Raw genomic sequence first — 288,358 nt, 5'->3', positions numbered from 1 at the left:
TCTGTTTGTGTCCAGCTTTTACTACGCCAACTTTTTATTGTGATTTGGTGGCAAAATCTGGCAGCATGGAGCTTGATTTAAGTGTTGCCCTGATGAATCCATCTCTTGATTGGGGCCCACATACATTAGACATTAGACGATGCTTCCAATAATGTGACCAACTCTACGCACCGCTCGTCAGCTTGCGTGTAGCAGGGATAGTTTTGTACATTCCAGTCTGGCATGTCGCCCGATGTAATGCAATAACTTATATCTTCATTTGAAACTCTTCGAAGAAGTGATGGAGAAGATAGTTTTGCAACATTGCTTCAAAATTTCAAGTAGTGGGGAGAAAGGAAACACATTAGAGAGCTAGGGCTGAGTAGAGCGTTAAACACCGGACAGACTAAAGCCAAGGGCTAAAGTGCTAAAGTATTAGAAATTTCATTCCTCCTACTTTAAATTTTGAAGCACAGGAATACACTGAAATAATAGACTGGAATGTAGCGAAACTATCTTATCCACCAGTTCTTTGCAGAGTTTCAAATGAAGATATAAGTTCCTGCATTACATCATGCCAGACAGGAATGTATAAAACCATCCATGCCACCTGCGGCAACAAGAATCTACAGGTCGAGCAAGTCTTGTAAATTTCACGATTGCGAGCCACGTTTCACGCAACCGTGTTTGCGTACTTGTGTTTCGAGTTGCGTGGTCGTGCGGAGTTATATTTACCAATTCGCGCAATCGTACTTGAGACGCTGTCAGGTGAGGTGTTTGAAAATTTGTGTAACTTGATTGCTTGATTCTGTGGTGTGAAGGTGGTTAAACTTTTGTTTTATTTTTTTTTTGTTTGTTTTTGTTGTTGCGAATATATCGCAGAAAGTTTTTAGATGAAGTAATTGTATGATGAAGATAACAGATAACACAGAAAATACAAGAGGGCAGCATACTTTGCAAAACAATTGTTACAATTTGAAATCAACAATTTGTTAAGTTGTCTTGCAGGTAAAAAAGTGACTTTTTAAAAAAATTATATCTTGGAAACTAAAAATTATTTTTATTTATAATTGAAACATGTAAAAGTATAGTACTCTCAAAAAACTTTCAGCCAAAAATATTCATTTTTGTAGAGTTGACTGCAATTTTTCGACAACAGCCCTTTTTTGCAGTGAGCAGCATAACAAGTCCAGTCTCATCTGAAATCAAAGTTTCTTGTAGTTTATACCTCTGGCTAGTGAATGAACAAAGGATTTTTTATTAGATGAGGTCATTTTTGTTTTATAAAAAAAACTACTTTAAAAATGAGAAAAATTGGGGTCAAAAATGTGTTTAAACTTATGTAAAATCTTCAAATTTCATTTTTTTTAATTCCTTCATTCATATTCTAGCCAGAGGTATAAACTACAAGAAACTTTTTGATTTCAGATGAGACTGGACTTAGTTATGCTGCCAACGCAAAAAAACTTAAACTCTACAAAAATGAATATTTTTGGCTGAAACTTTTTTTGAGACTACCTTAAGTACTATACTTTTACATGTTCCAATTATAAATAAAAATAAATTTTAGTTTTCGAGATATAATTTTTTAAAAAAGTCACTTTTTTACCCATAAGACCTATGTAACCCCTTAAAAAAATGTTTGGAAGAATATGTTTGATGGCCAAGATGCATACATATATTTAGAAGGAAAGTTCCTGATTTCTGTAGTATAATACATAATACCGAAGAAGAAGTAGCCCTAAGCGCCGGACTCCACTTGCGATTTGTAGTTGTGAAGATTGAACACATTCTTTCAAATAGAAGTCAATCCATGATTATTTAGTCACAAATGGATTGACTTGTATTTGAAACAATGTGTTCAATCTTCCTGATTACAAATCGCAAGTGGAGTGCGGCGGTAATAACACCAAAATATTCCATATAGGTCCATAGAAGGTACACAGACATTGAAAAATTCCTGGAATATCCCCGAAAACATGTTCCCTGAACATCCCAGGAAAATCCTGTGTCAGCATTTTAAACATTACCTGAATGTCTTATTGGAACATTCCATGAATGTCCACGAATGTTCTCTGGACATTCAAAATATATTTTGTAGACATTCCCTGGATATACCAGAAATACAGTGATGAGCGCTCTAATAACCAGCAAAATAGCACAAAAGATGTATTAAGTAGTGAGATAAAAAGACATGAAACTAGTTGAGCTGGGAAATTTAGCGATATTAACTTATACATTTAGATTGTATTGATTGTGTACCACCTTCAGACGTATCAGACGAGTTTGGAAACTACCACTGTCACAGTGACAGTTTTAGTTGACATACTCCTCCGATATGTGTAAAGGTGGGATCAATATAACGTAAATTTAAAGGTTAATTTCGCTAAATTTCCCAGCTCAACTAGTTTCATTTCTTTTTATCTCACAACTAAATATGTTGCCCATATTTTGCCGGTTATTAGGGCACTTATCACTGTACATCCTTGCTGATGTGACAATACCTCCTATCTGTTTTTTCATGAGTTTTGTATGAGAGATGGAAAAACATGTTTTAAGGTCACCTCCTGTGTTCATATGCAAGTTTTGACTTGTTTTGTAGTTCATAGATAGTTTAATTTACTACAAAACAAGTCAAAAAATATCATATGAAAACAGGAGGTGACCCTAAGACAAGTTTTTAGTCTCTCTTACAAAACTCATGAAAAAACAGATAGGATGTATTATTACATCACTGACGATATGTGGCCATACCAAATAATACATCCTTGATAAATATAAACATTTTTATTGAACAAAATCTTTTCATACATTTTTTTAATGCAATTTACTGATATTCCTAAATATTTCAAAAAAATGTGTCACATTTGCTTTGTAAACCTTTCTTTTGCCTTTCGTAGCCACATATTCCGTTTCCTTCCTGGTTTTTTGTAGACCACTTCTCTCAGCTGATTCTAAAAAAAATGAAATAAATGGTAATTTTTCTATCCTTTACAATTAACAATCAGAAGAAATATTATTTACAGATAATGATATGCATAATAATAATAGGTTTGTTCTAGCATCAGTTTGAAACCATCAGCGAATAGTGGACCAGCACGAGTAGAGGGGATCGCACTGGTGACTGTATTATGTTCTTTTACTGACCAACTGTTTGCTGATGGTTTTTGACTAGTTTGACTGTTTGCTAGAACAAACCTAATAATAATAAATATTTTGTATTTTGACAATGACATCTGATGTGGAAGTCAAAACATTAATAAAATTATTTTTTCAAGTTAACTTTCACATGCGCGTCTTAAAATTGTACTTTTAATACTTATATCATAAATAACTATTAAAACTATCTTAAGAGGAAACAGTATCGATCAACAGGTAGCGAAAATGTGTTCCAAGATTGCGGCTGTAATTTTGAATATTTTTCAAGATATTTGGCACACATATTCGTAATATAATAAAGAATGGCGGTACAGAGCCCAATTTGAAAAATATATTATTATGTGGAAATTACTCTGTAATTAAATATAATATAAAAAAACGAGCTTGTACCGCCATTAAGAAGAACAAAAAAATACACTTTCTTCAAATACAACTTTTTTATCCGATTTTGTGTTATTTTGGAACTACTAAAATTTTTTATTTCATTAGTAGTTCCAAAATTACACAAAATCTAGGCATCGGATAAAAAAGTTTATTTGAAGAAAGTGTATTTTTTTGTTCTTCTTAATGGCGGTACAGGCTCGTTTTTTAAATATTGTATAATTACAGAGTAATTTCCACATATTAATATATTTTTCAAATTGGGCTCTGTACCGCAATTCTTTATTATTTTACGAATACGTGTGCCAAATGCCTCGAAAAAATATTCAAAATTACAGTGACAATCTTGGAACACGTTTTGGCTACCTGTTTATCGCTACTGTATTACCTTAAAACATTGTAATTTGCTAAACCAGTATATTTCACTCTACTACTACTCTACTAGCTACCTCATTTTCCACTGTTTCTAAAGACTTGTTTACATGGGTAGAGTTTTGAGGAGAGTAGAGTAGCGGTAGTACTCTACCAAAAATGGCTTGATACCATTCACATGAGGAGAGTACAAGTATAGTACTGATGCTAGTATAGTGAAACCGATTTTTGTATTTTTAAACACTCTTGATTATAAGTGCACCTTAAATTCTTAATTTTTTGCTTAAGCTCGTTTACTCCAAAGCCCCCTTTGCCATTCTTTCGACGATTTCATCCTCCGCAGCTTGCTGCAAACTTTTATTTCTGTAGTATACACTACCTAAATTCCATAAACACTGGTATTCGCCGTATTATAGCTCTACAAGTTTTAAAGTTTCATCTTCGGTGAACTTCATTTTCACTATTTACACAAAACACAATTCCAGCCAGAATGACAGCGCCCCCATGTACTCTCCTACCTACTCTATTCTGCCATAATTGAGCGTGTTCCATGGGTAGAGTGTGCAGCCGAGTAGACATTTTGGCAGTAGTGGTGGTCATAGAGTAGTTACTTTGCCATAGGTTGCTAGTCACTCTACTTTAACTCCAACTATAAACTCTACCAGCTATTCTACTGTGCTGAGCATTTTTACAGGTAGAGTTACTCTACTCTATCAAGTACTTGCATCATTACTCTACCTGTGTAAACAAGTCTTAAATCTACTGAATGAAAATCTACTTAATCTTAATCTACTCTTAATGAAAAATGTCTAAAATCATTTACCCACCTAGTATTATTGTAGAATTTAAGACAGTCCAGTGCCTTATAAATAATTTCAATATGAATATTTTTTCCTTTAATTCTCCTTTGATACCACTCCATTTTAGATTTTGGGGAACTTATTTCATTGTGTTTATAGCCCATATTTATTAAAGGAACCCAATCTGGAGATTGTTATTATCGATTAAGTCGGCTGGTTTTCCTATAAGATTAAAATGTTAACATCTTCAAAAATCATTACTGTTGTAATTGTAACTTACCAGATATAAAATGATTACAGCAGACAGGACAGGAAAATTTTCATTTCGCTAGTAAAACCTGTACATTGTATTGCATTTAACCATTGTTGTCTCTCAGATACCTTATTTAGTTCAGTTTAAAAGTGAACTTTATCTTGACTTTATCACAATTACTTTGCATTTCACACTTCAAAACAACACCAATGAAGCATATTATCTTTCTAAATTAATACTTCCATAGAAAATGTTAAATTAATCTTTGTACAACACAAAATTACAAAGAAATACAACTAAAATTATCTAAAACTCATTAAGAACAGATAGAATAAGATTTATCTTTTACACCCAGTAGCCATATTGACTTAATTTTGACAGCATGTTGGAACGGATTTAAATTTGGTAAATATAACTCCGCACGACCACGCAACTCGAAACACAAGTACGCAAACACGGTTGCGTGAAGCGTGGCTCGCAATCGTGAAATTTACGAGACTTGCTCGACCTGTAGATTCTTGTCCTGCGGCAAGCTGTCGAGCGGTGCGGAAAGTTGGTCACGTTGGTTGCATCGTCTAATGTATGTGGGTCGTGGATCCCAATCAAGAGATGGATTCATCAGGGCAACACTTAGGTCAAGGTAAATGCTGCCAGATTTTACCACCAAATCACAATACAAAGTTGGCATTTAAAAGCTGGACACAAACAGATCAAAAAGAAATGCACATTTGTAAATAAGATAAAAAACACACACTTATTGGTTGGTTGGAGAGAAGGGTGTGAGTGGACCTAGAAGTGCAACCACCACCTGGTTCTGATTTCTGGTTTATTTAAATATTGTCATACAATATCTAAACAAGCGAAGAGCTTCACAATGTAACAGAAAAATATGATAACTAAATATTTTTTAATTTATTAAAATCCTCAAAAATTTAAAATGTTTATAGTTTTTGATTGACCTTGCGGAATCGGAAGATATTCCTTAAATGCGTAAAACTATTTTTTTTTATTACTCAACCATACAAACTGTAAATAAATTTTACTATAGCGATAAATAAAACATACATGGAGGATAAATAAAAATTTTTGAAAAAAAAGGTCAAATTTTATTTTTTTCGTAATCTTTAGGCCCGTTGCGGGATCGGAAGATAAAGTCCGATTTGAATAATTATTTTTTTTTGTTTTTCTTGTAATTACCAATCGCAACTTTTCCACACTATAGCGATACGGAATTATCAACTTCACTTTTTTCGCACCACCCTAGTGGTCACGTTTCTGCTAGATTCTTTGTATGGATTCACCAAATTCAAAACTATGTTTTCCTGGAAATTTATTTGACGTTCGCCGACTGGTGGCTTTCCAGTATATAATTGAGGCCCCTAGAGCACAAGGGGTGCAAGTGACAATTTTTAGGAAATTGGGTTAGATACAAAAATGGACTCCCAAACACAAAATATGGTCGCTTCAAACTTTCTCATCATTATTCTCTTTGCCTTAGCCGTATGCGGGGTCGGCTTCCTAATTGCATTTCTCCACACAATTCTATCTTGTGTCATATCAATGTTAATCCCCTTTACCAACATGTCCTACCTTATCGTCTCCCCCAGGTCTTCTTTGATCTTCCCCTCCTACTTCTTCCAGGGATCTGCACTTCAGCTATTCTTCGTATTTGGTGATTAACGTCTCTACGTTGAACATGACCAAACCATCTTAACTTATGCTCTTTCATTTTGGCATCAATTGGTGCCACACCTAGACTTCCCCTAATATACTAATTTCTAATTTTTTCCTTCTTTGTCACTCCACTTATCCATCTAAGTATTCTCATTTCCGCCACATGCATTCGTTGTTCCTCTTTCTTTTTCACTACCCAACATTCAGTTCCGTACATCATAGCCGGCCTTATGGCTGTTTTATAGAATTTTCCCTTCAGCTTCATTGGAATTTTTCTGTCACACAACACACCACTCGCTTCATTCCACTTCATCCATCCAGCCCTAATTATACTGCATGTATCACCATTTATTTCTCCATTACTCTGTAATACCGATCCTAGATACTTAAAACTATTGTTTTCACAATAATTTTACCATCCAAAGATACCATTTTATTTGTAGTAACTCCATCTTTAAATGAACATTCCTGTTGGGGACTTGGTCCCGCTATTGATTGCACAATGAATGTAATTAAAGCCAATATACTTTTCAATTTTTATTGTTGTAATAAAACTAACAATTACAACATAAACCAACAGAAAAGTCCCAGCGACCTGTTTTATAATTGACTGTTCTTCGCGACGTTCTAAAACAGAATGAATACAATAACTATGATCTTGACGTTCTATGCAGTTTAATAATTACGCACTATTTTCTCTGTTAGTAAAGTCAACATTTTTTAGGAACGATTCTTAACATATTCCCCCACCTTGAAATATTATTTCAATAAACATAAAGTTAAACAATTTATAAGACAAGTAAATCCCCAATTGGACAAACAAAAATGAATACATAACAATGATTACATATAAATGAGTACATAAAAATGAATACATAAAAATTAATACATAAAAAAGAATACATAAAAAAAAGAGTATATTTTCTTAAACATTGTCAATTGGTAAGGGACATAACTTTGAAATTGATCGCTTATATTCGCCATTTACAGTTTGAATACGCGCAACCCGCACTTTGTTATCAGGGCCGACATACACTTCCTGTACACGTCCCATCTTCCATTGACAAGGAGGAAGATTGTCTTCCTTCAGCACCACCAATTGTCCAACTTCTAAATTTGGTTTTTCAGTAAACCACTTAACCTTCTGCTGCATTTCGGTAATATAGTCCAAAGACCACCTCGTCCAGAAGTGCTGTTGAAGCATTTGCATATGTTGATACCTAGATAATCGATTTATAGGTATTTCTCGTACATCAGGATCCGGTAATGAGGTGAGTCGTCGTCCAATAAGGAAATGAAAGGGGGTAAGGGACTCAAAATCATCAGGACTTGAGGACAAAGGACATAAAGGTCTTGAGTTTAGGACAGCTTCTATTTGAACTAGAATGGTATAAAACTCCTCAAATGTAAGATTACCATTGCCCAAAATTCTTTTTAAGTGTTTTTTACAGGACTTTACCCCCGCCTCCCATAGACCACCAAAGTTTGGAGACTTGGCTGGAATGAAGTTCCAGTTAATACCTTCACTACTGACTGAATTTGTTAAAGACTGTGAATAAGACAATAAAAAATCTCCCAATAGTTTTAATTCGTTATTGGCCCCAACGAACTGGGTACCATTGTCGGACAAGACCTTTAATGGTTTACCCCTACGTGCAACAAATCTACGAAAGCACGCGATAAACGCCTCTTTTGTCAAGTCCGACACCAACTCAATATGAACTGCTTTAGTAGAGCAGCATACAAACAGACATACATAACATTTTGAAAGTATAGACTTTCTCCCATACTTATTTTTAATTTGGAATGGACCAGCATAGTCCATCCCCGTTACATAAAATGGAGGTGATGGCGTTACCCGATCTTTAGGTAAAGGAGCCATTATCTGAGACAGTGGAACTGGCCGGGCCTTGAAGCACTGCACACACCTATGAATGGCATATCGTACCAGATTCCTACCACCAATTATCCAGAACTGTTCACGGATTGAACTCAAAACCGCCTGAGGACCAGCATGTAACAGACGTTCATGTTCCCATTCAACCAACAACTTTGTTAATGTATGCTTAGAGCTTAATAGAGCTGGATGCTTCTTCGCATACTCCAAACTCGACAACTGTAGTCGACCCCCCACCCTGAGGATACCATTCGCATCAAGAAATGGACTTAACTTGTGTAGGGTATTATTAGACAACAATTGCCCTTTACTAGACAATTCTTTAATCTCTTGCGAAAATGATTCCTTTTGCGCCAACTTAACCAAAATATTCATAGCATGTGTTAACTCTGCAGGGGTTAAAACACCCAATACTGTCTCTTTATGTGAAAGTTTTGTAAAATATCTTAAACAATAAGCCAAAGACCTTTTTAATCTAATTATGTGACCGAATATATGAAATGGAAACTTATATATGTCCTTAGCATCTTGACAGGTTCCAACATGCACTCTAGTCTCGGGCATATCACTAATTGGTTCAGGAACGGACATAGGCCATTTTTGCTCATCCAACATTAACCAATCTGGGCCATACCACCATCTTTGACACTCCATCAGTTTTGACGGAAAAATACCTCGAGATATGATATCTGCAGGGTTTTGATCCGTCCTAACATGTCTCCACTCTTTTGGGTCCGTTAATTCCTGAATTTGGCTTACACGATTTCCCACAAATACCTGAACATCACTAGGTGACATTTTCAACCAACTCAACACCACAGTAGAATCACACCAAAAGACTGTTTTTCTAAAGTTTATAGTCATTGCTTGTTTTGCCTTAGCTACCAGCTTACCTAATAACAGGGCTCCACATAGTTCCAGTCTAGGAATAGTTAATCTTTTTAATGGTGCCACCCTTACCTTTGCACACAACAAATGTACTGAAGTATCTCCACATTTATTTACACTTCTCAAATAAACACAACAACCATAAGCATTTATAGAAGCGTCACAAAAGCCATGAATATCAACCACTGATACACCAGAACATACTACCTGCCTAGAAATTGCTAACTTATTTAATACAATGAAATCCGATTTTAATCTAGACCATACACCATCCAACTCACAAGGTAATGACTCATCCCACTTCAAATCCAACTTCCACAGTTTTTGCAAAATAATTTTGGCTAGAACCACACTAGGTGCGACCAGCCCCAACGGGTCAAATATTTTCGATACATCCGACAGAATATTTCTTTTTGTGTGCCTTCCATCTTCAACTGAAAACTTAATTTCAAACAACAATTCATCTTGCTTAAATTTCCAATAGAGTCCCAACGTTTTGTTTTGTCCTTTCTCTCCAAAATGTACCTGATCAACCAAGACTGAACTGTCTAACTTCCGTTGCACTTCTTCATCATTTGATACCCACTTCCGTAATTCCATACCTCCAGCTTTTAGTATTGACACCATCTGGGTACATAATTCCAATAATTCCTCTGTTGTCTCTGCTCCTGTTAACACGTCATCAACATAAAAGTCTCTTAAAATTACTTCCGCTGCCTTAGGATACTCCCTTTGACCATCCATACCTAACTGTCGCAAACACCTGATTGCAAGATATGGAGCTGACCTCGTTCCATACGTTACCGTGTTCAAGGTATATTCTTCCAGCTGTTGACTAGGTGAAGTTCTCCAAAATATCTTCTGCAAACACCGTTGATTATGTGATACCCAAATCATTCGGTACATTTTTGCTACGTCTGCACACACCACCTTAGGATGTTGCCTAAATCTCAACAAAATCAACAAAAGATCTTCCTGAAGCTTTGGTCCAACATGCTGAATATCATTAAGAGACACGCCCGTATTTGTTTTCATTGAACCATTGAAGACAACTCGCAACTTAGTAGTGCTTGAATTTTCATTCAACACTCCATGATGAGGAAGGTAATAAGCTATTTCACTTTCTGAAGGTTCTGACACTGACATGTGACCCAGTGATATATATTCATTCATAAAGGAGCCATACATATCCTTCAGAACGACATTTTTCTCTAACCTTCTTTCCAACGCTAAAAATCTGTTCTTAGCTTCAAGTTTAGAATCCCCCAAATGCTCCAACTCTCCTTTAAATGGAATTCTAACGATAAATTTACCATCTTTTTCTCTCTTGGTATTTTCCACAAATATACTCTCACACTCTAATTCACCAACAGACAATGACTGCCTCTCTTGAGGAATTTCTTCCACGGCCCAAAATTTCTCCAACTGATTTTGAATGTCAACTACATTTAAATTACACATAGTTGAGTTATACGTCTGTGGATTCTGCATCGGTCCAGCCAGTATCCACCCCAGCAATGTCTTCTGCAACACGGGTTGAAACTCAGATAATTTAATCTGTCCCACACAAAGAAGACTATAAAACATCTCGGCACCTAGTAACATGTCCACTTTACCAGAAAATCCAAATCCAGCATCAGCTAGCGGTAAATGAGGGGGTATATCTAATTGAGATATATTTAGATTTTGACTAGGTATCAAACCACAGATCTTTGCCACAACCAAACATGAAATTGTTTTCTGAAAATTATTATGCAATGATTTAAATGAAACCATACATCTGCCACTAACACCAGAAGACTTTTGATTGATACCAAAAATTCTGATTGTGACTGTATCTTGTTGAAGTTCCAACTTACCAGCTAACTCAGAAGTAATCAGGTTTGGCTGACTCCCAGAATCCAATAAAACACGACATGTTTGCCATGAGCCATCCTTTGCCATCACCTGTACTAATGCGGTTGCTAATAGTATTTCTCCTGGTACCTCTATCCCATTATCCAAAACAACCGACCCAACATGCTGTGTAACCTCTAACGCCTGTGAAGAAGACGTTCCAATTTGCAAACCACCACTATTACCAGTTTCTCCAGCTTTCGCTCCATCATATTCTTTGTTACCACCAGGTCGACCAACTTCCGTAGCTGTATTTGGTCTTACATCATAATGTAACATCGTGTTGTGTTTTTGTCCACATTTCCTACAGTTACCTGCTTTACAGTATTTACTTGTATGATTTGCCTTTTTTAAACAATTTAGACAAAGGCCCAACTTTTTTGCTTGTTCGTACCTCACAAAAGTTCTTAATTTCCCAAATTCCACGCAGTTATTAATGTAATGTTTATTTTTGCAATAATGACAAAACGGATCTTGACTTGTTACACTGAATGTATTAGTCTCTGTTAAGTTTGACTCTGTGTTCACAAATGATTTATGTCGTTGCCATTTATTATGTCCTCTGTTATTGTGGCTACCAGCGCTATGTTCCTTATTTTCCTTAACCTTTTTTGAATTCCTCTCAATATTCTTTAAAGTATCTACCCTTTCATTTAAAAACGTTTTGAATTCATCCAAAGTAGCCACTTTTCCCTTTGGCCGCTTTTCCTCCCAACATCTAAATGTAATGTCGTCAAATTTTTTTGTTAGGCAGTGTATAACTATTGGATCCCAATTTTCCACTGAAATGTCAAGCTTTTCCAACGTTAACAGGGTTTCTGTCATAGTATCCAACATATTTCTCAAATGATCAGCTGACTCCTTTACCATATTTGGAAACAACAACAACGCATCTAAATGATAATCAACCAACATGGGAGTATCGTCATACCTGTCACACAAAAGTTTCCAGACAATATTATAACTAACTGCTGACGTTTGGCGCTTCTGAAGAACTTTAGCGGCATCACCCTGTAATGCTCGCTTTAAAAAATGAAATTTTTGAATATCAGGAATACTTTTATCATTGTGGATAAGACTTTCAAAGCAATCTTTGAACTCTAACCAATTTTCTACAGAACCGTCAAAATTTGCTATCGGAATTGGAGGTAACTTAATCTTAGCCCCCCCACCATATACGTCACTGACCAAACTTTGATTATCATTAGCATTACCAGGATATCTACTGTCATTCACAATCTTTCTAGCTTTCGAAATAATTTTATAAAATAAGTTTTCAAAATTTATTAATTCAGACTCTCCATTATATTTGTCATCTAAAACCAACATTTCTTGTTCAATTTCTTCAAATTCATCCAACAGTCTCTCCGCTCTAGATAATCTACTTTCAAATTCAATAAGAAATTGTTCGTCATTAATTTTCCCCTCAACAATATTACTACTATCTACAAATTTTGTAAAAATAGTTAATTTTCCCTTAATAGTCCCTCTCTTTCTTACTAAACCTTCCGTCATCTTATTAATAATAGAATTATAGTTTAAACTTTAAAAAGAGTAAACCCTGTATTATTATAATTATTAAACTTTAAAAAGAGTAAACCCTGTAGTATTATAATTATTAAACCAAAACCAACTAGTTCAAATATATTGGGAATATGTTTATGTAACAGGAAATAATAAAAATATAAGGAAATGTTAACGACTCACCAATCTCCAATTTTAACCAGCTTTGCACAAAACAGTTGTAAAAAATCGATAACTTCATCAGCATTTGAAATCCATAAAACCATAAACCATTAAAATTTTATTACCATCCGACTTCGTTTGGACCACTTATTACCATTCGGCTTCGAAGAACCACTTATGTTGGGGACTTGGTCCCGCTATTGATTGCACAATGAATGTAATTAAAGCCAATATACTTTTCAATTTTTATTGTTGTAATAAAACTAACAATTACAACATAAACCAACAGAAAAGTCCCAGCGACCTGTTTTATAATTGACTGTTCTTCGCGACGTTCTAAAACAGAATGAATACAATAACTATGATCTTGACGTTCTATGCAGTTTAATAATTACGCACTATTTTCTCTGTTAGTAAAGTCAACATTTTTTAGGAACGATTCTTAACAATTCCAAATACTCTGTTTTTGTCTGGCATTTGTCGCTTCAAACTTTCTACATAAACTAAAAATAACATGATCAAAAATACCATGTCATTGAAAAGATGCTAAAGAGTATGTAGGTACCTACATTTTTTAAATTTGTCTAGAACTTTGAACAACGTTGTCTCAAGACTTGGCACTTACACTCCTTGTATTCTAAGGGTCTCAATTATTGTCCTTGTAATAATAGGTAAGCATTTTGCGCATCGCATGCCCAAAAAATCTGAATACCATATTTTGCATGTTTTGAGGGAACGTATTGAATTAATTTTTTTACCCTCTGCGTAACTGCTCATCTACAGTAATACATTCTGAGGTCTGGTACCCTTTTTCAAATTACTGTTGAGCATGGCCCAAATGTCACGGATTGGAGCCGCTTTATCTGTAGCTTGTCGTTCAGAACGTGTTCTATCGTCATCAAAATGAATAATCCTCAAATAGATCAGGGCGCATCTGTAAAAATATTAGTACACAGGCGCGGATCCAAGGGGGGTCAATGGAATTCATTGCCCCCTCATTGAGACCTCGCCTGGTGTTTACTGACACTTTTTTTCTTTCTTTAAATTTGGCATTAAGGATCCCTCTACTTCGCTGCTCCATATTCTCGGTCTTACTGTATGGTGTCGAGTCTTGGACTGTGAATACAATCGATCTAAATCGCCTTGAGGCTTTCGAGATGTGGAGCTATAGAAGAATTTTAAGAGTTTCTTGGGTGGAGAAGATTCGAAACTCCACAACACTAGAACGTATCAGCAAGACTACTGAGATTATAAAAGGCATCAAGAAAAGAAAAGCTGGAGTATTTCGGACATGAAATGAGAGGTCCCAAATATAGGTTGCTACAAAATATTATGTAAGTGAAAATAGCAGGCAAACGCAGTCCAGAACGAAGGAGAACTTCATGGTTGCTTTAGGCTGGCAGTGAATAAAATTATGATAGCTATGATGGTCACCAACGTTCTGAAAGGACATGGTACATGAAGAAGAAGAAAATAACAGCCCATCCCGAAATGACAAGAAAATTTTTATTTCATTGCCCCCTGCTTACAAGGTTGCTGGCTCCGCTGTTGTTAGTACATTTGGATGTTGAGAGGTGACTCATATTTTTTTTTTCAGAAATTGCTTGGAATTAAGAATTAACTCATATAATAATAATTGAGTTATTCTCCCATTCAAAAAGGTCCGGAACATTGTTTAAATAATCAAAATGTCAAAAATGAAGGAAAAATTAGATTTTTTTCTTCGTTGTCACCATTGTTGCAAAATGGCAATAATTTCGAAAAAACTATAAAAAAACAAGTATTCGCATTTTACGTTTTCCAACCATTTATGTTACACTTAGGACCTTCATATCTCACCCAGAAAAACTTTATGATATATTAAAATGATACTGTAAATTTCATTATGATCGGTTTAATAGATTTTGCAAAATAAATTTTGCAATCCACCTTTCGCAAAAAAATGCATTTCAGGGCTGAAAATAAAGCGGATAGCAAGTTTATTTTTTGTTACATATATAAGAATACTGTACCTTTCATTTGCACTTTGCAAAATTAAAATCGGTTATACCTTTCATTTGCACTTTGCAAAATTAAAATAGGTTAGCTACCACGACGTAGGGAATTTTTTAAATAAACATTAATTTTTGGTACTACGCGCATAGTCCTGTTGCCGGGGGGTACAACGGCCTCCTTTAGTCCATGTGGTGATTTAGTCCATGTGGTGAGATCGCTCCCGTCTGAAAAAAGTTTCTGATTCGGTTTCTTTGTGGATTCCTATTCAAAAACGAAACAAATGTGACGGGTAACGGGCGGAATTTTTGGTCAGAAATTGTTTAAACAATTTTTTTAAACAAATACACAAGATCATGTTTTTTGCTCTGGACATATATTTTTAAGTTTTGTGGGTCATTCTGAACTAGAAAGGTATCTTGTAAATTTTCTCAGAAATTGATAGTTTTCGAGTTATAGGCGATTTAAATCTGAAAAATGGTAAAATACGCATTTTTGAGGCTTAAAAACTCATATTCAAATTAGTATTTTTGAGGTTGCTAGATACTTAAATTGAAGACTAAATATTCAGCTTTAAGATTATGAAGAGTGATCGCGTCTAACTTTAATTTATACTGTTCTTTTTTAATTGTTAAATATGCGTGTTTATCCGATTTTTTTGCCGGTGGGCGCGCTCCATTTCAAAAATCTCCTATTTTCCTCCGAAACATATTTTTTTTAGATTCTTTGTGATATACTAAATAAAATAAGTTTCTTGCCATTTTTCTTAAAAGTTAATAGTTTTGAAGTTATAAGCGATTTAAAATCCGAAAAATGACAAAAGAACGTATTTTCGGATTTTAAATCGCTTATAACTTTAAAACTATTAACTTTTAAGAAAAATATCTGGAAACTTATTTTATTTAGAATGTCTCAAAGAATCTAGAAAAAATATTTTTCGGAGAAAAATAGGAGATTTTTGAAACAGAGCGCGCCGCACCGGCAAAAAAATCGGATACACACGCATGTTTAACAATTAAAGAACAACGGTATAAATTAAAGTTAGACGCGATCACTCTTCAGAATCTTAAAGCTGAATACTTAGTCTTCAATTTAAGTATCTGGCAACCTCAAAAATACTAATCTGAATATGAGTTTTCAAGCCTCGAAAATACGTATTTTCGCATTTTTCAGATTTTAAATAGCCTATAACTCGAAAACTATCAACTTCTGAGAAAATTTACAAGATACATTTCTTGTTCAGAATCACCCAAAAATCTCAAAAATATATGTACCGGAACAAGAAAACGGGATCTTTTGTATTTGTTTAAAAAAATTGTTTAAACAATTTCTGCCCAAAAATTCCGCCCGGCACCCTTTAGATTTGTTTAAAGGGGACATTTTCGAATAGGAATCCACAAAGAAACCGAATCAGAAATTTTTCCAGACGGGAGCGGTCTCACCACATGGACTATTTATTCAGATGGACTTACCCAAGTTTTTTATGTATTTTGACTCGTAGACCACGAATTTTTTGGGTAACAGTTGATCCGGATGTCGATAAGATTGTTATAAACAACGAAATTGAGGAATCACATAACAGCGATTTCTCGTAAAACCAAACATTTTTTTGTATTTTTTGGGTCATTCTAAGAAAAAAATGTTCTTATAAGTTTTTTCGTAGGATGCATAGTTTTCGAGATAAACGCGGTTGAACTTAAATCGAAAAATTGCAATTTTTGAACCCGAATAACTTTTGATTAAAAAAGAAAATAGCAATTCTGCTTATCCTATTTGAAAGTTCAAGTCAAATTATATCGGTTTTGATCATTTGCATTGCTAAAAATTTATTTTTTTATTGTTAAACAAAGATATAAACACATAGTGTTTAAGTGATGTTTTCAATGATCTCCCATTTAAAATCGAACGAGTAGGTAGAGTAGGTACAAGAACAATCGAGACAATTTCTACGTAGCATGCGTTAAAACGCATGTATATTGTCCACGGGAAACACTATGTGTTTATAGCTTAGTTTAACAATAAAAAAATAAATTTTTAGCAATTCAAATAATCAAAACCGATATAATTCGACCTGAACTTTCAAATACGGTAAGCAGAATTGCTTATTTCTTTTTTAATCAAAAGTAATTCGAGTCCAAAAATTCCATTTTTTCGATTTTTTTAAAGTTCTACTGCGTTTATCTCGAAAGCTGTGCATGCTACGAAAAAACTTATAGGAACATTTTTTACTTAGAATGACCCAAAAAATACAAGAAATCGCTGTTATGTAATTCCTCAAGTTATTTCAAAATAGCTCACTCAATTTTTGCCGTAGAAAAAATTTTTGCAAACCAGGTTCTTGGGAATTAAACAAGCTACAATTTCGTATTTAAACATTTTTTCGTGTCTCTGATGCTAATCTTTCTATTCTGAAGAAAAGCCATTTTTTTCCCAAACTACAAAAATTCGTTATTCGCTTTGAACTCAATAGTACATAAATAAAGAAGACCAAATAATATCAATAACTAATTTTAATTAGGGTGGTGATTAGGAGGTTGCTTCCGATCACTTTTTCGTTGAAAAAAATAGGGACTGACATTATTTTCATTATGTCACTTAATTTTTTTAGCTAGAGGTTTTTTTTTATTTCTGAAGATACATATTTTTAAATACGTTAAATTAGTTTCATCAAGTTATCCTCGAAAAATGCATAGTTTTCCCGTCCTTTGACTTTGAAACTACAATATTTAGCATTTGAAGAAGAAGAGCCAACATATAATAAAGTATAGCTCGATTACTATTGGTCTTAAAGAAAATAAAAGAAAACAGTTTTGTTTATTTTTTCAAAAGGTACATTTTTGTTAAGTAAACTTGTTTTGATAAAACGAAAACTTTTTGAGTTATTAGCAGAAAACTTATTAAAACATTGATTTTTTCGATATAAAACTAACACTTTCGATAGCAAATAAGTCGGAAACTATTAATTTTATCAAAAAAATGTATAGTACGTTTTTTACTTAGAATGAATATTTCTACCAAATTTGCGGTCAAAATATAATAAAAAATTTGCATCCCCCAAAGATAGGGTGGCAACCACCCCCATGGTAAAAGCGCCTTTCGGCATCATACAGATTCTGATTCTTGGACTATCCACTACTTATTCTCAAATTTTCAAGCCAATTGATTCATTCTGTAAAAATTGCGAGGTTTTGTTCTATTTGAAGCTTCATTACATACTTGGACTATCGGTTAAATGCTCCCTATTTGATTTATGTGACCCAACTTCGGTAAGAATTCTCACGAAAACATCAAATTCTTCAGTAATACGCTTGAAATTTTTTTCGTGGCCTATTATTGTCAGCATTCTTAAATTTCGCTGTGTTCAGTAATGTAGTGTTCTTTTATTTTTAACCTTTTCTGTTGCATTCTCTTAGAATAATATCACACATTTTAGTTTTCACGCATCAAGTTTGACGTAAAAGATTCGGCCGGACAGTTTTATTTGATCTTTCAATAATTGATTTACTAGTTCTAATCCAAACACACTTTTTTTCTTTTAATATTTTATTACTGAATTTATTATGGACATCTCCGGAAGGAGAAAAAAAGCTTTCCAAAGGCCACCTTCGAGTTCTGTTACTTGAAGTGCTTGTAGAACATTTTTAGTCAAAACAATCCACTCCTTCTTGTTTTGGTTGTAGTAGGATATGATTTCTGGTTTGAAGTCATGTAATGAAGAAACTAACATTCGTTCTGTAATATGTAGTTGTGAATCATTTGACTCTTTTTTTATAAGATTGCAAAGACGGTGGTATTTCGCTCTTATTTTTTTCATGGTATTCATACACATTAATTTTTTTCAAAAAATATCGATTAGCTCTATCAAAGAATACCAATTGTCAGCAGTAATATTTCGATTGGTAGGGGGGAGTTGGACAAAAAGGGATACCATTCTTGTATATTTTTATTACGGAAAAAATGTTAAAGAAATTATCAGTAGTAATTGCACAAGAGCTCTAATAGAGATCGAGTGCAATTTGTTGCGATTATTTCATGAATAAAACCGTTCAAAACCAAAATTTTATTGTAATTTATTTATGTAAGTACAAATTAGTACAATTAAACACACAGTTGTTATAAATATTTTACGGTTGAAAGTCATCACTTTTATAATTTTTAAAACATTAATTGTCATAAATGTCACTGAATGTATTTTTTTCATAGCAACGAAGGGCATCTGACGTAATATACTTGACGACGGGAAATTATCAAAAATTATCAGTCTAATTTAGATTTCTGTAGCTTTCTTTGGTCAGAATCGCCTATGAATGAAATAATCAAAAATTATCGGGTATAATATCACAAGAGAGTGAGAATAAATTGAAAATAATGCGACAGTTCTTCGAAAATTTGTTGTCTGGCAATAGACACGAGAGCCCGCAGGGCTCGAATGGCTATTGCCCAACGACAACAAACTTGAGTAAAAATTAAGCATTATTTTCTTATTTATTCTTACTGTCGTGTGATATTCGTAACATTATTATTTTTTAATACTTATATTATGTATATATTTTCTTAAATGTGACAGTTGTCAAAACTAGGAACTGGTTGCCATTAAACAGAAACAATCTACTTAAAAAAATTATATCGGTAATTTTCTACAGTAGATAATTCTCAGTATAATTTTAATCTGATTGGACAGAATTAAACGTGATGAAATATCTTACTATACGATTGGAAGTTAAAATCATTAAAAAATAATCAGATTAATTTTGATTTCTGTAGCTTTCTATTGGTCAGAATGTCCTATGAATGAAATAATCATCTTATTATTTTTTATAGGTATAACATTTATTGAAGCACACAAAAAATATATTTTTAGCTATTTTTAATGACTGGAAAATAGTAAAAAAAAAACATATTTATTAAAGTCCTGCACATCCCGTTTTAGCATACTACAGTTGGATAAAACGGGATAGGTTCACAATATTTAATTTTTTGCATAAAGTTATCTAAAAAGTATATTTAAGTAGATATAAGACTGCAAAGCAAAATTTACCTTTGAAAAAACAATATCTTCAGTAGTCAGAAACTTAAACTCAGAAACTTTTTTATGTTTTATTGCAAAATGGGAAATAAGACCTTTTATTTAGGACTAGGTATGTATATCAGAACAAAAATCACATAAAAATTTGTTGTTCTTTTCTGCAGTATGAGAACACGCTTTATCGGTATTTAAAAAATTAATAGGCCAACAAATAAATAGGTGGGTAAAACGGGACATAAAAAACTGTGTCCCATTTTATCCAACTGATAAGTGTCCCGTTTTGTGTCCCGTTACCCCAACGTGCAGGTAAAATTGGATGGACTACAGACTACACATGAGAATATTCGTTAATGAGTGCTTAATTAAATGTAATAGTCACCGGAATTATATGTTTAGATATGTAGGCAATATAACGTAGAAAACAACGGACTTAAAAGTACAAAGTACCAAAAAATAGAGTCAAACAATTCTAAACACAACCACTTTTCATCAAATAATGGCATCGAGGTAAAACGAACTGAGAATGTTAAAATGACTACCGAGAACAAGTTTTCGTCGTTGTGCGATTGATAGCAGCACTTGTTGGGTCTCTAGGCTAGGTATCCCGTTTTATCCGACTATCCCGTTTTATCCAACTCTCCCCTACCTACCTATTAAAAAAATGTTTCAGCAAGGCGTAAAACAGCTTTTGGGATTTTCATTTTTCATCAAAAAATCATTTCTTTCTACTATGCCTAAAGTGTAAAATATTTAGCTGTGTCCTTTTCAAACGGACACGGTCTAGTGGCATGAATACTATCCTAATAATTCCCCTTCATTTTGGTTGTGACCAGGAATTAGAAATTGGTGTTAAATTAAATTTATATTTAAAGCATAGACGCAAAATTTCGGCTCCAATGCTTTTTAAATGCATTCATTTTTTCGAACCCGAGAAAACTAACAAGTATTTTAAAAAAATTTAAATGCCGAATGAAACATTACATTATTACCGAGGGTCGAAAGTCCCTTAGAATATACAAAAACTTTCTTTTGAGTGAGATCTTTTAAATTAAAAATCGCACTAAATTTTCTCTTTTTTTTTCACCCCTGTAACTTATTAAAATAAACATTATAGAAGTTTTCAGGGACTTTCGGCCCTTGGTAATAACCTAATCTTTCATTCTGCGCTTAAATTTTTCAACGATACTCAGTTTTTGCTTTAGTTTTCTCAAGATTCGAAAAAAAAATGAATGCATTTAAAAAGCATTGCAGCCGAAATTTTGCGCCTGCATCCCTAATTTGAATAGCATCTAAATATACAGATTTTATTTAATCTATTAAAAATTTGTTTGTTTTCACCTGAATAAAATATATCGATTATTGATTTTGATTCGCGTAAGGCCTTTTGCTTCCTTTAGACCAAATGTCTATTGACCAAATTTATGCCTTTCCATTTAAAATAAGACACATCTTTTAATTATTAAAAGCAGTAAAAGTCTACTTTTAAACCAGGTTGAATATATAAGGTTATTATTTATGAATGTTTTTACAAAATGTTATGTAGTATTCGAAAATTACGTCCAGAGATTTATAAATAAATAAACACTAATTGAATGTTATTTGTTACTTAGTGGAAAATTTGCTTTAAATTATATGCATACATTTTCGTGTAAAATAGTTTTAAAATTTCATTGTTTTGTATTCTTCTCCAAGCAACAAAGTGTAATTTTAGGGTATTGAACAATGTCTGTTATTACCAACATACTCGTACTTATTATTTGTAGTTGCCATTGCCAACAATACACCTCCTTGGTATTTGCGGTGTATATACAGTGAGGACGTTTGAATTTCTATAAATTCATTATCTCGAGAATGGGCAAATTTGAAGAGAAATCCTCAGAGTTTTTATTTTTATATTAGGAATTTTTCGCATATACAGGGTGTCCCAGACTAATTTAGCCACGCTATATCTCTTAAACGAATAGATATTTTCGAATGGCACAAAAATTGATATATTCTACTTGTAATACACTTTAATACGGCGTACAAAAAATCATCCCCTAAATATTCATCCATTAGTTACTACCCCTAACTTAAATTTTTTTTAAGAGCACCCTGTATATTTTTTTATAGTTTTGGATGTGGTCTTTTATCGTCTATTCAACACATTTTTTGAAAATAAAATCGGTTCGTAAATAACCAAGAAACTATCAGTTTATTTTTGTTAATTGTGTATAATGTTTATTTTGCTAACTTATCCAGGCTATATTTCTTAAACGAATAGAGATTTTCGAATGGGACAAAAACTGATCTATTCCATTTGCAAATACACTTTCATATGGCATAGAAAAAATTCATCCCCTAAATATTCATCCCTAACTTACAGGGTGCTATTTAAAAGAAAAGTTAGGGGTTGTAACTAAGGGATGAATATTTAGGGGATAATTTTTTTATTAAAGTGTAATAGATTAGTTTTTGTCCCATTCGAAAATCTCTATTCGTTAAAGAAATATAGCCTGGATACATTAGTCTGGGACACATAATTAACAAAACTAAACTGATATTTTCTTGGTTATTTACGAACCGATTTTATTTTCAAAAAATGTCTTGAATAGACGATAGAAGACCACATCCAAAACTATAAAAAATATACAGGGTGCTATTAAAAAAATTAAAGTTAGGGGTTGTAACTAAGGGGTGAATATTTAGGGGATGATTTTTTCTACGCCATATTAAAGTGTATTACAAGTATAATTTACCACTTTTTTTGCCATTCGAAAATCTTTATTCGTTTAAGAGATATACCGTACCTAAATTAGTCTGGGACACCCTGTATACATATAATACTAGTGACGTCATCCATCTGGGCGTGATGACATAATCGATGATTTTTTTAAGGAACTATCCTAGTGTAAAAGCTCGAAATTCATATAGGTACCTACTTTTTTGAGAATTTCTAAAATAAAAAGTACTTACCAATTGTTTTGAAAATGTGCATGAGCATTTATTAAAAAAAAGAACATGTAAAAAAATTTCATAAAAGACATTGAAAATTAAACGATTTATGCGCCATCTACTGGTACCGTGAAAATAAAAACATAGCTCCACTGCTCCAGTGATTGGGACTAATAGAGATCCTGAAACATAAAATTTCACAGTGATTAATGAAATATAAATTATTTCGTATAACATCAACTAGGTTATTTGAAAAATATTAAAATTTGGAAAAATTACTAAGTGTTAAAATTTTTTTTAAATTAGTTAAACATTTTCAGTTTCAAAACCCGCCAAATTGACATTTTTTATCCGATCAAAAGATCCCTAGTTGATGGTATAGAAAATAACTTATATTTCAATAAAAACTTTGAAATTTTATGTTTCAGGATCTCTAAGTCATTTTCTATACCATCAACTAGGGATTTTTTGATAGGATAAAAAATGTCAATTTGGCGGGTTTTGAAACTGAAAATGTTTAACTAATTTAAAAGAAAATTTTAACACTTAGTAATTTTTCCAAATTTTAATATTTTTCAAATAACCTAGTTGATGTTATAAGAAATAACTTATATTTCAATAATCACTGTGAAATTTTATGTTTCAGGATCTCTATTAGTCCCAATCACTGCAGCAGTGGAGCTATGTTTTTATTTTCACGGTGCCAGTAGATGGCGCATAAATCGTTCAATTTTCAATATTTTTTTATGAAAATTGTTTTACATATGTATTTCTTTTTACAGTAAATGCTCACGCAAATTTTCAAGTCAATTTGTATAGTACTTTTTATTTTAGGAATTCCCAAAAATAAATTTTGTACTTTTACACTAGGATATCCCCTTAAATGAGAGTAGGGGTCGTTTGATAGCTCATTTGAAAGGTTATTTAATTCTATCTTCAGTAATATAAACGTTAACATAATTATTTATATAAGGTGTGCAAAAAGTTTTTTTAATTTAATTAATTGAGACAAAAAGAAGAATGTATGTAGTTCATTTATTTTAAAATACATTTGAGTGCTGTCAGAAAATAAAAAGAAATGAATTTAACTAATTAAATTAATTCATTTGAAAAATTAACATTGTTTTTCGCTTAACTTCTATGTTAAAACTGCCACCCACCTGTCACTTAGCAGTTTGAGCATTGAATTTAAGCAAAAAGCACTGTTTATTTGTGAAATTAACAACTGTTTTTATGACAGCAGTAAAATGTATTTTGAATTAAATAGATTGCTTACATTCTTCTTTTTGTGTAAATTAATTTTATAAAACATTTTTTTGTACACTCTGTACAAATAATTATATTAATGTTTATATTACTGAATAGAGAATTAAATAACCTTTCACATGAGCTATCACACACACACAACCGCTACTGTCATTTAAAAAAATCATCGATTACGTCATCACGCCCAGATGGATGACGTCACTAGTATTATAGATATGCCAAAAAGTCTTAATTTAAAAATAAAAATCGGGCTGTCTGAGGATTTCTCTTCAAATTTGCCCATTTGACAATTAATAGAACTTATTTTAAGGCTATTATCATAATACATACATAATCATTTCTCTTCTACCGATAGGTGTCGAGGAAGGTGCTTCTAGCCTTTGATAAATTTTATCCATTCTTTCCTGTTCTTCGCCATTTGTGTTGCTTCTTGCCAAGATTTGCCCTTATTTTGTAATATATCTACTATGTCCCTGCTTTACTCTTTTATTGATCTACCTGTCCAAATCAAACATTCATTATTCATATCCGATATTGAACAGTATATTTTTATCACCCCGTACATCACACGATCCAATTTGTTATCATATTTAAACATGTGCGGATTATTTAATTTGTTAAATTGTAGCAATTTATAAACAATATTTTGGCAATGGGCATTAAATTAGCTGACTTAGTATAAACCTTTGTTCTCTTGTGTGACCCAAATCATGTCGCCAACAAGACATAATACATTTTAGAATAATTCTCAAGAATCACTTCAACCAGGCCAGAGGTGCTTATAACTTACTCCTTTGAGTCACTTAAGGGCTCCCGGGCACGGGTTGTGTTAGAGTGTGGTGATAATTATACATGGTCCTCATCGAGAAAAAGAAAACTTCAAGGAAGTAACAAGATTCAAAAAACCTATATACAGTCCATGCAAAAAAAAACCCCAGTAGCAGATAGACGACACTAGGCCCGGGAGAACCAGACCACAGATCCAGATAGCGACATAAAGCCAGAGATCGACAATCAAGCGCCCTAGAACCAGACCACAGATCCAGATAGCGACATAAAGCCAGATATCGACAATCAATCGCCTTAAAACCAGGCCACAGATCCAGATAGCGACATAAAGCCAGAGATCGACAATCAAGCGCCCTAGAACCAGGCCACAAATCCAGATAGCAACATAAAGCCAGAGATCAACAATCAAGAGCCTCAGAGCCAATACATAGCCGGGACAAGCCGCGGAGTCTCCAATCTACAGGACTACCTGCGGAGCACAGCAGGACCAGGAGAGCCGCAACGTCCAGAATCAGACGAAAAACCGTACGTTTTTGAATGAGAAAGATTTTTCCAACTTTCACGTATCCTATACCGAAATATAAAGGTCCAATTATCGAAATATTTTTCATTTAACCCCAAACTATTTAACTTATACATAGATATTTTTTAGTACACTCTATACAATATTTTTCATTTAACCCTAAACTATTTAACATAGATTTTTTTTCTATATAATAATAATAAACGGTATTTATCTCTAGAAATGTTTATTACATATTTATCTTAATTGAAAATTTGATTAAGAAAGACGTATACTTTGATAATTTTACATATTTCATTTTGTAGTTCATTCATATTGCATAATTTTACTAAAACATCGTAGCGAAGAATTTTCAATTTATATAACATTCACCTACTTATTTTAACTGACCTGTATTAACTCTGAACGCTCGTCAGCAAGGTCAAACAGAATCAAATTTCCCCATTACATTATTACGGTAAGTTGAATCAGAAAGCTTGAGAATATAAACAATACTTTATTTATAGACCTGGTGCGGGAGCACGCCAAATAGAATTCTATTTTAGTGACGTCACGTTGCCTAGCAACCGTCGATTCTCCCATTATGTAATTCTATTTTGTGACGTCAGCAAAATAGAATTCTATTTGGCGTGCTCTGGGCCCTCTGGATCCCGCGTAAGAAAGAAAAGTTGATTAATAGCAAGCTGAAAATTTGTTAATAGCTTAACGGTGTCTAGTCGGACAAACTTTGATGCACGGGAACACTGGAACAGGGGAAGTTTTAACTGTGGAGTATGATAAACGTGTCGTCCTGACAAGTTTATGATTGTGAAAAATAGCAAGTTGTTTTTAAGTTTATTCGATAGCCAACGTTATGTAATATATGCGAAAATGTTTGTCCGACAAAAATGTTGGGCATTTTAACGAGTTCGACACGTAGAACATGTCACATCACAGGAATTATGTTGGTGATGAATAGCAGTCTGATTTTTGCAGGAGAGTTTAATGAAAGGTTAAAAAAGCAATTGGAAGTTCTGTCCGACAAAATTAATGGGAAGTTTTCGTAGTCGGACATTCTAAACAGGTAAGATATAGACAAAAATGCTGGTGATAAATAGCTTTCCGACAAAGACGAAATTTAATTAAGTAAATTATTCCTTACCAAGAATGACTGTTGTCGGAAAAAAATAAGGGGTAGATTTTGTAGTCGGACAATTTAAAAAAATAATTTTTGAAATTTCAATAAGGGGTGATTATTCTATGTCAAAAGTACCTGCAATCAATTACAATCGATATCTTTCGATTTATGTCAACATCATTTAGATACCTCACTGTAATACATTTATACGCTGTGAGCTCGTACGTAGAGGGGATATTTACAAATTCGCGAACGCCAGTAGTGACAAGTTTGTAAACGTTTACTGGAAATTTGACATAAATGTCAAAGTGATTAATTTAAAATTAAAATTAAAAACATTAATTATAAACAATATTAGTTGGTCAAAGCTGTGGTATATATTTTTACCTTAAATATACTTATGTTTTAAATACTGAATTTAAGTTTTTTTAATGTTCCGTAATATCTAATTATAAATAATCTATTATAATCTTAGCGCCATCTACACGATTATTGTCAAAGTATCCGAAGTAAGAAATTGATATTTTATCAATAGAACGTCAAAATGATTAGAAAAATCTTAAAAAAATCGATTACAATTTAATTACTTTTTTGCTTTGTAAATATTAAGCGATAACAATTAAATAATAAATTTAAAAATTACCGGTAAAAGTTGAATTAGTAACCGCTAGGAGCGACACCAGCGAAGCTTAGAGCGTATAGTAGATCAGGCAAATTATATTATTTATTGAGTGGTCTAGCTATCTTTGTCTGCCACATGCGCGGGATCGCTTGGTTAAAAGAGATGAGATAGATAGACCACCTATCGACTTTTTGCACTGCATTCCCTGTCTACCCTTATGTCTATGAATATATTTCCATTTAAGAAAAACTGTCACTTTTGACAATAATTCATAATAAATTGCAATCGTAACTTCAAATTTAAACTATTCGATTTATTTTGGCAGCAAATTATTTCTTGCCATGTGACATATTAATTACATTATTATTTCATTTGTAGAAAGTTGAGAAAAATTACGTTATACAATTTTAGTAATAATTTATTTAGGTACCCTTTTTCCATCAAGCAAAGCATTATAGCACGAAGAATGATATTCAATAGAACTTTCACAATTATTTGGCAACTGAACCTCATTGAATTGATGACCAAGTATTTTACTAACTTTGTAAAATGTTCGAAAATTACTCAAAAATGTTCCGTTGAATGGTTTCACTTTTGATTTGGCGACTTAAAATTTAAACTGTTGACACTCAAAAATAGACACAAAAACACTCCATAGTTAATATAAATTTTAATTTCCAACACACGTGGCAAACAGAAACTCAGAGACCATATATTCTTTTTCTCATGAACATCTTTCAGTGCGTCACAGTTTTTCGATTTCTCTCTAACGCATTAAATTGTATGTGACAGAAAAAAAGGCACGTCTGTTAATACTTCGGTAATTATTCTAGTTCGGTGATTATTCTAGTTGTCGATAGATGGCGCCATAATCAAAAAAGAATTATTTATTAAATAAAATAATAATATTATCAATATAATCTGTACAATTTATAAGACTATACAAATGAAAGAAAATACCATTTTATAAATGCAATAGACACAATTGATTTGGTTTTATTCCAAATTGAAAATAAAATTTGACAACTGCCAGATTTAACTAAAATGTCACGTTAGAATAAATGTCATAAATGTGTATTATCACGGACCTACCTTTTTTTCTATAATTTGTGACGCACTGAAAAATGTTCATGAAAAGGAGAATACATACTTTCAAATACTACTTTGTATAGCACAAAGTGTCACACTGACAAATGCAGCCTTCTAATACATACTTCTAAGCATAATGTGTCATATTTACGTCTATTCTTATAAGCACCGAAGTTTTAGACTGTTCACATTTTTCAATGTCGTTTACAGGGTTAAGATTTGAGTATGGAAAAAAATGTATACAACGTTTTTTGTAGGAAATTTTCCGTGCTTTCTGATGCGCCTAATTAGAAAACCCTAAGAGATTGCTTTCACATGTTCTTTGACATTTTTTATTGTAATTTTGAGAATATCTAGAACAAACTCCACCCAAAAAAATAATTGTTTTGCAATATATACATGCATTGATACTTACCTCACTGTTTTTGGAGTGTGCATGTATATATATGCATATGCAAATATGTGAATATAAATAATAATATACAACTAAAATAGCTTTATCAATATGTGACTAAGTCATTCTGAAAAAATGTTTTTTATTTATTTCCTTCGATTTGCCCAAACTTTTTGTCCGACATATAACTTTTTGCGTTACAAAATATATTTTGTACATAAACAAATCAAAATTAGCTTGCTATTTATCACCAACATTTTTGTCTATATCTTACATGTTTAGAATGTCCGACTAGGAAAATTTCCCATTCATTTTGTCCGACAGAACTTCCAATTGCTTTTTTAACCTTTCATTAAACTCTCATGCAAAAATCAGACTGCTATTCATCACCAACATAGTTCCTGTGATGTGACATGTTCTACGTGTCGGACTCGTTAAAATGCCCAACCTTTTTGTCGGACAAACATTTTTTCATATATTATATAACGTTGGCTACTGAATAAACTTAAAAACAACTTGCTATTTTTCACCATCATAAACTTGTCAGGACGACACGTTTATCATGCTCCACCGTTAAAACTTCCCCTGTTTCAGTGTTCCCGTGCATCAATGTTTGTCCGACTAGACACCGTTAAGCTATTAACAAATTTTCAGCTTGCTATTAATCAACTTTTTTTTCTTACGCGGGATCCAGGTCTATTAATAGCGTATAAAAATATAATAAAAACAAATACCTCTGAATTAAGGTAGGAAACATTTAAAACTTTGTAAAATACCATGGAATCTATATAAGTGAAGCAGGCGGATACCGGAGCGGCACTAGCCAAAATTGTTTCGAATCTGAAAAAAGATTCTGCGGCTCGAAAAAATCAACAATATATTAAGGAAAGGCAGGAGAGGTTGGAAGATTATTGGGCAAGATTTTTGAATAACCACGAAAAATTACTAGAGGGGAGGAGTAACGAAAGACAAATACTTTGAAACAAAATACTACGATCAGGTCCTTAAGACAAATATTGAGGGAAAACCCTATTGGAAGAATATGGAAGAAACCTGAAAAGAGGAAAAGCACCAAAAGTAAAGGAGATACAGATAAGAAAACAAAGAATCGAGGAATTATTACGGCAAGAATATGAACAAGACTTGCAGGAGGATGAAAAACTGCAGTCAGAATTAAAAGAACACATGGAAGAAGTAAATACACTGGTGATCGAAGCAATAGTAAATGAGGAGCGGTATTGACCGATAAAGTAGCAGCCTACCCACTCAAAACACGAATCGAGGAGCGGTATCGACCGAGAAAGTAGCGGCCTACCCACTCAAAACACGAAACTAGGAGCGGTATCGACCGAGAAAGAAGCGGCCTACCCACTCAAAACACGAAACCAGGAGCGGTATCGACCGAGAAAGTAGCGGCCTACCCACTCAAAACACGAAACGGGCAAAGAGTGACAAAACACTCGTCCTAACCAAACAGAAAACTCCAAAATCGAAGAAACAGTAGGTATAGAGGGAGAAGAAAAAGTATACCAAACGGACACAAATACCTAAATACACAAACAAAACAATACAGTTCAATACAAAACGTCGATCGACGGAACGAACGTGAAAATGTAACACAGAAAGATTATAAAAATAACTCTGAAAAAAGAAGAGAAACATACAGAAACAAAAGTGCAACAGTACTAACGCCAAGGAAAAACGTGACAAAACAAAAGCCAAGGAAAAACGTGACACGAAGACGTACCATGACAAAAGGTACAGAAACAAAAAACAATGCGAATCTCAGGAACCGAGGACGTACCGGGATAAAATTTACAGAAAAACAAAAGAAGAAAGACATTGTGATACAAGGACGTATCTAGATCAAACTTATAGTAAAACAAGCGAAAATAAGAAGAAAACTTAGAAGAATAAAAATAGAAAATATGACAGAGACAATTATACGAGGAGGAATCATTATGAAAACCATACAAATAAGAAAAAACTTGAAACATATGAAAGAGGGACTTATCATAAAAATAGAAAACAGAGAAACGAGGAGCACAGCAAGCTCAACAAGGAAGAAGAAACAAACAATGGACTCAGGTGATTTACAACCACCGTGAGCGAAGCAGAAGAAACAAACAATGGACTCAGGTGACTTACAACCACCGTGAGCGAAGCAGAAGAAAGAAACAATGGACTCAGGTGACTTACAACCACCGTGAGCAACAAAAGAATTCGGTGCCTGATGCAAAATTTTCGGGAGTGTATGCAAACTAAATAGGGATTGACTTAAGGGTTGAAAACTAAGTCGTGTGTGATGATGCTAAGAGGTATGGCTAGGGTGGTAATTCGAATCCCACTCAGTTTGAGGACCTGCATGTTTAACACGAAAATAGATTGTTTACATGATGAGAAATAAGCAAACAGAACTTGGAATTATGAAATAAGAATTTTTTAAAATTTTTTAATCTAATAACTATATTAGATTATTTATTACACTTTACTACAAACATTATACAACTCTTGTATACAGACTACAGGGTTAATAAACGAATACTTCAATTATGAAAGAAGAATACTCACAAGAAGAATAATACAAAAGGTAGACCAATATAATTAATTCATAAACACTTAAACACAATGCTCTAATAATAAAATTCATTAATAACTTTTATGTAGTTCAAGGCTGGATTGAATTAAAAAATGCATCAGCATATAGGAAATATTAGCTTACATATAATTATAATGTCTTATAACACGAGTTTACAAAAACTCAGCTGGTATGTTATGTAATAAAATACAACGGTATCTACAATAACACAAACATAACGGCGAAGCATATCAGGATATAAAAATAGTCCGAGAGCTAGTCGCACGATCTATAACATTAATAATAAAATAACTAATAATACAGTTCGATAATAATAATAAAATAATACAATTATAATACAACACTTAACACATTGACACATATATCCCACTCAATACCTTTTATTTACCTTTACCTAACCTAAACTTTGACTTGAATGTTTTTGCTTTAATTCTGATTCAGATTTAACTTTGATATTATTACCTAAGGTGTTGCAGTTGGAGAATTGTTAATTTGTTCAAAGACGAGTGTCTTGTCATCACATTATATTAATCTATTATGTTATAAGTACTTTATCATTATCATTGTAAACTTTGAGCACTGACTACATTCGTTATTACTTATTTCGTCGGGCAGTACTTATTTCGTCGGGCAGTATGTCCAATATCAAACATTCATTATTCATATCCGATATTGAACAGTATATTTTTATCACCCCGTACATCACACGAGCAAATTTGTTGTCATATTTAAACATGTGCGGATTATTTAATTTGTTAAATTGTAGCAATTTATAAACAATATTTTGGCAATGGGCATTAAATTAGCTGACTTAGTATAAACCTTTGTTCTCTTGTGTGACCCAATTCATGTTGCCAACAAGAAATAAAACATTTTAGAATCATTCTCAAGAATCACTCCAACCAGGCCAGAGGTGCCTTTCACTTCGCTCACTAGAATCAATATGTAGTATTAAATAGAGTCTTCAACTAAAGCGTGTACAAGAAACAGATCAGTACTCAAAGTTCTCCCGGGGTAACAACCCTTAGTGCCGGTCTTATAAATAAACTCTCGAATTTCTATTTGGTGTTTCCCTTATCTGAAGAACAGCCTCCACTGAGCCCACGATAATTATACACTTCCTCTTCTGTTTTTTTTGGTATTGGTTCATCTTCCCACAAACTTTTCATTTGCCTGTTACTGTTACTGTTACTAATTTTTTCTCCTTTATTGTGTCAAGTAACGATTTGATTATAAGTCTCTCATATTTCTTCATTGCTGAGTCTGTCTGTCTTTCTTGTGCCTATTGTTCTTCTGAAGTATTTCATCTCTGTTGATTTTATTCTACTCTGGTGTCTTCTTTTCAAGATCTAGATTTCTGCTCCGTATGTCAATGTTGGCCTATATACACACAACGCAAAAGTCTAAGGATATCTTAATAATTTGACAATTCCAATCAAAGAAATTTCATGACCATATAAATTTGCTTTTACTATAATTATTGTAGATACAGACACTCACTTCTTATCAAAAAAAATTGTAAAACTGATAGAAATACGTGTTTTAGAATGTTTTTTATAAGGGACAAAAAATCGACATTTTTATGTTTTGTTTATTTTTGATTTTAGTCACTTTATACCATTATTGCTTAATAGGTGAGTTAAAGATATTATCTTTTTACCACGCAACGACAACATTTAACGTTGGACGAGATGAATAGAACCGTGGGCCTCCTTCAAGCTGGAATGCGACAAACTCAAGTTGTGGACCAGCTGGGTGTCTCCCAAAGCGTCGTAAGTCGTTTGTGGCGTCGGTTTAGAGACACTGGGAGTCCAGCTGAGCAACATCCAGGAAGTGGTCGCTATACACCTGTCGCCCAAGACCGATATTTAATTTTAAATGCCAGAAGCAGGCAACAATCACAGCACCCGAGCTGGTTAATGAATTACAGCTTGCACATAATGCAACAATTAGCCGCAGTACTGTGAGGAATCATCTCCATGAAGCCAATCTTCGTAGTCGGCGACCACTGAGATGTCCACCTCTATCTAGAGGCAATCACGCTGCAAGATTAACCTGGTGTCAAGAGTTTCAGAATTGGACTGACAATGACTGGGCTACAGTTTTGTTTAGTGACGAGTCTAGATATCGATTTCATCCAGATTCTTATCGGACAAGAGTTTGGAGACGACCCGTAAATGGAGAACGATTACGACATCTTCAAGAAGTGTATGCATACAGAGGTGGTACATTAATGGTATGGGGCAAAATCATGATTGACGGAAACACTGACCTCATTTTTCCACGTGGCTTTCTCAGAAATCAGCAATATTTGGACACTATTCTTGAACCTGTTGTGCGCCCGTTTGCTGCTGCTGTTGGAGAAAATTTTTACTTTATGCATGATAACGCTCGACCACATGTTGCGCATACTGTAACAAACTGGTTGGATAACGAGGGTATTGATGTATTGCCGTGGCCAGCACAATCACCGGACTTGAATCCCATTGAGCATGTATGGGACATGCTCCAACGAAGAATTACTCCACATATGGGCAATATCTACAATGAGTTTTAATTAAAAGAGCTTCTGAGAGAACAATGGACACAACTACCTCAAGCAGACATTGACAATGTGATTCGGAGCATGAACAGTAGATGTAGAGCTGTGATAAACCAACGTGGTGGCCATACCTTATTTTAAGTTTATATTTCGTATTTTTGACATTTTATGGTGGTATGTGAAACATGGGTGATTTGCAATAAATTTTTTTACTCCAATTTTCTGCTTTTTTTTGCAATTTATGGTTTTGACATATTAAACAACAATTTAAACTACAAATTTTGTATTTTTCTCTGTACTCTCTAGTCTGTTACTGAGGGTACTCAAAATCTGAGTACTAAAGACGATTAAAATCGAGAGAAAATTCAAATTATAGCAGCCAGCCCAAAACGCACCCCATTGATCGTGACGTCATATCATTACATATATTCTTTGAGGTCCGCGCCATTAATTTATTATGTTTAATATTCGTTTTCTTGTTGTAATTATTTTATGGTGTATCCCAGTTTTATAAATCTTTAGTTAGATAGTTGCTGTGAACTATATAATATTTGAGAGTTTTTGTTAAGACAGTTTTTTAAAAATGACCCAAGAGGGTTTTTCTAAAGGGCAGTATGAGTATGGTACATAACTTACCGACTATGAACATAAATCTTTGTCCTAAACTAAACTATTATGATTATTTATTTTAATTTTATAGTTCATTTTAATTTTATAGTAGAAACAGTTCCAGAAAAATATTCTATAGGAAAATATCATTCAATCTGTAATTAAACTGGGAGATATTAACAGAACTTCAACCACGATTTCACTTCAACCAACTGACTCCTGCCATATTCATAGAATGACAGATGACATTATACTATCAATTTTATGAAGAAAATTTTTTGGGCAGGAGGGTTGAAAAGGACTAAGGGCGGAATGGGACGTTTCGATGCCGCCGGTTCATCGCCGGCCGTTTCGATGCCGCCGGTTCATCGCCAGTCCATTTCATCGCCGTCATATCTCGCATTTCCTAGAATTCCTAATTAATACTAAAAATAACTAATAATTGTAACTGTCGAAAATTCGGAAATATATCAGATAGCGATTAATTGACTGGCGATGAATCGGCCGGCATCGGCATCGAACTGGCGGCATCGAAACGGCGGCGATGAAACGTCCTAGACCCACTAAGGGAGTATATAGATATATTAGGAGTATATTATTATACAGGGTGTCCTGAAAAGATTGGTCATAAATTATACCACAGATTTTTTTTATTTTATTGTTATCAGCATCAACCACTTTGAGTTATTAGCTGTACTGTCATTGATACATGGTTACTTAAATCTAATAGCATTTTGATTCTTGCATAAGTTCACATTTAGGTAACAATATCATAATTTACAAATTAAGAATGGGGTTTACAAAATGTTAACAGTGATTATAGTTTGTTTAAAACATTAATGTCTTTCAAATAATTAAACAAATGTGAATGTGTAAGCTTACAGTGTGATCCTAAGACTGCTTTTATATTGAGAGGTATGGAGTGTTTTTGTCTTTCATTAATATATTTAGGACACTCTATTAATATATGTGTTACATTGATGTCGCAATTACACAGGTCACAAATAGGGCGATTTGATTTAGAGATTAGGTAGCTGTGAGTAAGTCTGCTATGCCCTATGCGTAAACGATTAGCTTCACAAACAGCTGGCGATTCAGGTCTATCTCACACCAAGGTTCAATTGAGGGCTTTATTGTGTGTAGAGATAATTGTGAAAGATTCCATTCGTTTTCCCATTTGTTTAACATTTTTTCTTTAAGGAATGGTTTGTAATCGGAAACAGGCACTAAGTTCACTAACACTGAAGACGCACTGTGTATTGCTTCTCTGGCATGGAAATCTGCTCTTTCGTTTCCTTGAAGTCCAATGTGTGATGGAACCCATATAAAGCTTACTTGCTGCATCGTGTTCTTCAGTAAATGTAATTGTTCTTTTATTAAAATACTTGTAGGATTACTTGTATATAACTGTTTATCGTATGTAATGCACTGAGAGAGTCGGTAATTATGACAGATTTTGGAATTTTTTGAGTACGAATGTGAATGAGGGCTTGCAGAATTGAATATAATTCTCCAGAGTAAATACTGCAAGTGGAAAATAATTTAAATTGTAATATAGTGTTTGAATCTACAACTGCCGATCCCACACCATCAGCAGTCTTAGATGAATCTGTATAAATATAACAATGATTTGGGAAAGAAGCAAGTATGTTGAGAAAATATTGAATAATTGTTGCATGGGGGGTATCAAGCTTATTGTATTTAGAAAGAGTTAGATCACATATTGCAGGAGGAAAGGTCCAGGGGGGAGGAGTAACTGTATTTGTCTGATTAAAAAATTTTGGGAATTGATTATTATGGAGAGAGAGATATCATCTGATTCTCTCGTAAAAGAGGGGGGTTCGTTCTTTTTTTATTTACATAAGTTTCTTTGAAACGTTCTGCAATAGTGTGGTGAAAAGTGGGATGCGATTTTATTGCATATATGGATGATGCGTAGGTTAATGACAAGTACATTCTTCGGAAATTTAAAGGTGGTTCTCCGGTTAAACATTGTATAATATTAATGGGGCTAGTACAGAATGCTCCTGTGGCTATTCTTAATGCTGTATTTTGTATGACTTCTAGTTGAGCAAGAAGTGTCTTCTTTGCAGAGGAGTATACAATTGATCCATAATCGAGTTTGGATCGTTATAGTGATTTGTAAATAAGAATCAAACTTTTACAATCTGAGCCCCAATTACGATTGCATAGTGTACGCATTAAATTGAGACCAGATTGACAGGATTGTTTAATGTGCATAATGTGGTACTTCCAAGATAGTTTTTTATCAAAGATCATTCCTAGAAATTTTAAGTGTTCCACATAAGTTAAGTTGTTTCCATATAACTGAAGATCTGGAGTTGTAGACTGCCGTTTTTTTGAAAATAAAATACATTTAGTATTGGTTGTAGAGAATTGCAATCCTACAGCTTTCGACCAGTTTTCAAGGTGATTTAATGCACATTGTACATTTTTCTGTATAGAAAGAATATTTTTTTCTCTTGAATATATAACTAAATTGTCAGCGTATAATCTCGCTTTAACAAGTTTTGGAAAGTTTTCTAAGATTTTGTTTATTGCTAATAATGATAGTGTTGAACTAATAACAGATCCTTGAGGTGTTCCATTTGTTTGGTCTTTAGTGCTGGATAGTGTACCATTTATCTTAACCTTAAATTGTCTCTTACTAAGAAAATTTTGAATGAAATATAGCATGTTACCTTTGACGCCCCAATGACTTAGTGTGTTAAGAATACCCGTGTTGAGCTGGCCCCCCCCACTTGCAAAAATTAAAAAACAAATAGCCCTGATTTATGAGCTATTTATGAGCTCTCATATTCCGCAAACTAAAAATTTTGAGCTCGTTCCACTGAGCAGGAATTTAATACCCTAGTGGGGGGGGGGCTGAGTCAGCCCCCCCCACTACTTAAAAATAGGAATATTGAATCGGTTTTTGCGGCAGAATTACGAGCTATTTATGAGCTCTTGAAATTATATACTTTCGGATTTTTGAGCTCATCCCCTTCACCCCCAAACAACCCTTTAATTGATTTAACTTAAGAGAAAGATGCTGAGAAAACTTAAAATATATCGTATTGCGGATATAATTCATATAGCTTATATACTCTAAGAATAAACTATTAAATCAAGAGCATTTCGATTATTGAGCTACAACCCCTTCGCAAGAAAACCACCCTATCTTCCCGGCTTAAGAGAAAGTTGTACTTAAAATGCATTCAACTAATTATTTGGCGACTACATATCATTTAATAATTTATAACCTTCCAAATTACGCGCATTTAGAACAGTAAATTGCAATTTATTTTGTATAGTGCAGTCACTGAAGGTAAAAATCAACGATTACCTTCAATTTCGGTGAACCTTCATCGATTTTCACGAAAATTGGTCAGTAGTTAGAGGATACGTCAAGAAACAAAGGTGACATGGTACCACCTTGCGCCTTTACCCTGAGGGTGGATACCGCCCCTTCTCGGGGGTGAAAATTATTTTATAAAAAATAAATGCACAAATCAATAAAAGAACAAATTAAAAGCAAAATTCATTATATAAAGTTAATAAAATAAGTCAATACTTTTTAAGTTATTAAAGATCAAAGATTTTAATTATTTGTGAAAAAAATGCATGTTTTGGAGAGGTTTTTTGTAAATCACTGAAAAACTTTAAGTTTTTACAAAAAAGTTAATAATAGTTTAATTCGTATAGCTTATATTCTAAGAATAAACTCTTAAATCACGCGTCTTTCGATTATAGAGCTACAACCCCTTCGCAAGAAAACGACCCCATATTCCCGGCTTAAGAGAGAGTTGTTCTTAAAATAATTTAAATTAATTATTTTTCGACTACATATCGTTTAATAATTTATGAGCTTGCAAAATATACGCATCTCAATTATTGAATTGCCATTTTCTTTCTATAGTGCAGTCACTGAAGGTAAAAATCAACTATTACCTTCGATTTCGGCAAATCGCCATTTATTTTCACGAATTGACAATAACAACTTGGGGTTTTAGCCTGGGGTATATGTCACCCCTTCTCGGAAGTGAAAATTACTTTATTAAAAATAACCCCACAAATCGAGAGAGGGACAAATTGTAAGCAAAATTTGTTATATAATGTGATTAAAATAAATCAATACTTTTTGAGTTATTAAAGATCAAATATTTTGATTTTTGGAAAGAAAATGCATGCTTTAGAGCGATTTTTCATAAATGACTCAAAAACTGTAAGTTTTTACAAAAAAGTTTTCATCACTAAAATTGAAGCTAATAAGAAATATAATAAATTGCTTACTTGAAAAACCCTTTAATGTTAATTTAAAGTAAGTTATTGGTAATTAAATGTATATTTTTTTCCGCGACTGTTCAAATCTAAGGGTTCAAGCTTAAATAACGGGAAAGAGATGCATTTTATAACACTTAGGTACTAAATACTTGTCAAAGTACTAAGAAATACCTATGAAAAATAAGATTCAGAAAAAGTTGATAGTATCAAAATCCGCTCACCAATTTTCGTGAAAATGAATGGAGATTTACCGAAATCGAAGGTCATAGTTGATTTTTACCTTCAGCGACTGCACTATAGAAAGAAAATGGCAATTCAATAATTGAGATGCGTATATTTTGCGAACTCATAAATTATTAAACAATATATAGTCGACAAATAATTAATTTAAATTATTTTAAGTACAACCCTCTCTTAAGCCGGGAATATGGGATGATTTTCTTGCGAAGGGGTTGTAGTTCAATAATCGAAAGGCGCGTGATTTTAGAGTTTATTTTTAGAATATAAGCTATACGAATTAAACTACTCTTAACTTTTTTGTAAAAACTTACAGTTTTTTAGTGATTTACAAAAAACCTCTTCAAAACATGCATTTTTTTCACAAATAATTAAAATCTTTGATCTTTAATAACTTAAAAAGTATTTACTTATTTTATTAACTTTATATAATAAATTTTGCTTTTAATTTGTTCTTTTATTGATTTGTGCAGTTATTTTTTATAAAATAATTTTCACCCCCGAGAAGGGGCGGTATCCACCCTCAGGGTAAAGGCGCAAGGTGGTACCATGTCACCTTTGTTTCTTGACGTATCCTCTAACCACTGACCAATTTTCGTGAAAATCGATGAAGGTTCACCGGAATTGAAGGTAATCGTTTATTTTTACCTTCAGTGACTGCACTATACAAAATAAATTGCAATTTACTGATCTAAATGCGCGTAATTTGGAAGTTTATAAATTATTAAATGATATGTAGTCGCCAAATAATTAGTTTAACGCATTTTAAGTACAACTTACTCTTAAGCCGGGAAGATAGGGTGGTTTTCTGGCGAAGGGGTTGTAGCTCAATAATCGAAATGCTCTTGATATAATAGTTTATTCTTAGAGTATATAAGCTATAGGAATTATATTCGCAATACGATATATTTTAAGTTTTCTCAGCATCTTTCTCTTAAGTTAAATCAATTAAAGGGTTGTTTGGGGGTGAAGGGGATGAGCTCAAAAATCGAAACTATATAATTTCAAGAGCTCATAAATAGCTCGTAATTCTGCCGCAAAAACCGATTCAATATTCCTATTTTTAAGTAGTGGGGGGGCTGACTCAGCCCCCCCACTAGGGTATTAAATTCCTGCTCAATGGAACGAGCTCAAAATTTTTAGTTTGCGGAATATGAGAGCTCATAAATAGCTCATAAATCAGGGCTATTTGTTTTTTAATTTTTGCAAGTGGGGGGGGGCAGCTCAACACGGGTGTTAAGAATGTCGTATCTCCAAGCCATGTCAAACGCTTTTGTTATATCGAAAAAAACCGCAAGACATTCCTGTCCAATTGCAAACGATTCATTTATCACGGATTCTAGGTCAATTAAATTATCTATAGTGGATCTGTTCCTGCGAAAGCCGCTTTGTTCATTGATTATTAATTTATTATTTTCCAAAAACCACCTTAGTCTATTATTTACCATTTTTTCCAATATTTTACACATTGTGTTGGTAAGCGAAATTGGCCTATAGGATTCGGGATCAGTTCGTGGTTTATTTGGTTTTAGTAATGGAACTATTATCGCCTGCGTCCATTTTGTGGGAAACTCATTATTAGTCCAAATTATAGTGTAGGTCTAACTGAAAAGTTTATAACAGAAAATAAAATAAAAGACTTATTTGACTTCATTGAAGGGGAAATGGACCTCGGTAAGAGAATAAACAAAACAGGAAAAGATACACTCAAAACAAAACTTATGTCCTTAACTATAGAATTAGCCAATATGGAAGGTCAAATTAAAATTTTAAAAGAAGAAAATACTAGACAAAGAATTGAAAATGAAGACTTAAGAAATAAAATAACAAAAATGCAGGGAGAAAAGCTATCGTATGCAGATATAACTGCAAAACCTATAAATTACAAAGCTGATAATAAACAATTAATTGAAACAAACAAAAAGATAAATACTCTGTTCATCACCAGTGAGACTGCATAGACTGGAAGGAAGGTGCAGGAAGAATTCAGAAAACTCTTAGATCCAAGAAAAACAAAACTAAAAATTAATAAAATGAGAACCACTGAAAAAATTTTAATAATAGAAACTCCAACAAAAGAAGATTTAGAATCTATAAAAAATAATGATAAAATAAAACAAAATTTTAAATGTGAATTACAAAGAAAAAGAAAACCCTTAATAATTATGTATGATATATCTAGTAATGAAAAAGAAGAAAACATCAAAGAATGCATATATGCACAAAATTTTGATGATATTCCAAGGGAGGAATTTGATCAGAATTTTAATATAAAATTTAAAACTGGACAAAGAAATAAACCTACTGTTCATTATGTAATAGAGGCTTCACCTCAAATCAGACAAAGATTGATCTCAAATAAAATTTATGTAGGATTTACAAGTATAAACTCAAAAGACTACTTAGTAGTACCAAAATGTTTAAGATGTAATGATCTGGGACATGTGAGTAAACACTGCACCAAACAGACAGTGTGTGGTCACTGTGGTGATGAACATGAAAATAGAAATTGCAACAAAACTAACCAACCCAAAATTTGCATACCTTGTAAAAATAGAGGTAAGTTATGTAACAAAGATAAAAAAGAATGTCCAACATATAAACTGCTTCTAGAACGTTTAGTTCAGAAAACAGACTTTGGCACACAATAATTATGAAAATATATAAAAATCAAATAAATATTATATCAAAATCTAAAATAATACAAAATCTAAATATCATAATGTATATATATTTTGACATTCAAATATATGTATATAATAATTTATATCTAAATAACCTAATATATAAAAGTCTCTAGCAAAGCATACTTTAACTGCTCTTTATATAATACATTGTATCGGATGAGGAGTACGGAGTCAGGAATATAAATATCTTTTAATCACTAAAGTATATATAAAAATCAAAATAAGATTAATGAAAATTAAATTAATAGACATAAAATAAAATATAAATGGCTAATCATTCATTCAAAATAAATATTGGACAAATAAATGGAATGCGTAGTGCAACCGTAATACATGAAATAACGAAATTAGCAGAAGAAAAAAATCTTGATATTATATGCATTCAGGAACCATACACAAAATTGAATAAAGTCCCACACATGCCTATAACTGCACAATGTGCGAGCGTAGGAGATAATCCTATGGCTGTAACCATAATTTTTAACAAAGATATGAAAATTCTATTAATAAGTCAATATAGTAATCGACATTGTGTATGTTTAGAACTTCTAACTAAGGCAGGGAAAATAATTATCGCGAACTTGTATTGTCAGTTCAGTGAAGACATAGACGATTACGTGGAACAGATGAGAGCTATATTCATAACATACCGAAACGAACGAGTTGTGATTGTGGCTGATGTTAATGCTAAATCAGTATTATGGAATTCAAATCAAACAGATCAGAAAGGTACATTAGTTGAAGAGATGATAAATGAACTTCAACTAATAGTTCATAATAAACCAGGAAATCCACCAACTTTCCAGAATAGAGCAGGTGCATCTAGTAACATAGATATAACTCTATCGAATGTCGCAGCAGCAAACCTAGTTCTAGACTGGGAAGTAGTTGAACATGCAACAACAAGTGATCACAATCTCATAACGTTCAAATTGAGTAACCTAGAGCCACGTAATACGGAAATGTCTTCGTTGAGGTACAATATAAGAAAAGCGAATTTTGAACTACTTAGGTCTGAATTCCGTGCACCACGTCTGATACAAAGAGGGGATAATATAAATACTGCGACACAAGAATTAACTAAAGCAATTAGAAAAGCAATGGATACAGCAATTCCAAAAATATCCAATAATAAAAAAGTAAAAAACTTTGCCTGGAAGGAAAACCTCACGAGAATGAGAAGCAGAGTAAGATATGCGCGAAAGCGATATCAACGAAGTAGTATCTTTCTCGAGAGGCAAATACTTCTAGGAGAGTATAGAAGATTAAAAAACGAATATAAAGAAGAAATAAATATAACGAAAGCGAGAAGTTGGGAAGCTTTTGTTTCAAGACATTTAGAATTAGATATGTGGGGTGTCCCATACAAAATTGTATCTAAAAAACTTAAATGTCCAACAATGCTTTCTACTTTACAAAAAGCAGATGGTTCATATACAAAAAGTTGGGAGGATTCAGCTGATACACTACTAGATGTATTACTACCTCCTGACGACTTAGAAAATGAAACAATAGAACAAAAAAATATTAGAACACTGATGATACAAGAGTATGAGATACCAGAAGAAAGACAGTTAGAACAATTTACTGAAGAAGAAATATATGAAAGTATGAAAAACATGAAAAGAAAAAAGGCTCCTGGGCCAGATAACATTCATGTAGAAATTCTTCAGACACTTTCAGAGTACTTAATACCTATACTCACTTCTTTATATAATGAATGTCTAAGACAACAAAAGTTTCCCAACAACTTTAAACAAGCTGAAGTTATAATTATAAGTAAAGGAGAAGATAAAGATCCAACTTTACCTAAATCTTATAGACCAATATGCTTACTAAACACAATGGGAAAATTACATGAAAAATTACTTTGTAAAAGACTTAATCAAATAAGACACGAAACTGGACTTCATCCAAATCAATATGGCTTTAGGGAAGGAAAATCAACAGAAGATGCTATTAATAAAGTTTTTAATATAATTGGGGGGAGCACAAAGAAGTATGTTTTGATGATCTTTATAGATGTTTCTGGAGCTTTTGACAATTTATGGTGGCCGGCATTATTCGAAAGACTTCGACAGATGCATTGCCCCAGAAACTTGTACGGAAGTTTCAGAAACTATTGTCAAGACCGATATGCCAGCTTAAGTTGTCCAATGGATAAAAAGACGAGACATATAACTAAAGGTTGTCCACAAGGTTCAGTGTGTGGGCCTATTTTTTGGGACATAATGTTAGAAGAAATGCTGGAACGGTTAGCTGTGGATCCTGAAGTTCTAGGGAGCATAGCGTATGCGGATGATTTGCTGCTTATCATAGATGCTAATTCAAGAAGAGAACTAGAAATAAAATCAAATGGAGTACTTGAAAATATAAATGAATGGATGAAAAAAGTTAAACTAACTATATCAGAAACAAAAACAACATATAGCCTTATAAAGGGAAGACTTGAAAGAAATCCAAGTGTACAAATAAGGGGGAAAGCAATAAAAAGAACAAAAATAACTAGATATCTTGGTATCATAATCGATGAACCAAGACTCTTTACAAACCATATAAATAGCGTCTGTGAGAAGGCAGCGAAAGTCATGCATTGCATTGCAAGCCTAGCACAAAGGGAGTATAGAATTCCGTTCCAGCATATGCGCGTATACTTGAGTACGATACTTGCCTCAATTGTAGGGTACGGTGCAAGTGTATGGGCACACAGACTAACAAATAATACAAATATTGAAAAACTGAATAAAGCACAAAGAGGTTTCCTTGTTAGAATGACAGGAGCCTTCAGTACTACAGCAACATCAGCTTTAACAGTATTGACTGGTGTAATGCCCATGCACTTGGAAACACAAAAACGTGCATGTAGATATTGGCAAAGAAAAGAAAATTATGAAAAAATAATACAATTAATGGGAATAGAAATCAGAACAAAAAGAGAATTAGAAGAAATATTAAATAGAAAATGGCAAAACGAATGGGATAATTCCCCTAAAGCAAGACGTCTCTATAATTTTATTCCAAATTTAAATAATATACCAAATTATTTTAACCCAAAAAAAGGATTAATCCATTTTCTTACAGGGCACGGTCCGTACCCTACATACCTACATAGATTTAACTTAAAAGACAATCAATATTGTGAATGTGGAGAAATAGGCACACCAGAACACATAGTATTTATTTGCGAGAAACAAACAAATACACAAGAACTACAAAGAATGAGAAGAGACCTTGTTGGCATAAATATAGTAAATATAATACAAAATGAAGAACTATTTAATACACTAAATAATTTAGCGGACATAATATCAAAGAAACAATTAGAATTATATAATATTAGACGAAGAAGAAATCAAGTAAATAATATCCAACCTCTATGAATTTTAATAAGAAATTATACAAAAAAAATTAAAATTACATATAAAAATATAAAATAAAATATTGAAATAATTAAATAAATATTTATATAATAAATAATTAAAAATTAATATCAAATATAAAATAAAATAAAATAAATCAAAAATCAAAAAAAAAAAAAATATTAATCAAACAAAAAAAAATTAAACTAAAAACCTGAAATTTTAAAACTCAATGGTCTGAGGCTCACCGAAATACCATTGAGAATATCATAAAGTCGATTAGACCTGCACTTAAAATTATTCGTGACTATTTTTAGAGGAATAGTGCTGGCATTTCTCATCTGAGAATGAGAAATGGAAGCACTTTTATAAAAATTATATGTTAAAAAAAAAAGTAATAATTTATCTTTTGTTTATTAGTTTTTGTTTAGTTGCTGTTATTTGTTTATTAGAATTGTTTACAATTTGTAGTTTTCATAATTAGTAGTAGATTAGGGCTATTGTTAATTAGTCAAATAGAAAAAATTCTTAAAATAATAATATTGTAATAAACTACTGTAATCCCATCAGGAAACGACCTGGATTAGTCACAAGAGGCCAGGTCAATTGTATAGTACTATAAATAAATAAATATTAGTCCAAATTCTGTTGTATAGGTTAAGAAGATATTGTTTTCCATTATTTGGTAGATTTTGTAAGAAACTAACAGGAATATCGTCTGGTCCTGGCGCCGATTTTTTGCTGGTACTTAAAGAGTGATTAAGCTCTTCCATGGTAAATGTTATGTTAAGAGGATTATCTTCAATGCAATTAAAATCTATTATTTTATTTTCCGAAATCATCTTGGTATTGATAAATTCTGTAGAAAAGTTGTTATTGCTGGAGTTCATTTCAAATTGTTTTGCTAATAAATCTGCTATTTCGTTATTAGATGTTACTATCTGTTTGTTATTGCATAGAAATGAAATCTTTTTATAGGTATTACTTCCAGATATTTTTCTAACTTTTTCCCATACGGTGCTTATAGGCATAGTGGAATTAATAGAAGACATACATTCTTGCCAAGATTTTTTTCTGTTCTTTTTAGTTATATATCTAGCTTGAGCCCGTAACTTCTTATATTCTATAGTATTTTCAAGTGTTTTGTGACGTTTCAATTTGTTAAAGGATTTTTTATATTTCTTTATTATGTCAGTACACTCTGCGTTCCACCATGGTAATGAATTTCTTTTATGTAGAGTTTGTGTTTTACCTATAAAATTTTCACCGGCAAGATGGATTAATGATATAAACGAATTCAAAAGTTCATCTACATGATGATTTTCGGTGACTTCTTTTAATCTATGGCAGCTCTGTTGAATATACTTTTTGAATAAATACCAGTCGGCTTTCTTTAGATTCCATTTTGGAATTGAGGTTGTAGTAGTATCTTCATAATTATTGTTAAAAGAGACTTTAATAGGATAATGATCACTTCCAAATAAAAACGGAATTACATCCCATGAAAACTTTGCTGACAGTATAGGATCACATAATGACAGGTCGATAGCTGATGAAGTATCTGTATGAATATTATATCTTGTTGATTGTCCATCATTCAGTACGTCTAGGTTTTTTGAGGTAATTATGTTTTCTAAAATTTTGCACTTGGAATTTATTCCAAGAGATCCCCATATTGGATTATGGCTGTTAAAATCACCAACGATTATTCTGGGAGTGGGAATCTGATCTTATACATCTGAAATATCTGCTTCTGTGATAGGTAAGTCAGGTGGAACATAAATATTACAGATATTCATTTTTTGTGGAAAGGACACTGATACTCCTACTACTTCTAAATTACTATTGATTACTAATGCTTCTGATTCATATTTTTGGTTAACATACGTAACAACTCCTCCACTAGCGATATTTGCGTTGTCTCGGTTTTTATGGAAACAAGAATAATTCTTCATGTCATAACTATGATATCCTTTAAAGTTTGTTCCTTGTAAACATTGATGGTAAGATTATTGAATATAAATGTTTAAGCATTTCTAAACGGGGATAAAACCCGTTAACATTCCATTGTAGTATCGGATCGAAGATTTTAGTTTATTTCTGGAGCTGAATTTGTCGAACAATCACTATCTTGATAAGTGGGATCGTCTAGCAGTTTTTGGATTTTTTAAAATAATTTAGTGCATTTGGTTTTCATGCTTTTTTCTGTAAAGTATGGCTTAATTATTGTTATCATGTTTACAAAGTTAAATATATCCGTTGTGTATGTTTGTAGTAAACTCAGGGAGTTAGTCGAGCTAGTACAATTTTCAAAAAAGTCAAAAGTTTGTTCATATGTTAAGTTAAAATTATTTGACGTATCGTGAAATACTGTTTTTGTTGGCATCATTATTTCCTGAATTGATGTGATAGATTCAGTTTGCTTTTTTTGTTTCTTTTTGGTTTTTGTTGGTATTTTAAATTCTTTATTTAATTCTTCAGTGGGAGATGGACTAGAATTAATTTTCGAAATTGTTCTCTTATTGGTCGTTGACTGATCCTTAGATGTACAATTAGTTTCCATAATTAATACGGAGGGCATTAAATTAGTATCTGTTTGTTGGTTAAGTGAAGGTTCGGCACTAGAATTACTGACTGGATGATTTGTTTCCATTTCTAGGGGTGATGGAATAGACTGTGGGGATTCTTGTGGTTGTTGTTGTATTGGTTGTTGTTGTATTGGTTGTTGCGGTTGGTGTTGGATATTAGAGGAATCATTTTGTTGATTATGATTTGGACAATTTGCTGCAATGTGACCTGTGTTCTTACAGATGAAAAATGAAGGTTTATCTAAACTTAAATATATGCGATACGAAGTTTGATCATATGACATTAAAAAAGAAGAAGGAAGGTCTACGTGTTGAAATTCTGGAAGTTGACTACCGATTCTAAGGAAGGTTAAAGGTGACATTAATTTAAGACCCAATTGGGTTAACTCATTCTCTATTAGAATATGTGGAATAGAAGGGCAAACACCCGACAGTAACAGTCTTTCGTTCGGAGTTATCAATTTTCGTGCTTTTAGATTTTCGCCTTTAATTGTTATTTCTGCTGGACCGGACATAAATTTTTCCACCAGGGATTAAATGAAAATAAAATATTCCGTGGATGAACAACTTCACCAAGTGCTATTAAGTACTCTTCTATTTTAGTACCAGGTAGCGAATTAAATTAAATTGCTTGAAGCTTTGAAGGAAACTGAATTGAAGAAGCATTGTTAAGCACAGCTGAATATGAGGTTTTGTTTTGAGGTTGTTGATGATCTTCAGTCATGATTGTTGACAAATTAGTTAGGTCGGATCTGGTATCATTTGATAAACTCATTAGTAATTATGAACCAGTTTCAGAACCAGAACTAGTTCCGAGAACTGGCCTTTCGGCCGTCACTTAACCTTACAAACGGTATGTTTTGTAACGTTTTGAATAAATAAATAATAATAACTCACTGGTTTATTCCGTAAGGTAACTGCACTATATACTATTACTTTTTGCTTATTTTCAAGTTTATTTGGATATAAACTACTATGAAAAAGATGATTTTTCGGGACTGAAATGTAAACACCGTTGTGTTACCATGTTCAGGACCGGCTCATACCACAGATTCTGGGGTCAAAAATAAGTTGATTGAACCTCAGTTACTTATATACAATAGTGCACACAAAAAAAAAGAAAAAAAAAGTTACAGCTCTTTCAAGTTACAAAATGAAAATCGATTTTTTTTCATATATCGAAAACGGAATTTTTATGGCAGCAAAATCTTAAAAAAAAAGTACAGTGAAATTTGTGTACCCCATAAAAATTTTATGGGGCTTTTGTTCCCTTAAACCCCCCCAAACTTTTATGTACGTTCCAATTAAATTATTATTGTGGCACCATTAATTAAACACAATGTTTTTAAAACTTTTATGCCTCTTAGTACTTTTTCCATAAGCCAGTGATTATCGAGATATTTTGAATATTTTGTCGAATCCACCACATATTTTGTATATGGATAAGTACGATTATAGAGACCTGTTAATAATCTGAATTTATTTATAATTTACATTTTTAGGTATATTTTGAAAAAGAAGCCACATGTCGATAAAAGGTGACTTATCAAAAAAAGACTAGGAGGCAAAAAAGTTTTGAAAACTCTGTGTTCAACTAATGGTACCACAATAATAGTTAAATTGGAACGTACACAAACATTTGGGGGGTTTAAAGGAACAAAACCCCCATAAATTTTTTATGTAAATATATTAAAAAGAAGCCGCGTCTCGATAAAAACTGGCTTATCGAAAAAATATTAAGAGGCAAAAAATATTTATAAACGTTGTGTTTAACTAATGGCACCACAATAACGAATTAGAACGTATACAAAAGTTTGGGGGGGGGGGTTTAAGAGAACAAAACCCCCATAAAATTTTTATGGGGTGGAAACATTTCACTATAATTTTGTTTTAAGATGTTTCTGTCATAATAATGATACATGTCCATTTTCAGTAAAAAATCTCTAATAGTTTTCGATATATTGAAAAAAATCGATTTTCATTTTGTAACTTAAAAGGGCTATAACTTTTTTTGTGAGCACATTTGTAGGTACTAAGGTAAGTTAGGTTCTATCGAACTATTTTTGACCCAAAAATGTGTGGTATAATTTATTACCAATCTTTTCGGGACACCCTGTATAACCTAAAGGAGGGTTATTATATAACCTAAATTTTGCTTATTTCTCTGAATTATAGTCCTAAACCTAAATTTCGTAAATGCGTACATACAACCCAAAATAGGGACATAGGGAGAAATAGCCCAAAAATAAGAATACGATATCGAGATACTTGGAAGAATTTTACTATTGTTAAACACGATAAATTGTGTATACAGTGCTAGTCAAAAGTCCGTACCCCCCCTCGTATCATTTGAACGGTTATACCTATAATAGTGAAATTTGGAGGGAGGAAATAAAAGGACGTAAGCTTCTTAACTAGTTATGACAGGTGACTTAATAGTGACAGGTGACGTTACAGAGCCACTGTGACCGATAATTTTAAATGGGACCTTATGGCAAGTGATACCTCGTTTGAACGGTATTTAAAATACCTATTCAGTCATACTAATTTTTTTGGGTTTAAGTCGATTTTGATTTTGGTGAATACATTAAATAAATATAATATTGTAGTTTCGAATTTAATTAATAAAAATTCAAATGTCCGCCTATGGATTTTTTGTCAAAAAAGTTGACGTTTTTTAATTCTCTAGTAGTTTTTACGTCAACGTCAACCTGTTTGAAAAGTAATCATAGGGGGAATTTTGAATTTTTATTAATTAAATGCGAAACTACAATTTTATATTTATTTCATTTGTACATCAAAATTAGCTTAAACTCAAACAAAATTAGTATGACTGAATAGGTATTCTCAATACCTTTCAAACGAGGTATCACTTGCCATAAGGTCCTATTTAAAATTATCGGTCACGTTGGCTCAGCAACGTCATATGTCACTATTACGTCACCTGTCATGACTAGTTAAGAAGCCTACGTCCGTTTATTTCCTCCCTCCAAATTTCACTATTATAGGTATAACCGTTCAAAAGATACGAGGGGGGGTACGGACTTTTGACTAGCACTGTATATTTAGGTATGTATTTGAAGAAATTTATATCAGAAAATGGATTAAAAGGATAAAATAATTCAGGTGCTTCATTAATATTAATTCATAGTAGACATATATCTACATCGAATAAACTAAGAGATAGTGATGTCAGATAACGTCGGCTAATATGTCAGCTTTAAAATTAAATCTTCCTGTTATAGAAATTCTTTCTACTCACTGGACTATTATACTTCTATGATTGTATAGTAGACAAAATATAATTGTACCTACTTACAAATTTGATTAACACTTGTTTTAAATCTCATTTATACTTAATAAATCAGTTACCTATATAAATACATATATTTCGGCTATTGTATCATAAAACCTCGTCCAACTATTGGAAATACTTAACGATGTCCAATATTATCGATACTAGCAAGAAAGTACCGATAATATGTATGCCTGTAACGATAAGAATTATGCGGGCTTTTCAAGTATTTCCACCGAAAGGCAAAGAACTGGAACCTGGTATCAGATTCTATTTAAAATTTTTGTTAATTTCTGTAATTTCCTGTTTGCCATGGCTCAGCAGTATTTTACATTTAGTAAAGACTCTACAAAGTAAGTACCTAAGTAATGTATGATCGTGTAAGTTTAATGCATATGTACTAGGGTGGTTAAAAGAAAACGATATTTGTTCTTTTTCCCAAGCATTTTTTTACTTTATTGTGATGAAAAAAAAATATCCCAAAGTTTCGTCTCTTTTTTTAGAGGTCGCTCAACAACGTTTCTTTGAAGTGAAAACTTTTTAGGAATGTTGTGCGATTTTTGGATAGGGGAAAAAGCATTGAATTCGCGACCGTCATCGCTTATGCTATAAGTGTATATATTATTTGTATGTATATATAAATTGTATAGAAGTATTTCAATTTAAAATAAATGTAAAACCTATTTTAGGATGGAGAAAAATGATTTATTTCGAGACCGTCATCGCGACCGTCATCTCTTCGGCAAAATATATTTTGTACGTATCTATGTATCTATATTATGTGTATCTATACATAAATTATATAGAAGTATTTACATTTAAAATAAATGTAAAACCTATTTTTAGATGGGGAAAAAGGATTTATTTCGCGACCGTCATCTCTTCGGCGAAATAAATTTTGTACGTACGTGAAAACTTCTTTAGGGATGTTGTGCCCGTTTTGGATGGGAAAAAGTATTAAATTGCCGACCGTCATCGCTTCGAGGAAATAAATTTTTGAAGTGAAAACTTCTTGAGTGACGTTGTGCACTTTTTGGATGGGGAAAAAGCATTAAATTAGCGACCGTCATTCCTTCGACGAAATAAATTTATGAAGTGAAAATTTCTTTAGAGACGTTGTGCACTTTTAGGATGGGGAACAGTATTGAATTAGCGACCGTCATCGCTTCGGCAAAATAAATTTTTAAAGTGAAATCTTTTTTTGGAGACGTTGTGCACTTTTTAGATGGGGAAGAAGTATTGAATTAGCGACCGTTATCGCGACCGTCATCGCTTCGACGAAATAAATTTTTGAAGTGAAAACATCTTTAGGGACGTTGTGCACTTTTTGGCTGGGAAAAAGTAATAAATTAGCGAACATCATCGCTTCGACGAAATAAATATTTGAAGTAAAACTTCTTTAGGGACGTTGTGCATTTTTTCGATGGAAAAAGGTAATAAATTAGCGACCGTCATCGCTTCGATGAAATAAATTTTTGAAGTGAAAACTTCTTGAGTCACGTTGTGCACTTTTTGGATGGGGAAAAATTATTAAATTAGTGACCGTCATCGCTTCGACGAAATAAATTTTTGAAGTGAAAATTTCTTTAGGGACATTGTGCAGTTTTGGATGGGAAAAATTATTAAATTAGCGACCGTCATCGCTTCGACGAAATAAATTTTTGAAGTGAAAATTTCTTTAGGGACGTTGTGCACTTCTTTGATGGGGAAAAAGTATTGAATTTGCGACCGTCATCACTTCGCTGAAATAAGTTTTGTACGTATATAAATTATGTGTCATCATCATTCTCTTTGCCTTATCCCTATGCGGGGTCGGCTTTCCTAATTGCAATTCTCCACACAATTCTATCCTGGGTCATATCAATATTAATTCCCTTTACCAACATGTCATGCCTAATCGTCTCCCCCCACGTCTCCTTTGGTCTTCCTCTCCTACTTCTTCCAGGAATTTCCACTTCAGCTACTCTTCGTATTGGATGATTAACGTCTCGACGTTGAACATGACCAAACCATCTCAACCTATGCTCTCTCATTTTGGCATCAATTGGTGCCACACCTAGACTTCCCCTAATATACTCATTTTTAATTTTATCCTTTCTTCTCACTCCACTCATCCATCTAAGCATTCTCATCTCCGCCACATGCATTCGTTTTTCCTCTTTCTTTTTCACTGCCCAACATTCAGTTCCGTACATCATAGCCGGTTTTATGGCTGTTTTATAGAATTTTCCTTTCAGCTTCATTGGAACTTTTCTGTCACACAACACACCCCTCGCTTCCTTCCACTTCATCCATCTAGCCCCAATTATACTGCATGCATCTCCATCTATTTCTCCATTACTCTGTAATACCGATCCTAGATACTTAAAACTATTGCTTTTTACAATCAGTTCACCATCCAAAGATACCAATTTATTTGTAGTAACTCCATCTTTAAATGAACATTCCAAATACTCTGTCTTTGTCCTCCTAAGTTTTAAACCTTTTTCCTCCAGAGCTCGTGTCCACTGTTCCAGTTTTTGTTCTAAGTCTCTTTCACTATTTCCTACTAACACGACATCATCAGCATACATTAAGAATCATGGAATGTTACCCTGTAGTTTCGCTGTTATCTGGTCCAAAACTAGTGAGAATAAATACGGACTAAGCACCGAGCCTTGGTGCAATCCTACTTTCACATGAAATTTATCAGTCTCTCCCACACCTGTCCTAACACTAGTCGTTATTCCCTCATACATATCCCTCACAATCTTTACATACGCACCAGGGACTCCTTTCTTATTGAGTGCACACCACAGAATCTCTCGAGGAACTCTATCATATGCTTTCTCAAGATCAATTAATACCATATGAGCGTTTGTTTCTATACCCCCGTATTTTTCCATCAACTGCCTTATAATGAAAATTGCGTCTGTTGTTGATCTGCCCTGCATAAAGCCAAATTAACTGTCGGATATGTCGGTCTCTTCACGTATCCGTCTATCAATTACTCTCTCCCATATTCTCATAGTGTGGCTAAGCAGTTTTATAGCCCTGTAGTTTATACACTGCTGTATTATATCTCCATTGTTTTTGTAGGTACTAGTATACTGTTTCTCCATTCGTCTGGCATTTGTCCAACTTCCATAATTCTATTAAATAAATCTGTTAGCCATCTTCTTCCTGTCTCTCCCAATGCTTTCCATACTTCCCCAGGAATATCATCAGGTCCTACCGCTTTTCCTTTCTTTATTTTTAGAGGCGCTTGAGCCACTTCCTCGTTTGTTATTTTGGTGACCATTGCTGCTACTGTCTCCGTTGACTCCACAGGCTGTCTGTCAAATTCTTCATTTAATAAGCTGTCAAAGTACTTTCTCCATCTCTTTTTGACATCCTTTTCGTGAACTAGTACTTTATTATTTTCATCTCGGATACATCTAATCTTATTAAAATCTTTTGCTTTCTTTGCTCTCTGTTTGGCTATTTTATATGTCTTCGTTTCGCCTTCCCTGGTATCAAGTTGATCGTATAGGTTTGAATACGCTTCTGCTTTAGCTTTTGCCACTGCTACTTTCGCTTCCTTTTTCGCGACCATATAGTTTTGAAGATCTGTGTTGGATCTGGTTTCTTGCCACTTTTTATATAATTTTCGCTTCTCTTTTATTTTTCCTTGAACTTCGTTTGACCACCACCAAGTCTCTTTATCCTCAAACTTTTTTCCTGACGTTTTCCCCAGTATTTCAATAGAAGTCTCTCTAATACTACTGGCAAATTTTCTCCAAATTGTAGTAGGGCTTCCTTTCATGTTCCAATATATTTTCTCTACTATTCTTTCCCTGAATAGACCTTCTTTCTCATCTTTTAGCATCCACCACTTGATTTTTTGTGGTCCTCTTCGATATTTTGGTTTAGTTTCACTTTTTACTTCGATGCCCAGAACAAGCAGTTTATGTTGTTGGCTTACTGTCTCACTAACAGTGGCGGCTCGTCAGAGGAGGCAACGGAGGCTTAACCTCCCCATAAATTTTTTACACATTTTATGTCATCTCTGGTAAATAATATTTCTATAATTATTGATGAAATGTCACTGTTTTGTTTATTTTAAATCACGATAAAACAACAAGCGCTCGTACTAATACAAAGTGTAAATTATTGCACACTTGTAACTAACGCATCTGGAAGGCATCTATATACCCACCTCGCTGTGAGCAGCTCCTTATATCCCTACCAAGGGAGGCAGAAACCATACTCGACTCCGTTGTGTTATAAGTTAAGACAAACTTCTCGAAACCAGCAATATAGTCTCCTATGCGTACAATAATACTCGATAGAGAAACGTAATATTATATCGCTTCACGTCATACTACCCAGAAATATAATGCAAGGGAGGCTAAACCAGAATTAGGCTCACTTGTGTTTTTACTTATATTCTATAAGGAAGTTAATAGTCAGGGTATTTCTTGATGTGATTTTATCAGTTTATTTTTTTTAATTAGTGTTTGGTGAATTTTTGTAATTTATATATTTTTATTTGTGCTGTTATTGCCTTGGTAAGGTTATTTTTACAATTTACGTACCGTTGTTTGTTTATATAAAATGGATAAGTTAAACGAAATCAAAATATCTGAAGACATAATTGACTGGCTGCTCAGGAATAATTTTAATACTTTAAGTCTATACATACAGTGCGGTGGAATAAGTGTTGCCCCCCCTGTTAACTTGTTTATTTTAAGAATATAAGCAAAACGCTCGGACAGGTCGATTTTTAAACTAACCATAGTATATTATAGCATCAACGTTTCGAACTTTACGCGATCTCTCTTCAGATGACAGCCATAACTTTGATTTTTTTAAATGGGAAAGTACATCATGTGACACCTCATTTAAAAGCTCTTAAAATACTGATTTCAAAAATGTATAATAATTTAATCCTGTTTGAGAGCGTAGGCGCAAAATTTCGGTCGAATTCTTTCTAAATGCAATCATTTTTTTCGAATCCTGAAAAATCTAATAAACATTTTTGAAAAATTTAAACGCAGAATGAAATATTACAGTATTCTCGATCGTCCAATGTCCCTGAGAACTCCTATAATGTTTATTTTAATAAGTCACAGTGGTGAAAAAAGAGAAAATTTAGTGTGATTTTTAATGTCAAATATATCATTTAAAAGAAACTTTTTGTTTATTCTAAAGGACTGTCGGCCCTCGGTAATAATCTAATCTTTCATTCTGCGTTTAAATTTTTCAAAAATGCTTATTAGTTTTCTCAGAATTCGAAAAAAATGAATACGTTTAAAAAGAGTTCGACCGAAATTTTGCGCCTACGATCTCAAAAAGGATTAAAGTAATATACATTTTTGAAATCAGTATTTTAAAAGCTGTTTAATGAGGTGCCACATGATGTACTTTACCATTTAAAAAAATCAAAGTTATGCCTGTCACCTGAAGAGGGATCGCGTAAAGTTCGAAACGTTGATGCTATAATATACTATGGTTAGTTTAAAAATCGACCTGTCCGAGTGTTTTGCTTATATTCTTAAAATAAACAAGTTAACAGGGGGGGGGGCAACACTTATTCCACCGCACTGTATAATAAAGCTTATATTATTAAAACCTTAGGAAGACCACAGCCAAATTTAACTATTATTAAATCCTCAGGTTATCATCAAAATCGTGCATTTAATATTAATTGGTATAATAAATCGGACTGGTTAACCGGGTCTATTAAGAGGGAAAAAGTCTTTTGCTATCCTTGTATCTTATTTTCAACACAAACCGAACATACAACGTGGTCTAAAATAGGATATTCAGATCTAAAAAAGTTATCTCGTTCAACTGAAAGACATTCCAAATCTAAAGATCACATATTTTCGTCGTGTAAACTAAAACTTTTTGCTAAACAAAATATAGTAACTGCTTTAGATACAGCTCAAAAAGAGGCCACAATTACTTACAATAATCAGGTTTTTGAGAATGGGATGAATTTAAAAAGGCTTATCGATACAACAATATATTGGGCTTCGCAAGAATTAATTTTTGGCGGACACGATGAAAGTGATGATTCCATTAATCGAACTTCTATCGTTGTGGGGTAAATATAACCCAAAATTCGAAAAATTTCGTTAATTTTAGATTTAATCCTGTTCTTATAAAGTTCTTTTAGTATCAATAATTCTAACAATATTATTATTATTAATTACAAAAGCTATTCTACATCTCAGTTATAAATGCAAGCATGCGGTAAGAGGGAGAGTCCCAGTAAGGTGAAATGTAAATAAAAATGGTTAAAAACAAATGGAGCCTTGAATTACATTTTTGGTGCATTTTTTTGCTAGTGCAAATTTGTCTAGATTTTTTATAGTTAGAGCCTCCCCTATTGTAAAACTCACGAGCCGCCACTGCTCACTAACTATTACCTTGCAGTCCTTGCATTCACGTATGTCTTCTTTCCTTATGAAATAGTCTATTTGGGATTGATCCTGTCCAGTTTTGTAGGTAATAAGTTGAGTTTCTCTCTTTTTAAAGAATGTTTTAACAATCGCCATATCTAGTGCTGTTTCTAATTCAAGCATATCATCTTCAGCATCATTTGTAGTTCCAAAGCCTAATCCCCCATGTATTGCTTCATATCCTGCCTTGGCTTGGCCTACATGTGCATTGTATATAAATTTTGTGTATGTATACATAAGTAGCATAGGGCATAAGCATCGCTATAGGTATAGCACTTTTTTCGGATGGGGAAAAAGCATTTACCTCGTAATTTATATACTATAAGAAGTTTTTACTTCTGTCGGAGCTCCCACGAGTGCCTTCATTTTTTTTTTCAAAAATCGCGTTCTTTTTCGCTTCTTTGGTTAAACGAAATGAAAAATTCATTTTTCGCGTATTTAAATGCCTTTATTTTTCCGTAAGATTTTCTATTTAAATATCATCAAACTAAATCAAAAATCTTTAAAAGGGCATACAAACACCTACACCTACACCTAGAAAAAAAATTCTTTTGCGGGAGTCTATATCGATTTTATTGCTAATTATAAAGAGTCTTTTAAAAAAATTTCTAGGTGATTACAAGGGGTTAAAAAAATTTCTCTCTGTAACAAGGAAATTATATTGAATAGGAAATTTACTCCGTATTAAGGGAGTCTTTTAAATTTGATAAAATAATTATTGTATGTGTCATTTTTTAGCAATTTCAGGACTTTGTGCAATAAAAAAAAATTTTCGTACTCGTTAATAATTGGTAATACATTTTTATTGAGAGTTTATTAGTGCAGTCACTGAAGGTGGATATGAGCTATTACCTCCGATTTCGTTGAACCTCCATCGATTTGCATGAAAATTGTTGAGTGGTTAGAGGATATCTTAAGGAACAAAGGTGACATGGTGCCAACTTGCGCTTTTACCCTGGAGGTGGATGCCACCCCTTCCCGGGGGTGAAAATTATTTTATTAAAAATAACTCCACAATTTGATAGAGGGCCAAATTATAAGCAAAAATTGTTATATAGAGATATTAAAATAAATCAAAACTTTTTGAGTTATTAAAGATTAAAGATTTTAATTTTTCGTGACAAAAATTCACGTTTTTAACCGATTTTTCATAAATAACTTGAAAACTATAACATTTTACAAAGAAGTTGAAGTTTGAAAGTACCAAAATTGAAGCTAATAAAAAATTAAATAAACTCCTTACTAGAAAAATCTTTTAATGTTAACTAAAAGTGAGTTATAGATAATTGAATGCATATTTTTTTCGGCGAGTACCCAAATCTAAGTATTCAAGTTTAAATAACGGGAAAATGATGCATTTTGTAACATAAACTTACTAAACATTTGTCAAAGTACTTAAAAATATCAATCAAATGAGCCCCCGAACAAGTTAATAGCATTAAAATTTATGCTACAAAATTTTTTCGAAATTTATCTTTTAAAAATTTTTCCAAAAAATGTTGTTGTTTTTTTTTTAAATAACTCCGTTAATATTTATGATATCAGGTTCAACTAAAAACCATTTGAAAGTTAATTCCAAGAGCTATTAAACCTCATTGAATTTAATCTTTTAAACACCTTACTTTTTTAAAAATAAAAGGTTAAATGGCCCCGGTTACATGGGTCTCGCTCAATTTTTGTGAAAATGGCGTATGTTTTATTTTTCACTTTTTCCTAAAAAATTCGAAAGGGTTCTCTTATTTTCATCATAACTTGCTTAATTTTGATGGTATTAACTTCTTCTGAAGCTCATTTGATAGGTATTCCTAAGTACTTTAATAAGTGCTTAGCAGGTATATTTTATAAAATGTATCGTTTTCAAGTTATTTAAGCTTGAATACTTAGATTTGAGGACTCGTTGAAAAAATATATATTCAATTACCCATAACTCACTTTGAAATAATATTAGTTTAGTTCTTTAAGTGAGGAGTTTAATTAGTTTTATCGCCAACCGTCACTAAAGTCATTCATTATTGTACTCATTTGCCCTCATTTGCGGCAGTAAAGTAACACTTTATTGTACTTAAAGAAGAATTTTACTTTACCTGCCGCAGTTAATCAAATTAACCGAGGTTGAATGTAAGTGGTCGATGGCAGTAATCGAATGGCGAGTATTTGAGTGGACTTACAATTTATTTACTTTAATTATTAAACATATTGTTCGCAATTTGCGATATTATCAATTAAATTTATGTCAAAAAGTGAAATTCTGTAGTATTTTGTAATTATATTCATATAAAATAAATTAAAACTTTACCGATTTAGTAATTATTCAATATTGATAACTATCAATTAAAAATCGAAAGCGACCATCTTGCAAGTTATCTGTCATCACTGTCATGAAATTATTATGACGTCTAAAAAAACTTCTGTATGGGCTTTCGTAACATATAGGTCTGGATCCCGCGTATGAAAAAAAGTTGATTAATAGCAAGCTGAAAATTTGTTAATAGCTTAAGGGTATGTAGTCGGATAAACTTTGATATATGTCAACACTGGAACAGGGGCAGTTTTAATTGTGGAACAGGTTAAAAATTTGGAACGGTCAGACCAGGAAAACGGCACATTTATTTTGTCCGACAGAATAGACTTAAGCTCTTCGTACATAGATTAAACTCTCATGCAAAAATCAGACTGCTATTTATCACCTGTCATAAGTCCTGTCATTTGACATATTATACATGTTCCACGCCCATTTGGTGATAAATAGCAGTCTGATTTTTGCATGAGAGTTTAATCTCTGTTCGGAGAGTTTAAGTCTGTTCTGTCGGACAAAATACATGTGCCGTTTTCGTGGTCTGACCGTTCCAAATTTTTAACCTGTTCCACAACTAAAACTGCCCCTGTTCCAGTGTTCCCATATATCAAAGTTTGTTTGACTAGACACCCTTAAGCTATTAACAAATCTTCAGCTTGCTATTAATCAACTTTTTTTTCATACGCGGGATCCAGACCTAATACGGTTGTGTGGCAGTTCAGCGTGGAAGTGATAGAGAATCAAAAAACGCAGGCTGCAAAAACAAAATCGGAACTAGGAAATAGGTAACTAACAAATTTCCTATCCGTTGAACTCCTAAATTTCCTGTACTTTCTTGGAATAAAATAAATTATATATTATCTAGTTAGGTAAAAAATAAAGAGCTTTGCATTAGACGGTTAATCATGGGGATAGCACGGGGGGACTAATCCCCCTGTGATGATGAGATGTTAGATAATATAGAAAACACTGAAAATAATATTAGTTTAAATAATACACCATTACTTGATAGCAATGATAATTCAAATACTATTAATAAAAATGAAACAAAAAAAGAAAAAAAAAACATTTCTTTTATCAATACACAGATACCGGTCCATTTGAGGTGTATATGGAATCAAAAAGCGATAACGTTAATAATTATAGTTTTTTTAAATTAGCAAAATACACAAATGACAAAAAAATCGAGAATGTAGTTAAACTTAACAAAAAGGGAAAAAACCGAATTAGCATTGCTTTCAAGAAACGGGAGGATGCTAATAAATTTGCTATAAATGACGAGGTCAGAAATGGTGGATATGAATTGTTTATTCCAGCAAATAACGTAACATGTAGGGGAGTCGTTAGTAATGTAGATACTAGTAATCCCTGTTCCACGAACCTACGCCTGTCTTGGATTATCGCGACAACGAATATTTTACTGTGCAAATTATGAAGAACGAAAGTAAATTGCAAAATACATTGTTCTTTATTGGAACAATTATTAGAGCCATTTATTTTCGCACTTCTTATGTTGCACACTAAAATATTCGTTGTCGCGATAATCCAAGACAAGCGTATATTCGTGGAATAGCCTTTATATCGGATGCGGATCTAATCAAATTTTCGGGATTGGCTTCGGTCAATATTAAAGTACGAGAGGTAAGACGATTTAAACGGAAGTCTAAATACGACACGACGAAATATATCGATACAGAAACAGTCGCGTTTTCGTTTTCGGGAAAAGTAATCCCGAGGGAAGTGACTATATATGGGATCCCTTTTAGCGTAAAACCATACATGATACCAGTGGTTTAATGTTATCGGTGTTTTCTTTTTGGCCACACAAAAAATCAATGTAGAGGGGGAGAAAAATGTAAAAACTGTGCGGACAAAATACATGAAGGGGAATGTTCGATGAAATGTTTTCATTGTAATAGCAGCTTTCATATAAGTACCTATGAGGAGTGCCCAGAGTATGTGAGACAGCGGAATATTAAAGCTGTCATGTCTCTGGACAATCTTTCATACTACGAGGCATGCGAGAAATTTCCTTATGTTTCTACTAGAAAATCGCAAGAGAATAATACATTCAGAATGAGCCAGGAGGAATTCCCAACATTATATAAAACTCAAACAAACAATTTAGAGACAATTTCCATTAATAAGCGATGGATAGAAAATGTAAAGAGTAACCCTGAACACCTGTTTAGTAGAAAAATCGAGAATAACTCAAACACAAATAAAATAAAGGCTAATGAAACAAATAAGACCTACAATAAAGAAGTACACAATCAATATTTAATATCTCCAAATGGGAGAAGTGAAGAGAGAGCTCGTGCAGTAAACAATGAGACTTCTGGATGTTCCCGTACAGATCAATTGGAGAGGGACACAGAAAAAACACTGAATGCGATAATAAAAAAACTAGATTGGAAACATAAGGAACATATAATCAATTACTTCAACCAGCTATTTACACATGAAAGCTCATCGAACCAAAAGTTGTTAGATTTAGATGGATATCAAGAATCCACTTATCATCCAATGGAACATAAAAAGTTTAAGCAGTAATTACAACAGTCTAAAATATTTCATAAGCGAACACAGACCCAAATTAATTCTATTAAATGAAACTTGGTTAAAAACTTATCATCACTTCTATCTAAGAGGATATGAAATACATATGTTGGATAGAGGGGATGGTTACGGTGGCCTAGCTACTATGGTTCATAATAGTCTGGTTCTGAAGCTATTTCCTTGTGGCATTTTTATAATTAAGTATTTTCTATGGGAAATAAGTAACAATTTTACTAAAAAAATGAATTTATAACGTTTCGAAGCCCAAATCGGGTTTCGTTGTCAAAATACAAAATACTACTAAAATAAAAAAAATGTTGTTGCTAAGTAAAAAAATTCTTCTAATAATTTATTTAATCTGACTCATTTATATTGGCAATTCAGACGTATATTATATATTTTAAAGTAGAAGACTTTAAAATGATATTGCCAATATTTATGAGTTACGTTCCTGGGACGACTTTACTAAAAGATAGTTCATTCGATTACATGAAACCAATCCCAACTCAAGAATATCCGTAGCATGTAAAAAAAATCGTAGCATGTGATCTGTCTTTAAAAAGACAACCAAATGCAACGATGACAGTAAAATTCTCGCGTTAGAGATTCATAGTAAATCACGAGGGAAAACCAGGAAAAAACCTCGTGATACTATCCAATTGTGTCGCAAATTCCTCGGTAGAATGCAGTAGGATGTGGTTACCCATACTGAAAGAGGAAGTCAATAGAAAGAAAATACCACGATTAGTAAGTCAATAACATATCGATTTAGTAAAATTTTTATATTTTAGTATTACTTATCGTATATCTATGTATTATTAATATTATTTATAATTTAAACATATTAATATCAGAATTTGGTATTAGTTTTTTGAAGGTAAATTAAATGTAAGACCAAATACTTACGATGTCGGGATAGTATCACGAGGTTTTATCCTGGTTTTCCCTCGTGATTTACTATGGAATCTCTAACGCGAGAATTTTACTGTCATCGTTGCATTTGGTTGTCTTTTTAAAGACAGATCACATGCTATGATTTTTTTTGCGTCGGATATTCTTGAGTTGGGATTGATTTCATGTAATCGAATGAACTATATTTTAGTAAAGTCGTCCCAGGAACGCAACTCATAAATATTGGCGATATCATTTTAAAGTCTTCTACTTTAAAATGTATAATATACGTCTGAATTGCCAATATAAATGAGTCAGATTAAAGAAATTATTAGAAGAATTTTTTTACTTAGCAACAACATTTTTGTTTATTTTAATAGTATTTTGTATTTTGACAACGAAACCCGATTTGGGCTTCGAAACGTTAATAAATTCATTTTTTTAGTAAAATTGTGGCTTATTTCCCATAGAAAATACTTAATAATAGTCTGGATCACAAAATAGTATATAGGTATAGTAATAACGTTGGTAAAATTCAAATTTTAGCAACAAAAATAATAGATTGGGACATTACAGTTAATAATATTTATATCCATCCTAGGGCAAAAATAAATTTAAATGGTTGGGTTGGACACATAAATAAAATCAGGTGAAATAAAATTTTAGTGGGGGATATGAACGCACATAATGCACTTTGGGGAAGTCAAGTGTTTGCTAATGTTATTTATTTATTTATTTATTTATTTATACGGGCAAGCCCAATTCGGTAATACATTAATAAGATATTGATAATTACAGTGTTGAATATATAAGAATAAAATGAGAGAGTACAAAACATTTAAAAAGACATGACAAAGTAAAATAATTACAAAACATTAATTACTAACAAATAACAAGGTTATGACATTGCTAAATATTTAATTTGGTTAAATGGTTCTTAAAAACATCAACAGAGTTACCAAAAAGTAAAAGGTCACCTAGGGAGTTAGCAAGTCTTAGTGTTCTAGGAACAAAAGTAAAATATGAGTAATTATATCTATGAAAAGAAATGGTAGGGGAGCAAAGTATGCTAAATGTGCAGTCACTCGAGCGCTTTGGGGACCTATTGGGTTGTGAAGAGTAGGTCCTAAAACCAAAAAAAGTTAAGTAAAGTTTTCCATTTTAGTTGGCGCTTGCCATTTTTTAATTTAATTTTCCATTTCCAACAATCGTTTTTTCCGATTATAACGCCATCTGTCCATAATTCAAAAAAATGTTTCGAATAAAAGTTACTTATTTTTACGTAAGGAATCCAAATCTGCAAAAAAAATGAGGGCTCCTATTTAAGATTTTAAAGTAACCCCCCACCCCACATCCATGGGGGTCGTGTTTGGTACCATTCGATAGATTTTTCAAAAATATTGAATAAGTGTATTTTACAGTTTTTCGATCTGATGTTCATTTCGCGAAATATCGCGGGATTCGTATTTAAAATATTAAATTTACCCCCCACCCCTCTCCGCTGGAAGACGTGTTTGGTATCATTCGATAGATTTTTAAAAAATATTGGGCATATATTTTTTAGTTTTTCGATCTGTCATTCATTTCGATAAATACTCGCTTTTTTCTTGTGAAACTTTGGGACTCACCCATTTCCTTACGCCAGGCTCAAATCGTCAGATTTTTGAAATATACACTCTTTTGCATGTACTTAACTTACCTTATCTTAATCTGACAATTTCGAGTTTTTTTAAGGATAGATTTTTTTTTTCGGGCCCCCCTTAACGAACTCCCCTGTGTTAAGAGCCAATATATGTTAGAGGTACATCTGCAGGGTACCAGGTTTCTCCCATATGCTAATCTGACGCGCTCGAGTAACTGCAAAAATCCCCGCTTGGGCTCCCCTACCAAAATATGAAAGGTTTGAATTTGTCTTGTTGATCGTGGTGGAACAAACAACAATATTTTAGCAAGGAGTTCAGGGCAGTAATATATGCCATTGATAATATTAAACAATACTGTAAGATCTTTACGCTTCCTACGGACATCCAGAGAAGAGATATTCAAAAATCGTTCCATATCTGTATAATTATAATTGATGTGTTTTTTGAACCCAATATATCTAAGAAAATTATGTTGAACACTATCAAGTTTGTTCTTGAGGTGTAAATAATGTGGGGACCAAACTGGAGAACAGTAGTCAAGGTGCGTCCTGACTAAAGAACAATAGAGCATTTTAATAGTGAACACGTTCGTGAAATCACGAGTTGTCCTTTTAACAAAGCCAAGCATTTTCATGGATCTTTGAGTAATATTGTTGATGTGATGGTTAAAGCTCAGAGAGGAATCAAGAACAACACCTAAATCTTTAATTGAGTCTACCGTATCCAATAATTGATCATTTATGGTATAATTAAATACTGATAAATGACGATTTCGACAAAACCGGATAATGTGACACTTGTTGACATTCAAATCACTTTTGACACTTTTTTAAAAAGGTAGTTAAATATTTGGGCATTATACTGGATCACAAACTCACATGGAAATTTCACATAGAATATATGTTAAATAGATGTGAAAAAGGCCTAAACTTTCTAAAAATGACAACTAAAACTTGGTGGGGAACAGATGTTCAGACTTCCTTACTTTTTTATAGGACGTACATTCGCTCTATCGTAGATTATGGATGTTGGTTATATGGATCTGCCAGCAAGAACTTACTAAACAAATTAAACATATTTATAAACCAGTGTCTGCGGATCTGTATTGGTGCCATGAAGACAACTCCTATTGAGCCCCTTTATGTTGAAGCACTTGAGCCTCCAATTTCTCTTAGAAGACATTTCCTGGCCGAAAAATTTTTACTGAAAATTAAACACCAGAACACCTTCCTTTATAACGAATTAATAAATTTAAACAATTATGATTTAACGAATAAATATTGGATGAAGAAAAACTCTCCAACCCTATGTGAAGCTCTTAGAGAAAACACAGTTTCTGCTGATGAAGCTATTAACTTAAAATCACATACAGATATAAATGATTTTGAAACATTTTTTTATGACGTTAAATTTATTAAACCAAATTATGTAAACACTGGAAGAGCAAATAACAACATTATAACAAGCATCTTATCCAATTGGGATTACCACAGTACTATCTACACGGATGCCTCCAAATCAGAAGACGGTACAGGATGTGCCTTTTACATCCCCATGGAAAAGGTAGAAAAAATGTTCAAATTAAAAGCAAATATTTCCATATTTAGTGCGGAAGCAATTGCCATATATCAAGCCCTAGTTTTTGTTTCTAACAGGGAATCCTCCGTTATTATTGTTACAGATGCGATGTCAGTTCTCACAGCTATTAACCAACCTATTTTTCCAACCACATACTCCAATCCTTATATAATATTAATTAAAAAATTGGTGAAACAATTTAAAGAAAATAAAAAAAATGTGATATTTATATGGGCAAAAGCACACAGTGGGATTAAACATAATGAGCATGTGGACGATTTAGCCAAATTAAGTATTTATTCAGGGGATACCACAGAATATCTACCAAGTATTTCTGATTTGGTTGCCACACGTAAGGCAGCCTTGAAACATAAATGGAGTGACCTATGGTCTGAGTTTTGCTTTACCAACCCAAATAGATACACTTCTTTACACACAACGGTCCCTATTTCACATTGGCATAGAACCTATAATGTCCCTAGGCGTTATATAACAACTATATCTAGGCTAAAATTTGGACATGCTTGCTTTCCTGCGCATCTTGCAAGAATTCATGTTGTTGAGAGTAAAAACTGTGTGGAATGTGGAGTAGAAGGCGACCTAGATCATGTAATCTTTGGTTGTGCCAAAAATAATCTGGAATCCACCTTATTATATAATAATATAGTTCACATTACCGGTAAATCTCCGTTTAACGTTTTATCTGCTCTAGCGACTCAAAATAGATTAATTTACGACTGCATAATCGATTTTTTGGCCAAATGTAATATTTTTCTTTAGATAAAAAAAAAATAATATAATTTGTTTTTACTGTTTACCTTTGTTTTCTCTCCTTTATATGTTTAATCCTATTTACCGTGGCCTAGTTTTCCTGTGTATGTTTTATATCATAATGTCCTGATGGGCCCCTGGACGTGAAGCGTGTGACCCATGTTAATGTGTATGTATATATATAAATTTTCTCTTCTTTTCACTAATTTTTGAATTGATTTCCAACTTTTAATTTATCTATTCTAGTCTATTTAATTGCAAATAATTCATAAACTTTTTACTGCTCCTAATGAGATTAAAAAAAACATGTAACTGGCTGTATGGCAAACTGCCAAAGCCATTAAAAAAAAAAAAAAAAAAAAAAAGACATTCAAATCCATCCCATTATCAAGACACCAGTTGGCTAAATTATCTAAATCTGATTGCAATGATATTGCATCATCTTGATTATTAATGATTTGATAACATTTAAGATCATCAGCGAATAAGAGAGCAGAAGTGTTAGAGAAGCAGGTGACGATGTCGTTAATATACAGGTTAAACAAAAGTGGACCCAAATGAGAGCCCTGAGGTACACCAGAGGTTACTAGAAAAGTGTAGGAGTAATGATGGTTAACCCTAAGCTGCTGTGTTCTATTTGTTAGGTAACTGCCCAACCACTTCAACACAGAACCTTCTATGCCATATAATTTGAGCTTATGTAACAAAAGATCATGGTTCACCCTATCAAAAGCCTTGGAGAAGTCAGTATACACTGAATCAATCTGCAACCCCCTCTCCAAAGCTTCAGACAAGGTATCAACATAAAGCAACAAACTAAGTTCTGCTGATTTACCACAAGAAAATCCGAACTGTTGAGAATTAATATCCAAGAGCAGTCATAATTAAGGTAATCAGTAACAATACTCCCAAATACCTTGGGAATTGTGCCGAGAGTAGAAATAGGACGATAATTCGTTATGTCAGCTTTATTACCTGCTTTGTGAATTGGAGTGACATAGGATAGTTTCCAAAAGTCAGGAAATTCCCCCAACTGAAGGGATTTATTAAAAATATGATAAAGCGGCCGAGACAGAATAAAAGAGAATCGTTTAAGAAAATGGGAGAAATACCATCTGGCCCAGGTCCCTTATTGACATTAAGAGTTGAAAGTTTTTCGTATATTTTTGAAATTGGTATAATATAGGAAGATACACAGACCTTAGACTGTATTAAATTGTCATTATGCTTAAGAGTTTTATTACTAAAAACTGAAGAGAAATGGCTAGCAAATAAATTTGCAATATCGTTGCCATTAGAGGCTAGTGTATTGTTGAGTGACATTGAGACAGGCATACTATTATTTTCTTTCTTACTGTTTACAAATTTCCAAAAATTTTTTGGATTAGCTTGGATCGAAATCTCAGTTGAATGTATATAATTAGCATAACAATTTTTTGATAAAATTTTGCACTGAGCTCTAAGTCGACTAAAACCTGCATAATTCTCAGGAGACCTGTTACTCTTGTAAATTAAATGGGCAGTCTTTTTGTCACGTATTAATTGTGTAAGTTCACTAGAATACCAACCAGGAAATTTCTTTGTACAAACTTTTTTCAATGGAACATACATATTAAGCACACAGTAAAGAATATCATAGAAAGTACCTATCATCTCGGAAAGTTCTTTATCACTTATAAGACTGTCCCAATCAATTGCTTCTAAGTATTGATAAATGCAAGGAAGATTAGCTTTATGAATGGAATGTTAATGGAAGAATAATTGCTGAATCCTTAGAGGATTTGGATCTAGTTTGCTGCAATGATGGGAGACCCACGCGGATTACTATATCTGGACAGAATGCCTCAGCGGTAGACCTAACACTAATTTCCTCGGAAATTGCAAATATATGCCAATGGGATGCGTTAGAGGATTCTGGAGCCAGTGATCATTTCCCAACTTCTTGCAAAATCTCAATTGTAAATGAAAATATAGTAACACAAAAAAGTCATAAAACAAATACAAATAATGTCAATTGGGAGAATTATGCTTCAAAAATAGAAGACTTAATGAAGAATGGGTGTGAAGACTATAATTCATTTACACAAATTATGGAAATGGTGAGCAATGAGGAAATAACTCTTTTGAAAACAGAAAAATCTATAAGAAAAAAGAAAAGCCCTCCCTGGTGGGATAAGGAATGCTCTAATTTAATAAAAACAAGAAAAGAAAAAATTAAGAAATATAAGGAAGAAGCAAGCAATGAAAATTATACTGAAATCAAAAAAATATTTGAATACAGTAAAAAAATATTTAAAACAAAAAAAAAAAAGAAATAGCTTCAAAAGTTTTTGCAATGGATTGACAAAGGACACTCCTCTAACTGAAATATGGCGAACAGTTAAATTATTCTCCACATATCAAAATCCTGTAATCCCTGATAAACTTCCCAACAAACACATAGCTCAGAACATACTAAATTATTTGGCAATTGACATAACAGATCCTGAGTTCACGGTTACCCTAACTAACGAGGATGTGGAGGACATTTCAAGGCAAGAAATAACAAGTGTCATAAATAAAAAGGATAAGGCTACTGAGTGGTAACGGCACAACCAACCCCCGTTTCGCTCTTTGATGCATCAGTGTAGAGGACCCGATCAAATTGTTTAAAATTAAGAATTTCCAAAAAGGATTTCTTGATGAAATCCCGGCTGGTTTCAGCCTTACTGTATTTCGTGAGGGAAACGTTAAATTTAGGAAGAGTTTTGCTCCAAGGTGCTCCCAAAATATAAGGGATGTCGTCAGGGCCAGCGGTAGTATTTTTGCATAAGGATAAGGCGGATGTAAGTTCAGTCATTAAGAAAGGAGAATTAATATTGTCGATATCTTGTAAGTGCTCTGAAGTGAGATTGTAGGAGACCGGTTCTAGAGTAGAGGATGAAATAATGGGCTTGAGTTTGTTTTGAAATTTTTCCTCGAATTTATCAGCCAGGGTGTTGCAAATAATGTGGCTATTGCTAGAAGAAGTGCTGTTAGAAATTAAATGGGTAATTTTGGTGTTAGTTTTTTGTCCCTGGACTTGTCGAATTTTTTTCCACATTTGAGAGGGATTTACATTTTCGTTCAAAGACGACACATAGTTATGCCAGGATTGTTTTTTGGTAAGCCTGACAACGTATTTAGCTTTGGCTTTAATGAGCTCTGGCTTTATTTTAGCTTTGGCTTTTATACTTAATGAGATTTTCAGGACTTTTATGTTTGCGGTATTGATTGAGCGCAGTCTTTGATTGTCGGATTGCGAGTTCACATTGAGAGTTCCACCAAGGTTCAACTTTACGTCAGGAGCTGGGCTCAACGCCTAGCCTATTGTTGTGTTTCTTTCAAGTATCAAATATATAGAAAAGGCACATACCTAGTTGTTTCACAAAAACTTATCACTTACTGTAGAGAAAAAACGTTAATGAGCTCTCGAACGACAAGACAACCTTCTCTCAAGGAGGTCACACGTGGAATGAACAAAAAATTAATATAATATATAGGTTCAACTTACTTACCACCCATAAATATCAAATGAAAAAATGTATCTAAAATAAAATTTTTATTAAGTTATCTATCAAACATCTTAAAATGCAACTGTAATAAAATTAAACAAAGTATATAGTCCACAGTACATCGTTCTTCTGGAAGATGATTACAAAAGTCTTAAAAATGGTTTTAACTGCTTTTTTTGAGCGAGTCTACCACTTTCTGAAAAATTTCAAAGTGCAGGTTGGACGTGTTTCCACACCCCCACGCCTAAACCTGTAGCTCTAGGGTGGTTAGGTTTTATTATTCCAAAACTATTTTAATCAAAACATTATACGTGAAAATAAAATAAATTATTTTGAAATTATTTTAATTGAAAGTACTTGTCCGACAAATTTACAGCCTTGTTTCGTTAGTCCGACAACGTAAATATATTAATGAGGCAGGACGCGGAAACGCGTCCAACCTGCACTCTGAAAATTTTCAGAAAGTGGTAGACTCGCTCAAATGAAGCAGTTAAAACCATTTTTAAGACTTTTGTAATCATCTTCCAAAAAGGACGATGGACTGTGGATTAATATTTTGTTGGTGATTTAATAATTATAAATAAGAACAGTGCAATATATCATTGTACGAGTATTGAACAAAACATTTATCTAATTAATCGGATATCGTCCCGGACAACATGCGTTTCGTTTCGTCCTAGCCTTTTATTAGTTTAAATATAATTTATTCTGTACAATGTGTCCCAAATTGGTATGTTTTGCAGTGTATACCGAAAACTAGAGGAGATAGAAAAAAAAGTAGTTAAGATGTCATGACTTCTTTTTTCGTTAAAGTAATGATTGCCAATCAAATCATCAATAGCTCCTCACATCATCGAGATACTGGGCGATTATTGAAAAATGTCGAAAACGACAGGGTTACAGATCTTCTTTATTAAGAAAAATTTTAAAAAACTTTATAATAACTTTCGATAGATATATTATGGACGGATTCAGTGGCGTACAAAAAACTTTTTTAGGGGGTCTCGCTAATACTTATGTTTTTTTAAAGGGGACATCCTGTATATTTTGACATTTTTCATTTACCTTTTTAATTCTCTTTCATCTGATATGACATATCATACATCTATTTTCAGTTGTTGGAGCTACCGTGCAAATAAATTGTTTATAGTTGATGTCAGGTTAAAGGCACTTAAAAATAAAACACTCGTAACGTATTTTAACATTTTAATATTAGGGTACCAATCCTTGACATTTTTATTTAGCAAAAATAACATCAATCAACTTAAAAAATAGGAATATAGTGCAGTTACTGAAGGTGGATATGAACTAATACCTCCGATTTCGTTGAACCTCCATCGATTTGCACGAAAATTGGTGAGTAGTTAGAGGATATCTCAAGAAACAAAGGTGACATGGTTCCAACTTGCACTTTTACCGTGGGGGTGGATGCCACCCCTTCTCGGGGGGTGAAAATATTTTATTAAGAATATCCCCATAATTCGATAGAGGAACAAATTCCTAGCAAAATAATTATATAAAGTTATTTAGATAAATCTAAACTTTTCGAGTTATTAAAGATCAAAAATTTTAATTTTTCATAAAAAAAATGCATGTTTTTAACCGATTTTTCTCAAATAACTTAAAAACTATAAGTTTTTACCAAAAAGTTGTGATTACCAAAATTGAAGCTAATAAAAAATGAAATAAACTCATTACTAGCAAAATCTTTTGATATTATAAAGTGAGTGATTAATTATACAGCGTGTCTACTTAAGTTGGAAACATATGGGAAACTTTTTTATTATTAATTTTACGAAAAAAAGCTATTCTTTATAGAAAGTTCTGCATGCCCCAAAACCTAAGATTAAATCATCAGATATCAAATTTTCTCAATATTATACGAGGTATGTCAAAAAATATGAATTTCGGTTAGGAGTAAAGTACCTTTATTTCTCTCAATATCGAAAATTCTTATGATAAAAAGTTGTTTGGAATTAAAAACTAAGATGAAATATGCAATTACATACTTCTAATTGAAAAAAAAAATTTTTTTCTCAAATTTATGGATACCCAACATTGTTTTTAATTATTACAAATATGATAACTCGTTTATTATTCATTTTACGAAAAAAAGTTATTCTTCATAAAAAGTTTTGCATGGTCTAAAATCTAAGACACAACCAAGATATATCAACTTTTATTAATTTTATACGAGGTGTGTCAAAAAATATGAAATTCGCTCAAGATTATAGTACCTTTATATTTCACAATATTTCAATTAGAAGGATGTAATTGCATATTGAAACATAGTTTTTAATTCTAAACAACTTTTTTAATAACCGTTTTCAATATTGCGAAAAATAAAGGTACTTTACTCTTGAGTGAAATTCAAATTTTTTGACATACCTCGTATAAAATTAATAAAATGTAACATCTGATGGTTGCATCTTTGGTCTTAGGATATACAGAGCTTTTTATAAAGAATACCTTTTTTTCGTAAAAGTAATAATAAAAAAGTTATCGTATGTGTAATGAATAAAAACGAAGTTAGTATCAATAAATTTGAGAAAAATTTGGAAAATATTTTTTTCCAATTAGAAGCATGTAATTGCATATTTGATCTTAGTTTTTATTTCCAAACAACTTCGTAATAATAATTTTCGATATTGAGAGAAATAAAGGTACTTTACTCTTGAACGAAATTCATATTTTTTGACATACCTCGTATAATATTGACAAAATTTGATATCTGATGATTGAATCTTAGGTTTTAGAGCATGCAGAACTTTTTATAAAGAATAACTTTTTTTCGTAAAATGAATAACAAAAAAGTTTCCCATATGTTTCCAACTTAAGTAGACACGCTGTATATATTTAATATATTATATTTTAATTAAATAAATATTATTAAATATATATTTTTTTCGGCGGGTACCCAAATCAAAGTATTCAAGCTTAAATAACGGCAAAGATGCATTTTATAACATAAACTTATTAAACATTTGTCAAAGTACACTTAGAAATATCTATCAAATGAGTACCCGAACGAGTCGATAGCATTAAAATTTAGCCTCCAAAAATTCTTCAAAATTTATCTGTTAAAATTTTTTCCAAATAATGTTATTGTTTTTTTTTAAATAACTCCGTTACTTTTATGATATCAGGTTTACCTAAAATTCATTTGAAAGCTAATTCCAAGGGCTCTTAAACCACGTTGAATAGAATCTTTTAAAACCCCTTACTTTTAAAAAAATAAATGGTTAAATGGCCTCGGTTACATGGTACTCGCAGCAAAATTTAAGCTTTAACGTTTCTATCTCGGTAATTTTTTACCCTACAGAAATAGTAAAAACAGTAAAATATTTGATACAGAAAAACTAAAATTTTTGGAGTTGTTATCAAAAGAATATGAGAAATACGATAATTTTAAAAATTCTGATTTTTTTAAATTATATTTTTTTTTAAATATGCATTTTAAACCGGTCAAAATTATTGATATAATTACTTATGCTAATATAAAGAAATTCTTGTAAGGATTACTATAAATTTTAATTTGTGTGGAAATGGCAAATGTTTAATTCTTCACTTTTTCCTAAAATATTCGAAAGGGTTCTCTTATTTTCATCATAAATTGCTTAATTTTGATGCTATTAACTTCTTCTGGAGCTTATCCGATAGGTATTCTGAAGTGCTTTGATAAGTGTGTAAAAGATATATTTTATAAATTGCATCCCTTGTTATTTAAGCTTGAATACTTGGATTTGAGTACTCGTCGAAAAAAATATACATTCAATTACCCATAACTCACTTTGAACTAACATTAGTTTAGTTCTTTAAGTGAGGAGAGTATTCAATATTTTATTATCGTTAATTTTGGTAATAATAACTTTTTTGCAAAAGATTATAAATTGTAAGTTATACGTGAAAAAGAGATTTAAAACATACATTTTTTAGGAAAGAATACAATTTTTGATCTTTAATAACTCAAAAAGTGTTGATTTATATTAATAACTTTATATAACAAATTTTGCTTAAAATTTGTCCCTCTATCGACTTTTGGTATTATTCTTATTAAAATAATTTTCACCCCCAAGAAGGGGTGACATCCACCCCCAGGGTAAAAGCGCAAGTTAACATCATGTCACCTTTGTTCGTTGTGGTATCCTCTAACTACTCACCAATTTTCATGAAAATCGATGAAGGTTCAACGAAATCGGAGGTGAAAACCTTCAGTGACTGCACTAATAACGAATTTACCAACAACAAAAAACTACCTACTTAACTACAAGAATTAATGTTACAAAAATAATAACATTAACATAAACGAAAAAACAACGATCATAAACAACGTAACAACTATAATTAATTTTACAAAAATATGAAAATTATAATAAATGTTCAAAATACTCCCCGTTTTGTTGTAATAATAATAATTGACACCTTTTTCTTACAGACTTTACACAATTGAGTATATGCACTGGTTTTATTTTTCTAAATGCTTGATGAATGCTTTGTAAAAATTCTTCCTTGGTGTTAAATTCAATTTTATAAATATTGTTTTTTAAAAATTCCCAAATAAAAAAAATCAGGAGGATTTAGTTCTGTTGAACGAGGGGGCCACCTAACAGGACGATAAGTTCCAATCCACCGATTATGAAATTTTTCATTTAAATAATTTCCAACGAATTCTGCATTATGGGCAGGTGCTCCATCTTATTGGAACCAAAATGTATTCCGATCAGCCAAATATTCCTCATCAAAAATGTCATTTAAATTCGTTTCTACGATATCTACATGTCCGGCAGCCGTTAGTTTATCGTCAAATACGTGATAAACTAATTTATTATGCTTGACAAAACAACCAACGTTAAATTCGAATCTGCCTTGTCTCCTGATCCCTTGAACTAAGTGGGAATTTGAGTCATTCCTATAGTTCATTGTGTTGGTTAAATATTCCTGCACTGGATATGCGAGCTTCATCGCTAAATATTACCTTTGAATGAAAATTTGGATTTTCAATACATTTTTCTATATACCATTCTGCAAATTGTATCCTTCTCAAATAATCGTTAACGGCCGATTTCATAATGAAGTTAAAGGAGGCTTTAAATTTAAAGTTGCCTTTAACTTGAGATTTTCATTTCATAATCAAGTTAAAGGGCCCTTTTTATCAAAAGCCCTCTTTAACTTTATAGTGCAGATTTCGGACCTTTAAGTTGCTAAAGTCTCCTTTAAAGGATACATAACCTATTTTGTTGACATGAAAACACAGTTGTTTTTGTATTTAACTTTTAAGGTTAACATAACAGTCAATAATACTAATAATTATATTATATTATTACTGGGATTAATTTATTGTACTTTAAAAGTACAATTATGTATAATTTTGAAACGTCTAGTTCAAGAAATTTATTGTATTCAGAAGACCAAAAAATAACCAGAACAGATTAAGAACAAACTGTTTTGAACAATAATAATATGATGATCTGGATTTTTATCAAAGATTTAGGTTGAAAACAAACAGTTTTGTGTGCCTTCTTAAATAGAAAACCAAATAACTTTGCCTACTCTTAGGTAAGTGACTAAAAATTTGTTGATGTAAGTAAAAACAATGCTGTTTATTTATTTTAGAGGTGGATGCCATGTATAAATGTAGCTGATTTTACGGGAGTGTCCAGAGGTTCAGCAAGTAGAATTATAAAAATAGTATCCTTTACAATTGCAAGAATCATCAAGAGATGGAAAGCTAAAAAAAAAAATAAAAATGTATACCATTTTTATTCAGTTGCAATGCGAAGACAAAACAATCTTACTTTTCAATTAGAATACGGAGTGCAGTCCAGTCCCTTGAATCGCGATTTTCGGCTCTTATTGGAGCCTTCATCGGAAAGAATCTAGGCACTGTTCTCCATATTTTAACTGATTCGCATTGAGAGGTTCTCCCACCCATTGCAACTGAAGTGATGATAGTAGGTGGCTAGCGCCATCTGGCATTGAAAGACGAAGTAGTTTTCAATCCTAATAGTAAATTATTAATATTGAGAATATTAAAAATATTACTAAAAGATTTTTAAATTGAAAACTTATTGGTACACTTTCCTGGTGACACCTCCAAGACTTCTACAATTTGCAAGTCAAATGGATGCTGCAGTGAAGACCAGAGGGAAGGAATTCTACACTATGCAATTCACATCCCCCGTCTGCAGCTGGTAAAGTTCCAACGGAAAAATGCACCTAGTTACTCTACGGAGTAATACGACTATAAAATAAAAATGTATACCATTTTTATTCAGTTGCAATGCGAAGGCAAAACAATCTTAGTTTTCAATTAGAATACGGAGTGCAGTCCAGTCCCTTGAATCGCGATTTTCGGCTCTTATTGGAGCCTTCATCGGAAAGAACGTAGGCACTGTTCTCCATATTTTAACTGATTCGCATCGAGAGGTTCTCCCACCCATTGCAACTGAAGTGATGATAGTAGGTGGCTAGCGCCATCTGGCATTGAAAGACGAAGTAGTTTTCAATCCTAATAGTAAATTATTAATATTGAAAATATTAAAATATTACTAAAAGATTTTTAAATTGAAAACTTATTGGTACACTTTCCTGGTGACACCTCCAAGACTTCTACAATTTGCAAGTCAAATGGATGCTGCAGTGAAGCTGTTGAAGATTTTTACAAGATTGCTGTATTCCTTAGAATAATGAGTGCAATGGGTTATACTTTAATTAAAATAGATTCTGCAGGTGTCCAGGATGCAGAAATTTTCAGGTCCAGAAAATCATTTTTTGCATTGAATGTTCAGTCAGTGATGCAAAATTTAAAATTAGAGATATTTTTGTACTGTGGCCATCAAATAAGACATTTTTAATAATAGTAGGCTGAATCATAATTCAGGGGCTTAGAATCACACAAATGTAGCTACATTTTGTTTTATTTTCGTCTACAGAAATATTAGGGTTACGGTAACTGAACGTTATAATATGTAGGTAGCTAGCCTAGGTAAGCATGTCCAAATCAGAACTAAAGAAGGTGGACATACGTTCATGTGAATCTTAAATAAGAAGTTTAATATAGTTATGTTTGTTTGACCCTAACCCCCTGAAATTTGAAAGTGGTATCTTTGGCCATTACATATTGGTTGGTGACAGTGACGAACAAGGAATGTAGTAGAACAGCAATATGGGTTGTGGAAATGAAGATTTCCTATACTCCACTTAGGAATGAGACTACAATTAGAAAACATGACTGTGAATAAAACTGAAGATGAAGCAAACAATGAATAATTACAACAGATAAAAAATAATGAAAATATTTCAGAAAACAATATAACTGTATTAATAAATGAACACTTTGATAGATTGTAAATATATTTATTAATAAAAACAAAATGAATGTATTGAACTTTTTATTTAGTTTAGTTTATCCCATTTTTTATAGACCTGGATCCCACGTACCAAAAAAGTTAATTAATACCAAAGCTGAAAATTTGTTAATCGCTTAACGATGTCTGTCGGACAAACTTTGATGTATGGGAACACTGGAATGGGAGGAATTTTAATTTTGGAACAGGTTAAAAATTTGGAACGTAAAACTACGAAAACGTTCCACGTATTTTGTTCTCTCATGCAAAAATCAGACTGGTGTTTATCACCAACTGGGCATTTTAATGAGTGGAACACGAAGAACATGTCAAATGACAGGAATCATGTTGGATAGTAATAGCAGTCTGATTTTTGCATGAGAGTTTAATGAAAGAAAACAAATCAATTGGATGTTCTGTCCAACAAAATACATGGGACCTTTTCGTAATCTCACTTTCCAAATTTTTAAACTGTTCCACAATTAAAACTTTCAGTGTTCCCATACATCAAAGTTTGTCCGACTAGACACCGTTAAGCTATTAACAAATTTTCAGCTTACTATTAATCAACTTTTTTTGGTGTGCGGGATCCAGGCCTATTAGGTAGTTTTATTTTTAAATCCAATAATTTAATTTTTTTATATTCTGCCTCTTCCCTTTCTATCCGTTTTTTCCTTCTGTTCTGCAAATATGCAATGCAAATGAACATTAGCTTGCCTGTACATGATACTCAATTATTTGGATAATTTAAATGATTTTTAACAAATAAAATATTGTACCGACCTTTCCTTTATTCTTCACATTTATTTATTATATTTCTATAACTTTCTATCTTTTGTAACAAAAGAAGTTCCTCCTCTTTGCTAAAGTTTGTAGAAGTAATTTTTTGTTATCTCGTTATATTATGTCCATTTTTTTAGATTTCACTTTTTATTGATGAGTAATTAAGTAATAGTAGGTGTATATAATTATTAAATAATAGGAATACCTATACAATATTAAAATTAAAAAGTAAGTATTAGGTGATTAAAAAGAAAAGTAGAGTAATAATAAATATATAGAAATAGTAATAACAAGTAATAATAATTATTATAATAAGTAATAATAAGTAACTTTTCTTCAGTACTACTCCTGCAAAGTAGTATTTTTTCCTATTGCGGCTTCTCAACGTGGAAGCCACTTCACCCTTTTCTTTACACACCCCACTCTCTTCTTTTCAGCCACAACTATTTAGGTATCTAGTCTTTTCTATTTTTTTTTTCATTACTTCTGTTGGAGTATATCACTCCAACAGAAGTTCATTTTTGTTACACTGGCTGCCCAATGCGTGGTGCCAACCGTTTTATGGTTCTAAGACAGTAGTTCTTTTAGTTCAATTTTCTTTTATTGGAATTTTCTGTTTTATTAACTTTTTGATATCTTTGTATACATGTTACTTCTGATTTATTTTTGTCTTTAATTTTTATTAATAATAAACAGGTAGACTTATACTGCTTCTTTTGGTTTTTGATTAGTTTATTTTCGATACCTCATTTTTAGTTAGTGGTACAGCTCATATCTTAGTTTGGATTTTATATTTTTATTAGAAACTTATTTGTGTATTTAAACTGAGTATACATAACTGACAGTATGTTCTATTAGTATAAATTTTGATTCCTTCTACCAATGGTAGTATGTTTGCACGTACAATTAATCGGTGACTATATGCATACATTTTTTCTAGTATGGTTATATTTTACACCTAACTAGAAATTATTTGCAGTATTTAGGTATTTTATTTACTGTATTGATTTGATTATTTATATATTTTGCTGGCATTTTGATTTGTTGGTGTGTCGCTAATATTTTCTCCATATGTATATTTGTCTTACAAACTTTAGATTATATTTTATATTTGTTATTTTTGATATTTGGGTTGTTTGGTAAGACAGGCACACACCACAAAGCAATATCAGTCCAGAAAATAACTTCTATACATGATACGTTGAATTCGCATGGTTCGGATGGTTACAGATGGTCATCCAAATTATTTTTCTTTAATTGGTAGTGTTAAACATAACAATTATAATTATTGTATGGTAAAGTAGTTCCATTATCCATCTCATCTTCTAGGTTGTTCATTTTGATAATAATATTATGTCAGTGTGGGTACCCTAATATAATTACTGCTATTATAAATCAGATAAATACTTTAGGTTGAGATTTAAATAGGTATAAATTCTTTATTAGTTAGGAAACATTGATTCTATTTTTCTATTAAGTTTTAGAATAATCTTCAGAAGAAGATTACCTTAACAGTGTTGTTCAAGCTAATCTCTTCTTCTGTTTGTCTTCAGCTTAGCTCAATCTTTAGTATGGTTAGAAATTTTAGTCTAATTTTTTTTTCCATCTGATAATGCAGGTACCTACATACATTGCTTGATTTCATCTTTGGCTTTGTTGTTGATGACTTTATTTATTAATTTATTACTTATTGGTTTAAGTATTATGTAGTACTTTATGTATGAGTTTATTTTTTTTTGGTATTATACATGATGCATTTTAATTATTAGTATGAGTCAATATTGTTGATTGCTGATCCTGTCAGTAGGATTACACAATTAATAATAACTTCAGGTGTATTTTTGTTTAGTTTTGCACACCTAACCCCTAAGTTAGTAGGGTTGTTAACTTATTATATATTTATATAGTTGAATAGGAAAGCTCATACAAGTACTCTTGTTTAATATGGATATTATGATGGAACTATGTTACACTACCATATCTCAGGTTATGGGTTATATTATGTTGAATATTTGATTACTTACTAATTTTTTATTATTTTTATATCTTGTTATTGGATTTGCCATTTTGGAAAGATGGTGTATTTTTTAATTTGTTATTGGGTTACTCTATTGACATTTGTCTCCAATATCTTAAATGCTTTATAATAATTCAGATCCTTAGTTCCTACACAGTATGATTCTGGAATTAGTTTGGAATGTTGATGTACATGTGAATTCTTGAGTCTTCCATATTTCTACTTATGAATTAGTCTGTTGATACTCTGATTTGTGAATGCGTGGGTTCGAAGTTGTTGTTCGGTAACTGGCCAGTGCTGTTCGATTAAATTTCGTAATCTATGTCTTTCATGGCTGAGTATGCAGATGTTTATTTATCATCATATTTCTGGTCAGGAAATGTCTGCAACAGGTCCTAACCATTCTAGTGTTAGTCCAATTATTCCAGTTACATTTTTACCATTTGATAGGGAAGTGTTTAGTTGATATTACGTCTCGTACTTCATAGTATGTCTGTTTGTTGACTATCCCTATACATCGTAGATCCCTTAATTTAGTATTTGAGGTGTTTAGACAAATGAGTTGTTCATTTGAGTATATTCCCATTTCTTTCCTTAGGCATTAGTTTTGTTATTTAGATTTTGGAACATTTCCTGAATAATTCCATGTATGTGAGAACGCATGAATCTGCAGTTTTATTTAAAACTTGTTGCTCGTTCTCGTCAATTTTTTTTCTTATCACTTATCCTATTTTTTTTTCCTATCACCTATCACATATTTTTTTTGCCTATCACTTATCATAGTGTCATAGAACTTATGAGTTCATCATGTATTCTTTTTCTTTCTTACTTATTCTTACGTTATTAGTACTTTATCTGTGTCTGGTTATTCTCATACATCTGTTGTAGCAACATGCTATAGTTCGCGAATACCAGCATGAATTAAGTTATGTATTTTCTAGAATACTTTAGTCAATACACTTTAGGTATTTATCTTACCCTTGATTTAGTTTGGTTACCTCTCTGTTACTTAGTCTGTTAGTAATTTTTTTTTCTGACTTATTTTGGATTACTTAGTTTAGATAGGTTCATATTACCGGATGAGGGTGTATGTAGACCTAATTTATTTATTTTGTTCAGTATTAGTTACCATTGGATCCAATAATTTAGTTTATTTAGTATTAGTAAGAATTGGTCCATAAATTTGCCTGATCGTTCTTCTTTGGATATACTCCTATATAAATCTGGTGTCCATTGATAGTCCGATTCTGGATAAGTGTCCGATTCTTCATTTATTTTGTGTATTTGGTTGGATAGGTTCGTATTACCGGATGTGGGTGTACGTAGACCTGATCTGTTTATGTGGTTTAGTATTGGTGTGAATTGGTCCATAAATTTGCCTGGTCGTTCTTCTTTGGATATGCCTTTTATGAATCTGGTGTCCACTGATAGTTCGACTTTGGATTAAGTGTCCGATTCCACATCTATTTTGGTTATTGAGTTTTGGATTCCTTTGGTATGTTTATTATTGGTATTATTTGGCATTAGTGAGAGTTGTTCCATAAATCTTCCTGATTGTTCTTCTCTGGATATACTATTATGAATCTGGTGTCCATTGTTAGTTCAATTTTGGATTAAGTGTTCAATTCTTTACTTATTTTAGTTACTGATTTTTTTTATTCACTTTGGTACATTTACTTTTGATATGGTTCGAATTTGCTCACACCTTTTCCTGGTTGTTCCGTCCTTGGATATATCCTTTATAAATCTGATGTCCATGGATAGTTCAATTTTGGTTTTGGTGCCCAGTTCGACACTTAGCATTATTATGAACTTTAGTGCAATATTTAGTTCTGTTTTGACTTTTAAGCAATATTATGTCAATATTTGGTAGCAGAGAGTAACATAGTAACATTTTAGCATGAGTTTGAGTCATATATATATTTATTTTTCCTTGAACCTTAGTTTATGCTTAGTGGTAATCTTGCGAATCAACGTGGATTGTTAGACTATTGTAAATTTAGTTGTTAATATTTTGAAGTTTAGAAAAAAAAAATTTTATGGATAAAATTTTTTTCCCGAGTAGAAGGGGATTGTAACGGTCACGTTACAAAATTAGCTCTTTAATTATTATTATAATTATTTTCCCTCGGTCTCCATTTAAATTCTCTAATTTCTCGTATAGGACTACTGGGGTGACGTCATACCTCGGTGATGGAACGTACTCCACCTATCGAGAATGATTTCGTTTTCTGAGAGAATTTGACGTTCACCTTGGCGGAGAAACGTCTCTCGTTCGTCACTTGGTTTGTGGCTGCTAATTGAGTGGGTTGGTTTGGTACTTGGTACTGGTACCATGAAATGGCGAATGAGTTCCATACACCTTATTTTATAACATCCATCCAGTTTTTTTAAGTAAAAAGTTACCAGCAAGGGTTGTCTGGAGTTAGGGAGACATGTGTGTGACAACTCCTGTTGGAGCCTAATAGGAATCATTCGCCATTTGGAAGAAACCCTAACATGAAACCGTAGCCCTTTGACCACCTAGGGAAACCACTGCAGCCACGGCCAAGTCACCATTGGGAATATGTCTAACTGGGAGCAAGCTATGGGAGCGTTCCAGCTCAATTTTCGTCTTGGCACCTGGGCCTACAGGAGTCATGGGGTCGCACCATCCTGGTGCATCATTTTCTAGGATGCAACCGCAACCTCGTTTGGGAACATTTAGTGAGGTGTTTTAGTAACTATTGGTTTTTTTTATATTTCAGACTATCTGTTAAATACACTATGTTTTTTTTCTAGATTTAGGTTACCTCTGGTTTTTTTTGACATATTTGTAGGTATATTAGATTATTTGGTTCCCAAACTTTGTATCTACGGTAACTTCTTGTGCACAGGAATAAGCCTAGAGAAAATTAGGTTTTTAATACTTTATTATTGCTTTGATATTGGTTTATGTAATTCGGGTAAATTTATTTTTTAATATTACTAGCTTGTTTCCCAAATATTTTACTGTTATTCGCTTTATTCCATTTGTTCGGTTAATTTAGGTCATCGTCGGTATTTATCTCAACTTCATTTCTACTTTAGTCAATTGTATATTTAACTTTATTTATTCATTATTGTATTTTCCCTTAGTGAGGCTTGGGCCTATTTATTTGTAGTATTTTCATCTTTGTCAGTTTCCTTTAGTTGTACGTAGCAGGCGTACTATAACCATTTGGTAGAAGACTTATGTAATTTTGTACCCTATATATATATGTAAGAGGTATTTAAGTTTATAACAGATAACATTATTGTTGTTATCTTTAAAATATATATAGCTTCTTGTATAACTTATGTCATTTTAGAGTCACATGATATGCACTTGGTGTAACTCGGAGATTGTTAAAAATCTGGTAGTTAATTTTAATAAATATGTACTTATTTTGTATATCATTTATTTTTATTATTCCTTTATGTGCATTATTACAGTTTTAATTTATTTAGTATTTAACCACAGTGTAAGATACCTGGGAAAATGATCGAAGATCATTTTCATGGCGCCCATGATTTGTTAGATTTATTTATCTTGTTCGTCTTTAGCAATTATCTATCTTCATTCAGTTTCAGTACATTATTCTTATTTTATTATTTCATCTTTTAGTCATCATTATTATCTATATAGAGCTACTGTTCTTCGACAGGCATGCAAACGAGCCGTATCCATCCTTGAGTGTCAAGTGGTTTTCTTGCATCTCTTGCTAGCCAACTCTATTCAGTTTGCCTCTGTCTCTTCCCACGTCTACTTCTATCCCTTCTAATCCCCCTTTCTTCAGTACTACTGCAAAGTAGTATTTTTTATTTTTCTTACTTCGACTTCTCAACGTAGAAGTCACTTCACCCTTTCTCTTTACAGCCCATCTCTCTACATCTATGTCCCATTAGTTATTTATTTACTTTTTCCTTCGTCTGTTGGAGTTTATCACTCTCTGTGCATTCACTCAAACAGAAAATCCTCTTCTTTTTTTTCCTTACTTCTGTTGGAGTATATCTTTCTTTTTACTTTCACTCCAACAGAAGTTTTCTTATTTTTGTTACACTGGCGCCCAACGTGGGGCACGAACCCACGACCCTGAGATTAAGAGTCTCATGCTCGATTTTTGTGTAGTAAAAACAAGAATTATAGGAGTAGTATCCGAGAGTAGGTATCCTACAAAACGCTACAAACTGGCAAAATGTATGACATTCAAATATCATTATTTCCATTTTAGTTCAAATATAACATAATTCAGTTTAACCAATAGTATTAAATTTCATTAAAACAGACTTTACTAAAAGCATCCTTTAAATCGAATTATGAAATCAAAATCGTTAACAGCCGCTTTAAAGTCCACTTTAAGGCCATGGGTACATAATTCGCAAATATTTTACGGCTATCCCTACCTTTTCTGTCTTTACATGGCAAATTACGTGTAGTAAAATTCACACTGGTATGGATGGGTATGGATATGTACATATTACTAGAATGTCATTCTACTTAACAATGTCATAACTAGCTTAAAGAGATGGCTTTTGAATGTTCTTGGATAACTGTTATTTTTTGTATAATTGCAAATTATTAATTCAGTTAATAAATGTGATAATTTTTTCACTAGCTATGTATTCAGTGATTGTAATAATTTATATGTACCTACAACAAAAACTAATACTCAATCGAGGAAAGAGGAAAAGTGTTAAAGTGATTTTTTAATAAACTTTTAAAAATAACTTTTAACTTTTAACGGAAACTTTTTTAATAAATGGAACGCTTACAATTTTGAACATCTTTAACAACAAAACACTTGGATCACAGAATATATCTTGATGTATTCTCTGCTTCTATCTTCCATAAATAATACACAATACATAACTTTTTATAAAATTCACCTTTTAAATCAATTATTTATCAAATACACTATTATTAATTAAAAAATATTATTTAATCAACAATTAAAAATATTCCCGATTCATGTCAAATAATTATTTAAAATTGTCACTGATTGTCAGTGTCTGACTGACAATATTCTATTCGACTAAGTGCGTTGTATGACAAAGATAGATTTGGAAAATTACCACGGACATTGTGTTCATTTTTTTCGAATCCTGAAAAAACCAATAAATATTTTTGAAAAATCTAAACGCAGAATGAAAGACTAAATTATTACCGAGGGCCGAAAGTCCCTTAGAATAAATAAAAAGTTTATTTTGAATGAGATACCTATTTGAAATTAAATATCACACTAAATTTTCTCTTAGTTTTTCACCCCTGTAACTTATTAAAATAAACATTATAGAAGTTCTCAGGGACTTTCGGCCCTCGCTAATAACGCAATCTTTCATTCTGCGTTTAAATTTTTAAAAATGCTTATTAGTTTTCTCAGGATTCGAAAAAAATGAATCCCCATTTGAATAGCATTGCAGCCGAAAAAACGTACCGATCCTCTTAACATAAAGCCCCCTTTTACTAATGTCCACTTTTTCGAATGATTATGAAATCGGCTGTAATAATTTTTGTCGGACAGATGTACGATAAGGCCTAAATTTATGTTTCTTAAAAATTCTCCCATCATTTGTCTTTGGAATACCTATTTCCTTCTCAATTTGACGTAAAGAAGTTTTATGGTATGCGTGTATATGTAAAACCCAACGTATTTAAAACTTTCGCTTCATTATTTTTTTCATACTGACGAAGTGGTTTTACGAAACATCCATACTAGTCCTGTCGCCAGGGGGGGTACAACGGCCTCCTGTATTCAGATGGACTTACCCAAGTTTTTATTATGTATTTTGGCCCGTAGAACACGAATTTTTTGGGTGACAGTTGATCCGGATGTCGATAAGATTGTTATAAACAAAGAAGTTGAGGAATTACATAACAGCGATTTCTCGCAAAACAAAACATGTTTTTGTATTTTTTGGGCCATTCTAACCAAAAAATGTTCCTACAAGTTTTTTCGTAGGATGCATAGTTTTCGAGATAAACGCGGTTGAACTTTCAAAAAATCGAAAAATTGCAATTTTTGAACCCGAATAACTTTTGATTAAAAAATAAAATAGCAATTCTGCTTACCGCGTTTGAAAGTTCAAGTCAAATTCTATCGGTATCGAATATATACATTGCTAAAAATTTATGTGTTTATTGCTAAAAAAAGCTATAAACACATAGTGTTTCCCGTGCCTAATACATGCGTTTACATGCATGCTACGTAGAAATAGCCTCGCTTGCACTTGTACCTACTCTACCTACTCGTTCGATTTTAAATGAAAAATCATTGAAAACATCACTCCAGCACTAGGTGTTTATACTTTTGTTTAACAATAAAATAATAAATTTTTAGCAATGCAAATAACTAAAACCGATATACTTTGACTTGAACTTTCAAATGCGGTAAGCAAAATTGCTATTTTATTTTTTAATCAAAAGTTATTCGGGTACAAAAATTGCAATTTTTCGATTTTTTGAAAGTTCCACCGCGTTTATCTCGAAAACTATGCATCCTACGAAAAAATTTGTAGGAACACTTTTTGGTTAGAATGGCCCAAAAAATACAAAAACATGTATTGTCTTGAGAGAAATCGCTGTTATGTAATTCCTCAAGTTCTTTGTTTATAAAAATCTTATCGACATCCGGATCAACTGTTACCCAAAAAATTCGTGTTCTACGGGTCAAAATATTTAAAAAAAACTTGGGTAAGTCCATCTGAATACAGGAGGCCGTTGTACCCCCCCTGGCGACAGGACTATACTATAATAAATTTGTATCAAGCTTTTTAAAAATTCTCTTGTCTGGATATCGCCTCTCTTGCCTTCTTTCTGGATATCGTTGAAAATATAATTCAGATGCAGCAATAACATTCTTTTGACATTCAATATAGGTAAGCCAAATGCACATCGTATTTTTCATAATTTTCAAAATTCATGTTTTTGTTGACAATACTTTAGGTGGCAATATTAATTCTGACAGATAACACAGATGACACATGTTTTGTTTTATTTTCCATGCCAACATTACCAAAGCCTACTCGATGAAATGAACATTCTTACAAGATGTAACAATAATATGTCATTTTAGATAAAGAGTATAAAAGACAGTAATAACATATTGGGTAAAAAATTATAAATGGAAACGAAAAAGGTAATAAAATACAGTGTATTCTATTTTGTGATAATTTTATTTATAAAATATGGAATCAATAATAATTTAAATATAAAAATTCACTTTGAACCAATAATAAGCAGTTAAGTATTTACTTTATTTTCAAGTTAGGTAGGTACTGATTTTATTTTAATAAATAAATTTAATAAAACTGTCAAGGATTGGTACCCTAATATTAAAATGTTAAAATACGTTAACGAATGTTTTATTTTTAAGTGCCTTTTACCTGACGTCAACTATAAACAATTTATTTGCACGGTAGCTCCAACAACTGAAAAGATATATGGTATGTCATAAATATCAGATGAAAGAGAATTAAAAAGGTAAATGAAAAATGTCAAAATATACAGGGTGTCCCATTAAAACAAAAAACATAAGTATGCTTTATATTTTCTTAGCGAGACCCCCTAAAAAGTTTTTTGTACGCCACTTAATTCGTCCATAATATATCTATCAAAAGTTCCTATTAGTCCATGTGGTGAGACCGTTCCCGTCCGAATACAACGGTGCCGGGCGGAATTTTTGGGCAGAAATTGTTAAAACAATTTTTTTAAACTAATACAAAAAATCACGTTTTTTTTCACCGGAACATATATTTTTCAGTTTTGTGGGTCATTCTGAACAAGAAAGGTATCTTGTAAATTTGTTCAGAAATTGATAGTTTTCGAGTTATAGGCGATTTAAAATCTGAAAAATGCGAAAATACGCATTTTCGAGGCTTAAAAACTCATATTTAAATTAGTATTTTTCAGGTTGTCTGATACTTAGATTGAAGACTAAACATTCAGCTTCAAGATTCTGAAGAGTGATCGCGTCTAACTTTAATTTATAGCGTTGTTTTTTAATTGTTAAATATGTGTGTTTATTCGATTTTTTTGCCAATGCGGCGCGCTCCATTTCAAAAATCTCCTATTTTCTTCCAAAAAATATTTTTTCTAGATTCTTTGGGTATTCTAAATAAAATAAGGTCGTTAATATTTTTCTCAAAAGTTAATAGTTTTAAAGTTATAAGCGATTTAAAATCCAAAAATATGTTTTTTTTTGTAATTTTTCGGATTTTAAATAGCTTATAACTTAAAAACTATTAACTTTTGAGAAAAATGGCAAGAAACTTATTTTATTTAGAATATCACAGAAAATCTAGAAAAAATATTTTTCGGAGGAAAATAGAAGATTTTTGAAATGGAGCGCGCCGCACCTGCAAAAAATCGGATAAACACATATATTTAACAATTAAATAACAACGGTATAAATTAAAGTTAGACGCGATCACTCTTCAGAATCTTGAAGCTGAATGTTCGGTGTTCAATCTAAGTATCTGGGAACCTCAAAAATACTAATTTAAATATTAGTTTTTAAGCCTCGAAAATGCGTATTTTCGCATTTTTCAGATTTTAAATCGTCTATAACTCGAAAACTATCAATTTCTGAGAAATTTTACAAGATATCTTTCTTGTTAAGAATGACCCACAAAATTCAAAAATATATATTGCGGAGCAAAAAACGTGATCTTTTGTATTGTTTAAAAAATTGTTTAAACAATTTCTGCCCAAAAATTCCGCCCGGCACCCTTCAGATTTGTTTAAAGGGGACATTTTTGAATACAAAGAAACCGAATCAGATTTTTTTTAGACGGGAGCGGTCTCACCACATGGACTATATAAAGTTTTTAAAAATTTTTCTTAATAAAGAAGATCTGTAACCCTGTCGTTTTCGACATTTTTCAATATTCGCCCAGTATCTCGATAAGGTGAGGAGCTATTGATGATTTGATTGGGCAATCGTTACTTTAACGAAAAAAGGAGTCATGACATCTTAACTACTTTCTTTCTATCTCCTCTAGTTTTCGCTATACACTGGAAAACATACCAATTTGAGACACCCTGTACAGTTTGCTTTACAATATAAATATACAGTAAGGTCTCTTTTTATGCGGATTATTTTAATGCGATTTTGAAGTTGTGCGGTTTGTATTTCATCAAAAAGATTCTATTATTAACAAATAGTAGGAATTAATATTAACTATTCCCATCCAGATGTCAGTAATCTGAGGGTTTGTAATTCGGGTATTCCCCTTGTGACATGATGTATCATGTAACTATTAACATCAATCTGAGTTTCGCGTTGAAAGGTATAACCTGTAATTGTTTTGAAATTAAATTTTAATGTTTAAATATTTAAGAGTTTAAATGTTGCTGATTTCAAGTTGCAGTATAATAAACAGCACATTTTGATTTTTGGATTGAAACATTTAATTAATAGACAAGGCGGAAACAGCGGGTTCGTTGGGAAAAATATTCCCATGAGATATTTTTGCATAATCACATTCGTGAGACATCCCAGAATAAGGATCAAGAAGTCGCCCACGTGAAAAGTGGGCCAATTTTTTTTTAGCAATTTTTTTTAATCAAATTGGAAAAATCAATATTTTTGGCCCGGACTATTTTTTTTAGGTTTTTTGGACCATTCTGGACAATAAAACTCTCTTATAATTTTTCTCTAAAGTTGATCTTTTTCGAGTTATAAGAAATTTAAAATTTGAAAAACGCGAAAATGGCCATTTTTAAGACTTAATAACTCGGTTAAAAATTATTATTAAGAAAGCCAGAAAGTGACTAAATCAAAGTTTAAAGTCGCCGCTACATGATCCTGAAGAAATCTGTGTCATTAATTTACTACTAAGCTGTTATTTTTAATTACTAAAAAAGAGCGGTTAGATCATATTGACGCCGCTGTAAATGTGAGTGTGAGTAAGATGCACAATAGGACTGCTGGAATGGCTTCTCTCTCGCACTCAGAATTTACAGCGGCCGCACACGTGCATGTCGCGTATTATTATTACTTAAAAGTAACAGCTTAGTAATAAAATAATGACAAAAATTTCTTCAGGATCTTGTAGGGGTGGCTTTAAACTTTAATTTAGTCATATATTGACATTCATAATAATAACTTTTAACCGAGTTATTAAGCCTTGAAAATCGCCAGTTTTCGTTTTTTTCAATTTTAAATTGCTTTTAAGTCGAAAACGATCAACTTTAGAGAAAAATTATAAGAGACCTTTTTTGTCCAGAATGGTCCAAAAAATTTAAGAAAAAATTGTTCGGGCCAAAAATATTGATTCTTGCAATTTGATTAAAAAAAAATTGTTAAAAAAATTGGCCCACTTTTCACGTGGGCGACTTCTTGAACCTTATTCTGGGATTTCTCACGAATGTGATTATGCAAAAAAATCTCATGGGAATATTTTTCCCTTCGAACCCGCCGTTTTCGCCTTATCTATAAGTGTCGTAAAGTTTTATGTTCCATTAGAAGATATTTTTGCAATCTCAATATCGTTAGTCTGCGTTTTTAATTTCTTCTTTAAGATTTTATTTGGCCCAATGGAGACAAAAAATATCAAAGACATATAATTTTTGGTGGATAAATGTCCACCATTTTATGTGATTTTAGAAATTTACGGAACGTATCCCTACTTTTTCATTGCAAGTAAAGTCTTTTTTATGCGATTTTTTTATATGCGCTTTTCTGTGGAACTTATCCACCGCATAAAACGATACCTTACTCTAATCATTATTTTAGGCAAAGAAAATAATCGTATCGAACTTGATGTCAACTATGCTGTGTCATTTACCACGACTTACGCTTTGGTATGGGCCTATTTTGTTAAAATTAAGTCAGTATCCGCCATGTATAACTACATGTCCGACTTCGAGACATTCGGAAAGCCCTTAGATTTTGATAGAGATAACATGGATTTTAATAAATATGCCAAAATGCATTTTGTTTACTTGGAGTCTTTAATCTGGATAATTATTTTTACTTCGAATATATTTAAGAAGGAAACCTGCCACCTAGAAAACCAAGCTCGTAATATGACAGAAGTGTGTGGATTATTTACGTATACATGGACACCTTTTAATATTGACTTCTTTCCTGTTAGGGAAATTTATATGCTTGTTCAGGTTTTTGGGGTAAGTATACTCCATCTAATATACTTACCGTTGCACGTCATCCGCGTCATAGCCCGTGACGTCACATGATACCAACACGAAATATTTAGGCGGTAGGTGTGTTCTTTTTTAGAATCATTTTGCCGACTACACTGGAATTACAGCCACTAGACATATTTTATTATATACGCGTAGAAATAATATTTGAAGATTTCTATTAATGTTAACTTAAAGAAATACACAATAATATGTTTCATTTAATTTGTATAAATGGATTATAAAGCATTTTTATGAAGCACATTTGTTCGGAACACACTCTAACTGTAATGCTGCGGCCATAGTAACGTCTAATGCCGTTAATTAACGCGTTATTTGACTAACGCGTTAGATGAATGACTTAGCGCGCTAATTTGTTAATGTCATTATTAATGCCGTTAAACGTTAGACGATAGATCGGGTGTCGGTTTCTTTCGACACTACAAAGGAGTTACTCCGTTACTTGCCCTTTGTTGTGGCTACACTTGCACTGTTTCAACAAGTTCTACCTTGCAGCGCAGCAGAGTAATTTGTTTTGAAATAGGTACATACTATTCTACGAAAATGGATAGGAGTAATGAGAAAATAATTGAATTTTTAACAATGTTTGAAACAAAACCTTGTTTATGGGATCCCCGACAAAAATCACATGAAAATCGTGGTGTTCATGGTGACGCTTGTCTCGAATTGTGCAATCATTATCTTTTCTGGCGACTCCGACGGTAGAAGATTTGAAAAAGAAAAAAGACACACTTATCTGATGCTATAGGACCCACTTAAATAAATATAAAAAATCGTTAAAATGTGGCATGGGAACGAATGAGGTATACAATAAAACACGCTGATTTGCATTTGATGTCATGCATAATATATATAATACGAATTCAGAAAATAATAATTAGCTCTCATAAAATATAACAGCGTAGCAGCTTCGACTTCCATCTTGAAATTGGTGGATTAAAAAATGCGTTTTCTGCTAACTACGCGCTAAAATAAGTGTGGCCAGTCACTTTAACCCTAGAAGGACCAAGGAGGGTTAAAAAGTATCCACAACATTGCATTACATCCGATTTTATAAATAACTTTGTTCCTAAAAATCTCAAATAATTAGTAGTTGTCGGCGTACTACTGCCCTATTAGATGACATAATTAGCATTTCTATAATTTAATTCATTTTCTCATACTTTTATAAAAACTTGACAGTGGACTATAAATAATCCCCTTGAATACCTTCAACACCATCCCAAAATGGAAAGGGACGATATCATTCATATGTCAAATTAGCAAAATCTTAAAGAAAAAAGGCCAATAAGTGGGCAAAGACAACCATAGTTTGTTCAAAATGCAGGAATGTATGCGGTAAGCACAGCAAGAAGTCAAAAATGTTTCTGTATCCTACGATGATGCCAATTCCACTGAAGCCGAACACTCCGGGTAAATTATAAATTCGTATCTTTTAATTGTTCCATTAACGTCTAGGAATAATATAAAAATACAGTGGAACCTCGATAAGTCGGATTAATTGGGACCGCGACCGATCCGGGTTATCGAAAATCCGGGTTTGCCGGAGAATATGGTAAAAATAATAAAATACATATAAATAATTAACAAATACACATTATAATTACAAAAACATGAAATACATATTTATTCACACTACATCTAAATTACGTAGGTACAGTTGTATACAGTATTGTTGATTTCTTGGTAAAAAACTCAGTAAAAGTGAAAAAATGTTTGTTCTGTCTGATGAAAATCGGTCCGGGTTAGCCGGACTTCCGGGTTATCGGAGGCCGACTTAACGGGGTTCCATTGTAATATTTTTAAATTAGTTTAAATAAAGAAGCACGTTTTTGATTAATTTATGTGTGGACATTTATTGACCCTCCTTGGTCCTCGCTGTTTCTACTAAAAGGTTGGTCCTGCGAGGGTTAATGCGCAGTTTATTCCATGATTTTTGATGTGTTAATTAATACGATAATGGACGTTAGACGTTAACGTTACTGTGGCCCCAACATAATCGAACGAAGGGGATATTGTGGAATAAATTGGTAACATTTATTTGACAGTTGCGGTGATGACACTTCATATTTGTTTTTATTCTTTATTATAAGTATTTGTTTTATTATATTTACTATTTATATTATTTACTTTAACGTAAGATTATAACTTAATTCTTGTTTTCTATTTCTAAAGTTTTTATTTATTTACATTAAATATTAATTTGTTTCGTTGTATAATCCATTTCCTCAAAAATTATGTGATATATTTAATTTAAAATGAATTCAAGAGTTTTTTGTAATTGGGCAACAATTTCAACTTAGATCTCTGACGTAGATAATGACGTGCAACGGTAAGTATATTAGACGAACTGTATAAGTTCTTATTCAGAGCCCGTTTTCACTTACACAAGCACAGAGGGAGATCTACACTCTCACGAAGTTCCTCGACGAAGTACTAGGGAAAGTTGTCCGAAGTGCATCTCTACACACTTGTTCAACTTCGAGGAACACATTCGCGCGGAGAGAAACCAACTTCAAATCCTTTAACTCGGCCTACTTTCATTCGGTGGCGGTTTTTGCGAACAAGTCAAAGGAACCGAAGTCCTTATCGCCCGGCGTGAATGTGTTCCTCGCGAAGTAGAACGAGTGTGTAGTGACGAGTACTTCGGACTTCGGTCAACTTTGCCGAATTAACTTCGCCGAGAATGTGGTGCTTGCTTTAGACCTATGCCAGTGGTAATACAATTTGTATGACACTCATATTTAAGCGAGATCTTCACTCTCGCGAAGTTCCCCGACGAAGTACTAGGAAAACTTCGATCAACTTCGCGAGTAGTATAGTGGACGCTTTAGACGGATCCGTCGGAGTGAATCAAGGTCATTTGACGGATTTTTTGGCACTGCGAATAACGACGGATTTTTTGCCACTGTCTGAACGACCGGATGAGATAAGTGTGAACGAAACTGCCGACGAGACGGTACCAATTGAATATGCCTCCCTTCTAGACGCGGTTGCTTATTTATTGGTACTATTTATAACGTACATAACTTGTCGAATGCCTTCTTCCGGTTCAAGAAACATAAATATGCCGAGTGATTTCTCTTGAACTTGCTTCGCTAAAATTTGCCGACCTAAAACCTTGTAGTTATTTTTCAAGTGTTACAATTTCATTCAGTTTATGTGTTATTTAAGAGAGATATTAGGATGCTTGATCTCCATTCTTGTGATATTTTGTTTTGTTCTATATTTTTTTGGATTAGTTTTAGTAGCTGTTAGATCTGGTTGAAATGAAAAAAAAAACAGTAATTAACATCAATGGACATGGACAATTTTTGAATAACCTTTGCTACGCATATGACATTGTCCTGATAGCTGAAGGGAAAATGAACTAAAAAAATACTGAAAGAGCTAGATTCAGAAGCTAGAAATATAGGGTTAAAAATTAACTTTCAGAAAACAAAAACAACGACTAATACTTGTTTAGACAATTTATAAAATTTATTTTGTTACATTTTTTAATGTAAGCTTTGAGTTTATGATCGATGTTGCTATGGTTGACGCTAACAACAAAAAATAATATTAGAAAAATAACTCTTGTCAAGCAGCAATAAAACTCAAAATATATCCCTTTTTGCAAATGAAGTTTTTAATGTTTAAATGATTAATTCATGAATATGGTCAATCATCATTGATTAGCCCGAAGTTTATACATAATTATTCTGGTCCTTCGAGCCGGATAAGAAAATTTTTGCAGTAAATAAGGTTTACACGAGGTTACGACATTCAGTGCCAAGGAAACCGATGTCCATTTGAAAAGGTTTACACAAGGTTACGACATTCAGTGCTAAGGAAGCCGATGTCGATTTGAGGTTCATAAAACCATATACGGTAGGTGACTTTTGATTTATTGTATTTTTTGATCTGTGCAACAATGGCTGAATAAGAGTTAAAGAATTTAAAGGCAAGAAGGGGAGTAGTTAAAGGTAAACTTACAAGGTTTAAGAATTATTTTGATAAAATTAATAAGGATGATGTTTCTAAAAAATTGATCACAGATGTAGAGTTTATGTTAAGCAAGGTATTATCCTTGTATGAAGAGTTTCATGTGATTCAAGAAAAAATTGATGAACTAGAGGTGAGTAAGGATAATGAGAATGAAATTAATACTTTTGAGGCTTCGTATTTTGAATTTGTTAGTGATATGCAAACATTTTGCGATAATTTTAAAATAGAATATAATGCAGATATTGTATCAGTTCATAGTGATTCAAATAAAGAGGTTAATAATAATAGTTTTCAGGTATTATTTAAGTTACCACCTACTTCTTTATGTACTTTTAAAGGGCACTATGACTCGTGGCTCGAATATAAAGATTGTTTTCTAGCATTGGTTCACAATAATGCTTCTTTAACTTGGCATTGGTAGCTAGGTCGGTTGTTATGCGAGGGGTCGCGCGTGAGATTTTCTCCCACATATCCAACTTTTGCCTTTCTTTACAAAATTTTACAAAAAAGATGAGGTTTCATCAACGATAAAGCCATTTGCTTTAAAAAGACACGACGTTTTTCTATTTTATTATTATTATCTTTATATAAAATGTGACTATTGATGCCGCCAATATATAACATTGAAAAATATATGGTAAGTGACCATCTACAACTAACCCGTGAAACAGAATATAGGATTTTCATATCATCGACCACATCCACGGCGCCTTTTATTACATCATAAAAGGATATTATTTTAGAGAAAATCTCATATAGCGACCACTGGCGGGTTAACAGATATTAGATTTATAATAGATTTTATTATTTGCGATCTTCTCTTGAAGCAGGTCCTCAACAAATAATAAAATCTATAGAGGTTTCGTCAATAAACTATAAAATAGCTTGGCAAATGTTAACAGAGCGTTATGAGAATAAAAAACTTATTATTCACAACCACTTGAAGGCAATTTTTGATCATCCTGGTATTAATAACGAGTCTCATCTTGAACTAAGAGATTTATTTGATAATGTTACTAAACATTTACGGTCATTAAATAGTTTAGGCTTAGACACTCAAAGTTGGGATAGCATAATAATATTTATAATGTGTTCTAAATTTGATGCTACCACCAGAAGGGAATGGGAATGTTTCAAACATAAAAATGACTTACCCAGTATGACAGATTTAAATATATTTTTAAAGGAAAAATAAGGAAAAATGTCAAATGTTAGAGAAGCTTCAAATATCTTCTGGTTATACAAATAATAAAGCAAAGGTTCCCAATGTAAATTCTCGAGTTTTGCTTCTATTAAACGTCAGTCTAGTGTCAAATGTGACTTTTGTCAAAATGATCATCCGATATATAAATGCGATGCATTTTTAAAATTAAATATACTTAAATGAGAGAATCTCGGCTGCTAAAGGATTAAATTTGTGTTTAAATTGTTTAAGGAATTCACATCCTACATGGAAATGCAAGTTACAAAAGTGTATAAAATGTCATAAATTGCATAATTCATTATTGCATTTAAATAATGTCAACGCTAATGTTTCTAGAAATATGGCTACTACTGATTCAATCGATACGAATCAACATCGAACAGGATCGAATTCAAATATCGACATAATCGATAACTGTATTGAACGCTCAGACAACGATCAACGTCAGCTAAGTTCTTCTCTTCATGTTTCCAAAGACGTTGCCAATTCCTATGAGATTTCTGAGGTTTTATTGTCGACGGTCTTAGTTCGCATTGTAGATGGAAATAAATCGATTGTTTGTCGTGGATTATTGAATAGCGGTTCTCAGAGTAGTTTTATTAGTGAGAAAATTTGTAAATTATTAGATTTAAAATGTCAAAAGGTAGAACATTTGGTCAAGGGTGTTGGAGAGGCGCTAGCAAAAATTAATAAAGAAACGATTGTCACGTTAAGTTCTTGCCAAGGAGAATTTACTATGGATACTCATTGTTTGGTTATTCCCAATATTACGGGAAAGTTACCGAGCAGGCCTTTCAATAAAAATTATTTAAAAATTCCCTTAGATTTAAAGTTGGCAGATCCAGATTTTTATGTATCTGGATGATATAGATTTATTGCTAGGTTCGAGTATATTTTGGTCTGTTTTGTTAGGAGGTAAAACGTCTTTAGGTCCAAATATGCCGATTTTGCAAAATACAAAATTTGGTTGGATAATTGCTGGAAATTTATACCTTAATTCCCTAGAACCTAAAAATTCTCATACATTTTTTAATGTTAATTCTTATAATGAATCAATAAATAATCAATTAGTAAAGTTCTGGGAGATTGAAGAATTGGGTTCATCAAAAAAATATTGTCAAATGAAGAAATGTTTTGCGAAAATTATTTTAAGGAAACGGTTAGAAAAAATTCTTCAGGAAGGTATGTAATTAAAATCCCATTTAAAGATACAATAAATGAATTAGGGGATTCTAAAACTATGGCGTTGCATAGATTTGACTTATTGGAAAAACGTTTAAACAAAAATAAAGATTTGAATGGTATGTATGTTACTTTTATGAATGAGTATATGGAATTGGGACATATGTCGGAGACGGATTTTAACAATGATAACGGATATTTATTTTTTACCGCATCATGCTGGGGTAAAACATTCTAGTTTAACGACTAAATGTCGTGTAGTCTTTGATGGTTCTGCAAAATCAAGTTCAGGTCTGTCTATAAATGATGTGCAATATATAGGTTCATCTCTTCAACAAGATATATTTTCAATTCTTCTAAGGTTTCGTCTACACAAGTATTTTATAAGCGGTGATATATCAAAAATGTATCGTCAAGTTTTAGTGGACGAAGATGATTGTCAATTTCAAAAAATAATTTGGCGTGCAGACTCAAATGAAGGACTAAAATGTTATAAGTTAAATACTGTTACATACGGTACCACATCTGCTCCGTATATTGCTGTTAGGAGTTTGTTACAAGTAGCTGAAGATAATAAGCATGATTATCCATTAGCATCAAAAATAATTAAGCGCGACTTCTATATGGATGACTTGCTCAGTTCCTCAGATACTAAAGAAGAAATAATAAAGGTACAGAAAGATGTTTCGAAAGTTTTAGCTGATTCAGGGTTTGAATTACGAAAATGGCTTTGTAATGAACCAAATATAGTTAAAGAATTTAACACTAATAATGATTTAGATGTTGCTGTACTTCCATTAGGTGAGCAAAATAAAATGTTAGGGATCTATTGGGATCTACAGAATGATTTTATTGGATATAAAATAAATATTGATTTTTCTATTGAACCACGTTAATGGAATAAACGCTGTATTCTGTCGGTAATTTGTCAGAATGTACCGGAAACAAAGGTTGTTTCTTGTGTTGCTGTTAATGACTTTAATTTGGTTAACTATCTGTTAGAGCATTTTTCTTCATTGAACAAAATTTTAAGGATTTTAGCATATATTTTACGATGTTGTAATAATTGTAAAGTTAATAATAAATCAAATAGAAAGACTGGTGTACTAACACTAGAAGAGATTGAAGCAGCTCTAGCATTAGCAATAAATTCTGTTCAAAGAGAATGTTTTCCATTAGAATACAAGAGTCTAATGAATAATAAAGAAATACCAAATAAAAGTAAAATTATTTCTTTGAATCCTTTTATTCATGAAAGGTTACTAAAGGTTGGTGGACGTTTAAGAAATAGTAATATTCCGTTTGACAGCAAACACCAAATTATTTTACCAAATAATCATGTTTTAACAAAAAGAATTTTATTAAATGAACATGAACGTTTGCTTCATTGTGGTGTTCAACAATTAATTTTTTCATTGAGGCAAAAATACTGGCCTATTTCAGCTCGTAAATATGTTATAAATAAATGTATAGCTTGCTTTAAAATTAAGCCAAAACCTCTAAACTATTTAATGGGTGATTTGCCCCAGAATCGGGTAAATAGTTTTTCAGTTTTTCAAAATGTAGGTACTGATTATGGTAGTCCTTTCCTTATCAAGGATCGCAAAACTAGAGGTGATAAATTAACCAAAGGTTATATGTGTATTTTTATTTGCATGTGTACTAAGGCTGTACACATTGAGTTAGTGTCAGATCTTACCACTGATGCGTTTTTAGCAAGCTTCAAAAGATTTATAAGTAGAAGAGGAAGACCTTGTAATATTTATTCTGATAATGGTTCAAATTACATAGGTGCAAACAAGGAAATAAATACTGTTTATGAATTTTTAGAAAAATCATCTGACTCGATTTCTCAAAGTCTGTTACATGAAAAAATAAAATGGTATTTTATACCTGCAAATTCTCCAACGTTTAGGGGTTTATGGGAAGCGGGAATAAAAAGTATTAAGTCTCATCTAAAAAGAGTAATGGGTTGTCGATCTTTGACTTTTGAAGAATTTAGTACATTGTTGCATCAGGTGGAAGGTATATTGAATTCTAGGCCACTTTGTCCTATTTCCGGCGATCCTGATGATAGCACTGCCTTGACGCCAGCGCACTTTATCATTGGACGTACCTTAACTATGTTGCCAGAGTGTGATATCACTCATGTTCCTGAGAACCGTCTCGACAAATGGCAATCTATACAATTAATGGTTCAACAACTATGGTCAAGATGGCAACTAGAGTACTTGAACGAGCTACAAATGCGTCAGAAATGGAGATCTAATTGCCACCAAATGTTAAAGCTAGGATCTCTGGTGCTGATAAAAGACGACAGGGCTCCTCCACTTCAATGGCCTCTTGGACGAGTGACAGAAATGCATCCAGGTCCAGATGGAGTTACTAGAGTTGTGACTGTTAGAGTGCGTGGTAATGAAACAAAAGAGCACTCAATCGTGTATGTGTTTTGCCAATAGACTGTTAATTTTATTTGTGTTTTGTATGTTAATTTGTTAGTTCTGTACGTTTTTGAAAGAACTGCGTCCTTTCAAGGGGGCCGGTATGTTTAGACAATTTATAAAATTTATTTTGTTACATTTTATAATGTAAGCTTTGATTTTATGATCGATGTTGTTATGGTTGACGCTAACAACAAAAAATAATATTAGAAAAGTAACTCTTGTCAAGCAGCAATAAAACTCAAAATATATCCCTTTTTGCAAATGAAGTTTTTAATGTTTAAATGATTAATTCATGAATATGGTCAATCATCATTGATTAGCCCGAAGTTTATACATACTAATGAAAACTGTACAATAACTATTCAAAATGAAGAAATCCAACAAGTGCAAAAGTATATCTGGGTCAAGTATTTAGGCCTAGCAAGGAGAACCAAACATCGGAGGTGATCATGAGAATCAGATTGGCATGGGTAGCGTTTGGAAAGCTCAACTACATTCTCAAAAATAAAATATACCTGAAATACCTAAAAACAAAAGTCTACAACCAATGTGTATTGACTGTATTGACATATGGAGCGCAAAAATGGACACTGACAAGAAATACCATGGATAAGGTATTACAAACAGAAAAGGGCCATGGAAAGAAAAATGTTACAAGTAAATCTGAAGGATAAGAAAAGAAACGAATGGATAAGAAAAATCACTAAGGTCACTCTTACGAAAAAATAGCAGAACTGAAATGAAAATTCGCTGGGCACAATGCAGGGCAAAGGGACGGCAGATGGAATAACCAAATACTTCACTGGAGACCCATCTGAGACCCATCGGCAATACCGAAGACCCATCTCAAATGAGATGGTCGACGACATCAAAAAACATTCTGGTTCCAAATTGATGAGTATAGTCCAGGACAGAGAATCCTGGAGAGAATACGGGGAGGTCTACGTTCAAAAATGGGCGAAATAGGCTACAGGTAGATAGATAGATAGATCTGGTCCTCCGTATTTTAGGAATTCATTCGGTATTCTATCCTCTCCTGGTGATTTTCTATTTTTTAATTTCCTTAATGGTTCGTTTACCTCCCATTCGTCAATGTTGATTTTTTCGTTTGTCGTCACTTCTGTAGTCGAGGAAATGAAGCATTTTGGCTCTCAATTTTTTCGTCCAGCATGGATTTACTTGAAATTTTCACAGAAGGTAGGGAATAGTCCAAGGATCATTTTCTATATCATGCCGCTGTACGCTAAAACCTTGGGGGTGGTTGCCATCCCATCTCGGGGTCGGGAATTTTTTATTACATTTTAACTATGTAAATCAGTGTAAAAAGTAATTCTAAGAAAAAAATGTTTTTGACATTTTCTTTGTAAAACTAATATTTTCGAGTTATTCGCGCTTGAAAGTAACAGTTTTTCGATAAAAAAATCGACTTTTTTAGAGGATTTCTTGAGAATACCGCGAAAAATATGCATGTGAATCAAAAAAACTGTAGATATCAAAATTGTATCTTTTAGAAACACAAACCAAATTCTTTTACTGTAATATCTTTAAGCCAATACAAACCAAGATACGGCATGATAAAAGTTAGCTTTTTTTGTCAAATGCATAATTTGAAATATTTAAAGTAAAACAACGGAAAAATTTGCATTTTTCGAGGAAAACTTAAATAAGCTTTTTTCAAGTACACAGTTAGGCCTTTTAAAAAATAATAATAAAAAGTTTCTAGCCTGAAAATTAAGCGACTTATGATAAAAAAAAGGTCGGTACCTGCTTTTCTCTATGAAGAAATCAGTGAAAACAACCCCCTAACTACCCTCCTATTTAAAAATGGGTCTTCACCTTTCAGTAATTCCTTTTATATTTATATTATCAATACACCCAAGAAGTTTGACCTATTTAAAAGGTCTAATTTTAGAAAAAATGGAGTTTTTTTCACCTTTTACTTCAAAATATCTCCGAAAATACTGGATATACGAAAAAAATGGCTAACTACCAAATTGTAGCTTCTTTAGTAGCCAAAATTACCTTGTACACAGATTTTCATTACAGTGAACAGTTAGCGAGATATAGCTGTTTAAACCTCTATTTACGAGCAAACACCCCCTTATTCGAGCCTTTTAAACCTACCCTAATTAAAAACTAAGGGATCTTACGGAATTTAGTATACACAGTCTTATAACTCTTCAAAAATCCTACAAAGTTATTTTTGAAAAATCTTTTTATCACCAAAAATAAAGGAGCTATGTTTATAAAACGATTTTTTTTTTCGAAAAATTCGGATAGTCCGCTTATGGATAATTTTCAGTGTATGTATAATACCACAGAACCGGTTCGTATACTGGAAGATGACTAAAAAACTATTTGTATCTGTATTTGTACATATTTGTAAATTCGTATTTTTGTGTAAATAAATGTTTTTGTAATTCTTTAATTCTACTTTTTTTTCTGTATAGATCTATTAAAATATCTACTCATAAAAACTGTAATGTTATTAGGGTGGTTTTAAAGTTTGAAATATTATGATATTATATCCTAAAGTATAAAACAATAATTATTTAACCAATCAAAGCCAAATTTTACCCAAATTAAAGTTTACAATGTTTTTATATAATTTTTGACAATAAGGGGTAGTTTACACCCCTAAAAATAATCAACGTCCTTAAGCATGATATAGAATATGAAGTAGCGGGTGAGATGATCCTAATTCCAAATTTTTATGTAAATCGATGCAAGCCGAAATTATTCTTTTTTAGGATAAGTAAATTTTTTATATATAGCTCCAACAAGGGTGGTTTTAAGGGTTGAAATATTATGATAGTATATCTTAAAGCATAAAACAATCATTATGTAACTAATAAGAACCAAATGTTGACAATATTAAAGTTTAAAATGTTATTTTATAATTTTTTACAATTAGGGGTAGTTTTCACCCTTAAGAAACCAAAAGCGTACAACGGCTCAATATAGAAAATGAACTAGAGGGTGTAATGAGCCTAATCCCAAATTTTTGTACAAATCAATGCTGGACGAAAAAATTGCGAGGTTTTGCCATTTTTTCAGCTTTATTTCCTCGACTACTGGTGTATGTATGTAGGTGATTCATTTTGGTCACACTTAGCAAATAGGGATCGAAAGTAGTCTACCCACGTTTCCATCTGAATGTTCTTCGTTATTATTCGTTCGTTCATGTTTTTTGTTTGTCCTTGATCGTTCTCCATATCTTTTTTGTATTCTGTATAAGTCATGTTTCATCTGAGAAGCTCTGCCAGTGTTCCCTTTTTATTTGCCTGACTAAAGTATTGGTTTCATTTCGGGTTCATTTATAGTGGTTTTATGTCTATTGTATTTGTTATCTTTTGTACTACTTACAAAAAAGTCTTTCTTCTTTTCTTCATATTTGTTCTTTCTTATAAACCATGAGATTTTCTTCTTTGATATGTTCGTTAATAGTGTTCCTTACTTTCCTCTCTCCAAGTGATTCTGTTGCTACGTTAATTATTATGCTATTTTTGAGATTTTCCCAGCTTTCCTCGATGTTATCGTTTTATTTTTCAGTACTACCTTTTATGTAAATTGTCCTACTTTTCTTAATATTTTGTTACATACCCAAAATTAGTTTTAATCGATTTGAAATACTAAATTTTAGTTATTTTAATAGGTTCATCACTTATATATGGTTGCTGGATTAATGGCTTGGCTAGTCTTTGAAACCACCCATCACATTGTTGTAAGAATTAGACATGTAAAGCATGTGATAATTGAGGCATTAGCTGAGAAAGATCCTGTAATTAGAAGAGACCGATTTCGAGGTGCTGTACAATATCACAATTCTCTTTTTGGGTAAGAATTCATGTTACTGAAAAATTTAAAATTCAGTTAAAGTAAGAAATATAAATATTTTGTTCTATTTTTACTGAAGAAGTAAAATAAAGCGTAATAATATTCACGAGGAAAAATTTTTGAAGTTATACTTCTTTAGGCGCGATTTCATTGAGGGTGAAATTTTATTAATCTGTGCGCATGCGCACACCGACCGTATGGTATTAGTCGTTATACGGGCTCTGATTGGGTGTTGAAATGATCTGTCAATAATTGTTCAATATGGAGGTTATCGGTAAACAAAAATATTGTATATATTAGTTTTTATTTTTGTGAGGACAGAAATAAAATCAAATTTATAATTATAGTGACTTTTTAAATAGTTTTGAAATGCCGCAGGTACGTAATTCTAAATGTTTCAGTTGTATTCCAATAAAAAATTATCTTCATACCTATCTATTTGGAAAATGTAAAAAAATAATGTAGTTACCTATTAGTAGGCAATGCTTTAATTTACATAATCTGATTACGAACAAACTTTCTACAAATCTTCATCTAATATATCGTTTTCTTACTCTATATTTTGTTGTATTTTAATTCGACAAAAAGGACTGTCAAACTAACGTCAGAACGTGTATGTATCGATCCGTAAATTGGTGCCGAAATTTGTAATTATTACTGTAAATACTAGTTATTAAAATTAGTTTTCGCTCAAATAGTGACTAATAACAATTGTGTTACGTGTTCGTCATCAAGAACAAGCTGTAACTTCAGTCAGTAATGTCTAGTTGCACCAACAGATCTTAAGTTCCAGATTAGCTAAGCTCTACTTATAAATAGGGCCTCCTTGAGTATCACTTACGTTGCACCATAATTTTAGATTCTTACCTTATTATCAATTATATCTATTATTATATTATGGTATTCTTATTGTAATATAATATAATTATATTATATTAATTCTTATGATATTCTCGACTTAAGCTTAAGATCTATTGGTGCAACCGAGCATAAGAGATGTTTTACTTAATAATCTTCCAACTTAAACACAGTCAGTGTCAAACTGTCAATAGTTTTTCACTATTGCTATCCGGTCCCAACGGACGCCAACGGTTAGGCAACCGGTATTGCAGTAATGTATCCAAGGTTATCACTTATTTCCAGACATCCAAAGCGTTAATATAAACAAATTTAAGTTACTTTTGACTACATGAGTAACAATTTAAATCAATGTTCCCCCACTGTTAGCAACACCATGTCTGGACCCAATTCTTCCAGTAATCTTACTAGTTCATATGCAACTGCTACTATGACTAAACAACGTCCGAAGTATCCCAAGAAGACCGAAGCAATTTTATAATTAGTTGTACGTCTCTATAGTATCCAATTATTGTATATCCAATTTTTTTTTTCTTCATAATTTTTACCTAATGTTATTTAAGATTTAGAAATTAACTGTTATAATAATTAGATTTAAGTCCTTATTGTAATTAATTATTGTATAACCCATATTGTTTGTGTCAATGGCCATTGCTGCCGAGACACATAAATTTAAATAAAAAAAAATTCGACAAAAATCAAAGTAATAATTTGATTAAATTCATATAAATAAACAAAATGTCAAAAAGTTTATGGTGTAAACGTTTAGTTTGTGTATATTCCCACATGACGTATACGCGAAGGTAGTGCAGTGGGAAATCACTTCGACATTCGTACGGCGCGATAGACGTGAAGTGAGTTCAAGCCCCAAGCAAGTTGTTATTTTTTTATTTTTTTTTTATAGATTTTATGATTGTAAGTATAATATTATATAATTTTTTTTCAGAAAATACTTATTTAATTAAAATTTTTGGCAACAATTATTGTTCAGAAATCATTTGTGGCATTTTTCAATGTGTTTGTGTGTGTTTTATCCTTTTATTTTTTTAATTTTTGGTATTGTTTTAATAAAAATTTTTGGAAAGTAGTAGAGAAACTGTTTAAAGTATATTCATTTCGTTGAAATCATATAATAGAGGTATAACTTCTTACGTGCGTACAAAGTACACACATTCTTTTTTTTTTTCTGTAGTTGGCTGTATACCACTTATTACAAAAATCCATAAAATCCTTTATAAAAGGTATATTTGTTAAAATCCCTATACAGGGCTACATCACAGAACAGAACTAATTTTCGATCGGATACATTGAGCTCGAATCTGACTTGTTCACATCTAGGGCAGTCAGTGAGGGTATTTGGCTCCGAATTCCATCCTACTACATAGATTTACTTGATATTTTCACAGTAAGTAGGGAATAGCTCAAGAAACAAAGTCTACCCTATGCCGATGTGCGCTTTTATCTTGGAGGTGGTTCCCACCCCTTCTCGGGGGTGAAAAATGTTTTGGTTAAAATAGCCACGGAAGAGGCTACAGAACCTAATTTTAAGCAAAAGCTGTTCTATAATTATTTTTTGAAAACTCAATACTTTTTGAGTTATTCGTGGTTGAAAATTGGCCATTTTCATTGAAAAATGACACCTTTTCGGACGGATTTTTGCGAATACCTTAAAAACTATGCATCTAACAAAAAAACCATATCAAATATTTCTGTAGGTTATAAAAAAACAAAGAGATTAGTTCCTTCATAAATCATCTAGTTAAAATACAAAGAGGGATATGGTAGGTAAGAAGAGTTTGTTTTTTTGCTGCATGCTCAAGTCGTTGTATTCCACTTGAAATAATAGAGAAACTGTCGATTTCAGGTGTATAATGATACTAATAACTTTTGTAGTGCTTGAAAAGACCTTTAAAATGAGCAATACTAAAAGTCGATTACATTCAAACTAAGCGAGATATTCTGCAAAAAAGTTGATGACTAATGTATTTTAAGAAGAAATGAAAAGTATATTTATCCCCTCATCCATCAGAATTTATATACATCGTTTTCCTTCTACAATACTTTTTATTATAGTACTATTTTTATGTTCAAAAAGTTGGACTGGATTAAAATGAATGGTTTTTGAAAAAAAAAATAAGATCAAATTAGAGAGCGCATTTTTAAATTTTCTTAAAAATCTTCCTTTTCCTCCATGTAACTCGAAAAAGATAAGAGATACGAAAAAAGATGCCACACAAAAAATATAGGGCTTTTTCAGATAAAAATTTCATTTTTATTTTTCATTACTGTATCTCTTATCATTTTCAAGTTACATGGAGAAAAAGGAAGATTTTAAAGAAAAAATGCGCTCTATAATTTGATCTTTCCTTTTCAAAAATCATTCATTTTAAACCCGTCCAACTTTTTGAACATAGAAATAACACTATAATAAAAGGTATTGTGGAAGGAAAACGATGCATTTACATTTTGGTGGATGAGGGTTCAAATTACTTCTCATTTTTTCTTAAAATACATTAGTTATCAATTTTGTTTGCAGCATATCTCGCTTAGTTTTAATGTAATGGACCTTTAATATAGCTCATTTTAAAGGTCTTTTCAAGCACTACAAAAGGTATTAGTAGCATTACACACCTAAAATCGACCGTTTCTCTGTTATTTCAAGTTGAATACACCAATTTGAGAATGTACCAAAAAACAAACTATTTTCACCTATCATTATCTCTTTTTGTAGTAAAACTAAAGATTTATAGGCAAGTGTCTCTTTGTTTTTTTATACTCTACAAAAATGTTTACTATAGTTTTTTTAGTTAGATGCATAGTTTTTAAGGTATTCGCAAAAACCCGTTCGAAAATGTATTATGTTTCAATGAAAATGGCCAATTTTCAACCACGAATATCTCAAAAAGTATTGAGTTTTCAAAAAAAAAATATAGAACAGTTTTTGCTTAGAATTAGGTTCTCTAGCGAATTCCGAGGTAATTTTAACCAAAAACTTTTCCACCCCTAAGAAGGGATGGGAACCACCCCCAAGATAAAAGCACACATCGGCATAGGGTAGACTTTGAATTAGGAGATAAGTAGAGGCTAGGCCCAAAATTTCATTAAACTCCATGCAGTAGGATAGAATTCGGAGGTAATATCCTATTCTTGCTCCCATTGACTGGCGTAATCATGACTATGGTAGCAAGTGGCTCTAATAGCGGAAATTCTGAAGGATGACATGACGGAAATGACAGTTCCACAGGAAGGTAAAATTTATGTTAGTTATGTGAAATCTATTGTAAAGCTTGTTAAATTACGAAACAGTGACAACAGTCACTCCCACTGTGGTAAATAATCCGTTAAAATGAAAATAAACTTGATGTGATAGTTAGAATGTTTGCAATGAAAGTGAAAGTCAAACCACATTACACGTTAGATCGAAAATTTAAAAAACGATATTAAGCCCTCTTGTGTGTACACTTAGGGTGTAGAAAAGCAATTTTATGTTGATTTTAAGTTATCGATTTTATTCCAATAGTTGGTAGTTGTTAGAGTATCTGTAAGTTCAATAAAAGATTACAGTGGGGGTGACAGAAGTGTAAAAAAGTCTCATAATCTAGAAGAGATGTACAAGACAAGCTCAGACTCACGTGACTAATTTCCAAGGACCCTGCAGGCTACTCTGAACTCTAAGGGTTCGACAAAACAAACCGTCATTAGATGTAGTTAACCATAGAGAAGAGACCTAGAAAGAGTAGTGAGACTATTAGATTTGTTTATAGTATGAATAGATGGGGTGAAAATAGTCATAGCTAGTATATGGATGAAAATTTAGAGATGGAGATGTATACGGATGATGATAGCAGATGACAGTTTGTATGTGTATCATTGGATAGATGATAGTAGTTTAATGGATAGAGATGAAAATAGAAAGAAAACCATTGTGGATTGTACCAAATCAACTGTAAATGTGACTATAGGAAAGTGAAGGAAGTAATAAATGGGTGGAAAGTAATACTGTAATTAAGAAAGGAGCTAAGAAAAGAGTTGTCGATGAAGTGGATGGAAATCCCGGTTGATCGAAACATGGCGGTTGACACAGTTCGGACTTTTTTGTTTTTCTTCGACTATTTCTAGGTCCTCGTACAAGTCCAACTTTCTGGGATATTCAGAGTATGAGTTTTCTCTTTAAGATGTTGTGAAAAGGTAGAGGTGTTCTCTCTTTTGGTGTGTTTAAGAGAGCGAGAAGCAAGTAATCTACAAGTTCTTCACATGTAAGTGGCATCACAGTCAGAACATTGCAGTTTATAAACACCACTACGATTCATATAGTTGCTACTATCTTTGGAGTTGGATAGAGACTGTCCTAAATTGTTGGATACCTTAAAAGAAATTCGAACGTTATCTACTGATCTGGTACACCTCCGAAGCTTCTAAAATTTGTAAGCCATAACGGATGCTGAGACTAAGGAAGATGAGGGAATTTTACAATTTTTAATTCACGTCCCATCTTTATGCTACACGTTTTTTGCTAGCAGTTGCCGCTAGGGCATCCCTGCCATTTCGTTCGTTGCAATCCATGACTGCACGCCGGGCTTTGTCCTAGTTGGGTCAGAGAGAGCAGCATATGTGCCTCCTGATTAGAGACTAATAAGTTTCGAAACCGGTAGAGGTGCTTGCTGCACTCTCTGATTGGACTAGAATAATGATGCGGCTGTAGTTTCGTGTTGCAACAAAATTAAAAAAGGTTATTCATTTTTGATGAACACTATTCGTTCGCCTGTGCCGCTTGGGTATCAGATCGACATTAATATTCTTCTTCTTATTTTTGTATATACATGGCTCTGTCTGTTTTTTCAATGTGCCTCTAGTAAGTTGTCGTTCCATCGTTTTCGTGGTCTTCCCACTGATCGTCTTCCTATTGGGGAACCATTTCTCGCTGTCCTGACCAGGTACTCCATTTGTTGTCATTCGGCTTATGTGGTCATTCCATTCTATTCTTTTGTTTCTTACCCAGTTATTAATGTTATCCACCTTGCATATTTGTCGTATATCTGTACTTCTAGTTTTGTCCCATAGAGTCTTACCATCGATTTTTCGAAGGGTTTTCATCTCCGCTGTTTCGAGCAATCTTTTTGTCCTCTCTGTGTCGGGTCGTGTTTCTGCCGCGTATGTCATTATTGGTCTGATGACTGTTTTGTAAATTTTGCCTTTCATTTCTTTTCCGATATTTTAATTTCTCCAAATTGTGTCATTCAGGCAACCTGCGGCACTGTTTGCTCTATTCACTTGCTCTATTCACTTGACATTAATCTGATTAATAATATCAGAAAAGGGAGTTTACTCTTGAGTATCATATTTTACATTTTAGGTTATCATCATATATAATATGTAATATAAAGCTGTGATCAGTTGTTTGGGTTGTAACTCATGCGAAATGAGTAAAGATATAGAATTTTATGAGATAATAATATAAGTAGAAATTGAACGAAACAAAAATTACTCAGAATTTGAAGTTGATGCCGATTATTTGAAGGGATGAGATAATAATATTATTAACATTATTATTATTTAGCCATACGGCTCACACTCCCTTTAAGGGGACAATTGACTCATCCCAGATACCTACGGTATCAAAAGGATTGAGCTCTGGTGGGACTCTTTCCGTGTTATTAAGCCCTAGTTGGTGTATCTCCCAAAAATTTTCGTACAGATCTGGCCGTTGCGAGTAGTTTATGAACATTATTAATTTATTAACATTATTTATTAACATCAGATTTAGCCATATGGCTCACACTCCCTCTAAGGGGAAAATTGACTCTCCCAGATACCTACGGTATCAAAAGGATTAAGCTCTGGTGGGACTCTTTCCGTGTTATCGAGCCCTAGGTGACTTGGTATGCTGGAGTTTCTCCCAGAAATTTTCGTACGCATCTGGCCGTCGCGAGTAGTACAGATTTCTGCATGGTCTTATAAAGATGTTCATTTAGACCCAGCTTTTTTATGCTTCCAAGGAGGGTCTTCGGAATGACTCCAGTAGTAGACATAATAATCGGTATCGTCTGGGTACTTTGCATTCTCCATTGCCTTCGTATTTGAATTTCCAGATCTCTGTACTTGGCGATCTTTTCAGTAAATTTACTATGTAGATTATTGTTGTTAGGTATCGCCACATCAATTAGTGTTGTCTGTCTTGTTAATTTATTAACTAGTACGAGATCAGTTTGGTCTATAATGTGCCACTGTTTGGTCTGTGAGCACAGTGCGGTCCCAGTATAGCTTGTAGTTGCCATTCTGAAGCATACTCTCAGAGAAGTCACAGCTTGATAGGTATTTCTTGATGAAGGATTTTTCCCACTGCGTCATGCCGTTCCTTGTATACAGTTGCAGCAAATTTCTGGCAGCCCCCTGTAAGATGTTGGATGGCTTCTTGGGCTTGACATCCATATCGGCATCTGTCGTTTTGAACCTGAGGGTCTTTGATGATATATTTCAGGTAATTTCTGGTTGGTATAACCTGATCCTGAATGGCCAGTAATGAACCCTCCGTTTCAGGGAACATCTTTCCTGATGTCAACCAATAGTTCGACGCTGTATTGTCGACATAGTCTTGGCTGACCTCATTGGGATGTTGCCCGTGCAGAGGTTTACCCATCCAGGTTCGCATTTTTTCGTCTTTAGTGAGGTGGTTTATGCGCATGTCTGGTTTCCTCAGTTTGATCGGTGTTGTGTCATCTACTGCGCAAATAGCGTGATGTAGAGTAGATGTCTCAGCTTGCATCTGAAAACAAGTTCTTAAATTAGCAATTTGTTTATCTAATTGCTCACCTATATCCATAATTCCTCTTCCTAGATTCCGTGGTAATGTCGTTCTTTCTACTGCACTTTTAGGATGGGTTTTTGTGCCTTTGTGAGGTGTGTTCGTACTTTTCGCTGAATATTTTCTATATCTGTTTTTGTCCACTTAACAATACCAAATGAATAGCTAAGTGCGGAACAAGCGTAGGTGTTTAGTTCCTTAAACAAATTTTTACTGTTAAGCTGTGAACGAAGCAGCTGTTTTATCCTTCGTATAAACTCAGTAGTTATTTCAGTTTTCATTTGCTTATGGTCAATTTTCCGCGCCTGCTTTACTCCAAGATATTTGTATATATCATTTTCACCCATGGCCTCGATGTTCTGGCCATTTTTTATATCGAATCCACCGGGCTGTACCTTTCCTCTGACTATATTCAAAACACGGCACTTGTCTAGACCTAACTGCATATTAATATCATTAGAGAATGTTTCTACTGTTTTTAGCGTCTGTTCTAGATTGTCTCGAGTGGAAGCCATTAATTTCAAATCATCCATATACAACAGATGATTAAGCTTCGCTACTACAGTATTGTTTTTAATGCTAAAACCTGAGTTAGTGAAACAGGCCTCGGTTAATTTCCGTTTCGATATTGTTTTCACCAGGTATTTGGAGGTGAATTTTAGTCTTCCAACTTATGCCTTAAAAACGTCACTATGTTATCATCGACTTTGTATATTCTTAATATATCTATAAGCCGTTCATGAGACACTGAATCAAAGGAATTTTTGTAGTCAATAAAGGCAGTAAAGAGGTTCCTTTTTTTGGTGAATGCCTGGTTAGAAATGACTGAGTCGATGACAAGTTGTTCTTTACAACCCATAGAACCCTTAGCGCATCCTTTCTGTTGAGGCTCTATGATATTGTTTAGAGCACAGTGTTGATAGATACGCCGGGTTATACAGGATGTGACCAATTTATGAAAAGTTGGAAGACAAGTAATTGGGCGGTACTTGGCTGGATCTTGGGTATTATTTTGATCCTTCGGTATTAAATAAGTGGTTCCCTGAGTTAGAAATGATGGTATTTCCTGCGGGTTAGAAATAACATGATTAATTAATGTTGATAAGCACTCATGAATGCTCCAAAACTTCTTAAGCCAGAAGTTCTGGGCTCCGTCTGGTCCAGGAGATTTCCAGTTATGAAGCTCTTTGATGATATTTGAGACCTCTTCACTAGTGAATGGTTCGAAGTTAGCTGTGACGTAGTGGTGACAGTTGTGCGTCGTATCTTCTATCCAGCCAGCATTGTTGTTAAAAACAGCTGGTGTGGAAAGTTGATTTCCCCAAAACTCATGAATCTTTATTAACATTATCAGATTTAGCCATACGGCTCACACTCCCTCTAAGGGGAAAATTGACTCATCCCAGATACCTACGGTATCAAAAGGATTGAGCTCTGGTGGGACTCTTTCCGTGTTATCGAGCCCTAGGTGACTTGGAATGCAGGTGTATCTCCCAGAAATTTTCGTACGCATCTGGCCGTCGCGAGTAGTACAGCTTTCTGCATGGTCTTATAAAGATGTTCATTCAGACCCAGCTTTTTTATGCTTTCGAAGAGGGTCTTCGGAATGACTCCAGTAGTAGAAATAATAATCGGTATCGTCTGGGTACTTTGCATTCTCCATTGCCTTCGTATTTGAATTTCTAGATCTCTGTATTTGGCGATCTTTTCAGTAAATTTACTACGTAGATTATTGTTGTTAGGTATCGCCACATCAATTAGTGTTGTTTGTCTTGTTAATTTATTAACTAGTACGAGATCTGGTCTATTATGTGCCACTGTTTGGTCTGTGAGCACAGTGCGGTCCCAGTATAGCTTGTAGTTGCCATCCTCAAGCATACTCTCAGGAACGTATTGATAATACGGGAGATGGTCTGTTCCTTGTATTCAGTTGCAGCAAATGCCTGGCAGCCCCCTGTAAGATGTTGGATGGTTTCTTGGGCTTGACATCCATATCGGCATCTGTCGTTTTGAACCTGAGGGTCTTTGATGATATATTTCAGGTAATTTCTGGTTGGTATAACCTGATCCTGAATGGCCAGTAATGAACCCTCCGTTTCAGGGAACATCTTTCCTGATGTCAACCAGTAGTTCGACGCTATATTGTCGACATAATCTTGGCTGACCTCATTGGGATGTCGCCCGTGCAGAGGTTTACCCAGCCAGGCGCGCACTTTTTCGTCCTTAGTAAGGTGGTTTATGCGCATTTCTGGTTCCCTCAGTTTGATCGGTGTTGTGTCATCTACTGCGCAGATAGCGCGATGTAGAGTAGATGTCTCAGCCTGCATCTGAAAATAAGTTCTTAAATTAGCAATTTGTTTATCTAATTGCTCACCTATATCCATAAGTCCTCTTCCTCCTAGATTCCGTGGTAATGTTGTTCTTTCTACTGCACTTTTAGGATGGTGTTTTTGTGCCTTTGTGAGGTGTGTTCGTACTTTTCGCTGAAGAGCTTCTATATCTGTTTTTGTCCACTTAACAATACCAAATGAGTAGCTAAGCGCGGAACATGCGTAGGTATTTAGTGTCTTAAACAAATTTCTACTGTTAAGGTGTGAGCGAAGCAGCTGTTTTATCCTTCGTATAAACTCAGTAGTTATCTCTGTTTTCAATTGTTTATGGTCAATTTTCCGCGCTTGCTTTACTCCAAGATATTTATACATATCGTTTTCACCCATGGCCTCGATGTTCTGACCATTTTGCATATCGAATCCTCCGGGGTGTACTTTTCCTCTGACTATATTTAAAATACGGCACTTGTCTAGTCCGAAGTGCATACTAATATCATTAGAAAAAGTTTCTACAGTTTTTAGCATCTCGTCCAGTTGGTTTCGAGTGGAAGCCATTAATTTCAAATCATCCATGTACAATAAATGATTAAGCTTCGCCACCACATTGTTGTTATTTTTTATGCTAAAACCTGCATCTGTGGAGTTCAATAGCTGAGATAGTGGGTTCATAGCTAGACAGAACCACAGTGGACTCAACGAATCTCCTTGAAACAGGCCCCGGCTGATTGCGATATTTTCAGTTTCGATGTTACTTTCACCAGGTATTTGAAGGTGAATTCTAGTTTTCCACTCTGTCATTGTATGTTGTAAAAAGGTCACTATATTATCATTGACTTTATATATTCTCAATATATCTATAAGCCATTCATGCGGCACTGAATCAAAGGCCTTCTTGTAATCAATAAAAGCAGTAAATAGGTTCCTCTTTTTGGAATATGCTTGATTAGAAATGACTGAGTCGATGATAATTTGTTCTTTGCAGCCCATGGAACCCTTAGCGCATCCTTTCTGTTGAGGCTCTATAATATTGTTCAGCGCACAGTGTTGGTAGATACGCCAAGCTACACAGGATGTGACCAATTTATACAAAGTTGGAAGACAAGTAATTGGGCGGTATTTTGCTGGATCTTGGGTGTTATTTTGATCCTTCGGCATTAAATAAGTGGTTCCCTGAGTTAGGAATGATGGTATATCCTGCGGATGAGAAATAACATAATTAATTAATGTTGATAAGCATTCATGAGCACTCCAAAACTTCTTGAGCCAAAAGTTTTGAACTCCGTCTGGTCCAGGAGATTTCCAGTTATGAAGCTCTTTGATGATATTTGAGACTTCTTCAGTGGTGAAGGGTTCGTAGAGAGTAGTAGTGTAGTGTTGGCAGTTCTGTGCCGTATCTTCTATCCATCCAGCATTGTTGTTAAGAGGAGCTGGTGTGGAAAGTTGATTTCCCCAAAACTCATGAATTTCTTCTTGGCTTGGATAAGACTTATCGAGATTTTCTACGGTGGAATTGAGTTTTCGATAGAACGCCTTCTCAGCAGTTTCAAAAAGGGCATTGTCGGATTTTCGGTTGTTACTCACTTTGTACCTTCTTAGTCGTCCTGAATAAACTGAGAGACTTTGTTTTAACGTATCCAGGCACTGTTGGGCTGTGTTGTTTTCTGGATCGTATCTTGAGTGTCTTGCAGTATTCCGTATTATTTCTTCAGCTCTCCTGATGACTCTTGTACTTCTTACACCTCGTATATATTCTGTGACTTGACCAATATCTCTACGCAGCAATTCAATCTTTCCGAGCAGTCTTTTTTCCCAGGGTGCAATTCTGCTACCAGTCCTTCCGTTATTAGAACCCCGTCGTGTTCTGATCTTAATGCCCATTACATTAGCAATTGCTGTTGCTGCACAGTAGATTAGCATGTGCAGATACTCTAATGTGTGGGCTTCTACGACATAATTGGGTAGGACTTCAGTGTTCACAATTTGTAACAGCACACCTAGTCTCTTACAAGAGTTTATTCGTGGTAGCGGTGGTCTGCTAAGTGGATTTGTTCCATTAAACTCTTGTACAGCACGTGCCATTTCGCTTACTAGTTTATCATGTAGCTCGTTGTTTTCCTGCTCTGTATTGTCAGGTTGAGTTTCTTGTATGGCCAGCTCAGGAATCTGCTCATGCACTTCATTGGGGACTTGATCTTCAATTACAACATCGTTATGAATCTCCCGTTCGACTTCGCTTGTGATGATATTGCGTCTAGTCTCTGGGATAAGGTTGTTTCTTATAATTACCCGGTATTGGTCTGATACTCGTTGCTCCGATACTTGAATATCTGGGTACGTCCTGCAAAATTCGGCATACAGCTGTTGTCGGTAGCCGATTGTTTCTTGACCGAGGTTTGTCACCTTGTAGTAGAAGCGCAAAATGTTCTCATTGATGGACACAGTCCATTTCATGCGCTGCCTTGGTCGTCCCGCTTGAGTGAGCGCCGGCTGATGATCCAGCTCAGCACCTTCGGCGGGTGGAGCTCTTGTTATTGTTTGGCTCGCTTGTGGTTGTGGCTGGGCTGTAGCTGATTGTATGACAGGGGCCCGCCTCCTCAACACCCTGCCACCGACGTCCCACATGCTGTCACGTCCAGCGCCGGCTCCAGACGTGCCCTGGCGATCCCCAGGCAGAGATCCTAAACATAAATTATGATTCTCCATTCTCATGGGTGTGCATTTTATACCTACTGCCAGGTGTCAGTTTTTGTTCCACGGCAAGTATCCCTGCTACTCTCTGGGTATTGGCGCTACGAATACCCAGAAAGCATCCCCCATTCGCAGGGGGCCGCGCCTGATAGAAGAACTGACAAAAAAACTCCCACAGGTTATTAACATTATTAATATTATTATTATTATTATTTATTTATATTATTTGTTGTAGCTTGGAATACATAGTAAACGATGCTTTCAGTATATTTCAGTTTACTCATATGGTACTCACTGCTGCGGTGTTAGGAACTGGAATATACTCTTTATTACATGTAAGTTTTATTTTAACTATTCCACTTTGTCCTACTAAAGTTATATTAACATAGCTCTGACTGAATTGTCTGTATCTTTATCATCATCAGCGGAATCACAGATCGATATGAGCCAAAAGAATCCTCCACTCGCCCCTGTTTCTTGTAAGCAGTCTCCATGCTTTAACTCCAATATAGTCTAGTCGCAACACAGGGGGTCCCTTGGGAAATTCTAGCTCGCCGTGATTTGATGGTGGTATTACAGGTTTTTTGGGTCGCTGAATTCGTTGGAAGTGGTCTGGAAGCCCAAATATGGTGCGTTCAATTGTCATTAACAATTTATGGTAAAATTAGGTATTTTTCAGGAATTATTAGAAGCCCTGTAAATAAATTGATAGTGTTAAGGTCTTCTCTGGTGTATTTTTGGTCGCTGAATCTAATGCGACTAGTCGCGATTACTTAAAATATGTTTTTGTTTTGTTAATAACAAAATCATTGTTTATTCGCTGAAACGCTCGCTGAAATAATGCGCTATCTACAGCAAGTTTGTAGTCTATTTCATAGTATTTTTGTACGCTAAATCGATTGCCACTAGTCGTGATAGCTTAAACCACGTTCCGACTTTGTTATTAATAAATTATTGCAAAAATAACGGTTTATTATAGTAGGTACGTTTACTCACGGTATTTGCTCTAAATTTAAAAAAAACGACTTGGATTGACATGAAATATGGACACGTAGCTAGCATGTCAAACAAAACAAGTGATATTGTGTCGATGTGTGCTTTTACTCTGGGGGTGAGTTTCACCCCTTATCGGGGGTGAAAAAATAAGCCTTTACAATAAGTCCGGAAGTGGATTAATTATTTTTTATTATTAATTATTTTAAAAACTTTTGTTCTATAAAGCTTTTTCACTAAGTCAATACTTTTCGAGTTATTTGCGAGTGAATATGTTCATTTTTCAACAAAAAACCCACGTTCTTAGACGGTTATTGGCAAATAACTCACAAAGTAAGTATTTTTCAAAAAAAAAGTGAAGAAAATGGTGTATGTGTGAGGTCCGTAGACTCAGTAGAAGCGGCGTTGTAGCTAATGAACAACAGGTTCATATTCGTCAAATTCCAAGTCGAATATTTCAACATAAATAACCAAAACATCAAGACTTTTTGAGGAAAACTTATTACAACTTTTTTAAAGCTTAAGAAAACTTTGTTCTTGGTTTTTGAAAAAGTATCTAGTATCAAAAATAAGCAAGTTACGCTCAAAATAAAGTTAGTCTTTTTTTTGGTAAAAAAAAATCGGGAAAATCACCCCCTAATTAGCATTTCAAATGAAATTAATGGTTACCGCTTCACAAGTTGCTTTACTTGGGTTGTATTTATATGATCTGTAAGGCAAGCCGCACACCAACGAAACATGAAACGTAAAACATGAAACATGAAACGTAAAACACGTTTCATGAAAATAAAATACGGCTAAACAAATCTTGAAGTCCGCCTACCAATGAAACGAGTGTGATTCATGCTCATAAAACATTTTTATTTTCGGAGACTTTCATAAATGGCCGGACGTTTATTTATTTAGCAGTGTTTTATTTCCATGAAACGTGACTTACAATTCATGTTTCTTTAATGTGCGGCCTAAGTTTCATCGGTTCTAAAGTGCTTATAAAAAAACTAAAAACGTGTTTTTCTGTTGAAAAATGAACATATTCACTCGCAAATAACTCGAAAAGTATTGACTTAGTGAAAAAACTCTATAGAAAAAAAGTTGCTTAGAATTAATCAGTTTATCCACTTCCGGACTTATTTTAAAGGTACCGTTTTTCGCCCCCGAAAAGGGGTAAAACTCACCCCTAGGGTAAAAGCACACATCGACAGAATATCACTTGTTTTGTTTGACATGTTAGCTACGTGTATTCCAAATTTCATGTCACTCCAAGTGGTTTTTTAAAATTTACAGCAAAAAGCGTGAGTAAACGTACCTACTATAAGCCGTTATTTTTGCAATAATTTATTAATAACAAAGTCGGATCGTGGTTTAATTAAGCTATCACGACTAGTGGCAATCGATTTAGCGTATAAAAATACTATGAAAAAGACTACAAACTTGTTGTACATAGCGCATTATTTCGAGCTTTTCGGGGAATAAACAATCGAGTAATCGCGACTAGTCGCATTCGATTCAGCGATCAAAAATACACCAGAGAAGACCTTAACACTATCAATTTATTTACAGGGCTTCTAATAATTCCTGAAAATAGCTAATTTTACCATAATTTGTTAATAACAATTAAACGCACCATATATCAGGAAGTCAAGACGGTTCACACAGATATGGTGTCGGGATAATACTAAACAAACACATGGATAAAGCTGTAGTAAATTTAATTCCATACTCCAACAGAATTATCCTCTTACAATTAAATCAGAATAAACCCAAATTAAACATAATACAAGTTTATGCTCCGACTGCGGACAAACCAGAGAGCGATATTGAAACTTTCTACGAAGACCTAGACAATATTTTAAAATCCATTAAAACGCAGGATGTTACAATTATAATGGGAGATTTTAACGCAAAGGTTGGAGACGAAAAAGTAGAAGAATGTACAGGAGGATATGGTCTGGGCAACAGAAACGAAAGAGGTGACAGGCTTATCGAATTTTGCCAAAACAATAATTTTATCATAACTAATACATTGTTTAAAATGCCAAAGAGAAGACTATATACCTGGAAGTCACCAGCAGATCAAGAAGGGAGAATTGTAAGAAACCAAATAGATTATATATTGATTAGACAAAGATACAAGAACGCAATTATATCTTCAAAAACCTATCCAGGTGCCGACATAGGATCAGATCACAATCCAGTAGTGACCAAAATTAGGCTCAAAATGAAAATAATAAAACGCAGAACAACAGATGTAAAAATCGATACAAGTAAACTAAGAAACCCACTCATAAAACAACGCCTGACAGATGAAATTAATAACGGTTTAATGAATGTTAAAGAACAAATCCAACAAAATACTGAAACAGAGACAAAATGGTTATTAATAAAGACAGAAATAGATAAATGTCAAAAAGAAATTCTTACACCAATCAGATACAAAAAGAAACAATGGATGACGGAGGAAATCTTAGATTTAATGGAAGAAAGACGTCAGCATAAAAACAAAGATAATCAGATGTACAAAAATGTGGATAAACAAATAAAATCCAAAATTAAACAGGCTAAAGAACAGTGGTTAAAAGAACAATGCGCAGAAATAGAAGAACACTAGAAAAGACATGATAATTTTAACACACATAAAAAAATTAAGGAATTAACGCAGATCAACAGAAAAAGAAAACCGGGAATACTAAAAGATACAGATGGGACACTTGTGTTGAGTACTAACGAAAAATTAAAGAGATGGACAGAATACATAAATGAATTGTTCAAAGAAAATAGAACAGAGCAGATGGAAGTCGAAGTAGAAGATGATACGGTTTTGAAGATATTAAAAGAAGAAATTAAATCGGCATTAAAAAACAGCAAAAATGGTAAAGCAGTAGGTCCAGACCAAATCCCAGTAGAAAGCTTAAAATGTATAAATGATGAAACCTTAGACATTATCGTAGACTTGTTTAACACAGTGTACAAAACAGGAAACATACCAAAACAATGGTTACTCTCAACCTTTTGTGCTATCCCTAAAAATACAAACGCTAAAGATTGCAGTGAATACAGAACAATATCATTAATAAGTCACATTCTCAAATTATTCTTGAAAATAATACATGGTCGTATAAACAAAAAACTAGAAGAAGGAATAGATGATAGTCAGTTTGGGTTCAGAAACGGACTAGGAACCAGAGAGGCGTTATTTGCTTTTAATGTGTTAGCTCAAAGATGCATGGACATGAATGTGGATGTGCATGTTTGTTACGTTGATTTTGAGAAGGCTTTTGACAAAGTAAGACATGAAAAATTAGTCCAAATTCTAAAGACATAAAACATAGACAAAAGGGACTTACGAATAATAACAAACCTTTACTGGAATCAAAGAGCACAAATTGTAATAGATAACGAACCCAGTCCAGAAATTGAAATCAGGAGAGGAGTTCGGCAGGGATGTATTATGTCTCCATTACTCTTTAATGCATACAGTGAAGCCATTTTTGAAGAAACATTGCTATCTCAAAGTGAAGGGATAATAATTAACGGAAGATCTATTAACAACATAAGATATGCAGATGACACCGTGATTATAGCAAGCTCTGCTGAACAACTCCGACTACTACTGAACAAAACAAACAATTTCTGTAAAGAATATGGACTAAAAATGAATATAAAAAAGACCAAATACATGATAATAACTAAGAAAACAAACATACAAACAAGCATACATTTGGGAAATGTGCCGATAGAAAGGGTTGATAAATACAAATACCTAGGAACCTGGATTTCAGAGAAAAATGATCAAACAACAGAAATAAGGACCAGGATAGAAATAGCAAGAAATGCGTTTGTAAAGATGAAAACAGTTCTCTGCAACAAAGACCTTAGTTTAGAACTGAGAGCAAGAGCTTTGAGATGCTACGTGTTCTCGATACTACAATATGGACTTGAAAGCTGGACATTAAAGCAAGAACACATAAATAAGCTACAGTCATTTGAAATGTGGTGTTACATAAGAATGCTTAGAATAGCATGGACACAGAGGAAAACGAACACGGAAGTACTGCGAGAAATGGGTAAAGAATGCGAAATAATAAACACAATAAAAATAAGAAGGTTACAATATCTGGGACACGTAATGAGGGACCGCGATATGAAATGCTAAGACTGATAATACAGGGAAAGATAAGAGGCGGAAGGAGTATAGGAAGAAGGAGAGTGTCATGGTTAAAGAATTTAAGGGACTGGTTTAGATGCAGTTCTATAGAACTCTTTAGAGCAGCGGTGGATAGAGTAAAGATAGTGATGATGATATCCAACCTCCGATTAGGAGACGGCACTTGAAGAAGAAGAAGAAGCACCATATTTGGGCTTCCAAACCACTTCCATTCAGCGACCCAAAAAACCTATAATACCACCATCAAATAACGGCTATTCCCGCGGGACGTTGTGACTAGACTAATAGGTTTTAAATGGTCGTCTAATTAACAAGAATAAAAAATCGCTAAACGCCGTAAAAATTAGTGGCGCGTACAATATTCCAGCTACAAAAGAGCTGATATGAATATTACGTTGCGCAAAAATGTATTTTCATTTTGATGGAAAATAAAATTCTAGTTTTATTTTAAAAAATGTTTCCATAATATTTGCTAAATTTGAAGTAAAACGCGCCACAAAAGAGTAACTTTGATAGAGTTTGTATTTTGAAGCTATTTTGTGGAGCGTTTTACTTAAAATTTAGTAAATATTATGGAAACATCTTTTAAAATAAAACTACAATTTTATTTTCGATCAAAATGAAAATACATTTTCGCGCCACGTAATATTCATATCAGCTCTTTTGTAGCTGGAATATTGTATGCGCCACTCATTTTTACGGCGTTTAGCGGTTTTTTTATTCTCCCCAGGCAACCAAATAACGTTTAAAAAACGTTAAAAAAACGTCATAATTATCACCAAACGACGTCAGTTTATCACGTTTTATCGACGTCGAAGATCACGTGAATATGTCCCACCATAGGTCACGTCATTTTTATCACGTTTTAAATACGTGATATGAAAAACGTAGTTTTTACGTCGATTTTGCGTCGTTTTTTAGATTTAATTTTCATTTTATGGTTTTAGAAATACACAATAATTGAATGGGTCCACCACATGGTTTGTTTTTGAGAAGTCAAAGAAAAAGTTTTATATTGTAATAATGGTGAGTTTATACATTTTAAAGGTGAGTAATACAGTTTGTATTTTGTATTTAAAAACTGTATTACTAACCCTTAAAATGTATAAACTCACCATCATCACAATATTAAAACTTTTTCTTTGACTTCTCAAAAACAAACCATGTGGCGCTTACAACGTTATTCGGCAGGACCATTCAATTATTCGTATGGGCATTGTTAGTATTGCAATTTTTCCATTTAAGTAAAACCAAATGGAAGGCTTGTTAAAATGCATAGAATTACAATATCCTCAATGCAACATATTATATAACATACATAGAATTTTCACTTTTTATATTATAAGTATTTACTGTGTCAAAAGTGAAACAACATATAAACTAATAAATCATTTATTAACAAATTAAAAATTTCAGTCACAATGTAATAACAAACTTAAGTTTAAACCATTTAAGTTATATAATATATATACTTATTATAATTATACCACACACTTTAAAGGTACGATTCCGACAACGACTGCAGATGGCAGTTACAGTTGTCACCATGACAGATGTCATTATTTTGCACTAATAATTTGCATAATTATTAGCAACTGACGTTCTGCCAGACAGCAGTTGTAGTCAGATGTCGGAATCAGTCTTATACAGATAAATAGTGCAAAGTAGTAACGTCCATAACGCCGAGAACTGCAACTGATGTTTGCAGTTGCTGTCTGCAGTCGTTATCGGAATCGTACCTTTAGTCAAAAATGAATACATACAAATAAGACCCAATATATTGAATTTCAATGAAAACTATCTGCTTTATATTTATAAATTTTAAAGAAGACGATTGAATGATAAAAAATGGGACAAAACTATAATAGTCTGTGTTCTCACATATATTTTCATACTCTTATAATCCTCAAAATGATTTCAAATAATTATTACAAATTTTTGCATACAAAGAGATCCACAGACACCTGAAAAATATATTTTTTGATTAAGGGACTGTAATGACCAAATTAAAATGATAAAAACAATTTACATGTGATATCTGATAATACACACTTAAAAGACTAATAGGGCTTTTTATCGACTGTCATTTGTTTCGAGCATCTGTCATGTGTCACATAATATTAATATATCTACGTCATGTGTCTTTGGTGTGTATCATTGGTATATACCAATAACGTATGACGTAGATATAATATTAATATTATGTGACACATGACAGAAGCTCGAAACAAATGACTGTGAATGAAAAGCCCTATACATAAATACTCATGATGAAGAAGTACATTATAATTAAAAATGACTAACCATTTTCATATCACTGCAACATGAAGCCAAAGCCGTCTTATATTTCAGTTCGTTTAGAGAGCGCAACAAGCACTCTGACCGAACAGCTTGAAAACTCATTAGTTTTTCACCAGAGAATGTACATAGCTGTAACATCTGTACATGCATTGGGTTCTTCTTCTTCTGTCTTGCTGTGGGCATACTCAGCTGCAAATAAGATGTGGCCATGCACATACAATGTGCATTTGCTATGCCATTGGAACTGGCTATCACCGAAGCATCTAGCGGTTTAGCATTAGCTTTTTAGGAACTCTTCACCTAAAAAAAATATTTTATCTTTGTGGGAATGCTTCAACTACAAAAATTTATTTTCATTAGAGTATTTGCGTTCTTTACAATGATTGAGAATATTTTAAAATCAGACATTTTCTACTCTTTTCTATCATAGCAGTTACATGTCGTCGACCTAATCTGTAAACTGTGTAACTCCATTTATCCAAATTTTACAGAGGCACAAAAAATTATTTCTCTAAATATGACTAATGCGAATACTACGTATCTCCCATTTTAAAAGATAGAATGCTAAAATGGAATATTTTATAGATAGGTACTAACATTTGTACCTATATTGTTTAATGAGTGTATTAATATTATTTACCACCAACTCTTTCTTGAAAATATCACTTTCTAAACAGTGAGGTCAATCGTGTGGTATGACAAACTGGGGAGTTACATATTTTTCGTACTAAATTTGCTGCAAGGGAGATACAGTGTATACGAAGATGTCACTATTTACTCTTCTGTTAAAAATATGCATGTGCATCCTTTTTTAAACGAGTAGGGATTTTTTCAAATAAATGGCAGTAATAACTCATTTTCAGAGAAATATGGAGTTACACAGTTTACAAATTAGGACGACAGTATGTCTGGTTTCATACAGATATATAAACGTAAATAAATCTTATATTTAAAACCCATTTATCCGAAAGACACTAATACTGTTATCCATATATTTCTTAATGGTGAATAAATAAAATAAAGACTTACCTTTCCAACAATAATATAGAAATCATCAAAACATCAATGTTTCAAAACAAATCCAGTTGTGAAGGCTTTTATGTGCCTGAAGGCTTTTGTATGCTTTCATCTGCTGCTTAAAGTAGTAACTGTGAGACTCTACCAGTCTATCTATAATAGCATTATAAGAGTAATTGATGGAATGCACTGTAAAATCCAATTCAGATGACTGAATTGTATATGGATCTAAATCTCCAATTATTTTCAGCTTCAATGAATATCTAAAACAATAAAAGAAATAATGTTATTGCTTGCAAAATTCATCATTATTGATAAATATCAGGGAAAAATGAATAGTAAATAAAAATTGTTTCGCCTACCTTTCTAAAACATCTGCGGAGTTTCCATTAATAATTTCCTTAAATAATCACTTTGCATTGTGGTAAATTTATAAAATTTACAAATGACAAACAGAAGTTTTAAAAAATACACACAAAACAGCCAACAAAATCCAAATGAATCCAAAATAGGCAAAATACTAGGACAAACAAACAATGAAATGAAACGACAAACGACAACGATGATATAAACATAACCTTAGTTTTGTAACTTTTAAGCTCCAAGCTCCTCCCAATTTCGTGACGTCAGACTTAGGCTGGCTGAAATGAAAACGTCTTTTAAACGTATTTTAACGTCATTAATCTTACGTATTTAAAATCACATACAAAAGACGTCCATATGACGTAATGTTCAACCACGTGTATATATTCCACCAAATACTGACGTTTCCTCGACGTTGTTGACGTCACTTGGTTGCCTGGGTCGTATCATGAGTTTTTCAAAGTTATTTATAAATTAAATATATGAATTTAAATGTAATGTTTATCGATTCCACGTTAAGCGTTATAAATGGTGACCTTTCTAGCATTATCTCTCTAATGATCTAGTGTCCATCGAATCGAATGTACACTAGATTTTTTTTCTATCCGATGAAGATTGAAAAAAATATTGGGATGGCCGGTAAATGAACTCTGATTGCCCTATCAAATTTAGCGTCGTAACCACTACAACTACATAAACCATTTCGTCGATAATGGTCAAATGGATTATACTTTGGAGCTTGAAAACTTCAAAACGGCTTAACCGATTTTGATCACTAAACATGAGTTTGAAACGTATCGACAAGTAGTATCTGATGCATCTAAGGTCAAGTATGATAACTGAAGGTATCACAGGAATTATTGTGCTTGAAAAAGCGTTTTCCCATAGGTAGATTTGATCACACTTATGAAGCCCATAACTTAAAAATTCGAATTTTCCCAGATATAAGGTATACACCGTTAGGCGCGTCTAGAGTACTCCTACAAACGCTCAGTTTTTTGGCGCAATTGGTAGGTTGAAATTTTGAGTCAAAAATTTTCAAAGTTTAGTTTGTCAGTTTTTCGGCTATACTGAGCCGTGTATATGTCTGATCCTAACCGCTTAGGCACCACTTGAAAGCCTAACTCCACGCTATTAATTTGGTGTATTTGCGGTTCTCCTGTCTCTCCTTGAACCTAAGATATGTACCCCCAAAAATATGCCGTTTTGTACCTACCCAGTCCTATAGCTGGCTTATGGGTAGTCGAAAGTTACAAACTTCACCGGTTCTGAATCGATCCTGACCCGCTCTTGAAACATAGAAAAAATAATTCAGATCGGTGTGATTGTTCCACAAACATACACACATAAAAACATTTTCCCCTTTTTAAATAGACAATGAGTAAAGATTTCTGAGCTCGGTAATTTTTGAATGGTATAACCAATTTTCAAAATTAAACATGCGTTGAAAAGGTATTTATGAGTACCATCAGAAGCCTCAAAGGTCGGACTTAAATTTTCGAAATTTTGGGAGTTTTGGGGACGAGAACGAAAAACAGACCCTAAATGGGAAGGGCCGTAAAATTCACACCGTTGGACCAAAATGGATGGTCGAGTCTTTTCCTATACTTTAAAATGGGATTTGGCTCAATTTTCAATTCAGTCAGATTTAGAAAATCGAAAATTTCGTGTATATAATATGTCGCATGTACGGGGGTTGTGCGTCACTGGCAAGAACTGCCATTCTCTGGGATTGTCTTGATACCTAAGTCTCCGTCTGTGAGATAGCATTAAAAATGTATTAAACACTTGAATTGGAGGAAAAATAGTTAAAAATTGATGGTGTACGTGTGATTCATTTGAGGTTTGCAGGTGCTATAATATTATTTAGTACAAATATCAAGGAACTGGAACAAATGTTAAGAGAATTAAATTTGCAGTTAAATAAAATAGGTTTTAAAATGAACCTTAAAAAACCAATCTAAAATCTCGTAGCCCTTATCCCTTGCCGTACTGCTTCTCTATAGGCCAATCAGACACCAGCTTATTCCAGTCTAAGCGTCAGATTCTATTAGAATTTTAAACTGATGCGTTAGCCTTTTTTAATTTTCTGTTCTGTTTACCGGGCCAGGAATTGAACCAACATCCTCTAGAACACCTCGCAGCGAAGCAAAGTGAGGTCGACCACCTGACCCACATGGCCGACCGACAGCCATGCGACTACAAATACGTGCTAATGTGCCTAAATCGTAGAGTGTATGACGAGTGTATCTTACCAGTGCCTACGTACGAATTTGAGACCATGGCCTTTACAAAGAAAATTTTAGATCCAGCTGAGTATACATCAAAGAGAGGTGGAGAGAGTCAGGGATTAATGTGAGAGACGGCATTCGAAATACCGACATTCGCACCACAACAAAAATTAGTGATGTCGTGAAATGTATACCGAGGCGGAGGAATGTATACCGAGGTTGAACTTGGTATTGCTCGCAGAGAAGAATGACCACAGAGAATAACATACTGGATACCAAGAGAGAACAGAGTAGAGGACTGGGAAGACCGCAGTGGACGGATGATATCAAACATGTAGTGGGCAATTGATATTAATTGCTAAGAATGGTCATCCATAAAAACAAAACGAGAGCCTATGTTTAGCAGAGCATAAACATGGGCTGAAGAAGAAGAGAACATGATGTGTTACTTGTTACAATATATAGATAATGCCTTTTGCTTGTAAATATTGATCTCAAAATGTGAGTAGCTTAATTTTAATCTTGTAATGTAGCGAGATTTGGCTAAAAGAAGTTTATTGGGAGTAGATTTTATTGTTTAAATCCTTTTGGTAATGATTTGTGTTCGCTTTCGCAAAAGGTTCTACTTGTATAACAATAGCAGTGTCCTTTTCATGTTCTACATGAAGACGCAGATGAGAAGAGTGAGTTTGCGGTCTCCTGCGATGTCATATACAGTAGGAAAAATGAAAGAATACCCATGAACGAACATATAAAACACGCTCTATTTTCCTGTCACCGTGTCATACAAAAAATTGGCCAGCGCAAGTACATGTAATAATTATTATTACATGTACTTGCGCTGAGTAATTTTCTTTGTGACACAGTGACAGGAAAATACAGAGTGTTTTATATGTTCGTTCATGGGTATTCTTTCATTTTTCCGACTGTACATACCTGTTAATTTGTTGTGGTTTACGGTGTCGTAAGTTGCGATAAGATCTACAAATAGATGGTGTCTTTCATATCATTGTGACCATGATTATGCGTTAGCTATGCGGTACCTTCCGACAGTATTCGGAATCTTTGTCAGGTTTAAGCAAGGCAGTGACTTTATCCTGTCTCCATGTTTTAGGTAGATAATTTTAACCGGTGGCGCCCAAAATCTCGACAAACAAAATCCCGACAGCCAAAATCCCGACAGCCAAAATCCCGACGGCCACAACACCGACACGCCAGAATCCCGACAGGCCAAAATCCCGACATGCAGCAATCCTCGCATAAGTAAAAATTCCGACCACTACATTTTGAATATTTATTGTTTCCTTTTCAAATGCAATACCAAATCATATTATCATCATCATCAACCCGTACGCGTCCACTGCTGGACATAGGTCTCCCTCAGCTCTTTCCATCTTTCTCTGTTTTGTGCGGCTTGCATCCAGTTGCCGACAATACGCTTCAGATCGTCAGCCCATCTGGTTGGTGGTCGTCCTCTGCTCCGTAGTGCTTCTTCTCGTGGCCTCCACTCGACAATACGTTTTGTCCATCGATTGTCTGACAATCTGGCGACGTGTCCTGCCCAATTCCACTTGAGCGACGCGATTCTTTCGACGGCGTCCGCTGTTTTTGTTCTACGACGTATTTCTTCGTTTGGGATTCGGTCCCTCAGGGAGACACCCAACATCTGGCGCTCCATAGCCCTCTGAGTTATGCGAATCTTGTTCACTACCTTTTTTGTGAGTGTTAATGTTTCCGCTCCATAAGTGAGTACAGGCAATACACACTGGTCAAAGATTTTCCTTTTCAGGCATATGGGTAAGTCCGATTTAAATACATAGCTCAGTTTACCAAACGCTGCCCAGGCTCATCCTATGCGTCGTGGGAGCTGGCAAGTCTGGTTATCTCTTCCCAACCGAATTTCAGGTCCCAAGTACTTATAAGATGCAGTTTGCTCAATATCCATTCCATCAACAACAATATTACGATTTAGCACCAGATTAGTCATTATTTGCGTCTTGTTGATGTTAATCTTTAGTCCGACCTCTAGGAAAGCGTGATATAACTTGTTCAACATTATTATTGCATCATCCATACGATCGGCTATAAGGACGATGTCGTCTGCGAATCTCAAATGACTGAGCTTCTCTCCATTTATGTTGATACCATATTCGTTCAGATCTGCCGTCTTAAAACTGTGTTCTAAAAGGGTTGTGAACAGCTTTGGTAAGATGGTGTCTCCTTTCCGTACTCCTCGCTGTATACAGAATTTATTTGTTTGTTGATCAGATAGTCTTACGCTAGCCGTTGCGTTGTGGTAGATATATTTTATCATATTAGTGTAGCGATGGTCTATTCGGCATTCTGTCAATGCTTTTAACATTTTCTGCTGGTTTATGGTATCGAACGCTTTCTCGTAGTCCACGAATATCAGTGCCAATGGTTTGTTGTATTCCGCAGACTTCTCGATCAAGTTTTTTATTACCAGTAAGTGGTCGTTAGTGCTATATCCGGATCTGAAGCCAGCTTGTTCTCTAGGCTGATAGAAGTCTAACTTAGCCTCCAGTCTTTTTTTGATAATTTTTGTGAAAAGTTTATATATGTGTGATAGCAAACTGATAGGACGGTAGTTTTTTAGATCTGTTATGTCACCTTTCTTGTGCAATAAAACAATGACTGCATCGTTCCATTGAGAAGGCGTTTTTCCTTGGTAAATGCATTCGGTGAAAAGTTTGGCCAAAACGTGGATAATTTTATTTCCACCTTGTTTGATTGCCTCAATCACTACTCCGTCATCGCCAGGGGATTTATTATTTTTCGTTTCTGAAAGTGTCTTTTTAACTTCGTCTGGTGTTACTTCTGGCATTAATTCTGATCCCTGGTTTGTGATTTTGGGCAGGAGCTGATCTTTCCTTGCGTTGGTGCTCTCATACATTTCGCGATAAAACGATTCGACAACCTTAAGGATTTCGGCTCTATCCGTAGCAATGCTGTTGTCTTTGTTTCTTATTCTGTACATATTTTTGTTGCCAATGTTATTCGTATTTCGCCGCAAAACTTTTAAACTTTTGTTTTCTTGAAATATTTGAGTTATTTCTCTTGTATTGTTTTCTCTTATGTCTTTTCGGATTGACCGGTGGATAATCATATTATAGAGTATTGAAATTGAAAAATTATTACTTACTAATAAATACGGGTAATATGTAATTATTATGTATTTTAAAAGAAAAAATTATTTAAACACTTCATTTTATAATATAAAAGATATACTTATTGAAATGGAAGGTTCTAAGTGACATGATAATATCTATTATATGAAAGTGAACTTAAATTCAGAATTTGATTATAATATATTATTGGACTATATATTGGCAAAAAAATAATTTAATTCATATACCCATGTTAGAAATCTTATTTAGAAAATTAGTTCATATTAAATGGTAAATACTTTTGTTTAGCAACAAAAAATAAAAACAGATGGCCATAAACACAAAACAAGAAATAAATGTGATTTTATATTAAAAAGAAACTTATCAAACCTGTCGGGATTCTGGCCTGTCGGGATTTAGGCCGTCGGGATTGTGGCTGTCGGGATTTTGGCTGTCGGGATTTTAGGGTAAACCCAGTTTTAACAGAGCTGTCTCAATAACGATCTTCTAATATTACTATTTAAATAACAAATCACTCGTTTTTTATATAGAAATGAAAATAGGGTGAAAAAGTTAATGTCAATAATAGTGTTCACATTTTTTTAAAATACATTTCTTAGCATAATAATTAGTTCCGTTTTAACCTTATTTTATTAACCGTAGGCCAAATCTTTATCAACATTTATGGTGTGTACTGGCTGGTTTTGGGGTTTATTTATGGACTGTTTCAGTGGTCAGCGTCTTCGAGATGAGGTAATGAACTACTGCTAACACAATATAAGTACAAAAATTTTAATATCTACTTATTTTTCAATAAATAATTCGTCATTTAGTCGGTTTAATCCTTCATTGCGTGATTTTTTATTTTTTTTATTAAAAAAATCTCTACAGTTTGCAATGATCTATACAGTGATGAGCGCACTAATAACTGGCAAAATAGCGCAAAAGATGGAAAACGTATTAAGTTGTGAGATAAAAAGAAATGAAACTAGTCGAGCTGGGAAATTTAGCGATGTTAACCTATACATTTACATTATATGGATTGTTTCTCACCTTTAGACGTATCGCACGTGTTTGGAAACTACCACTGTCACAGTGACAGGTGACAGTTTTAGTTGGCATACTCCTCTGATACGTGTAAAGGTGGGAAACAGTCAATATAATATAAATTTATAGGTAAATATCGCTAAATGTCCAAGTTCGACTAGTTTCATTTCTTTTTATCTCACAACTTAATACGTTTTCCATCTTTTGTGCTACTTTGCCTGTTATTAGCGCGCTCATCACTGTATACATATACAGGGAAAAATATTTAATATTATGTACTTATAGGTATTATTTATTAAAAATTGGGAGTAGACCTTGCTACAGCATGAATTTTTGAAGTGAAAACTTCTTTACGGGCGTTGTGCGATTTTTGGATAGGGGAAAAAGCATTGAATTCGCGACCATCATCGCGACCGTCATCGCGACCGTCATCGCGACCATCATTGCGACGGTCATCACTTATGCTATATATATATGCTACCCCAATATTTCAACCTGGTTATATATATATATATATATATATATATATATATATATATATATATATATATATATATATATATATATATTATTTGTATGTATTTATAAATTGTATAGAAGTATTTCAACTCCTTTATTCAGCAATCTATCAATAATGACAATAAGCGTTTTTGTTAACAAATAATTATGACATATACAGGATGCTCCATTAAGCACTCTGTTTTATAATGTATCTATTGCTAACTTTATGACATAACTTCTACTATTTACAATTTACAATTTTGTACTATTTACAAAAATATGTATATTACAAATTACTTAAACCAATTACATAATTAGGTCTCTTGGTTTGAATTTTTTTAATCTTCTTTCTTCATGCAAGTCTTCAAACAACCGCTTGGCTAACTCGTTAGGATGTACAGACACTCTTTCGCGATATATTGCACTATATTCACTTATTACTTCTTGAACTGTTGGAATGGCTAAGTCTCGTTGGATCACTGAGTTGGGTAGGTACGTAGTACGAAGCATCAAGAATCAGCCTTATCGTCTTGTTTTGGAACCTCTATTATATTTATGTTGCTATTAGAAGCTGTTCCCCAGAGCTGGATACCGTAGGTCCAAATGGACTTTACAATGGCTTTGTAGACCAGTCATTTGTTTTATAGAGACAACTTAGAGTTTCTGCCGATTATCCAGTATAGACAGCTTAGCTTTAGTCCTAACTGTTTGCGTTTAGTGAAAATATGTTTTCGCCATGTTAATCTTCTGTCCAGCTGGATTCCCAAGTATTTTACATCTTCGGATTGAGGTAAATTGTTGTTGTTAAGTTGTACTGATGGGAAAGTTTCTTTACGGAGTGTAAATGTTACATGTGTAGATTTTAGTTCATTTGATTTCATGCGCCATTTCGACAGCCATTTTTGTATCTTGTTAAGGCAGCAGATTTAAAGTTGTCTTGATGCCATCTTTGGGTCTTCGTATGAAGAGAGAGCAGCTGTATCGTCCGCAAATGTGGCTATTGTAACCATTGGTGTAGTAGGAAGATCACTTGTGTACAACAAATACAGGATATGTCCGAGTACACTGCCCTAAGCTACCCCTGATTTTATGGCGTTCAGAGAAGAGTATTCTTGGTTTTGTCTGAAAAGGAAGTGTCTATTGTTTAGGTATGGTTTTAGTAACAAGAATTGGGAATATGGGAGTAGCTTCTTAATTTTGTAGAAGAGTCCAATATGCCAAACTTAATCGAATGTTTGTGCTGTGCCATATCAATAAAGGCAGCAAAACAACAACGTTTTTGTTGGAAATCATCGTTAATCTTGTTAACTATTCTATGTACTTGTTTGATGGTACCATGTTTGTTTCGGAATCCAAATTGTGTGTGTTTGTGTGGTTGAAAAAAATGACTGCGGATTACTGGATCCATTCGCCTAACCGATTTTTATATTTTGAGCTCATGAATTGCTGCACTTTATAATTTCTTTTTCATTTTTTTTTATTGTGGTTAACAAAAGTGTTTGGTTTTATATATTATATTTTTTCTTATGTATATATTTTTTCTTAATCAATTGGCGCCAAAAGTATCCACAATTCAACCTTTAGGATGGAAAACTTCTACCTATTGATATAATTAAATTTTTTTAATTCTATTTTTTATCCTTTTTTTTCAATTTTTTTTTTATTTTTTTATTTTTTTATTTTTTTATTTTTTTTATTTTTCTATTTTTTTATTTTTTTTAATTTTTTTTCCTATATTTTTTTTATTCTATTTTTTTTATTAATTTTTTTTTCCAAATATATACATATAATTTACAATTTTATATTTACAAATGTGTTTATACAGTGTTTTATATACCTACTTTTATATATTTAGATATAAGTAATTGGGCAAGATTGTATGGATTTTTAATACATTTGAATTTATTCAATTCATAATTTAAATGTTGTACTTTATCCTGTATGGTGTTACAATTTAAGATCATATGTTCCGTTGTTCCTATTTCACCGCAATCACATAAGGGATCTTGCCTTAATTTAATTTTAAAAAGATGTGATGGAACCAAAGTGTGATTAAATCTTAATCTACAAATCGTTTTGACGAATGCTTTTTCGAAAATGCCCTCTTTGAACCAAGTAGAAGAAGGAATAGAATTTTGTAAGTTTTTATAAAATTTTCCCTTGTGACTTTCACTATACCAACTTTCCCATTCCTGCTTCACTTGGTTTTTGAAAATATATTTAAATCTGATCGGGTACATTTATAATTACTAATGTAATTTACATTTAGGGCCCCTTTTGCTAAATTGTCGACTATTTCATTATGTTTCAAACCGCAGTGCGCTTTAACCCATGCTAGTTTTATGCTTTTTCCACTGTTCGTTAATTCCATAGTTTTTTTTTGGCAATATTTAGTTCAATATAATTTAAATTGTTTTTATTGTGGAGTTTATTTAATTTTTCTAGGGCGCTTCTGCTGTCAGAAAAAATAATGAAATTTTCTTGATGGCAGTTAGTTTCTATATATAATAATGCCTCAAAAATAGCTGTCAATTCTGCGGAGTATATTGAGAAATGTTCATTTAATCTTTTTGTTACTTTATATTCGATATTTGGATCCCAAACTGTACACGCTACTCTATTATCTTTTTTTGAGGCATCAGTATATAACTGATAACTGTTAAGTACTTGATCATTAACATCTGATACAAATAATTGGTTTCGAATGAGTTAAGGAAATTGAGAATAATCCCTAAAGAAAATTGGTTCAATGTTAATAATATCTTTTGAATTTAGTTCAAAATATGGTAATATATCGGTAGTATGTACTAATTCTTTAATATTCAAATATTGGTTGTAAGCTTCTACTATTAATAAAGATTTTTTACTTTTCCAGTATGTACTGGTAAGATCTAACATAAAAAGTTGATGAATTTTTTTTATTAAATTACTGTTTCTAGAAACAATTTTCCATAGAAATTTTTCGGTTAAGTATTTTCTTCTTAACTCCAGAGGTGGTTCGCAGCATTTAATCATTAAATTAGAATTTGGTGTACTCATCATGGCTCCAATGCATTTTTTTAAACTTTTAGTTACTATACATTCGAGTTTGTAAAGGTGGCATTTCGCAGCTTGTGAATAGAATATAGAACCGTAGTCTAATATGGATCTAATATATGATTTATATAACAGAAGAGCAATGTTAGGGTCTGCTCCCCAGTTACAACCATTTACTCTCTTAATACGTTTACGCCCTTTTCTGTTTTTGTTACTATGTGTTCTATATGTTCTTTCCATAGCAACTTCCTATCTAAAATAATTCCAAAATGTTTAATCGATGGTTGAACTTGAAAAGTAATATCTTTTATTGTTACTGAATTCGGTATCTGCCGTTTTCTGGAGAAAATAACTAGCCTTGTCTTTTGACTAGAAATATTTAAACCTATGTAATTGCACCAGCTTTTTAATTCACTATACGCTTTCTCTACCATATTGCTTCCGAAGGGGATTTCGCATTCGTCTTTGTAAATTATGATATCATCTGCGTATTCTAATATTTTGACATAATTTTGAACTTTGCTTTCGATTTCGGCTGTGTATATCAAATATAGTGTGGGACTTAAAATACTGCCTTGTGGAATACCGATGTTAACTTTTCTTTCACCTATTATTTTATTTCCTATTCTTAATGAGATTGTTCTGTTACTGTATAATTTTATAATTCGTTTAGCAAAATCAATATTAAGACCGATATTTTTCATCTGATTAAATAAAATTTTTAAGTTTACATTGTCATAGGCACTTTCTATGTCTACAAAGAGGTCAACTACTGATTTAGAATTTGAAAAGGAGGTGTTGATATCTGTTACTAAGTGTCCTATATTTTCCATTGTGGAGTGTCCCCTGCGAAAGCCAAACTGATACTGTGGGAGCTTCTTATTAATTTCTAACCAAGATTCTAATCTTCTTTTTATCATGCGTTCCAAAGTTTTTAAAACACATGATGCTAGTGAGATTCCTCTGCATGAATCTGGTAAATGGGGTTCTTTATTTGGTTTCTGGATTGGAACCACTACGTACCTCTTCCAACTGCTTGGGTAATCTTGAGTTTCCCAAATTGAGTTAAGGATATCTAGCAAAATGTGTTTACATTTTTTGGGCAAGTTAGACAGCATATTATAGTATATACCGTCTAACCCAGGAGCAGAATTTTTACGGGAACTTAGATTATCCTCCAATTCCATTATGGTGAATTGCTTTAACAAAGTGTCTTCTTTGTGATTTTTTTGTCTCTCATCGTTTAATCTCCATATATGTTCTAAATCCTCCTCAACCCAAGCTGGCGCTATTCTATCTAGGAAGACTTCGTTCCAGTCGCCTTCAGTTATCTTGCTAACAGGTTCTTTATAGGTATTTTTCAACTTTTTAAGATAACTCCATATTAAGGTTAACGGAGTGTTTCTATTCAGTTTTTTAGCACAAAAATCTTTAAACGAAGCTCTTTTACTTTGTTTTATAATTTTTTTTTGTCTGTGCTTCTATCTTACTTAATTCTAATAAAATTTGTTATGTTTGTATTTCTTTTTAAACGTAAAAGAGCTTCGTTTCTCAAGTTAATCATATTTGTACACTCTTGGTTCCACCAATGTTTATTAAATTTAGCGTTGGTTATTGTTTTCTTTAATGGTATAGCGAAATCCGCTGCATTAAGTATATATTCAATAAATTGATCATAAGAAATTTTATCATTTTTATTTTGTTTTTTCTACTATTTGAGAAAACAACATCCAATCTGCTTTAATAAAATTATATTTTTGACTATTTGTTACATTTTTATCTACACTTATGTTATTAAATATATCAATTATAATAGGTAAATGGTCAGACCCTAAAGAGACTTGTTCAACTCTCCAATTACAAAGTGTAGCAATTCCATTAGAGCAAAGTGTTATATCTACTGCTGATTTATGAACTTGCTGTGGAGTAGAAATCAAAGTTTCCTCTCCAGTATTAAGAATTACTAAATAGGTATTTTCTATTGCCGCGAGTAAATTATTACCAGCTACGTCAGTCCTTCCGCAACCCCACACACTATGGTGGCAATTAAAATCACCTGCCACAATAAAAGGTTTTTCTAGACTTTCAAAAAATTTAGTCCAGTCCCTCTCACCTATTTTTAAATTTGGTTTAGCATATATAGAATATATATTAATTTGAGTATTTTTATCTAATAATATTTTAATAGACACACACATTAAGTTATTTATCCTAAAAAAAGGTTTAGTTTTACTGAATGCATATGATTTTTTTAGTAATATGGCAGAGCCAGCAAATCCATCCTCTCTATCATGTCTAAAAATATTAAAATTACTAATAGAAAATTTATATACTTTTTTTAACCAAGTTTCGCATAAAAGAGCTAAGGAAATATTTTTGTCTAACAGAAATTTTTCTATGCTTCCCTTATTATGAACTATAGATCTAGTATTACATTGAATCCAAATTGATAGTCTGGAATTAGGTGCATCATTTCTGTCATTGACTTCAGCTTTTTGACGTATATTTTCTCGAAAATTTTGGAGAAACTTGGTAGCAAGCTAATAGGTCGATAGGAGGTAACTTTTTTTAATTTTTTGCATGGTTTGGGGATCATTATTATTTGTGCTACTTTCCAGATCTTTGGAACTCTACCCTTTGGTACCCTAGTTTGAAGATAGCATTGAAGATATATGTTAGTAATTTAAAGCATTTGGGTGTTGATTCTTGAAGCAATTTTCCTGTAATGGGATCATATCCCGGTGCTTTTTTAATGTTAAGTTCATTCATGATTATATTTCTGGTTTCACTTACTGGAATTTTTTTATAGCAGGTCCAATTGGAAGGGTGCATTTAGTATTTCGTCTATTTCTTTATCTTCTGAATGCTGCTCTAGATCGTATGGATGGAATACTTTTTTTAAGTGTTGCGTAAAGACTTCTGATTTTTCTTTGTAATTTCTGGCCCATTTATTTCCGTTTCTAATAATTGGAGGACTAAACTGTTGAGGTTGCTTAAGCTTTTTTGTAGCCCTCTATAGTGCATAGTCTGAGGCTTTCGTTGGGGTTAGAGATTCTAAATAATTCTGAATGTTTTCATTTTAACTGTTCGATAGTGTTTGTTTTAATTCTGTGGTAGCTCTGTTATATTTTAGGTTATCTAAATATTAGGTTATCTAAATTGTTCCTGTATACATCCCAATTGTTTTTTTATTATATAATGTAGGAGGACTTTCTTTTTTTTTAAGATCTTTGAATGTATTGTGATTATTATCGAAGAAAGATCGGAGGACAGGTCATCAGATGTGGTCACCTTGCATTTTCGCCTTTGAGAGTTGCGAAGGCTAACAAGTCTGGAAGTTTATTAATGCCTGATGGCCAGTAAGTAGTTTCATTAGAAGATAGGTATTTGAGGTTACTTGCATTCATTGCCTTTAATAGTTCTCGGCCTTTAGTCCCCAAATGGTATTTTTGGCATTGTAGTCTCCGCCGGCTAAGAATTTATTGCCCAATATCTTGAAGTATTCTTCGTATTGTTCTTGTTTATTGTTGTGTTTGGGCGGGCAGTAAATTGCAGAGATGGTTAGTGGACTGGAGTCGTTTGTTATAGTTACGCTTGTGGCTTGTGTGTATTCTGTAGAACATTTGTCTCTCTCTCTCGAAATGTTGAATATTATCCCGAATAATTACTGCGGTTCCTCCATGTAGTGCAGTCACTGAAGGTTTTCACCTCCGATTTCGTTGAACCTGGGGGAGGATTTACCCTGGGGGAGGATGCCACCCCTTTTCTGGGTGAAAATTATTTTATTAAAAATAATACCATAAATCGATAGAGGGACAAATTGCAAGCAAAATTTGTCAAATTAAGTTATTAACGTAAATCAATACTTTTTGAGTTATTAAAGATCAAAGATTTTCTTTTTTTGTAAAAAATGCATCTTTTAAAGCTGTTTTTCACTTATAACTCAAAAAATATTAACTTTTGCAAAAAAGTTATTCCTACCAAAATTGAAGACCATAATAAATGGAATACAGTATTCACTCAAAGTACTAAACTAATGTTAATTCAAAGCGAGTTATAGGTAATTGAATGTATATTTTTTTCGATGAGTACTCAAATCTAAGTATTCAAGCTTAAATAACGGGAAAACGATGCATTTTATAAAATATACTTGTTAAACACTTATCAAAGTACTTCAGAATACCTAACAAATGAGCTCCAGAAGAAGTTAATAGCATGAAAATTAAGCAAGTTATGATGAAACTAAGAGAACCCTTTCGAATTTTTTACGAAAAAGTGAAAAATAAAACATACGCCATTTCCGCAAAGATTAAAATTTATAGTAATCCTTTTTTTATGGCCTTGGCGTAGCCAATTAGCCAGTCTAGTTTGGTATTAACGCAATTTAACAAAAAACATTTATTTGTATTAGCATAAGTAATGATTTTAACAATTTTCATCGGTTTAGAATGCATATTTTTGAAAAAAGATATAATTTAAAAAAATCAGAATTGTTAAAATTATCGTCATTTTCATTTTCTTTTGATAATAACTATAAAAATACTCGATATACGTAAAAAATTGTTAAAACCAAATTTTAGTTTTTTCAATATCAAATATCATACCTTTTTTACCATTTCTGTGGGGTGAAAAATAACCGAGATAGAAACGTTTAAAGCTTAAATTTTGCGACAAGAACCATGTAACCGTGGCCATTTAATCTTTCAGTTTTAAAAAAGTAAGGGGTTTGAAAGATTATATTTAACGCGTTTTAATAGCCTTTGGAATTACCTTTCAAACCGTTTTTAGGTGAACCTGATGACTTAAAAATTAACGGAGTTATTAAAAAAAAAAACGATAACATTTTTTGGAAAAATTTTTAAAACATATAGTTTGAAAAAATTTTTGGAGCATAAATTTTAATGCTATTAACTTGTTCGGTATCTCATTTGATAGATATCTCTAAGTACTTTCAAATTTTCCCGTAATTTAAGCTTGAATACTTAGATTTGGGTACTTGCCGAAAAAAGTATGCATTCAAGTACCTATAACTCACTTTTAGTTAATACTAAAATGTTTTTTTAGTAAGGAGTTTATTTGTACTAATTGTACTAATGTGCTTTCTCGCTCGGATGTTTCGTAGTGTACACTTTGTATTTTGGTATACGAAAGTAAAGTGGTGTTCTTCTGTACAGTGGGCTTCAGATATAAGCAGCATGTCAAGGTTTACATTACTTATATATGACTTTACTTCATCAATATGTTGTTGAAGGCCATTAGCATTCCAGACTCCTATTTTGAACTTATATTCCACCTATATATGACCGTGGTTAGTAGATTAAATATAGTTCCTATTTGTGCGGTAAGTTTTCCTATCATATTTTCTAATTTGCCTAGATAGTTTTGATTAGCTGTGTGAGGGGAGACTATTGTATACTTGAGAGCTGGTTTGGATTTGAAGGCATTATGATGGGGTTGTTGCTTATATCACTTTGGTTGGTAGCTTGCGCGAAGTTCACTCCTTATCTTACTCTCGAGTCGGCATTTGCCTGCTATTCTATGTTTCTTTTACCTAAGTGTGGGGTACAGTTGTTGTTGCAGTTGTTTATGCACTTCGCATCCTCTATAGTTAGCGGGATGGTTTCATTTGCAGTTTATGCACTTTACGTTTTCATCTCTTACTTTTCTTGAGCATTCTTTCGTTAGGTGTGGTCCAGAGCATTTAACGCAACGTGCAACTTTTCTGCAGTAATTTTTTGTATGGCCATATCCCTGGCATCTTGAGCATTGCGGAATTTCTCTTTTTGTGTAAGGAGCTTCAAAAGTTGGATCTTCACTGTGTATGAGCCTAGGCTCTTTATTGTATACTCGTTATTTGTGATTTTTTAAAAGTAGTTCGTGTATAGGATTTACAGTACCTGCGTTATATATAATTATTGGTGGAGGTTTTTTAGTTTCGTTGGTTTCTTTTCCCTGTCCATTGTTTCATCATCTACTTTGCTAAGATTTTCAAAACGATTTTCAGTTTCAATAGGTTTTCGAAGCCAGTATTTCGTTATTTTAATTTGTCTGTACATTTTGTCTTCCTCTGGAGATTTTATTGTTTTTTTACTTTTTGTACCCTGTACTCTGTTTGCCATTCGTTTTGTTATGTGGTTCTTTTTCTGTTGGGGTTACTTTGTCAGGATTATAATATATTTGTGGTGGTTGTGAGTTTTGTGGAAGACATTGCCTGTGACTGGGCGTGATGGATATTGAAGGAGTATATTGGGAAACCATAGGTTGCATTTGCTGTAAGTAGTATGGAACCCTGTATTTGTGGATAATTGGGTTGATTATATTAGTTATTAGGTTCTACATAACTAAGTTGCGATTATAACCCAATAAAATAAAATAAAACCAAAATGTAATTCCGTACAGGTTGGAATACATTTTTTATTAAAGTTTACGTCAAAACAAAAGATATTTTCAAGAAAGTATATGATTCATATGAGAGAATCATTGTTTAAATAATTAAAAATTGGTAATCTATGCAAAATATATACTTTTTTAACTGCTGCGGCAATTCTTGTTTTTATTAAGGATTTTAAAATTTTTTCTGCAAAGAGGAAGAAACGGTCTTTTATATGAGACTTACTAAATTAAATTTGACCCTTAATTTATTTAAATAATTGTAAATCAAAATTGAAAAACAAATTTCCAAAAAAATATTATTTGCAATATAAATAAGCACTATAAAATATTTTGTTTTGCAGAAAAAGTTGCACTATGATATCATTATAAATCGACAAAAAAATTGGTTGATAAATATTGAGTAGTTTACGAGATATTTAATTTGTTTATAAAAAATTACCATTTTTTCAATTGCAAAAACGCGGTTGTTGCCGATAGAGTATTAAAGGTCATATTTTGTTTACTTTTATGTGTATTTTCGATAAATGTATTTAAAAATAAAAATTTTAATTAAACACCCCTTCAAAATGGTGTTTGAAAATTGGTGTAATTTGTTTAACACTTATTTTTCTAATAACATCACCAAGATTAAAAATTTTGAAATTATTTTTCGATATTCGTGTTTTTGGTAGTTTTAGACACACTTACAAAAGAAAAAATTTCTAGATTAATTTTTTGCCGAGATAGCTTTCCAAGTTTAAAAATTCATAATTTGTTTATTTATCAATATTAACATTTTATAGTGCGTGAGTACATCTATCAACCCTACTACTTGACAATGTCATTTACACATAGAGTTAAAATTTTAGAATATTTGAAATAATAATGATTTTCGTAGCGACCTTAACTGAAAACTTTTTGCATGAAGAGTGATGCAGTAGTCCTTTGCAATATCTTCGTCAATAATGGACCAACTTCAATGTTTCTTTTTAGTTTATGGTAGTTTATAGAGATAGTACATCTAAATGACACTTTTAACAGTAAATATTCGTCAATTTGTTATAAACAATTTTTTTTTTCAATTTTTTTTCTCTAGATGTTATAAATAAAAGTTGACACAAAAGATTTTTATAAAAAAAATAATACTGAATTAGCATTTACCCGTGTTGAGCTGCCCCCCCCCACTTGCAAAAATTAAAAAACAAATAGCCCTGATTTATGAGCTATTTATGAGCTCTCATATTTTGAGCTCGTCCCACTGAGCAGGAATTTAATATTTTAGTGGGGGTGGGGGCTGACTACTTAAAAATAGGAATATTGAATCGATTTTTGCGGCAGAATTACGAGCTATTTATGAGTTCTTGAAATAATATAGTTTCGATTTTTGAGCTCATCCCCTTCACCTCCAAACATCCCTTTAATTGATTTAACTTAAGAGAAACATGCTGAGAAAACTCAAAATATATCGTATTGCGGATATAATTCCTATAGCTTATATATTCTAAGAATACACTATTAAATCACGTGCATTTCGATTATTGAGCTACAACCCTTCGCAAGAAAACTACCCCATCTTCCCGGCTTAAGAGAGAGTTGTACTTAAAATGCATTAAATTAATTATTTGGCGACTACATATCATTTAATAATTTATGAGATCACAAATTACGCGCATTTAGATCAGTAAATTGCAATCTATTTTGTATAGTGAAGTCACTGAAGGTAAAAATTAACGATTACCTTCAATTTCGGTGAACCGTCATCGATTTTCACGAAAATTGGTCAGTGGTTAGAGGATACCTCAAGAAACAAAGGTGACATGGTGCCACCTTGCGCCTTTACCCTGAGGGTGGATACCACCTCTTCTCGGGGGGTGAAAATTATTTTATAAAAAATAACTGCACAAATCAATAAAAGGACAAATTATAAGCTACATTTGTTATATAAAGTTATTAAAAGAAATCAATACTTTTTAAGTTATTAAAGATCAAAGATTTTAATTATTCGTGAAAAAAATGCATGTTTTGAAGCGGTTTTTCGTAAATCACTGAAAAACTGTAAGTTTGTACAAAAAAAATAATAGTAGTTTAATTCGTATAGTTTATATTCTGAGAATAAACTCTCAAATCACGCGCACTTCGACTATTGAGTTACAACCCCTTCGCAAGAAAACCATCCCATATTCCCGGCTTAAGAGAGAGTTGTACTTAAAATAATTTAAATTAATTATTTGGCGACTACATATCGTTTAATAATTTATGAGCTCGCAAAATATACGCATCTTAATTATTGAATTGCAATTTTCTTTCTATAGTGCAGTCACTGAAGATAAAAATCAATTATGACCTACGATTTCGGTAAATCTCCATTCATTTTCATGAAAATTGGTGTGCGGATAGAGGATACCTCAAGAAACAAAATTAACAATAACAATTTGCGGTTTTAGCCTGGAGTATATGTCACCCCTTCTCGCGGGTTAAAATTACTTTATTAAAAATAACCCTACAAATCGAGAGAGGGACAAATTCAAAGCAGAATTTGTTATATGATGTTATTAAAATAAATCAATACTTTTTGAGTTATTAAACATCAAATATTTTAATTTTTGTGAAAGAAAATGCATGCTTTAAAGCGATTTTTCATAAATAACTCAAAAACTGTAAGCTTTTGCAAAAAAGTTTTCATCAGTAAAATTGAAGCTAATAATAAATATAATAAATTGCTTACTTAAGAGGATGGGTACGTATTTTCGGCTGCAATGCTATTCAAATTGGGATTTATTTTTTTCGAATCCTGACAAAACTAATAAATATTTTTAAAAAATTTAAACGCAGAATGAAAGATTACGTTCTTACTGAGGGCCGAAAGTTCCTGAAAACTTCTGTAGTGTTTATTTTAATAAATTACAGGGGTGAAAATCTAAGAAAAAATGTAGTGTAATTTTTAATTTCAAATATCGCATTCAAAAGAAATTTTTTATTCATTCTAATAGATTTTCGGCCCTCGATAATAAGGTATTCTTTTATTCTGCGTTTAAATTTTTCAAAAATACTTATTAGTTTTCTCAGGATTCGAAAAAAATGATTACATTTAATATACATTGAAAACTTTGACAGGCGTCAAAATGTTCCTTTCCTCTTAAAAATAATGTTAATTTAAAGTAAGTTATAGGTAATTAAATGTATATTTTATCTGCGACTATTCAAATCTAAGTATTCAAGCTTAAATAACGGGATAGAGATGCATTTTATGTAACACTTACTAAATACTTGTCAAAGTGCTTAGAAATACCTATCAAAGGAGCTCCAGAAAAAGTTCATAGCATCAAAATTTATACTCCAAAAATTTTCCCAAAAAAATGAATTTTTTTAAATAACTCTGTTAATTTTTATGATATCAGGCTCATCCAACTATTTGAAAGGTAATGTCAAGAGCTATAAAACTGTATTACATTTAATCTTTCAAATACTTTATTTTCTTAGGATAATAGTAAAGGGCTCCTGCTACATTGTTCTCGTAGTAAAATTTAGGCTTAATCGTTTCTATCTTCGTTATTTTGATTCATACAGAAATCAAAAGACAAGTACAATCTTTGCAAAAAAAAAACTCAAATTTCGTTATCTATCATTTTTTACGTGTATCGAGTATTGTTTGAGTTATTATTTTAAATGTGATTTAAAAAAATCAAAATTTTTCAAATTTTCGTAAATCATTTGCTTTTGATAATAACTCCAACAATACTCGATACAGGTAAAAAATTATAGATAACGAAACTTGAGTTTTTTTATTAGCAAAGATTGTGCTCGTCTTTTGATTTCTGTATAAATCAAAATAACGAAGATAGAAACGTCGAAGCGTAAATGTTACTACGAGAACAATGTAACAGAAGCCCTTTACTATTATCCTAAAAAAATAAAGTAATTTGAAAGATTAAATGTAATACAGTTTTATAGCTCTTGAAATTACCTTTCAAATAGTTGGATGTGCCTGATATCATAAAAATTAACAGTTATTAAAAAAAATCCTTTTTTTGGAAAAATTTTTGGAGTATAAATTTTGATGCTATCAACTTTTTCTGGAGCTCATTTGTTAGGTATTTCTAAGTACTTTGACAAGTATTTAGTAAGTGTTACATAAAATGCATCTCTTTCCCGTTATTTAAGCTTGAATCCTTAGATTTGAATAGTCGCAGAAAAAATATACATGTAATTACCTATAACTTACTTTAAACTAACATTATTTTTAAGTAAGCAATTTATTACATTTTTTGTCAGCTTCAATTTTAGTGATGAAAACTTTTTTGTAAAAACTTACAGTTTTTGAGTTATTTATGAAAAATCGCTTTAAAGCATGCATTTTCTTTCACAAAAATTAAAATATTTGATCTTTAATAACTCAAAAAGTATTGATTTATTTTAATAACATTATATAACAAATTTAACTCCACCATTGCCTGGTCCCAAGCCCAGGATGAGAAAGGAGGAGGGTTGTGCGTGAGGTTAGCGACCTCACCACATAAAAAATAATATTGCTAAAGAAACCTCTACAAGCCTCGGAAATAGGACGGATAACGCGACGACGAAAATGGCCACGGAAATGGATTTGAGAAAAACAACGTACATAGGATGTTGGAATGTCCGGACAATGTTTGAAACAAGTAAAACACATCAAGTGGCAAAAGAAATGGATAAAAATAACATTAGTATATTAGGATTATCTGAAATTAGATGGAAGGGATGTGGAAAAACAAGAATTGAACACGCCAAAACGGTTATATACTCGGGAAAATGTGGCGAAAAAGACCGACACGAGAGTGGTGTTGCATTCATGATTTCAAAAGAAGCAACAAATGCCCTAATAGAATGGGAAGCCATCTCAGATAGAATAATAATGGCTAGATTCAAAGCGAGATATAAAAATCTAACAATTGTTAATGTATATGCACCAACAAATGAAAAAGAACAGGACATAAAAGATGAGTTTTACCAACAGCTGCAGATGGCATACGATAAAATACAAAATAAATATAAAAAAGATATTGTGATGATAATCGGAGATATGAATGCCAAAATAGGAACGAATAATAGTGGAAGAGAAACTGTAATGGGGAAAGAAGGATTGGGACAAATTAATGAGAATGGTAACATGTTTATAGATTTCTGCACCCAAAATAGTTTAGTCATAGGTGGAAGTATATTTCAACACAAACGCATACATAAAGTAACATGGACATCCCCCGATGGACAAACACACAATCAGATTGACCACATAACCATAGATAAGACATGGAGGCACTCACTCTTAGATGTTAGAGCAATGAGAGGGGCAGACATAGGGTCCGACCACATGTTGATTAGAGCCAAAATCAAACTCAAACTAGCCAGAAGCAAGAAAACGCCAATGGAACAACGAGAAAGATATAACGTTCAGTGGCTCAAAGACGGAAATGAAAGAACTGAAGAATATAAGACCAAGTTAAGAGAATTATATAATAAAACTTACAACACAGAAAATGCCACGATAGAAGAGCTGTGGGATAAATGCAAGTATGTATATACACAAGCAGCAAAAGAAACGATAGGAATACAAAAAATAAGTAATAAACCATGGCTATCGAGAAGCACGTGGGAAAAAATAAACGAAAGGAAACTACTTAAATGTAAAATGCTACAAAATGATCTAAGAGATAGGGAACAAATGAAGAGAGAATATAGAGAGAAAGATAAAGAAGTTAAAAAAAGTGCGAGAAACGACAAAAGACAATATAACGAAGAACTGTTAATAGAAGCAGAAACAGCAGCAAAAAAACAACGACATGGGAACTCTATATAAAACGACGAAAAAACTAAGCTCGCGCGGAAAAATGAATGTTGAGCATATAAAAGACAATAACGGGAAAATGTTGAAGAATGAAAAGGAAATAGTTGAGAGATGGATCGAACATTTTAGAGAAGTATATGTCAACAGAATAATAGAACACGAAATGGAAAATGAAGAAATAAAGGAAGAACTAAGCTGCACCGAATCGGAATTCACAAAAAAAGAAGTAAGTAAAGCAATACAACAGCTGAAAAGAGGGAAAGCAGCTGGAATAGATAACATTACCACAGAACTACTGAAAGCAGATAGAGAAACATCGGAAGAAATCCTGTATGTACTAATAAACAGAATATGGCAGGAGGAGAGAATACCTGATGATTGGAAAAAAGGTATAATTGTAAAGATACCCAAAAAGGGAGATCAAACGAATTGCAACAATTGGAGAGCAATAACACTACTTTCTACAGTGAGTAAAGTCATGACAAGGATGATACTAGAAAGAATGAAAGAAACTATAGACCAGTTGTTAAGACCAAATCAAGCGGGCTTCAGGAGTAATAAAGCATGCACAGATCATATTAACACATTAAGAAACATTGTAGAACAAACAATAGAATGGCAGAGCAAAATCTATATAAATTTCATTGACTTTAGACAAGCCTTTGACCGGATTAACAGAGAAAAAATGTGGGAAATACTAAAGAGATATGGAATTCCATTAAAATATATAAGAATTATCAAAATGTTCTATGAAAACTATACCGCACAAATCATGCACAATGGGAAACTCACAGAACCAATCAACATAGACAGTGGAGTCAGACAGGGGTGTATTCTATCTCCAACCATATTTTTGATCTTAATTGACTGGGTCATGAAGAAGGCAACGAAAAATAAAACAGGAATTAGATGGAATGCTTTCGGTCAGCTTGAAGATCTAGACTTTGCAGATGATATATGTCTGGTGTCCGAAAAAAGACAACATATGCAGAAAAAAACGGAAAAGGTGGCAAAAGAAGCAAGAAAAATAGGACTAGAGATTAACACAAGAAAAACCAAACTTATGAAGATAAATACGGAAAGAGAAATGGGTATATTTATTGAAGGAGAAGAAGTAGAAAATGTACAGAAGTTTTGCTATCTGGGAAGCATAATTGACGCTAGCGGTGGAATAGAAGAGGAAATTAATGGAAGGATAACTAAAGCCCAAAATGCGTTCTATATGCTGAAGAAAACATGGGAGTCCAATAAATTAACAACCAAAACCAAAATCAGGATATTTAATACAAATGTAAAGAGCATTTTGCTATATGCAGCAGAAACTTGGAAAATAGAGAAAAAGATTATACAAAAGGTTCAAACATTTGTAAATAGATGCCTTAGACGAATATTGCAAATATATTGGCCAAATCGGATAAGTAACAAGGAACTTTGGAGAAAAACTAATCAAGAGCCGATAGCCAAAACGATAAACAGACGCAAATGGAAGTTTATTGGACACACATTAAGGAAAAATGAAGATGATATAACCAAACAAGCCCTGGATTACCAACCAACTGGAAAAAGAAAACAAGGCAGACCAATGACATCCTGGAAAAGAAATATTACCAGAGAGCTAGAAGACAATGGGTTAACATGGAAAGAAGTGAAAGCCCTGGCCAGAAACAGAGATGAATGGAGGGGGACTGTAGAGGCCCTATGTTCCAAATGGAATCAAGAGGAGTAAAGTAAGTAGTAAGTATATAACAAATTTTGCTTAGATTTTGTCCCTTTCTCTATGTGTGGCGTTATTTTTAATAAAGTAATTTTAACCCCCGAGAAGGGGTGACATATACACCAGGCTAAAACCGCAAGTTGTTATTGTTAATTTTGTTTCTTGAGGTATCCTCTCACCAATTTTCGTGAAAATGAATGGAGATTTACCGAAATCGAAGTCATAGTTGATTTTTAACTTCAGTGACTGCACTATAGAAAGAAAATTGCAATTAGATAATTGAGATGCGTATATTTTGCGAGCTCATAAATTATTAAACGATATGTAGTCGCCAAATAATTAAATAAAATTATTTTAACTACAACTCACTCTTAAGCCGGGAATATGGGATGGTTTTCTTGCGAAGGGGTTGTAGCTCAATAGTCGAAATGCGCGTGATTTGATTTTATTTTTAGAATATAAGCTATACGAATTAAACTACTATTAACTTTTTTGTAAAAACGTACACTTTTTCAGTGATTTACGAGAAACCGCTTCAAAACATGCATTTTTTTCACGAATAATTAAAATATTTGATCTTTAATAACTTAAAAAGCATTGACTTATATATATATATAACTTTATATAACAGATGTTGCTTATAATTTGTCCTTTAATTGATTTGTACAGTTATTTTTTATAAACTAATTTTCACCCACGAGAAGGGGCGGTATCCACCCTCAGGGTAAAGGCGCAGGGTGGCACCATGTCACCTTTGTTTCTTGAGCTATCCTCTAACCACTGACCAATTTTCGTGAAAATCGATGAAGGTTCACCGAAATTGAAGGTAATCGTTGATTTTTACCTTCAGTGACTGCACTATACAAAATAAATTGCAATTTACTGATCTAAATGCGCGTAATTTGTGATCTCATAAATTATTAAATGATATGTAGTCGCCAAATAATTAATTTAATGCATTTTAATTACAACTCTCTCTTAAGCCGGGAAGATGGGGTAGTTTTCTTGCGAAGGGATTGTAGCTCAATAATCGAAATACACGTGATTTAATAGTTTATTCTTAGAATATATAAGCTATAGGAATTATATTTGCAATACGATATACTTTAAGTTTTCTCAGAATTTTTCTCTTAAGTTAAATAATTAAAGGGTTGTTTGGGGGTGAAGGGGATGAGCTCAAAAATCGAAGCTATATCATTTCAAGAGCTCATAAATAGCTCGTAATTCTGCCGCAAAAATAGATTCAATATTCCTATTTTTAAGTAGTGGGGGGGGGGTTGAAATTTTTAATTTACGGAATATGAGAGCTTATAAATCAGGGCTATTTGTTTTTTAATTTTTGCAAGTAGTGGGGGGGGGGGGCAACTCAAAACGGGTTTAAAATTTTTTAAAGACTTTTCTCTTTGTAGAATATTAAAATATATATGTATGTTACAATTAAATTTGTTAATTTTTATTCACTTTATGCATCTATTTATATAGAGGTTGTCCTCCATTTTTTATATATTTAATTTTGTAGGTATTCACATTATTTTTCCGAGATTTTGCCAATGATTTGTACAAAGAACAAAGTTTTTGTGATTCTTTAACAAAATTTTACTATTTTGTTAAATTTTTAAAATAAAAATTTGTTTTAATGTTTTTTTGTGATTATCATTGGTACCAACTTTTAAGGCGGGTTGACATTACTAGTGAATAACGAACGTGGCTCACGCTTACGTATCTTGCCCATGCTATTGTTAGATATTTTATTATCTATTTTCAAACTCGAGCAGTACGTTCGTTATTCACTAGTAATGTCATCCCGCCTTTATTATCACAATACTAGACAAAAAAAAATGTTTGAAGAAAAAATTGTTTATAACTAGGTAATGATTATTTATGGCAAAAAGAGTCATGCAGATGCCATTATTTTTATATGATACCCCAAATTAATAGAAAATATTGAAATTTGCCCATTATTAATGGAGATATTGGAAACCACTCCTCCGCCAATTTTCAGAAAAAAAGTTTTCATGGTGCTACGAATATCATCATTTTTCAAAATATTCTACAATTTTTATTATGTGTATAAATTACATTGTTAAGTAGGTAAGGTAAATAGATGTTCTCACGTACTTTTAAATGTAAACATTGATAAATAAACAAATTATGAATTTTTAAACTGGGAAAAGCTATCCCGGCCAAAAATGCTTCTAGAAAATTTTTATTCTTTTGTGGATATGTCAAAAATTACCAAGAATACGAATATCGAAAAATAATTTTAAAATTTTTAATCATCTTCAATGTTATTAAAAAAATAAATTTAAAACAAATTACACCAATTTTCAAACGCCATTTTGGAGGGGTGTTTAATTGAAATTTTGTTTTGTCAATACATTTATCGAAACTATACATAAAAGCCAAAAAAAATGAAGCCTTAAAAACTTGTATACTCTATCGGCAACAACCGCGTTTTTGCAATTGAAAAATGGTAATTTTTTATAAACAAATTAAATAGCTCATAAACTACTCAATATTTATTAACTTTTTTTTTGTTAATTTATAGTGATGCCATAGCGCAACTTTTTCTGAAAAACAAACTATTTTATAGTGCTTATTTATATTGCAAATAATATTTTTTTGGAAATTTGTTTTTCAATTTTGATTTACAATTATTTAAATAAACTAAGGGTCAGATTTAATTTTGTAAACCTCATATAAAAGACTGTTTCTTCGTCTTTGCAGATAAAAATTGTAAAATCCTTAATAAAAATACGAATCATCGCAGCAGTTAAAAAAGTAAGTTTTTTGCAAAAATTACCAATTTTTAATTATTTAAACAATGTTCCCCTCATATAAATCATATATTTTCTTGAAAATATCATTTGTTTGGGCCTAAACTTTGATAAAAAATTTATTCCAACCTGTACGGAATTACATTTTGATTTACATGTACTGTAACTTTATTTGATCGGTTTATTATATTTATTGTCCTGGTTGAATTTTATATTTAATTAATTTTCTCACCTTTCTTCGTATTTCTGCTCTCCCGTGAGTCCCATGGCACCTATTTTCACTAAATCGCCCGGACTATTTATTTAATTTAACTAGTTAATGAAGGCAAAAACCTTAACACTGTAATTATCTTTTTCTGTCGTACATTAATGTTAATTTACACACTCATTTGCTGTCGAAACGATCTTCATTTGACGAAAATCAAATGAGTACTTAGCATGAAATGATAATACTTTATATAAAAAAAAATAATGGTGTAGATGGAAGTTCTGAAAACAATTTTTGTGTTTAGTTACACACAGGCCTATACCACATTATGAACATTTGAAGTGCGTAACTCCAGGGCACCGTGGGCATTTGCATCGTTGTCGAAGGTGGTCATGTATGTACAAGCCAGTGAGTGACTTGATCCATCTGTATATTTGAAGGTGACACATTAGTTCAGAGAAATAAGGAAAAAAATATCGTGTTGGTGACACATCCCCCTCCAGGCTGAAACCAAATTTTTCGAGTAATATGGTCATCTTTAATAATAACCTATATGTTTCCTGCAGCCGATTTTGATGATATACATAGTTATAAACAAATGAAGATCAAAAAACGGTAAATTTTCGCTTTTTCGTCTCTTACTAAAAAATTGGGCATTTTAAACAAATTTGAGAGTAATAAACTCATAAACCGTATAAAAAACTTCAATATGGCGTTCGCTGAATATGTCTATCCTTATTGGTTACTTAGAACATTGTCAAATAAATCATAAATTTTGAGTTTTTATAAATATTCATAACTTATGTAAAAATTAACTTAGAACCTTCTTATTACATGGAATGCTGAGACTTATGGTGCTTAAATTACACCCTAAATTCTAAAGCAATTGGTCAAATAGTTTAAAAGTTATTTAATTGTTTATCCAAAATTAATTTTTTTTGCAACACTGTAAGTCAGAAAATGATGAAGTTACAGTAATATTTTGGATAGTTTATGAAAGAAGAAAATTTACAGTATTAATTTAATTTAAAAAAAATGACAAAAAATAATTATAGATATTGCAAAATAATTTTGCAAAAACATGTGAATTAAAAAAAATGGGGGGGCTAACTTTGTCCCTAAATGTCCTAGAACAGTTGTTTTTCTTTCTAAATGTGTATAAAAATTCAGTCTTTCTAAATATGAAAAAATAATTTTTCTACGGGTAACGGTTAAAAAGTTATTCTAATTGTTTATATGTAAGCAAAAAATGGACATGTTTTTGCAAAATAATTTTACACTGTTTAAAATTATTTTTTGTCATTTATTTTTAATTAAGGTAATAGTATAAATGTTCTTCTTTCATAAACTGTCCGAAGTATTATTGTAACCTCATAATTTTCTGACTTATAGTGTTGCAAAAAAAATGAATTTGGGAAAAATAAATTAAATAACTTTTAAACTATTTGACCAATTGCTTTGAAATTTAAAATATAATATAAGTACAAGAAGTCTCGGCATTCCTGGTAATAAGAAGATTCTAAGTTAATTTTTACCTAAGTTACGAATATTTATACAAACTCAATATTTATGATTTATTTTGCAATTTTCTAAGCAACCAATAAGGTTGGACATATTCAGCGAATGCCATATTGAAGTTTTTTATACGATTTATGAGTTTCTTACTCTCAAATTTGTTTAAAGTGCTTAACTTTTTGGTAATAGACGAAAAAAGCGGTAATTTACCGTTTTTCGATCTTCATTTTTGTTTATAACTATGTATATCATCAAAATCGGCTGCAGGAAACATATAGGTTAATAATATAGATGTCCATACTACTCAAAAAATTTGGTTTCGGCCTGGAGGGTGATGTGTCACGAGAAAAACCTTATTTCTCTGGACTACATGGTTAGCTAGACCTCGGTATCCCTTGGTCTTAAGTTGTAATTCTATGTCACCTCTTCTATTTGAGCGTATGAGGGATATTTTGTAACTTCCACTTGGAATTCTGTTTCAATGCTCTACGATAGAGCAATCATGCATTTATGCTTGTCAGATCGATTACATGGCAGACAATTTTAAGGTACCATTTCTTAGTTCTGAGAGAAATCGAACTTCTACCTACTAGCTCTGGATCCCGCATAAGAGAAAAAAGTTGATTAAAAGCAAGCTGAAAATTTGTGAATAGCTTAACGGTGTCTAGTCGGACAAAGTTTGATATATGGGAACAGTGGAACATGGGAAGTTTTAATGGTGGAACAGGTTAAAAATTTGGAACGCCAGACTACGAAAACGTCAAATTACTCTGGGCTAATTAGCAAAATTCATGGAAAAGTTATTTACCAGCAATTTTATTGCTGTAATCGAATTATAAGATCCTATATATTGATAATATAGGTATGCAAAGACCGCAGATAGTGTGCTACTTTTTTTATAAACAAAATGGCGCCGACAAATCGTATTTTTTTCAATTATTGCTCTATAACTCCGAAGATTTTAACTTTACAACAAAAACACTCAAATAAAAATTCACCGCAATTAAATTCTGCATAGAGATATGTTTTTCATGATTTGCTCCGACGAAAATTTTCCTCGGAAAATGCGGGTTTTCCTAACAAAAACTATAATTTTCAAATAAAGTTTTAGGTAAGTAATTATTAATCAATAATTAAATAACTTAGTGACATCAAAGATTTCTTGGTATAGATTGTAATTCCAGAAGCCGGTGAAAATTAAACGAATATTTTAGCAACAATTCAATTGTTAATTAACAATTTACGATCGCAATAATAACCAAAATAATCATGATACATTGATTAAACTTATAAAGATTATAAAGATGAGATGCTTGTTTAATATTTTATCGACAAAATAAAAATTTTTCTTTTTTTTGCATAATCTTTAAATTTTGAAAAAAAAAATAGTTATAATACGTTGGTCTAATTAGTAAAGTACAAAGAAAGGTTATTTACCAGCAATTTTATTGCTTTAATCGAATTATAAGATCTTATATATTATTAATATAGGTATGCAAAGTCCACAGATAGTGTGCTAATTTTTTTATAAACAAAATGGCGCCGACAAATCGTATTTTTTTCAATTATTGCACTATAACTCCGAAGATTTTAACTTTACACCAAAAATACTCAAATAAAAATTCACCCCAATGTAATTCTACATAGAGGCATGTTTTTCCCGATTTGCTCCGATGAAAATTTTCCTCGGAAAATGTGGGTTTTCCCAACAAAATCTCGAATTTTCAAATAAATTTTTTGGGCCAGTAATTATTTATCGGTAATTATATAGCTTGGTGAAATAAAAGCTTTCTTGGTATAGATTATAAATTCAGAAGCCGGTTAAAATGAAACGAATATTTTAGCAACAATTCAATTGTTAATTAACAATTTACAGTCGCAATAACAACCAAAATAATCAGAGACATTGATCAAACTTAGAAAGATTATAAAGGTGTGATGCCTATTTAATATTTTGTCGATCAAATATAAATTTTTCATTTTTTTGCGTAATCTTTAAATGTTTAAAAAAAATTGTTATAAACAAATTAACATTTCTTAGAAATTGTTTATTATATTCTAATTTTAAAAAATACTTAAAATGCGTATTTCATAGGTCTTGAAAATGAATGCTTTAAAAAAATTTTCCAACCATTTACAAAAAAGTTAGGAAACAGCAAAATAAATATACGATATCTCCATTGTTTATAATTTGTTTTAATTGTTTCAAAGCTTAAAAGTGAGTCTATGGTACAATCTAATTACTCATAAAGAATGTCAAAAATTAGTGCAATGGTTATATTTTAATCAAAGATTAAAAATATTTTTTTTTGTAATTTTTAAGCGCGAAAGTAGGCTTGATACAGAGCCGGAGATAAAATGTTCACTCGAAGCGACGGACACGCTTAAACTCGCGCGAGTTGTGTATGTGGGCGGGTAGCTACGGTACTGTATTATTCTACTTTCGCGCGTTTAAATTACAAAAAAATATATTTATAATCTTTAATTAAAATATAACCATTAAGCTGATAATCGATATTGTTTTATAAATAATTAGCTTGTACTTTATACTAACTTCTACGCTTTGAAAGAATTAAAAAAAATTATTAACACCGTAGTAATAGTATGTTTATTTTGCTGTTTCATAACTTTTTTGCAAATGGTTGCAAAATAGTTTTAAAGCATTCATTTTCAAGATATTTAAAATGCGCATTTTAGCTATTTTTTAAAATTATAATATAATAAAAACTTTCTGAGAAACGTTAATTTGTTTATAACTATTTTTTTAAACATTTAAAGATTATGCAAAAAAATAAAAAATTTATATTTTGTCGACAAAATGTTAAATAGGCATCTCATCTTTATAAGATTTCAAAGTTTGATCAGTGCATCATAATTATTTTGGTTATTATTGCGACCGTAAATTATTAATTAACAATTGAATTATTGCTAAAATATTCGTTTAATTTTCACCAGCTTCTGGAACTATAATCTAAACCAAGAAGGCTTTTAAGTCACCAAATTATTTAATTATTGGTAGATAATTACTTATCTAAAACTTTATTTGAACATTAAACATTTTGTTGGGAAATCCCGCATTTTCCGAGGAAAATTTTCGTCGGAGCAGATCGGGAAAAACACGTCTCTATGCAAAATTTAATCACGGTGAATTTTTATTTGAGTGTTTTTTTGTAAAGTTAAAATCTTCGGAGTTGTAGAGCAATAATTGGAAAAAACACGATTTTCGGGCTCCATTTTGTTTATAAAAAAAGTAGCACACTATCTGAGGACTTTGCATACCTATATTATTAATATATAGGATCTTATAATTCGATTCCAGCAATAAAATTGCTGGTAAATAACTTTTCCCAAAAATGGCCTATTCTCCGATAATCAGCCCAGACTAAATGTATTTTGTCGGACAGAACTTCCAATTGATTTGTTGCCATTTCATTCAACTCTCATGCAAAAATCAGACTGGTGTTTATTACCAACTGGTCATTTTAATAAGTGGAACACGAAGAATATGTCAAATGACAGGAATCATGTTGGTTAGTAATAGCAGTCTAATTTTTGCATGAGACTGTAATGAAAGGGTAACAAATCAATTGGAAGTTCTGTTCTACAAAATACATCTGACGTTTTCGTAGTCTGACGTTCCAAATTTTTAACCTGTTCCGCAATTAAAACTTCCCCTGTTCCAGTGTTCCCATATATCAAAGTTTGTCCGACTGGACACCCTTAAGCTATTAACAAATTTTCAGCTTGCTATTAATAAACTTTTTTTGGTACGCGGGATCCAGACCTATGCGTGGCTACCAATGAGGTTTACTCCTCCCATATTTTTATTATACATTTGAACAATATTAGGTCAGTCTATTTCAATATTTCTTTTCCGTTTACAATAGATTATCTTTAATTTGCTTTTAAGAAGCTCCCCTATTTATTTTGAAAGAATTGTTACAGACTTGTTAAGCCATGGAACATTGCTGACCTCTACTCCATCAACGTAGGCATGCTGTATATTCTTCTTAAGTTCCTTCATTCCTCCCTCTTCGTACTATTCCCAGCACAACTTTTACTTGTTTTGCCATGTACACAACAAGTGGAAGAGAAATACAATAATAATAATTGTCACACTATAGAGTGTAATTTTGTTGTTTTGGTTACCTTGTCAGGCGCACAACAATGTTTCCGCATGCTTCCAGACCTGGTTCATCATCAATAATTCTTTTTATGGGTAAACTTTCTTGACCAGTGTAGGTATATCTCAAAATTGTATGCATATCTTGTAACTCAGCACAAAATAAAAAGTTTAAACCTCCATGTATCAGTCTCGAAGGCATATACTGTTATAAGTAATGCCGGACTTTTATAACGCAGATTTCCTCATCAATAGATCGTCGTATTACTGCGAAAAGTCACTAACTGGCATTTTGTGTGAAATTTACTTAACTACATCTAGTGGTCTACTGTGGGCAGTTTGTTCATCTGTAGAAGTGTAGAAGTCACTAACTGCAAAACTGAACGAAACATAGTAATTTAAAATTGGTATTAATCATTATGTGACATGTAACAAAAATATAAAACTGGTAAAGTTCACTAACGGAGTTAACGACTTTTTCCAATAAGATCAATGTGTTATAATATAATATATTATAGGGAATATTGTATGTTAAAAAATCACTAATGGCAGTTAGTGACTTTTGCCACAATAGTATTCTCTACAAAACGATAAAACCAAAGTAGCTGATATTGACTTTGTCAAAAGTCAAAGATCATATTAATATGTTTCCTTCAATGGAATCGCACTACTATAGGAAAAGTACAAAGAGACACTACTTGGACACCAAGTTATCTATTCGCAAAATGTAGTCACTCTATGCTACATTATGTGAAGAAAAAAATAGTATACCGAAAAAATGAAAAAAATTCAGTATACCGAAAATTTTTTTGTGAATCGTACAATTTGCTATTTTTTGTACCAAAGAAAGATCAGTGCCCTTTGTGTAATAAAGTTTCTGAGGCAAAATTAGCAGGAGAACTAACAGAAGAGCTGGAACAGCGCTTTAATGATCATATTCAACGAAAAGAAGCAGCCTATGAGGCAAAAATCAATGACAAAATTAGGTCACAAGAAGATGCTACATTTATGTCAGCAACATTTGATATGCAAGTTGTTCTTCAGATACCCTCAGGAAATGTATCTTTATTATATTACAGCCGTAAACTGTGTATTTACAATTTATGCAGTTATAAAGTTTAGATATGGGTACACTGGACCTTACGTCAAACTCAATGTAAGTGGGAAAAGGTCGTCAACCCTATGTTACTGAAATTAAGAAAGCATATCAGCACCCTATTCCGATTAATTCATTAAAAAAAAAAGGATTTGTTACAACTTTGCAAGAAAGAAGTAATACCTCAGGAACTTCATGCCTGGTATGCTTCCTTACCAACAGCGAATGTACTGGATTTAACACAGGAACCAGCCGTTGACGAAGAAGACGATGATGAAGAAGCCTTCTCAGAATAACAACTCGTTTTAACTTGTTATAACTATAATAAATATGTACAGAGAGAGTCTGTAAAGTGGAATAAATTCAATATCTCAAATACTAATTGTTTTTTTGGAAAATGCTCAGACCCGTCGATTAGTATTTCAAATTGTCCTTTTTGACATTCAATAATAATGTATACAGGGTGTCCCAATTTAGAGATATGACGTCATCGTCGATTTTCTTAAATGGCAACACTGTCATTTTGATAGCTAATTTGATAGGGTTTGTAAAGTTATACATAACTGCAAAATATCAAATTTTTATTCTCTACCATTTACAAGATAATAGAAAATAACAAAGTTATATCTGTAATTTGGAATATATTCAATAATTAAAATACTAACTGTTTTTTTGAAAAATGCTCAGACCCGTCGATTAGTATATCAAATTGTCCTTTTTGACATTCAATAATAATGTATACAGGGTGTCCCAATTTAGAGATATGACGTCATCGTTGATTTTCTTAAATGGCAACACTGTCATTTTGATAGCTATTTTGATAGGGTGTGTAAAGTTATACACAACTGCAAAATTTTAAATTTGTATTCTCTACCATTTAGATGATAATAAAAAATAACAAAGTTATGAAAAAGAAGTAATCAACTAATAATTGAATTTAATTATTTCAATAAATTAAGCAAAAACTCATAATGTTGCCCTCAATTATTGTCAAATTGTCAATGGGCAACGTTATGAGCATTTGCTTAATTGAAATAAATAAATTCAATTATTATTTGATTACTTCTTGTTCTTCATAACTTTGTTATTTTTTATTATCTTGTAAATGGTAGGGAATAAAATTTTGAAATTTTTCAGATGTGTATAACTTTACACACGCTATCAAAATAGCTATCAAAATGATAGTGTTGCCATTTAAGAAAATCAACGATGACGTCATATCTCTAAATTGGGACACCCTGTATACATTATTATTATATGTCAAAAATGACAATTTGATATACTAATCGACGGGTCTGAGCATTTTTCAAAAAAACAGTTAGTATTTTAATTATTGAATATATTCCAAATTACATATATAACTTTGTTATTTTCTATTATCTTGTAAATGGTAGAGAATAAAAATTTGATATTTTGTAGTTATGTATAACTTTACAAACCCTATCAAATTAGCTATCAAAATGACAGTGTTGCCATTTAAGAAAATCGACGATGACGTCATATCTCTAAATTGGGACACCCTGTATACATTTTTATTGAATGTCAAAAAGGACAATTTGAAATACTAATCGACGGGTCTGAGCATTTTCCAAAAAAACAATTAGTATTTGAGATATTGAATTTATTCCACTTTACAGACTCTCTCTGTATAATAATAATATTGTCTTTATTTTTAATAAATCATTACTAGCATATGAGCTCTGTTTAATAGTTGGAAAAAATCAGTAACTGCTTTTTTTCCCAAAAATCAGACGTATTACTAACTTCTCTCGGATTATACATAACACTCATTATTCACTTATTGCAGCGTCACTAGAAACAATAAATATGGAATAGTATATTGTACAACAAGAGAGAAAAAAGACATATTTCTCACGAGCGCAGAAGTTTGTTGCCGAAGTTTGTACATGAGCCGAGGCACGAGGCGAGTGCCGCAAATCAAGCGAGAGAGAAATTTGTCATTTTCTCTCGTGTTGGACACTGTACTTTTTCTATGGATGCGTTTTTGTCAATAGTTCAAACTTCAAAATTAAATAATTTAGGTGCTTTTAGGTATATTATATGCCTAAATTGAAATAAAATAGGTATTATACATAATATATTATACATAATATATATAGATACATATATATGCATAGGTATTTAATATTCTTAATATTTATATAGTTTATTTATTTAAAATTGTAATTCACAGTTTTAAGACAGAACAGTCTTAAAAGGTAATTTGTGACAAGTTTGAACCAATTTTGTTTGACAAAAATAATTGTGTTTGTATTGTGCATGTTACCATGGAAATGGCGATCATATGTATGTGAACATAGAAAAAATATTTTTCCACCTACCTCTACCGAAAGTATACTTTTCCGGACCTGATTGTAGGGAGCAAAGTTGTACTTTTCCTCCCTAGGGAGGAAAATATTTTTCCTCCCTAGGGAGGAAAAGTAAAACTGACGTCATGGTATTTCATTCATGAAAAATAACTTATTGACGCCCTGTACAATATCTATTTTCTATTACGTAAGCATCTATACATTTTAACGTTTATTTATAATACACCCTGTATTTCGCAGAATGGTAAAAAACAGTAAATTGATATTTTGATTTAACAATGTTTACATTAATAATTTGACTTATATTTGACAGTTGACAGTTATATTGTACCTACTTGTTGTTAGTTTTAGTTCTAATAAATTTTGTTGGTTAGTTACATAAATAAATTAAGTAAAAATGAAAAAATTACTTGTTATTTGAGGAAGGTGGAAAAACCATATGTATAACATGGGAGTAAAGTGCCTTTTCCTCCCTTGAATGATTACTGCCCTCCGCTACGCGTCGGGCAGTAAACTTCATTCTCGGGAGGAAAAGTAGCACTTTCCTCCCTTGTTATACAAATAGCTATTGTCAACGGTTAATTTAAAAATTTAAATTATTACTTCAAATTAATGTATCTCGAAAACAGTAAAATGTCACTTAGTGACTTTTCGCAGGGATCCGACGAGATATTTTAGGTTCTAGCCCAGGGGTGGGCAAACTTTTTTTAGTAAGGGCCACAAAATGCTGTTTGTCTTTTACCGAGGGCCGCAATATTTTTTACCTTATCATGTTCGAATTCTTAACTTTTTAAGCACATTTTTGTGAATTTTGTGTGAAACTATGATAGAATTATTTTATTTTAAAATTAATTATTCAGTACAATTCAAAAAATATTTAAAAAACCTTCAATACCAAATATTGAAAAATAAGCCAACGGTCGCAAATTTTTACAGACACCTAAAAAAATGGATTTTGCAGTAGACATCAGAACTCGTCATTGGATCATATGAAACACAAAATTCAAAAATATTTTATTAGTTTATGAGTTTCTTGAGGTAACGCTGCCGAGTTTTTTGATGCTACCGATTTTTGAGTTTTTGATATCACTCAGAAGTCAAAATAATAAAATTTTTTGTAAAGGGTTAAAAATCAACATTATTTATTATTATTAAACCAAAAATAATGATAAAACAAAATATTTACACTTTAATAAAAAATAACTTTTTTATAATAAAACGTTTTTATTATTTATAGGAGAGAAAATAATTTGATGATATAAAATGCATAAATTTCCAAAAATTACACTGTAATAAAAAAGTACTTTTTATAATAACACGGATTTGTTAAATATACATTTAGTTTTATATACAAGACACAACATGTTTCGAAAAAATAAAATATGAACTTTTAGTAGGTGTATTAACTGTTAAAATTATTATTCCAAAAATTACACTATTATAAAAAAGTTTTTTTTTGATACTATCACGGTTGTTTAAAATGGTGTATATATAATATTTATATATAATAATTAACTTATAAAATATGAATTTTAAGTATATCAACTTTTAATTATTCATTAAAAAAATTAAAAAAAGATACGCAACAGCCGTGTTCAAACTAGGGAACTCTAAATCTGCAGTCTAATGCCACTGATCCACCATCAATTTGTAGATATCGATTTATTAACGTATTTTAAAATATCATTGCATTAGGCACATTTTTAAAATAGTTTTAAATAAAAAAAATCGATTTATCCATACAGGGTGATTGATTAGTGGGGTAAAGCTCCGTAGATCCGTTATAGTAATAGATAGCAATAAAAGGTAATAATAAAAATTGTAGCCAACTTTGATTACAGATTGAAAATCAGTAACCGTAAATTGTCAGTTTTAGACAATTCAGTCATGGCTTACCTAAAATTTGGAAAGATTTAGACCCGTCATTAATAATTTGCTCTGAAAAATGAAAATATCTCGAAAACTAATAAATTTAGACACAGGAAATTTTATATAAAAATTAAAGTACGGTAGTGGTACTTTTCGATAGTGATATAAAATACAGGGTGTTTCATTTAAAATTACTGAGAAAATAATGTACTTGCGTTTTGAGACACCCTGTATTCAATATAAAGAAAATTAGCGATATCGATCATTTATGAAAATTTTGACAATAAATAAAAAAATATGACATCAATAAGCATTTGCCGTTGTGTTTATTTTTATTTATACAGGGAGTTAAACTTGTTACGATTTTCACATAAAATTGGTTATAACTTTGTAAATACCCTGTATAACATACCAAACCTTTATTTTTGTAATGGAGAAGTTACAAAGATTTCGAATATAAAATAAAATAGAGGGTGTTTTATTTAAAAAAACAAAACTTTCATCTGCCACTATGTTATCGAACACCCTGTAACATTCTAACTAATTTTGTAATTGCTCAAAGTTGGCTACAATTTTTTGTATTTACTTTTATCTCTATCAATTAATATAACGGATATACGGACACGGAGCTTTACTCCACTAATCAATCACCCTGTATAATAGCAGTTAAATATTGCATTGTTAGCTAATTCTAAGCTATCCTGAAAATTTTAGGTACCTAGGTAGCCTATAACTATTTTTAAAATGGATTACAAAATTTTCGGAGTCCGTTACACAGACCAAGCCAAGTATACAGGGTGTTTCATTAATAATTGTCCATATAGTAACTGGAGAAACCTTAGCACAAAATACGAAGATTTAACCTAAAACACTTAAATAAAATGTGGTTCCTTACTGAGTTACAGGGTGTTTTATCTAAAAATTTAAAAACTATTTATGCTCAGCATTTTAAAACTATTCGACGTATCCTTTTCATACTTGGCAGGAAGTATACGCACTGTACAAGATACTAAATTATGTTAAACAAACGTTTATGGCTATTACCAGAGGCGTACGACGGGGGAAAGTGAATGGTTGACCCTTTCCAAATTCTACGCCACTAGCAAAATTGCTATTTTAGTTCAATTTTTGGATTCTCCAATACTTTCCATGAAAATAATGTACTCTTCATTCGTAACGATAAAGTCATTAGTTTTCGAGATATTTTAAGTTAAAAATGAAACGACACGGTTATTTTGATAAGTGTATTGTGTCACTTCATTTTTAATTTCAAATATCTCGAAAAATAATCATTTTATCGTTACGAATGAAGAGTCAATTATTTACATAAAAACTATTGCAAAGTCAAAAAATTACACTAAAATAACAATTTCGTCAGTAGCGTAGAACTTGGGAAGGGTCAATCAGACACTATCCCCTGTCGTACGCCTCTGGTAGTAGCTAGAAACATTTATTTATCTTAATTTAGTAGGGTGTATAGTATCTACACTTTCTGCCAAGTATGAGAAGGATACGCCAAATAGTTTTAAAGTACTGGGTACAAATAATTTTTATATTTTAATCATATGAATCATATCATAAATTAATCAAAATAACTGTGCCGTTTCATATTTAACTTCAAATATCTCGAAAACTAATGACTTTATCGTTTCCAATGAAGAGTATATTATTTACGTAGAAAGTATTGTAGAATCTAAAAATGGCACTTAAATAGTAATTCCTCCAGTGGCGTAGAATTTGAGAAGGGCCAACCATTCACCATCCCCTGCCGTACGCCTCTGGTAGTAGCTAGAAACGTTTATTTATCATAATTTAGTAGAGTGTCTAGTAGTCGCACTTTCTGCCAAGTATGAAAAGGATATGTCGAATAGTTTTAAAATGCTGAGCAAAAATAGTTTTTAAATTTTTAGATAAAACACCCTGTAACTCAGTAAGGAACCACATTTTATTTAAGTGTTTTAGGTTAAATCTTCGTATTTTGTGATAAGGTTTCTCCAGTTACTATATGGACAATTATTAATGAAACACCCTGTATAAAAACGTTTTAAAATATCTCGACAGCGTTACCTCACGAAATGTCTAAAGAAAATCTATGAAAAATTTCAGGTAGATGTTTTTGAGTTTTAGTTGAGTTGATGTCCAACGCCTTTGGCGGTTTAATAAAACCGGTCAAAAGCAGTTTTGAGAAAAACGCATTTTAAGGCTTTGATAACTTTTATTTTCAATTTTTTTTTGTCTGCCATATCGTAGAGCAGGGGTGGGCAAATACTTTTAAGCGCGGGCCAAAATGAAATTTTCCAAATGTCTCCCGGGCCGGAGACCTATATCCAGTATGTACGCTGCTCACACGCTAATGTTTTTGGTGGAGGATTTTCTCCGTACAAGAAAGTTTTTTAACATAAATACTATAAGTATCATTTTAAAGCATTTAAAGCTGTTAATAAATAATAGTAATAATCAATTGTCTTACTTGTGTGTACATGCGAACAATTTGTTCTCAGTAAAATTACGAAATTTTTAATATGGTCCATTATATTAAGCCATAACAGGGATCCAGATAAAAATTGAAATTCAGAAATTCAAGAGCAGCCTTTTTGAAGATGAGGAAATTTCTGAGCAACCAAAGATTCAATATGCAAATCTGATATCGGATGGTAAAATGTTAGGTCAAGTTAACCATCATAGTCGAAATTCAAAGGTGTCAACTGATATAGTATGGTCAGGTAGAAAAAATGGACGACGACAGGATGCCAAAACAAATATTAAAATAAACGCCAAGGAAAGAAGGAAGAGAGGAAAGCTGAAACAATCCTGGCTGGGTGGCATTCAGAAGATAATGTCGGAAAGGAACGTTCACCCTGGCGAATGCAACGACGGACGAAGCTAGAAACTGGGTACAGGATGGCGGAGAACCCTATAAAAAACCGGGATGATAATAAAAAAATGTATGTCCACTCTATTCTTCTTTATTGTAGTGTTAATGCTGACTTAGTGAGAAATCTGGAAGCTTTTGAGATGTGGCTTCTTAGAAGAATTTTGAAAATGCCATGGACCGATCATATTACGAACAAAATGGTGTTGCACAGAATGGTAAAGGGACAGAGAACTTTGACCATCATTAAAGGGAGAAGGACAAGGAGAAAGGGCAAATACTAAACTAATAAATGATAAGTACGTTGTAAGTTGTTGCAGCAGCTGATTATAAAGTGTAAAATGGAAGGAAAAGGGTCCTCATAGACGACAAATACCCTGGCCGAAAAATATTCGCGCCTGAACCGGGTTAAACACACAGACGCTTTTAAGAAAAGTAGAAGATAGAGATTCCTTATTTATATGAACACTACAAACACTAATACTGTTGATTTCAACAAAATCGCATAAAAAAGATTAACCTTCGGAGTACGGAGATTATTAGACTTACTTAGATTACGATAATGGGTCAAGCGTGACCCATTCTCGTTTTATTTATAAGGATGTTTTAAATAGTCAGTATTATTAAAAGTATCTTTAATTTAACAAAAAACAAACAAAATCCTAAATTATTGTATTTAAATTTTTTAAGATGGTTACCCATAGGGCATATACTAGTTCGCTCCGGCGGCCAGATTTTAATACCTTACAGAAAACGGCCATAGGTAAATTTGCTCCGGCCATATATTTGAATACAGTGGAACCTCGATAAGTCGGATTAATCGAGACTGCGGCCGATCCGAGTTATCGAAAATCCGAGTTAGCCGGATTATATGGTAAAAATTAATAAAACACGGTATACTTACAGATAAACTCCATTAAACATAATTTCAAAAACATGAAATACATAAAATATGCACAATACATCTAAATTACGTGCAGTTGTATACAGTATTGTTTATTTCTTAGTAAAAAACTTGGTCAAAGTGAAAAAATGTTTGTTTTGTCTGATGAAAATCGGTTCGGGTTAGCCGGACTTCCGGGTTATCGGAGGCCGACTTATCGGGGTTCCACTGTACGTATTCCCGTAAACAGAGACGGCTGCGATTTACGTGTACTTACAAACATTATTGAAAATATTCTTCGAAATCCGAAGACCGGATCAGGACTGACCCGGCATCATAGATGTTACGTAGAGGAAAAACTGTAATTTGCATGTTCACGAATTATATACGAAAAAATAGATTAAAACAAATAAGGAGAACTTACGATCAATCGGATTTGTAAAAAAATTATTTCATAAAATATTAAGAAATAACTGAATTTCGGGTCACGCTTGACCCAGTCTTCGTACTCCGAAGGTTAAGAGCGTAGGCGCAAAATTTCGGCTAATGCTTTTTAAACGCATTCTTTTTTTTTCGAATCGTGAGAAAACTAATAAATATTTTTGAAAAATTTAAACGCAGAATGAAAGATTACATTATTACCGAGGGCCAAAACTCCCTTAGAATAAACAAAATGTTTCTTTGGAATGAGATATTTGAAATTAAAAATCACACTAATTTTTTTTTGTTCACCCCTGCGACTTACTAAAATAAACATTGTAGAAGTTTTCAGGGACTTTCGGCCCTCGGCAGTATAATTTTCTCAGGATTCGAAAAAACTTAATGCATTTAAAAAGCATTAAGCCTATGCTCTTAAAAATAGCTTGCGGGATTTTCAACGGGCCGGATAAAGTAAGCAAAAGGGCCGCATCCGGCCCGCGGGCCGCCTTTTGCCCACCCCTGTCGTAGAGTGATGTACACAGAAAATGTTTTTGAATTGCTGAGTTATTTATAAAAAAAAGAAACAGCTGTTGAATGTTTCTCACTACGCTCAAGGTGCTGCAAAGTAAGTGGAAGGTAGGGATATTAATCATGTTGTTTTTCCGGTAATTTTACTCCGGTCAAACACATGAACACAAACTGTTTATGAAACACATTATTTATTATTTACAAACTTACAATAATATTTATTAAAATACGAAAAACGAACCTTAAGAACGTAGGCGTAAAATTACGGTTAAATGCTTTTTAAATGCATTCATTTGGTTTTTTCGAATCCTGAGCAAACTAATAAGTATATTAAACAAGAATGTGTGTACTTTGTACGCACGTAAGAAGTTATACTTCTACTACATATTATGTGATTTTTAAGACTATACCAAAAATTTAAAAAAATAAAAGAATAAAACGCACACAAACACATTGAAAAATGCCACAAAGAAAAAATGATTTCTGGACGATAATAATTGTTGGCAAAAATTTTAAATACGCATTTGCTGAAAAAAAAATTATATAACAAATATACTTACAATCATAATATGCATAAAAAAATAAAAAAAATAAAACTTGAATCGGGAATTGAACCCTTGAATTTCGTGCCGCTTTGACTCGTAATCGAAGCGTAGACTCACTCGTCCAATCGCACATTATTTATCGTGTGGAAAAATACGGTAACTGAACGTTTTACTGTTTGACAATTGTTTTGAAAATTATGTAGTTTAAATTTTGTGGAAGAAAATATAAAAATATAACAAAACAGTAAGAAAACAATATATTAGATGAAGATTGGTAGAACTTTTGTTGGTAATCAAATTAAGTATGTAAATCAAAGCATTACATACCTACTAGATAAATAAATCTACGCCAAAAAATCATAATTTAAAAATAAAAATCGAACCTAATTTGGGATTTCTCTCTAAAATCCGCATTCTTGAGAAAATAAATGTATGTATTTCAACCTAATCCAAATGTATAATTACAATATGATTATAATAAAAACTAGGTACTTACCAAATTAGAATGAGTTTTCCTTGTCCAAAATAGTCCAAAAGTCCAAAAATATAGGTATATGAAAACTATTTAAAAAGGCAGTATAACTATTAACTAACTTTTATTTGTTGTTTCTTTTCACACAAATTTTAAAACGCAACAACCATAAATAATCTAACTACAGCTGTGCCACAGCTACCATATTGAATAATTTTTGACATGTGATTTGAACATCTAATCAGAACAAAGTTATAATGCGCATGCGCCCGGTCGCTAGGTTTTCCCATATAAAAATTTACCCTCTATCGCCGGTAAAGAAGTATAACTTCAAAAATTTAAACGCAGTAGAAAAGATTATATTATTACTGATGACCGAAAGTATGTAAAAACTTCTGTAATGTTTATTTTAATAAGTTACAGGGGTGAAAAAGAAGAGAAAAGTTAGTGTGATTTTTAATTTTAAATATCTCATTCAAAAGACACTTATTGTGTATTTTTAGGGACTTTCAGCCCTCGGTAATAATGTAATCTTCCATTCTGCGTTTAAATTTTTCAAAAATAATTATTGGTTTTCTTAGGATTTGAAAAAAATGAATGCATTTAAAAAGCATTGGTCTGAAATTTTGCGCCTACTCTCTTAATGGCTTTTATACTTTATATCACTACTTTATATCAAGAAATTTACTACCAACGTCTCTGTCACTCAATATATCACCAATTACAGAGTCACATACCTAAAACTCATCAAATCAGCTAAAAAAGCCTACTATCAAAATCGTCTGGGAAGCTCCAAAAGTGTTGCAAAAGAAACTTGGTCCATAATAAACGATCTTCGAAATAAAACCCACGCAGCTCAAACATTTGCCCTTCCAAACCCTGAAAATCTAAACGAATACTTCATTAACGTGAGTAAAAATATAACATCAACTATTCAGTCTCAACAAGATCCCATTTCCTATCTCCCTAATTCAGAAATTGTCTCGAATTCATTCTTTATAAGACCAATCTATAAATCTGAATTGATCCAAACGATCAATAGTATCAAAAGCAAATCATCTTGTAGTACTGATGGACTATTCATAAAAATCTTCTCAAATCTCACAGATAATGTGTTGTAACTCTTCGTGGCACTAATTAATGATTCCTTTGAAAACGGTAAATTTCCAGAGTGCCTAAAGACAGCCATTATTATTCCTCTTCATAAAGGTGGCGAAAAATCTAATGCCTGCAACTATAGACCTATTGCCCTACTACCGGTACTCTCCAAAATTATTAAGAGGCTCATAAAAACCCGACTTATGTCCTTTCTCTTTGATAACAATATTTTATCACAAAATCAGTTCGGCTTCTTAACTAATAAATGTACAACTGATGCCATGTTTTCTGTACTTCACGAGGTTTACCAAGCACTAAACAATAATCTTTATACTGCCACTGTTTTATGTGACTATTTCAAAGCTTTTGATTGTGTAAATCACAACATTTTGATAAAAAAACTTAATTTCTATGGAATTCGATGTATTTCTTTGAATTGGTTCAAATCTTACTTAGATAATAGGAAACAACTGGTTAGAGCAAATGATACTGACTCTAGTCTCAAAAACATTGTATGTGGAGTACCACAAGGTTCAGTATTGGGTCCTCTACTTTTCCTTATCTTTATAAATGACATCACTAATTTAAAAATCGATGGAAAAATTTTTCTTTTTGCTGATGATACCAGTATCACTTGGAGCAACTCAACTATTGGTACTCTTCATGCAACTATAACTTCTGATCTTCTTACGATAAAAACCTGGTCTGATTCTAATTTACTCTCCTTTAACGTGGATAAAACGGTAGCATTATCATATAAAGGTGCTCTTCAACCCTGCTTGTGAATAGCAGCCAGATCTCTACCGTTGATTCTGTAAAATTTCTTGGTATTCTTTTAGACAGCAACCTCAAATGGTCCCTTCATATCGATTTGTTAAGTAAGAAACTCGCCTCAGCCTGCTATGCCATAAGATCTGTTTCGAAGGAACTCAATTTGGCATCTTCTAAAATAACATATTTTTCTTTATTCGAGCCTCATCTTCGATATGGTCTTCCTTTTTGGGGGTCTAGTACAACTGCCCAATTTGATGTTATTTTCAAATTACAAAAAAGAGCAATAAGATATCTGTTTGGCCTCAGAAGAACAACCCATTGCAGAAGTTACTTTAAAGATCACGAAATTTTAACCCTTCCATCTTTGTATATTTTAGAAACTGTTTGCTTAATTACTTAATTCGTAAACACATGCATGTATTTCCAGCAAGGCCTCATCATGACTACTCCACCAGAAATTCAATTTTTGATGTCTATTTACCGATCCCGTCTTCTGAGTTAGTAAAGAAATCTAGTATACTATATTCCGCAAAAAAACTATACAACCATCTCCCTTTACAACTCAAATCTGCAACATCCTTTCTCAAGTTCCGTAAAATGAGTTTCTTAATGACTAACTAAGAAATCACAGTAATGTACAAGTAACTAAAGTGTATTTATCTATATTTGGGTGTCACATACAGCAGCTTAAACTTATTAGTTCCTTTGTTTGTGTTTTATTATATTATGTTGTATGTTCAATTTTGCAATTTATAGTAATTTTGCAATATATTGGTTTTTGTTTTTTTACTTCACTTTTTTAACTTGTTTATATTTTTTTTATTGACGATTTATCTAATTTTATAAAATTGTATTTGTTATTGTTATGTATATCTTTTTCGTGACTCTATGTTAAGCTTTGTCCATAAAATTGTATAATTTTCAGTGACAATAAAGCATATTTCTATTCTATTCTATTCTATTCTATAAAGTTTTAATTTAGTAGTCTTATGTCTTCGTTCATGATTCTTTATAATTTCGGATCGTAATTTTGTAGTATTTATTCTAATTGTCACTTCTAATAAGAGTAATAAGTCATCATCATCACCAATTCCCGTCCCCAATGGATTTTTATTAATGTTCGTTAGGTATTCAAAATTTTTGTTCACAAGTGTAAGTCGAACTATAAATAATTTAGGTTTGCACTTTCGGACATTTGCAAAGATTTGTAAAATGCAAAAATATTGCAAAAATATGCAGATTAATCTATAATTTCTAGTTGAATGTAGACTGGTACGGAATCAATTTGAATTGGAAAATAATCTTTAGCTTTTCTCAACAATAATTGTTCCGGTTAAATTTGGTGCTCCGTCAGTGATTACACTTATCTACTAGCTGCTTACGGATTAATTGAGAAATTCCTATACAGTTCCTGACTACTTCAGAAATATCGTTTCCATTTGTTGAAATTTCAGGGATTCCATTGAAGGAGCCGACAAAACTCTGTACCGGAAACCTAAATAATTGCCCGAGTTATATGAAAATTTACGGAAAAATCACCCGCTGCGAAAGTGTTGATTAATAGCTGCATTAATTATATTTAATTATTAATATTAGCAATGTTGTTCTAAAGCTATTTATTTGTGGCATTTTTGTAATTAATTATTGTAATTAATTTGTAATTAATTAATGGGAAATAAACCACAATTTAACCAAAAAAAAAAATTATTAACGTTTCGATGTCCAGATCGGACGTCGTTGTCAAAATACAAAATATTAATGATATTAATATTAATATTTTGTATTTTGACAACGACGTCCAATCTGGACATCGAAACGTTAATAAAATCATTATTTTGGTTAAATTGTGGCTTATTTCCCATTTAGAATAATTAATATTAGCAATAATTAAAAAACATCTTTAAATGAAAATAATCCACTTTTTCGCGGGCAGCACTTTGCCACCTCTCTTCTAGCCTAACCTAACCTGTTGCTACCTAAAATCCGTTTAGAGAGGTTCTCTCCATTCCAGCAACCCCTAGTTGTGAGTTTTACGTTGCCTTGAAGTGAATCACCTTAAAATTTAAACATGTTATAAAAATTATCAGCAACAATGTAATATAATACCAATTTTATAACATTTAAAGAGTTTTCAGCCATGTATTTAGTGGCATTTGTCGACCGGATAGCCAAGCGGGGCAGGCGGCCAACTTCATCACTTCGCTTAGATGTGAGTTCAATCCTTGGCCCTGTGAACAGAAAAATAAAAAAAGCTATCGCAGCAGTTTAAAATTATAATATGAATCTGAGTCTTAGACTGACATACACTGGTGTCTGATCGGTCTATGGGGAGCAATAGGGCTCAGTAATATATAATACTACTATAATATAATACTACTCTATTGATCCCTACCGGAAGTCCGTTGACGCCTAATATACCGGTGGGTCACAAATAACCTCGTTGGATTTTCGTGACCCACTGTACAAGATACTAATACAGTGGAACCTCGATATGTCGGCCCCCGATAAGCAGGCAGTCTGGCTAACCCGGACCGATTTTCGTCAGAAGAAACAAACATTTTTTCAGTTTGACTGAGTTTTTTACCAAAAACGAACAATACAGTATACAACCTAATTTAGATGTACTGTTAATATGTATTTCATGTTTTTGAAATTATAATGAAGTTTTTCTGTAAGTATACTGTATTTTATTAATTTTTACCATATTCTCCGGCTAACCTGGATTTTCGATAACCCGGATCGGCCGCAGTCCCGATTAATCCGACTTATCGAGGTTCCACTGTATATGCTGAACTGAATCATTGTTTTAATCAATTAATTTGGACATTATGACTATTGTTTTAGAGCTTAGAATTAGCAGTGGCTGTATACGAGTCTCCTTGGTACACTTACGAAGTCGATTTACAAATGGATGTCATGTTGGTTTTAAAGAGGTGCCAGACTAGCTTACAGCTACGTGCTGGCTCATTTGGTGTAATGGATAGAGCGATGTTTCTAGGGGTAATAATTAATCATCATAAGTTTAATTGGTTTAGTTAACATCATATTTTGTTATTTTAGGTGCTAAAGGTAACCTATTCCTATATAGCTTTATTACAAAATACATAGTATGGACAAGGAACAACAAGGAAAAATTTGAAGCACTATATTATAATTTAAGGCTTGATGTGTAATAATAAACATATTATAAACATTATAAGCACATATTAAACAATATATTTTTCCGAAAATCAGTAAGGAATTTAGACACTTTTGACAATATTTTTGAATGGAACGGCTTATACTTAGCCGTTACCTGGAATCCTGGAAACAAAAAATAACTGTATGGAAGCAAATGTGTCACATTGCACAATACAATGTTTTGGTTTCACGCCTGTTGAGCTGCCCCAAACACTTGCAAAATTTAAAAAACAAATAGAGCTGATTTATGAGCTATTTATGAGCTTTCATATTCCGCAAATTAAAAATTTTGAGCTCGTTACGACACTGAGAAGGAATTCTGAGAAGGAATTTAATATTTTAGTGGGGATATTGACTACTTAAAAATAGGGATATGGAATCGATCTTTGCGGCAGAATTACGAGCTATTTATGAGCTCTTGAAATGCTATAGTTTAGATTTTTGAGTTCATCCCCTTCGCCCCCAAACATCCCTTTAATTGATTTAACTTAAGAGAAACATGCTGAAAAAAATTAAAATTTATCGTATTGCGAATATAATTCCTATAGCTTATATATTCTAAGCATAATCTCTGAAATCACGTGCATTTCGATTATTGGGCTACAACCCCTTCTCAAGAAAACCACCCCATCTTCCCAGCTTAAAAGGGAGTTGTACTTAAAATGAATTAAATTAATTATTTGGCGACTACATATCGTTTAATAATTTATGAGCTCCCAAAATATGCGCATTCAGATCATTAAATTGCAATTTCTTTTGCACAGTGTAGTCACTGAAAGTAAAAATCAACTACATATTACCTTCCATTTCGCTGAACCTTCGTAAAAACATCGACTTTTACAAAAATTGGTGAGTGGTTAGAGGATACCCCAAGAAACAAAGGTGACATGGCGTTTTTACCCTGAGGGTGGATACCGCCCCTTCTCGGGGGTGAAAATTATTTTTAAAAATAACTCCCCATCTTTTAAAGTAGTTTTTCGTAAATCTCTTAAAAATTGTAAGTTTTTACAAAAAAGTTGTCATTAACAAAATTAAAGCTTTGAAAAACCTTTTATTATTAATTCAAAGTGAGTTATAGGTAATTAAATGTATTTTTTTTTGTCGGCTAGTACTCAAATATAATTATTCAAGCCTAATCAACAGGAAAACGATGCATTTACAAAATATAGTTAATATTCATTTACAGAAATACCTATTAAATGAGCATCGAAAGAAGTTCGTATCATCAAAATTAAGCAAGTGAACATGAAAATAATAGGACCCTTTCGAATTTTTTAGTAAAAAGTGAAAAATAAAACGAACGCAATTTCCACAAATATTAAAATCTTTAGTAATCCCTATAAGACTTTCTTTACTTCAGCATAAGTAATGACCTTGAACATTTTGACCGATTTATAAGGCATATTTTAAAAAAATATATACATATAATGTGACTTAAAAAAAAAATTAAAATTTTTAAAATTTTCGTAAATTATTTGCTTTTGATAATAACTACAACAATCCTCGATACACGTAAAAAATGATAGATAACAAAGTTTAAGTTTTTTTTTATCAGCAAAGATTTCACTTGTCTTTTGATTTCTGTATGAATCAAAATAACCAAGATAGAAACGTTTAAGCCTAAACTTTACTGCGGGAACAATGTAATTGGAGCCCTGTAACCTATTATCCTAAAAAAATATAAAGTATTTGAAAGATTAAATGTAATACAGTTTTATAGCTCTTGAAATTACCTTTCAAATAGTTGGATGTGCCTGATATCATAGAAATTAACAGAGTTATCCAAAAAAAACAATATCTTTTTTGGAAAAATTTTTTGAGTATAAATTTTGATGCTATCAACTTCTTCTGGAGCTCATTTGATAGACATTTCTAAGTACTTTGACAAGTATTTAGTAAGTGTTATAAAATACAGCGGTTTCCCGTTATTTCCCGGCTTGGATCCTTAGATTTGAATACTCGCAGAAAAAAAATACATTCAATTACCTATAACTTACTTTAAATTAACATTAAATGGTTTTTCAAGTAAGGAATTTATTATATTTTTTATTAGCTTCAATTTTAGTAATGAAAATTTTTTTGTAAAAACTTACAGTTTTTGAGTTATTTACGAAAAATCGCTTTAAAGCATGCCTTTTTTCAAAAAAACTAAAATATTTTATCTTTAATAACTCAAAAAGTATTGATTTATTTTAATAGCATTATCTAACAAATTTTGCTTAGAATTTGCCCCTCTATCGATTTGTGGGGTTATTTTTACTAAAGTCATTTTCACTCCCGAGAAGGGGTGACATCTACCCCAGACTAAAACCGCAGGTTGGTACCATGTTACTTTTGTTTCTTGAGGTATCCTCTATCCACTCACCAATTTTCGTGAACATGCATGGAGGTTCACCGAAATCGAAGGTCATAGTTGATTTTTAACTTCAGTGACTGCACTATAGAAAGAAAATTGCAATTCAATAATTGAAATGCGTGTATTTTGCGAGCTCATAAATTATTAAACGATATGTAGTCGCCAAATAATAAATTTAATTAATCTATACAACGTCAATTCATAAGTACAACTATCTCTTAAGCCGGGAAGATGGGGTAATAGCTCAATAATGGATATGCGCGTGATTTAAGAGTTTATTCTTAGAATATAAGCTAGACGAATTAAACTACTATTAATGTTTTTGTAAAAACTTAACAGTTTTTCAGTGATTTACGAAAAACCGCTTTAAAACATGCATTTTTTCACGATTTTTGATCTTCAATAACACAATAGTATATTAAGTATGGAGAACGGTAAGGGTTTTATACCGATCGAAGACAATTGTTTGGAGGAGGAGCGGACCGACGACTCCAATTATTGTCTGAGATCGGTTACCCTTAACGTTCGACATGCTTATAACGTTTTTTGCACGATTGATACCATTATAAATTATAAAATTAAACATTTTCGTCATATTGACTAGTTTCATTCATTTTATCAAGATAGATACTTTGGTTGTTAGGTAGTAACTAGGGTGCATAACAACAATGGAGAATTGAGTTTTTATTTAGTTGTCAATAATTTTAAGTACAATTTTGATTATTATAAATTAAAATATGAGCGAAAGTGAATTTAAAGAAATTGAACGGGCTTGGGGAGAAGGGTGTTCCGCAATTATTCCCGAAAAATCCAAAATCCGTTATCAAAATACCTACCAAAGTTTTAAAAAATGGTGCGAAGGCAAGAATTTAAGAATCGAAGAAAATACTCTATTGGAATATTTCGTTCAAAGACATATGCAGTTGAAAGCTCCTGGAAGCCTCTGTGCAGAATATTCAATGATTAAATCCACCGTTTTTCTTTATGATGGCATTGATATTTCCAAGTTTTCAACTTTGATCGCGTATTTGAAGAGAAAAAATGTTGGCTATAGGCCTAAGAAGTTTCAGTATTAATAAATAATTCGTTAGTTTTCTTTATTCTTTCCAAAAATAAATTAAAATTAAGAGATTGTTTAACTCGACGGTAAGTGAATTACTTACCGTCGAGTTGGAGTACTTACCGTCCAGTTGGATTACTTACCGTCGAGTTGCTAGTAAATGTCACCTACTGACGTAAAATCTGTCACGGTAAACAGTCAAAAATGATCAATCGTGCAAAAAAGTATTGACTGATTTTAATAACTTTATATAACAAATTTTGGTACCTTTGGTATACAAGGTGGTACCATGTCACCTTTGTTTCTTGAGGTATCCTCTAACCACTCACCAATTTTCGTGAAAATCAATGATGGTTGACCGAAATTGAAGGTAATAGTTGATTTTTACCTTCAGTGACTGCACTATACCAAAGAAATTGCAATTTAATGATCTAAATGCGCGTATTTAGGGAGCTGATAAATTATTAAATGATATGTACTAGCAAAATAATTAATTTAATGCATTTTAAGTACAACTCTCTCTTAAGCCGGGAAGATGGGGTGGTTCTCTTGGGAAGGGGTTGTAGCTCAATAATCGAAATGCGCGTGGTTTTGGAATTTATTCTTAGAATATATAAGCTATACGAATTATATCCGCGATACGATATATTTTTCTCAGCATTTTTCTCTTAAGTTAAATCAATTAAAGGGTTGTTTGGGGATGAAGGGGATGAGCTCAAAAATCGAAACTATATCATTTCAAGAGCTCATAAATAGCTCATAATTCTGCCGCAAAAATAAATTCAATATCACTATTTTCACTATCCCCACTAAAATATTAAATTCCTGCTCAGTGTAACGAGCTCAAAATTTTTAATTTGCGGAATATAAAAGCTCATAAATAGCTCATAAATCAGCGCTATTTGTTTTTAAATTTTTGCAAGTGGGGTGGGGGGCAGCTCAACACGGGTTTTGGTTTCTATAGCTACAAAACCTGTATTTGGTGGAATCACGAATATTTGAGTAAGGATAATAATATGTCTATTTGAAAATTTTAACATGTTTATTTTAATATATCGCCCGTCCAGAATAAGAATGACGTAACTGCAAAATACTGTGTACAGATGATACAAAAGCGGCAGAACTATAACTATGTGCTGAGCCACTACAGAGTAGTTGCGTCGTTATTCAAATACGCACTATTTTAGACCTTGTTTCAGATGAATGACACAACTGTAAATAGGGTTAAAGATAGGGGGACTAAGTTTACCTAATGAAATTCGGACCAATAGGGATGAAAATAAAAGCCATCGCTTTAAGAATAAACGCCATACTAAGTATTTAAAAATAGTTTTTTTGTAGAGAAAAAATTTAAGATCAAGAATGACGTAACTGTAGATAGGGTTGAAAATGGGGGGATTAAATTAGCCCGCGATTAGTCGTGCCGTTAGATAAAATCTCACATTTTATCTTTTTTCGCGATAACTTGATGAAAAATTTTGCAATTTTGAAGTGCCTCGAGGAAGGGTGTAGGAATACGTAGGAATTTTTTAAATTTTTTTATTTATTTTTTTTTTCTTCTTCTTCTTCTACTTTTTGTGGAATTTATGGCTATGGGGAGAGCCAATTAGCTTTAATTATTGTTAGAAATAATATTTCTAACATAACAAGTAAATAAAAATACTATAAAATAGAAATTTCTTGTAAATCCGTATTTAAATTCGTATTGTGAGATGAAATCTAACACACGACTATTCACGTTACAGAAGTGAGCGCGACTACTCCCGGGTTAAGATAATGGAATTTAAACCAATAGGGATGAAACTAAAAGTCATCATTGTAAGGATAAGTGCCACATCGATTCTGCGGACTATGAAAATGGGTGGATTAAATTAAGGTAATGAAATTCGAACCAATAGGGATAGGCAGCCATACCGAATCTCCTGAACGATTACTTCTCATTTAATCCCGATTTTTATTTATTTATTTATTTATTTTATTTAATCAGTTAAGCCCATTCGTACCTTTCGGTGTTGGGCTGTTTACAACTAGTTCAATATCTACATTTCAATACATTTTAATAATTATACAAAACTTTTATTTTAACAATACAATTTTAATAAATATAAATTACTTATTTGACCCATTTTTCTGTCCATATGTTTTAATCTTGTGGTGCTTCTTTGATACTTCTTTTCCATGCTGTTCTATTTTGAGCCAATTGTTTTACCATACTCCATTGCAGTCCTCTCTTCTCTGCTTCTTGTCTAACTTGTTCTTCCCATCTCATTCTTGGGCGACCTACTTTATTTTTCCCTTGTACTCTGACTTCATATACTTTTTTCGTTATTTTTTTGTCGTTTAGTCTGTGGATGTGGCCCAACCATCCTAACTGTCGTTCCCCTATAATTGTCTCTATGGGTTTTATCTTTAGAGCTTGAGTTATTGTGTCGTTTCTTATTTTGTCTCTTCGTGTGACCCCTTCTATTTTTCTCAAGAATCTCGTCTCTGTAGCTTTGATTTTTCTTTTGTTGTTCTTTGTTAGCGTCCTCGACTCACTCCCATAGACGATTGATGGTCGAACCACTTTTTGGTACACTTGTGTCTTGACTTCTTTGGGTACCTCTTTCTTTCCAAAGAACGTATTTCTTAATGTATTATAAATTGTCCCTGCTTTTCCTATTTTATTGTTTATTTCTTTGTCTATTTTACCATCTTCTTCAATAATTGTACCTAAGTAGTTGTAGCTGTTTACTTGTTCCAAAACTTGTCCTTCTACCTTAATTTTTATCACTTTTTTTGTAGTTGCCATAACCATTGTTTTACTTTTATCTGTGTTTATTTCCATGTTCATTTTTCTTAGTTCTTTTATATAAGTGTTTATTATTTGTTGTAGTTTCTCTTCTGTGTCAGCTAACAATACCATATCATCTGCAAATAGTAATTCTTGTATTTGTACATTGTTCATTTTCCATTTTCCCAATATCATGTCTTTAGATTTCTCCTTGCATTGCTTTATTGCGTCATCTAGTACCATTGAGAAAAGTAATGGACTTAGTACACAGCCTTGTTTTAGTCCTATCTTTGCCTGGAATTCATCAGATTCTTGATTGTGAGTCCTTATTTTTATTTTATTATTTTTATATAAGGCTTTAATTATTTCTATCATATCCTTTTCTATTCCATTTTTCTTTAAACATTTCCATATATCTTCCCTTCTTATTCTATCAAAAGCTTTTTTCAGATCAATAAAGCATATGTGTATCTCTTTGCCTTTCATCAATAGTTTTTCTCCTATTTGTCTCAATATGAATATCAGATCTTGGGTACTCCTTCCTTTTCTGAAGCCATGCTGGGATTCTTCTAGTTTTATTTCTAGTTTTTCCCTTAGCCTTTTTTCAATTATTCTATTGAATATTTTGACAGGAACGCTTGTCAATGTAATACCCCTATAATTTTCGCAATTTCTTGCGTCTCCTTTCTTAAACAGTGGTACTATTATATCTGTTTTCCAATCAGATGGTATTTCCTTTGCTGTGATTATTTCATTTAGTAGTTCTCGGAATTTTTCTTTTGAATTTTCACTCATGTACTTTAACATTTCAGCTGTGATTTCATCTTGGCCTGGAGATTTTCCCAATTTTAATTTGTCAATGGCTTCTGCAATTTCCTCTTTTGTTATTTGCTGCATTTCCTCTGTATTTTCGATCATGTCTTCCTCTCTTTCATGTTGATATTGTTTCCATTCTGTTAGTTCTTCAAAGTACTGCTTCCATCTTTGCATTATTTCTCTAATCCCGATTTTAAATATTTAAAAATAATTTTTTTGCTCTCCTGAGAAATTTGGCTTTTTGCAGTTACGTCATTCTTGTTCCGGACCGGCGCGGCGATATGTAATTAAATTTTCGATTTTCGGAAAAATAGTATGTATACGTTGTAGGAAAAGCCACATTCCCGGACTCTGTATTGCCTTGTCTCGGCTTGAGCCTCGACGGCAATCTTTACGTCGTCCGGGAATGTTAAGCTTTTCCTGCTAGGTACACAATGTACTAATTATAAACATTACTATCAGGAGCACAGAATGCACACAACTGAAGTTGACAATAAAAAATACCAAAAACATGCATACAATTTTGAGTGTTAATTTGACTTCCTTTTTTAGAGAAATTATTTTCTTCTTCTTCTAAACGTAATTTTGCCTTGCAGAATCAACTCTAGAGAAGTCGGTATGTACTTCCTCTTCTTCTTCCTTCTTGTATATAGGCTTTAGAGCCTCTTTTTTCTTCAATATTAGCCTGCTAAATTGTTTAATTTAGCGCACCATTTTTTCTTGGCCTGCCAATACTTCTTCCGTCCATTTGGTGACTTATCTTGTGCTATTCGTACTATACTATTCTCTGTCATTCTACTAATGTGTTCGTTCCACTCCTGTTTCCGTTTTGTCACCCATCTATTTATATCTTCTTCATTGCATGATCTTCTTATGTTTTCGCTTCTCTCCCTATACTATCCAATAGACTTTTCCCTGATAGTCGTCGAAGTAATTTCATCTCTGTTGTTTCTAGTAGTCGTCTCGTTTTAGATGTGTCAGGTTTTTTCTCCGCCGTGTATGTCAATATAGGTCTAATTGTTGCTTTATAGATTTTTGAAGTTATACTTCTTTACCGGCGATAGAGGGTGAATTTTTATATGTTAAAACCTATCAGCCCGGCGCATGCGCATTATAACTTTGTTCTGATTGGATGTTCAAATGACATGTCAATAATTATCCGATATGGCAGCTGTAGGACAGCTGTGTTTTGGAGGTAAAGGTAAACAAATGTATAATATATTAGTTTTATTGTTGTGAGGACAGAAACAAAAAAGTTTATAATATTGTAGTGACTTTTAAATAGTTTTTAAAAGCAACAGGTACGTAATAATTGTTAATGTATCATGGGTATAAACCTACCTATTTAATCTGCCAAAATACATAGTATGTAATACTTTTATTTATATAATTTGATTACCATCAAAATTTCTATCAATATTCACCTAATATATTGTTTTCTTACTCTATGTTTTGTTGTATTTTTTCAATTCTAAATCATTTCAATTCAAAATTAAAATAATTTGATCAATTTTCAAAATATCAAAATATCACAAGTTTAATCCGTTTAGTTAGTCGATCTTCGTAAATAATGACACATAGTGTCCGTGGCTAAGCGTTGAAGGCGAATGAATTCCAATACCAACCGCGCTTATCAGCGCTGGTTCGAGTCCCAATAGAAACTTTCTTTTTTGTTTTTTTTTAATACATTTTATGATTGTAAGTATATTTATTATATAATTGTATTTTCAGAAAATACGTATTTAGTTAAAAAAATTTTCGACAATTAATGTTCAGACATCATTTGTGGCTTGTTTAATGTGTTTGTGTGTGTTTTATTCTTTTATTATTTTAATTTTTGGCACTGTTCTAATAAAAATGTTTGAGAAGTAGTAAGTATAAATTAGTTTAATATTTAAACAAAATATAAATAAAAGTATATTAATTTCGTTTAAATCATATAATAGAAGTATAACTTCTTACGTGCGTACAAAGTACACATACATTCTTTTTTCTTTTGTGTCTTGTCTTAGGTGTTTGTTCTTCCAGATTGTGTCATTAAGACATCCCGCCGCTTTACTTGCTTTTAAGCTTTGTTGTCGTACTTCCTCTTCAACGTCTCCGTAACTGGTTATATAAATTCTAGTCGAAGCAATAAAGTACTGAACCTCCGAAAAAAAAAGACAAGATGGATCTTAATAATTCTTCTTGCCTTCGATTCGTGAATGCGCCAGAAAACTTTGTGGCCTGGAGCCATGATATAATATTGAAAAACTGCATACAAAAAATGCATTCTTAAAGTGCATCTCAAACAGACAATAAAAAAAAATTCAGAACTCGTCAATTATCGGCGGAAATGAGTTCAATTTTGTTACTCGGGGGGGTTTGGGGTCGCTGAAAACGAATTTGACCTCAAAATTGATCTCCGGAGTACCTGGTGCCCAGGGTAGGGTACCTACTGTGTACCTCGTCTTTTGAAGTTTTCGGCAAATTCATTAAAAATTAGCCAAAAATCATTTCTCGGGGGTTCTTGGGGCCGATAACGACGAATATGATATCGGAAGTAATTTCCGGAGTACCTGGTGCCCAGGGTACCTACTGTTTACCTCGACATGTGGAGTTTTTGGCAAAAAATTTATTAAAAAATTAGTCAAAAATAATTACTCGGGGTTTTGGGGTCGCTAACGACGAATATGAAATCGGAAGCGATCTCCGGAATACCTGGTGCCCAGGGTACCTACTTCTTATAGAGTTTTCGGCAAATTAATTAAAAAATTATCCAAAAATCATTACTCGGGGGTTTTTGGGTCGCTGACGACGAATATGACATCGGAAGTGCTCTACGGATTACTTGGTACCCAGGGTACCTACTGTTTACCTGGTTTTCTGGAGTTTTTGGCAAATTCATTAAAAAATTAGTCAAAATTCATTATTCAGGGTTTTTTGGGGTCTCTGACGACGAATATGACATCGGAAGTGATCTCCGGTATACCTGGTGGCCAGGGTACCTACTATTTATTTCGTGACTAATGATTTTTGACTAATTTTTTAATGAATTTGCCGAAAACTCCATAAGAAATAGATAGCGTATCGCTTCCTATGTCATATTCGTCGTTAGCGACCCCAAAAACCCCAAGTAATTATTTTTGACTAATTTTTTAATAATTTTTTTGCCGAAAACTCCATAGGAGAGGTAAACAGTAGGTACCCTGGGCATCAGGTACTCCGAAAATCACTTCCGATGTCATATTCGTCGTTAGCATGTAACAAAAATAAGAAAAAAAAAAGAAAAGATAACTAAATAATTAAATATTATGAAAATAAAAATGAAGGGGCTTCAGCGGTGAAGCCGTAGTAGGAAAAAATAAAAAATACTACTTTGCAGTAGTACTGAAGAAAGGGGGATTAGAAGGGATAATAGGGATAGCAGTAGAAGTATGGAGAGACAGAGGCAAACTGAATAGAGTTGGCTAGCAAGAGATACAAGAGAACAACTTGACACTCAAGGATGGATACGGCTCGTTTGCATGCCTGTCGAAGAACAGTAGCTCTATGTAGATAGTTAGTGATGACTAAAAGGTGAACTAATAAAATAAGAATAATGTACTGAAGAGGAATGAAGATGAATAATTTCTAAAGACGAACAAGATAAATAAATCTAACAAATCATGGGCGCCATGAAAATGATCTTCGGTCATTTTCCCAGGTATCCTATACTGCTGTCAAATATTAGATATATCAAACCTGTAATAATGAACATAAAGGAGTAATAAAATAATTGATATACAAAATAAGTAAATATTTATTAAAAATAACTACTAGATCTTTGACAATCTCTGAGTTACACAAAGTGCATATCATGTGACTCTAAAATGACATAAGTTATAGAAAAAGTTATATTTGAGATAACTACAATAATGTTATCTATTACAAAATTATATAAATACCTCTTACATATAGGGTACAACTAACATGAGTCTTCTACCAAATGGTTATAGTACGCCTGCTACGTACAACTGAATTGAAACCGACAAAGATGAAAATAATGCAAATAAATATATATAAATAGGCATGAGCCTAACTAAGGGAAAATACTAATGAATTAAGCAAAGTTAAATATACAATGAATGAAAGTTATAGAAATGAAGTTAAGATAAATACCGAAACGATGACCAAAATTACCCGAGCAAATGCAATAAAATAAAGTAACGACGAATTAACCGAACAAATGAAATAAAGCGAATAAATAAGAAAATATTTGGGAAACAAGCAAGTAATATTACAAAAAATAAATATCAAACCAATAATAAAATATAAAAACCTAATTTTCTAGGCTTATTACCTTGTGTACACAAGTAACTTACCAGAGCTACAATAGTTTGGGAACCAAATATTAATATTCAAATATGTCATATGTATACAAGTATGTCATATAAAAAAAGGTACGCTACATCTGAAAAAGTAATTAATAAACATAATGTATCACATAAATGTCTGAAATATAAAAAACCCTAGTTACTCTTATCACCACACTAATTGTTCCCAAACGACTCCTAAAGAGGTTGCTGATGCATCCTCAGAAATGAGCATCAGGATGATGCAAAATCATGCCTCCTGTAGACCCAGGTGCGAAGACGAAAATTGAGCTGGAATGCTCCCCAAAGAAAACTTGTTCCCAAAAACATACTCCCAGTTTGACTTGGCGGTGGCTGCAATAAGGTCAAGGTGGCTTCCCTAGGTGGTCAAAGTGGGTACGACTTCACAGGAGGGTTAGTTTTCTTCCAAATGGCTAAAACATATACTTCGTTTGATTTCTCATATAAACCGGTAAGCAAAAGTAAAGAGAAGAAGAAATAATCGAGGAAAACTTTTTAGAAGCAATAACATAGAAAAAAAAAAACAACCATTAAAAATGGAACAAAAACTAATCTCAGGTAACCTTGAACTATTTTGAGTTTGAAAACATGAACAAATAATGATGAATGTGAAATTTGAATATGATTTATCTGAGGGAATATCTGTAAAAATATATAGAATTTATAAAAATAATGGATATTCAATCGGTTTAAAACGTACAGAGAAATGGTAATTATTTCCAATATTAATTTGAGGACTTCAAAAATGTTTGGTTATGTAAAACCAAAAAACCACATTATTATAAAAGATCGAGATAAAGATAATATAAAGATCGAAATACTCTACATCCTTCACCTAAGGGCTGGCTAAGAAAATTTATTAAGGAACCAACTATTTCATATATTCAAGGTTACCTAAAAACATTATTAGAAAAAACGATTAACCGGTTAATTTTTATTCCTCTTCCACTGATGGTACTCCCATCCTTACTCCAGGAAACAAGTGGTGGTAAGTTTTCACTATACTTAGTTGAAATAAAAATTAATTTTGAAGACATTAACCGACATTCTATTGTACTAACTACAAACACCAACCTGTCAACCTCGCAGCCACCGGCCAAGTGTCTCTCATTCCTCCCTCAGTCAGCGAGGAAAACGTCAAACTCTCACGGAACACGAATTAAATGACAAGGAACGGTTCAACAACAATGTTCCGTACAGTGTGACGTCACATGAGAAGTCCTTTACGAGAAAATTAAGAACTTAATTAAGCGATCAAGAGAAAATAATTTTTTAAAAAATAATTACAGCGCTAAAAATGATATTATAACGGGTGGACCGTTACAAGCAGCCCCAAAAACCCCCCGAGTAATGATTTTTGACTAATTTTTAATGAATTTGCCGAAAACTTCACAACACGAGGTGAACAGTGGGTACCCTGGGCACCAGGTACTCCGGAGATCACTTTTGACGTCATATTCGTTTTCAGCTATCCCAAAAACCCCCCGAGTAACAAAATTGAACGCATATCCGCCGATAATTGACGAGTTCTGAATTTTTTTTATTGTCTGTTTGAAATGCACTTTAAGAATGCATTTTTTGTATGCAGTTTTTCAATATTATATCATGGCTCCGGTTCACAAAGTTTCCTGGCGCATTCACGAATCGAATGCAAAAAGAATTATTATGATCCGTCTTGTCCTTTTTTTTCGGAGGTAATGCTGATTTTAGCGCTTTATTGCTTCGTCAATTCCCAGATATCTAAACTTTGCGTATTTACTATTATTATGCATAATGTGGTGTTCCATTGTGGTGTTAATAATTTCTTTGTCTTTTCTTAGCCTGTGGAGAATTGTTATATTATTTGTGTCCTGGATAAATGAGCCTGTTTTTAATAAAAGTTAAATTATTCATATTACGATAATCGCAAATAGAAAATATATAGCTGAATTGGTTTACATCTGGGGTGGGCAAATACTTTAAAGCGCGGGCCAAAATGAAATTTTCAAAAGTCGCCCGGGCCGGAGACCTATAATACCCAGTATGTACACGCTAATGTTTTTGGTGGAGGTTTTTCTCTGCCCAAGAAAGTTTTTTGACATAAATACTATCATTATAAATATCATTTTAAAGCATTTGGACAAATACATTTGACTGTTAATAATAAATAATAGTAATAATAAATTGTTTTACTTGTGTGTATATGCAAACAATTTGTTCGTTGATACGGTCCGTTATATTAAGCCATAACAGGGATCCAGATAAAAAATGAAATTCAGAAATTCAAGAGAAGCCTTTTTGAAGATGAGGAAATTTCTGTCAACCATCACAGTCAAGTCAACCATCATAGTCGAAATTCAAAGGTGTAACTTATGTAGTATGGTCATGTAGAAAGAATGGATGAAGACACGCTGCTAAAACAAATTTTAATATGAACGCCAAGGAAAGAAGGAAGAGAGGAAAGCCGAAACAATCCTGTCTGGGTGGCACTCAGAAGACAATGTCGGAAAGGAACCTTCATCCTGGCGAATGCAATGACGGACGAAGCTGGAAACTGGGAACCGGAAGGCGGAGAACCCTATAAAAAACCGGGATGATAATAAAAATATTATGTCCACTCTACTCTTCGTTATTGGATTTTTAATGCTTTTGCTAATTGGATTTATAACTTAGTGAGAAAGCTGGAAGCTTTTGAGATGTGGCTTTTTAGGAAAATTTTTAAAATACCATGGACCGATCATATTATTACTAACGAAATGGGACTGCACAGAATGGGAACGTATGGTATTATAATATCACCCTGTACAAAAGATGTTTAAAACTCATTCAAAGTCATTAATCCATGTAGTATCTGTTCTTGTATCAATAACCGCAAGTAACATTGAATTGTCATGTTTTGTTATTATTTAAATGTGTATATAAACATTAACTCGGTCGAGAAAGATTATTATGATTATCGATGTAGTTGGAAGGTATTCACGTATAGGATAGGTCAAGTTAATAATGTAAACAACTTATGTAGTGAATCATCGGCTTCGAATTAAATATAATGTTATCGGAAACCCGAGTTTTAATTAATTGGGACCAGAAGGCATAACATCACACTATTTAATACATGGCTGATCCTGCAGACTAGAGGAGGTCTTCTGAAAGGAGCAGAGATGGCGGCACCAGCTTGGAAACGAAGACGGCGAAAACTGACCAGGACCCAGGAAGAATACAGGAACCGAACCCAGTGAAAAGACAAAGTGGAAATAAAATGTAAGTAAGAATGTCTATCTTTATTAAAAATGCTTCCCTCGTTTTATATTATTATTGAACATTGAATATTTATCTTTGCTGATTTTTGAATAATTTATGAAGTATTGATTTTTTTTATCTATGAATTTTGAAACATGAAGTGATTTTTTGAATTGAATATTTTTATCAAAGTTTATTATATATGCTATTCTTGAATTTTTATTGAATTTTGAATCTTTATTGAATTTATTTGAAAAATCTCTATCCGATTTCGATTTTTAGTACGGTTATTTTTAAATATTTTATGGAATATTGAATTTATTCCAAAAATTTCTATCGAATTTTGAGATATCAACCGATTTTGAATATTTTTATCTAACTTTTGCATATGCTATTATTAAATTTTTATTGAATTTTTGTCGAATATGTATAGCATTATTGAATCTTTATTAGCCAGTTGTTTTATTATTGATATTTATTGAGTATGTTTAGTATATTTTCATCGATTTTGTGTTAAATTTTGTATGATATGAACCTGAATTAATAATTTTTTGTGTGATAAATGATATATAAATGATTTTTTTTAGTGAATAATGATTAGTGATGACATACGTTGATATAAGAGCTTAAGATAAACATTGCTATAAGCAAGAGATATATTTTTAACGAACCGACCTGATGAGTCGAGATAAGAAATTTGGAGAAGAACTATATAGATAAGAAGAAGAACTAACAATATTATAAGCTAAATATTATGAGGCAACTTGAGACAATAAGAAACCCACGGCTCTTGTCAAATTAGGAAGGTACTAAGTGATTTATAGAAGCTTGAACGCTTATTAGAGACCCACTCTGTGTTTTGAAGGGTACCTATTTTATTCATGATTATTCGTGAATAAACAACGGCCTCAAAGCAAGAGATTGAGGTTGTGATATTTTTAGAAGAATTTTAACCGCATAAAATACCTATTTCGTGTTTTGAGTTAACTATACCATCTCAATGGTGCGTACAGGTCAGGGCGAAAATTTGGGTTAATATTGGCGGAGAACTAAGACATCCGAGTGAAACCTCTTTTATTAAGGTAAAACGAAGGTATCGGAGCTAGTATATGAAGTGATGATTATGATGTTATGTGAAATGATATATGAGATAAATGATATATGATTGTTATATGAAATATGTATATGAATATGAATTATGTACACTGTAGAAGTGTTATTATGTGGAGAAAATGAAGAAATATAGTTGTAGTACCAGACAAGAAGAAGAAGAGAAAAAAAGATAATTTTTAGTAAAATATGTGGGAAAAATGAAAGAAGACACATAAAAATTGCAAGAAAAGAAGCAAAATTAAGAAGATACTAAGCAAATAAATAGGTTCATCATTGAAATATGTCTAAGAATTAAAGCTGTAAATTTTTTTTCTCTAAAGTAATGTTAATTATAAATAACTTATTTTTAAATGTAGATAATGAATTCAGGTTAAATTTTCGCGGAAAATGGAAGTGTTTGAATTAAGGATAGACAATATCTTACAATAAGTGTTAGTAGATAGTAAGCAAAGGGACACAAAAAGTGCAGTTTTTAGAGAGATTAAATCTTTATTTTAGCTACAAGAGAGTTATTAGAAGTTTTTTAGAGAAATATTAGAAGTTTTTAGAGAGATTACATTTTTATTATAGGTACAATATTTTAAAGTTAGTAAGACATATATAAATAAATCAAAAGAAGACTGAAATAAGAATTATTAATAGAGTAAAGGATACTTTTTTTTTACTTATTCGAGTAATATTAGCTTAGCTTAGAACTTTTAGGTAGATACGAGATTTTTAGTTAGGTAGATTAGATTATTCCCCTGCTTGTAGGAGATGCATATAGGCACTAAAAGACTATATTAAAAATCCCGATAGGTTTAGTCACTGTTTTTATGTGGACACTGTTTTGTGAATGGAGAAAAGACTAAAAAGCAAGACGGAACAGAAAGTGAATTAGTGATAATAATAAACAATTTTTAGGATAAAAAAAACTCTGAAACCTACCATGTTACAGTTAGTTAGGATTGTTAGGAAATTTAATTTTTGAAAATAGTATTAGGTAACCATAAACATTTTTGTAAAAGGGAAAGAGGAGCATCACATTTTAAAAATATGTAATTTTAACAAAACGAGGAGGTATGGTATTATAATATCACCCTGTACAAAAGATGTTTAAAACTCATTCAAAGTCATTAATCCATGTAGTATCTGTTCTTGTATCAATAACCGCAAGTAACATTGAATTGTCATGTTTTGTTATTATTTAAATGTGTATATAAACATTAACTCGGTCGAGAAAGATTATTATGATTATCGATGTAGTTGGAAGGTATTCACGTATAGGATAGGTCAAGTTAATAATGTAAACAACTTATGTAGTGAATCATCGGCTTCGAATTAAATATAATGTTATCGGAAACCCGAGTTTTAATTAATTGGGACCAGAAGGCATAACATCACACTATTTAATACAAACGGAACAGAGGATTTAGACCATCATTAAAGGGAGAAAGACAGCAAGGAGAAAGGGCACATACCAATAAATGATAAGTATGTACGTTGTTGTAAGCTGTTGCAGCAGCTGATTATGAAGGGTAAAATCGAAGGAAAAGGGTCCAGGTAGACGACAAATCCCCTGGCCGAGAAATATTCGCGCCTGGACCGGGTTAAACACAGACCCTTTTAAGAAAAGCAGAAGATAGAGATTCATTATTTATATGAACACTACAAACACTAATACTGTTGATTTCAACAAAATCGCATAAAGGAGATTAAGAGCGTAGGCGCAAAATTTCGGACAAATGCTTTTTAAATGCATTCCTTTTTTTCGAAGCCTGAGAAAACTAATAAATATTTTTGAAAATTTTAAATTCAGAATGAAAGATTACATTATTACCGAGGGCCAAAAGTCCCTTACAATAAACAAAAAGTTTCCTTTGAATGAGATATTTAAAATTTAAAATCACACTAATTTTTTTCTTTTTTTCTCCCCCCCCCCCCCCCGGCGACTTACTAAAATAAGCATTGTAGAAGTTTTCAGGGACTTTCGGCCCTCGACAGTATAATTTTCTCAGGTTTCGAAAAAAAAAATGAATGCATTTAAAAAGCATTGCGCCTATGCTCTTAAAAAAAGCTTGCGGAATTTTTCAACGGGCCGGATAAAGTAAGCAAATGGGCCGGATGCGGCCCGCGGGCCGCCTTTTGCCCACCCCTGGTTTACATGATAGATCACGTAAACCACGACAGAACAACTTGAGCACGGATATGCAGCTGATTCCAACGAAATTACAATTTGATTGAGTCTACAATTCCCCATGCATATGGCTTTTGCAATGACGATGAACAAATCGCAAAGTCAATCGTTGGAAATTTGCGGAATCTACTTGGAGCTTCCACGTTTCGAGCATGGACAATATATACGTCGAATGTTTATCAGAAATAAATAAATTGATTTAGAATTTTTCATACATAATATTCTTGCTGATAGTCTTGGCAGATTATCGGAGAATAGACAATTTTTGGGAAAAGTTTACGAGCAATTTTATTGCTAGAATCGAATCTTATCATTCCATATATTAATAGTATAGGTATGCAAAGTCCGCAGATAGTGTGCTACTTTTTTTTATAAACAAAACGGCGCCCTTAAATCGTGTTTTTTTTTTCAATTTTTGCTCTATAACTAATTTATGCAGAATTTAATTATGGTGAATTTTTATTTGGGTCAAAAATGAATAACCATTTTCAATTTCGTTGCAACACGAAACTACAGTCGCATCATTTTCTAGTTCAATCAGAGAGTGGTGCAAACACCTCTACCGGTTTCGAAACTTATTAGTCTCTCATCAGGAGGCACATATGCTGCTCTCTGTGACCCAACCAGGACAAACCCTGGCGTGCAACGAAATGGTCGGGATGCCCTAGCGGCAACTGCTAGCAAAAGACTAAGTTTTCAATCTAATAGCACATAAAATAATACTAAAAATATTACTCTACACCCACCACGCCCACCAGACTGAAAACAATGGAAACCTTCTCTGGTTACACATCCGAGGCTTCTAAAATTTGCAAGCCATAACGGATACTGAGACTAAAGAAGATGAAGGAATTTTACAATTTATAATTCACGTTCCATCTGCTCAGCGCGGTAAAGTTCCAACGAGAATGGTTCCCTTCATACTCCAATCAGAGTAAACATGTAAATAAAAAATGAATAACCATTTTCAATTTCGTTGCAACACGAAACTACAGCCGCATCATATTCTAGTTCAATCAGAGAGTACAGCAAGCACCTCTACCGGTTTCGAAACTTATTAGTCTCTCTCATAAATTGAGTTAAATAATAAATACCGTCCATAAGACCTAATGTTTTTGTAACACCTATTCGAACAGTTGCGCCTCTAGCGATGATTGGTGAAAGTTAAATTAGATGTTGAAAAGTTGGCCCACAAACGATGCATTGCGTTTCCACTCCTTCTTACGGGTCTCCATAATTCTAACTAAAGAAAACCAAATAAGGATATTTCAAAGCATTGTGCTGACTTTCATCCTATATGGTTAGAAAATGTAGCCATTGACAACAATAATATAAAATAAAATACCTACAGTTAACTTGGATTTTATGAGAAGATGTCTACATCTACAAATCACCAGAGCGGGTAGAACAAGAACAGAGGAAATATAGAACACATTGGAATAGTTCAGAGAAATAAGGAAAAAATATCCTGTTGGTGACACAACCCCCTCCAGGCCGAAACCAAATTTTTTGAGTAGTATGGACATCTATAATAATAACCTATATGTTTCCTGCAGCCGATTTTGATGATATACATAATTATAAACAAATGAAGATAAAAAAACGGTAAATTTTCGCTTTTTTCGGCTATCACCAAAAAGTTAAGCATTTTAAACAAATTTGAGAGTAAGAAACTCATAAATCGTATAAAAAACTTCAATATGGCGTTCGCTGAATATGTCTATCCTTATTGGTTGCTTAGAAAATTGCAAAATAAATCATAAATTTTGAGTATTTATAAATATTCATAACTTATGTAAAAATTATCTTAGAACCTTCTTATTATACGAAATGCTGAGACTTCTGAAATCATACCCTAAATTACAAAGCAATCGGTCAAATAGTTTAAAAGTTATTTAATTTGTTTTAGCCCAAATTAATTTTTTTGCAACACTATAAGTTAGAAAATGATGAATTACAGTAATACTTTGGATACTTTATGAAAGAAGAAGATTTACACTATTAATTTAATTAAAAAAAATGACAAAAAAATAATTCTAAATATTGCAAAATTATTTTGCAAGAACATGTGAATTCAAAAAGGAGGGGGGGCTAACTTCGTCCCTAATTTTCCTAGGACAATTGTTTTTCTTTATAAATGTGTATAAAACTTCAGTGTTTCTAAATATGAAAAAATAATTTTTCTACGGGCAACGGTTAAAAAGTTATTCTTATTGATTATAAGTAAGCAAAAAATCGACATGTTTTTGCAAAATAATTTTACACTGTTTAAAATTACTTTTTGTCAGTTTTTTTTTAAGTTAACAGTAGGTATAAATGTTCTTCTTTCCTAAACTGTGCGAAGTATTACTGTAACCTCATAATTTTCTGACTTATAGTGTTGCAAAAAAAATGAATTTGGGAAAAACAAATTAAATAACTTTTAAACTATTTGACCGATTGCTTTGTAATTTAGGGTATGATTTCAGAAGTCTCAGCATTCCGTATAATAAGAAGGTTATAACCTAATTTTTACATAAGTTATGAACATTTATAAAATCTCAAATTGTATGACTTATTTTGCAATTTTCTAAGCAACAAATAAGGATAGACATATTCAGCGAAAGTCATATTGAAGTTTTTTATATGTATTATGAGTTTCTTATTCTCAAATTTATTTAAAATATTTCACTTTTTGGTAATAGACGAAAAAAGCGAAAATTTACCGTTTTCTGATCTTCATTTGTTTATAACTATGTATATCATCAAACTCGGCTGCAGGAAACATATAGGTTATTAATATAGATGTCCATACTACTCAAAAAATTTGGTTTCGGCCTGCAGAGGGATTTGTCACGAGAAAAATCTTATTTCTCTAGACTAGAACTAGTCTAGAGTGATAGGGCCTTTACAAAGAATGCCAGAGCATAGGTGGCCGACAGGAATATTGTACTGGGCCCGCCGGGAAGAAGACGCAGAGGAAGACCTACTATGTGGAAAACTTATATAGGAAATGCTGATAGAGACCTCAGAGAAGGTGACTGGGAGAATAGAGTACTATGGAGGACGAAAACGGCGAACTCATAATGGGAAAAAGCCGAAGAAGAAGATAAAGAATATTATAATAAGAAAAGAGAAAAGTCCCAGATACAAAATTCATTATTAAGATAATAATAAATAATTATTTAAATCTAAAACTTTTCATATTAGAACCCCTTTCTGGTAATATCCTTAGCGCTAACACAGACGGGCGGCGTACGTCGACTGAACCCCCTCTGAGATGTCGAAAGCGACGCGTCCCTTACTATACTTTGATGCAGTGACACACACCAGATTCTCTTAAAATTTTCGTTGAATCGACGTTCCCGCGACGAATCCTAGAGCCCATATGTCGCCAATCGGTTTTACGACTTCGAAGGCATATCATAAATGCGAGTATCGTGGTAAAACATAGACGTTTGAGCTGTTTTCTAGCCAATTTTGTAGTGAGTGTTGTCAGATATTGTTTTTGTGATGGAAAATACAGATGTAGAAAAGTTAATTAATGAAATTCAGATAAGACCAGCTATTTGGGATATGTGTATTGATGAATATTCAAACAGAATAATAAAACAACAGGCTTGGGAAGAGGTAACACTTAGCTTTATCACTGAAGATGCTACAGAGGAGAAAAAAAAACAAATAGGTATGTAGATACAATTTATTTACTAAAACACAAATACAGCTCACACTCTCTCTAAGGGGAAAATTGACTCATTCCAGACACCTACGGTATCAAAAGGATTGAGCTCTGGTGGGACTCTTTCTGTGTTATTGAGCCCTAGGTGACTTGGTATGCAGGTGTAACCCTCAAAAAATTAGACTGTGGTTTTTCGTTTTTTGACGATATCTTCGTTTCTAATCATCGTAAAAATTTCTTTTTTTTAATTTGTAAAATTTTTTGTTGCCTATATTTCTATTATTGCCTCATACCTATTTTTCCAAAATTTTTGGCGAAAAATTAATTTTTTTGCTTTTGAAATTTTTGTAAACTTCGTTTAAATAAAAACTATGCAGAACAAAATATCGAAAAAAGAACATAGGTATCATTTATTGGGTCTCCAACATTCTTGTAACATTAAAAAACTTTTCTGGGTCTTATTAATTTCCTTATATAATGTGTAAAAAATCCTTTATATTTTCGTTCTCTTATGATGGGATGGAATTTGGCCCATCTATAATTGAATTAGTAAGACGTGTTTATGAGTGCTCTTAATTTTTATCAAATTTTGTGAATATTACGGATATAATTAAAAAGCTTTTAAAGCGTCAAAGAAACCATAAAGTGACAAAGTGAAATTGTACATAAAGTGAGCCAAGAAAACAAACATAATAGTTTGTAAGTACAATTTCTTATATTTACATTTATTGAACAAAACAAAAATATCGCTTGCAAATTGAAGATCTATAAAAACCAGAAACTAATTAGTTTTGATAAGGTGACTTGATTTTGAGCCATCGAGACGGGCTCGCCACTTTTTCGCGAACCGAACTGTTACAAAATAACGATTGGACTATTAAGTAACGGGAGTGAATATAAGTAAGTGAAAATAATCTGTATATGTGTACAATTTCTAAATTTATTGGGAAAGAACAAAAACATCGCATGCAAATTAACGAACTATAAAAACAGTAACTAGTTGGGTTTGATAAGGTGACGTGCTTCTGAGCTTTTGAGGCGGGCTCGGCACTTTTTCGCAAACCGATTAGTTACAAAATAACGATTGGACTATTAAGTAACGGGAGTGAATAATACATGCACGCTGCGCCACAAAAATGGCTTCGAATTTGTTAACACCGGTAAAAATAATGGATAGATACATAGTGGATTCGGACGACGACACATCCGAAGACCATAGAAAGAGGAACAGAGAAGAAGAGGAAGAATTGTTCCGAAAAAGTAAGAAAGTGTCTAGATCGCCTAACAAAACCCATGACGAAGATAATAAGCTCCATCAAATTATTAAAATGATGCATGACTTAACCAAAGAAACAAAAAATTTAACAACGGAAGTAAAAGAGATAATGAATGTACAGAGAAAGTACTGGGAGGAATTAAACGACCTGAAAACAGAATTGGAGACAGTTAAACAAGAAAACCAAACTAAACACAAGGAGAAGGAAGAAATGAAAAAAGAGCTAAACGATATGAAATTACGTGTACAAAGACTAGAAAAGGAAAGCAAAGTAAATAATGTTGTAATACAAGGCTTGCCAATAGATACAATCGATAAAAACGCACTGAAACAAGCTGTAGGAAACTTCATGGAAAAAGAAATGAATATCAATGTTCAAATCGAAGAAGCTATCAAACTGGAAGAAAAAACATGTTTGGTCAAACTACAGAACAAGTTTGAAAAAGAAAAGATCATGCAAAATAAAGCTAAACTAAAACACATAAAAGACTATAAAGTGTATATAAATAATGACATAACAAAAGAAGAACTACAAACACAGAAAAAAAAATAAGACAAGTCGCATATGAAGAAATTAGTAAGGGTAAAAATGTTACAATAAAATATAATAAATTAATATTAGATTGAAAAACACACAAATGGAACCAATATAGCAACCAACTAGAAGAAGACCAGGGAAACCCAAAAAACTAACAGAAGGTGAAAATGCACAAACAAAAGCACAAATCACGACAGACAAGGCACAGAAAAAGAATTGAGCAAGGACGAAAATAGAAATAGAGCATAAACATGAAATAGATATAAGAGAGAACATATTTATAGGTGCATGGAATGTAAGAACCCTACACGAAACCGGCAAATTGGAGCAGGTAAGCCTAGATATTCAAAGTACAAATTAGACATTGTCGGACTAAGCGAAACAAGATGGAATGGCAGTGGATCAACCCGAGTAGGTGACCAATAACTAATGATATATTCTGAGAACATGGATGTAAATGACAAACACGAAAAGGGAGTGGCAATACTGCTAGCCCAAAAGGAGAGAAAGGCTCTAGTAGAGTGGGAACCAGTGTCAGAAAGGATTATTTGGGCGAGACTGAAGGCAAGATATTATAACATAATAGTAATAAATGTATATGCTCCCACAAATAAAAACGACGAAAATGAGAAGGAAGAATTTTACGAGCAACTACAACGTTTAATAGGATTAATAATAAATATAGAAGAGATATAAAAATAGTAATCGGAGACTTTAATGCAAAAATAGGAAATGATAATAAAGGACATGAACATGTAATAAGAAAGGAGGGAATCGGAGAGAGAAACGACAATGGAAATCGATTAATCGAATTTTGTGAGCAAAACGAGTTTTTAATAGGCGGAAGTATCTTTAAACATAAGCGGATACATAAGGAAACATTGAAATTACCAGGAGGGAGATACAAGAACCAAATAGACCACATAATAATTGAATATAAATGGCGAAGCTGGCTGCAAGATGTCAGGAGCTTAAGAGGTGCTGATGTGGGATCAGACCACATGCTAATCAAAGCGAGACTAAAAATGAAATTAGCCAGAGATAAAAACCAAAAAATCAGCAGAAGGAACAAGTACAACGTTGATGCCCTAAAACAAGAATGTATAAGAAATAAATTCAGTGAGAAACTGGCAATTAACCGAACAGTATCACAACAAACTGGAGAGTCAGTCGAAGAAACATGGAAATATTTAAAGAAGTGATGATGAATACAGCAAAAGAAACAATCGGACTAAAAAGAAGACAAAATAAAAAATGGATTACCAAAGATACTCTACTACTGATAGAAGAAAGAAATAAAATCAAAGAAGAAATTCTACAAAAGGAAGGATCGGAAGAAGAGAGGGCACTTGAAAGGAAATACAAGGCAAAAAACGCAGAAGTAAAAAAACAAGCCAGAAAAGATAAAAGAAACTATATAAATGAGATGCTAAATATACCAGAAGCAGCGAAAGAAAACGACTTACGAACACAATATACAATCATACGAAACTTAACAGGAAAAGCACAACGAAATATACGAGAAGTAAAGGATAAACAAGGAAATAGAATAAAAAATGAGAAAGAAATAATACAAAGATGGAAGGAATACTTCGAAGAGATATATGCTAAGCATGAACTAAGTCAAATCATAGAAGATGAAGTAGAAGCACCAGAGCTAGAAGTGGATACTGGAGAAATTACAAGGGATGAAATTGAAAACACCCTAAAACTACTAAAAAATGGCAAAGCCGCAGGAATCGCCAATATACCCATTGGCATAATAAAAGCAGACACCGAGCAGTCAGTAGAGATGCTACATACACTTTTGAATAAAATATGGACGGACGAAGAATTACCAAAGGAGTGGAAAGAGGGATTGATTATAAAAATACCCAAAAAAGGAGACCTGAGAAAATGCAACAATTGGCGTGCAATAACACTACTAAGTGCCACATCCAAAGTGCTGACCAAAATCATATTGGAAAGATTGAAGCCGGAACTAGATAAAAAACTGAGAAACAACCAAGCAGGCTTCCGTTCCAACAATTCCACTATTGATCACATCTGCACCCTTAGAATTATCTTGGAACAAACAAATGAATGAAATAAAGATACAGATGTGAGTTTTATCGACTTTGAAAAGGCCTTTGACCGTGTAATTAGGGCACAGATGTGGAATATCCTTAGATTATATGGGATACCACTAACAATCATAAACTTTATTAAACTCTTCTACGAAGGATACAAAGCCAAACTAGAACATTCAGGTGAAGTAACAAAAGAAATATCCATAGAAAGTGGAGTCAAACAGGGTTGTGTACTATCCGCTACCCTATTCCTTATTATGATAGATTCGGTAATGAGAAAAGTAATCGACGATCGAACAGGCATCAGGTGGAACCTTTTCAAACAGTTAGAAGATCTAGAATTTGCAGATGACATCTGCCTGATAACTGAACACCGAAATCATATGCAAGTAAAAATTGACAAATTGGCACAGTACTCCGACACGATCGGACTTCGAATAAACACAGCAAAAACTAAACTTCTAAAAAATAATAACCATCCAAATAATAAAATAATGATAAACGGTAAAGAAGTAGAAGAGGTAGACAAGTTCCCATATCTGGGATCTGTCATGGAAAGGAGCAGGGGGTGCAGAAACATGGAAACAGGACGAAAATACAACTAAAAAACTACAAACATTTGTAAACAAATCTCTAAGAAAAATCCTGAAAATATACTGGCCAAAAAAATAACTAATACAGAACTATGGGAAAGGACAAAGCAAACTAACATAGCTGGTGGTATTTACTAACTAACATTATAAAAATTTCATTTAAGAATAAATTGTAATTGTTATTGCATATGCTAATTTTTGGCATGGTTCTATAAAAGGTGTACTCAAATGCCACCAGTAGGTGTTAACAGTTACAAAAGTGAATTAAATATATTAGAATTTATGACAAGATTTTCAACAATTAATTCTTTCAGATGAGATTCCTACAATTGTTCGAACCCCCCTCCCCCCATGTAACGCGCCGTAACGTTTTACAAAACCCCCCTCCCCCCAAACTGCGTTACGTAATACTTGAACGCTCCCTAATAATTTATTTAATCTGACTCATTTATATAGGCAATTCAGACATAATATATTATACATTTTAAAAGTAGAAGACTTTAAAATGATATTGCCAATATTTATGAGTTGCGTTCCTTTTTTTAAGGTTAATAAAGTTTTTTAAACTTAAAAAATAAAGGAACGCAACTCATCAATATTGGCAATATCATTTTAAAGTCTTCTACTTTAAAATGTATACTATGCATATGTCTGAATTTCCGATATAAATGTGTCAAATTAAATAAATTATTAGAAGAATTTTGTACTAAGCAACAACATTTTTGTTTAATTTTGTAGTATTTTGTATTTTGACAAAGACACCCGATTTGGGCATCGAAACGTTAATAAAATTATTTTTTTCAATTTAATTGTGGTTTATTACCCACCTGAATAGTTAATTCTAAAAATGCCACAAGGAAATAGCTTCAGAACAACATCCACTTTTAGGACGCTGTAAGCGACATCTCTTAAATAAACGAGAAAATCCCAGATAAAAAATTCATTATTAAAATAATAATAACTAAATTATTTAAATCTGAAACTTTTCTTATTGGAACCCCTTTCTGGTAACAGCCTTAATCTCTGACTTTTACAATTTATAAGACACGAGACGACGAATAAAGAAAGCGAAAAGGACTCTTCAATATGCAGTTACATTCCGCACTTATTCGTCTAGGAAAATGTCCGAAAGAAAGTTCCTAATACTCAAAATCTGTACTTTCTTTTGGACCTATTCATAGACAAATGAAAACGGAATGTGTTTATTCGTCGTCATGCGTCGTCATGCGTGTATGGGCGACATGCGTCGAGTCAAAGTTGCGTCGACTTAAAACACATGACGCGGTGTAACAGCACCAACTGAGCTGATTTGAATTTCGTTGTTTTCAAAAGTTGAGTGTTGGCTGCTGTACGATACGATGTCTGAAAGTGATGACGATTTGTCTTTTTTAATAAATGCAAGTTTACTTCGTCTTAGATTAAAGAAAAAAAGAATCACAGGTATTGGATACATCCCATCATCTCTCTCTCTCTCTCTCTCTCGTTCCATCCCTCCTTGTGGAGTATTGGGCGTTTATGCGTTTCTTGGCCAAAAGTGTAAGATTGCCGGGACAGATCTGGCCGGGACAGCACATCTTCTTTTGCTTTTATTCTCTGGATAAATTGTGAACAAATTCCCTCCACTCTCTTCTATCTTTTGTTCTCTTTTTGACTTCGCCCCATTTTAGTCCAATTTTTTCGAGTTCTCTCGTTGTTGTTCTTTTTCAGCTGTTGTCTGGTCTGCCCCTCTTTCTTTTCCCCTCTGGTTGGTATTCAAGTGCTTGTCTTGCTATGCTGCTTTGGTCTTTCCTCAAAGTGTGGCCGATCCATTTCCATTTTTTTTCCTTGACTGTAGTAGATATGTTAGTTTGCTTTGTCCTTAACCAGCTAGAGTAAGCTTTTTTTAACGCAATAGCAATATTAGAACAAAAAAACAAATACTTACCAAGAAAAAAGGATCTTGTTCGCCCGCCATTACTTTAAGTAGAACAACAAAACCTGTTCACATTCCAAATGCCTTAAATATATATAAATCATCTTATATACGAACTGTAGCCGCCCTCTCTTATATTAGATTTACATTCAAATTAAATAAGTCGTATCACAGATATCTATACTTAATTATAGGTTTCGCAATTGCCACCATCAGGGCCGAAAGGGTTAAATAGACAGTTTGGTTTCGTTTTGCTTCAGAGGTGTGCACGCAGCTCCACTGATGCCGTCGTAAGACAGAAACAGCTGTCTGGAGATTTTGTATCGCCTCTGAATCGAATGGAAACATAAACTGTCTTTTACTTTCACTTTCAATATTATAATAGTTTGAGACAAATTTGTAAATACATAAGAATTATATCAGTAGCCTACGTCTAAGGCACACCAAAGAAACATGAAACGAAAAACATGAAACATGAAACGTGAAACATGTTTCATGAAAATAAAACACTACTAAACAAATCTCAAAGTCCGCCTACCAATGAAACGAGTGTGATTCATGCTCATGACACATTTTTATTTTCGGAGAGTTTCGTAAATGGCCGGACGTATATTTATTTAGCAGTGTTTTATTTCCATGAAACGTAATTTACGTTTCATGTTTCTTTGATGTCCTAAGGATATATACCACAAAAAGTAAGTAATAGAAAATTTACGACAAAGCTCTTGCTACTTTTTAACAACGCCCCCAAAACTAGCGAATGCAGTCACAGTTGAATTTCATGTAAATATTTAATTAAAATTAGTGGTATAAATAAGCCATTGAGCATCAATATTTGGTTTTCAATCATGGAGAACAAGGGAAATAACGAGATTAGATGTATGACAGTTTCAATAAAACTGTTTAGACTTTATCAAGTTTTTCCTTCAAAAGAAAGACTTATAAACCCGGGGAAAATATTTTATATAAATTTTTTTTTGGTATTCATCTGCGTGTCTTTGGTTTTAGTGGGAAGTACACTACATCTTATTAAACATGTACAAGGTAAGTTTATAACGTGACAAATGTATTTGTAATTTTTAATTTTCTGTTAAATTAAATATAGATAATATTCATCAACAGGTAGTGCAAAAATGTTGATTTTAAGTTATAATGCATTTTGATTTAATAAAGTACAGTGGAACCCAGATAAATCGTCCCCGATAACCCGGAAGTCCGGCTAACCCGGACCGATTTTCATCAAACATTTCAACAATTCAAAATAAAAATTGATGTAATATAATATTTGAGAGATAATGTGTATTTGTGTAATTTGAACTATACGATAATAAAAATGACTCATGGCACACGGCGGCATGATGGAGTGACGTTCATTGACTTGAATTATCGGAACCAACAGGCACCTGTAGTAGTATTCCTTTATCTATTTCACTCAAACTGTCTTAGCATTGTTTAAAAAATACTATTTTAAAAGACTATTTAAAAAGACTATTTAAAAAATTATTTTTTAAACAAATCTTCACTGTTCTAAAATAACATAACATCGTTCCGATTGTGACTGTACTGTGTGTATTACAGTCTTGTATTGTTCGCTTTCGTTTGCTTAGGTTTGTGTTTACGTGTTTTTAGTAATTTAGATGTGTACTGTGCATATATATTTCATGTTATTTCAATTATAACGAAGTTTATCTGTAAGTATACCATATTTTATTAATTTTTACCATATTCTCCGGCTAACCTGGATTTTCGATAACCGGGATCGGCCGAGGTCCCGATTAATCCGAGTTATTGAGGTTCCACTGTATTACAAGAAGAAAAAGTTTCCCAACAAAGGTAAAATTCCAAATTCATTCTACTATTTAAGAAAGGAGGAAAAGCGGACATCAATAATTACCGACCAATATCTTGCTAGGCTTGACATGAACAGCATTTGGCAAGCTAAACCATCTTCTGAAAAGTTCAATTCCCATGTATATCAAGCGAAAGGTTTATAACCAGTGTGTTTTGCCCATACAAACTTATGGAGCAGAGACTTAACACTGACGCAAAAATCCGCGAATAAACTCAGAGTTACACAACGAGCCATGGAATGTGCAATGCTAAACGTGAGCCTTCGACACCACATAACAAACCAACAAATCACACAAAGACCAGAAGTTCAAAACGTCATCGAAATAATCACGACACTTAAGTGGAACTGGGCAGGGCACATAGCTAGAACACAAGATGGGTGGTGGACAAGACGAATCATGGAATGGAGGCCCAGAAACTCTAAAAGAGACCGAGGATGACCACCGACTACATGGACCGACGACCTAAAAAGAGTACCGGGAAACTGGCTACAAGCGGCCCGTGTAGAGAACACTGAAAAAAAAAACTGAGGGAGGCATATGTCCAGCAGTGGACGCAATTGGCTGATTGATGATGATGATAATCTTGCTATATCATTCATTTGATTCATTCATTAAGCATTACAATCCCTAGGTATTATAGCTCATGCTTGAACTGCATCTTCGCATTTACTTCTTTGACCTTTGACAAATCTTTTTATTTCTTTCTCTTCCAATTTATCGTCCTATCTTCCCTGTGCATTTCGTCTCTCATTCTTCATTATTTTTATTTTACACTTTGTAATCACATGCATAGGCGTAGCGTGACCTAATAATTTGGGGGGGCACGGGGTCTACGGGGGGGGGGGGAGTGGTGGTCCCGTGGAAACTTTTTTGAAAACTACCACTTAAGAACTAAAGTAAAGTATATGTGTATTTTTGTTAAACATTGGTTTTAATCAATTTTTACTATATTGATGGATTGTAAAAAGACTCAATTTCAAAATATACAAGTTTATTCTATTCTAGACATAACTGCATGGACATTTATAACACAAAAACAAATTTGTGTACAAGACAAAGTTTTAAGGTGAACAGAACTACAGTAATGGTTTTCAACGAACCAATTTTCGTTAGTTCTAATGAAGCATTAGCCTCCTATCGGCTAGATTTGAAAATCTGTCAACTAACAGATCTAGTTTTTTATTTTTCATGTATTCAGACGTCAATTCTTGCTCAATAGACATCAGGGCAAGCCCACTTAAGCGGTCTTCTGTCATGGTGCTTCGAAGAAATGTCTTTAGCCTTCGTAGTGTAGAAAACGATCTTTCTGCGCTTGCTGTTGTGATAGGCCACGAAAGTGATATTTCTAGTAGCTGCCAAACATCTGGTGCACTGGCTTGAAGATCATTCTCAATAAAAAAATCAGCCAACTCTTGGAACGTTACTCTTGTGGTTGCTTTGTCTGTTTTGACAAAATTGTTCTTTGCATAACAGTGAAAAAACTTAAGATGTGCAGAGAAACTTAAAGACAAGTTATAAAACTTTTGGATTGCCATAACAGCGTTGTTGTCAATTTCGGTCCAATTAAATAGTAACTGGGCAATGCAGTTGATTTTATCATAATCGTTCTTGGAAACACGAGATTGCAAGTTTACAATTACTGTGTCTAAAGCAGCAAAGTAAATGTCAGTCTTGAACATCTGTTCAGGTGATTGATGAAATGCAGCATCTGAAGAGCTACTACTAGCTTCAAGTTTTTTCGGAATCTTCCGTTTGCGTGGTAGTGAAGGCCTTTCAACTGACAAACCTTTCATACCATATTTGTTACACTGTTCTTCTGACTCATTCCACATCTGAATAAAGCCATCATCATTTCTGTCCAGTTTTAAACAGTCAATGACTGATTCAACTTTTGCAAAAACCTTAGAAATGTCAAGAGATTCACTTTGCAGTTCTTTGGAGAGTATATCAGTCTGACTCAAAACGCTGTGCAATAGTTTTAAACTGAATACAAATTCAAATGTGCTGATTTGTTTGGCTAGACCATCAGCTTCGGCTGCAATTTTACGATTTGATACATCGTTTGCAATAACTTCCAAAGTTTCGTACACTTCAGGGAGCTGCTCTAGAATTACATGGATTGCTTTGTGTCGAACTGTCCATCTAGTTCGAGACAAGCTCACCAGTCTTTTCATTTTTGTTTCTTCGCTTTGCTTACATATTGATTCAAATATTGAAAACCTGTTAGCTGATGCATTAATTAAGTTATACAGGTTATTTACTATGGATAAGCAATTCCGAAGCTGTCTTATTTCTTCACAAAATCTCTGAACAGCCAGATCAAGCAAGTGGGCATGGCAGTGTGTGTACAAAGCTTTAGGCTCTTCTTCTTGGAACCTTGAGGCAACACCTTTGAATTTGCCGCTCATGTTACTAGCTCCATCATATGCCTGGCCGTGCATTTTATTTAAGCTTATACCCAACTGCTGCAGATACTGTTTAATAGTGTGATGTAAATTTTCACCAGTAGTGTCTGACACATCAACGAAGCCCAAAAACCTTTCATTGATTTTAATGTGTCCATCTATTTTAGTAATGTATCTAATTCAAATGCTAAGCTGTTCACGGGTTGAAATATCCGTAGTTTCATCACAAATAATTGAGTAGGCCAAAGCCTCACTCACCTCTTGGACAATTTGTTGAAGCATTTCACTTTTTATGCAATCTATTATCTCATTTTGTACCTGGGCACTTTTGTATGAATGGACTGGGGATTTCATTAATGTTTGGATTCCTTCCTCCATTTCAGTAGATCTCAGTTCTAGCAGTTCTATAAAGTTCCCCCTGTTAAATGAAGCAGTACTCTCATCATGTCCTCTTAAGGCAAGATTCTGTTTTCCAAGGAATAGGATGTTCTCAATTATGAATTTTAAATACCTCCTATTCATCTCAACCATTTTAGTATGTGCCGAGGACAACGAATCTGCTACCGTGCTTCCTGCTTTTCTATACTCATTGAGAAACTGTTTAGATTTTTGATGCATTTCACTCTTCTCATGTTTCCTGAATTTTTCCAAAGCTTTCTTCCAATTGTTCATGCCCAGTTTAGTGAATGACTCCTCCCCGCGACCAGACTTATGTTGACAAAATAGTCGGCATGGGTAACAAAATGCAGCGTCTGTAATGGGGCTATATTCGACCCAATTAAATTCACTGTACCAGGATTCTTTGAACTGCCTCGATTTGGATTGAATCTTGCTTACCTTAAAACAATCAACAGGCTGAAATGCTCCTTTTGCAATATCTGCACTTTGTACTCCCAATGAAGGATCTCTACTTTCGCCCTGGAATGTAGCATCACGATCTGGGCGTAAACAAGATGGCGATTCATCACCAACGCTACCTCCAGTGCTACTTCCCGCTAAATGTCTATCTTCATTTACACTTTCACTTGAATTTCCAAGTTTTTTAAAGAATGTTAGTACAGAGGACTGTTTCTTAGACATGATAACAAACGAACATCCGCAAAAATTACACAAACAATAGCAGCTCAGCTAGTAACAATAAGCTTATTGAACGAATAAAACGTGGCGACCACCTACACAACACAACACACGCGCACTGAGCTGGTATGATATCCCTCCGCCAGGCGTCGGCTGGGCTCGGGTGCATTCGATCGGCTGCTCCAGCTCGGGCGCAACCGGACAGAGTCGACTCACCGGCACTTGTAAATTTAGTTGTAACACGCGCATACTTTACACACACAGAATCAAATTAGATGCATACAGAAAAATAGACTAACGGGGGATCTATATTAGTTATTCATTCGTAACTTTTAGTGTATACATATACGTAATTTAAAGATAATAAATAATAGTCTCCCGTTTTATACCGCTCACGTGGCTTTGGGAGTATAGCAGGGTAGTCTGCTATATCTAGGGCCTACGGTATACAAGGAAGGTAACAGGGCCAGTGCTACGCTTCAACCGCCTATTATTACCCCTGGTTTTACCCAAGGTACTCATTTTAGTCAGGTTGAGTCGACCTGGGGCCTATAAACATTTTAAAAATGTCTAGTTGTTCTTGCCGGCGGTAGGATTTGAACTCCGGACCACCGGCACGCTAGCCTAGCACACTACCACTCGGCTACGCCGGCCCCCAATTTAAAGATAATTTATATTATTTTTTTCTTTTTTTGCATAATGTTGGGGGGCACGTGCCCCCCCGTGCCCCCCCGGCCCGACGCCACTGATCACATGGTCCATATCAATGTTGGCCCCTTTGTGAGACCTATAACGTCATGTATCGATTGTTTGTGTGTCTTTTTAATCAGTACATATTCTATTTGATTCCCATCCAGAAATAGTTAGAATTTGAGGAATCAGACGTCAAGACTACTTCAATGCACCCTATTTAAGTCTTCAGAATACCTCAGAAAGGTCCTCAGACAACTGAAGAAGAGCGATAGACTCTGTGACATAAGAATTATCATGTTTTCACGAATTATTTACACTTATCCAATGCCAGTATAGCTGTAGTTAAGCATTATCTTCAAAAAACTACTAAACAGTGGAAGATCTACGGGAGGGGATAATGTAAATCTCCCCTAACACGGTCCAAAATTTAAAAAAATGATAAATTTTTTACAGATAATTAATGTTACTTAAGTTTGATGCTAAAGACCGACCTACAGTTATGTCAGCAGCATGGAAACAGGGGTACAACCCTGATCTATGTTTTGTCTCTACTAATAGGAGCGGGCAACCTCTATCAGTCTCACGAAAAGTAATGGACGACTTTCCACACAGTCAACACCGCCCAGTAATCATAGAGGCAGGAACCCAAATTCCTATAATCACATCCATCCCCCGCCCACGGTGGAATCTGAAGAAAGCTAAGTGGAGTAGGTTTTCTACGGAACTGGACAAGACTCTAGGATGGATACACCTACCGGCAGAAATTACAAAAGATTCGCTGGAGCCGTAATAAGCACGGCCAAAAAGCATATACCAAGAGACTATCGAAAAGAATACATTCCCGGTTGGTCCCATTTTAGTGAAGAACTGTACCAAAATTTCCTTGAAAGTGGTGATCAAGAAATAGCAGATGAACTGCTCCATAGCCCAGATGAGTCAAGACAACAAAAATGGACCGAAACTGTCGAAAGTCTTAATTTTCAAACATCAAGCAGGCAAGCATGGACACTGTTAAGAAAATTAGGAAGCGGAACTATTATAACAAGGAACAAAAGAACAATTAACCCAAACACTATTGCGTCACATCTGGTATCAACATCTAGAGCACCGAAAGACAAGCCACATACAACCAAGGTAAAACGAGAGCTCAAAACTTTAAAATTCCAATCTACAGACATCGAATACTCCCGCCCTTTCACTTCCGAAGAAGTCACTATTGCTCTCAAGGATGTAAAGCCAGGTAAAAACCCAGCTTTTGACAATATTCATCCCGAATTCTTAATTAACTAAGGCAAATGGGCGAGATAATGGATAGCCCACTTTTTCACGGACATTATGAAGACCGGTATCGTACCACAGGAACTCAAACGCTCGAAGGTCATTGCCATATTAAAACCAGAGAAACCAAATGATAACAACTCTAAGAATTACAGACCAATAGCCCTACTATCGGTGACGTTTAAGTTTCTAGAGCGCCTTATCTATAATAGAATTAGCCCAAAGCTGCTTGAAACAATAATGGTTGATCAGGTAGGTTTCCGACCCAAAAGAAGCTGCGCAGGCAAGGTTCTTTCACTTACCACATTTATTGAGGCAGGGTTCTAGCGAAAACTTAAAACTGCAGCCGCATTCATAGACCTAACAGCGGCCTACGATACAGTCTGGAGAGAAGGAACGATATACAAGCTCCTCCGTACAATCCCCTGTAAATCCACCGCTCGAATAATCAACAGCATGCTAGCCGACCGAACGATTCAAGTGGTCATGGGATCTGACATCAGCACCCCAAGGAAACTGAAGAATGGACTGCCTCAGGGATCTGTCCTGGCTCCTCTTCTCTTTAGCCTATACATCTCTGATATACCAGAAACCAGATCAAGGAAGTTTGGTTACGCCGATGACTGGGTCCTTGCAACAAGGTGTAAGTCATTTGAAGAAACAGAAGAAATCCTCACGGCGCGGCGGACTTACGCATAGTGGGAACATATTTCCGTAAATGGAGGCACCAACCAAACGCTACGAAAACAGATGTTTCCAGTTTCCACCTAAATAACAAGTTTTCAGGAAGAGTACTCAATATTCAGTTCGAAAACACCACGCTCGCCTACAATAAAACACCAAAGTACCTTGGGGTGACTCTTGACAGAACCCTATCATTCAAGGAACATCTGACAAAAACAGCGGAAAAACTTAAATTCAGAAACAACATCATCCAGAAGCTGTGCGGCACAACATGGGGAGCATCGGCTTCCACCTTGCGATCATCTGCCCTGGGCCTAGTCTTCTCAACTGCGGAATACTGCTCTTCAGTATGGATTAACAGCCCACATATACACAAAGTAGATGCCCAATTGAATAATACAATGAGAATTATTGCTGGAGTTATCAAATCCACCCCTACGCAATGGCTCCCAGTACTGAGACACATTCCATCACCCAAACTACGACGCATACACGCACTCACTAGTGAGTACAGAAAGATAGTAGATAACGAGAACCTGCCAATCCATCAAGATATAGATGCCACCAACGGTAACCGTCTACGCTCCAGACGACCACCAATAAAAACAGCAAAGGTGGCTGTGGAAAATGAATTCAATTTAACGACAACGTGGACTCGACAATGGATGTAACAACAAAATAGCAACTTACCCTGCATCACACAATAACCACCCGGTTTTGACTTACCACGCAACACATGGTCTATGCTTAACCGAATCAGAACCCAACACGGCAGACGTGGTAAACGACCATCCCCACTCTGTGACTGTGGAAAACCACAAACCATCTATCACATCACAGAACTGTGTCCCACAAGATCATATCATGGCAGGTCAGAGGATTCCTGATGGCGACTCCAGAGTCGATAGACTATGTAATTAAGTTAGATATACGTTTGTGAACCTATGTATTGTCTTATACAAAATATATGTAAATGTAAATGTGTCAGGTGCCATACGCTAAATAAAATAATACAGATAATTAAAGAGACATAAACTGGATTTTGCCATAACGATTCAAAGTGACCTTAACTTCTTCTTCTTACGTTTCCTATCCGTTCCGAATGTTGGCGATCAGCATGGTTCCGAAAGCTTGCTACTATTAGAAATAGTCCGATTGAATATGTATTCAACCACTTTCTCTGGTTTTAAAGCCAAAATATTATTCTTCTCCCTTGTCCTCTCTTTCAAAATACCTTATCATGAATAATGACTTACAGTAAACCATATTTATCTATGTTGATTCTTCATAGCATGGCTAATATATTCCAATTTTCTCTCTTCAACTGTGTTAATATCCCATTCCTTGCCCATTTTAGGTAGGACCTGAACATTAGTCACACGATCAACCCACGAAATTCTTAATATACCTCTGTTACACCACATCTCGAAGGCCTCGAGTTATCATAAAGAAGCTTTAGAAAGTGTCCAGGCTTCTACTCCGTGTAATATCGTCGAAAATACATAGCATCTGATAATAGAATTTCTCATACAAGTTTTAAGTCGTAACTTTTGAAAAGAAACTTCATCGTTAAGCTGAGTTGACATGGGTCAAGTGACTTAATCAACTCACCTGAATTCAAGTGAATTGAAATCTTTTTGAACGCCTAAATCCCCAATTCATCTGACTTGATTCAATGAAGTCAGATGAATTGGGAGTTTAGACGTTTAAGAAGCCTTCAATTCACTTGAATTCAAGTGAGTTGATCAAGTTACTTGACCCATGTCAACGCAGCTTTACGAACGCTGATCTTACTTTCCTATGCGTTGTTGTATTTCCGTAGAGACGTTCGATTGGCTGTTTATGTTGGTACCAAGGAATGTGCACATTGATATAAAAATACCCAGGATAAAACCTATGAGCAAAATTCTGGCGTCCAAAGTAGCTGATAAAAAGTAGCCGATAACTTGACATAACAATATCCGACTCCTGGTTAGGGATGGGAAAAACCTACCGGTTTAAACCTAAAACCGGTTTTTTTACTTCGCAATAACCGGTTTTACCGGTTGTTTTTTTGTCCCGGTTATAACCGGTTTTTTCTTTTTAAAGTAAAAACCGGTTATTAGGTTTTTACGGTGATTAGGATTAGGTTAGGTATTATTTTGGATCCCAATCATAATTATTATTCTCAAGTAATTATTCCAAACAAAACCATAATTCAAATTTTATTTTATTTTATAAAATACAGAAGCAAATTGAAAGTGCAATCTCACATCAGCCAGAAACAATTATTAAGTTTTATTATAATATTTCCTTGAAAAGTTATTTGTAATCATAATATTTACATAAGAAGTGATCTGGTTGAATTAGACGCAAACATCATCTATTTTTCACACTTAACTCTTGACATTGAAAGTGGGTGAATGACTTTTTCTGATTACCAAAAATAATGCTCTGACTATGAATATCGAATTACTGATTACGAATACGAATCTCCAAGAATTTCGCTACGTTTTCAAAACGACTCATACACGAAGTATTAAATGAAAATAAAACGGGATAATACCCGAAGGTTGGCTGTATACCATCTAGTTAAATAAAATTAACATGAAGTAAAACTCCCTAGTGTAGTTGGTATATTTAATAAAAATTATAAAAATTTTTAAAAATCCAAACGGATTACGTTCAAAACGTTTCAATTCACGTTCAATCAAAACGTTCAAAATTTTTATTAAATATACCAACTACACTAGGGAGTTTTACTTCATGTTAATTTTAAGTATTAAATGAGTTAAAATGTATTACCTATTCTACAAATATACAAACGTTTTAAAAGTAATACATGTTCTTTCGATAGTATTAATTTTGATCATATTGATATCGAGTCGAATGGAGTATCGCAAACTAAATGTAACTTTGTAACCTATTGGAATAAAAAACCGAAAACCGGTTTTTCCAAAAACCGGTTTTTTTGGCCGGTTATAACCGCCAGGTTAAACCGTAAGCAAAAAAACCGGTATAACCGAAAACCGGTGTTTTGTCAAAAACCACCATTCCTACTCCTGGTTTCCGGAATAATTTCTTGATTTACCAACAGGAATGCATTAAATTATTGACTTAATAATTGCTTAATAAATAACGTTACCTGTTTTACAATGTGTTTTACATTAAAATATGTCACCAAATAAAATATTTATTATTTATTAACCACAAAAACACCTGTTAACGCCAACTTCACGTCAGAAAATGTAAACAGTATGTGACGTCAGTTCCGTCCCAGATCAGATGCATGCAAAATTATACACAGTTAGACCGCTTGAATGTGCAGGTGTCCACCCTATCCACTGATTGTATGGTAACCAAAAGCCCTGTATTTAATATTTCGCGGTTACTGACTACCATGCATATTGTTTTTTTGGTATTGAGGATCAAGTCCATTCTTTCTAAACCATCTAAGCTATTCGTAAAAACTAATGCTTCGTCGGCACATCTAATGGTTTTTAGCCGCACTCTATTCTGCATGCGTGAAAACGTGAGATTTCTTGAGTTGCTCTAGCAGCACTTGTTGTGGTTGTTCCTCAGTTTTTACAGGCGTTTGAGTAGCAGTTGCGGACCATTTGCCTTGGTTGGGGGCACTTCCAATAAAACACCAACCAAAAGGCATAAACTAAATAAACCAAAATTACATAAACTACATAAATAATAGAGAGATATCGAAACCCTATTTAACATCGTCCTTTAATAAAAGATCCTTTATTTTGACATATAAGCAAGCGCAGTATCCGGTCCTTTATTTTTATCCTGTAATAAAATACAGGCCGCCAGTATTTAACGAAAAATAAAGGACAAACATCTTTTAATAAAGGATCCCTTATTTTGACATATCTTGTCAAATTATGCCAAGAAAAAAGAAAGACATCTAACTTCAATTCTATTAAATACATTTTGTGTAGAATATCCATCTAACCTAACCCTCTTATCTATGATATCCACCCACGAGTCTTTCTTTGGCTGTTTGATAAAAATATATTAAAATTACGTTATTCAAATTAAACTCGGCATACTGATGGTTTTTATTTGCTCTACACCGATAAAATTATACAAAACCACAACTCTGTTTCTTCATGCAGCTATTTATAATTGCTCTTCCATAATTATCAGTTTGGTAAAGGATTCGTTGGTAAAAAAGTAAAGACAGAACACATAAAATAAAAATAAAGGTAACGAATATTTTAGGGTATTTTTGTATTAGATAAATGGGTTTAAAGTTTAATGTCATTTGTCAAAATAAAAGATTCCTTAAACGTTTCCGATAACTCTCATTTGGACATATCCTGTATTTGTCCTTTATTAAAAGATCCTGCAATAAAATAACTTTTAACTTAGGGTTTTGATATCTCTCTATTAACTTATATGCAATAAGTTTCCTTAATTTTTTTAACTATTGAGGTTATTGGGTTAAATTTGTATGTTTGTATTTTAATTCTGATGTCAGCTAATGTATTTCTTATATTTTGACAATGTTTTCTTTAATTTTTGAACGTGTTACGGGAGACATTCCCCTATTCCCCCCGTAGATCCGCCACTGTTCAGTAGTTTTCGAAAGATAAGGCGGAACTGCAGCTATACTGGTATTGGACAAGTGTGAGGCATTCATGATACTTCTTATATCGCTCTAGCAGCACATTTTCTATCGCATTTCTTCAGTTTTCTTAGGACCTTTCGGAGGTTTTCTGAAGACTACAATACTTTTGACCACGAATTCATATGCAACACGCAAATATGCATGAAGAAAATGAGTCTCTTTTCTTTCAATAATAAATATTTTCGTTCACTTGACCGTGGATAATATTTCCGTTGGCTTGACGTATACTGAGCACCTGAATCGAATAACTTCAAAAAGCTGTAGATTCAGAATAATAGTTTTTCAGACCTAGATTCTATGGAATGTTTTAATCTACGCACTGAGAACTATCACAAAACCTTCGAAACTCCTAGTGACGTGCCCAAGCAGTAAACCTCGTCACCAGGGGCTCCGTTGTCGGTTCTGATGGCGTATTCAAGTTCAGCGAGCAAAAAATCCCCGAATATCAAATCTGGCCCTTAATGTAGATAGTGATTTTGGCATATGTATGCGCTTTTGGATGCATTTTATGCACTGTAAATGCAGTTATGCATTTTTTATGCGATTTTGTTCTTGTAAATTTTCTCTCTGACGCCATCCCGAACATAATAGGTATTACAAAAAGTTGATAGGGGCTATATTTATAAATTGATTTATTCCGGTGTTTTTTGTACTAAATGCCCTGGTCTATTTACTAACAAATGAGTTCCCCTACAAACCAGAATTCAGTGGCGGCTCGTGACTTTTACAATAGGGCAGGCTATACCTAACTGTAAAATATCTAGACAAATTTGCACTAAAAAAAAATCCGCCAAAAAAATCTAATTTAGGGCCCCATTTTTTGACCATTTTTTATTTACATTTTATAATATCATCATAATTCATAATTTCATAATATCATATCATTTTAAAAATAGTCTAATTGTAAAAGTGTACCTATTACCAAAGTTTGTGTCGTTTATTTGTTAACAATTATATCTCTGTAAGTAGATATAGTCCGTTCTTTAACGGTAAAATATTGCAAAATCTCTAAATTTTAAAGAACCGCTTGGATTGACATGAAATTTGGCATACACATAGCTAACAAGTCAAAGAAAAAAAGTGATATTGTGCCGATATGTGCTTTTGCCCTGGGGGTGGTTTTCACCCCATCTTGGGGGTGAAAAAATATTCGTCCAAAAAAAGTCAGGAAATGGATAAACTGGCTAATTTTAAGTAACTTTTGTTCTATAGAGTTTTTTCACTAAGTCAATACTTTTCGGGTTATTTGGTAGTGAATATGTTCATTTTTTCAACAAAATAAACACGCTTTTAGACAGTTTTTCGCAAATAACTCAAATAGTAAGTATTTTGTCAAAAAAACATTTTTAGAAAAAATATAGCCTGTAAAATTTTTTAAAAAATGGTGTATATATCACGTCTCTACGCTTAGCAGAAGCAGAGCTATAGCTAATGAAATATAGGTTCATATTCGTCAAAATTCCGAATGGAATATTTTACCGTGAAATAAACAAAAATGAAGCACATTTCGGGGAAAACTCATTACAACTTATTTAAAGTGTTTAAAAAAAGCTTCATTTTTGTTTTATAAAAAAAATTTCTAGCATCAAAATTAAACAAGTTACGCTCAAAATAAAGTTAGTCCCTTTTGGTTTTGTTAAAAAAATCGAGAAAATCACTCCCTAATTAGTATCTTAAATGAACTTAATCGTTAAGACTTCACAAGTTTCTTGACTCATGTATATATTGTTTATATGATCTGTAAGTTTCATCGGTTCAAAGTCCTTGTTATTGAAAGGGCTGCAGTTAAAAGAGGTTGAACGAGTCACTGATCACGAATGTATGCAAATTTAGAAACACCAAATCTTAATCAATTTTTGTCTAACAGAAAAACAAAAACATACATGATATTCAGAAAATCAAATCTGACTTTTTTTTGCTTTTCGAGATTTTTGGTATCACTAACAATTTTTAAGTTAGTTTGAAAAAAAGCATATTTTTCAAAATTTAAATTTTTAAAAATTTTACTTTGAAATCAAATTTTTTCAAAAATAAGCACTTTGAATCGATGAAACTTACATATCATATAAACACAACATAAATAAAATAATTTGTGGAGCGGTAAGGATTAATTTCATTTAAGTTGCTAAAAAGGGGTTGGTTTTCCCGATTTTTTTTTTGCAAAAACAAAAGGGACCAACTTTATTTTGAGCGTAACTTGCTTAAATTTAATGCTAGAAACTTTTTGTAAAAACAGAAATAAATATTTTTTAAACACTTTAAAAAAGTTATAATGGGTTTTCCCCAAAAAGTGCTTAATTTTTTGGATATTTCACGTCGAAATATTCTATTTGAAATTTGGTGAATATCAATCTATTTTTCATTGGCTATAACTCTGGTTCTACGATATCCAGAGACCTAACGCGTACATCATTTTTTTTACTTTTTTATGATCTATATTTTTACTAAGAACGTTTTTTTCGAAAAAATACTTACTTTTTGAGTTATTTGCGAAAAAACCGTCTAAAAATGTGGGTATTTTGTTGAAAAATGAACATATTCACTCGCAAATAACTCGAAAAGTGTTGACTTAACGAAAAAGCTCTATAGAACAAAAGTTACTTAAAATTAGTCAGTTTACCGATTTCCGGACTTATTTTGGACATATATTTTTTCACCATCAAGAGGGGGTGAAAGTCACCCCCAGGGCAAAAGCACACATCGGCACAATATCACTTTTTTTCTTTGACATGTAAGCTATACGTATGCCAAATTTCATGTCAATCCAAGCGGTTCTTTAAAATTTAGAGCAAAAACCGTGAAAGAATGGACTAATATGCATATCAAAATAAATACAGATTTGAAGTTTTGCAGTCCATACAGGTTGAAGGTTCACATTTTTTAAGATACTCAACTGAAGTTTTTTAATTCTAACAGCGGCCTACTGCGAATCCAAAAACACGGTAAATTGCCGATATTTTGCTTTATATTACAGATATCGGAAAAAGTTATTTGAACAAGTTGTTCCAAATATTATTCTAACCTCACATACCAAATTTCTTCACAAAATTCACACTTTTAGTTTTTTCATTATTTGTAGTCAGGATCCTAACATTAGAGCGGAGGCTGCTGGCCGATTAGCCGCCCTTGCTAAATCTCCGGGCAGCGTGTGCGATAATGCAGCGCTAAGGAGACCGGGTCTCCTTAACCGCTGCTGGGCTGCACTACCAAGTGAGACTTTCCGGCCAGCAGTCTCCGGTCCAGTTTTAGGATCCTGACTACAAATAATGAAAAACTGAAAGTGTGAATTTTGTGATGAAATTTGGTATGTGGGGTTAGAACATTATTTGGAACAACTTATTCAAATAAATTTTTCCGATATCTCTAACGCGAAGTAAAATAGCAAAGTAAACAAAACAGTGTAGCATGTGTAAAAAATGTATGAGGAGGCAAGGCTCCCTTGCCTCCTATGACCAACCGCCACTGCCAGAATTAGTAAAAGTACACAAAAAATAATTGATTTTTTCTTTTTTTCTAGACCATACATTCTATTACTTAGAAGTAGACTTGACAGTCATTTTGTCCAACTGTGCTGGTTATAGCACTATATTTTCTTACTTGTTAAGGGTCCGTGAAGGAGTTCAATTTTATTTGGGTATATCTGATTTTGACAAATTTGGAAAACCTAGAGACTTCGACAAAGTTAACGCAAAATACAATACGTACGCCAAATTACACTATTGTTATCTTCAGCTTATGATATTATCTGCGGTGATAGGATCTACTGCCTTTCGTGGAAAGGGATGTGAACTAATGAATCAAGAACGACATACTGATGAAGTTTGTGGACTTTACGCTTACACCTGGATGCCATTTAATATAAATTTTTTTCCAGTCAAACAAATATTTACAATTGTACAGGTATGTATGAAATCATATATAGGGTGTCCCAAAAGTAGTGGAATGGTCGAATATTTTGCGAAATAAACATCGGATCGAAAAACTCAAACACACTTGTTCGATAATTGTTAATATTAAATGGAAACCCCTAGTTCTTATTGCAGATTTGGATTCCTTTCGTAAAAGCAACGAATATAGAATTGTATATTATATATAAAGAATATAGAATTTTATATTATATATTCGTTGTCAGAGAGTCAGAAATTCGTCTGAGAGTATAAATATATTCGTTGGTAAAAGTAAGCAACTTTTACTCGATACATTTTTTTGGATTGTGGATAGATGGCTCCATAATCGGAAAAAACGATTTATCGTGATACCATAGGTAAATTATAGAAACGGTCTAATATCTCGAGAAATACACTTCCAAATAAAAAATCAAAAATACGTTTTTAATATTTTTCAAAAACCTGTCGAATGATACCAAACACAACCCCCCACTTCACACCTTGGAAGAGGTCGTAACTCTAAAATCCTAAATAATAACACCCATTTTTTATTGCAGTTTTGAATTCCTCATGAAAAAATAAGTAACATTTATTCGAAACATTTTTTAGAATTGTTGGTAGATGGCGCTAATAAATCGTATTTTTCCGATGATAGTGCCATCTTTCAACAATTCAAAAAAATGTTTGGAATAAATGTTACTTATTCTTCATGAGGAATCCAAATCTGCAATAAAAAAATTGGAATCTTTATTTAAGATTTTAAATTTACCCCCACCCCACCTCCTGTTGGTGGGGTGGAGGGTCGTGTTTAGTGTTATTCGATAGGGTTTTGAAAAATAGTAAACACTTTTTCTTTCATTTTTTATTTGGAAGTGTATTTTTTGAGATATTAGACCGTTTCTATAATTGACTGATGGTATCACGATAAATCTTTTTATACCCATTTGTTGTTTTATTACTTCATTCCTTATTCTTTCGGCTCTTGATATTCTCATCGATCTTCTGACGGCATCCATCTCCTTGGCTTCGACATTTTACTTATGTTTCTCGGTTATGCTCTATGTCTCGGCTCCATACAGTAGGCTACTTTTAACCATTGTCTCATATATGTCCCATTTTCATTTCTTTGATATTTCTTTACTCCATAAAAATCCGTTTAGGCATGTTATAGCTTTTCGTGCTTGTATGATTTGATGTTCTATTTCTCGTTCGTCTTTTCCACTACGATCGAACTACGATTCATCACATGGATTTATTTTTTAATTGTCGTCGATATCGAGTTGTTCTACTTCAGCACCAATAGAGAGATATTTTGTGTTTTCTAAATTGATATTTAATCCCCATTCCTGATACCCTTCAATTAGTTTTCTAAGCATATATTCCATGCCATCTTTGTCGTCGTTGAATTTTTATTTAAAACTGCCAATTTATGTATTGCTCTAAGACCAGTGGCTATGAAAATGAAATTTGGTGGTTTTTAAGAGGTAGTTATTGCGCATTTTTTGACATACAATTAAGAATTTTGTAGGGATTGTAATGAATTTTTTGTATGAATTCTCGTTGGAACTTTACCGCGCTGAGGAGATGGGACGTAACCAGAGAAGGTTCCCATTTATTTTTAATCTGGTGGGATGAAAATCTTAGTCTTTTGCTAGCAGTTGGCGCTAGGGCATCCCTGCCATTTCGTTCGTTGCAATACATGACTGCACGCCTGGGTTTGTCCTGGTTGGGTCAGAGAGAGCAGCATATGTGCCTCCCGAAGAGAGACTAATAAGTTTTGAAACCGGTAGAGGTGCTTGTTGCACTCTCTGATTAAATTAGAATATAATGCGGCTGTAGTTTCGTGTTGCAACGAAATTGAAAATGGTTATTCATTTTTGATAAGAATTTTGTATTCATCATTGGCAGGCCTACGGGTAACGGTCTGAATTTTTTAAAGAAAAAAATAGTACGCCACTAAGATATTTCAAATTAAAAATCATTTTTAAATTCTACGTTTAATTTATTATAAAAAACCTCTCTTCTGTTATTTTCATATGGTGCACAGTTTTTATCCACAAAAATAAAACATCTTTACGCGTATTTTTCATTTCTTAATACATTATCAAGAACTATCTAAAATAATAATACTAAACTAGAACAATAACAGAAAATATTACTTATAAGATTTTAACTAGGTGCAAAGCTACAACAACTGTTCAAAATGACCTCCTTCACTGGTGACAGAAGAATTTTATATTTATCATTGGCGCGCGTACGGGTAACGGTCTAAATTTTTTTAAGAAAAAATAGTACGCCTTTGATATATTTCCAATTAAAAATCATTTTTGATTATCTCGTTCAATTTACGATAAAAAATCTTGAGGTGTCGATTGTATAGAAAAAAATAAAACATCTTAACGCTTACAAAGTATTTGAGGTAGGTTCCATACACATAGAAACTTACTTCAAATACTTTTTAAAGGTTAAGATTACCCCTATGTGCGCCAAAATTCTTCTGTCACCTCTAAAGGAGGTCGTTTTTAACATTGCTTGTAGATTTGCACCTAATCAAAACCTTATTAATTATATTTTCTGTTATTGTTCTAGTTTAGTGTTATATAAAAATACGCGCCAAGATGTTTTATTTTTTGCATAAAAACGGTGTACCATATCGACGGTGGAAAGGCAGGACCTCGTAACTGAAAAATTTGTGTAACATGAGTTACTTCGGTTTTCGCTTTAGAATAAGTGTATCCGCACTTATTAAACAGCGGTTACAACTGGGAAAATTGCCGGAAGGCTTCCAGAAGGCTTTCCCAGATGTAACCGCTGTTTAATAGGTGCCGATACACTTATTCTAAAGCGAAAACCGAAGTAACTCATTTTATACAAATTTTTCAGTTACGAGGTCCTGCCTTTCCGCTGTCGATATGAAGAAAAGACAAGAGAGGTTTTTATCATACATTAAACGTGGAATTTAGAAATTATTTTTAATTTGACATACATTACTAACGTACTATGTTTTTCTTTAAAAAAATTCAGACGATTACCCGTATGCGCGCCAATGATGAAAACAAAATTCGTAGTTGTCTGGCAAAAAATGCGCAATAACTACCTCTTAAAACCTAGCAAATTTTATTTTCATAGCTCAACCAGTCTTGGAGCAATGAATAAATTGGCGGTTTGAAATAAAGCTTTCAACACCCCGTATCTCGGAAACGAAGTATTTGCGGATATACGTTTATTGAGCCAACTGTTATTATTTTTCCATGTAGAATTACCCCTTACAGTTTGTCATACTTATTTACTAACACCCATGCAATCCTGCCTGATAGTTCAATTGTATAACCATTCCTTTGACTTTTAGGGCAGTCAATGAGGGTATGTGGACCGAATTCCATCCTACTATATCGATTTACGTGATATTTTCACAGTAAGTAGGGAATAGCCCAAGGAACGAAGTCTACCCTATGCCGATGTGTGCTTTTGTTTTAGGGGCGGTTCCCACCCCTTCTTGGGGGTGGAAAATTTTTTGCTTAAATAACTACGGAAGTTGCTAGATAACCTAATACTAAGCAAAAACTGTTCCATAATTTTTTTTTTCGAAAACTCAATACTTTTTGAGTTATTCCTGGTTGAAAATAGGCCATTTTCATTGAAACATATCATCTTTTCAAACGGTTTTTTACGAATACCTTAAAAGCTATGTATCTAACTAAAAAAACTGTATAAAACATTTTTGTAGCTTATAAAATAACAAAGAGATTCTTTCCTTTATGAATCTTCTAGTTATAACACAAAAAGAGATGTGGTAAGTGAAAAAAACTTCTTTTCTTGGTGCATGCTCAAATCAGTGTATTTAAGTTGAAATAACAGAGAAACGGTCGATTTTAGTTGCATAATGCTACCAATAACTTTTGTTATGCTTGAAAATACCTTTAAAATAAGCAGTATTAAATGTCGATTACATTCAAACTATGCGAGATAAACTGTAAAAAATTTGATGACTAACGTATTTTAAGAAAAAAATGAGAAGTATATTTAATAAATACATTTTACTATAGTGTTCTTTTTATGTTCAAAAAGTTGAGCGGGTTTAAAATGAATGATTTTTGAAAAAAATGAGATCAAATTATTGAGCGCTATTTAAACTTTCTTAAAAATCTTCCTATTTTTCCATGTAACTCGAAAATGATAGATGCCAAAAAAATATACAATACAAAAATGTAGGTTTCTTCCAGATAAACATTTTGATTTTATTTTTTGTAACAGTATCTCTTATTATTTTCAAGTTACATGAGGAAAAAGGAAGATTTTTAAGAAAACTTAAATATGCGCTCTGTAATTTGATCTTATTTTTTTCAAAAACCATTCATTTTAAAACCGCTCAACTTTTTAAACATAAAAATAACACTGTAGTAAAATGTATTGTAAAAGGAAAACGATGCATTTAAATTCTTGTGGATGAGGGGTTAAATATACTTCTCAATTTTTTTCTTAAAATTCGTTAGTCATCAATTTTTTGCAGCATATCTCGCTTAGTTTGAATGTAATCGACATTTAATATTGCTTATTTGAAAGGACTTTTCAAGTACAATAAAAGGTATTGGTAGCATTATACACCTAAAATCGACCATTTCTCTGTCATTTCAAGTTGAATACACTGTTTTGAGCATGCACCAAAAAACCAAACTTTTTTACTTACCATATCTCTTTTTGTGTTATAACTAGAAGATTGTAGAAGGAACGGATCTCTTTGTTTCTTATGAGCTACAAAAATGTTTTATATAATTTTTTTAGTTAGATGTATTGCTTTTAAGGTATTCGCAAAAAACCGTTTGAAAAGGTGTTATATTTCAATGAAAATGGCCAATTTTCAACCACGAATAGCCCAAAAAGTATTAAGTTTTCGAAGAAAAAATTATAGAACAGTTTTTGCTTAGGATTAGGTTCTCTAGCAACTTCCGTGGTTGTTTAACCAAACAATTTTCCACCCCCGAGAAGGGGTGGGAACCGCCCCCAAGACAAAAGCACACATCGGCTTAGGGTAAACTTTGAATAAGGAGATATTTTCAGGCTATTTCTAAAATTTCATTAAAATCCATGCAGTAGGATATAATTCGGAGGTAATAACCTGTTCTTGCTCTCATTGACTGTCCTATTTCTGTTTACATTGTTTCAAAGGTGAAGATTTACATAATATAAATATTAAACAGCATCGAGAGATACAATATCCCTGTCTGAGACTCTTAGTAACTGCAAATTTTTCAGCTAAGAGGTTTCCGAATTTAATTTGGGAGTTTGAACCATACTATAAATCTTTAAGGATTGATTTCTCATACCTACGTTAATTTATGGTTCAGTTGACCGAGGTTCACCGGTGAACTTCGGTTTTGTTTGGAATTCATTTCTCATTGTCCGTGCACGTTCTACAGATTTCGAGAAATGCCAATAGATGGCAAAAGGTAAAAAACCATCGCCATTTTGTACGACCTTTTTTATGCTGTTTTTGAATAAAGTTAAATTTTAGTATTTATAGTCAAATACTCATTTTAATAATTATAAATAAATGTAATAAAAACGAAAATAATGTTATCGTTTATCGTTAGGCTTAATATAATAAAATGGGTTATATTTATATTATAACAGCGTTTCGTGTTAATACAACGCATGCGTAATCCATGAAATCGTCTGAACTGGGATCTGAAATCTTTGAACTGCCGAATTCCAGCGTTCAAGTTGAACGTGCGTAGTTTAAACTGCCATCGTTTGAACGTAAATTGAGAAAGACGATTTTGACTTTAAACTGACGTTCTCTAAAAGTTCAGGTTAAAATTCAGTTGAACTCGATATGAGAAATTGGCTCTAAGAGCACTAACCAATATTTGATGTAGTATGTTTGATGTTACCAAGACTTCCCATAGTTTATTTAGGGGAACTAATTTAGGGGTATTGTGTCATATGCCTTCTCAAGATTTACAAAAGTCATACGTAACTCCCTATTTGGCACAACTTTTTCTCTATAATTTGTTTATATGCTTCTGATATAATATAACTGTCTGATGTTTTTTTATTTTGTTATGTTTCAGTGCTTCTGTATTTATTATATCTACGCCACTACGGGATTAGGAGCATGGATGGTTCGAGAAAGTGTTGAACATGTAGTTGTCAGAATGAGACATCTTGCTTTTTTGTTTGAAGATGCTCTTAACCAAGAAGATGCAAAAACTAGACGTGAGAAATTTAATTTTGCCGTTAGATATCACCAATCTCTTCTAAGGTATTGTGCTTCGTTATTATATTTAATAAAAATGTAACATATAAATTATTCTTAATTTTCCATTTAGGCCAGCGGATCTCAAACTTTTTTAGTCGCGGCACCCTTGTAGGGCTAAAAATATTCCGAGGCACACCAACCCTTGGAGCGATTTGGGAAACGACAAAAAATGAAAAAAAAATACAATTCTGAGGCTCATTTGATTTCAACATAAATTTTATTTGAGATCAATAAAATGCAGTACATTTTATATTCAAATATCCTTACTTAATGTCATGAATGAAACTGTTTCGATGATGTGTGTGTGTGTGTGTGTGTGTGTGTGTGTGTGTGTGTGTGTGTGTGTGTGTGTGTGTGTGTGTGTGTGTGTGTGTGTGTGTGTGTGTGTGTGTGTGTGTGTGTGTGTGTGTGTGTGTGTGTGTGTGTGTGTGTGTGTGTGTGTGTGTGTGTGTGTGTGTGTGTGTGTGTGTGTGTGTGTGTGTGTGTGTGTGTGTGTGTGTGTGTGTGTGTGTGTGTGTGTGTGTGTGTGTGTGTGTGTGTGTGTGTGTGTGTGTGTGTGTGTGTGTGTGTGTGTGTGTGTGTGTGTGTGTGTGTGTGTGTGTGTGTGTGTGTGTGTGTGTGTGTGTGTGTGTGTGTGTGTGTGTGTGTGTGTGTGTGTGTGTGTGTGTGTGTGTGTGTGTGTGTGTGTGTGTGTGTGTGTGTGTGTGTGTGTGTGTGTGTGTGTGTGTGTGTGTGTGTGTGTGTGTGTGTGTGTGTGTGTGTGTGTGTGTGTGTGTGTGTGTGTGTGTGTGTGTGTGTGTGTGTGTGTGTGTGTGTGTGTGTGTGTGTGTGTGTGTGTGTGTGTGTGTGTGTGTGTGTGTGTGTGTGTGTGTGTGTGTGTGTGTGTGTGTGTGTGTGTGTGTGTGTGTGTGTGTGTGTGTGTGTGTGTGTGTGTGTGTGTGTGTGTGTGTGTGTGTGTGTGTGTGTGTGTGTGTGTGTGTGTGTGTGTGTGTGTGTGTGTGTGTGTGTGTGTGTGTGTGTGTGTGTGTGTGTGTGTGTGTGTGTGTGTGTGTGTGTGTGTGTGTGTGTGTGTGTGTGTGTGTGTGTGTGTGTGTGTGTGTGTGTGTGTGTGTGTGTGTGTGTGTGTGTGTGTGTGTGTGTGTGTGTGTGTGTGTGTGTGTGTGTGTGTGTGTGTGTGTGTGTGTGTGTGTGTGTGTGTGTGTGTGTGTGTGTGTGTGTGTGTGTGTGTGTGTGTGTGTGTGTGTGTGTGTGTGTGTGTGTGTGTGTGTGTGTGTGTGTGTGTGTGTGTGTGTGTGTGTGTGTGTGTGTGTGTGTGCGTGTGTGTGTGTGTGTGTGTGTGTGTGTGTGTGTGTGTGTGTGTGTGTGTGTGTGTGTGTGTGTGTGTGTGTGTGTGTGTGTGTGTGTGTGTGTGTGTGTGTGTGTGTGTGTGTGTGTGTGTGTGTGTGTGTGTGTGTGTGTGTGTGTGTGTGTGTGTGTGTGTGTGTGTGTGTGTGTGTGTGTGTGTGTGTGTGTGTGTGTGTGTGTGTGTGTGTGTGTGTGTGTGTGTGTGTGTGTGTGTGTGTGTGTGTGTGTGTGTGTGTGTGTGTGTGTGTGTGTGTGTGTGTGTGTGTGTGTGTGTGTGTGTTGTGTGGTGGTGTGTGTGTGTGTGTGTGTGAAAAAAAGGCTTCCTCAATTTATTAGTTTTGTTATATTCCCACCGATCTGACTCAAATGACTATATTTGTTTCTTTCAAGTAGTTTATGAGTAATTTAAATATTTCCATTTTATGACAACTTAGTAGATATTCTATACTAATTGGAAAATGAACTTGTGTTTGTCGTAAATTGTAATACAATTGATTTATATATCTCTCGTTAATTTTGCATTCAAAGAAAATGTGGTTCAAATCTCTAATCGAAACATTATCACAAAAACAGACTGATGAATTAACTATTCCTAATTTGTGCAGATGTGCCTCATATTTTCCGTGTCGAGTTTTTAATCTGACGATAGTAGAAATATCTTGCTTTGGCAGGTTATACTTAAATATGTATTCAGGTGGCGGAGGAAGTTCTTGATGTAAAGAAAAATATAAATTTTTTGATATGCTTGAAATATTTTTCCATTGTTTTTTCCATATTTTATTTATTCTATCTTTGACGTCATTTATTGCATCTGTCGATAAGATCTGAGTTAGGATCTCACCATTTTTTATTGTATCTTTGGCCAACTCATCCACTTTCTCATTACCCAGCCCAGTATACCGGCATGCCCTTTTGCCCATATAAATACTACTTCCACTTTAGACAAATTATTTTTTATATTACATACAATTTTTGATTTGTATGAATTAAAATCAGTGTTTTGAATTGCATATATTGCAGATCTGGAGTATGTTATTATAACAGCTTTTTCAATATTATTCTCTTTGATCCATTCTAGAGCTTTTTCGATGGCTATAGTCTCAGCTGTAAAAATACTACTAATACTAGATAATTTATAATTATTATCTTGATGGGTATTTTGCACATACATAGCACATCCTACTCCTGTTTGATTTTTAGAACCATCTGTGTAAATTATTGTATAATCCACAAAGTCGCTCAGTATAGATTTTACTAAAATATTATTTAAATGATTTGATTCTGTGTATTTAGGAATTATGATTCTTGTTTCGATCATGGTTTCATTATATCCTTTATAATTATGGGAATCTTTGTAATTTTTACCCCCAAATCCCTTGATGCTTGAAGTTTTCTTCTGTATTTGTTTCTAATGTAAGCACATGCAGAGAAAGAAGACTGACAGAGATAAGTCGATGTGAAACACACAAGTTTTTTCACTGCAACCTTGCCAATATTATTTTCTGAATATACCTGCATCCAGAACTCTTCTTGGCTTCCTTCACGGCATTCTATTTACTACCAAATTTTGGTTCACTATCTCGATCACAAACGTCACAAAAAAATTCCTTATAATTTTTATATTCACCCCTGCCCCCACCCTTTTGTCGGCCACGCAGCGTTCCGCCCTGGCAATTTTACTTAGATACGTATGACCTACTTATTACTAAATTTAGGTGCACTATCTCGATCATGAGCGTCACACAAAAGAATAATGAAAACCGCGATTTTGACCCCTTATAACTACCATTGTCCCCCACTGTAGTTTCCGGCTCTGGAGATTTTACTTAGCTATGTCATGGTCTACTTATTTTCAAATTTTGGGGCACTATCTCAAACAAGAGCGTCGCAAAAAACCTCTTATATTTTTTATATTCACCCATGCCCCACCCCTTTGTCGACCACGCAGCGTTCCACCCCTGTAGATTTTATTTAGCTCCGTCATGACCTACTTATTCCCAAATTTTGGTGCACTATCTCGATCATGAGTGTCACAAAAAAATAATAAAAACCGCGACTTTGACCCCTTATAACTACCCTCATCCCCCACTCTGGTTTCCGGCACTGGGGATTTTACTTAGTTATGTCATGGTCTACTTATTCCCAAATTTTGGTGCACTATCTCAATCACGAACGTCGCAAAAAACCCCTTATATTTTTAATATTCACCCCTACCCCCACCCCTTTGTCGGCCAGGCAGCGTTGCGCCCCTAGATATTTTACTTAGTTACGTCATGACCTATTTATTCCCAAATTTTGGTGCACTATAAAAACCGCGACTTTGACCCCTTATAACTACCCTCGTCCCCCACTCTGGTTTCCGGCCGTTGGGGAATGTCATGTACACAACTAATTCAACATATCCCCGTATAGTCTTACCATATTACTTATCACGCACAAAATCCGCTTCTATCTCTCCGACTATTATTAGAACAATTCTCCTAGAATCCTATCTTTGAAATTTCCCTTAAATAGGCAATTTGGTTTTGGTTGATTCAGAGACGGGCAAGCATCTGTACTGACGACGGTGATACCAGAAACAGCGCTGTCTGCAGATTATGCCTTTCCTCTGAATCGAAATAAAACATAAATAATTTATTGCCTTTCACCGATATTAACTTTGTTTCTATTTGACACAATATATTTATATTTATAGCTTACAAGAAAAACTCAACGACACTTATACTTTTTTCATGTTCACACATGTGGTTATGACAGGACCAATCATGGGTTATGGTGTATACGCATTTATGAAGGTTTGTATTTTATAATTTAACTATGCTTTACTTCTTTAATTAAAGATTAAAATTAAACTACTACTGAGAAATAAAAAAACAAACTTACATATCTACTAGAATCAAGTAAAAAAATGAAAATGGATTGATTATAACTTGAGGAAAGATCATAACAAGATGGCGAGACAAGCACTGAAATACAACATATGGGGAAAAGAGAGGAATAATACCAAACAGCGAGCGGCAAGAAAATAACTACCATCAGAGAACACGAAAATGTTTAACTAAGACGAAGATGAATAAATTCTCAGTTGTATGGCAAAAAATTAGTAATAGCTACCTCTTAAAACAAAATTTTATTTTGTTTCTCAATCAGTTTCAGTTTCAGTTTCAGAGTAATAAATAAATCGACAGTTTGTAAGAAAAATTTCAACACTCCTATTTCGGAAAAAGAGGCATTTGCGGAATACGTTTACATATGCGTATACACTCCTAGCCAAAAAAATCGGGACACCTTAAAAATAGGCCATTTTTGATGTCTCGAATCTCCTAAAACTGTTGTCCGATTTTAGTGATTTTTTTAATATGTTATAACCTTATTCTCTAAGAATATGGATGTAGCAATAGTGTTGCTGAACAGGTAAATGCCATTGTATACCGGGTGTAACAATAATACTATGTTTTTTCCTGAAAGTTCGTAACAGCCTGTGGAATATTCTAGCATTTAAAGATTATTGAAATTAAAACTCAATTGTAGCCTTAGCCTTTCTTAACATTTTGCTTTTTGACTTATTCACTTATGTATGTTGGATAATGAAAAAGTTAGGGACTCTTGACAACTAGACATGACAACTTTAAGGGGTAACTCTGCATGAAAAAATAATGACCGTTTGATTGATAAACATATGTCTACACATGCTTCGTTTCCGAGATACCGGATGTTGAATTTTTTTTCTTACACACTGACGATTGATTTATTATTGCTCTAAAACTGGTTGAGATATAAAAATGAAATTTGATGGGTTTTAATAGACAGTTATTGCGCATTTTTTGACATACAATTATGTATTTTATATTCACCATTGGCGTGCATACGGGTCATATTACCCGGTCATATTACCTGTAAACACGCCAACGGCGAATATAAAATTTTTAGTTGTATGCCAAAAAATGTGAAATAACTATCTCTTAAAACCTACCAAATTTTATTTGCATATCTCAAACGGTTTTAGAGCAATAAATAAATCGTCAGTTTGTAAGAAATAATTCAATCTCGGAAACGAAGCATTTGCGGAAATATGTTTATAAAGCAAACTGTCATTATTTTTTCATGCAGAATTAATCCTTAAAGTTTGTCGCATTTATTTAGAAACACCCTGTTTTTATGAAAAACGTGGCTAGTTTTCAAAGTTCCTAACTTTTTCATTATCCAACATAAGTGAATGAGTCAAAAATCAGAATGTTAAGAAAGGATAAGGATACAATTGAGTTTTAATTTCAATATTTTTCAAATGCTAGAATATTCCACAGGGTGTTACTATCTTTCAGGAAAAAACACAGTATTATTGTTACACCCGGTATACAATGACATTTACCTGTTCAGCAACACTATTACTACATCCATATTTTTAGAGAATAAGGCTATAACACATTAAAAAATCACTAGAATCGGACAACAGGTTTAGGAGATTCGAGACATTAAAAATTACCCACTTTTAAGGTGTCCCGATTTTTTTGGCCAAGAGTGTAGAAAAGTGTCATTATTTCTTTATACAGAATCACTCCCCGAAGTTTGTTGCGCCTATTTGTTTATACTTATTTACCATAATCAATATTTTTATTTATCACTGAAACTTTTCCACTATGCTTTTAGAATATATACAGGGTGTCCCGGAAAATAGGGCGTTACTTAAAGGTATGGTAGAATTCACCATTTAACAGAGGCGTAACAGAGGCCCCGCAGCATGAAACCTGCGGGGGGCCCCAATATATCAGAGGCTCTATATTGTCGTATAATATAGGTAAACATGTGTTGTTCTATTATTTTACGCATTCATAGGCAACGTTTTTTAAGCAGTACCTCGAACTCTTCAAAAACTTCCCTCGATATCCAGATTTCATATACCGAGTTTACACTCAGTCCTGTAGGACAGGGAATTGGACAGAGAAGTGGGCAGCGTAAATGTGTAAATAGCTAACTTGCGCTGCCGCTGCTCATGCTACTGCCATTGCACGGTGTTCCCCAAAAAGTAAAAAAAAGGCAGTGCGAATGCGAGTGAGTATTAGTCATGAGGACATTGCCGACATTGGTGAGGACTGGTGTGAACACTTCACTCGCGTCGATATCGTATTTCGGGCAATATTTCCGACAGCGGCACTAGCAGTGGCAAAGGCTGAGTATAAATCCGGCAATAGAGAGAGACACAGAACATTAACAACAACGAAGTCAGAATGAAGAACATATTGAGATAACATTAATCGAAGTAAAGAATGCTATACGATCTTTAAAGAACAAAAAATCAGGGGGACCAGGAAGAATCGCTAATGAACTAATTAAGTACGGAACAGACAAAGTACATACACGAAATATTCAGTAACGCTATAAACCTAAACTAGACACCAGATGAATGGTCTAAAGCAGCGATACTCAACCTTTTTCTTTCCTGGGCCACATAGTAGCTATTGCCACAGCTTGCGGGCCGCAATCAAGATGAAGTTGTATACAGGGTGTTTCATTTTGAAACCGAAATACTTGAACGGTGAATAGAGATAAATGAGGAGGTTCTAGACATACTAAATTTATTGCTCCACCGACTTTATAACCGAGTTACAAGGTGTTTTATCGATTTTGCTCATTTCTGTCTGGACCCATAACTTTAGAACCCCCTTGTATATTTTTTTGATATTTGGTACAGATATGTCACATTTAGAACCCAAACCACCCAACTACTAATCACAAGAAAAATCCAGGACCGGATTAGACAAAATTATAAATCCATTGTGACCTTGAAACAACACCCTTTATATTGAAATTTTCAAAACCCGTTTGCACATTTGAAAATATCTTTGATGGAGCTTCCATTTTTTGTGCAGACAATTCAATGATTTTAATTTTGAAATTATGTCGAAATTTTTAGGAACTCGTACTTTCAAAACAAAAATTTCGATATAATTATTTCAAAATTAATGTCATTAAATTATCTGCGCAAAAAATTGAAGCGAGCAATTAAATTTAGTTTTTATGCTCTTTTTAAATGTGCAGACGTATTTTGAAAATTTTAATATACAGGGTGTTGTTTCAAGGTCACAATTATTTTACATTTTTTTTGTTAATCCGGACCTGAATTTTTCTTGTGATTACTAAATGGGTCGTTGCAATGTAGTAAATAAGTATTGATTATTTGTAAAATGAGTATCTGTTCATTAACTTTAATAATATATTATAAAAAGTTAATAGTACCTTGCTTTTTAATCAGAGTTCTTAAAAAATTTAATATAATATTTAAAATGAAAGTCATTAAATTGTCTGCCTCACTCCCAAACACGCCTCAAACAAATCGGCACACTCTCAAATAATTAGAAAAAAACACGTGAAATTTAATTTCATTTATCAGAGTGCCCTTTAGTTAGCATTCGGGCCGCATAAAAAACGCTAGAGGGCCGCATGCGGCCCGCGGGCCGCAGGTTGAGTATCACTGGTCTAAAGCATAATATAATAATATAACTTCGATACATAAAAGGGAGGTAAGAAGAAATGCGAGAACTACAGAGGCATCCGTGTGGTAGCATGTATATGGCAGGTTATATGAAAAAATACTGATAAAAAAACTGGAAAAATCTATCTCAAATAAAATCGGAGAAGATCAGATGGGGTTCACGGTAGGAAGATCTTGCATATACCACATATATGCACTCTAATAATTAATTGAGAAAAAAAAATGGCAAAAAATAGATCAGTACAAATGGCATTCATCGATTTAAAAAGGCATATGACACGGTTCCCAGAAAACAACTATAGAACACGATGAAGGAAATCGGAATAACTCAGAGGTTAATAGAGCCGTAAAAAACCTTTAAAACAACAACAGGGTAACCGTTTATACCGCAATAAATACTCCAACGAATTTAAGACCACAAAAGGCTTATTGCAGGTATGCTCTACATCTCCAACACTGTTCAAGATATTCCTAGAACAAATATTAAAACCATGGAAAAGAAAATGTGAAGGGATGGGAATACCAATCCGGGACAACTTCTTGTACACATTAAGTTTTGCAGATGACCAAGTGGTAACGACTCAAGACGAAGAAGATCTGTCCTATATGCTCCGAAAATTAGAAGAGGAATACACAAAAATTGACTGCAAATAAACCTAGAAAAAACCGTATATTTAAGAACAGAACAAGAACCTGTGAGAAACTGGGAAATGGACGATGATAGGTAAATTAACGATACTGAAAAATTCAAATACTTAGGATTCATACTCTCAAAGAATGAAACCACCGAGCAAGAGATAACCAGCAGACTAGCACAGACAAGAACATGTATTAAACAAATGAACGAGGTACGGTGGGATAAACAGATTACCAGAAATAAAATGAAGAGAATATATAACACCTTGGTACATAGTGTAATGACCTATGGAGCAGAGAATTGGGTAATAAACAACAGGTCCAAAATTGCAGCAACTGAAATGGAGTTCATGAGAAGAAGCTGCAGAGTGACAAGAAAAGATCGCATTAGAAATGAAGAGATAAAACGAAGAATGTCAGTAGAACAAGACATACTCAGCTATATCGAAAAAAATAACATTTAATTTGGTATGGACATGTCAGAAGAGCAGATTGTACAAGGTGGATATCACAGATTTCTGATTGGAGCCCAATAGGGAAGAGAAGAAGAGGTAGACCCCGAAGATCATGGATTGATGAAGTGGACGAGGCCATGGCAAGACGAGACCTTAGAGACGGAGAATGGCAGAACAGAAACGACTCGAGACGAAAAATCCTTACATAGATAGATAGACTACATCATCAGCATACATTACGCACCATGGAATGTTACCCTGTAGTTTCGCTGTTATCTGGTATAAAATTAATGAGAATAAATAAGGACTAAGCACCGAGCCTTGGTGCGATCCTACTTTCACATGTAATTTATCAGTCTCTTCCACACCTGTCCTAACATTAGTCGTTACTCCCTCATACATTTCTCTCACCATCTTTACATATTCACCAGGGACTCCTTTCTTATTGAGTGCCCACCACCGAATCCCTCTAGAAACTCTATCATATGCATTAATTGCCTTATAATGAAAATTGCATCTGTTGTTGATCTGCCCTGCATAAATCCAAATTGACTATCGGATATTTCGATTTTTTCACGTATCCGTCTATCAATTACTCTCTCCCATATTTTCATGGTGTGACTAAGTAGTTTTATAGCCCTGTAGTTTGTACATTGTTGTATATCTCCCTTGTTTTTGTAAACAAGTTAATATACTGTTTCTCCATTCGTCTGTCAAACTCTTTTGCCATTTAATAAACTGTCAAAGTACTTTCTCCATCTCTTCTTCTTCTTCTTTAGTTTATTGGCCTCCATCTACTTGGGTATTTGGCCAGCTTATCGTCGCGGAAGAAGGGAAAACTTTCTCCATCACTTTTTGACATCCTTTTCGTGAATAAGTGTTTTATTATTTTCATCTCGGATACATCTAATCTGATTAAAATCTTAAGCGGCACAATATCTTTATTAATCACAATATCTCTGTCGTTACATATTTAACTTCAAATATCTCGAAAACTAATGACTTTATCGTTACGAATAAAGAGTATTAGTCCAAGAGGCAGCGCAGAAAAATCTCTGTGAATTTACTAAAGCTAGATTTTTCACAGTTGATTACTGTGATTGTGTAGAGAAACATATTGCGGTCGGTCAAGCGAAACGTAGAACAGGGGTTACTGAGAGGGTATCAAAATTGCTTTCGTACGAAGGTAATTAAATCCATTTACTAAGGCTGAAAATCAGTACACACATTCTAGATTAAATATAAATAAAAGTTATTATAGTCGGTCAGCTGTATGACGGGACAGAGCCGGTCGGTCGGCCCCAGTGAATGTACAGAGTTAATCACTATATTTTGACCCCCTTGCAAACTGCTTTATTTACAGAATTAGAAAAAAATGTAAAATACAAAAGTTATTCGATTTTTAAATTATGATTTTTGACATATATATCGTACTAGTGACGTCATCAATTTGGGAGTGATGACGTTATCGACTATTTTTTTTAAATGGGAATAGGGGTCGAATGCTAGCTCATTTGAAAGGTTATTGAATTCTCTATTTAGTAATATAAACATTAAGATAATTATTTATACAGGGTGTCCAAAAATAATTTTTTTTAATTAAATTAATTGACACAAAAAGAAGACTGTATGTAATAACTCAATATAGTGAATAATCCTGTAACCTAAACATGATTTTCAGCCTTAGTAAATAGATTTAATTACCTTCGTCGGAAAGCAACTTTGATACCCTCTCAGTAACCCCTGTTGTACGTTTCGCGTGACCGGCCGCAGTATGTTTCTCTACTACACAATCACAGTAATCAACTGTGAAAAATTTAGCATTAGTAAATTCAAAGAGATTTTTCAGCGCTGCCTCTCCGTCTATATATTATTTACACGGAGGGTCTTGGAGAATCGAAAAATAGAATAGCAATTCCGCCAGTGGCGTAGAAATTGGGAATGGTCAACAATTTAATGTCCCCTGTCGTACGTCTCTGGTAGCAGCCAGAAACATTTATTTAACATAATCTAATAGAGTGTAAAGTACATACACTTTCTTTCAAGTATGAAAGGGTATGTGGAATAGTTTTAAAAAACTGAGCAAACACAGTTTTTTAAATTTTTATATAAAACACCCTGTAACTCAGTAAGGAGCCAAATTTTATTTAAGTGATTTGGGTAAAATGTTAATATTTTGAAGTCTAGAATCTACAACTCAGAGATTGGACATTCTTAATGAAACATCATGTATGCTAGAATGTTTATTAACACGTACTACTTATGTTTGTTTTTATAATATTTTAATATTGTTGCATTAGGGTACAAGTGGTTCTTCCCTTTGCGTAGCTCTTGGATGGCTAATTGGATTACAGTTAGATTGTTGGAGTGGACAAAGATTAATAGACGAGGTTAGTAGATATTATATCGTTTGATTCTTTTATATTGATCTTAAAATGTTTATGTATTCAATGCAAAAGGCTTATTTTATTTTCGTTATCAAATGCTCTAATGATTATATCAAAAATTGATACATTGTTTATTGAATAAAGAGATAAGACAATATATCAAAAGTTCTTCAAATTTTGTTTAAAAATTGTATAACGTTCTGTAAATGGATTTAGACCAGGGCGCATCTGTAAAAATATTAGTACATTTGGACGTTGAGAGGTGACTCAAATTTTTTTGCAGAAATTGCTTGAAAATAAATCAATATTTGAGTTATCGTCCCTCTCAAAAAGGTCCGGAACATGTTTAAATAATCAAAATGTCAAAAAATTAAGGAAAAATTCGATTTTTTTCTTCGTTTTTTGATTATAACTTTAAAAGTATTTATTTCCGAGAAAAGTTGTACTAACATAAAAGTTGCGTAATGAAATTTACTATAATATAGAATTCGCTAGAAATTTAAAAAATAGTCACCCTTGTTGAAAAATAGCAATAATTGCGAAAAAACCATACAAAAACAAGTATTCGCATTTTACGTTTTTCAACCATTTATCCTACACTTGGATCTTCATATTTCACCCAGAAAAACTCTATGATACAGTAAAACAACACTGTAAATTTCATTAAGATCAATTTAATAGATTTTGCAAAATAAATTTTGCAATCCAGCTTTCGCAAAAAAAAATTCATTTTTTCAAAATGTTACAGGACTGAAAATAAAGCAGATAGCAAGTTGAAATTTTTTTTGCGTATAGAAGTGTACTGTACCTTTCATTTGCAATTTGGCAAAATTAAAATCGATTAACACCACGGCGTCAGGATTTTTTTTAAATAAACATTAATTGTTGGTGCTACGCGCCGGACAATCTTCATGGACGTAGCACAGGCATTTGATGAAGTCTGGCATGAGGGTTTAAACTATAAACTAAGAAAGTTCATGCCTAAACAGTATTCGGAAATCCTAGAATCATACATTGCGAATAGATATTTCAGAGTTAAACAAGAAGAAGTGTACACCGATTTAAGGGAGATCAAAGCTGGCGTGCCACAAGGGAACGTATTAGGTCCGGTTCTGTACCTATTGTATACGTGTGACATTCCAGAACTAGAACAGAACACTATTGCCACCTTCGCTGATGATACAGCTATACTAGCGATAGGAGACACTAGTGAAGAAGCGACTGATAAGTTGCAACTCTCAGTAAATACAATACATACCTGGACCAGAAAATGGCAAATAAAATTAAATGAGTCTAAATCGGCACACATTAACTTCACAAATAAAAAAATAGAAAATTTCCCAGTTAGAATAAATGATACCCAAGTTCCTTATGCAACATCAGCAAAATATTTGGGCATCACCCTAGACGCGAGGCTGCGCTGGAAAGTCCATGTCAAAAAGAAAAGAGGGGAGCTAGATATGAGGTATAAGAAATTGTATTGGATGATTGGACAAAATTCAACATTATCCATTCATAATAAATTATCCATTTACAAACAAGTACTGGGGCCAGTATGGGTATATGGGTGCCAACTCTGGGGCTGTACCAAAGCTAGTAACCTAAATATTATCCAGAGATTTCAAAACAAAGTACTGAGAAACAAAGTACTGGGTATGGAAACTGTGACCGAAGTAATCAAGAGAACAGCAGCAAGTCACGAGCAGATACTGCATAGTCATGTGAATGTCGAGGCAATCCAGCTTCTTGACAACACTGAACTAAAGAGAAGACTCATGAGGACAAAACCATTTGAGTTAGTGTAAATGTGTAACAGTTTAGTGTAAAAAGCAGAGCATAGTGCTGTGATGTTATTGCATGTTAATTGTAGTGCATTAGTTGATAGATATAATAAGAGTAAGCCATAGGGTATGCCCTTAGATTTAAGTATTTGTTGTTATTAAGTTAGGTCAGAGAATAACTGATAATTGGTCATTTGTGACCAGATAGCAGTATGCAAACATCGTACAGGTGTTATATAAAAAAATTATTTATATGGGAAATAAGCCACAATTAAAATAAAAAAATAATTTTATTAACGTTTCGACGCCCAAATCGGGTGCCGTTGTCAAAATAAAAAATATTGATATTTTGTGTTTAATATATAATAATATTTTGTATTTTGACAACGGCACCCGATTTGGGCGTCGAAACGTTAATAAAATTATTTTTTCATTTTAATTGTGGCTTATTTCCCATATAAATAATATTAATCCCTATTAGGCCAGGAACCGAAGCTTTTCAACTCGCAATTTTTACAGAATGGATCGATTTGCTTGAAAATTTGAGAATAAGTAGTGAATAGTCCAAGGATCAAAATCTATATGATGGCGAACGGCGCTTTTACCATGGGGGTGGTTGCCACCCCATCCCGGGGATGAAAATGTTTTATTATACTTTGACCGCAAAAGTTAATAAAAACATTCATTCTAAGCAAAAAATGTCCTACACATTTTTTTGATAAAATTAATAGTTTTCGATTTACTCGCTATCGAAGGTGTTAGTTTTGTATAGAAAAATCAATGTTTTTCGATATACTTACTCATTTACGAATCACTCAATTTTTGCCGTAGAAAAAATTTTTTCAAACGAGGTTCTTGGGAATTAGATAACCTATAATTTTATATTGAAACATTTTTTCGTATCTCTGATGTTAATCTTTCTATTTGTGACGTTCCGCCCCTTATAGAATCGATTATTGATGGGAAGATATTATTTAACTATCCAAAATATTATTTAATTATTTTCAGAATTATTTTCTTTCAATGTTTATTCAAATAGAACTTAAACCCATCTCAGAATTTTTAAATGCTTGATGACGTCACATTTAAAACGTGGCAACATTGGTTTCCCCACTTTGACAGCCAATGCTTAGTAGAGGGGTACGAAGGATTCAGCTGTGAACGTGAGCCTTGGATTGCCATTGTTTCTCGAGTGTTCGGTCTGAATCGTAGTGTGCGGGGTCATTAGACTCAATTATTCACCTCTAATTCTCAGTTCCAAATTGATTAAATATTACAATAAAAGTATAGTGAAGTTATCCAGCAGCAGTGGATTTGAAGAATTTTAGAGCATACTATATCCAATGAGTTCTACCCCGGTAAATACACATTTTATTAAGTATTTTATTCAGCCATTTTGGAAGTCCTTGACATTTGCTAACTAAGTTTCACATAGTCTATTTTCATGGTTTTTATGTTTTATTTTCATGGATCAAACTCATCTAGAGATAATTCAATATTCGTTGTTAATTTGTGCTTCCAGTTGGAAAATAGAGCTAATTTAAACTCCATTTTTTATATTCCTTTCAAGTCTACAGAACTCCTATCTTTTGAACGATGATCAAATAAGTATCCATCGCTTAGTCTTACTATATTTTATCCTTGTATAATATATCTATATACCGGTGTATATATTATAATAAAATATTCTTTCACAGTAATTATATTTTGTATTTCAATTGGAAATTACTTGTGTTATTTGACCAAGGTCATCTGATAGCAACCTGATAAAAGGTCAAGCTGTCTAGTCATTCAAGTTTTTGGACTTAATGACCTATTTCTTCTTATTCCCATAGGAATAAAAACACCTCCTCGTATCTCTTGCTTCTTTTTTTTGACATTGGTAGATTGGTAGTAACACCACACTGTGTTTTTTTTAGCACCTACCATGAAATCTTAAAGCCACCCTACAACAACACCAAGGCCAGACCACACAGAGAGAAACAATCAATAGGCGACCAGCCTGGATTATTTCCACATTTTCTTTTTTTTGAGTACCTCCAGCTGCTTTCCAACAGTTTTGAGTACCTTCAGCTGCTTTCTACCAGTCTTCCTCTCCTGTACCTCCAGCAGGACAGCTGCTAGCGAGAGTTAGCACCCTTGGGTGCCCATTACATCAACTTCAAGATTAGGAAAGAGTGGTTTGTTTGGGAACATTTACTGTGCTCTTATTAAAGACAGACTGGTTTTGTGATATTTAGTACATTTTTTTTTTAGTTCAATTGCACACACATTTTTCCTGCTTTATATTTTTTATAGGTTTTTTTTCTTTACAACATAATATTTAATTGATAGCGTTCCCCAACACTCTGCAATCTATAAAGGTATAAATTTCTGAGCTCAGATATTTTCCCTGATAATAGTAGTCGGTACTCTTATCTTGATTATTTTTAGGCTGTGTTCCACTTTTGTATAATTATTTAAACTCATTCCATTATTTTAGTATATGTTTAATTAAATTTTTAAAAATTAACTTCACATATTAGTCAAAATTGTAATTATTAACTTTATTTAACTTGAACTTATTAACTTTACTTAACTTTAACTTATTAACTTTATTTAACTTTAACTTTAATTTATTAAATTCATATGAACTTCTGGATTCTAATCCCTCAGATTAGTTTTTGGTTTCACTTGTTATTATTACTATTATAAACCACGAGTTAGGAAAAGGATCTGTGTATCCACTCGTAGGTTTATTTATTCAATAAGGCTTGTGCCTGTCCCACTCACAGTGAGGTATTTATATGTTATATATAGTATCAGGTAGTATTTAATTAAGGTGTACGTATTATAAACGTACAATTATTATTTGGTGAGGGTTCTACTAACCTAGTTGTAAGTTGTACTTCCTGTATTAGAGGTACCCGTAGTCAGTTTTTCTAACCTTATAAAGAGTATTCTTAGATCATAGTTGTATGATGATTTTGTAATTGACTTTCACTAGTATCACTTTTTCCTGTCATGTTAGAGTTACACACTAGTTACTTGTCCTAACTCAGAGATTGTTAAAAAGATCTAGTAGTTACATTCAATAAATATACATTTATTGTGATTTTTTTTTCTTATTACTCCTTTATTTTTAGTAGTATATTTTATAATTTAATAATCTTTAATAACTTTTCACATACTTGTACTACAAATTTAACATACTCTATAGCAGCGTAGAATACCTGGAAGAGCGTTAACCTAGTTATCCTTCTTCTGGCGCCCAAAAATTCATTCTATTTTCAGTATATTATTATATTTACTCTATCTATTTTCTGAACATTATCTTCATATCTTCTTTTCGAGCCATCATTGTCACTTCCTTTAATCTATTGTCTGGCCAAAAATAGCCGTGCAAATTGGCCGAATCCTTCCTTGAGTGTCAAGTGGCCCTTCTCATACATATTTAGCTAGCCATTCAAGTTATATCTATCTATTAATGATTTCTCATCTCTAGTCCTGTATCAATTCGATATTCTTTGTCTTGGCATCCTTCCATACAAATACTACTACAAAGTTGTATTTTAGTTACTCCAGCTTCTTCAACGGAGAAGCCACACATTTTTGTCCTTTGGCTACATTAAGTAGATCTTCTTCTTTTTACTACTTCTGTTGGAGTTTACCACTCCCTTTTCATTCACTCCAACAGAAAATCATCAGCTAGTTGTTACATCGGCTTTCCAACGTGGTGGCTTTATTTTTGGTCTGAGACAGTATTCATTTAGGTCAATTCTTCTCTTTTATCTGAAATCTCTTTGTTATTTCCGTTTGGTATCCTATACACATATTGTTACTTATTTATTTTATTTTTAATTTCTGATACATATCAGGTATTCTTAAACGCTGTTTTGATTTTTGTTTATATTTTGGGACCTCATTATAGTATATGTTTGTGCAGCTTACATTCTGGGTTAGATTTTGAATTTTTATTGGGAACTTATATTTAATATTGCTATTAATAATATAATTCATATAACAATTTTATTTCTTCAGTCAATAGTGGTATAGTTGGAGGTACAACTAAGTGTTGATTATTATTATTATTATTATAGATATATATTTTTTCTAGAGTGGTGGTAAGTTACATATAAATAAAAAAATTTACTTCCAGTATTTAGGTAGTAGGTTTACTTGAGTATACAATATTTATTGGATTATTTATCCATTTATTTGATCTTATATATTTATTTGATCTTATTTATTAGATTATATACTGCATTATATATATATATTTTTTTTTTTGCTGGCTATTTTGATTTTGTTGGTGTGTTGCTGATATTTTCTCGGTTTATATTATATATATTTTGCGTGCAAACTTTCATATTTTCATATTTTTCATATTTCTGTTCTTTGGACTATTTGTCAAGAACTTTGCTCTCATCATGTGTGCTTTTAAAGCTGAACATCTTCTGGTGGATGAATTGGATTATGAATTAAAGATTCGGGACATAATGCCAGAGGAGTCGACAACTGTCGATAAAAAACGCAATCTTTTGAGAGGTGCTTTGAAACAAGAAGCTGGCAATAGAAGTTTTCTCCAAATTTCAGCTGTATCCCTTCCTTTTGAGGAACAACAAAAAGGAATCACTGAAACATTGGACAGCTTGTCTAAAAAAATCGAAAAGTTTAGGGGAACTGTAAAGGATACAGAGTATGCGCGATTAACATCTCGTCTAGGCCATATTTCTGCCCGTGTACACTTGCTACACTGTCCTTCTGAAGAACAGGAACCGTTCAAGAGGTCTGTTTCTCTTAAAATATTAACACTAGAGGGTGAACTTGATTCTAGAGTTAACCCCATTGCTACCTCTACTCCTAATGCTTCAGTCAATGTACCTAGCTTTACGTACTCCAAACCTGTTCAAGTACACAAATGGGGTATTTCATTTTCAGGTGAAAAACAGCACACTGATGTGATGTCATTTTTAGAAAGGGTTGAATGTCTTCGAATATCTAGAGGTGTTTCTGAAGAGGATTTGTTTGCTGCTTCTGCTGAGTTGTTCACCGGGACCGCTTTTACATGGTTTATGAATAACAGGGGTAATTTTTCTTGTTGGTCTGATCTGATTAAAAAGTTGAAGTCGGATTTTCTTCCGTATTCATTCCAGGATGATTTATTAGATCAAATTAAGAATCATAAGCAGAAACCTGGGGAATCTGTTACTATGTTTATTAATACTATATTAGGTATGTGTAGTCGTTTAGACACTCCTTTGTCAGATTTAGCTAAAATTAAAATCATCCTTAAATGTCTATTGCCCTTTTATCATCAACAATTAGCTCTTATGGACATTCAGAACATTGATGACCTTACTATAAAATGCAAACGTTTGGAGGAAACGTTATCCTGGTCTTCTCAACCTCCATCCACATCTCGATCCTCTTCTAACTCTTCTTCTCAGCCAACTTCCTTTAGGCAACGTTCTTGGCTAAATAAGGGTCATGAACATAATGTTTCGGTTGTTAGTTCTCTTGTCTGCTGGAATTGTGATCAGCATGGTCACCCATTTTACAATTGTGGGATTCCTCAAAATCGTATTTTCTGCCATGGTTGTGGCCGAGAGAACACCCTTAAAAGAAACTGTTCTAAGTGTTCGGGAAACGACACGTCGGAGGTCCGTCCCCTGAACGTTTCTCCGTCCAACATCCAATCAGGGAATCAAACCCCATCGTCAAACGAAACTGCTGGACCAAGCACATCCAGCAACCCAAACCCATCTTCACGAAAAGGGAAAGGGGTGTCGTTCAAGAAAGCAGCACACACCACAAAACAAAATTAAACCAGAAATTTATTTCTATAGATAATACGTTAGATTCGCTTGATTCAAATGATCACAGATGGTCATTTACAAACGCTTCTTTGATTGGTAGTGTTCAACGTAACAATAATAATTGTGATAGTAATGTGGTTCCATTATCTATATTAGATTCTAGTTTTGTTAATGATGATGATACGTCTGGGTTAGTTCCATATAACGGTTGTAGACAACCAAATACTTTAGATCTAGATATTAATTCGTTATTAGTTAGGAAACAAAATGATAATAGGCCATATCTTCCTATTCAAATTTTAGGACAATCGTGTTTAGCTTTGTTAGATAGTGGCTCTAATATTTCATTGATAGGGGCACATTCGTTAAATTTATTGAAAAATTCTAGTATTCCCATTATGCCCATTTCATCTTTGCAAGTATCTACTGCAGATGGTACAGTTCAGTCCATTACGGGCAAACTCCAAATTAAAATCACAGTGGCAGATTTATGTAGGGAAATTACATTTTATGTTATTCCTTCCGTGCAGAATTCTATAATTTTAGGTATGGACTTTTTCAATGCTTTCAATAGTACCTTAAGTTGTTCTGATTTTTCTTTTTCCATATCTGAATTTAATTTATCTACCCTTAGTGCTATTCACGATTTTGCTAGTTTATCAAGCTCTGAACAAAGGCAATTAGAGAGTATGATCTCTAAATTTACTACTCTTTCTTCAAAAGACAAACTAGGTCGTACGTCGTTAATCTCTCACACTATCGAAGTGGGAAATCCCACTCCTTTCAGATTATATCAGTACCCCATACCTCAAGCCTGGCAGGCAGATTTAGAAAAGGAAGTAGATTCGATGCTTGCTTTAAATATCATAGAACCTTCAACATCGTCCTACTGTTCTCCGCTCTGGTTAACGAAGAAAAAGGATGGATCCTTCAGGATCTGCTTTGACGGTCGAAAACTAAACAGTATCACAACTAACAGGGATGCTTATCCTATCCCCAGAATAGATGTGATTTTGAGCAAACTTCAGAATGCCAAATACATCTCTTCTATTGATTTGTCTAAGGCCTTCCTACAGATCCCACTGAGTGAAGAGAGCAAGAAGTATACTGCTTTTGCTGTCAGTGGTAAAGGATTATTCCAGTTTGTCACCATGCCTTTCGGTCTTGTTTCTGCTCCTCAGACAATGTGTCGTCTGATGGATTTAGTCATTGGTCCACCGTTAGAGCCCTATGTTTTCTATTATTTAGACGATATTTTGGTTGTCACTCCTGATTTTTCCCTTCATATGGAAATTTTAGATAAGTTATTTTTACGTCTTAAGGAAGCTAATCTAACGGTCAATCTGGATAAATGTCAGTTTTGTCGCCCTAGTCTTAAGTTCTTGGGTTATGTTGTGGATAACCAGGGGCTGAGGACTGATCCTGAGAAAATAGTTGCTATCAAAAATTTTCCTATACCAAAGACCACCACCCAAGTCCGTAGGATATTGGGAATGTGTGGCTATTATCGGCGATTTGTACCGTCCTACTCTACTTTGTTGTCACCTCTTACTGATCTTTTGAAGAACAGGAAAAAGGGACAGACCATTACTTGGACTCCTGAGGCTGACGAAGCTTTTAGGCGCGTTAAAGATGCTTTAACGAGCGCTCCGGTTATGATGTCACCTAATTTTGATGAGCATTTTTATCTAATGACAGATTGCTCTAATACAGCTTCTGGAGGCGTATTATTTCAGTTGAAAGATGGCTCCGAACACCCCATAGCGTACACTAGTAAGAAGTTGAACAAGGCCCAGAAAAACTATTCAACTACGGAGAAAGAACTCTTAGCTATCATCCATGGGTTAGAAGCTTTTCGTTATTATCTGGAAGGTCGTAATTTCACTATAATTACTGATCATAGTTCCTTAGTATGGCTTCATAGTATGAAAAACCCTTCACAGAGGCTTTCTCGATGGATATGCAAACTGGCTGCCTATTCATATAAGATTGTCCATAGAAAGGCAAACGGGGTAGTGGTCGCAGATGCTCTTTCACGTGTCCATGATATTAATGTCCTAGATCTGTCCTCTTTAAGTCCTGATATGTGGTATCAGAATATGATTGATAGGGTCACTCAAGACCCACAAAAATATCCTGATTTTAAGGTAGAGAATAATATTCTGTACAAACACATCTTAAGTCCGATAGAGTCCTTATCCAATATGTCGGAGTGGAAAATAGTTGTACCTACGCCAAATAGGGAAAATATTCTGCATATGTTTCATGATGAAGTTACGGCGGGTCATTTTGGTTTTTATAAGACTTATCACCGTATTGCCGAATTATATTATTGGCCTGGTATGCGGAAGTCTATAAAAAGGTACATTTCTAAATGCATGGTTTGTGCTACTTGTAAACCAAGTAACCTACCACAGGCTGGACTTATGGGTTCCTTCAGGAACATAAATTTTCCTTGGCAGATGATCTCAATGGATCTCATTGGACCGTATCCTCGGAGTTACAAGGGTAATACCTATTGCCTGGTAGTTGTGGATTATTTCACTAAATTTCCTTTAGTTTGTCCCCTTCGCCAGGCCACAACTCCAGCAATTTTAAAATATTTGGAGGAACAAGTCTTTTTGGTGTATGGTGTTCCTCAAATTGTGTCATGTGACAACGGTCCTCAGTTTGTATCGAAGGCCTTTAAAGATCTTCTAGCTAAATATAAGGTTCAAAAGACCTTTTATAATGCTGCCTACCATCCACAAGCAAATCATACTGAGAGAGTAAATCGCAGTATTGTCACAGCTCTAAGGTCCTATACTTACCCTGATCACAGAGCTTGGGATCAATATATTCATTCCATAGCTCAAGCCATAAGGACTTCTGTCCATGAAGTTACCCAGTGCTCTCCAGCATATTTGAATTTTGGTAGGAATGTGGCTTTATCAGGTGATTATTTTGGTGTAATTTCAGACAATTCCGAAAATCTTCCTCAAATATCTGAGAAACTTCATCGCTTAGATGATCTCCAGACGTTACCTCATATTTTCGCAGACATTAGGAAGAAGTTAAAAACTTCTTACCTAAGGAACCAGCAGCACTATAATTTGAGGAAACGAGATCTGCGATTCTTTGTTGGTGATCGAGTCTTAAAGCGCAATTTTGTCAAATCCAATAAGGGTGATGCCATTTCTGCAAAGTTTTGCCAGAAATATGTCCCATGTACTGTCTCAAGGGTAATATCTCCTTTGATTTATGAATTAAAGGACAATTCGACTAATAAGCGAATTGGTCAATTTCATGTAAAGGATTTACTGCCTGACAACACCATGGACGATGTGGATTCTTCAACTTCATCGGAAGAAGATTAGCTTAACAGGGTTGTTTAAGCTAATATCTTCCTGTGTTTGCCTTTAATTAGTTTTATTATGGTATAGTATTTTAGTTTAAATTGTTAATCACCAGATAATGCCTGACCATAGCAATTTTTATCCTTCGGCATGGCTTGATGATTTCTCACGTATTAGTTATTAGGTACCGAATTCTTGTGTAATACCGCTTGTATGAGTTTATTATTATTTTTTTTGTATTATAGATTGCATTTGAGTCATTATCGACAAATATTCTCAAATACTAATCCAGCCAGTAGTATTACCAAGTTAATAACCTCCACTTGTACTCTTAGTTTTGTACTCAACCTCTCAGAATAAAAGGGCTGTTGATTATTATATATTAAGATATTTGGATGTGTGGGCTCATACAAGTATTCTTGCTTAATATAGATGGAGCTATGTTACACTACCATATCTTAGATTATGTGTTATATCTTGGATATTTGATTACATACCTATTATTTTTTTTTATTGTTTTTATATCATGTCATTGGATTTGCCATATTGGAAAGAAGTTGTGGTTGTTAATTTGTTATTGGGTTACTTTATTGATATTTGTCACAGGTACCTTAAATACTTTATATTAATTCGGATTCTTACTTCCTCCACAGGATGATTCTGGAATGAATTTGGAATTTTGATTTATAAATGAATTCTTGAGTCCTTCATATTTCTTCTTATGAACTAGTCTGTTAATGCTCAAAGTTGGTGAATACGTGGGTTCGAAGTTCAGCAACTGATCACTGCTATCCGATTTCGTAATCCATGTCTTTCTTGTCAGAGTAGGCAGATGTTTATCCATGATAATATTTCTGGTTGGGAAATGGTGTACAACACTTCCTAACCATTCTTGTGCAATTGTTCCAAATATTCCAGGCACATTTTCACACGATAATAGGGAAGTCTAGTTTGCTTATTTTATGTCTCTTAGTTCATAGTATATTGATGCTTGACTTTCCATAGACGTAGAGTCGTAATGTTAGTGATTAACCCACTGGGACAAATTATTGATTTTCTTTTTAGTAGATTCCCTCTTCTTTCCTTAGGCATTAATTGTTGCTTAGATTCAGGAATATCTCCTGGATAATCCTATGTATGTTCACATGAATATACAGTCTTATGAAAGATTGGGAGCTCGTTCCCGTCATATTTTGTATTTACCATGGAGTCATAGAACTTATAAGTTCATCCTTTATTTTTACTATTTAGTTTCGATAGGCTCATATTACCGGATGAGGGTAGATCTAGAGCTAATTTAGTTAGTTATTTAGTATTAGTGAGAATTGGTCCATAAATCTTCCTGATCGTTCTTCTTTGGATATGCTCCTATAAATCTGGTGTCCATTGCTAGTCCGATTTTGGATTAAGTGTCCGATTCTTCACTTATTTTGTTTATTTGGTTGTATAGGTTCGTATTACCGGATGTGGGTGTACGTAGACCTAATTTATTGATATGATTTAGTATGGATGTGAATTGGTCCATAAATCTTCCTGGTCGTTCTTCATTGGATATGCTTTTGTGAATCTGTTGTCCATTGATAGTCTGACTTTGGATTGAGTGTCTGATTCCACATTTATTTTGGTTAATGTGTTTGCATTCCTTTGGTATGTTCACTATTTATATTAGTTGGTATTGGTGAAAATTATTCTATAAATATTCCTAGTTGTTCTTCTCTGGATATGCTATTACGAATCTGGTGTCCATTGCTAGTCCAATTTAGGATTGAGTGTTTGATTCTTCACTTATTATAGTTATTGATTTCATTGGTGACTTTAGTATATGTACTTGCGTTATGGTATGAATTGGCTCTCACCTTTGCCTGGTTGTTCGTCCTTGGATATACTCCTTATAAATCTGATGTCCATGGATAGTTCAACTTTGGATTTACTGCCAATTCGACACTTATTTGTCATTATAAATTATGTCTCATCTTTAGCACTTTTACTAGGACTTCGGGTCATATTTTGCAATTTCCGTTATTTGCTGCAGTGACCATCCTACTTTCCCTTGATTATTAGTGGTGATTATTTGTAATCTTGCGAATCAACGGGGAATGATACACTAAGCACTACTACTCTAGTTTAATATTTTGAAAAAAAAAAAAAAAAAATTTTTTTAAATAAAATTTTTTTTCTGGTGGTTGAAAGGGAATGTGACGTTCCGCCCCTTATAGAATCGATTATTGATGGGAAGATATTATTTAACTATCCAAAATATTATTTAATTATTTTCAGAATTATTTTCTTTCAATGTTTATTCAAATAGAACTTAAACCCATCTCAGAATTTTTAAATGCTTGATGACGTCACATTTAAAACGTGGCAACATTGGTTTCCCCACTTTGACAGCCAATGCTTAGTAGAGGGGTACGAAGGATTCAGCTGTGAACGTGAGCCTTGGATTGCCATTGTTTCTCGAGTGTTCGGTCTGAATCGTAGTGTGCGGGGTCATTAGACTCAATTATTCACCTCTAATTCTCAGTTCCAAATTGATTAAATATTACAATAAAAGTATAGTGAAGTTATCCAGCAGCAGTGGATTTGAAGAATTTTAGAGCATACTATATCCAATGAGTTCTACCCCGGTAAATACACATTTTATTAAGTATTTTATTCAGCCATTTTGGAAGTCCTTGACATTTGCTAACTAAGTTTCACATAGTCTATTTTCATGGTTTTTATGTTTTATTTTCATGGATCAAACTCATCTAGAGATAATTCAATATTCGTTGTTAATTTGTGCTTCCAGTTGGAAAATAGAGCTAATTTAAACTCCATTTTTTATATTCCTTTCAAGTCTACAGAACTCCTATCTTTTGAACGATGATCAAATAAGTATCCATCGCTTAGTCTTACTATATTTTATCCTTGTATAATATATCTATATACCGGTGTATATATTATAATAAAATATTCTTTCACAGTAATTATATTTTGTATTTCAATTGGAAATTACTTGTGTTATTTGACCAAGGTCATCTGATAGCAACCTGATAAAAGGTCAAGCTGTCTAGTCATTCAAGTTTTTGGACTTAATGACCTATTTCTTCTTATTCCCATAGGAATAAAAACACCTCCTCGTATCTCTTGCTTCTTTTTTTTGACATTGGTAGATTGGTAGTAACACCACACTGTGTTTTTTTTAGCACCTACCATGAAATCTTAAAGCCACCCTACAACAACACCAAGGCCAGACCACACAGAGAGAAACAATCAATAGGCGACCAGCCTGGATTATTTCCACATTTTCTTTTTTTTGAGTACCTCCAGCTGCTTTCCAACAGTTTTGAGTACCTTCAGCTGCTTTCTACCAGTCTTCCTCTCCTGTACCTCCAGCAGGACAGCTGCTAGCGAGAGTTAGCACCCTTGGGTGCCCATTACATCAACTTCAAGATTAGGAAAGAGTGGTTTGTTTGGGAACATTTACTGTGCTCTTATTAAAGACAGACTGGTTTTGTGATATTTAGTACATTTTTTTTTTAGTTCAATTGCACACACATTTTTCCTGCTTTATATTTTTTATAGGTTTTTTTTCTTTACAACATAATATTTAATTGATAGCGTTCCCCAACACTCTGCAATCTATAAAGGTATAAATTTCTGAGCTCAGATATTTTCCCTGATAATAGTAGTCGGTACTCTTATCTTGATTATTTTTAGGCTGTGTTCCACTTTTGTATAATTATTTAAACTCATTCCATTATTTTAGTATATGTTTAATTAAATTTTTAAAAATTAACTTCACATATTAGTCAAAATTGTAATTATTAACTTTATTTAACTTGAACTTATTAACTTTACTTAACTTTAACTTATTAACTTTATTTAACTTTAACTTTAATTTATTAAATTCATATGAACTTCTGGATTCTAATCCCTCAGATTAGTTTTTGGTTTCACTTGTTATTATTACTATTATAAACCACGAGTTAGGAAAAGGATCTGTGTATCCACTCGTAGGTTTATTTATTCAATAAGGCTTGTGCCTGTCCCACTCACAGTGAGGTATTTATATGTTATATATAGTATCAGGTAGTATTTAATTAAGGTGTACGTATTATAAACGTACAATTATTATTTGGTGAGGGTTCTACTAACCTAGTTGTAAGTTGTACTTCCTGTATTAGAGGTACCCGTAGTCAGTTTTTCTAACCTTATAAAGAGTATTCTTAGATCATAGTTGTATGATGATTTTGTAATTGACTTTCACTAGTATCACTTTTTCCTGTCATGTTAGAGTTACACACTAGTTACTTGTCCTAACTCAGAGATTGTTAAAAAGATCTAGTAGTTACATTCAATAAATATACATTTATTGTGATTTTTTTTTCTTATTACTCCTTTATTTTTAGTAGTATATTTTATAATTTAATAATCTTTAATAACTTTTCACATACTTGTACTACAAATTTAACATACTCTATAGCAGCGTAGAATACCTGGAAGAGCGTTAACCTAGTTATCCTTCTTCTGGCGCCCAAAAATTCATTCTATTTTCAGTATATTATTATATTTACTCTATCTATTTTCTGAACATTATCTTCATATCTTCTTTTCGAGCCATCATTGTCACTTCCTTTAATCTATTGTCTGGCCAAAAATAGCCGTGCAAATTGGCCGAATCCTTCCTTGAGTGTCAAGTGGCCCTTCTCATACATATTTAGCTAGCCATTCAAGTTATATCTATCTATTAATGATTTCTCATCTCTAGTCCTGTATCAATTCGATATTCTTTGTCTTGGCATCCTTCCATACAAATACTACTACAAAGTTGTATTTTAGTTACTCCAGCTTCTTCAACGGAGAAGCCACACATTTTTGTCCTTTGGCTACATTAAGTAGATCTTCTTCTTTTTACTACTTCTGTTGGAGTTTACCACTCCCTTTTCATTCACTCCAACAGAAAATCATCAGCTAGTTGTTACATATTCTGAAGAAAATGGCATTTTTTACCAAACTACAAAAATTCGTTATTCGCTTTTATCTCCAGTTTTTTAAAAAATGATCATTCTAAGCCAGTCAAACTTCTAGAATATATTAATAATACATAAATAAATGAGAATAAATAAGGCCAATCACTAAAAAACAGCTAACTTACATTATTATGCTTCCAATTTAATTTCTCCTTTTTTTTTTCAAAAAAATTTATTGATTTTTTAACCGTCACCTTTTTATTTTTTATCTTAGAAAGTTTGGTAAAAAAGAATTTTGTAGGCTTTTGCACGATCTATAAGCCTATTAATATTAAATCTTTGTAAAATCCTCAATCGCAAAAAGAGGTGACTTTGAAAGGGTTGGTAAAGGTGGTTTTTGCATGTTATTACAAGTTTTAATTGTCAATAGCTCACTCAATTTTTGACCTAGAAAATTTTTTTGAGAACCAGTTTCTTATGAACTAAATAAGCTACAATTTCATATTTAAACATTTTTTCGTAGCTCTGATGCTAAGCTTGCTGTTCTGAAGAAAAGGCCATTTTTTTCCAAACTACAAAAATTCGTTATTTGCTTGTAACTCCATTTTTTAAAAACTAATCATTCAAAGCCGGTCAAACTTCTAGAACCTATTAATAATACATAAATAAAAAAGACCAAATCAGGTCAATGACTAATTTTAATTAGGGTGGTGATTACGGGGTTGCCTGCGATCACTTTTTCGCTGATAAAAATAGGGACTGACATTCTTTTCATCATAAGTCACTTAATTTTTGAGCTATAGACTTTTTTCTTATTTCTGGAGATAGATATTTTTAAGTACTTTAAATTAGTTTAAACAAGTTGTCCTCGAAAAATGCATAGTTTTCCCGTCTTTTGACTTTGAAACTGCAATATTTTAGCATTTGACGAAGAAGAGCCAACATAATTATTAAGTATAGCTCGATTACTATTGGTTTTAAAGAAAATTTAAAAAAGTTTTTGTTTATTTTTTCAAAGGGTATATTTTTATTAAGTAAAGTTGTTTTGATACAACGAAAACTCTTAGCAGAGTTATTAGCAGAAAACTTATTAAAAACATTGATTTTTTCGGTATAAAACTAACTTTTTCTATAGCGAATAAATCGAAAACTATCAATTTTATCAAAAAAATGTATAGAAAGTTTTTTTCTTAGAATGAACGTTTTTACCAACTGTTGTGATTAAAATATAATACAAAATTTCCACCCTCGAGATGGGGTGGCAACCACCCCCATGGTAAAAGCGCCTTTTGGCATCATATAGATTTTGATCCTTGGACTATCCACTACTTATTCTCAAATTTTCAAGCAAATCGATATATTCTGTAAAAATTGCGAGGGTTTGTCCTATTTTAAGCTTCATTACTTGGACTATATAGGATGTCTGATACCAAGAAGAATCAACTCAGGGAAGAACAAGATAAATTATTAGCGAGTGGCTACACTCTAAAAGTGATAAAAATCGTGGTGTTCATGATGACGCTTGGCGTCGAATCATTATCTTTTCCAGCGACGGTAGAAGATTTGAAAAAGAAAAAAGACACAGTTATGGGATAATATAGGACCCATTTAAATAAATATAAAAAATCGTTAAAATCTGGCATGGGAACGAATGGGGTATATAAAATAAGCTGGTTTGCATTTGATGTTATTACCGTGTTCGTTTTCTGTGCATTTTTATCATCCACCATTTTCTTTTGAGTCTTGGTTTTTGCTTGATCCGTTTATAAAATAATAAATTCATAAAATAATAATTAGCACTCATAAAATCTAAGGCGGCACACATAGTGAAAGCGGTTTCCGCTAGCGGGCAAACCGCGCGGTTCTCGCGCGCGGGTATGGTAACACAGTGAAGACGGGTAAAAGCGAGAGAGATCGTTCAAATCTGACAGTTGCGTCTACTACTTGTAGCAAAATGTCGTCTTCCGATGATGATATAAATTGCTTTAGATTCTGTTTTGACTAAACTGAAAAGAAAGAGAGTTGATGTACATCCTATTAATCGAGAAAGACTAATTTATGGAGAATATCATCATCTATTTCAAAAATTAAAAGATAATGAACGATTCTTCCAGTATATGAGAATGACTCAAGAGACTTTTAAATATATTTTGGAGAAAGTGGAGTATCGTTAAAAACAATATTAAACGCTCAACTTACAGTCAACCAACAGAATATCGAAAGAGTTGAGAATATACATATCTGGGTACGAATTTAAATAGCGAATGGGACTACTCAGAAATTAAACAGCGAATAATAAATGCGAAAGCAGCATACTTTAGAATGAGACCCATTTTCAACAGTCGAGACATATCATTAAAAACAAAATACCGCCTGTTGAAATGCTATATATTCACAGTTCTGCTCTACGGAATGGAAGCTTGGACACTAACTGTTACATCTATGAATCGGCTCGAAGCTTTCGAAATGTGGTGTTATAGGAGCATCTTACGTATATCCTACGTTGACCGAATTACTAACGTGGAATTCCTGCGTAGAATGGGGAAAGAGTGTAAATTTCTCATAACCATCAAAACAAAAAAATTAGAATATCTAGGACATGTAATGAGAAATCAAGAACGTTACGGCCTTCTCCAACTGATTCTCCAAGGGAAGGTATGTAAATGGTAAAAGAGGACCGGGAAGAAGACGCATTTCCTGGCTTCAAAATTTACAAAAGTGGTATAATACAACTACCACTGAACTGTTCCGCGCTGCGGTAGACAAAGTAAAGATAGCCATGATGATCGCCAACATCCGGAACGGATAGGCACTTTAAGAAGAAGAAGGAGTATCGTTTAATTAAAAACTGGTGTAATTTACATAAGCAGGCTATCCTTCCGGAACAAAGGCTTGTTATAACATTGAGGTAAGTAGTTTTGTTGTAAATTAATTTTTCAAGTACTGATTTAGTTAATAGTTAATACTGGAACGGTTTTAGAAATACCTAAGTCACACAAAATTACGGTTTCAATAAGATTGACTTTATTACTTTTGTTTATTATAATGTACAATTATTTATAAAATTAATCCATGGAGAACTATTAATTCTTATTATAAAAGAGAGAATAAACTAAATTATCATTGCAGTAAACATTAAAACCGCGCGGAAAAAACTAAATTCTCATTCTAGCAAAAGCGGTCAGGCGGGTTGAGGCGGTTGGACCGCGCGGACCTGCTTTGACTATGTTCGTGTACATTTAAAGACGTGCATTCTTTTTGAAAACGTTTAAAAGCGGGTCCCGCTAGCGTTGGCCGCTAGCGGGAACCGCCTCCACTGTGTGCGCCGACTAACAGCGTAGCAGCTTCGACTTCTATCTTAAAAATATTGGATTAAAAAACGCGTTTTCTGTTGACTACGCGCTAAAATAAGTGTGGCCAGTGACTTTAACGCACAGTTTATTCCATCATTTTTGGTGTGTTAATTAATACGATAATGGACGCTAGACGTTAACGTTACTGTGGCCCCAGCATTAGGGTTAATCCCACCATGGACGATGGTACAAAGACGCCAGGTACGATATTGCGCATGCGACTATCAGCTGATCGCGTTCTGTCGACGTCACAATGAGAGTAGCCGCTGTTGGAATACATACGTGTATATTAAAGTTTTATCGATTTTGTAGCTTTTGGGGAGATTTTTGTGAGATTTAAGTTTATTAGTAGGCTTGTTAGTCCGAAAGAATTATTATTTACCCCTTAATGTATTGTCTCCAAAATTAGTTTATTTTTTTTCCTTACATTACGCATCAACCACGCAGGGTTATTGGCGTGTATGGATTGTGTTACAAAATTATAACTTAAAAATAGATTTTAAACATAATAGGAAATTATAAGAAGCTCTAAATATATACAAAGTAAAGTAAAATACTATATTTTTGGTAAGAGGTTGCAGTCTTTGAGGAATGTGAAGATGCTTTTTGTATCACTGTCTTTTCCGAGTGCACTTTTTAATGTTGGTGGTATGTTGCACTTTTTTCGTTGCACTTTATACTTCGGACATTGCAATAAACAATGCTTTACGGTAAGGACACTTCTACACAGATCACACACAGGTTGATCGGCACGTTGGAGTATGTAGTCATGGGTTAATCGAGTATGGCCAATCCGGAGACGAGTGAAGATTACTTGCTCTCTTCTGTTTTTAAATTGTGGAATTTGATTGTAGTTAATGTCAACTTCGTATAGCTTGGTTGATGAGTCCCTCCATGTATCCTGCCATATTTTAAAAGTATTTACTTTGAAATATGCTTTCAGGTCGGTGTGTAGGGTTTTCATGTTCTCTTCTGCGTTTGGGTTATTAGGTGCATTCTTTGCTGTTTTGTCCACAACCTCGTTACCTTCGATTCCAGTATGAGATGGTACCCAAATAAAATTAACTTTAATATTCATATTTTCTGCATATTTCAGTTCCTTTTTAATGAAAAGTAGTAGTGGATGATCAGAATAGAGTTGTTTTAATGCCAATATTGAGCTGAGAGAATCTGTGATAATGATGTTTCTCTTATTATTTTTGTTAACTATCAGAGCCAATGCTTTTAGAAGAGCAAACAGTTCAGCGGAGAACGTTGTTGTATATGAAGTTAGCTTATAAGCTGCTGTGTAATCTGACGAGTAGATTGCTGCGCCAGTTCCGTCTTCGTTTCTGGAGGCATCGGTGTAAACTTTGAAGCAGCTACCATATTTGCTTAATATTTTAAGAAATTCTTGATTGATTTGACTTGCAGGCGTTTCTGATTTGTTTAGTCGCAATAATCTGGTATCAGTAGAGGGAAGGCGAATTGTCCAAGGAGGAGGGGTTTGGATTGCGGAAATATCGTAGGTGTCTGGAAAATGAATACCTATTTTTGATAAGTAAGTTTGTATGCGGTAATAAAAAGGGTGATCAGTTCTATTTGAGTTTTGGAAACAACTTTTAAAGCGGTCAGCAAATACGTTGTGTAAAACTGGGTTATCTTGATTAGAGGATACTGCAGCGGCATAAGAAAGACTTACATATTGTCTTCTAAACGTGAGTGGGATCTCTCCAGTCTCCCAGTATAGAGTTTGTATTGGACTTGTGTGGTGTGCTCCTAAAGAAATTCGAAGACCTGTATTTTGAATCACATCTATTGTTTTTAAGTACGTCTTTTTTGAGGAGTTGTAAACGATTGAGCCGTAGTCAAGTTTGGACCGTACTAGGGCCTTGTAGATATGTAGTAATGTAGACGAGTCGGCGCCCCATTTTTTGTTTGCAAGTGATCGTAACAAATTTATTCCAGGCTGACATGTCTTTTTTAAATGTTCTAAATGTATTTTCCAAGTTAGTTTTTGATCAAATATCATACCGAGAAATCTAACTTCGTCTACATATTTAACCTGTGCTCCATTTAAGTATACGTTCTTCAGTTGTATTTGGTGACTTTTCGTAAAACACACTGCTTTGGTTTTAAGGGTATTAAACTGAAGTCCACTTGTGGATGACCATTCTTCAATATGATTTATGGCTTTTTGGACATGGTTATGGATGGTTGTTGGGTTCTTTCCTCTACAAAGTATAACCAAATCATCTGCATATAGCCTAGCTTTTACAGGATGTTTAATTTTTGCGGTAATAGAGTTCATAGCTATAAGAAACAGAGTTATGCTAAGGTTCGAGCCCTGTGGTATACCATTTTCTTGATTTCTTGTTGAGGAATATACGCCATTAATATTCGCCAATAATTTTCCATTCGCTAAGAGTTTTTAATATTGATAATTTCCACACTGTATCGTAGGCTTTACGAATGTCGAAAAATATTCCGATACAATGTTGTTTAATTGCAAAAGCCTCATGTATTTCCGATTCTACGTCAATAAGATTGTCTACAGTAGAACGATGTTTTCTGAAGCCACTCTGTTCTGGTATAATTAATTTTTTTGATTCCAGATACCACATTAGTCTGTTATTTATTATTTTCTCTAGCATTTTGCCCATACTACAAGTAAGATATATTGGCCTATATGTTTCGGGATCTGATTTTGATTTACTTTGCTTAGGAATAGGAATTATTATTGAATTTCTCCACGATTTTGGAAATAAACTTTTCGAGAAGATTAAGTTGAAAATGCTGAGTAAGTGTTCTTTAGATGGGTAGGTGAGGTTTTTTAGAAAAATAGTGGGTATATTATCTGGTCCAGGGCACGAGTTCTTACAAATTTTTATTACCGCTTCTAATTCATCCATCAATATTGGAAAGTTTATTTCACTATTATTTTGATCTTCATAATCTATGGTATATCTTTCCTCATTTCTTTTGTTCCTTAAGAAATTTGGTGAATAGTTTGAGTCGCTTGAATTTTTTTCATAAACTAATGCCAGTATAATTGATATTTCCTTTTGGGATTTATATATTATATTATTTTGCTCTAACAGATTTATTGACTTGTGTGATTTTGCACCAGATATTCTTTTTACTTTTTTCCATACAGTTGTCATTGGAGTAGAACTGTCAATTGTTGAAACGTATGTTTTCCAAGATTCGCGCTTAGTTTTTTTGATAGTAAATCTGGCTATAGCTCTTAATCGTTTAAATTCTAAAGACTTTTGTTCATTTTTCTGTCGTTTGAATTTATTAAACGCTTTTTTGGATTGTTGTATTACTTGTCGACATTCATGATTCCACCAAGGAACTGGAAGGAATTTACTATTGAAGTTAATTTTTTCAAAATATTTTTATCTGCTGAATCTATTATTAGTTTTGTAATGAAATCTACCTCTTCGTTCACATTACTATTTTCATTTATGGCATGCAATTTGCGTTCGATATGATTTTGAAATTTCGTCCAATCCGCATTTTTTAAGTTCCATTTTGCTTCTGGTGTCGCTGTCGTATGGCTCTGGTAATACATCCCATGAAAGTGTATGCGTTATTGATGGTTCACATATAGATAGGTCGATAGCAGAACCCTCGCCCGTTCTTATGTCGAAACGGGTATCTTGTCCATCATTAAGTAAATTTAGGTTGAGTTCTTCCAGAAGTACTTCTAGTTTTCTACCAAGATGTGTTAATTTTTTTGAACCCCATAAAGGATTATGTGCGTTGAAGCCCCCGACAATTAATCGTGGAGTAGGTATTTGTTCTAAAAGATCCGATATTTCGTTATAGTTAAGTTCTTGATTGGGGGGGATGTATATGTTACATACGGAAAAACTAGTTACGTCTTTGATTCTGACTGCAATTGCCTCAATGTTTGTTTCTAGTGGTATTGCTGTGCTGTTAATGTCGTCCTTTATGTATATGGCTACTCCTCCACTGGCGATTTTAGCATGTTGTCGATTTTTAAAGAAACAATTAAAGTTTTTTAGTGTATGTGCAGTGTTGTTTTTAAAATTAGTTTCTTGTAAACATAGAACCATTGGTCTGTATTTTGAGATTAGTATTTGCAACATTTTTAAGTTGGTGTAATACCCATTCAGATTCCACTGAATTAAACTAGTGAATGATATTGATATTTTAATATGTGTCCGTAGAGGTGTCGCTTTCTGGTTCGGTATGGAAGTCCGGATCAATCTGTCGTAAAATTTTATTTCTTATTCGGGTGCATGTACTTTTAATTTTTCGGTCAATTAGTTTAGGATAAATTTTTGTCAGTAGGCCTGTAACTACAGAAATTTCATTGGTATACATTTTTGTAATGCTTATTGGGTCGGAAGAGCCTGTACAATTTTCGAAGAAATCTATTAGTTGATCATAGTTTAAGGGATAACTGGAATTTTGGTCTCTAAATAATTCTTCTGTAGGTTTCAGCATTTCCTCTAACGTCTTTTTTGGTTTATTGCCTTGGTTTAATTTAGTCTTTTTCTCTTTGTTTTTTGGTACTTCAAAAGCGTGTTCTGATGAAGGAGTTGGAGAACGCTCAGAAACTGTGCGTTTTTGAGGTATGGGATCTGTTTCTATTTGGTTAGTTTGGAGTTCTGTGCTTAGTGTTTCATTTTGTACAACTTGATCGTTAAGTTCGGTTTTATTTTGTGGGATGCCACTCGTTAGTTCTTTAGTCGCCTGATTGTAATTATTTTCAATAGAGTTCTCACCTGATTCTGTATTTTGAGGAATTGAAGTGGTGTCACCTGATGCAGATGCCTTTGTTGGACAGTCTTTTACTGAATGCTTGGTGTTTTTACATATATGACAAGTCTGGTTGTCTAAAGATATCCATATTCTATATGATGTCTCCTCGTGGGTTATAATAAAAGAATCGGGTAAGGTATGGTTGGTTAAAGGGGATATATAGGTTTGTCGCCTAAAGCTTAATATATTCTGGAACTCAGGATTGGAAGTCCCTATACGGAGAAATGATAAGGGTGACAAAAGGTTGACACCAAGTGCTTGCAATTCGGATTCTAAGATTGAGTGTGGAATAGATGGACATACGCCTGAGAGTACTAGTCGTTGGCTGGGTGTGATTAGTCGTCGTGCTTGTAAGAGTTGTTGATTAACTTTGATTTTTCCGTGGTTGGTAATAAAGTCGTCCACTAATTTTTCATTTGCTAAGTAAATGCACATTCTGTTGTTGGATAGCTTTGAACAGAAAATAATATTTATTGGTCGGATAATTTGGCTTAAACTGTGGAGGTATAGTATTTTTACTACAAAAACGTTATTACGTAGGTCAAAATTTTTGACGTAAGAGAACTGTCAAAACATTAGAATGTGACTTTTCATTATTTCCATGTCTATTATAAACATGGCAATAATGAAAAGTCACATTCTAATGTTTTGACAGTTCTCTTACGTCAAAAATTTCCTACGTAATAACGTTTTTGTAGTAAAAATACTATAATCTTCAATTTTGGTGTTGTCAATTGCGTCGAATACAATTGCTTGGTTTCTTGATGGAAAAACATTAGCGGTTGGTTGTCTGGTTACGGAAGAGTAGCTTTTAGGTTCTAGAGATTGTTGGTCTGGTGTAGAAGTAGGTTTAGTAGATGAGGATGCCATGATGTAGAAATTGATATTTTGTATGCCAAAATATCAACTATTTGGGGCCAGTAAATACTGGCCTATTTTTGAAGTCGTCTATAATATGTATTTAAATAAAGTCACCTTACCAATGTTTATCGTTAAAATAACACATTCACAAAACGCGTTTTTAAGTTTTGCAAAAACTGTAAGCGAATATTAATTAGAATTTAACGTCTTTACTCGTCGGCTGGTATGATAAGACTCCCAATTAGTTTATTTAAAAACAACTGAAGGGTATCTTAAAATAAGTTTGTTGTAGTTTATTATTCTGAGATGTTGGATAGTTTAAAATTTATTGTTTATAAAGTACAGCTTTCTTAAGACTTTTGTAAATGGATGCCGTTGATAAATAAATAATATACAAATTACTTTTGAAATTTCATTCGGTCGAAAAATTATTGAATTTTACAGAAATGATTTAAATTTAAAGATGGATAACTATATAATTTATGTATAATATTGATGATTTGATATACTATATAAATTATATCCAATGTTCTTAATTACAATTTGACGCTATATATGTCGATATATACGTACTCAATATTTTTCCTATGCCAAATAGTTCAAATTTCAAAACTGCTGTGGTAAGTATTTTATATTGAAGACCAAAGTAATAATTATTTATTCATAAAATTTTGCCCTATCGCAAAACAAAATTCTGACATAAATACGTATCAGCTATCAATAGTTCCGACTGGACGTTATTAGATAAAAAATAAATATCATCTTACAGTGACTCAACCCCGGCTGGGCATTGGGCAATAAAAAAGGTACCTATTTAGATACTGCCACATGCCACATGTATATACTTACTGCCATTTTAGTCCAGAGAAATAAGATTTTTGTAGGGACACTTGAGTAGCCAGGTTGCAAATGGGTTTTTTGGGTACTAATGTACCTAATACACTATAAAAACAAAAATGCCCGTCACAGTTCAGACGGGAAATTTAGTTATTAACAAATAAGGGTCAAAAATGGCAGTTTTTTCGTTTAAATCGCTACAGGTAAAAATAGAGTAATTAAATATCTTCCACATACACGTGGATTGCCCAAGTCTCCGAAGGGGGCCTAAACGCCCAAAGAAACCTCCAGAAGAATTGGTGGTAAAATTGCATCAACTGGATATTATATTTAATAATTTTAATGGGTCTGGACTTCAGTTAAAGTCAGGGAAAAATTATTTGCAAAGACTTGATTTGTCTGAAAAGATTGAATGTGATTACAAAACCAAACTCCTATTTTTTCGGTCGCGCATGTATTTTAGAATTAAGAAATTAAACTTAACACTTAAAGAAAATATGAGAAATAAGAGTAAATTAAAGAAAATTGTAACTTAGTGTTTTATTTATTTTGTGATTTTGTTTCACACCATTAATAATCTATTATTTTCATCTATTTACGTGCAACTAAATGAAGGCTCGATTCATAAGCGCCCATACATATCGGTGGGGGGGCGTGGCCCCCATGGCTTTTCGAGTGCTTTAAATTATATATTGTCATCCAAAGTATACAAAATGTAATGTGCAACATTTTTAAGTCTAGCCCCCGTACAAATTTTTATATGTACGCCCATGGCTCGATCCCCTCCTTAACACTGGTCCCAAATAAGACAAGCCAATCAAAAACAGGCTCGTAAAATTTATTTAAAAAACGACGAATACAAAAAAAATTTTGAATATACATCACAAATTTATTTTAGAAATTTATTTTTGTTCATTGTATTGTTAATTAATTTTTTAAATCAAAATAATAAAACACCTACATTTCAATAAATCCTAAATAGTTAAACAGAAATTATATTAATCTATTAAAATGACTCTTTATGACCAATTTAAGATTAATTGTGCTCCAAGCGCTAATGTTTTAAATGGGGAATATTTAAAATCACTGTCATTGTGACGTCATGCGCGAACTCATCCGAATTTCGGATATTCCGGCTATCGTACCTGGCGTCTTTTTACCATGACCATGGACCGTTCCATGGCCCTCTGTGTTGTTCGAATTTTAAATGAATGTTTGCGGGCGTCTTAGTGAGCGCTAGCGTTTCCGCTCCATACGTTAGAACCGGAAGCACACATTGATCAAAGACCTTTCTCTTTAAGCAGATGGAAAGAGCTGATTTGAAAACGTCTCTTAGCTTTCTCGAGTTAACACTATTTTACGTATTAGTTCATTGGTCTCGAACAACACGTCGATAATATTGAGGAAACACTATTTTGTTTATGAAAACTGGGTCTATAAGCCTATTTTGGACCATTTTCATCCAAAAATGCCACTTTTTTGGATGCTGTTCCAACACGGTCACCATAACCTATCATTATTAATATTTCAATACCATATTTATTACTTACATGGACCATTTTTATTGTACAACTTATTACTTTGAATTGGTTTGTTGCAAAAATGCCATTTTTGATGCTGTTCCAACACGATCACCATAGCCTATCATTATTAATATTTCAATACGATATTTATCACTTAAATCGACCATTTTTATTCTACAACTTATTACTAAAGCTCGGATTATAGGCAAAATACCTTTTTTGCCTATTTTGCCTATTATAATTGTTTTTTGCACTTTTTGCCTTTTTTCGTAAATTCCGCCTATTTGTGCCTTTTTCAAAATTTCATGGTACCACCCATGATATTATTCTATTACTAAACCATTCTATAATAAAATTTTGGGTCAATAATAAAATATCAATGGTTTGTTTATATAACAGATTTCTAGGAAAATGTACCTGATCGAGACTTGAGGGTTAACTATTTGGAAATCCCTAAGCTTTATTAGTTTATTATCAGTTGTACCTACAGTCGGTTACTGTATCAGAGTTTAGTCACAAATTGCTATATCCTAGTTTAGTTTTGTTGCGTATACCGAAAAGCAAAGAACACGTTTTAAAACGTTTTAGACATTTGTGTGAAAACCTTATTTAGTTGCCGTTAAAGAATTGGAAAAAACAAACAATTTAACAATAAGTCGATTTATACAAGATAGTTTAACAAACCTCTTTTTACCCAACCCTATACCAGTGAATAAAATAGTTTTAATGCTTTCAGATGCTGCGGCATCTAATGTTAAAAGCTGCTGTAAATTTAAAGATTTTTTATCCTAATTTAATTCATTGCACTTGTGTAGCCCACGGGGTAAATAGAATTGCTGAAGAAATAAGAAATCTGTTTCCGTTGGTAAATAATTTTATAAATTTTATGAAAAAAGTTTTTGTAAAGGCTTCGTTGAGGGTGCAAATATATAAAGAAAGACTTCCCGGTGTCCCTTTGCCACCTAAACCAGTAATTACAAGGTGGGGAAGCAGTTTTCTGGCTCGAAGCAGTTTTTTTTACTTTGAACACTGCAATGAAATAGAATTAGTTATGTCAGAATTTGATGATAATATTTCCGAAGCCATTCGAGAAGCAAAAAAAAATATTAAAAAATCCCAAATTGAAACAGGAACTCGTTTATATCAATGACAATTATAAATTAATAGTTACCACAATTACCTTATTAGAAAAACAAGAGATAAATTTATGTGAGTCAGTAAAATTAATTGATAATTTAAAGACGAAAATTAAATCGGCACCTGGAAGTAACGGTCAATTAATTTAAAAAAAAATGAAATATGTTTTCGACAAGAATGAAGGTTTTTCGTTTTTATTAAATGTTGCTAAAGTTTTGAATGGGACATTTTCCGAGGAATTACAAATTATGCCAGATTTATTATCCGCTCTGAAATATGCCCCAATTACATCTGTCGATGTCGAACGTTCGTTTTCAATGTACAAATTAATTTTAAGTGATCGAAGACATAGTTTTAAGACCGAAAATATTGAAAAAAATTTAGTTGTTTTTATTAATGATAAAATTTTAAGTGGTTACAATGTTTAATTATTAATTAACAGTTATTTAGTTACTAGTTTATTTATACTAATGTTATGATTATGATGTGTAAATATACCTGCCTTAAGTTAATATTACGTTAATTCACTTTGTACAATAAATAATAAGTTATATTCCTTTATTGCCTATATTTTGCCTAAATGTTAATATTCCTGTCTTTTTTAATAAAAATCTTTGCCTATATAGGCGCCTTTTTCTTCAATTTTTGTTGCCTATAAATCCGAGCTTTACTTATTACTATGAAATGGTTTGTTGAACACTTACCTACTAGATTGTACTCGTTTATTACATTGTTTTAATACAAAATTACAAGGGGGATTCGGTCGCTGACCAGCGAATAGAACACACGTGTTTAGCTCGTATCTTAACTCGATTCTCGGGCAGATATAGCAATAAAACAATTGTGTTATACAAAAGTGCAGTGTAACTATAAACCAATATATGTAGGTACATAAATAAACAACCTAATTAGTTAACTAATTATACAGTGAAAAAATCGGAAAAAAGTAATTCCAACGATAAGGAATTAAATTCTTGTGTAAAGTGATAAAAACTTGTGTGATATCGAATATAAACAAAGCAGGTTTTTGCAGTAGGTGGAAACAAAACAATATTGTGAATGGTGTATTTCTACAGGAAAATAAAGCATATTAATAAACAGAATCAGCTGTAAGTAGAAAACTTTATTATAATATAATTAATTTTATTATAAACAGATAACCAGGGCCGGATTTTGATTTTGATTTTTACCTAGGAATAAAAGTGCTGGAAAATTAGTAACGGCTAGCGCGGGTGCGGGTGGGAATTTGAACTGTGAGTAGAGTTCTCCACGAAACTTCACCCGTGACGCATTGACTAATAACTCTAGCACGAAAAATAACTAGGAATTAAGAACAATGAGTTCAGATAGCGAATTAGATGATGAAATGAAAAGGAGAAGGGAAGAGGAGGAACATCCCAGCAAAAAATCAAAAATAACAGCTAGAACATCACAAAAAACAGATGAAGATAACATAAGTGGAATGGAACAAATGATGAAAATGATGAGGGAATTAGCAATGGATATAAAAGACATAAAAAAAGAACAATATAGATCTGGAGACGAAATCACACAACTAAAGAATGAAATTAAAGAACTGAAAGATCAACAAAGCGGCTACAAAGATGAAATAAAAAAGCTGCGAGAAACAAACGAAAAAGCTATAAAACAAATAGGTCAATTAGAAAAAGAAATTAGTATAGCAAATGAAAAAATAGAGAAATTGGAAAGAGAAAGAAAGAGAAGAAATGTAATAATACAAGGAATAAAAATTGATACAAATGATCAGAAAGTTTTACGAGGGGCTATGGAGAATTTTATGGAAAAAGAGCTACAAGTTTCAGTAGATGTAAATGGAGCAAGGAAAATAGGAGAAAATACTGTCATAGTGGAACTCAACAGCGTGAAAAACAAAATAGAAGTAATGAAAAATAAAAGTAAATTAAAAACCAAAAAGGACGAAAGAATCTATATTAATGATGATATGTCAAAAGAAGAAAGAATTATTCAGAAAGAAATTAGAAGCAAGGCTATGGTAGAGAGGCATAATGGAAAAAATGTAAAAATAGGATACCAGAAGCTAATCATTAATGGTGAAATATGGACATGGAATAACAACCAACAACAACTCATAAAAGAGAAAAATATACAACCAAAAAACTAGCAATACAACGAAAGCAGACTGAAATAACGGAGATGACATGGCAAAGTACAGGTACACGAAATAGACAAAATGTACAGATTATTAATGAAAAGCAGCCCATAAAAGAACATATATTAGTAGGAACATGGAATGTAAGAGGAACATACGAAGAAGGAAAACTGAAACACCTAGTAGATGAATGTAAAAAATATAAATTCGAAATAGTAGCACTACAAGAAACGAAACAACTAGGCCAAAACTCAATGGAAATAAATGACTATTTATTTTTCAATAGCGGAGGCGAAAATAGAATGTTAGGCACAGGATTTGTAGTAAACAAAAAGCTGAAAGATCTAATCGTTGACTTTAAACCAATTTCAGAGAGAATATGCATACTAAGAATAAGAGGAAAATACCAAAAAATAACATTTATAAACATACATGCACCGACTGAAGAGAAAAACATAGAGATAAAGGAAGACTTCTACAGTCAAATAGATACAGTATTCGAAAATATTCCCAAATACGATATAAAAATAGTACTAGGTGATGCTAATGCCAAAATAGGAAAAGAAGAAATATACACACCCACCATAGGAAAATATAGTCTGCATGAAACAACGAATGAAAATGGTCACCTCTTAATAGATTTTGCAAAAGAAAAAAACATGATCGTTATGAGCACGTACTTTCAACACAAAAGAATATATCAAGGAACATGGAGATCACCAGATGGAAAAACCATAAATCAAATAGATCATGTGCTCATCGAAAAAGACATGGAAAAATGTATAAAGAACATAAGAACATATAGAGGACCGGATGCAGACACAGATCACTTTATAGTCGGAATACAACTTAAACAGGTTATACCAGTTCTTAGAAATCAACAGAAAAAAAGGTACAAAGTAACTAAACCTATTAGACTACTGTCAGAAGAAGAACAAAGTAAATATGAAAGACTAGTCACTAGAGAACTGGAAAATATTGCAGAAAATGAAAACATCGAACAAAAATGGACGCAAATAAAAGTATGTATGACCAAAGCAGCGCAAGTCAGTAATAGAAATATAAAAGATGGATTCAAAGAATGGTTTGATGAAGAATGTAAAATAGAACTGGATGAAAGAAATAAGTTAAGACTCAAAATGATGCAAGTGAAAACACCAGAGATGGAGATACAATACAACGAACAAAGAAAACGAACTAAAAGAATCATAAGAGTAAAGAAAAGAAAGTACAACGAAGATAAATTGAAATGCATAGAAGAAAACTATAAAAATGGAGAAGTCAGGAACTTATATCAAGGAGTAAAAAATGAGAAAAAGGGGTTCCAAAGAAAACCTGTACACTACAAAAGCAAAAATGGAAGGAATTTAGTAAGCGACGAAGAAATACTGAGCAGATGGAGAGAATACTTCGAAGAGCTTCTAAATGAAATTCCCACAACAGAATATGCAGAAGAAGAAGAAGAAGGACCGAATGAAAATATTGATCAAGAAGAAATGCAGGAAAGACCGCCTAATGAAAAAGAAATAAAAGAAATAATAGAAAAACTAAAGAAAAACAAGAGCCCAGGTAAGGATGAAATAACAGCTGAAATGTTTAAATATGGAGGACCAGTACTAATTAAGCATTTGGAAAAGCTGATAAAAGAAATTTGGGAACAAGAACACATACCAAAAGAATGGACTGAAGCCACACTGTGTCCAATTCACAAAAAAGGCGACAAAAGTTTATGCCATAATTACAGGGGAGTAGCCCTACTAAACGTTGCATATAAAATACTTGCAGTACATATAAAAGACAAGATAACACAAAAGATAGATAATGACATAGGAGAATATCAATGTGGATTCAGAAGAGGACGCAGCACGGTGGATCAAATTTTCCTGCTGCGTGAGATACAAGCGGAAAGCTACGAATACGGAAAATCTACAATGGCCCTATTCATTGACTTTAAACAAGCTTTTGACAGAGTTAAGCGAAAAGAAATATACAAAGCACTATGTGAAATTGGAATTAGTAAAAAATTAATAAAGATGGTAAAAGTTACACTCAGAGAAACAGAGAACAGGGTTAAAATAAATGGAAAGGAAACAGATAAGTTTAGGGTCGGTGAAGGGGTACGGCAAGGAGACCCACTGTCATCACTGTTGTTTAGTATCCTTCTTGAAATAGTCATCAGAGAAGCCGAAATTAACAGGACAGGACTTGTATACCAACGAAAACACCAATGCTTGGCATTCGCTGATGACATAGTAATGATAGCCAGAAGCAAACAAGAATTACAAGAAATACTAAAAAGACTAGAGGCGATAGGAAGAAAGAAAGGGATATACATAAACGAAGAAAAGACTAAATATATGGAATGGACAAAACGAGAATACACACAAGGACAATACCTGACAATAAACACAGAGGCAAAAATATATAAATTCGAGGAAGTAGAGAGATTCCAATATCTAGGAGCGACATTCACTAGGAGACCAAATATAAAAGAAGAAATCCAAGCGAGAATTATGGCTGGTAATCGTTGTATCTTTGCTCTAAACAACTTATTGAGAAATAAGAACATATCTAGAGGGGCTAAGATAAGAATATACAAGACAGTGATAAGACCTATAGTCTTGTATGCCAGTGAAACATGGACGATGAACAAATCCGAGCAAGTCATGCTTAAAGTATGGGAAAGAAAAGTCCTAAGAAAAATATTTGGCGGAAAGATATGGAATGGAATGTGGATAAGAAGACCAAATGTGGAATTGGAGAGGATGTATGGTGAACCAAACATAGTAGGGATCGTAAAATCACAAAGACTGAGATGGTTGGGACATATCCAAAGGATGCCAAACACGAGACTTCCCAAAAAAAATACTAACGGGAGGAATAGGAGGAAACAAGAAGAAAGGTAGACCGAAAACCAGATGGAAGAAAGATGTTGAAAAAGACATAGAAGAACTGAAAATCACAAATTGGAAAAATAAAGCAGCAAATAGGAGAGATTGGAAAGGAATAGTAAACCAAGCCATGGGCCTTCTAGGCCTGGAGAGCTAAACTATATATATATTCCTTTATTGCCTATATTTTGCCTAAATGTTAATATTCCTGTCTTTTTTAATAAAAATCTTTGCCTATATAGGCGCCTTTTTCTTCAATTTTTGTTGCCTATAAATCCGAGCTTTACTTATTACTATGAAATGGTTTGTTGAACACTTACCTACTAGATTGTACTCGTTTATTACATTGTTTTAATACAAAAAACATAAGACACCAGTTTACTTTTTTTACTTTTATTAGGCTAGTGTCCTAATAAGCTTACACATAGTGAGTATGTGAATTTTTACGAGCATTTTGAACATCTGAAAGTGATTTATTTCTCGTTTTAACATTTTTCTTCTACCCAACTTGGAATGTTTGAATTAGGAATCAAAAATTCTTTTAAAATCATCAACAATATATACAGGGTGCCCAATTTTAATTAAATAAGTTAAGCCAAGTGTGACATGTATGTGTCACGAAGCTAGAACAAATAATCCCCGGACAAATAATCCCGGACAAAAAATCCCCACAAATTATCCTTGGACAAAAAATCCCCGGACAAAAAATCCCCGGACAAATAATCCCCGGAAAAAAAAATTCCCACAAAAATCCCAGACAAATAATCCCCACAAATTTTATTGGACAAAATATCCTCATAAAATATCCCGGACAAAAAATCCCCAAGAAATATTTGCTGTCGAATAGTTCTCTAAAAGTTTTCCTGAAATTTTAACAAATTTCGAATTCCAATTCCATGCTCAAAACTTTATTTGTGTTATATTTTTGTTAACTTTATTTGTTTATACATGACAAAAAAGTGTGAGTTTTTTCAAAAATCGTGGAAAATATGGGAAATGAACTAAGGCCCCGTTTTCATGACAGGCGCTTAACGCGCATTTTGATGACGCGCGATTACAACTACATACATTTTAGTTGAGACCGTTCACATGCCAACGCGCGTTTAAATACCTTAAAACGCGCGTTAGCATGTGAACGGTCTTTAGTAAAATGTATATAGTTATAATGGCGGGTTACCAAAACGCGCATTAAGCGCCTGACATGAAAACGGGCCCTGACCTCATTCCCCATATCTTCCACGATTTTTGAAAAAACTCACACTCTTTTGTCACGTAAAATTTGAAGTTTTCAGCATGGAATTGGAATTCGAAATTTGTTAAAATTTCGGGAAAACTTTTATAACTATTCGGCAGCAAATATTTTTTGGGGATTTTCTGTCCGGGATTTTTTGTGGGGATATTTATTCCAAAAAAAAAAAATTTGTGGGGATTATTTTTCTGGGATTTTGTGTCCGGGTATTATTTGTCCGGGATTTTTTTGTCCGGGGATTTTTTGTCCAGGGATAATTTGGGGGATCTTTTGTCCGGGATTATTTGTCCGGGGATTATTTGTCCGCACCCCTGTGTCACAGTACTTTAAAAAATGATTCCTACCCTGTACCTATAGTTACGTTACAAATTTAAAACCGCCTCTGCAGACTATAGATGGCAAAAACAGATTATACATCGATATACCGTATCATTATGATACATCGAATGAAGATATAAATATACCGGAAATAATATATATCGGAAAAAATATTTTTTTGTAGAAAATATGATATAATATGTCAAATATTGCAAAATACCTTGTTCTGGAAAATATTACATATGTGCCAATCTATATAAATAAAAATAAATGTTTGTATGTATGTATGTATGTGTGTACCAATGTGGAGTCAATGAAGGTTTTCACCTCCGATTTCGTTGAACCTCCATCGATTTTCATGAAAATTGGTAAGTATGTAGAGCATACCTCAAGAAACAAAGGTGACATAGTGCCAACTTGCGCTTTTACCCTGGGGGTGGATGCCACCCCTTCTCGGGGGTGGAAATTATTTTATTAAAAATAATACCACTTATCGATAGAGGGACAAATTATAAGTAAAATTTGTTATATAAAGTTATTTCAATAAATCAATAGTTTTTGAGTTATTAAAGATCAAAAGTTTTGATTTTTCCTGAAAAAAATCTATGTTTTAAAGCAGTTTTTCATAAATAACTCAAAAACCATAAGTTTCTTCAAAAAAGTTGTTATTACCAAAATCGAAGATAATATAAAAATAAATAAGCTCCTTATTCGAAAAATCCTTTATTACATATGCAAAGTGAGTTATATGCAATTGAATGTATATTTTTTCCGCGAGTACTCAAATCTTAGTATTCAAGCTTAAATAACAGGAAAACGATGCACTTTGTTAAATATAGATATTAAACATTTTAATAAAGTACTTAAAGGTAACTATCAAAAAGCTATATAAGAAGTCGATAGCATCAAAATTAAGCAAGTTATGATGGAAATAAGAGGACCCTTTCAGATTTTTTAGGGAAGAATGAAAAATGAAACATACTTCATTTCCACAAAAATTAAAATTTATAGTAACCCATTTAAAACTTTATTTATTTTAACATGAGTAATAACTTCAACAATTTTGACCGGTTTAGAATGCATATTTTTGAAAAAAAAATACGATTAAAAAAAATTAGAATTTTTCAAATTTTCGTGAATTTCATTTTCTTTTGATAATAACTCCAAAAATACTCGATATAGTTAAAAAATGGTAAAGAACAAAATTTTAGTTTTAACTTTATTTGAGCTTTTTCTTTTTTAATATTTTTTACGACAAAAAATAACCGAGATAGAAACATTTAAAACCTAAATTTTACTGCGAGAACCATGTAACTGGGGCCTTTTCACTTTGTATTTAAAAAAAAATAAAGGATTTAGAAAATTATGTTTAATACAGTGTTATAGAACTTTTACTTAGCTTTGTAATCGTTTTTGGATAAATCTCATATTTCAAAATTTAACGGAGTTATTTTAAAAAAACCAATAACATTTTCTTTGAAAAAATTTTATAGCGGAGATTTTGTATGTATACAGGTTGTGGGAAGTCCAATTAGTCGTTTGTTGTAGGAGATACGAAAAAAGTTTATTTAGGTGAGATTGGGGCATAGATAATATCAGAATTTAAATACATTTCCAAATATACAGGGCCACCCATATTGACAGGGTGAAACAAAATTATCTTTTATTTAATGGAACACCCTGTATATTTTTACATTTTTGGATTCTGTTCTATGTTTTATTTCTTAAAATATCAGGTTTTGTGATGTTATACGAAGTAGTTTAAAAGATAATTACGTTTTTATTTTCAAATTTATGTTTCAGAAAATCAATATATGTTAAAGTGATTTTTAATAAAATCTATTATTGTTAAAAATTATTAATCTAGCAAAACGTTTAATTTTATCTAATACAGGGTTGGTCGAAACTGAATGAGTGTTTTCTCAAAGTTTGAGAGTATGAGTTTTCTCAAACGGAGCAGCCTGTAATGCCTATAATGAGCATTGTAATTAAATGCTATTGTATGGCACTTTATTATTTCCCACCCTGCCAGTGAGAACTGAATTTATTTTTGAAATCCCTAACTTTATGTCTTTAATTATTTTAAATATTGTAAACGATTAAAAAACAATCAAATTAAATTGAAATGAATAACCAGTGTATATCTTCCACATTTACTTCATATTTAACGTAGCCTGTACCATAACATTACAGAGATTATTATCCCTGTATAGCAACGATATACCATGAATGTGAATTCATACTTGAGAAATGTCCTATATCCAGTCTCACAAAAAAAGGGATTCCTCAAACATAATATATATGCAGACAAAATCAGCCAAAGCGATTTGCGATTTCTAATTAAAGGCCCTACCAAGTTGGTTTTGTTGAATATAGCATGGAAGCACGACGATACTTTAGTGATAAGCGTATTTTTCGTAGTAGCTTTAGTATGTTGTTTTATATTATGTATCGAGTCTGGACATGAAACAAAACAGCAGATGTGCCTGGAAGCTGATTCGGAATCTTGGCAACGATCCCGCTGCTCCGGCAGTCAACATGACAGAAGTCACACCCGATCAGATAGCCCATCATCTTCTAATGAACGGTAAGACGACATCAAGAAAGAACAAGGTGAGAGCTCAACGGAATATCGACGAAGAAAGAGATGTTCTAGGTACCTCTTTTTGTCTAGAGGAGATGAGAGGCGCGATCCATCAAATGAAAGATAATAAAGCGGCTGGCCTGGACGACATACGAACAGAGCAAATAAAGAACTTTGGACTAAAAACCGTAGAGTGGCTCGTAAAAATGATGAATTGCTGCATCCGTACATTACAAATCCCCAAAATCTGGAGAAAAGCTAGAGTGGTAGCCCTCTTAAAACCAGGGAAGGATCCGGCGGATACAAAGAGTTTTAGACCTGTATCTCTCTTGTGCCACCTTTTCAAGGCCTTTGAAAGAATGATACTGAACCGGATCGCAGAATATGTGGAGACTAAAATTATTCCAGAACAAGCAGGATTCAGACCCGGAAAGTGCTGCTGCAGTCAAATTCTTAATCTCACCCAACATATTGAAGATGGTTTTGAACGGAAGGAAATAACAGGAGTAGCGTTCATAGACCTAACTGCCGCCTATGATACAGTTAACCATCAACGGCTACTCGCAAAACTCTACGAAACTACAAAGGACTTCCGACTAACAAGGTTAGTGAAATGTCTCCTCCAGAATAGACGCTTCTACGTAACGCTCCAGTCCAAGAACAGTCGGTGGAGGGACCAAAAAAATGGGCTACCACAGGGAAGTGTCCTCGCGCCGTTTCTATACAACATATACACCAACGACCAACCCATACACCAACAAACAAGGCAATTTATTTACGCTGATGATACAGCGGTGGCAGCTCAGGGAAGAACCTTCAATGAAGTCGAAGTGAAGCTGACAGATGCCCTGGGAGACTTAGCTCTATACTATGATAAAAACCATCTGAAACCCAATCCCACAAAAACCCAGGTATGTGCTTTCCACCTGAGAAACAAGCATGCCCGAAGGTCGCTGGAGGTGGAATGGCGTGGTCAGATGCTGGAACACAACAAGACGCCAAAATACCTTGGCGTCCGTCTGGATAGAACTCTGTCTTACCGATACCACTGTCAAGATGTTAAGAAGAAAGTAAGTGCCAGAAATAATATCATCCGCAAGCTAACTAATACAAAATGGGGAGCACAACCACACACTCTCCGCACTTCTGCCTTGGCATTATGTTTTTCGGCCGCGGAGTTTGGAGCACCAGTATGGGCAAACTCTGCTCACGCAAAGAACGTCGACGTGGCTCTAAATGAAACGGTCCGTATAATATCGGGTTGCCTGAAACCGACACCTATCGAAGAGGTATACCCCATTGCTGGAATTGCTCCACCACCAATCAGGAGAAAGGTCACGTCAGAGGTAGAACGGAAAAAGCAGGAGACGGACCGAAGACACCCCTTATATGACCACCAAACTCAGCCAAGCAGACTAAGATCTCGGAAAAGCTTCCTGAAAACATCAAGATACATCCCCGAAGCGCCAGAGACGCGCCGAATACACCTATGGCAAGCGTCAACTACTGCGACACATTTTCCTCCCTCGGAGGAAATGGCTGCTGGACACAATTTACCGTATCCGACTTGGAAAGCGCTAAACAGACTAAGAACCGGCGTTTCACGTTGTGCTAGTAACCTGAAAAAATGGGGATACCAGGAGGACGATACCTGCGACTGTGGCGCGGTTCAGACCAGCCGGCATCTACTATCATGCACAGAGATGAGAGAGACCTGCACAGAACAAGACTTAATTATAGCAAATGACAGGGCCATCTATGTGGCCAACCATTGGAAATACAGAATTTAAAGTTGTTGGTGTTCCGGACACGGAAAGTAAGTAAGTATATTATGTATTACCTATATTAAATTAATTTTAGTAAGTTTCGTTTATCTAAAAAAATGTAAAACAAACAAAAATTCTGTTTTTCTTGTAGTTGTTTTTTCGTATAGATATTGTTTTATATTGTAGTAAATTGAATTTAGTTTTAGTATGTTCCGTTTGTTTGTAGAATTATATTTAATTACATTTGCTTTAGTTACTAAAATAAATAAATTTTCAATTATATTTTATGTATTTGTGGAAAAGGAAACCTAGCATTAGCGGCCACATTTCTATAACGGCCAATTGTTTTCTATTTTTGGTGGCCGTTATTGTCAGGTTTTACTGTACCAATAATATTTTATTAAATTATGAAATATTATTTAAATAAAAAATTTATAAACTTGATAAAAGAAAGTTTGCTTAGAATTTACTCCTCTATCTAATTATGGGGTTATTTTTAATAAAATAGTGTTCACCCATGAGAAGGGGTAACATCCACCCCCAGGATAAAAGCGCAAGTTGGTACCACACCATTTTTATTTCTTGAGGTATCCTCTAACTACTTACCAATTTTCATGAAAATTGATGGAGGTTCAACGAAATCAGGGGTGAAAACCTTCAGTGACTGCCTTTTTGGAAATATAAAAGATTAATTTTTTTCGTGATTGTCGATTTGCTAATTTTCTGATTTTTGGTTGCTATAAAGTTTAAAAAAGTAATAAAAATTATAAATCATGCACATAAATGTAAAAAAATATTTATTTTACTTAATTAAACGAGATTGCTTGAGCCAGAATGCTGAAATCTGCATTTTTATCATAAAAAAGGTGGATTTCACCCCTAAAATGCAGAAAGCGCAACTTGGTGCCATATCACTTTTGTTTTTTGAAGTATCCTCTAACTCAAATAATTTATTCAACCACTTAGTTATTATACAATATACATATAACAGACCTAATTAATATACTTATACTGACTGATTCATCCGGAGGCAGACCTAGACACAAGGCATCTGTTTGTCGGATACCTCCCACTGATGTCAGTCAACATAATATACAATGTACATATAATTTATTAAATACACTGTCTATAATATGTATAAATTAAAGTAAAATATAAATCAAAACATTCAATAACAATAGCAAATCGATAAATTTCTTTTTAGATTTTAACTGTTTATGTGATTTAGTTTTTTTTTATTAGATGATTATTAGATGATTAGATGAAAGAGTAAAAAAGGAGAAAATACGAATTGGTTGTGCAAATCAAATTCAAACATTTTCAAATATTTTAAACATTTCCGGGTTACTGATAATTAAACTCTTTACTTCCTTACTAAATTTATGTCTTATATTAATTTCTTTTAAATGCGTTGGTAACATATTAAATAGTTTAGGACCATAATAGGAAAATGATCTCTGCGTCACAGTTTTTTTAAATAAATTAGTATTTAGATGTAGATTAGTAGCTGCTCTAGTAATTGAAGTTTTTTTATTGTTTTTTACTTTTGAAAATTGGGTCCTTAGGAGACATTGGTGTATATAAATTTGACGTATTTTGAATAATTTTGTTTCTTGGTAGAGTAGAGGTGTTGAGTGTAATCTAGGTTTTTTAAATATTATTCTAAATAAAATATTTTGTGTAGTTTGCAAATTTTTTAAATTAGTAGAGAATGCACCACCCCAAATAGTTATACAATATCTTAGAACTGATTCAACTAATGAATTATACATCATAATAAGATTGGACTTAGATAGGATGAACCTTACTTTATAAAATTTATGTATTAAAGCTCTTATACGTTTAGAGACATAGGTAATATGGTGTGACCACCTTGTGTGATGATCAATCATAACACCCAAATATTTTATTACAGGGGTTTGTTCTAGTATGGGGCAATCACATATATTATCTTTACATCTGGGATTATGCAGTCTAATCTTTAAAGATGGTTGGTCCGTAACTGTTGGGGAAAATGTTACATATTTTGTTTTCTCGACATTTAAAGTTAAAAGATTATGATTTAGCCAAATTCTAATATTTTTAAGACAAACCTCTGTCGCAAAATGCACTTCTTCCCAAGTATTTCCTGTAATTATGAGTGCAGTATCATCTGCGTAACATACCAACTGTTCCTCAAAATTCTGGATTGTTGCAATACTATTTATGTATACGAGAAATAAAATAGGTCCTAACACCGTTCCTTGTGGTATCCCCATCTGAACATTAATATTAGTGCTTATTTTGTCACCGATTTTAGTTTGCTGCGTTCTGTTTGTTAAATAATTTTTAAAAAGATCTAATGCAATACCCCGAATACCATAATTATTCAATTTACCTAACAGTTTGGCATGAGATACCGTGTCAAAGGCTTTAGCCAAATCCAGAAAGACTGCTAGGCATTTTTTAGAATTATCGAGAGCTTTAATTATTGTTTCAACTAGATTCAATGCGGCATCTTCTGTACAGGATTTTTTTCTGAAACCGTATTGAATTTTAGAAAGAACATTATGCTGATCCAGAAAGCTAACCAATCTATTTGTTAATACTTTTTCAAATAATTTAGCAAAGTTATTTATTACAGATATCGGTCGATAATTAGTTAGTTTATTTCTAGAACCGCTTTTGAAAATGGGAGAAACTATAGATTGCTTCCATTGCGTAGGTATTTGTCCTGTTGAGAGACTGAGATTTATTATATGGGTTAATGGGCCCAATATATTAAGATGAATATATTTTATTAATTTGCTACTAATCTTATCGGGACCAGGTGAACAATTATTCTTTAAATTAGATATCAAAATAGTTATTTCGGCCTGCGTTACCGGTTTTAAGAAAATAGACGATTCTATATAAACATCTCTCAACAAATTATCAGGTAAATTTGAATTTTCTATTTTATTTGCCATTTTCATTCCAAAGTTTATAAAAAAATTATTAAACACATTTGCCTTATCTGTATTATTTTTAACGCAGTCCCCATTTTCATTAACAATATCAATATTAGAAATATCCAGTGTATTTTTACTTCCTGCAACCTCATTAATAATATTCCATAATTTTTTAGTATTCCCATGAGTACCGTATAATTTTTGTTTATAGTAATCATTTTTCTGTTTTTTTATTAACACATTAAGTTTATTTCTATATTCCTTATACTGTGCTTCTAGAATGGGTGTAGGCGTTTTATTTAGTTGTTTTTTGAGGATATGACGTTTATGAATGGATGTTATTATTGCCGTAGATATCCATGGTTGTAATTTTTTGTATTTGTTATTTTTGTTGACAACAATTTTAGTGAAAGAGTTTGTAATTGTGTTTATTTTATTAATGAAATTGTTGTAAGAAATTTGAACATTATTATTATTAATTACTTCAGACCATGATTCATTTTTTAAATAATTATTTATTTTTTTAAAGTCAATTTTTTTGTTGTAATTTTTTTCTTTATGTTCTGTATTTATACTGTCACAGCTTTTAAAGGATATCAAAACAAATGGCGAAAAATGATCTGTCATATCGGTTTGAAAAACTATCGAATCTATATCAATTTTACTTTCTATATTATTAGTTTTCCTAATAAATATATGATCTATTGTTGTCTTAGAATCAGAAGTAACTCTTGTAGGTTTATTTATATAAGAGATGAAACCATATGTATTTAATATGTTTAGATACCTAGTTGTATCGGGTGTATAGGATTTTAACAAGTCGATATTTATATCACCTACATAAACTTCAAGATGTTGCATATCCAACTGCTGCAAATATTGTTCCAGATCGTTTAAGAATATTTGAGTATTTGTTGCAGGTGGTCGATAATAGGCAGTTATCCCAACTGAATAATAAGTATTTAAATGTTTCGTTAAAAATTTCACGCGGAGAAATTTACTATCATTTATCTCTATAGTACTAATTGTTGATGATATACTATCTTTCATATAAATCACCGTACCATCGCATTTATTTATACACGATTCATTATAATATATTCCGTAATTCGGAATATGAAAATCATTTATATTTACCTCCCTAGTTTCGGATAAAATAATTATGTCCAAAAGATCCTTACCTGATTCTAAATATATGAGCAGTTCATCAAAATGCTTTTGTAAACTTCGAATATTAAAGTGAATCACACCAATTCCATTCTCCCACTTTACCCTCTCCAGTTCAAGTAAGTAATCTTGAAAATTATTATATTCTTTTGTATCGATTTCCTGACTATTATCTAAAATTTCTAGATATTCAAGCATTTATTCATAAATTGTATCTGATATCCCAAAATTTAATCAATCGTTTATTAAAGCGAAATAGAAAAATGGTATCGAAAACAAAAATTTAAAGCCTTAAAACCTAGAGAGCATTAGCAATAATACAATTGATAAAACACATATTATTTACAAATTATACTGAGTTCTGTATTCATCAAAGTCTTTAGAATTTTTTATTATTTTTACGTTACCGTTTCGACAGACGTAGATTTTACCATTGTCAGTCCACACATTTTTTAAACCCACAAGACTGGTTAGCTGATTTACCAATTCCAATTTTAAGTTAGTGAGATCTTCCTTAATAACTACCCCAGTACCCTTTAGTAGCTTCTTCTTAGCGTAGACTGTTTGCTTATTCTCGATTGTATTTAATTTAAGATACACAGCCCTAGCTTTATCCTTGTTTTGTTTACCAATTCGATAACATAAGTTAATATCTTCATATTTTAAATTTAAACCCATTTTAGAATTTATTAGGTTAATTATTTCGTTTCTGGTGTCTTCTTTCTCCTTTTCCTTTAGATTAAAAATTCGTAGACACATGCGCCGGTTCCCTTGATCTAGTCGATCAAATTTCTCGTTCAATTCTTCTATTTTGCGCTCCAAGTTTGTTTTAGTGGAGTTAATATCCACTTTAAGTGACGCCACTGTTTCTTCTAAATTACCTAGACGGGTTTCAATGGTATTTATAATGGCTACGGCGACATTATCAGTAAGACTTTTTATAATATCTTTATTTTGGAGACTTTTTATAATGGCTTGACTTACAGCATTTTCAATAGCTTCTTTTACTTCTCTTGTAATAACCATAGTGTTCCAATTTTTTTTCAATAACTAATCAACAATTTTCATGAAAATCGATGAAGTCTCAAAGAAATCGTGGGTGAAAACATTCAGTGACTACAGTTTCAGAAATATAGAAGAATAAGGATTTCGTGATTTTCGACTTGTTAATTTTCGGATTTTTGGTTGCTATAAGGTATGAAAAATTAAAAAAAAATGTAATTCATGGATATGAATATAAAAAAATATTTATTTTTCTTAATTAAACGAGATTACTTGCGCCATAATGCGGAAATCTGCATTTTTTACAATTTAAAAAGTAGGGGTGTATTACACCCCTAAAATGCAAAAGCGCAAGTTGATGCTATATATCTTTTATTGCTTGAGGTATCCTCTAACTACTTACCGATTTTCAGGAAAATAGATAAAGGTTCAACAAAATGGGAAGTGAAAATTTACAGTGACTGCACTTTCAGAAATCTAAAAAATAATTTTTAAAAAGGGGTGTATTTCACCCCTAAAATGCAAAAAGCGCAAGTTGGCACTATGTCACCTTTGTTCCTTGAGGTATTTTTTAACCACTCACCAATTTTTATGAAAATCGATGGAGGTTCAACGAAATCTGAGGTAATAACTCATATCCACCTTCATTGACTCCACTAATGCATTTCATCATATGATGACCTTAATCAAAGTTGTTGAGTTGTTGTACATGAGCCCGGGATGGTTTCTGAGTTGGTACCACCAACCTAAGTAAAAAGGGGGCTTACTTCCCCATAATTATTTTTTATTTTTTTGGACAAACTGTTTTTTTTAATTTTATATGATGTAGAACCAAAATATATGTACTTCTTCTTCTTAAGGTGCCGAGACCGCTTGTCGATCGTTGGTTCTCATGTTGCCCAGCATATTAACAGTCATTGTCTTATTTACAGCCGCACGAAATAGTTCAGTGCTAGTTTTCCCAAACCATTGGCGTAGGTTTTTAAGCTAAAGTTGTACGGCGGCCCACACTTTTTTTTCCCATTATTTTACCTTGCATGACAAGGTGAAGTATGTCATATTTTTCTGGGTGACGCACTATATGACCAAAGTATTACAATTTGCGCCTTTTAACCGTATTCACTACTTGGCAACTTTTATTCAAACGTTGCAAAACCCTTTCGTTTGTGACCCTTTCTACCCAACTGATCTTCAGAATACGGCGGTAGACCCACATCTCAAATGCTTCTAGGTTTTTTACAAGCGATTCTGTCAGAGTCCATGCTTCAGCCCCGTAAAGTAGTACTGGGAATATATAACATCAGCATTATACAGGGTGTCCAGAAACTCTACCGACAAACGAAGACAGGAGATACCTCAGATCATTTTAAGACAATTTAACCCAATTAACCTAGTCCGAAAATGCTTCTTAAGGGAGCTAGAGCTCTTTAAAGATGGCGTCATGAAATTAATTTTTCTTAAATACCTCCAGAACGCTTCTATTTAGAAAAACGAAAATTGGTATGCGTATTTACTTTTCAGAGATGAATCGATTCCATATATTGCAAATTTCTAATACCGGTCATAGGCGTCCGTTTTGGGTAGAGCAACGGGTATTTTATCGCATAACTTTTTTGTTCTTGACTTTTATGCATTTTTGACACCGGATTATTAAATTGTGAGGTATTCTAGTGTTACTCTTCGCCGATGTTACCGGTTTTTATTGAAGGTATGCGAAGGTAAATAACTAGTTTTATTTTCTACCAAACAAAAAAATAATAATAAGAAATCAAAAAAATCGGAGAATTCACAAACTATTTATTCTTATTAACCAAAACTAAAAAAATTCATATTAATCTTAATTGAACATATAAAAAAACCAAAAGGAAAAGGTAAAAAGCTCAACTAAAGTTTATATTTGCCTCTAAGAATATTCTTTTCAGCGTACACCCATATTATAATTCTTAAAACTATGTAATATTATATTTAGGTACTATTTACAAGAAAAAAATACAAAACCGAGATATTTGTCAGACTGCTGTATGGTGTGGTGGCTTAGACAGGCAAAACAACGTTCTTTTAAGAGAAGTATTGGTTTAATCCTACCTTATGTTTTCTTTTGTCGATGTTATACACGTGGACGATGTCGTACGGCATTTACATACTGGGATACTTCACAGTTATACAGGTTATATAATATATCGATCCTGGACAAGGGTGTTTCAAAAAAATTCACAACATCAAAATGAATTGGAGAGAAAGAAAAATTGCTGGCCTGAAATGAATAGATACATCAGCATGCAAGCAGAGCAAAAGGTATAAATTAAAATTACTAAAGGTTTCCCTTTAGACAACGAATCAGGTGTTAAAAAAACAAAGCTTACCTTAAAGATAGCGTATGGCCAAAAAGAAAGGTCTTGGGGACCTAAATATCCAGATATTTTAAATCCTTGCTGAGCAAGACAATCTCCAACTTCATCAAATTGAATATTTCTTAATTAGTTATCTGGATTACTTCTGATTAAATATCCTCAAGGAGTTTCATAGGACAATACTAACTTGTCCTCATGAAGTGTAAATCAAAAGTGAGCAAGATATGACACTAGACAGGTAAAGACAAAGAGATGACACTTATTAGACAGGTAGCAATGTATACCTAAAGCCTACTTCATGCCTGATTTCTATATGATTTCGGACTTAAAAATGGCTTGATAGCAGCTAATGTTCAAGACAATATCGAAGCCTGATTTTTATAATTATTTAGGCCAGTACTTGTGACAATAAATTAAAATTTATGACAATCTGATTTATAAGAATCGTTTCTAGTTGCTTAGCGACTTTTAACCCGTAACAACCCCACCCTTACTTGCAAAAAGTTTCAAAGAAACTTTTAAGTCCTAACGGTACAAAACAAAATAAAAATAAAACAAAAATAAAAAAAAACAAAACCAAAAAAAATAAAACAAAAACTTGTAAAGATAACATAAAATCTTACAATAAAATTTTCAACACATTGTAACTCTATACTTCCACATCAGGAGGTTTAGACTTAATGTCCTTAACCTCACTGTCCTGAGTAACCGGTTTCAAATCTTTTGCATTCCAGGTTCCTGCATGAGAGCCATTTTCATCAACAAGTTCATAACTCCATGGGCAGACCACTTTATTAATACTAAATGGTCCTACAAACTTTTGGGCCAATTTTGCGCTGAAATATCTTGTAGCATCAGACTGAACGAAATTTCTTCTCCAAACCATGTCCCCTACTTTATATGTTTCTGTCCTTCTTCGCAGGTTATATGGAACTTTACTTTTCTCATACGCTGACTTAAGTTTCTTCCGAACATCAGAAAACAGTTTATCCAGAGATTCCTTCCTTGTTCCGATATTACACTGACCTTGTTCAGACTCATGTCTATTTCTATTGCCATTCATATTGATTTCCCTACCAAAATTAATAAGGTTCGGTGAGACTCCGGTGAATTCATGAACCGAACATCGCAAGGCACATGTAATCTTCGGCAAAAGAAGATCCCAGTGTCTTTGATTTTGAGAGACATAGGCCGTCAACATAGTTTTTATTACTCTATGAACTCTTTCCACGGGATTAGCTTGTGGATGGTATAGTGCTGTAAACTTTAATTCAATAACATAGTTTGAGACAAGTTGTTGGAATGTATGGCCACGAAATTGTGCTCCATTATCCAACAAAATTCTCTCTGGTACACCATAGACTAGAAACACCTCATTTTCTAGCAACTTAACTATGTTGGCTGATGTCGCTGCTCTAATCGGGAAAGCTAAAATAAATTTGGAAAAGCAATCTAACACGGTGAAAATATACGAAAATCCTGAAGTGGTCCTAGGTAAAGGTCCAACTAAGTCTATACTGATGAGAGTCCATGGATGACTGGCAGTCGGCTGGTGAGATAACAATTGACCTCTAGGACGTTGCTGTTCTGGTTTTATCCGTTGACATGTTGTACAGTTCTTTATATAGCGTCCTATATCTGATCGCATCTTTGGCCAATAATATTTTTGACTAAGTCTTCCAAATGTTTTTGAAACGCCAAGGTGTCCATAAGTTGGAGGATCATGATGATCTCTTATAAGGTTTAGTCTTTGTTCCCTTGGAACAACCGTTACCCACTCTGATGAAGCTAGTTCAGGGTATCGCGGTTTTATATTCTTCAAAAGTTTTCCTCCCTCTATCCTCCAAAGTCGATAGTTTCTAGGAAATTGGTTGACCTTGGAAATCATACCCAAGTACCATCGGTCTAGACTGACCTGTGTAGAAGTAGAACAGTCTACATCCAAAGCATTTACGCAAGGAACTGCACGAGATAGTGCGTCAGGCACTAGATGATCTTTTCCTTTCCGATGTATGACTTCAAAGTCATATGCCTGCAAACGCAGAGCCCAACGAGCAATTCTGCCTATGGGGTCTTTAATGGAAAACAACCACTTTAAACTAAAATGGTCTGTAATAACTACAAATTTAGTAGCTTCTAAGTATGGTCTTAGTTTCTCTACAGCAAATAGAACGGCGAGACATTCTTTTTCTGTAGTAGAATACTTCCTTTCGGTTTTTGTCAGTGATCGACTCAAGTAAGCTATAACGTGTTCTTCATCTCCATGTTTTTGAGAAAGAACAGCCCTCAATCCATAGTCACTTGCATCTGTCTCTACTATAAATGGTAAAGAAAAATCTGGACACGCCAAAATGGGTGCCGAAACTAAATATTCTTTAACCTCATTCAGGGCGTCTTCACATGTCTTATTCCAAACGAATTGTACATTTTTTCGAGTTAGTTGAGTGAGCGGTGATACAACAGTACTAAATGATGGAATAAATCTCCTATACCATGATGCCATACCTACAATCCAACGAACATCCTGAACAGTTCTCGGTGTCGGTATTCCCAGTATTGCTTCTACCTTTTCTGGATCGACAAGTAATCCAGATTTATTTACTACGTAGCCTAAATACTTCAATTCTGAACGACATATTAAACACTTCTCTCTATTAAGAGTAACACCAGCGTCTGTTAAACGCTGAAACACTGTCTCTAAAACTTTTAAATGCTGCTCAAACGTTGATGTACAAATAATTATATCATCAAGATATACAAAAACCTAACTGTCTAATTCGGGACCTAAAATATTGTCAATTGCACGCTGCCATGTAGCAGGAGCTGAATGTAACCCAAAAGGCATACGACGAAACTGAAATAAACCTCTATTAGGCACTGTGAAAGCAGTTAAAGGTCTAGATTCCATAGTTACATTTATTTGCCAATATGCTGATTTGACATCCAAGGTAGTTAAATATCGTGCATCTCGAAGTTTATCTAGAATAGATGACACATAAGGAATTGGATATGCATCCGGAACGCTTACCGCATTTAACTTTCTATAGTTAACACAAAATCTCCATTTGTCATTCTTTTGTACCATGACTATGGGCGACGACCACGGTGAGGTTGAAGGTTCTACTAAGCCTTTTTCTAACATTTGGTCCAGTTCGGTATTAACTACCTTTTGTAGAGCTAGTGACAATGGGTAGTACCTTTGTCTAATGGGTGGTGAATTGGTATGTATCACATGCTCCACGCCCTTTATACATCCTGTCTCTTGAGATGTCATTCCTAAAAACGCTTTATCTACAATCTTTTGTAATTGATCACATTGTTCTTTATTTAATGAATCAAAGTCCTGGATTCCAGAAATTAATACACTATTTAACTCTTCTTCACGGTTAAAAAACCATTCTCCCTTAAAAAGGTCTGGGACTATCCCCATAGCTGACCAAAAGTCAATACCTAAAATAAGCGAAGAAACAAGGGATGGGATAACTAGAATATTCAAAACACGAACCCGATCTCTTAACCGTACTGGTACAGTAATAGATCCTATACTTTCACATGAATCACCTGAAGCAACTATACATGATTTCTTGTTATCTTCATTTAATGGGCAAATGTCTTTAAACACATCATAACCAGATTTTCCAAGAATGGTTCGTGATGCTCCACTATCCAATAATCCAAGTATATCTTTTCCAAGAATTGAGACACTCAAGTATGGTCGTTGATCACCTTCAGCATGGGCTAAAATGTATTCAAGGACCGCTGTATTATCAGTTGTCGGAGTTGATTTACATTCCACTCCACTCGTCCGACTTACCGAGGGAGAGAAGCTGCGTTTTTTGAACATCTGGGACAGTTTTTCGTTGTCACATTGTTGCATCCACATTTATAACAGAAGAACTTCTTAGGCTGGTTACAATTTTTAAACTTGTGTCCCTCAGATCCACAATTAAAGCATGTACCCTTATTCAAATGTTCAGATTTATCGCTATTTGCAACTTCTTCTGTAAACACAGGTGTTGTAACCGGACTCGTAAAAATAGGAGTTGACGGCTTTCTATAAGCTAATTCAGGTTCTACCAAAAGTCTGGTGCTTGAAGGAGGAGGGCAAAATTGTCGAATCCTTGTTTCCATTGCTTCCATAGCCTTGGCTAATGAACAAAGATCACTGATGTTGCTAATTTTTGTTAAAACCAAGCCCTGCTGAATATAAGGAAGCAAATTCCTACGAATGATATTCAGTCTTTCTTCTTCGTTAGGGGGGATCAATAGTTTCTTGAATAGATTTTCCATGACTGAAATATAGTTTATAACTCGTTCCTGTGAGCCCTGTGTTCTTCTTCGGATTTCCTCCCATAAGGAATTCTCATAGTCATGGGGCTGGAAAGCAGACCTAAGTTCCTGGACCAGATTATCCCACGATGTAAAATTTCCCATTCTGGGGAATACATACCAATTCACCACCCATTAAACAAAGGTACCACCCATTGTCACCAGCTCTACAAAAGGTAGTTAATACCGAACTGGACCAAATGTTAGAAAAAGGCATAGTAGAACCTTCAACCTCACCGTGGTCGTCGCCCATAGTCATGGTACAAAAGAATGACAAATGGAGATTTTGTGTTAACTATAGAAAGTTAAATGCGGTAAGCGTTCCGGATGCATATCCAATTCCTTATGTGTCATCTATTCTAGATAAACTTCCAGATGCACGATATTTAACTACCTTGGATGTCAAATCAGCATATTGGCAAATAAATGTAGCTATGGAATCTAGACCTTTTGCTCTGCTTGCATGCTGATGTATCTATTCATTTCAGGTCAACAATTTTTCTTTCTCTCCAATTCATTTTGATGTTGTGAGTTTTTTTGAAACACCCTTGTCCAGGGTCGATATTTATATAACCTGTATATCTGTGAAGTATCTAAGTATATAAATGCAGTACGACATCATCCACGTGTATAACATCGACGAA

At 33.1% G+C, this 288,358-nt stretch overlaps 2 protein-coding genes and 1 long non-coding RNA gene across 3 annotated transcripts; all 3 read left to right on the top strand.

The window, feature by feature from the left end:
• The first annotated feature begins 51,075 nt into the window (after nucleotides 1-51,075).
• On the top strand, nucleotides 51,076-174,636 carry LOC126886447 (odorant receptor 63a-like). Its single transcript, XM_050653387.1, has 7 exons — nucleotides 51,076-51,290; nucleotides 91,519-91,910; nucleotides 104,419-104,600; nucleotides 117,514-117,613; nucleotides 132,140-132,229; nucleotides 174,319-174,474; nucleotides 174,535-174,636. Exons 1-7 carry the CDS (start codon nucleotides 51,083-51,085, stop codon nucleotides 174,580-174,582), a joined length of 1,176 nt encoding a protein of 391 aa, XP_050509344.1. The 5' UTR covers nucleotides 51,076-51,082; the 3' UTR covers nucleotides 174,583-174,636.
• A 22,680-nt stretch (nucleotides 174,637-197,316) lies between these two features.
• LOC126886097 (uncharacterized) lies at nucleotides 197,317-198,009 on the top strand. Its single transcript, XM_050652940.1, has one exon. It carries the CDS (start codon nucleotides 197,317-197,319, stop codon nucleotides 198,007-198,009), a length of 693 nt encoding a protein of 230 aa, XP_050508897.1.
• A 41,333-nt stretch (nucleotides 198,010-239,342) lies between these two features.
• On the top strand, nucleotides 239,343-241,515 carry LOC126886446 (uncharacterized). Its single transcript, XR_007698621.1, has 2 exons — nucleotides 239,343-239,779; nucleotides 240,341-241,515. It is a non-coding gene; the product is annotated as an uncharacterized LOC126886446 (long non-coding RNA).
• Nucleotides 241,516-288,358: the final 46,843 nt, after the last annotated feature.

The sequence above is a fragment of the Diabrotica virgifera genome, chromosome 6 (genome assembly GCF_917563875.1).
Source record: "Diabrotica virgifera virgifera chromosome 6, PGI_DIABVI_V3a".
NCBI classification, from domain to species: Eukaryota; Metazoa; Arthropoda; class Insecta; order Coleoptera; family Chrysomelidae; genus Diabrotica; species Diabrotica virgifera.
Note: the sequence above shows the minus strand (reverse complement) of the source record. Positions and strands in the feature narration are given on the sequence as shown.

Coding starts and splice junctions, on each gene's coding strand:
- LOC126886447 (XM_050653387.1), top strand. CDS start 51,083: ATGTCCAATATTATCGATACTAGCAAGAAAGTACCGATAATATGTATG. Junction 51,291..91,518: donor TTTAGTAAAGACTCTACAAA/GTAAGTACCTAA, acceptor TCATTATTTTAG/GCAAAGAAAATAATCGTATC. Junction 117,614..132,139: donor GAATATACTCTTTATTACAT/GTAAGTTTTATT, acceptor TATTAACCGTAG/GCCAAATCTTTATCAACATT.
- LOC126886097 (XM_050652940.1), top strand. CDS start 197,317: ATGGCTTCGAATTTGTTAACACCGGTAAAAATAATGGATAGATACATA.